Source organism: Thamnophis sirtalis, unplaced genomic scaffold (genome assembly GCF_051295495.1).
Source record: "Thamnophis sirtalis isolate CommonGarterSnake01/CBP01778 unplaced genomic scaffold, rThaSir2_p1.2 scaffold_4, whole genome shotgun sequence".
NCBI classification, from domain to species: domain Eukaryota; kingdom Metazoa; phylum Chordata; class Lepidosauria; order Squamata; family Natricidae; genus Thamnophis; species Thamnophis sirtalis.
The window spans coordinates 42418212-42639218 of NW_028261384.1; the positions used below are offsets into that span (position 1 = coordinate 42418212).

The 221007-nt window shown below is 38.0% G+C and overlaps 2 protein-coding genes across 4 annotated transcripts; one reads left to right on the forward strand and one right to left on the reverse strand.

The window, feature by feature from the left end:
- The first annotated feature begins 5179 nt into the window (after nt 1-5179).
- TAX1BP1 (Tax1 binding protein 1) lies at nt 5180-51777 on the forward strand. 3 transcript variants are annotated; one of them, XM_087712805.1, is made up of 18 exons: nt 5180-5336; nt 20228-20408; nt 23572-23674; nt 25093-25280; nt 25753-25911; nt 28522-28670; nt 28796-28886; nt 29476-29661; nt 30278-30505; nt 33382-33525; nt 37985-38078; nt 39816-39934; nt 40893-41018; nt 42321-42392; nt 43833-44013; nt 44239-44387; nt 47806-47891; nt 50689-51777. In XM_087712805.1, the coding sequence occupies exons 2-18, from the start codon at nt 20235-20237 to the stop codon at nt 50885-50887; spliced, it is 2448 nt and encodes an 815-aa protein (XP_087568931.1). In that variant the 5' UTR covers nt 5180-5336; nt 20228-20234; the 3' UTR covers nt 50888-51777. The 3 variants fall into 3 exon arrangements, with proteins under 3 accessions (XP_087568931.1, XP_087568933.1, XP_087568932.1); XM_087712806.1 differs by having other exon boundaries at nt 5194-5289; XM_087712807.1 differs by lacking the exons at nt 37985-38078; nt 39816-39934.
- A 4434-nt stretch (nt 51778-56211) lies between these two features.
- On the reverse strand, nt 56212-218130 carry JAZF1 (JAZF zinc finger 1). Its single transcript, XM_014056910.2, has 5 exons — nt 217768-218130; nt 125526-125598; nt 94616-94812; nt 61290-61459; nt 56212-58192 (listed from the first exon to the last, which is right to left on the reverse strand). The coding sequence occupies exons 1-5, from the start codon at nt 218114-218116 to the stop codon at nt 58016-58018; spliced, it is 966 nt and encodes a 321-aa protein (XP_013912385.2). The 5' UTR covers nt 218117-218130; the 3' UTR covers nt 56212-58015.
- Between the last annotated feature and the right edge of the window lie 2877 nt (nt 218131-221007).

Below are 221007 nucleotides of genomic sequence, written 5' to 3' on the forward strand. Positions count from 1 at the left end.
GGGTCCAGTACACATGTGGAGGCACTCACAGCTCTCATGGCCTTGTCCACATCCCCCGGGGCAATCTCTACGAGGGGGACTCCTCCCTCCGGGCCCAGCCAGGTTTCAGTAATACATGCCAGGTCTGCCCCCTCATCTAAAATTAAGTCCCGGACGAGGGGAGCCTTGTGAACTACAGACCTGGCATTTAGCGACAACAGCCTGAGACCAGGGTCCTGATTACTCACGCCATCTGGCCTTGGAGTGGGACTCGTAGGGCCGGAAGGAGGGATCTCTATGACGTAGCGAGCCCTCCTTCCCCGGTAATGGCCAGCTCTAAAGTCCCTGCCATATCTGCCCCTCCCTGTTACGACCGTGATGCTCCGACCCACTCCCGTGTCCGTAATCCCATCAACCACCCCTACAGTTCCCGCGTTCCCCGGCAGGCCCTCCGAATCAAACACACTCATTTATTCACTCAAGCAGTCCCCACGTAATAATTAAAAACACATAAAATACAACAGCCATGAAGTAATAAAAGTGGGATCATTCAATTCACACATGTAAGTCCCATACACTCACCATACCAATTAAAATTTGTGCAGCGTGCGGAGATCGTACAGAAGATCGTACAAAAGATATACAGAAGGGGAGGGTGGCATTTCCTCCCTTCTTATGAGATTGAAAAGGTCCCAGGAGTCTAGGCGGTTAAAAAGACCGCCAAAGATGTTAAGTCCAGTTTGCCAAAGATGTAGAGGAAGGCAAAGTCTGAGTGGTTGAGGTGGTATCCCTGGGGCGGCGAGGGGTAATGCTGATCGAACAGGTGCAGTTTGTTCGTACGTGTAGAAGCCCAAGAGCTGTAATTGTAGGAAGGGTGGGTAGGTGCCAATTAAGGAGGCGGTAAAGATGACAAACCAGCCAGAAGATGAAAAAAGTACCAATAGTGGCCACTGGGGGGAGTCTGAGCTCCAAGCATGCTGCCTCTCCGGAGCAATGGCGTCTGGTGTAGGATAATCCAGTGAATGGCACTGTCTAACGTGGCCCTCCTGAGGCAGTAGTAGCAGCAGATGACAATTAGCACAGCAAAGAGCCCGTCGTTGAGATCTTGGGGTCACAGTCCAAACAGATAGACAATAGAACGACGTAAAGCCCTGCAAGGGCAGCGGCAAAATACAGGGAGAATGCCGCGCCAGGGGGGAAGGGGGGGAGTCAGCGAAGCCGTGGTGCAAAGCTACAAAGCTGCTGTGGGGGCAGAGAACCAGTCCCCCAGTCCAGATAGGCATTTCTATGGGGTTCCCCACCCCCTGTTCGGGGCATAAGCTAGCACGCCGACACTGTTCGGTAAAAAACCAACACCTCCCAGGGCAGCGGGGCTGAAACCGCCGCCGCTCGCGTAAAGCCGCCTCCGCCTTCGCCGACCAGCTGTATAAAGAGACCACCGAGAGAGGCAACGCCGTCCAGGAGCCACTCGAAGGCAGCTTACAGCAAAACTGTCAGTGGCCCTATCTGAAGGGGCTTGCCAAGGAATCCACTGATTTTCTAAAAGACAAAATCACTCAGCTTCATTCCCAGTTAAGATACCAGCATAGTTGCTGGTCTGATGGAAGCACCAGGACAGATTCTTATCCATTTATCTGGAATAGTTTCACTGTGCTACTGCTGAGGAAGTGGACAGGGTTCTAGGGAGCATGAGCTCAAACACCTTTATTTTATATACATTAGACAAGGAAACCCTTGGGTCAAAAGGAAAGGGATCAAATCTTTTCTATCACATTTACCTGATACATTGTTTGTTTTAAATATAAATATTACCCTCAATATGCAGTTAAGGAAGGTTGAAGTTTATTCACAAGCTCTGTCTTTTGCTAGATTTGATGTTTCTGCTAATAGGTATTAAAGCTGTATCACAAATTTAGGTTTGAAAAACTACTTCTTGTTTCAATAATGTTTAATATTCAAACATTAATTAAAATTGGAGGGATACATTTATATACATATAAATCTCAAATGATCTGGAAGATGTTAAACTTCAAATTAGATAATCTAGGTTGGAGGGAGGGAACCATAATCTAACAACAGCAGGAAAACCTCATGTTATGTACTCTCAGCTGAACTGTTTAAGAGGATTGGACTAGGACATAAGCAGTGTACAATACTTGCTTTCCAATCCAAATATTAAGCTGTTTTGTAACTGATACTATGAAGTCTTAGATAACTCTTTTCTGAGACTATGGCTGATCAGTCTACTATGCTAAGATTCAATAACAAACTATGATTTATTGACTATACCAAAAAATGGTTATGACCACACATTGAAGACACACAAGTCCTTGGAGAACAATGTGGGCAAGCAGCAAAGTCATTGTTTCCTCCATTCTGGTGAAATTAAATGTTGAAAAAATGTGGGAAAGCCAGTTTTCAGTGACTGCACTCTGCCCTAAGAACTAGCTTTTGGGGACTTGAATACCTCTCTGAGAGATAAAAAGAAGGATAACAAGGAAGAGCCAATCCTGAAGACAAGGAAGAAGAGCCAGTCATGAACATAGATCATTGTCTATAATATGAACAGACGTTTTCAGTCAATGGAATAATCCCTATTGGATATAGACTATAATTTATAAAGCTGCATCTTTGTGGGTAAATAATGAGCCTGTGATGCAAAGCAATGATGTACATTTTAGTGCTACTTTTTCCATGATAGATAAATGGCAATATTTTCTTGGGGTTAATAACATTTGGCTCTAGGATAGTATGACTTTAGATATTTCCTCCAAGCATTCACATTAACTTACTTAACAACATTCCTCTGAAATGAATGAAAGTGTACTAAGAAATGAAAGTATACTAAGCATTGCTTGAATTTGAGCTATTGCAAAATATTATATGAGATACTAACCAGTCCAAAGGTTTAAAAACCTGATTGTTAAGGTTTTGACATTTTAGATACTGTATATCAATCTTCAGAATTACTAGGCTTTACTTCAATATCAATGTGCATAAAATTGCAAGTGCTCTTTGTAAAAATGAGTTTGGAAAATGAACCATTAAATGTACTAAAATCAGCATTTTTTCTTGTGTGTCTTTATGAATGCTTTTGTGAAATACAGAGTTGTTAAAGTAGAATTTGTTATAGAAAATGTATCAATACAGATATTAAAATATAAATTTCCAGAAAAATAAAAAAGTTTATTTTCAGAAAATGTAATTTTTATGTATTTTGAAGATTACATTTACTCTACATAGTGGGATTAACCTATTATTTTTGTTTTCATACTAGACAACCTGTGCCAGTGGTGGGTTTCAAATTTTTTAATAACCTCTTCTGTGGGTGTGGCCTGCTTTGTGGGAGTGGCTTGCCGGCCATGTAACTGGGTGGGAGTGGCTTGCCAGCCATATGACTGAGTGGGAGTGGCTTGCCAGCCATGTGACTGGGTGGGCGTGGCCAACTTGTAAAATGTGGTGAAACTCACTTAACAACACTCTTGTTTAGCAACCAAAATGTTGGCTCAGAAACTCTGGCATTTGAAGCACACAAGTTTTAAATCTGTCAAGTTACAAGACCCCTAACCCTTTAGAATAAAATCCCAGGGGTGTTCAAACTTGACAGCTTTAAGACTTGTGGACTTCAACTCCCAGAATTCCTCCTCTCGCTCTTCATCTTGATGATGTGCGGACGAGCGAGGAGAGGGAGCTGGAACCGTTTGTAAATGGCATTGTAGACTTGTGGAACCTCTTCTATAAAAGAGGTTAGAATTGGCAGGAATTCACCCCTGACCTGTGCCCAATTAAGTTGTTTCAGAGGTATTTCATTTCCCAAATAAAACAGAATAATCATGGGTAGGAAAAAAAGCCATTCCTCCCTCCCTCCCCTTCTATATAAAATTTATATGAAAGCCCTGGGTGAGATGACTTATCAGTTTGGGGTGAGATATCATCAATATGCAGATGCCATCCAGTTTTATATCTTCTTTAGTTCTAGATGGAGTTGCATTACTCCAGAAAGGCTAGAGCAGAGTCTGTCTTCGTAGACTCATGGTTCCTATTTGAAGAGCAGGTGGCAGCCATGGTGAGAAGACCTTCTGAACACCTCTAGTTGTGCCCATTCTTGGAATGGAAGGCCCTGCTCAAGCTGAGTCATGCTCTTGTAATCTCTCACGTAGACTACTGCACCATGTCTACATTGCACTACCTCTGAAGAGCATTCTGAAAATTCAACTAGCGCAGAATGCAGCAGCATGGATAGTAAATAGTACTACTGTAGATATAAGGCACAGGTAACACCCGTACTGTGTAAGCTGCCTTAGTTGCCAGTATGTTTCCAGGTGCAATTCTGGGTGCTGGTTGTCACCTATATGGCTTGGAACTAGGCCATGTGAGGTACTGTAGAAAGTTAGCACCCACCTCTCTTCTAGAATAATGAAATATTTTAAGAAATATTTAAAAAGGCAGAATATTATATTTCTCAAAGAAATTGAGAAACATGTTTTCTCTTTTTCAGGCTATAATAATCTTTAACATTTGGCCAAATTAAACATGTCTCTAAAAAGCTTCAATTGTACTAAAGCCAGATAATGGCCACCCATAGTTTCAATCCAAACTGTATAATGGAACACATATAGTTTTACATCGTTAAAATATAAAACATTTCAAATATCCACTAGACACTAGAAAAAATGCGAGTAAACTAGTTCCCCTCAGTTTAATAGTCAACGTTCAATTATTAACAAGGGTATTATGGTTTTTAAATGTTTTTTTTAAAAAGAAAACTCGTTACTTTGTTTCAAAGTACAAGATCTTTAATTAACCCCTTTCACAGGACTCTGAACTTTCTTATCCACAAATAATAATAATAAAAAAATACTGAATAACAATCCGGCTTCCTGGATGGTTCAGGTAGGAATGAGAGTTTAAGGAACACTTAATAGATTTTGTTTTCTAAACAGCGTGTGTCTATTTGGTGTTTTGCTTTATTATTCATACGGTTATAGTAACATATTCCAAAGCTTCTTTGCGGCTTCGTGATCTCTGGGTACGTTCGTCATAGCAGAGAACACAGATCTTGTCTAAGGGACTCGAAGGAGCAATTCCGAGAATACGCAACGAGCAGATTCTATTTCGATTCGACACACCAGAAACGTCAAAGTCGGAATGCCCAGATAGGCGGAGTCACTGCGGACCTTTTACGCGCATTGAATCTGCTGAGAAGAGGCGGGCTGTGGAGAGGCGGAAGTGATTCGTGAAGGCCGGTCTGTGAGACGTAATGGCCGTTGCGGGCTGGTGCAGGTACTAAACTCTCCGACGTCTTCCTGGGTAAGAGGCCTCTCCCGTCTCTTTCTTGAAGGCGTGTTGATCGAAAGGTAGGTTGTAGAGATTTAATGGTACTATGCGGGCTTCGTTGGTCGCGTGTGGTAATACGCTAGCTCTCCCCACCGCAGTTGGAGAAGAAGGGTGGAAGGGCGTGAATGTAAACACTCGGCCGCGGAAGGGATTTGGAAACGAAACTTAGGTATCGAGGGGTGAACAGACAGGACCTGTGTATCTAGCCTTGGTGGGGGATGGGTTGTCATGAGATTGGAGGTAAACCGGGTCCCGAACCAAATTTGGGGGAAGGGTGGGCGGGTTATCGGGCTAATCTGGATTGGTGAGGAATTACGTAAACTGCGTAATTTGGGAGTTTTGAAGCGGAGCGCTGTCTTGGAGAGGTTACATTGGAGAAAGGTCACCTACAAAGCAAAGGATTTGTAGATTTGCGGATTAACCAACACGGGAATTTAGGCCGTGTGCACTGCCGAAAGGTCTCGGCAAGTAGGCACCCCTTACTCTGCCCCTTGCTTGGAATCCCGTCAAATTCCGTTCCTGAGAGCGAGACGGTTTGTATTTCGGCTGCATTGGGAAAGAATCGGACAAACCCGATCGCCGTTCCGCCTTTTTTTAATCATAACATTTTTTTTTAATTTGAGCATAGGTGACCCCGGCTGAGTTTACTTGGGAGTTGGAAAAAAATGCAAAGTGGATTTATTAAACAATTCTTCTCATCTGTTTGTTAGCAACCAATGACAAAACTAGTGCAGAGTGATAATCTTTTGACTGCAGATCAGCTTCGCCTTTCAAACCTGCTAATTGAATATAATACCTAAAAGACATAGGTTTTATTCTTCACCGCAGTCTGTTTTGGCAAGCAGCTGGTGGCAAAATCCACATAAACCTTCAGTTGTAAACAACAGATAAAAGATAATCACAAACAAACAAGAATCATGTGATTTGTAAATGATTACTGCATGGAAATCAATTATTCCTCATTGGAATCAGTTTTCATATAGTTAATGACTGTAATAAATGTAAAAATATATCAAGTTTGTTAATTTTCAACAAGACTGGATTTTTTCTCTGCAGTATTGAAGTTTTCAGTGGAAAACAAAACAATGTTATATTAGTATATTATTTTCTTTTTTTATGTAAATGTGTTTTTATGTATTATATAAATGCCAGTAGGATTAAGAGTGTCTGTGTGTGTTTGTGTGTATTTATTTATTTCATAAATAATTCAAAGTTCTAGTTACTGGTAGTGATAATAATCTTTGAGAAACAATTGTTTCTGGATATAGAGTGTATAAAAAGTATTTTCTATTGCTGGTCATGCTGCATTTTTGAAGACCATAGCTGTAATAATCCATAAATCTTAATAGATAGATAGAATTGTAATTTAGGTGCAACAGTTATATAGATAAGGAGTTGCTAATCACCAAGTCTTGATGTGTACAGCTTGTTAAAAACATTTATCAAGGAATATGCTCTTCAATTCATCTTTACTAGAATGACTTCTATTATTTTAGTTTATTAGCATTATCCTTTATTTTCTTGATATAGTTTCCAACAAAATGTTGATTGCAATACTTTATTATTTTCTAAAGTTATTTTGAAATTTCTGAATACCAAAGGCGTTCTTTTATATGAAAATGTTAAAGGCTGTTTCTGCTTAATTTATTATGAGTAAAGAATATAAGATTAGAAATTATATAAGGCAGAGTTTGGTGTAACACTATGTAGAGGACCACCTCAGTTACACTAATATGGATGAATAGAATTACAAATTCTGTTACTGAACAATAGACCAAAATACATAGTGGTAGAAATTTATTATCTCCTAATCAAATTTATGGTGGTGATTTTAATATAAAAAAAAATCAAAAAACTATAACATTAGAAAAAGGAACTGCTTAATTATGTCTTTTATTTGCCTGATTAAAGGGAGATAGAATAGTGCAAAGTATTGATGACTAAATGCAAAACAACTAGTCATAGAGTTTAAGGGAAGAGATGAAGTAAATATTTGGAAATAAAATGTAAATTAACAATACAATAACAGCAACACATAATATATAGTTTTAGAAATAACATTTCTCAATATCCAATGTTGAGATACTATGAATTCAAGCCATTTATAATTTATGTTGCAATTCTAAATCTTATTTGGAAATAACCTCTTGGTGTACTTATTTCTGAATAATAAGATTACATTGCTAAACCTCTAAACTAGCATTTCATATTAGACCTTGAAATAGAAACATAGCCCTTATTTAAGGAATATTTCAATCCATTACAGTGTCTAATTTAATTTGCAACTTTTGCATGGTTGCTAAAGTCATCTTGAGGCAGAATGCCAAGATAGCGCTCTAAAGAATTAAAATACAGTGTGTTTCTTGCTGAAGTCTATTGTTAGCTCTTGTTCCAGTCTAAAGGTAATAGAAGACCTTGCAAAATTAATTACATTGCAAAATTACTTTCTATTAGGCACTTACTTTAGAGAGCTATTTGAGGAGAAAAAAGCGGTTGAAGCATATGAGAACATAGAAACAAAAATAGATATTGGTTTTGTGTTAAATGCTTTAAAGAGTTATAATGTACGTTATAATAAAACTGTCTCTTGATAAAAGAAAAATAAGAAACCTACCTAGTTTGTTTTTCTTTTCATTAAGCTCTAGTAGGTATTTTGGAATTCTTTATTAAACAGAATTGGAATGTAAGATTTCATTATAACCTTCTTTAGAATATGTGAATTATTATTTTCACTTGATATGCAACAGAAAATAAAATAATTGTAATTAATGGACCAGAATACAAAGTCAGTGGTTTAATGCTAAGGTTAATGTGCATAAATACAATCTGAGAGGCCAATCATAATAGCAATAATAATTAAGAGAACTACATTGGTAAGGTATTTTGATATTTTAATTTTTATATTATGTCCTTAAAATTATTTGTAGGGATATGTTCAATGCCATGAGTTAATTGCAAAAATAATAAAGGTGAGTAGAAAACAAAGTTAAAAGATTATCAACAATATATTTTAATTAAATTCAATTTTGTATCAATATCAATGGAGAGACAAATTTCTTATTGAGAAACTGACTTATTTAACATGCATAAAAAGTGGAGTGTCATTGTAAACAGATGATTCAACTTAGCTGAATCTTCTTTCAGGAAGTTCATGAGTCTAATCGCAGGAACTATAATACCAGGAATAAGTAGATTAAGACCAGACTGAGTGCTTTTCAGTGCAGCAAAACTATTGCTGCTGGATAAGCTTAGACAGCAAGGCATCATAGTGTGAAATGATCTGAATGACAAAAAAGTGATTTACCGAGAAGCTGGATTTGTAGAATGCAAAGTATGGGATAGAAACAGCAATGAGATATTTTTGTGGAAACATATATTTAAGTGGTTGCAGGATATAGATAAATTAGATATGTGGCAATAGAAGAAATGTGCATTCATGCTCATATAGGATTTATAGCAATTGTATGTATTGTGAATATGTAAAGATCTGGATTTAATTTGGATTCCTGAATGCTCAGTCCATGGAGAAAGCACAGCTTGTTTAAGGAATGACTGGCATATGCTATGTCATGCACATGTGCACCTTGTCTCTTTGGTTGCACAGACATAATATTTAATAGTACTAGTTTGTTGGGATTTCTTTTACATGTAAAGTATGTTTAATATGGCTATTGCATAGTTTCAAAAACTGAAATTGATTTTGTTCATGTGTGAGATGTATTAAAAAGCCTGGTTCTGTGACCAATTACAATACATTTTATTTATGTTTCCAGAGAAAATGCTACTGTGCAAAGCAATGTTTAAAGATCATGCATCAAGTGAATAAAAAAGAATTTAGAAGAAAAACAGCAGCCAATCAGATAATTTATTGTAAATTTACATAAATTTAGGACCTGCTTGTTAGTACATCCTCTATATCAGTGGTTCTCAATGTTCCTAATGCCTAATACAGTTCCTCATGTTGTGGTGACCCCCAACCATAAAATTATTTTCGTTGCTACTCTATAACTGTAATTTTGCTACTGTTATGAATTGTAATGTAAATATCTGATATGCAGGATGTATTTTTATTGTTATAAATTGAACATAATTAAAACATAGTGATTAATCACAAAAACAATATATAATTATATATTGTGAAATATTTATTTCTAATTACAAATAAATGAAATTTTGCCTGGGAAGTTTAAGAGCAGGTTCCCGGCTCTAAGTGGAAAGAGTGCCTTTCTTTCAAAAAGAAAAAAAGGAAAGAAAAAACAAAACAGCCACCAAGTCTTCCTCCCCCCCCTCTATCTCTCTCTGTCTCTTTCTGTGTGTGTGGCTCTTTGTTTTTCTCCTCCCTCCCATCTCTGTGTCTCTATGTGTGTCTGTCTCTCTCCTCCCTTCCTTTCTGCCTCTAATTTTCCAGATCAAGGGACAGGAGGCTCCAGTGGATGGTATTGACACGCCCATTTGGCCACGAGACTGGGATGAAGCTGAAGACACGCCTCTGTGCTCCACACTTTCTTCTCCTCTGCATCTCAGTCCAGCCAAAGAACAAGTCATATTTTTAACTTCTCCTGCAATTTCTATCTCTATTGGAACCTCCTTGCCTCTGCAGACACCGTAGCTATCTCTCTGCTCTAGCCTGTAAGTAGCTCTAAGTGGTTTTTCTTCCTAACCACCAAGGAGCGTTATTTTGTATCCTTGGGATTGGAGAGAGTGCTGAGGTCGTGGCAGCCATTTCCGGCTTAGCCAAGCATGTGGTGCCGATCCCTGGTGATTGGGAGGTTAGAGGCTAGGGATTCCCAGCCCAGAGCCCCCCCCCCATTGCACCAACTGACTGGAAACAGCTTCGGCAGCTGGATTCGAGCCGCGGAGAGCACGGAGAGCTGGGAAGAGTGCGAAGGACCTTTTTCTGAACGGTGAGTGCGCCGTGGAGCAGAGGAGAGCGCACGAAGCAACCCAGGCCTGGGCCATCAAGGCAGCAATATCAGCTTCATTCTTCAATCACATGGCGATCCTGTGGATGGAGAAGATCCAGGAACGCATTCCTCCAGAAGATATGTGACTGTATCAGGATTTGAACAAGTTAGTGGCAATGACGCAGTTTTCGGCTAATGCGATACTAAACACGATGAAGTTTGCTTCCATGGCTATGGTGTCATCTGTGACCTCCTATCACCTCCTCTGGCTCAGGGAGTGGCAGGCGGACAGCAAGTCCAAATGGCAGCTGGCATCGGTTGACTACACGGTGGGCTCCCTCTTCAGGGCATCCCTGGAACCGCTCCTTACCCACCTTGGCGAAAAGGGCAGAATAAAGGTCAACCCTGTTTTACCGCAAGCCCTCATGCCGGCCCCCAGAACAAGAGGGTCAGCAGAGCAGGTGCTCTTTTCCCAGGTCAGAGACGACTTCTGACTGCAACTTCAGTAGAGACAGATCCCACTTCCATCCTCCGAGTAAGTGGCCCTTTCGAGGGAGAGGTGGGCGCTCCTACCGCCGGGGCAAATAGGTCAAACCCAACCCCACCCATTGGCGGTCGCCTGGCTCTCTTCTCCAAGACCTGGGCGAGGATTTCCTCTGATGCCTGGGTAATCAGCACTGTCTCACACGGGCTTCGGCTAGAGTTCCTCTCCATCCCTTCCAACCACTTTCACACATTTCCCCTGGCGCAAAATCTAGACAAGCACAGGCGGATGCATCAGGCCATTAAGTATCTGCTTGACACCGCCGCAATGGAACTGGTCCCCTTGGACCAGGTGGGCTGTGGGTTCTACTCAAATCTGTTCCCCATGCCGAAAGCTTTGGGGGGGTTGGAGAGGTATTCTCGACTTGAAGTTCTTGAACCAACATCTTGTGTACCGTAGGTTCAAGATGGCCTCGCTTAAATCCATTCTAGCAGGCATATGGGCGGGGGATTACATGGCTTCTATAGCCTCATGGAGGCTTATCTCCATATTCCCATCCTCCCACTTCGCGGGCAGTACCTACAGTTCTCCTATCTGGGCCGCCACTTCCAATACAGGGCCCTTCCCTTTGGGTTATCCTCTGCACCTAGGTCATTCATCAAGATACTGGCTGTGGTGGCAGCCTACCTAAGGGGCTTTCCCATTAGGCTACAGTGCTACCTAGATGATGTCCTCGTCCAGGGGGCCTCCCTGGGTCAGACAAGGCAGACCTCTGGCAGGTCGTGGATACCCTTCAAGGGCTTGGTTTCTCCATCAACTTTGAAAAGAGTTCCCTCATCCCGTCAACTAGAATTCTCCATTTAGGGGCAGTCATAGACTCCCAGGCAGGAAAGGTTTTTGTCTCCCCGGACTGCAGGGCCAGTTTGGTTAAGATGATTAAGCAGGTCTGTAGGGACCGCTATGTTCCCATAGCCCTTCTATCCAGCTTGTTGGGGAAATTCATATCCTGCATCGAGGTAGTACTGTGGGCACGGTTGCATGCTAGGACTCTGCAGTGGTGACTCCTACTGTTCCAGAGACCTAACACCAGCAGCTCGCCCACCAAGGTCGAGGCCACCCCTCAGGTACTGATTTCCCTCAAGTGGTGGCTGTCCCCAGCCTTGCTCAAGGGGTGCGAGTTCAGGGACCAGGAGTGCCTCGTTCTCACATGGACGCCAGCCTGTTCGGCTGGAGGCGACCCTGAGGTCCCAGTTGGCGCAGAGCTGGTGGTCCTGGCAGGAGCTCCGACACAACATCAAATGGCTGGAGCTCCGGGCGATCCATCTGGCGCTTTGATATTTCTGGACCGTTGTCGAGGATCATCACATCCTAGTCCTCATTGACAACATGGCGGCCAAGGCCCACATCAATCGGCAGAGCGGCACACGTTCCAGAGCACTGCACACAGAAGCGATGTCTCTGGGCAACTGGACAGAGAGACATTTGTGGTCGATCCGGGCAGAGCACATTGTAGGGATCGATAACTATCAGGCCGACTGGCTCAGTTGTGAGATAGTGGACAATGAAGAGTGGAGCCTGTCCCAGGAGCTGTTCCAGAGCATTTGCCGGAGGTTCGGACGGCCAGTAGTGGACCTCTTCACCACTCTGGTCAAAACCCAGCTTCCGTGGTTCTTCTCTCAGTTCCCAGCTCCCCAAACAGAAGGGATCGACACCCTTCGCATAAGGTGGCCAAGGGGACTTCTGTACGCTTTTCCTCCCTTCCCCCTCCTTCCCGGAGTAGTTCAGAAGCTAATCAGGGAACAGGCAGAGCTGATCCTGGAGGCCCCTCACTGGCCGAGGACACCCTAGTTCGCGGACCTCAAGATCCTGCCAGTCCAGCCTCCATGGCAGATATCAGAAAGGGAAATAGAGCTGCACCAAGGGAAGATGATGCACCCGGAACCACACTGGCTGCAACTAGCCATGTGGAGATTGAATGGGAGTGCCTAAAGGGGTTTCAATTTTCTATGCAGGTAATTAGATAGCAATAGCAGTTAGACCTCTCTAAGCGGTTTTACAGAGTCAGCATATTGCCCCCAACAGTCTGGGTGCTCATTTTACCCACCTCGGAAGGATGGAAGGCTGAATCAACCTTGAGCCTGGTGAGATTTGAACCGCCGAACTGCAGATAACAGTCAGCTGAAGTAGCCTGCAGTACTGCACTCTACCCACTGCGCCACCTCGGCTCTTCAAGATTCATAGAGGCCTCTCGCAGAAATGCCACTTTGAGGATCTACGACTTTATATGGGTGGCTTTCGTTTCCTGGTGCCATGCAAAACGGATTGAGCCCACCAGGGCGTCTGTCCCGCAAGTCCTGGAATTCATCCAGGATGGCCTAGACAAGGGTCTCACCCAGGGGACTGTGCGCAGGCAACTAGTCCCCCTTGCCACAATCCTCCCGGGCAAGGGCCTGGTTCCTCTCACCCAACTTCCTGTTGTGAAGAGGTTCCTTCGGGGGGTCTACAACCTGCACCCCCCAGCACTGTTCCCTCTAAGGTGCGCGGCTGCATGGCCACGCACGTGGCAAGAAAACACCGCACAGCCGTTTCTAACTGCCGCGCAGTGATTTCTGTCACAGGCTCCAGAAGCCTCAGAAAATTTAGGGTTAGCACAGGCGCGGTGACGGCGGCAGGAGCTTACATGGCACAGCGGTCTCCTAGGCGCCGGCTGCGCCGCTCATTACCATCAGTCGCCTCGTGTTCAGCAAAGCAAACGCGGGGAAGTCCTTTGCAGGCGGCTAGAACTGGCTGCTCGCAAAGGACCTCCCCAGACTTGTTTTGATGAGCACGGAACGACTGACGGTAGTTTACACCAGCCGCGGCCACTCAAACTAGCATCAGTCGCCCCGTGTTCAGCAAAGCAAGCCCGGGGAGGTCCTTTGTGGGGAGCCAATCCTAGATGCGCCCGGCTCTGTGGCTGAAGTGAACCCCCAAAGCTCCCGCCGCCACCAGAATATCTGCTGCCGCGTCTTCCTCCTCCAACAGCACTGCCGGATTTGCCTCCCAAAGCTGTGGCTGAGATGAAGCCGCCAAAGTTCCCATCAGCATTCCCGCCCGTGGCAGTGGTGGCTCCCTCCATGCAGAGCACCTGAACTGGCCCCCGCGTTATCTCTCCCCCTTCCTCCTCTGCTGTGCTTTTGAGGAGCCATGAGGCCGCGGGAGCTACTAGGAAGGCAGCAGAGTGGGCGGGAGCAGGAAAAAAAAGGCCTCATGGCTTCTCAAAAGCATGGCGGAGGTGGAGGCAGCGGCAGGGGTAACCCAGAGCCCAGATGAGGTGCTCCGAGCGGAGGGGGAGGCACCGCTGCCGTTGCCATTGGCGGGAGCACCAGCGGGAGCTTTGGCGGCTTCACCTCAGCTGCAACGCTGGGCAGCAAATGTGGTGGTGCTGTTGGAGGAGGAGGAGGAGGCAGCAGCAGTTATTCTAGTGGCGGCAGGGGCTCGTTGGCATCTTCAGCGGCAGCCCTGCCCCCTGTGAAAAAACCCGAAGAGGAATTCTGGGACTTGAAGTCTTAAAGCTGTCAGGTTTGAAGACCCCTGGGATTTTTTTTTCTAAAGGGTTAGGGGTGCAAGGATCTTGTAACAACAGCTTTAAGACTTGAGTACTTCAAATGCCAGACTTCCTGAGCCAACTTTTTGGTTGCTAAGCAGGAGCATTGTTAAGTGATCCTGATATTATATAACACTTTTAATTAAGCGGGTACCTTGAATAAACATAACTTTGAGTTTCAAATAATACTGATTTCGTTGTCTTAGGTGGCATCTGTGGAAAAAAATCAGCTGCTCAAGCATGAAAATATGCCGCTCAAACACTATACTTTTCTCACACTGAAAAAAAATTAGAGGGAACATTGCCCCCCAGTGTTGCATAGATTCCCCACATGGAATCTTCCCACTGTGCTACGGGCTCTCATGGAGAAGCTTTTTGAGCCATTGAAAACAGTTAGCCTGAAACACCTAACCCTTATGTGGTATTCCTAGTTGCCATCACATTGGCTAGAAGGGTGTCAGAACTAGGAGCACTCTCCTCTAGGGAGGACTTGTGCATGTTCCACAACAAGAGGGTCTTGTTGAGATTGGACCCAACCTTCCTTCCTAAGGTGAATTCCATATTCACAGGAACTTGTTCTTCCCGATTTCTGCCCTAATCCGGTTAGGGAATGGGAACAACAGTGGCACTGGTTGGACATCCGACCATATTTACCTGAAACGGACGGCCTCCTTCCAGAGGTCAGAGGCACTCTTTCTATCTTTCCAACCGTCATCTCTGAGTAGGAGGGTAACGCCTTTCACCATTAGCCGGTGGATTCGCTTAGCCATCTCCCTAGCATACAAATCCCAGAGGTTGACAGTGCCGGCATCATGGCACACTCGACGAGGAGTGCTGCCACCTCGGGGGCTTGGGCCTCCCACGCCCCCATAGAGGACATTTGCAGAGTGGCTACATGGGCATCCCCATCGCCAACATTACAGGTTGGACACGTTTGCATTGGCTGATGCGGCATTTGGGCGCAGGATGCTACAGCAGGTTATTGCAGAACATGAGTTCCCTGCCCATGGGACTTAGTTTGGTAGGTCCCATCCACTGGAGCCTCCTGTCCCTCGCTCTGGAAAATGGCAGTTGGTCTTACCTGAACTGTTATTTTTGGGGCTCGGACAGAAGGTTCCAGTTCCCGCCCTAGGTAGTATGATAGCTGGGGTGGTGGGAGTTTTCCTTTGTGCCTTGTTTTCGAGTCTGAGGGAAGCTCACTTCGATGAAGTGGAGAAGAAAGGGTGGAGCACAGAGGCGTGTCTTCAGCTTCATCCCAGTCTCGTGGCCAATGGGCGTGTCAATACTATCCACTGACACCTCCTGTCCGAGCCCTGAAAATAGCAGTTCAGGTAAGACCAACTGCTATTCTCTCTCTGTATCTCTGTCTCTCTCTCCTCCCTCCCCCATCTCGGTCTCTCTGTGTGTCTCTGTCTCCCCTTGCTTCCTCTCTCTCTGTCTCTCTCTGTAATTCTCTCTGTATCTCTGTCTCTCCTCCCTCTCCCATCTCTATCTCTCTGTGTGTCTCTGTCTGTCTCCTCCCTTCCTCTCTCTCTGTGCCTCTCTGTCTGTCTGTCTGTCTGTCTGTCTGTCTGTCTGTCTCTCACTCACTCACATACACACACAGTGTGGTCACCTCGCCTCGCCTCACCTCGCCTCTTGTTCTCCGGCTGCTGCACAAGCCCACGTGGCTTGCGCTGCCCTCTTCTCTCTTGACAGTTGCCTCATTTCCAATGGAGGGAGTGGGGAATGCATGCGTTTTCCTCCCTCTGCATGGATTTCCCACCGCCTATTGGTCCTGTTGTTTTTGGAGCTGCTTTTTCTGAATCAGGTGCGGTGGCGGGATTCTTGCCATTGCTGAGGGCTTCACTGGCAGCTTCGCTGGCAGCCACCACATTGGATTCAGCAAAAGCAGCTCCAGCAGCAACGGGACATGTTTGGAGAAGGGAGAGCCGGAACTGACTGCTCAGGATTATGTTTCTGCTGCCCCTGTGAAAATATCTATTTTCCAGCCACAGGAGGAAAGGAAAGAAGCCAGTCTTGGAAAGAACCTCCATCCCCCTCCAGAGACCCCATGCCGAAAGACAGGAGGGGCGGGCTGGTTTGATTGCAGGCGAGCAGGCGGTTTGGGGCCAGCACCTCCTTCGCTCATTTGGGCAGGCAGAGAAAGAAAGGAGGCTTGTGATAAAGCACCCCTGCCACCAAGGACGAAGGGGACCTCCTTCGCCTTCGACTATTGCATGCGCTATCTCCACCTGCTCGAAGTAGCAAAGAAGGCGGGCCACTAAACCGCCCACTCACATTCAAACCAGAGAAGAGGGAGCAACCCACACCTTGTCTGTCTGTCTCACTCACTCACTCACTTACCTCAGAGGGCTTCGGAGAGCTTTGGAGAGCAGCTTCTGCAAAAGCCCGGGCGAGTGAGAACAAGTTCCTGCCATTACAAAGTCTCAGAGGCTGTAATTGTATGGGGTGTGTGCGTGCACCTATGTTGTCCATGGTGTGGAGCTGTGGTGATGCTCTGCGTGGCCGGCAATGACTCTGGATCCCATCCGCAGGAGATTTCAAAGAATGCAAGGGGAAGTCTAAAGTTTAGAGTTCCAATGGTCTTGGCGACTCCTGTGAAAAGGTCGTTCAACCCCCAAAGGGGTCGCAACCCATAGTTTGAGAACTGCTCTATATTGGTGAATATGTCTTGGGCACAGGAAAGGCCTTAGACTTTAGAGCTGAAGAAACATTATTGTAAGTTATGAATGGGTTGGTGGATTTGTGGATATGTGTTTCAGTGCCAACAGTTTAAAAGTACAAACTCTTTGCAGAGCTGAACAGATGCAGATGAGGACAAAGTAGTAAATATTATGCAATGTGTTAATGTGTTGTTGGTAATGTGGAAAGTTGATCCATGCAATTCTGTGGTTTCTAAGATGTGCACTGTACCTTAGAATGGCTTTGGAGAAAAACATTACAGATGTGCACTGTACCTTAGAATGGCTTTGGAGAAAAACATTACAGAATTTCCCAAAATGTATAGCTGGAAATAATGTGCACATAATTTTATTAGAAGTTATTATTGTCTCTTAAATATCTGAGATACTAATAACTCCAATATTTCAAAAATGCAGGCAAGGATATTCTTATCATGAAATTATTGGTGCCAGAACAATAATACAATTTGAAGCTATTTTGTCTGAGCTTTCCAGACCTTATCAAAAGAAGAGATTGCTATGGTATATCTGAAATTTCTTGAAATTTTGTAACTATTTTTGATAGATGTCACGTTAGAAATGAGGTAGAAGGTTTTCTGTCAACATCTTTTATTTAGCTCAATCAAGTAAAAGTCTTTAATTGATTAACTTATAGTTACTTTAGATGCTCTATATATATTCTGCATAACTGAAGTGATAAGGAAAGTTCATTATTTCATGCAATTTATGTTCCAGTAAAAAGACCCTAGGAATAATATGTAAAATAATTTTAAATGATAAAAATATTAAAACTATGTGTCCCAGAAAATCAATTTCATAATAACGTTCTTATCTTCCACTGTTGTACCTTCTACCTACCACTGGTATTCAGAACATGTCTCTGAACACAGTTCTCACAATATTCATAACTACTAATTGATAAATCTAAATTCCATATATTTTTCATTTCCTCTTAAGCCTATTTAAATTACACAACCACATATTCTGTCAGCCAGTTATGTCAATTATTTAATTGGGTCTCTTGAACACTTAAAAATTTATTTGAATGTTTACTATCTTGATTAAAAAGGGACCATTTTATAATTGTAACAGACCCATTGCCAAGCTCAATAACAGTAACTAAGATTCTTGGCTTTATTTCATTGTTTGCTTTAGATTATTGTTTAACAAATGTCTAGTGATAATGTTCAATGTCATTCTGTAAATGCTAACTTTATTTATTTGGGATTGAGTACAAGAACATAATCACATACATGCATTGATCATTCTGTCATGCTTACTAGCACTTTAAAAAAATGATATGTTGCTTAAACTACCAATTGATCCTTTTTCTGTACATTTTTAAAAGTTTAATAATTTGATCTTTTATGAGTTGCCATGGGGCTATGGTTAGAATGCAGTACTGCAGGATACTTCTGTTGAGTTCCGGCTGCATGCAAGTCTTCTAAAATTGCTGTATATTCTCACCAAGCTCAAGGTTGACTCAGCCTTCCATCCTTTTGAGGTGGGTAAAATGAGGATCCAGATTATTGGGGCAATAAACTGACTCTGTAAACTGCTTAGGGCTGTAAAGCCCTGTGAAGTGGTATGTAAGTCTAAGTGCTATTGCTTTATAGCAGGGGTGTCAAATTTAATTGAGGGCTGCATCAGGGTTGTGTTTGACCTTGGGGGCTAAGGTGGGTATGGCCAGTATAGGTGTGGCCATCTTGACATTATTCGGGTCGGGCGCTTGTGGTGGGCCAAGCGCTCTGCTAACGAAAATGGATTCATGAGCTCTATTTTCCGCCGTAATGGTCTCCTGCAGCCCTCTGCCACTGAAAACACCTTGGGTGGTCTGCACATGCTCGCTGGGCCTCATTTTCAGCTGCAATGGCCTTTTGCAGCCTTCCTGCTGGCAGAGGGCTGCATGAGGCCATTGTGCCTGAAAACAGGGCACTTGGCCTAACCGAGCTTCGTTTTTGATGACAGAGGCACTGGGCTGGTCCTTTGCTGTTTCCAGGGTAGTCCTGTGGGCCGGATCTGGGTCCTGGGCCTTGAGTTTGACATCCCTGCTTTATATTGTTCTTCATATATTATCCCTAAGGAATGACTCGGGGACAAAATTACAATTTTGTAGTTGCTTTAAATGTGATAGTATATTAGCATATTTCAAATTCTTGCTAAACCGGAGAAATTTAACAATATTGTACTATTGAAAAGTTCATGTTTTTGTATATATTTAACAAGTCTTCTAAAATTGCTGTTCATATATTTTAAGTTACGAGGTATATAACTTCCATTGGCTTAGGGACTATACCAGGCTTCATGAGGTATAAGTGCTACATAGTGAGTATTAATATTACTAATTTTGGGAAACAAATTTAGAAGTTTTAAGATTTCCCAAGGCTTAAACCACTCAGTCCCAAATGAAAAATAATGGCTATTTTCCATCCTCAAACCTGGGGTGGGTAGATTTCTAGTAATCAGGAAAATAATGCTCACATGTAACATTGTGTCCTATATTTCCTTTTAACAAGTATTTAACAATGTCAAGCCACTACAATATAAAAAGCAGACCCCAGTCCCTACCAGCACTGATGATATTACCTAGTTTGAGTATTGAAATGCTTGCAAGAAAACAACCAAGCTCAGAGAGTATTAAGGACCTCTTATTTCAGCCCTAACCTACAAATATTCTTTTCTGCAAGTATGCAACAAACACATTTTTTCAAAAGGTTTTACGGAATTCATTTTATCAAAGGCATAAAATATTAGAAGGGATCACAAATATTGAGCATGTATTTCTGTGCAAAGGAAATAAAAAGGTAAAAAATGGGATTCATCCCTATTCATATGCCATGGAACATGAGAGTAAAGAGATTTGACATGTGATACAGTACAACTAGAACCAACCCTTATAGCAGGGATGTCAAATTAGTTTGCTTTATGTACTCTCTGTATAATATATACTGCAGAGACATGGTGGCCTCAGTGTTAGCTTGAAAAGAGGAGGCTATGAGTTGTATGCCTGTCTTAGGCATGCGAGTAATTTTGCCCAGTCATTCCCTATTAACCTATCTCATTGGGTGGTTTTTTGGGAAAAGGTTTGTTTGTTTGTTTGTTGTTAGGCAGGGTTATTAGGAATGTTTTTATAGATAGTTAGGATAAATATCTAACAATACTGTAATACAGAATACTGTAAATATTTTAAATATTTTAATCTGTATGTTGTCATTCAGTTATTACATTAATTAAACGGTTACATTTTTTACAGAGCAATTATGTCATCTTTTCAAGAGGCTTCATCTTCAAATACCCTCCAGACTTCAAATTTTGCACATGTTATCTTTCAAAATGTAGCAAAAAGTTATCTTCCTAATGTGTACCTTGAGTGCCATTACACTCTGACACCCTATATACATCCTCACCAAAAAGATTGGGTTGGTATTTTCAAGGTAAGCAGTTTCTAGAATGTTTTAATATATGTTTTTTTTAAGAATGACTGGGTAATGGTCAAGTGAAAATGTAAAATGCCTTTTATCTTAAAATATTGATGCTTAGAGAATTAAATTTTTATCTTGTTGAGGCCATGTTTCATTACATTTTATTTATTACTGGATAACCTACATATTAGCTGTCCAATCAATTTAATCCACTTAATGCCGATCATTGCATATGATCCTAAGAGAGATGGTTTTTTAAAACTGACCTCTCTCCCCTTGTTATTAGACACACATACAACGTTTCTTGGGTCATTAGACAATAAGCAGGAGATTAATTGTTTAACTTGTTCATTAAAAAAGGGTTTTATTTGCCTATGTCTTATTAAATGCTTTATTACTTTATTATAAGCTATTATTAGATTTTATTGCCTCATCTTTATAGCGGAAACATTTCTATGAGTATATTTTTAGAAACTACTGTATTTTTTGGAGTATAAGATGCACCAGAATATAAGATGCACCTTATTTTGGGGAAGAGTAAAACAAGAAAAAAAACTTTCTGCCTGCCAGCATACATTACACCCTTACAGCAAACAGCAAATGGCCTGGTCAGCTTCAGCACGGTATTGCAGCCTGATTCAGCAGGAGCAGCTGATTGGCAGGTGGAATACTCCCAACCAGCTATTCCAGGCTGTGGGGATTGCCATAGACCATCTTCATCTCTGTGCCTTGCATTTTCAGGAAGTTACAGGCAGTGGGAATCCTCACTTTCACTCAGATTTTGATAACGAGCTTTTTATCCATTTAAAACAAACCCTATCACCCTACGCGTATTTAACTGGAGGGGTTGGGGATGATTTTCATGGGGATAGAAGAGGGACTTGGCACCGAAGGCTCCACTCCCAAGACGTCCCCGTCTTCCTACCTATAACACCCTACGCGTATTTAACTGGAGGGGTTGGGGATGATTTTCATGGGGATAGAAGAGGGACTTGGCACCGAAGGCTCCACTCCCAAGACGTCCCCGTCTTCCTACCTATAACCGTAGGCATGGAAACCTGGATTTCCTGCAGCAAGCCCAATAGAGACGCAGCACTTCACTATTCTGGACGCTGTCATCTCGTAAACACGCTGCCCTGCGCTTTTGCTATCTTGGTTGGAGCCTGATTCCTGAAACAGCCCTGAGAAGTGGGAGGTCGCCACTCATTTGGCAAAGGGGGCGCTAGGCAGTTACTACTATCTCTGCCACCTGGAACGCCTTCATTTCAGATCCAATGCTACATTCGGAGTATAAGACGCACCCAGATTTTCACTCTCTTTTTTGAGAGAAAAGATACATCTTGTACTCCAAAAAATACAGTAATAAACCTCAAGGGCAAAGCCTTTTGTCCCAAAATCTCATGTCCAAGCCTACTAGAATAAAGTTCCATATAATGGTAATATTGCCCCAAATTATTGTCCCAGATCACTTTTAAAATTGTTTTTTTTTTTTATAAAACAAACAAAACCTTATACATTATTTTAATAAGTATTGTACATAAGTTCCAGAACCTTCATTAAGGTACTGATACCTTAATAGAATTCAGTTTGCGGTCAACTAGAATAAGATACAATGACTACATATTATTAATTTCATAAATTAATTTCAGTGTTACACACTAAATTAAATTTTTTCTTATATTCCCCAAGTTGTTTTAAGCAAGCAACTAGTGGAAGTGCAAGATGGCTGCAGCTATTAACTTTTGTTGTCTTTGAATATTAGGCTTTGCTTGGTAGCAGTTGACTGCATGCTGAAATTATTTACTTTGTTATGTCTAGAATCATGATGGCGAACCTATGGCATGCGTGCCAGAAGTGGCACACACAGCCATCTATCCGGGCACATGGAGCCGTCACCTGTATCTCTTCCAACATGTTGACCTGCTGGTTTTCAAGTGCACCGGTGTGCCAGAAACTGGAAGAGCAACCTGTCATTGCGCATGCGCATACCAGGAAGATCATCCTGTTTTCAATGCACAAATGCTCATCGGCCATTTGGTCTGGGTTTTGGCGTGCATGCTCGTGAAAACCAGCAATGGCAATGGCTGACTGGCTCGCTGTCTTCGGTGTTCCTCCTGAGCAGCTCTGCTGTCCCAGAAGAGCAGCAGTGATGGCAGGGGAAAAGACAAGAGCGACTGGCTGGTTCGAACACTCAAGAGAGCCACTCAGCATTTGCTGGCTGGGCGGCTGGCTGCCTCTTCCACTGTTCCTTCCCCTAGCAATTTTGGATTTGCTTGCCCTCAACCATGCTTCCTTATGCTGTTTGTTTCATTTAGCTGCCACTTGAACTCCTCAAAGTCCAACATGGCTTAGAGGAAGGAGCAGTGGAAGGGGCAGCCAGCTGCCCAACCACCAAATGCTGTCCTGCTCCCTTGAGCGCCTGAGCCGGCCAATTGCTCTTGCCTTTCCCCCTGCCGCTGCTGCTGCTCTTCTGGGGCAGCAGAGCTGCGCAAGAGGAATGCCAGAGAAGAAAAAGAATTAGGAATCCTTGCGTGCATGACTGTTGCCTCTTCTTTACTATCCCTTGGACTTTGAGGAGTTCGTATGGCAGCTAAATGAAAACAAGCGTAAGCAAGCGTGGTTGGGGCAAGTAAGTCCAACATGGCTAGAGGAAGGAGCAGCGGGCAGGGCAGCCAGCAAATGCTGTCCTGCTTCCTTGAGCACCTGAGCCAGCCAGTCACTCTAGCCTTTTCCCCTGCCGCTTCTCTGCTGGAGCAGCAGAGTTACGCAGGAGGAATGCTGGAGAGAAAAAAAGAATTAGGAATCCTTATGTGCACTGCTGCTGCCTTTTCTTTACCATCCCACCTGCCTAATTTGGAGTGGTTTTGTGCGGGAGAGGAAGCAAGGCCCCAGAAGAGCAGCAGCAGCAATGGTATCTGTAGGCAGAGGGGCTGCTCGGGCACAAGGGGTGGCAGGCAGGGAAGCAGACATGTTGGCCTAGTCACACAAGCTTATTTTCAGCACGCAGCAAGAAAAAGGTTAGCCACCACTAATCTAGAACATTGATTTATACTTTCTTTTCTCCCTTATATGTTTATTTGATCCATAGATATTTGTTAAACTATATGGAATGTTATAGCTGTCTATTAATCCATAGTTTTGTTACAATATATTATCTATTTAATGTTTTCTATAGGTTGGCTGGAGTACTGCACGAGATTATTACACATTTCTTTGGTCACCTATGCCTGAAAATTATGTGGAAGGTTCAACAATTAATTGTGTATTATCTTTCCAAGGTAAATATTTAGAAGCAAACAGGCGAAGTGTTTTATTTAATATTTCAAAAATACTGTGATATTTTTATTACAAATAATTGAAACATACATTATTTCTTAGGCTAATACTAAAATTACTTAGGGTTATATAACAGTTTTAATTAAGTGCTTTGAATAACTGGTTGAAAATATAAAAATGGAATTGCACAACAATTATTATTTGATCATATTCAAACTAGGGTAAATATAAGGACATGACGTATTCTGTACCACTCATTGAAGCCGTTTTAAAAGGACTGTTTTGGAATAGAACCCCCACCCCCACCCCCAAGGTTTAGGATAAATAGGCAAAGCTCCTTAATTTAATTTCCACTTATAGAATCCATTCATATTTTGTATGAATCCCCTGGAATGGAACTTTGGTTTGTAAATAATACATGTATCCTATATATCTGTTCCAACTTAATAGGTTCTATGACAGGCATTGATCTGTTTGATTATACATACAAGCCTTCCAGGTAATTGTCAAATTCAAGGCTATTGAGTTTATTAGTTTTACCTAAGTTTTAATTTTTGTAGCTCGAAGTGTTAATTTTGCATTTATCATGAACTTTATTTTTTGCACTTAAAGTCATTGGAAGAATGTTGTGGATCAATTGGACTCTTTATTTTTATATATTTATATAAAGTTATAGAAATGTGGATGAATACTTTAGAAAAAGCACAAGTTTCATTTTATTCAATTTTTTATCACTAGAGTTTGGCCTTCTGATCGGGACTGCTATGAATTTAAAAAAAAAAGAATAGTTTCATGCAAAGAAAAACCTGGTAGCAATCATTATTTTTGTAAAAATAGTATTTGTACCCTTATTTTTCTGTCATCTTTGAAATGTAATCACATGTAATAAAATGGATAAGGGGATGGTAAAATCAAGAGGTGATTATTACAAAAAGAGGTGATGGAACAGTATTATGAGACATTATATACTACCAAAAATTGGTGGGAGCTAGAAGACTTATTATTTTTCATTTATTAATTTTACCTATGTCTATATAGCATTTGGAATGCAAATAAAAAAGATGCACATTGCAATAAATAGCAAGTAAAAAAATACTGTGATGCTACTAACACATAGTATTTTTAGCATAATTAAAATATCTTTTTATTTAAATACATGTGTATGTGTATTCTACCTTTATTATTTTCTCATAAGCAACTCAAGACAGGAACATATCTATTACTCCTTCCTCTTGCTATTTTTCCCACAACAACCCTGTAAGGTGAGTTAGGCTGAGAGAGTATGATTGTTTTTCCTGACTAAGTCGGAACTAGAATTCAATAGATTCCTGGTTTCTAATCTGGTGCCTTAACCACTAGACCAAATTGGCTTATATTTAGGTAAGAACAAGTATGTGCTTTCAATTCTTCTTTTTATCAGGGTACTACCTCCCAAATGATGATGGAGAATTTTACCAATTCTGTTATGTGACACATAAAGGAGAAATACGTGGTGCAAGCACCCCTTTCCAATTTCGAACATCGTCTCCAGTTGAAGAATTGTTAACAATGGAAGATGAAGGAAATTCTGATATGTTGGTAGTGACTACAAAAGCTGGACTTCTTGAGGTGTGAATTAACAAACAATTTATAGAATATAGTTTACTATATAATACTAATATCTCACATTAGAGATATGAAGAAAGTAGGAAATTGTATCAAATATAATTGAACCCAAACTGTTTTCAAGCAGAATGATTTGTATGAGATTTGGGCTATCTTCAGTGAAAAGGAATTTGTAAGATGTAATTAAAAATTAACCAGCAAAATGTGTGTGTGATTGATGCCATGCAGGATTGTAATATCTGTATCTGCAGAAGCAACTTTGCTCCTTACTACATTTTATATGGCTTTTTAAATAAAGTACTAGTGTTCAGCTATCAACTATAAAATTTAGTTCATAAGCATTTATGGATTTGAATATAATGGGTTATAAAATAGTTCCTTGTTTTAGTCCACCTTACCTGTTGGCTGGGGAAAAAATTGTAGACTTAATATACAAAATCTCTACAGTTTTGAAGCAAACGTTTTTTGTTTTTAGTTCAAAATTGAAAAAATTCTGAAAGAAAAAGAAGAACTACTAAAAGTAACTGCATCACTTGAAAAAGAAACTGTGCAACTTAGAGATCAAGTTGAAAGACTAGAAAAAGAACTTGTGTATGAGAAAGAAAGATGTGATAAGCTGGAAGCAGAGCAAAAGGTTTGTTCTATAATTATATCTATAACATTTTTTCCTTTAACACGATACATATTTTGTGCGCAGTGTATTGATTGGGTCAATATACTTTTTATACAATGCTAACAATAATATTAAATATATAACCGTCTTCCGATCTTAACGTTCACATTGTAATTATAATATTCCTTTATATATCAGTGTTTATAGTACTATTTTCCCAGTTTGTACTCATCTCCCCCCCCCCCCAATTTGTTGGAGTCCTTCTACATTCACATCTTTGTCTTTAAACAATACCATTCTCTCTTTATAATTCTTTATCACTTTCCCATAAACACATTTTAATATCAATAACATTTCTTCATGCAGTGTATTTGTTGTCCCCTGCTGAATCACTAATATTTTAAAAATTACTCAATATTACACCATAATTCCAATATCTCAATTTTCTAGAAACACTAATAAGGCCAATTATTAATAAGATTGAATCAGTCCCAGGATTATATCTCTAGGTCCCCTGAATTTAACGTGTTTGAGGTTTCAATATATTTTTTACGCAGTTAATAAAAATAATACAATTAAATATACATGATCATAGTCTTCCACTTTCTAACCTAAATATGTTTATGGTTATAATAAATTCTATTGTATGTCCCCAATTTCTACTTTATACTTTTTTCTATTATTTTAATACAGTCACTTTTAAAAAGACTGAAGTTGAGTTTTCTCTCTGTCAAATCAAATTAAAGGCTATCTTGTTATGCATAATTACCTAAAATATCAAGGACATAGTACATAAATGTAACTTGAAAATTTTATAGTTGGCAATTTTTTTAGCAAGCATAAATAAAACAAAAAGTAATTGTCCATACAAAAAGTATATGTACAGTATATCACACGTGAGTACAGCCCCTCACATTTTGTAAATATTTAAGTATATCTTTTCATGTGATAACCCTGAAGAAATGACATTTGGCTACAACGTAAAGTATGGAGTATACAGCTTGTATAATGGTAAATGTGCTGTCCCCTCAAAATAACACAATACACAGCCATTAATGTCTAAACTGCTGACAACAAAAGTGAGTACACCCCTAAGTGATAATATCCAAATGGGGCTCCAAAGTGTCAATATTTTGTGTGGCCATCATTATTTTCCAGCACTGCCTTAACTCTCTTGGGCCTAAAGTTCACCAGAGCTTCACAGATTGTCACTGGACTCCTCTTCCACTCCTCCATGATGACGTCACGGAGCTGGTGTATGTTAGAGATATTGCACACCTCCACCTTCCGTTTCAGGATGCCTCACACATGCTCAATATGGTTTAGGTCTGGAGACATGCTTGGCCAGTCGATCATCTTTACCCTCAGCTTCTTTAACAAGGCAGTGGTCATTTTGGAGGTGTGTTTGGGGTCGTTATCATGTTGGAATACTGCCCTGTGGCCCAGTCTCCAAAGGTAGGGGATCATCCTCTGCTTCAGTATGTCACAGTACATGTGGCATTCATGGTTCCCTCAATGAATTGTAACTCCCCAGTGCCGGTACCACTCATGCATCCCCAGACCATGACATTCCCACCACCATGCTTGTAGGCAAGACACACTTGCATTTGTACTCCTCACCTGGTTGCTGCCATATACGGTTGACACTATATGAACCAAATAAGTTTACCTTGGTCTGATGACATAGTTCCATAAATAAATATCTTTAGTCTGCTTGTCTGCAACAAGCTGTTTGTGGGCTTTTTTGTGCATCATCTTTAGAAGAGGCTTCCTTCTAGGATGACAATCCTGCAGACCAATTTTATGTAGCATGTGGCGTATGGTCTGAGCACTGACAGGCTGACGCCCCACCCCTTCAACCTCTGCAGCAATGCTAGCAGAACTCATATGTCTATTTCCCAAAGCCAACCTCTGGCTATGACGCTGAGTATGGGCACTCAACTTCTTAGGTCAACCATGGTGAGGCTGTTCTGAGTGGAACCTGTCCTGTTAAATTGCTGTATGGTCTTGGACACTGTGCTGCAGCTCAGTTTCAGTATTTGCAATCTTCTTATAGCCTAGTAGGCCATCTTTATGTAGAGCAACAATTTATTTTTTCAGATGCTCATAGAGTTCATTGCCATGAGGTGCCATGTTGAACTTCCAGTGACCAGTATGAGAGAGTGAGGGCGATAACACCAACTTTAACACACCTGCTCCCCCTTCACACCTGAGATCTTGTAACACTAATGAGTCACATGATACCACAGAGGGAAAAAATCAAAAGATCAATAGAGTTCACTTTTGTTGTTGCTTCTTTCATTAAACACTTATTTATGCATATCTGATCTAAACTTTTAATTTGGATATTTCATTATATTTTGCATATGTATATGTCATACTAAAACACTTGCATCCTGCTTTCTCCTGTGAACGTATGAATGTGGTAAATGATAATTCAGTGATATGAGATAACCTTGGGTCTCTAGTGATTTTAACTTCACTTGATAAAAATTACTTAAATATCATACATCTATTCAATAAACATTTTGTTTCCTAAATATAAGGTAGTTATTAATGTAGATTTGGTGAAGTGAATTAAATGTATGTAAACATACACACCTTTAAAATCAGTTTTATTTATTTTTAAAGGATGGTTTTGAAGCTGAAGAAACCCTTAAAGCTGAAAATGAAAAACTCAAGAAAAAATATGAAGAAGCTACTTCCAAAGTTATTCAGCTTGAAGAAGACATCATGATTGTCACTCAGAAAGCTATTATAAAGGAAACAGAATTAGATAGGTATACAACAAATACAAACTTATTTTCACTGATAATTAAATAAAATTTAATTGTACACCCAGAATTGCTTTGAGGAAGAATTTAATAAATAAATTAAAAATCTGAATTGTTTTTTCCCCATGTAGTTTGAAAGATAAACTCAAGAAAGTAGTCTTGGAAAAGGAACAGTTTGAATGCCAGTTAAAAACAGAAAAGGATGAAAAGGAACTTTACAAGGTAAATTCCAAGCTATTAAATATTTGTAGCTGTTTAACAGTAGAGATAATTCTATTACTGATGGTACCTTAATCAAATTTTCAATGTTCATGATCTATCCCCATAATAAATCAGTATGAGTACCTCCTAACCTAAAGCAGTGATTTAACTCTGCTTTAGTGTTAGATAAAAAAAACTCATTTCCCCAAATTCAATCATAAAATTTAAGCCCATCAAATTTAAGCCCATTATTTAAGAAAATAATGAGTAGAGCATTGCAATAGCAACGACAAGAGTTTGGAAAACACTCTTCTTCCACTGTACCAAGGTAGAAAAAGCCAAATATATTGCCCGGACCAAGATCCCTGAAAAATTGCATTGAAACTTTACCCGATATTGTATCTTTTCTGCCCAGGCACACTAGTATCTAGCAAGAAATATCTCCTCATACCAATCCTACTCTGCATGCCTAGGGCCATTCAAATTTGTTCCTTATCAAATATGCATCCAAATAAGTTTCTTTTGCTTTAGCCTTCTATCTCATCCCAACTACTTTGGGATAAGCCTGTTTAGGATTAGAAATGTGAATTCATTATGTATGTCATTACAGATACACTTGAAGAATACAGAAGTTGAAAATTGTAAATTAGCATCTGAAATCCAGACACTTAAGAATTTGGATGGAAACAAAGAAAACCTTATAGCATATTATAAAGAAGAGATTGGCAGGTTACAACTGTGTGTGACTGAAAAAGAAAAACTGAAGAAAGCTTTCCTGCTTACTTCATCAAATAAGGTACTGATATCGATTAAAAGGATCTTTGTTTTTAAGTCCTTGATATTTTGTTTTCAGAATATTCCAAATCAAATTACCTGCATCACGTGTGAGGCATGAACAGCTGGAGTCTGTTCCCAGTGTGCGCATGTGCAGAGTTGCCAGACAAAGAGAACAGTCTTGGAATAAGGCCACAGGTGGACAGTGAGTAGCTCCTCCCATAGGGAATAAAAGAGGAGTGAAAGAGGAGGGGTTTTTACAGGAGATAATTAGTTTATTCCTGCTTTTTTGCAAAGTATTAGGGTGTCTGAAAGATATCAGCTTGGCCACTCTCCAAGCCTGATAAAGGTCAGTAATTTTGACTATCTTGAAAGATTATGGGTTGGGACTTTGCTGGAGAGGAATTCATTGTAAATTAAATAAAAGGGGTTTATCGGGATGAGGACTCGGCTTCGTGTTGCTGGGGAAGCCTAGGTCAGAACAACATATTGCCAGGAGCCATGGGCAACAGCAGACAACAATTGGAGAATTTGATACATTACTAATATTTATGCCTTGGAAATTGGTTTTTCTTTTTGTTTAAGAATAACACAATAAATTAAGAATAATATATAAACTTACTGCTTTATTTTTCTAGGAAGAGTCAAGTTTTTTAAAAGAGCAGCTTCGGAAAGCTGAAGATCAAATTCAGGCAAGCAGGCAGGAAGTTATTTTCATGTCCAAAGAACTAAGTGATGCGGTAAATGTGCGTGATAAAACAATGGCAGATCTTCATACTGCTCGACTTGAAAATGAAAACTTGAAAAAACAATTGAATGATGCAGTAGCTGAACTAAAAAAAATATCTCCTGTGAACAATGAACAGGTAAAAAGGAATGTTCTGTTCTTACGTTTTACTTAAAAAGCTCTTGTGTCAGTTAATATGAAATTATTTGGATAACTTTCAGCAGAAAGTACATTTCTATTCCATTTAAGTATTTACCTAAACAACATGTGGGCATCACTTACAGTGTAGTAAAGTATATTTAGATTGAACTTTGAGCTCTAGATGCTTTTCATATATTCATATATTTTAAAAATTCAGAGTTCCACTCTGAAATTATAATAGGATATAACCAAAATGTTGAATAAGCTATATAGAGTATTAATGGTACAACTTCCATTGCGTTACTATAAACTGGATTTAATTCATTTTATGTTTCCGCATAATTAATACAATACAATAGCAGAGTTGGAAGGGATCTTCGAGGTCTTCTAGTCCTGCCCCCCGCCCAGGCAGGAAACCCTATATCATTCCAGACAAATGGCTATCCAACATCTTCTTAAAGACTTGCAGTTTTGGGGCATTCACAACTTCTGAGGCAAGCTGTTTCACTGATTCATTGTTCTAACTGTCAGGAAATTTCTCCTTAGTTCTAAATTGCTTCTCTCCTTGATTAGTTTCCACCCATTGCTTTTTGTTCTACCCTCAGGTGCCTTGAAGAATAGTTTGACTCCCTCTTTTTTGTGGCAACCCCTGAGATATTGGAACACTGCCTCCCCTAGTCCTTTTCATTAAACTAGACATATTCAGTTCCTGCAACCGTTCTTCATATGTTTTAGTCTCCAGTCCCTTAATCATCTTTGTTGCTCTTCTCTGCACTCTTTCTAGAATCTCCACATCTTTTTTACATCATGGCGACCAAAACTGAATGCAGTATTCCAAGTGTGGCCTTACCAAGGCATTATAAAGTGGTATTAACACTTCAAGTGATCTTGATTCTATCCCTCTGTTTATGTAGCCTAGAACTGTGTTGGCTTTTTTGGCAGCTGCTGCACACTGCTGGCTCATATTTAAATGGTTGTCCACTAGGACTCCAAGACCCCTCTCACAGTTGCTACTATTGAGCAAGGTACCACCTATACTGTACCTGTGCATTTCGTTTTTCTTGCCTAAATATAGAACCTTACCCTTTTCACCTTTGAATTTTATTTTATTAGATAGTGCCCAATGTTCAAGTTTATCAAGATCCTTCTGTATCTTAAGTCTATCTTCTGAAGTGTTGGCTATTCCTGCCAGCTTGATGTCATCTGCACATTTGATGAGTTCCTCATTTATTCCCTCATCAAATCATTGATGAAGATGTTGAAGAGTACTGGGCCTAAAACAGAGCCTTTGGGTACTCCACTGCATGCAGTTCATGAGATGCAGGACTACATGTTGAGTGCGGTTGGTTAGCCAGTTATGAATCCATCTAGTGATGATGCTGTCTAACCCAAATTCTTCTACTTATCTTCCTAATCTGATTTTTGTGGCACTGTTTTTGATAGGTTGGACTGTTTTATCCCTTTGTGAAAAAACAAATGCAAAAAATGAGTTAAACGGTTCTGCTTTCTCCCTGTTGCTTGTCACCTTCTTGCCACTTTCTCCCAGCAATGGACCAATTGTTTCCTTAACTTTTTTCTTGCTTTTAACATATTGGTAGAGGCTTTTTTTGTTGTTTTTGTTATTTTTTACTTTTGTGGCAAGCTTTTCTTCATTGTGAGCCTTAGCTGTCCTCACTTCATCTTTTCAGGCTTGGGCTATTTGCTGATATTCTGCCTTAGTTATGTCCCTCTCTTTCCACTTTTTATACTTATCTTTTTTGACTTCAATTTGTCAGAGAGTTCTTTATGCAAACATGCTGGTTTCTTTTGGGAGATGTTATTTTTCTTCTTCATTGGTATTGTGCTAGACTGGACTTTTGTAATCTCATTTTTTAAAATTTCCCAAGCTTTTAGAGTTGTTTTCCCCTTGAGGATTCTCATTAATTAAAATTAATTTATTGTAACCTAACAGTTGTTTTGATGTGGGAGAGTTTCTTCGGAAATTGTCTTAAATTTCTAAAGCAGAAAATACAGGATAATTATATTACTCCATATGAATTATTGGAGTCAAATCAGGGTAATTATCTTACTTTGTATCAAAATAAATGATATTTATCTGAAGTTGGTAACAATTTTTTCTTTCTTACGTTTTTATCAATCCATTGTAGACATTGCACCAATAGGAAATAAACTGTTTTTGTTATATATTTTTATTGTTAAACAGTGTAATACAAAAAGAAAACTAAATTAAATAAATAATTTTGTTTTGTAATAAAACAAAAAATACTAAGCATATTTTTCTCTGTAAAAACCATATTGCAATATCTAATTTGCCTTTTTCTAAAATGGGTGGTATATAAGGAAATTTGATCAGAGTCATATAACGACACAGACATTTGATCAGTTTTACATAACTATTTCATAATAATAATTTTGTTTATTATTTGTGAAATATTTTCTTTTCCAAAAGCTTTTCCCATTGTTATACATTAATTCTTTGAAGCTTTGTATCCATATTGTCTTACAATCTTTGATTTGTTCCAGCTCTATTCCATACTTTGTATGTCTTTCAGTATGTTATTTATGTTTTGTCCTGATTCATCCTTGGTTTTGTATAATTTTTTCAAATTCTGTCACCTTTGTCAAAGTTCTGCTTTCTTTTTTTAAACGGCTTTCTAATTTTTTAGCAATTTGCATGTAGTTTGCAAGATTCTTGTTGAATCTTTAGTGTGTTTCCTGAATCTGGATCCAATATGTTGACTTAAAAGCTTAAATGTGAAAAAAACTCTTTTGAAAGAATATGTTCTTGTTTGGGGAAAGGATCCAATATGTTGACTTAAAAGCTTAAATGTGGAAAAAACTCTTTTTAAAGAATATGTTTTTGTTTGGGGAAAGGGAACATCAAATGTTGCAGAGAGAGAACTACGCAGAGAAGTTGAAGATTTAAAGCTCCGTCTACAGATGGCTGCTGATCATTACAAGGAAAAGTTTAAAGAATGCCAGAAGTTGCAAAAACAAGTCAATAAATATATTAACCATGTAAGTTGTATGTTTATACAATCAATTTTTTATTTTGGATGAAGCAGACAATAGAATGCATATCTTTGAAAAAGCAAAGTTCACAGTTACTCCAAGTTGGGTAACTTAAGTTTCATGAATGTTTTAACTATTCATTGGAAGTAAGGCAGGCAATTTAATGGAACTGGGGGACAGTAGACAAGAGAGTCATGCCTATATATAATACATGCAAAAATGCAGGAACTTACTCCATTTATATTTGCAACTTCTTGTTAATCCTTATTCAGAATGCTAACAGTTGTCTATTCTAGTTTATCATTTATCTGAATGTTTTCTAAACTCTTGGATAGCATCCTTAGTAGTGTCGGATGATCGTTGAAAAAATGTAATTGCTTTTAGAAAAGTGTAATATGTTATTTATAAAGGAAGAAGAAAAATATACATTAGTATATTAATAAGAAATATATTAGTAATTATGTATTAGAGGAGGTAATAATGAATAATTTTGTAATATATTCATTGTGATTTGGCAGAATAAATGTTCATCAATTAGCAAAAGTAATTATGTTAGAATTGATCTCTGTCATCCAAAGTAGAATGAAAGGCTCAATTATTATGAGAAAATAGCACATATATTCTCCATTACAACAGGAATTTCTTCTTTCTGTGACTTTATATGGGCTAAATTCCTTCTCCCAATTCTCCTAGATAAATATGTGATATCTGCAGTGAAACTAGTTTTTCTGCATTTTTTTCTGTTACACTAGTTTTTATTGATCATAATTTCAACTGATGATTCTTGATAGGGGCAGGGGGGTATTGCAAGTCCATCAAACTGTAGAAGAAGAAAAACAAAGTTTGAATGTTTATGTGAACCAAAGTACAGAAAAATTTCTGCAGGCTATGAAAACGGAGAACAGCATAAAAACAACAGAAACAAAGGCAGAATATAAGAAAAAACAGCTGGATGACAGATTAAATAGATAGAAAACCAAAGCTTTGCATGGACAGCACTTGAAAAACATTGAAGGAAAATGTGATGACAACTTTACATGGACATGGCTTAAAATGGAAACTATCAAGAAAGAAACGGAAGGTTTAATACTGGCTGCTCAAGAATAGGCACTACAAACTAATGCCACGAAAGCGAAGATATAAAAATCCACTGACAACCCAAACAAAGGGTTGCAGTAACAAAGTCGAAACTGTTTTACATTTAAAATGTGAATGCAGCAAAGTCGCACAAACTGATTACAAAGCTAGACATGACTGAGTTGCTAAATTAATTCACTGGTCATTATTTAAAAAATATGATTTACTTGTATCCAAAAAGTCAGGAGAACATAAAGCGGAAAAAGTTATTGAAAATGAGAAGGTGAAGATCTTGTGGGGCTTTCGAATACAAACGGATCTTCATTTGGAGCACAACACGCCAGATATCACAGTTGTAGAGAGCTGAAGTGTACAGTTTATTGACATTGCTGTTCCTGGAGATGCCAGAGTCGAAGAAAGAGAACTAGACAAAATAATGAAATATTGCGACCTGGCCATCGAAACTACATGGCTATGGATGAAGCATGTAATAGTGATATCCATTGTCATTGTGGCAGTTGGTACCATGTCCAAGAATTTTACAAAACACATAAAGAAATTACAGCTTCCTGCAATAACCCCAGTAGAATTGCAAAAAAAATGTGCTACTAGGAACATCATATATTTTAAGAAGATACTTAGTTGATATCTAAGATTCTGTCAGCAACCTGAATCAACCATTAGCACCAGTCAATGATATTTGTGGCACATCTTTAAATGTTCAATTGACTGAGTTTCATGTTTAATGAATAAAAGATAATAATAACAACAACAATAATAATAATACCAAGCGAAACCCAAAGTTTTATTTCATGTCTGCAAAATAAGTATTTGTCTTTTCACTTTTTCTGTCCATCAGCCACAAATATTTATAATCCACAGAAATTCAGAAAGAATTGTTCCCTATAGCTGTCCCAATCTTGCATTTCCCAAAGTAGTTTCCAAAACAAGATTTAATCTTTAATCCATTTCCTAGCACCAGATGTAGCAGTTCTCAAAACAACTATTATCAATTTCTTGTTAAATCTAACCAGTTTAAAGTATTTCTTTTTGTATATACCAACTTTAGCTAACAGATGAAAGCCTTGCTTTCTTTTTCATTTCCAGCAGAAATTAGGAGTCTGGAAAAAGAAAAGAACTTTCATTTAATGTAGCCAAAAAGTGGTTTAGAAAAAATAACTCAATAAAAATACATCATGTCTATATCTTAAATTATACTTATCTTATTAAGGTATTCAGTCTAGTCTTTCTCTTCCAGATGAAAATAGTTATTTCATTACTTCACTTTCATTTCCTGTGGGTGTATAATCCGGTCACTCGCCACTTCCAGTGGTGGGAAGAAGTAACAATTCCCTCCCTCTTCCTCTCTGGAATCTCTCTTCTTCACAAAAACATTTTGGTGAATTTAGTTTAAATTCTGGGTTTATTAGGCAATTCTTACCCCAGTTCAATACACTGTTTGTTTTTCCGCTTTTCTTCATTCTGGTTGTCAGAGCTCTGGTTCAGCCATTAATGACTGTCTTCTTCTCCGCCTGTCAGGAAGCTTTTCCTGGATCCACCAAAGTGGACCGTCCTCCACTCAAAATCTATGGGAGACCTTCCTTTCTTGTCACACCTACAAGGTGACGTTTGACTCCAAAGAACCTCTAGGCAGGCATAAATCAGCTGGGCTTCGCAGAGAGCCACTCGCCACAGCTGTTCCAGCACTCCAACATCAACCAGAAATCTATTCTTAAGACTATCAACTTAAGCTTGCTAGGCTAAATTTTGTGATGCATTAAAATGGCCTACTTTATTAAATATTCTAACAACTATTTATAATTTGATGCATATTATTTCTCCATGTTTCCTTTAACATCCCTTTATCATTTCTCATGACTCTGAGAAATAAGTTTAGAATTACTCCAAAATAGGAGGAAATATTATTTTAAGCATGTGAGTGATAAATATAAATTAGTTGAAGGATTATATTTGGACAAAAGAATTATAACTGGCTAAGGGAAAGAAATTAGGCTAAGTTTATATTTCCATTTTGTTCTACTGATAGGAAGATAATCACACCACAGCTGATGAATTTTAATACTGATCTGTTCAATATCTGCAATGTCCTACTATACTTTAATTTTTAATTCATCTTTTTTTCAAATTTAATTATGACCACTTAAATATTACATTATATAAGTAAAGCCCCTTTTTGATGGTATTTCCATAACTAAAAAGCAATAAAATTCAAAGTGAATACAGATAGTCCTCAACTTACGATGACAACGGAGCTCAAAATTTTTATTGTGGGACATTTGTTAAATGAGTTTTGCCCCATTTTACAACCTTTCTTGCCTCAGTTGTTAAGTGAATCCCTGCAGTTGATAGATTACTAACTCCGCTGTTAAGTGAATCTGGCTACCCCATCAATTTTGCTTGTCAAACGGTTTCAGAAATTGATCACATGATCCTGGGATACCGCAATAGTCATAAATATGAATCAGTTTCTAAGCATCTGAAATTTGATTACATGATCATGGGGATGGTGCAAAGGTCATACTTCTGAAAATGGTTATGCCACATTTTTCCATGTAATTGTAACCATTGGACTGTCACTAAATGAACTGTTTTAAGTTGAAGACAACCCATATCATTTTCTATGTATGTTAATATTTAGTATTTTAAAATACATTTCTATTTGGTTTTGATTTTCAAATCAGTGTGAGGTATGTATGCAAATATTTTTAAATAACGGATATATAATACTTAAGGTCACTGCTTATCATATGCAAAAGTCACATTTAGGTTATTTTGCCTAAAATGAGTTTTGTGATAAAATGGTGGCCATGGTCACATGATTGCAATTTATTAGGGTGTTTTTTCTGAAAATTTTCCCTTAATTTTGGTTTCTGGCAAAAAGTGCCTCAAAGCGAACAAATTTGCTTAACAACTGCTGTAAAAGAAGTAATAAAATCAGCTCCAGTCACATGTGACCTGTTTTATAATTATTACAACTTGTGGCCTCAATTACAGTTATAGGTCGAGGACCATCTATATTCCATTTTTTAAAAGTATTTAAAGGTGCATCCATCTCCATATTACCATCCATGTCCCTTGACCTTCTACAGAGAATTTACTACAATCTTTTACATCACAGCCATGCTTTAGAGTAAAAAAGGTGGACTCGCAGGTATTGTTAGATGTCTAGACTATGTCAAATTATATAGCATTGTATTAAGGGTTCCCTTTTCCTGAGGTATTTAGATAAAGATTCTTAAGACAAAGTTTTGGTTTTGCTTAATTTGTTTTGTATCTGAAGGATTATTTTTATTATATTTGTTTGAAGAACTTGCCATAGAATCCTTTTAATGAAAGAAATATTTTAAATAAAATCTTTTTCATAAAGAAAACTTCAGGGGATCAACTGAATTTGACAGATGGCTCAAAAAAGGAAATTTCTACGGTCGAAGCTGGTGATAAAACATTGCCCACATCTCCAGGTATCAGCTCCTCCTGTGCTCTCTTAGAAAAATAAAGCTGAAATCTAAACATCCCCCAAACCATATATAGCATGCTTCTCTTCCACTGGTAACTCTTCAAAAACTTAAAATCAGAGTATTTTCGGAGCTAAGATTGGCATAGAATGCAAATCTATATGAATTAATTAGAAGCCTTTTTTTTAAGCAAGGAAAAAGCTTTGTCAAATGCACGTAGGGCTGTCTTCATGAAACAGCCTAGGAATTTCATGTTTTGTTTTAGTTATATTTTTTTTTAAATGCAAAAACTTCATCATTGTAGGAATTCTTTCTTTTCATTCCAGAGGATGAGGAGAGAACTTATCTTTGATCTATGATTTAGTTAAACATGTAAATAAATAAATAAATAAATCTCCATGCTATCTTCTGTCATGATGTTGAAATGATGCATAGTAATTGTAGATTTTAATTAGATAGCTATATCATATGCATTAAACATATATCATCAACCTTACTGTTTATAATTAGCATTTCTTAGTGTTTTTATAACAGAAAGCAGTAATTTTCTGTTAATGGTGAAAAGTGTATGGAATGCTCCTCTTCCTTTTTCTGATAGGCAAAATCAGAACTTACATCCTCATTTAAAAGAGGCAATCACTTCCCAGTTCAAAATTGCATTTAGCTTGCACTTAGTTTGCAAGTCTTTGTTTAAACTCCCCTTGGTTCCTTTTTTTAGAAGATTACTAGTCATTTGCTATAGTTGGGAAATGATTAGAGCTCAGCTCTTTTTATCTGGTGCTGCTACAAAACCAGATCTAAGGAGTTTAAGAAGATCATGAGGTGAAATAGTTTGTGGCGAGCTATTTCTGTCTTCTTAGGGACTCTGGCTCCAGTAGAATGCCAGGTATTTTCTTTCAACCATGATTGAGTTCCTCTCTGCTCTTTTGGGCACCAGACAGGACAGAGTCTAGCAAGATTAGGGAGATTTTTTTCCTCCACTAACTGTGATTGTTGGTATAGCAGTCAATTCAGAGCTCAGAATCTGGATCTTCCCCATCATTCTGTTGCAGACTGCCTACCAATAATCTTGGCATCTGTGCTGCATAGATCCAATCTTTAGCCTTGAAGAATGGTGACAATCCTAAACTTTATCCCTACTTGTATATTTTTTAAAACTAACATTAGCAAGAATCACTGTTTTATTTTTCTTTTAAAAATAAAAGAACTATACTACTCCTTTTTTAGTTTTTGTTTTTGGTAATGACTAAAACTGATGTTGTCATAAAGAAGGCATGTGAAAACACTGCCTATTATTTTACACTTCACAGTTCTCCTTTGCCAGTCTTATCTGGGGAGGCTATCCATTTCAGGTATCTTTCCAGAATAAGATAGAGAGTGGATTGGGGAATTCTCCTGTTTGCAGAATCAAACTGCTTTGTAATTAGCTTTTAGGCAAGGATCCTTATTCCCTGTTCCCTTTGATGGGAGAAGAGAGGATTATTTGTTCTCTCTTATCATCTTCTGGTTCATCCTGCTTTAATAATTTTATTAATGCAGGTGGGAGGAGGGGAAAGGGTCAGTCTTCCAAAATATATATATGCTGATTTACCTTCAGCTTTAAGCATGCTTTTGCTGTCTTTAACAAAAATCAGTAACTAGAAATATCTGGCACCCTTGAATATGTTGTCATCAGAATGTAAACAGACTTCATTTTAATTAGAATTATTCATTCAAAACTATATTTTTCCTCAATATATGCAGTTAGCATCATTTCATCTGATACAGTTTTGGAGTTTTCAGAAAAGGAAAAAGATCATGAAAAGAATAAAGAAATTTCTGACAGAACAGTGAAATTTATGAAATGCAAGCCGATGCTGTCAGTAAGTAAAACAGTAAAACAGAAGAAACTAGGGAGTCATCATAGGAAACCTAAGTGTTTTTAATAATTTTATGTCCACATTTGACTTGGATGTATTTGAAAAGTTCTTGTAAGTTAATATCTTTTTATAAGTAATTTAAGTGTCAATCGGAACTGAGTCCTGCTACACATAGCAAAATATATTTATGACATACGGCAACTATTTATGACATTTATTCTTTTGGTGAGGAAATCTGCACTTTCATATCTATTGTTTCTCAGAAATAAGTCCTGCTTTATTCATATATTGTTAAATATTCATAAATTTGCATTATCTAGGTTACATATGATAGGACTGCATAGTATTGCCCTATCTGAGGCTATTTTTATTCTGTGCATAAAAATAATTTAAAAACATTTGCTGAAAGGTCTGAATGCGTAGCTTTTTTCCATGTACAGGTTTGCCAATATCAAAAGGGATGAAAAGTAAACTCCCAAAGAAATAGGATTATGAATTATGTGTCTGGCCTTTTCTTGAAGAGAATGAATTATTTAATTCAATGAACATGACTAGTATCAAATAATATTCTACAGATGATTTACTCATAGTCTTGTTTGATTTTACTAGCACTTGATAATATTTCATAACTGATTGCACTGCTTATTGAAATTAAAAGCAATAAATTTCTGTTTCTGGATTTAGGGTGCACTTGATAGTTGCAAAACTTTATGGAGTGTGTTTGTAGTGATCCAAAATCCAAAATGAAATTACTTGACAGAAAAAGAATTGTGCGTTAGTAGAAGACTACTAAACACTTTGAAGAGGGTTCATTGTTTTATTCTTTAGCTAAAACATCGAATTATATATAATTAGAGGCAATTAATAAGCAACTCAGTTTTTGAATGCTCAGTTAAAAAAATGCCCTGGCAAAAATAATTTGTGGGTTTCTTAAAGCTTATTATTTATTCTTTTTCCTTAGGATGAGAAATTGAAATGTACAATGTATGCTGATGAACTGGCCAAATTGGAACTGAAATGGAAGGAGCAAGTGAAAATTAGTGAGAGTGTGAAGGAACAACTAGCTGTGGTGAAAGACCAGTATCTAGTAAGCCTAACAATTATTTAATATGGTTATACAATCTTCTAATTAAAATCACTTGCAAGGGAAATTAGAGTTGGTAATTAATAGAAGTGTTTACAGGGACAACCATTTATTTAATGACTATTCTTAAGTTACACTGGTGCTGAAAAGGGTGATTTATGACTTGAACCTGAACATAAACATTCCACGATCATGTGATCAAAATTTGGGTGGTATTTATGTATTTATGACCGTTACAGGAGCCTGAGGTCACGTGATTGCTATTTGTAACTTTTCCAGGGGACTTACAGCAAGCAAAGTCAATGGGGGGGGGGGGGTGATCGGATTCACTTACCCACATGATTCATTTAACAGTTGTGTTTCTTGGCAATGGAAGTTCCAGCTCCTATTGTGGTTGTAAATCAAAGGCTAACTGTGCTCACTTTATAGAATCATTGAAGCCAATTTCTGCGATAGAACTATTATCACTGAACATGTCACCTCTTTGTTTCTGTACTGCTTTCAGTGATGCAGAATGATTTATTTTCCTGGCTTTGGGACTATTATGATAGAGAGCTAGCTCTTCTGAACATGAGTTTCAGCATGTCATTTACACAAGGAAGACCATTGTTTTTGTCAATAAGTAGCCTAACTTGAAAAGTGCTCTTTGTTTTCCACACCATAAGTGACTATAGAAGCTCTTGTTTTGCAATGAAAGAAAACTTAAGTATTGTAGGAGAGAACAGCCCTAAAATTACCTTTCTAAGTTTCTGTTTTTGTTATATTAAAAAATACATGAATAAGGAATAGTTATGTTAGAAACTTAATTCTGTAAATTAAAATTGGTAATTGACTGGGATTTTTTTATTTTGCTCTCATTGCTTCATGTTCTTTATGTCCTCATCCCAATGTGGTACTTACATCCTATTTTATAAAACATGCATATCAGCAAAATACTTAACATGCTAAATCAGCTTTTTATTTTTGCCAAATGAAAGCAGAGTCCAGTTTAAAGGTTACAGTGTGAAGTCTGATTTCTCATTTATGGATTACATTTTTTTTGCCTTGCCTTAATACTTAAGAAAGTTTTGGAAACCAGCCTTAACAACTCAACAAAACATAAGTACGAAAACCAAGTACAGTCAATATAAAGAACTAGGTAGACCAAATAAATAATGATGTGATTTTCCAACACCCACATTGAGAGCATATCTTATAAATTATGACAATAATACTGGTTCTTTATATTAAGTATCTGACCCTGAAAATATACCTGGAGAACTTTTTTTTAGTCACATACATTATTTTAATTTGTGTTTTAAATAGATGCAGTTGGCTGAAAAAGACAAAAAAATAGATGAATTGACATCTCACCTAGGAGTTCACAACAATGAGAAGGTACTGATTTAATATCTGTGAACTACTGATAATATATATCTGTCATGTGGCACTTGGAACTATTTCAGTACAAAAAACTGCACAAGAACAAAATATGAATACTGTAGTAGTTAGAAGGAAAAATTATCTTGGGCTATAATTAAATGTGAGTTTGTAAAGTGGTGCAGTGGAATCTTGGTACTCAATTTCTTCAGAACTCATAACATTTGAAAATGAATTTGATGTGAAAATGTCTTGGTACTCGTTGCTTGTTTGACTTGACATGGTGCAATAGGAAAGGGGGGATGGCCACAGAGAAAGGATAGGAAATCAGCCCTGTCAGGAAGGTTTCTGACAAAGGAAAAGGGACAGACACGAGGTGCTATCTGGTCGGGAAAATGGTCATGTGATAAGTCATGTAGCACTCATCCCTTTTAGTATTCATTGCACCTTCTGGAACAATTAACGAGTACTAAGGTACAATTATCATGGGAGTTTTAAACTGTTAGATACCTTGTTTGTAAAATTTACAAGAACATAGGGCAATAGGTTTGTATGATAACTGCGGTGAGCCGCAGTGGCACAGTGGTTAGAGTGCAGTACTGCAGGCTACTTCTGCTGGTCACTGACTGCCAGCAGTCTGATAGATCGAATCTCATCTGGCTCAAGGTTGGTTCAGCCTTCCATTCTTCTGAGGTTGGTAAATGAGGACCCAGATTGTTGAGGGCGATATGCTGGATCTGTAAACGGCTTAGAGGGCTGTAAAGCACTGTGAAGCAGTATAGTGCTATTGCTATTGCTACAACCAAAGAAATTTAGAAATGTGTATGTTAACTAGAGTATCCCAGCCATGATGATAGTGATGATGATGATTTCAGGGTGGCAACAGCTCATTTCTGTATTTAAAAAAAGGAAATAATTTGCACAGTTTTCTTCCATGTCATTATCATACCAACCATTAAGCAGCTCATTTCCCCAGCCTCAAGACATATGGGTATTTCATCTCTGGAAACAAATTTGTATTTTTTCAGGGTCTGAGAATTAAGATATAAGATATATTATAACAGCCATATTGGTTTTAGAAAAGATTTTATTTTATCAAATTTAGAAATTGTTTAGGTAAATATAGATAAAGTAAGGGCATTAGTTTAAGTTTTAGTTAAGGAAGTTTTAAGAATTAAAACATTCAATATTAAACTAGCAACTGCATCAGAAGTTTTACATAAATTTAAGTTTTATTACTTTTTAGTTATGTTATACTCTTTGGTATAACATAATTTAGATTACTTAAGAAGAAGAAGAAACAAGATACAATATCAAGATAGACATTTATAGTACTGCAAATATGAAGATTTTAAAAATATTTTTATAGATAATGGGAAAAGAGAAAGCTAAATAAAGCAGCCTTAAAAGACTGTTTTGTTCCTTGTATCATAGCATTATTTTTCAACCATTCTTTAGAAACCTGGAAGGAGACCAGAAAATCAAACAGAAAGGATCAAGGAAGGACAGATTTCTCAGCAGGCACTACATTTTCTCAATCCAGATCTTAATTCTGAAGATAATGGGCAGATTCCTGCTACATTACCTAGTATACCACTTCTGCACTATGGAAATCCCTACACAAGCCAGGAAACTAGAGGTTTGAGGATTCAGTTTTTGTCAATTAGTTGTACTAGGAAAAAATCCTTTGGAAGCATATCACAGGTTCTCAAAGCAATTTAATTAATTTGTAGTTGTTGATAAAAGTGGCTGTTACTTTCAAGCATTTTAACTAAAGATAAAGGTATTTCGTAATAGGGCCTTTCAGAAAAGGCTTACCATAATTTTATATAATCTGGTGTTCATCTCCTAATTATGATTTCAGGTGGAGCAGATGATGCTTTTTATCCTGATGACATCCAGAGGCCACCCATGAGAACAGCCTCTTGGGACCTTGAAGATAATGTGGTTTGCAGTCAGCCTGCTCGTAATTTCAGTCGCCCTGAGGGTTTAGAAGATCTTGAGGATAATAACGTAAGTTTGAAGTTAAAATAACATTTATGTTTCTTATATTTAAGTTATTCCTACATCTCCCATCCAAGAATATCTGAATATTTCTCTGAAAGTTTCCAGTTTAAATGAGATGACCATAATATCTCACTTTAGAAAGTTCATTAAAATCAGTGGCATTCATTTATCATTGTGTAAGTCAGTTGTGGCATTTATTCAAAGATATAAAAATTGATTTTATCTTTGCTAGTCAGTGCCTTTAATTACTATGTTTTTTCAAAGGTTAAAGTGATCAAAAACATGGTCAAAGCACTAATTTCCACACATAGCTCCAAAATTGGAAATCTTTAATCTAGCTGGCATGGGGAGTTACGTTAAAAATTATCTTAATTGGAATACTCTCCCGAAATCTATATTTTGAATTCAAAAGAATGTAATGGTGTTTGTATATCAAGAAAAGTGTTTCTGATAGAGTAACAATTAATGTTAAACATTTATTAAATATTCACCACACATGAACAAAATTCAGGGTTCCACCACAAAACCGTGCTCGACTAAACCACGTCGCTGATGTCATCAACAGGGCGACAACAGCGCGGAGACAGAAGCACGCTGTAAATCCTAAACCTAAAATTAACACCTAAACCTAACCCCCCCTAAACCTAATCCTAAACCTAACCCTAAACCTAACCCTTAACCTAACCCTAAACCTAACCCTTAACCTAACCCTAAACCTAACCCTAACCCTTAACCTAACCCTTAACCTAACCCTAAACCTAACCCTTACCTTAAGTTGAACCGGCTTGCTTTCAAAGCGCTATTTAAAGCGCCCTTCTTTCTCCGCGCTGGCTGTTGTCGCCCTGTTGATGACGTCAGCGATGTGCTTTAATCAGCGCGGTTTAGTCGAGCTCAGTTTTGACGGGTCATGAAAATTCAGATCAGGATTTTATTTCAGTATTTCTGAATAAAGACAATTACCAGTAACATGAACATACTAATTTCTATAAATGCCTATTTTGCATAAAGACATTTGCTAGCTCAAATAAAATGTGATAAAGCTGTAAAATAGATAACTATTATTTTGTGGTCTTTTAGAATCTCTTGAATAAGAATTATTTTTTAAGAATCCTTTACTGTGGCAAATATTGTGATATCATGACTTGTTAGTCCAGTTTGCCACAGTTAATCGCTATTAATCTTTTATGAAACTGATCAGTGTTCAGAGAACATAATTTTAGTCTTGGTGCACAGTACTATTAATGAAGAAAACTTTATTTCCTCTTTTTGCCTTTTGCCTTCTGAGTCCATTACTGGGAATAATTATGGAAACTCTCAGAACTTTTTTGGCCTATTTAACATCTTGAATGTAAGCGTAGTGTACCTGCCTACCTTTATTTCACATTTTGCATATTTAATGTGACTATTCTTGGCATAGATACTACTGTAGGGTGACAGGTTTTTCTTCTCTCTAGATGTTTGCTGCAGTTTAATTAGGAGAGTGTTCTTTCTAATCTATGTGCTTTACCCTTTTGCAAACCCAAGAGGAACAGAGCTTAAATCTTGTGCTCATTTGCTGACATAGCTTAGTTTTTGTAATGAGGCATTAGGATCCTAATGTGCCCAAATGAGATCTAACTTTGGGCAAGTATATGTCTCTTCTCAGAAATGGTTCTCATCTTACATCAAATAGACGTTATAATATGGCTTTTCAACTTGTCAATAGAAAAAGGAATTAACTGGCTAGGCAAAGATATTTAGCGGAAAAAATAGGATGCTAACTATTTTGTACTGGTAAATAGGAATCTGACAAGCACCAATATAACACAGCTGATTAAGTAATTTTCATTTAAAATAAGCAAAAAAAATGTTTTTATGTATATGATACCTGGTAGAAGGGTTAAAAATATCAGTAAAGCTGTTCATTATTTCTCTTAATTAAAAAAATGCTTTAGTGTAATACTGACATAAAATAATTTTATTCCTAATCCTAATTGAATTTTTATGTGATATGCTTTGACCCTGTGCTGCCAACTGCTTAGTATAGGGCTCCTCAAACTAAGGCCTGTGGATCGGATACGGCCTGCCGAAGGATTAATCCATCCCAACGGGACCACAAAGCTGTTCCGTCCACATTGCCCCACCTGCTCTGCCGCTTCCATCGACCTCCTGGAGGCTGGGGAGGCAAAAAACAGGCCTGTTTTGGGACAGCACTATGGTTCTGGAGGTCAAAAAGAGGTCCATCTTTGGCCTCCCTGGCTGCCAAAGAGGCAGAGAGATTTAGGGAGGGGGAGAGAGATACAGAGACAGAGACAGAGACAAACAGAAGTTCCTCATAGGCCCCCTCCCCAAAAGCAGCCACATCCCTTCACTGACTTGCTTTCCACTCCCAAGAGCTTAACAAATTAAAGTTTAATTTTTGTGTATTGTATAATTATACTATATTGGCCATGTGCACCCAGTCACACGACCACTTTGTCATGCTCATCCAGCTGGTCTGCCCCTCCCCAACAGTCTGAGGGACCATGAATTGGCCCCCTGTTTAAAAGGTTTGAGGACTGCTGGCTTAGTAGTTGAAGGGCCTTTTCAAGCAGAGTTTATTTCAGAGATAAAAAATAAATTAGGTGCACCTAAATACCTTTCTTACATGGACTTAATTATGGCTACAATTATGATCATATAAATAAAACATAACTTTGGAGTAATGAATACATATTGTATTCATGTTGTAATAGAGGAATAGTTGAGAGCATGTATAAATTTGCTGCCTTGGTGTACAGTTTTCTTGTTCTTTTTGTTATTTCTGTAATACTGCAAACCATTTTGTTGTTAAATGAATGTTTTGAAAAAAATATTTTTCCAGAATGAAATTTCCAATATTCATCACTATTGGTGATCCAATTGGAGCTATAGGGAGTTTTACTTTGTATTATGAAAAACAGCTTTTTATTTTGAGGAGCTATGTAGGACTGTAGCCCCAAGGCATTTGTGTTAAAATTGCTAGTCAAAGTATTAGTCTTTCTATTGAAGTAGTGTTTTGCAATGCAGGATGTTCTATTCATTTCTAAAAGAGAAGGGGTGTGTTTGCAAGTGGTTCCCATAATAGCTTCCTCAGCAGCACTTGCCAAGTTTTAATGGTATTGCAAGAAAATGTACAGCTTACATCCTCAGCAGGTCCTTTAAGAGACTTTTGCTCTTCTGCATTTGCAAGCAACAGGGATGAGACAAGGAAAAGCTTCAAGGCAGCATTGGTTGCTCTTTGCTTCAACAAAGAAAATGACAGTCTCAACAATGTGAATCTGTAAGATAAATGCCATTTCACACAAATATCTCATGCATTATTTAGTTGGTTGTTAATTTAAGTAGCCATAGTAATAATAAAAATGACAACAATTCTGTGAGGAAAAAAAAATACATTCAATAAAATCAAACACTTCCTTTTTAGGTTGATGAAGCAAGTGCACCTTCAGCTCCAGATCCATCAGAACCGCACTTACGTGAACGTGGGACAGGCTTTTGTTTTGATTCTAGGTAAGGTACTAATGCCAAAGCTGTGTTTTCAAATTAACACCAGAGATTTCTTGCCAGCTTCCACTGTTATATATTATGTGATTGTGGTGGATTGGGACAAAACTGAATGAAATTTCACTGGATTAGGTCCCAGATCTTGAACTCTAAGAAGAGTTGAATTTCAATTTTTACAGTTGGAAAAATAATGATTTTCCATTCATTTCCAAAATTGGAATTATAAAAATACTGGGTCCTTTGAATGTAAAAATAAAGGTTTCCCTTGTCCAGTAGTTTACAGCTCTAAGGGTGGTTCTCATCTCCCTTTCTTAGTTGTGAGAGAGCCAGTTTTGTTTGAAGACATTTTCCATAGTTGTGTGACATGACTATGCTGGGACACTTTTAGCTTCCCACAAAAGTGGTACCTATTTATCTATTCACATTTGCAAGCTTTCAAACTGCTAAGTGGGTAGAAACTGTGGCAGGTAATGGGAGCTTCCCCCCACCCCCAATTGACCAATGCTTGGATCTTGAACCTAGACTGGCCTGGGCTTTCCAGCTAACAAGCTCAGCATCTTTAACTGCTGAGCCATCACTTCCTTCCTTTGAATATATCTTAATGTTTCTGCATCTCCCTATTCTTAACTATTTTATCATTCTTTATACAAAATAAATTTCACTTTAGTATCCTTCTATTGTTTTCATTTCATGCTTCATCTGTCACTTTATTTCCTCATTCTGTATCATGCTAATAAATGTAAGTGGCCTGAATAATGCCAGTGTTTTCAAGAATTTGAAGTATCTCTTAAACAAAGGTTTCATTCTAATCAGTGATTGAAAACTATATACTTTAAAGATGTTGAATGCACTGAGTACAAGTTTTTAGCTTTCTATTTTGATAGAGAATTCTCATCAGTTAAAATAATTAATGAATTAAACTTTAATTAGGCTTCCTAGACTTTCTCCATGGTAGGTATAATAGTGTAATTAGACCAAGATGGAGACACGGTACCCTGAAAAGCTTTTAGATAACAACATTTATACCTTATGACTGTTGACTAGGATCGCTGGTGTATAAGAATACTTAAAGGATATTGACGCATGACAAGATTTACTAGCTTCCCCCAACTAGGGTACTGTTCCAGCTATGATTTCCCAAATTCCTTCTTTGAGGAAATATGGAAGTTGAAGTCTATCTTGGAGGATCCTGAGGTTAGGGAAGAGCCACACAGTGGATAAATATTAGGAACAGGTACTTCGATTAAATGGAAAATCCCTTTATATCCAATGGCATGGAAGCACTAGTGCTTCCATGCTATTGGTAGTGCAGCGGTAACAGTGCAGTATTGCAGGCTGATTCTGACCACAGCAGGAGTTCAGTCCTGATCGGGTCAAGGTTACTCAGCTTTTCATCCTTCTGAGGTAAGTAAAATGAGGACCCAGATTGTTGTGGGCAATATGCTGACAAATTTTTTTAAAGAATTTTTTTTATTTTTGAATAAACACAGACAAACAAAACACAAAAAACACCACAAAACCATCTTCCATTACAAATTGTAGAAAGTGTGTCACTTGGTTACAAAAAACTTTCTTTCATCCCTTCCACAGTCATCACCTACAATTCATATCAAGTTATATATTTAAAATCAAATATATATTTATATATATTACTATCATCATACCTCAAACTTCATTTGACTATAATTGTTTTTACGTCCTTTTATATGAAATATTCCAAATTTAAAAAAACCCCACATAATGGCATTCCGTTAACTGTTTCCATTATTATCTGGTAATATTACATCTTTATGATATGTTCTAGATAAAAATTGATTATATTTAATAACAAAGTTTCTAGACTTCCTTTCTTAATCACTGTTTACAATATATCCAATTGCCTTTTATCAAATGCGTACATCCATCTGTCTGTCTGTCTGTCTGTCTGTCTGTCTGTCTGTCTGTCTATCTATCTATCTATCTATCTATCTATCTATCTTTAAAGTCATAACCCCTGGTATGCCCCAATTATGGGAGGAAGTTCACTGCTTCCATTCTCTGTCAATCGGCTCGTCACAAGAATCCATCACGACAGAAACCCAATATTTTTACTGTTGCCTTTGTTATATTTGTTACACACACACAAACACACACAAACATATATGTATACACATACATATACATACACACACACACACACACACACATGCACACACACATTACTTTTAACTAAATTTGACTTAATTTTTTATTATAAGCTTTCATACATAACAGAATTTCTAAACTTCCTTTTGTAGTCACCATTTGCAATTTATATCAAATTTCCTCTTATCAAAACAAAACATATGAATGCATTGTTATCATTATCAATTATTTATCTAACTATATCCATTATAACTTCATTTTTTACATAATGTACTAAATTTGACTAATTTTTTATTATAAGCTTTCATCAACTTGTTTCTTTCCAGTAATAGTGCAGTCTTATGTCTTTTGCCATTTGTGGGATTAGTCTTCTGGTTATTTCCTTAATAAGATGTTTATGGACTTCTCTTCGCAACTTGTTGCTTGTTGCATATTTTATATAACCTTGAAATCCTCCATCTGCTTCTTTAATCAGCTTATCTTTAATATGCTGACATTTGTAAGTACTCATAGATTGCTGTAAAGCACTGTGGAATAGTATATAATTCTTAAAACTATTGCTATTGCTGGTTATGTCAATTCACTTAGATAATAACAGTGGCAAAGATAATACCGTTGGAGATTAAATACTGGTCTCAATTTCACTGCCATTTTCAATTCTTTCTCTTTTTATTCCAAGTTTTGTGCACATCAAGAAATGTCCACTCTGTGAAGTGATGTTTCCTCCTAACTACGATCAAAGCAAGTTTGAAGAACATGTTGAAAGTCACTGGAAGGTGTGTCCAATGTGCCGTGAACAGTTTCCTCCTGATTTTGACCAGCAAACCTTTGAAAACCATGTTCAAACACACTTTGATCATGTTTTAAATTTTGATTAGGTTGGGGTATCATTATGCATTATAACAGGTGACGGTTGCTTAAGGTATCTCAAACAAGGGAATGCTTCATGAATGATGTAAGCTTAGAAAATTAGTGATCAGCATTGCAGTTGATTAGAATAAATATTTGGCCTATTCCTCAATCTAGCATATAGCCAAATATGTTGTAACAATCAATAGTTATTCCTTGGCTAACAATTCATAAACATAGAAAATTTGCAGACGTCTCCAGAATTCAATTTGTGGTGGGATTACAGTTTTCCTCTTGCTTGTTCTAACATATTAAAGTTCATTTCTCAATAGAATGATGTTTTTGAATAATTTTATGTACATCTTTCTGCAATGTGGGTTTTTCATCTGTTGCAAATACATAGTTGTGTTGTGATTAAATGTTTTGCAGAAAAGCCTTACAATAGTATTCACCTTTATTATTATCCCAATTTTAAAACGTCCAATATACTACTACAACTATAAAAATTACTGCATTTAGAGCTGCATAATGTGTAATAAAATTATAACCTTTTGTTTAAAACCCTTCAATAGATATTCAAAGCTGTGTTCATACAATCAATATTTTTAGTATTTTATGCTTACCACATTTTCCCCTTAAATTTGTTGAATGTTTGTATATATCTAAACCACTATATTTTTAAGAGTTGCAGAAATCTTAAATAATTTGATCTTTTTGGATAAAAACATTAACTTTTCATGTTTTATGATAGCAAATTAAAGGAAAAAGTAAACTGTGTGTGATTTCATTTAATCTCCTTATATTTTTCAAACCTGTATCAAATCTTGCTTGAGTCTTCTAGGAAATGTTTTGTAAACTATTGCAGATGAAAAAATTGCCACAATCACTCTTTAATAGAATAAAATTATCTTTCACTTAATCATATTTGGACATCCTTTCATAGTTATTTTTTTTTACAATGTCATAGATTTTGGGTTATTCTTACTGATACATTTCTACCCTACAAATTGTTTATCTGAGAGGTTTTTTGTTTTTTGTTTTGCATTATCTTCCATAACAGTTATAATTTATGGGCTACCATCTTTTTGCTATGTCCTATTTAGAAGGTTAAGTGCAGATAATAGAAAATTCATATTTGTTGATTGCTTTTGTTCTAATTAATTATTGGTTATTACTGGAGGTATGCTCAGCCAGATTTAAGATTTGGCACCAGCTGAGGCCCCTATATGGGTGGGTGGGAATTGGCACAGCCTTCACAGCTCTTGCGTTCAAAGTGTCTGGTTATGAGAACTTTCTGAAGCTGGGATCAATTGGGAATGTTGCTACTGCATCAGCTTTTCTGCCTGAGCTGCTAGAGCCCATCTCCGGACTGACAGTAATGTTCCCCAGACTTATGGTTCTAGGGGGACTTCAACTTGCCATCCCTGAGTGTGATCTCAGACGTGGTCCAGGAGTTCATGGTCTCCATGGCAGCCATAAACCTATCCTAAATAATCTTGGGCATGACTTGAGACAGTGATCATTCACCAGATAAGATTTTCTTGTCGGAACAGAGGCAACAAGATCTGGTGGGACAATATAACATTATCATCCCTGTCATGGTCAGATCACATCCTGGTGTCCATGACATTGTCTTATACCAGTGTTTTTCAACCTTTTTTGTGCAAAGGCACACTTTTTTCATGAAAAAAATCACGAGGCACACCACCATTAGAAAACATTAATTTTTTTTAACTCTGTGCCTATATTGACTATATATAAAGTAATTTTCCCACGGCACACCTTACACTATGTCATGGCACACTAGTGTGCCGCGTCACAGTGGTTGAAAAACACTGTCTTATACCACTCTCTCTGCAAGGAGGGCTGGTCCATCCCCAGTGACTGATGGGACCGATTGGGTTTCAGAGGGAACCGGAATACATCCTGAAAGTTTTATTTCATGGCCTGCCAAAGCCTTGGTAATCTGGAATCAAAGGGCAGCCAGGACTCTGGACAGGATCACACTTGTGGCCTCTCGAATCATTGTTCTAACTCTCCCTGTGATTTATGGAGGAGATGTGTACTGAAAAGGATTAAGAGACTCCTACAGCATCACTGGAGGAAAATGAAAGATGACTGATCACACACGACTCAGAGCCACTGTTAAGTCATTTCTTGTGGTGATAAGAGTGATGAAACAGCATAATTTTTCCACCCTTATTGAGTCCACAGAACATCAACCCTCAGCCCTGATCCAGATCAACCGGTCCCTTCTGGGACGGGGGCTCAGTTGAATATCTTCAGAACACAGAGAAATTGGTTCAACACCTAACAGAAAAAGTCACTTGGATTTGTTTCCACTTGAAACACAAACGGTGCAGGTCTGTATGAGGTGCTGGAGAAAGATATTTTCCAGTAATCTAGGAACAGTTTGACCCTGTTGGACCTGATGAAATAGACAGATTCCTTAAACTCAGTTTCAATTAGGTCCTTGTCCCACCTGGTTGGTTGAAAAAACCCCAGGACTAGTACATGGATTCAAGCAGTGATAAAATTTCTCACTGCAGAAGGGGATATTACCAAAGACTTTTAAGGTGGCCCTGTATCGTTCCCTTCTTTAAAAAATATCACTTGATCCCATCTGGACAACTTGTCCAGTGCCGAGTTTCTCTTATTAGAAAAGGTGGTAGAAAAGATAGTTGCTTGGCACCTTTATATGGTCTTGAATGAAACATCATCTGGACTGTTTCCTATCAGGATTCAGGTGATTAGAGGACAGAAATGTCATTGGTCACACTTCTTGATGAACTCTGGTAAGAGTAGCATAAAGATAATGCAACCATCTTTGGTCTTCTTAATCTCATAGTATTGTTTTGGGCCAGCTGCAGTATTTGGGAGTAGGTTTTGCACTTTACTCCAAAGGCTGGTCTCAATTGATGCTGATAGAGAGCTCCAACCCATGGACACTTCTTTGTGCATGCCGCTTAGTTGGTGTTCACCTCATCTCTTAAACATCAACCTGAAGCTGCTGGTTGAAGTTATTTGCCACCAAGGGTTTAAGGATCATGTTGATACTCTGCATTACTGTATATTTCCAGGGTGATCCAAGTGATGCAATTGCTGCCCTCTTGCAATCTCCTGACAAGACCAAATAGCTTTGAGTGCATGGAGTTTCAAGATACAGGATTTTAACTTCATTCTGGACGGAGTTGCACTATTCTACTCTAGATCCAATCTGCAACTTGACTCCTGGAGTCATGACTCTTGCTCAAAGAACAGCTGGCAGTCATGACTAGGCAAGCCTTTGCACTTCAGGTTGTACCCCAGTTGTTGCCTTTTCTGGATTGGGAGTGTGTGCTCAGTCATTCAAGCCCAGGTCATCTTCTGTCTGGAATAGTGCAATATACTCCTTTGTATTGAGAAGCTTCAACTACTATAGAGTGTGGAAATGTGGCCAGTTTTGGGGCACTTGGGGCAGTCTATGTTACACTTTTGCTCCATGAGCTGCATTGGCTGCCAGTTTGTTTACAAGTGCAATTCAAAGTGTTGGTTATTACCTTTAAATCCCTACATGGTATGGGTCCAGGTTATTTGAGGAACCATCTCACCCCACCAGGTTTGGCCCTCCCACTTGTATTGGCAGAGAAAGCATGCTGCAGGTGCTGTCATTCAAGTAATTATGGCTGGCAGTGTCCAGGAGAAGCACATTCTCTGCCATGGCTTCTGCTGTTTGAAACAACTCATGTGAGATTGGCTCCCATTCTTCGAACCTTCTGTAGAGGCCTGAAGACTTGCCAGATGGAGCATCACACTAATGTTCATTAATGAATTAAGAGGCAATCTCTCCTCCCCTCCTGCACATCCTTTTAACTATAGTTCTAGTTTTCATTGCAATTTTGGTTTTTATTGTTAGAAATATTTATCTCTTATTATTTTAATGCTGTAAACTGACCAGAGTCATTTGGAAACAAGATCGACGGAGAAAGGAAGAAAAAAAGAGAGAGAGGTGGGGGGGGGGGGGAGATAGATCACTCTGGTTTTAGTGGCAAAGAAATCTATTGCCTTTTAAAGGTTTTAAAATACATTTTGCTATAATCATGAACAGACAATGAATATATAATCTCTTAAAATATTTCTTTGAAACTGTATTTTTCCAAGTTTTCCAAAAAAAATATCTTGGATCTCAATCCAATGGAATCCTGTTATATTTTTAAATTATAAAATATACTATGGAATAAAATTCTATTTATTTCCTGCTTTCACATTTTTCTGAGTTTTGTTAAGTAAATTGAGAACATTTTATTGTGCGCCTTGGTAATGTATAGTATCTTTACAGTACAAAGCAATCAAAGCTAATGAAACAACATTCAATTTTATTTTGGATCAGAGGCAATTTATTAAATGTGATTTGATTAACATTTGTAAGCAGCTTTTATGGAAAGAAATTTCAATACACTTTATGGTGCTCAGTTCTAAAACAAACTTAGTGTGACTTCCAAACTTAATGAACCTTGTCCCCAGCAAAATATAAGAAAATATAATTTAAAGCACATTTTCACAGACACAGTACAATACATTCACTATACACAGTATAACAAAATAGTCCCATTTCCGTCTGTTTAATACTGCCACAATGACTATGTAGATAGTAATGGATTGTAATAGTGGAAAGAATTGACATGCAACATTATTTAACAGTTAGGTTACTCAGTACTTTTTACTGAGAGCACAATTAAATGAAGTCAAAATATTAGAAGATGGATATAAAGCTTTACGTATAGCAATAGATTGTTATATTATATACTATTACATAAAACTATTACTGATGCTAGTACATAGACTTTTCTGAAGGTGGGTGTAGGGTAACTTGTCTAAAAGAAGCTTATCTTCTTAAACCCTCATTATGAGAGATTTTAGCTGGAAAAAATCTTTCTTAGTGAAGAATCTTTGCCCACTCAGTGTTTATACATGTTCTAATCTAAAAGAAAAGAGACTTGTATTTCCCATGTCATTTATATATAAATACAAAATACACAGAAAAGGATTATCTGAAAAACTTAAAATAGTCTCATGTGGGAGGCAAACTCCCAAGTTAGTATTAACTGAGCTTTTGCATACTAAAACTGTTAACTATTACTTTAAACAAGAGAATGCTGAAGGCAGGAGAGCATCAAATAAATGAAGCATTCAGGTGTGGTCTAGACCTAAGGAACTCTGTGTTAGAAGTCTACCTTGGAATTACCTGCTTCAAAAAGTGCTTCATTTCAGTAAGGCTCATGATTTCTCACAGTTCATAAAGAAATGTAATGCTAACCTGTAAAATACATCACATACAATAAGTTTGTTTTTCGTGTGTGTGTGTGTGTGTGTGTGTGTGTGTGTGTGTGTGTGTGTATCAGTGGTAGGTTCTGGATCCCAGTGCAACTGGTACGGTGCAACAGGGCCGGACATCCACCACATCAATGTCTGCAGTGTGTGTGCACACACGTGCATGCATACTTACCGTCCACTATGCTCTATGACGCTCCATCTATCAGCGGAGTGTCGCACAAGCACCTTAGGCTCCATGTGCATCACGGAAGCCCCGAAAACCTCAAATACTGGTAAGGAACATAGGCAGGTGGGTGGGCCCTCCGGAGCACTGCACCAGAACAGTACCTGGTGCTCCCGACAGGCACCAGCACGCCCGTACCGGGGTGTACCGGTCGTAACCCATCACCGGTTTGTATACACACACGCACATTTACATATACATAACATTGCATATATATTACAAGTAGTCCTTGACTTACAACCATTCATTTAGTGACCAAAGTTATAATGGCACTGAAAAAAGTGACTTACGACTGTTTTCCACACAACCATTTCAGCATCCCATAGTCACATGATCAAAAGTTGAATGCTTGGAAATTAGTCTTTATTTTTTGATGATTGCAGTGTGCAAAGGTCATGTGATAACCTCTTGTGACTTCCTGACAAGCAGTCAATGAGGAAGCCAGGTTCACTTAACAACCATGTTACTAATTTAATAACTTCAGTGATTCACTTAGCTCTGGTAAGCCAGATCGTAAAAAACTCGCTTAACAACTCTCTTGCTTTGCAACAAAACCTTTGGTCTTATTTGTGGTTGTAAGTCGAGGACTATCTGTACACACACACATGCAAAATCCAAAGGTACAACAAGAATCTCCCCTAACATAAATACTGTACCTTTTAACAATATGCCTCTTTTTTATTTGCAACAATGATAGTTGCAAGAATTGGCAACATAAAACATTTAAATTTGTTGGCAATGAAGAACTAGAAAGTGCTTTAAAGACTCCATCTAAGATGAAGATTAATTTCTCTCAGAAAATTTGCACTTCATTTCCAAGTTTCTGCTAGTAATAGATAGCAGAGGCCAATAGCAGGAGCAGGAAAAGATAGTCCTCAGAAATTTGAGTGGATTGTTAACATTAAATAACATAAGTTCTGTACAGATAGAAGTAGGAATTTTAATGGTAGACTGATCTACTAATTCACTGCAAAATTTTCAGCATTTCAAAAGACTAAAAGAATTTGCAAGATAATATAAAATACAGCAAGCACACCTTTTATGTATGTTATTTGAATATGAAAATATTCTTCGAATATGTTAAACATTCTCTTATTTATAATTCCAATACCTATAACCTTACTATCCTACAGATATCTCTGTTACATAAGGCATATTAACCAGGTGGATGAAAGGGAATTCTTTTGGTTTTTGCAAGCACATAGGAACTGATGTATTGAATTTCTTCAAATACATTACAATCTCGGAAGTTATCCTAGTGCCAAGTTTTCCTCCCTTGTCCTTGTATAATACTGTGGAACAGCTAAATATACAATGTTCCCTAATTCACCTTTGGGTGGGGTGGGTGGGGTGGGGGACGGAAAAATACTTTTAGAAAATCTGTAGCTTTTAGCACCTTTATATTAAAGTAATGTATATGGGCATGATGATTACATGTGCAAATGTACAAAATCATTAACTCTACAAAGATACATCATTCCAAAATTACAGGGGGGGGGGAAATGTAAAGCATGCATTTAATTTCTTCAAAGGGTTGCTCAATGCTTCCCAGGAGAAGGTGGCTGTCTTCGAAATCAGCAACTGCTGGTGAGTATTCCTTGGCACATTTGTGACCAGCATCTTATTGCTGCATCTTCCTGATAATCTCAGCAGACACTGGTGGGTGGAAGTTGATTGTGTGGTGCCGCAGACCCTGAGCTGTCTTGTAACTCTTTCCACAGCGGCATTTGAAGGGTTTCCGCACCCGGATCTGTGTCCTGTGGCCATTCTTGGCATGATACTTTATACCATTCACATTCTATGACAGAAGATTGAACACAAAGACTTTAGTAAGGATGCTAGAAATATTGCCAGACTGTTTAATTTTCAAAGCAAAGTGTATCTTAAAAAGCCTTTTAAATAATATATTTTACCAGCTACAAATCTAATAACAGGACAGCTTGAAACAGGATATCTTAGCTGGGACTTTAAATGTTCACTTTTCTTGTAATCCTGATACTTCCATTGTAAGCTTTTTATCCTACCCTTATTTTCTTTTCACCTCTGAAATAAGTGCTTGGCCTTTTTTGGGGGGGAAGATATTATTTTTGAGGTGCAAGAGGCCCCTTAACCTCAGCCCAGGGCTGATGGATCAGCTGATCAAGAGAGGGCCAGAAGTTCTGTCTATGTTTCTGGCACACTATACCAGTCCTAGCATCTCTGGACCTGCTGCTCTTTTTGCGGCCGCCAATAAAATAAGGTGCATGATAGCTAGGATTTGTGGGAGCGGCCTCTGTGAGGTCATTCGCATGGATGGCAGGTGCATGTGGGGTGTTTGGGCCATGTCCCCCCTCCCCCCAGGAAATGGCGGGACTGGCTGCTCCTGCATTTAAATATTTTGGGGGAGGACTTATTTTCAGGACAGGGCTTATTTTAGTGCATGCGTTCAAAAGCCCGATTGGGCTTATTATCTTGGGAGGTCTTATTTTCAGAAAAAAAATAGGGTATCTCTTGGCAAGACCAGAATGACAGCTATCTGATAGCAGAACGTACAATACTCTACCCATGTAATAAAGCAGAAACGGCACCAATCTTTATAAGATCCCGATTGCAAATCCTTTCCTTTGTTCTAACAGCCATTCAGCACTTTTTGTATACCTTGAAATCCAACCATTTGCAAGCCATCTTGCAATAAAATACTGATATTAAAGCAAAATCCTGCAACATTCATACATTTTCAAGACACAAAATGGATATATTTTAAAAGGAAAAAACAACTTCACATGGGTTGCCAAATAAATTATTACTAAGTCACAAAATGATTCACAACTGTCTGGCTTTTTAAAAATGCCAAATTACAAAATGTAGTAATACTTATTAGTAGATGAGGTCAAATAGGCACAATGACTTGTACCACACATATTTGCCGTTTTTGAATTGTTTCAGCAAGAGTAATTTTTTTAACTTTTAAAAGTGGTACAGAAATTTATTTGTTCAAATAATCATGCAAAGCTAGATTGTTTATTCCTACTTGTTTCCAAGCCTCTGGTTACTCAAACTTGTTCCATTACACTAAATTTTACATGGTGAAGAAATTAACTTAAGCCAAGTTTAGTTAGTATTACTAATGAATGCTATTGTGTTCAAACAAACAAAAGAGCATGGTTGCAGATTTCCAATGCAGAATTAAAATATAGAAAATAGGGAAGTAGGACTTGATAAAATTTAAGGATTTAATGAGAACTTCTATTTCAATCTTATCTAGTATATAGACCTAAAAATAAATAAAAGAACCACAAGTGATTGCTTTCTTGAATGCCACAGTCTTGTATCATATTAAATAACACTTACAAAGCAATTCCCATTCATGCAGTTTTCTAGAGCCATTGCAACATAATATCATGGATATGTTTCTAACTTCTTGGAATTGTTACAGCACAAGGATAAAATACATAGAAAAGGCAATATTTTCTTTTAAAAGGTCCTTTTTAGGATAGTTTTTTAAACATTTCAGCTATAGTTTCTACTTATAGAAATGACCTTTATAGCAATACAATGTGACTTTTAACTGTATTTTAAAGTTTAAAAGTGCTTGCCAAAATCAGTTTGTGAGGTGTTATGAGTTTGTGGTTGTTAATATGAACAAGTCTTTTCAACTTTTGATTTAGTTCAAGAACTGCAATTCTCCGTCAATTCCAGACAATCTTTTAATTTGTTCTGTTTTGTATAACATTTGTTTTAATGTTTTAAAATGGTAAAATGTCTTTCAGAATCATTTAATTTATTATTATATAATAATAATCCAACACTGAATTTCTGGAGGGTATAATACTAGGACAAACCTCACAAAATATATGAATTTTTGTAATACTTTTTGTGTGGACAAGGAGGCTGGAGAACAAACAGAGAGTTGTTTAGCTAAACGTTACTCTTTGGTTACTCCTCCAATCATAAACAAACCAGTTTAATATCTTTTATAGTTTGTTAGAATTTTCCCTACTCTATATTAGGAGCAGTTAACTATTAACATAATTATATTTACATTAAGATCAAAAGGTTCTGTGGAGAGTTTATATTCAACTGAGTTTGTATGTCACTAAAAGTGCTTTTCATAGATAATTCTCTTGGCATTTATCAATTTCTTTATTGCCTGTCATGTTGTTTATTTCCAGCTATAATTATAATACCTGTCAGATAAAATGCATATATTCTAAGATGTGCTGAAGGAATGTTAGTGAATGCTTTATGTTTAATGCATAAACTATTAACTGTTATTAAGCACCAGGCACCAAGCACTATTGTCACAAGATGAACATTTCCTAATTTAAAACATAGCATATTTCAATTGACTACTACTTCTACCATCTCCAATAGGAATACTAGTTAAAAAATTATGTCTGACAAATCTGAAAAGTGTCAGATTGTGGAAGATGGGGCTTTTATACAGAATGTTTTCATAGCATAGGACCTGATCACATCTAGGTAAGATTATCACTGTTCAAACCTTCTGTCCAGACTGTACAATCAGGCAGATTAGGAATGCTTCAGGTTTTGTCCATACATTCATGGGGACTTATGAAGTGTGCCTTTTTCCTCATGGTGCCTGACTTCTAGAACTTATTATTCCTGAGATAGGTTTGGTTCCCCACTTTGGCCATGTTTTAAAAGACCCCCAAACTTGATCTTGCTCTCAGATCTTAGATTAAGTAAGTTCTATGTAAACCATTGTTTTTTAACTGTTGCCTTTTTTCAATGGTATATGATTATTCTTTTTACTGCATGGTTCCCCACAGTTATTGAAGAGTTGTGTAATCTTATTCATTTCTAAAAAATATAGATCATGATAAAATCTATGAAATCACAAAGCATCTGCTTTGCAAATAATAGTTTTACCGTATCATCAATAACACACTTACTTTATATCGCTTTTTACACCCAGGAACAGGACAAGCAAAAGGTTTCTCATCTCCTCCATTCATACACATAGAACTTAGGATAGCCTCAGAACTGATAGCACTTTCTGTGGTCCAGGACTCATCACTATCTGAATCTTCATAGTCTACTTCTTCTTCATCATATTCACTACCTAAGAAGATATAAAACAAGATTTAAATACAGATAGAGTAAAACCTACTCTAGTAACTGAAAAGGCAAAGGTTCTGAAAGCTCAAATAATAAACGTGAAGGAGAACAGTTAAAATGGGACTAAAATTAAATAAGATTACCAAATTAAAACAATAGGAACAACAACCAGCCTTATAATTGACAATGAAGATAATGAAGTGGTAAATGGTTTCTGCCTTTTAGGATCAATTATCAAGAATAAAGAAACAATCAAAAATATACTGTGGACTAGCCGTTCGTAGTGCAGCAGGCTTTGGAAAAGGTATCCAAATGCTGTGATGTGCATCAGAACAGTGCAAGCCAATGGCATCCTCTTAAAGTGAAAGTTGGACTTTGTAGATGCTGGATAGAAAAAGTATTGACATTTTTTAAATGTTCAAATGGATCATCAAACAAATCAACCCGAATTTTCTTTCAAGATACAAATGACTAGGCTCAAATCATTACAAATTATGTGAAGACCTGGCTCTCTGGTTAGGCTCTAATGCTGAGAAAAATGGAGGAAGGAAACAGAAGAAGAGGACCAAAGTAAATATATTCAGTTCTAGGGTGTATGAATGCAACATGAGAAGGCCTAAAAACAGGACAGATGGAGAAAATGCATTTATATGCATTTTCTAGAGTCAACACTGACTTGATGGAACATAATCCATTATAAAAATATCTAATTTCATCCTTCTGGTAGCTATTTTTTTTCTGCTTTATTTCCATACCTATATGACTAATAGATTAGTCTTACAATGTTTCTTATTACAGTCAGAACACAAAATGCTTCATTGGTTAAATAATTACTGCCACATATTGCCACATGTTGCACAAACAACCTTTTAGCTTCACTCTGAATATTGATGTCCAGAAGAGTAGGGAAAAGGAGACAGTAAGACTGAATATTTTTCTTCTTTTCCTCTGCATTAACACCAAAGGAGATGTTTTAAAGGTTTTATTTTACTAGGAAAACATCTGAAAGGCATAATTTTCCAAATCATAAACAATCTAAAATAATATGTTGACAAGCCTTGATGCATTTGGTGCCCTGTGGAATTAATAGAAATTATAGTGTAACACTAGTAAGAATTACATGGTAGCAGTTCGTCCAGATGTGAAAATAAATTGCATTGTGCACCGCCCTAATTCGACATTATGTTGTCCAAGTGCAGCAATCTGCAGAATGTACTTCTGCAAGTTTTAAAATTTTATTTTTAAAGTTATCATAAATATGAATATTTCTCTGTATGATCATTAAAAAGAAGAACAAAGAGCTCTGAGAAAGCAGACTTTCAGTAGCTACAACAGGGGTAGGTAACAATAGTTTTAAACTCATTTCTGTGCCAGGAGAAAAAATAATGTTTTTAAATGTTTGTTGTTAAGCACTAATATCACTGCAGGATTTTTCTTTCCTATAAACCATGTATTTATTGAGCCTTCAAATCTTTCAATCGTAGCCAACATAAATCTTAAGCAAGAGTAGAAGACATATGGAATGGTCTTGAAGAATGCAAGGGACAATAGATAGATTGGGCCTGAACATGGGCCAAATTTCCCATACAGGCCTTTCTCTAATTCACAAGAAAGTGTGTGGAGGGAAAGCAAATTCAAATTTGCAAGATTCTGTTACTCAGATGTTGCAATAAAAGTAGTCCTCCTCTAGATGACATTGATTGCTTCGGTTCTAACCTGTATGACTGACAGCCAGCTATTTACTCAATAGACATACAAAGCAGATAAAAAGTGATAATGAAACAGAAGCAGAACAATGTTTCTATAAAACCATTAATTTAAACATCGGGCTTAAAGATCCATCTGCCATATTTCTGCAAAATGAGTCTATCTTTTCTTGTCAATATTAGTTATAAACACACTAACAACATACATGAACATACATGTTTCATGTATATTTCTTGTAACTGGGATTTCCACAGGGTTACTCTAAGACTGAGTCAAATTGGGTGTGTTAAAAATGTTTCCAAATGCATGACTTCCAAAACTAATCACATATACAGACGTTGCTTACAACTCTAATCTCTAATAACTATGGCTGGCAAATCCTGTGAAGTAGGTTTGGCTAAAAATATGACCCTTGTAATCCAACAGAATGAAGTAAAGACTGTGGTCAAGGGGAAATGTGAAAATGGGTTTCTTTGGTAAACCTTAATTACTTCAGTGTTACTCTAAAGCTGGCAATTGAAGACAGATGAATTAAGAGCAAATTGGTTCCTTTAAAATGTAAATCCCAACACGTATATCAAGACTGTATCTTCTGTGCATGCTTTTGCTAGTGAAATCTTTATCAGCCAACAAATCATATTTTGAGATGCATCCTAGGAATGTATTTAGGACCAAGTTACAAAAAATAATGTAAAGGAAAGTATTCCATCACTAGCAAAATTCTGTTTGTCAGGATTGTTTCAGTCTGGAATATTTTGTAATACTCATTACTTAGAATCTTGTCAGACACAGTATATCCCAAGATGTTCATTAAGCTTTAAATGTATTTGTGGCTATTAATATTTGAAATATATCTCTTTAGTATTGATGTACATAAAGGCATGCAAGGAATTATGAGTTTCCTTCTTGTTTACACAAGAATGGAAATTTGAGTTTGTTAGCCATATATTATTCACAATATCCTTTCATTTAAGCAATGGATTTTTTTCTTTACATAACCCACCTGAACTTTATCAAATCTTTATTTATTATAAACCAGCATAAATATTCCATCTGAACAGGAATAAAGCAAGATAGCTAAAGTTACAAACTTATCCAACTCAAGATTAATGTTTACAAAAGTCAGGAAAAATGTCTGCCAAGAGTCTTCTGACCTGACTAGTAACCCCAACATTTAAAGGGCTGGAGAACAAGTTGGGAAGTTGGGAAAATAGTTGAGCTACATAAACAGTGCATCTGCTCTGTGGCTGACATCTATTGATAGATTTCCAGGCTGCATAAAGTTTTTGTTGGGCACTTTTCTTGTTTTGATTAAATACATTGCAGACATTTTCAGCAATGGCAGCAAAATGTTATTGTTAATATGCATGTTAAAATCAGCTGGTTGATTTTACTTGCTGAACGAAAAGTGAATTGAATTTGAATTGAATTTATTTAGCTTGTATGCCGCCCACTCTCAGAAGACTCAGAGTGGCTTACAAATAAGAAGGGGAGGGGGGGGATACAAGAAATAAGAAACAACAATTTAAAAAAGCCAACAACATTCATAACTTAAGATGGGGCTGGATAATTCAACAGCCCCAGGCCTGCCGGAACAGCCAGGTCTTGGTCGCTTTGGGGAAGGCCGGAAGGGTAGTAAGGGTCCGGATCTCAACGGGGAGATTGTTCCATAGGGCCGGAGGAGCCACAGAGAAGGCCCTCCCCCGGGGGGTCGCCAGCCAACATTGGCCGGCAGATGGAATCCGGAGGAGGCCTAATCTGTGGGATCTAATAGGTCTCTGGGAGGTGAAGTGAATGTTTCTGGCATGCTATAAAAGAACATGTTTTTTTTGCCAAAATTTTGGCATTTTGTTTTGCTTTCTTTACAATAGTTGAAGAGAATATAAGGAGAAAAATTAACAACAAACTCAACATTCTCTAAAATACCAATCAATGTGATTGATATTTTATACAGTTTAACAATGACAAATTGCTCCCAGTCTTACAATGCACTTTCTCTACAGATTCTCAAGCAGGAATTTTTGCCTTGTACTATAGTAGCAATCTCAATAATTAAAAAAAAAAAGTGGACAACAACTAAGTTAGTTAATTTAATAACAGAAAAATCATATGAGACTGAAAAAATACTAATTTTTTTTAATCAACTATTCATTATCAAGTTCAAATCCATCATCTTCAACAATTTTTCCTGCCTTAACAGCAATTGTTGCACACACGCCAAATTGCATTCCAATATTCCTGCCAAACTCCTCAGTGCTTTTTAATGGTGAACTCAGTTCAGCTTTTGTTTTTCCAAACAATTTTAAATCATCCACTTAGAGCAGGGGTGTCAAATTTGTATCATCACAAAATCATCACAGTTTCCCCCCTTCATTAAACCAGATGTGGGCAGCATGTGATGCATCCAGCCAATGGGCCATGAGCTTGACACCCCTGATGTAGAGCAAGTGGAAAATTTTCAACTCTTTTTTTGTCAATTCATAGCCAAAGTTTGTCGTGTTCAAAATGTTTATTAGTGGCAAATAACAAAGGTGACAATGCGTCACCTTGAAAGATTCCTCATTGATTTCAACTTTACAAAGTTCTTCTCCAACAGGCCATCAACTTAATTTTTGTAGCTTCATGGAAGTCTTCAAGAATTTCTAAATATTGCTGTTAATTCCAAAAAAGGTCTAACCATTTCTCAATCCAACCGTGTGGAACAGAATCAAATACTTTCTTATAATCAATCCAGGCCATGAATTTCTTTTTAATTTTTCAAAACCAGTTTGTCAATCATCAATTTGGTTCCTTCTCTTGAAGTGTTACAACACCTTTTCTGCTCTAATGGCAGCAAATCCTTGTTTTCCAGATATCCATAAATTTGGTTTGCAATAATGCTGGTAATTTGTATCTTATCAGCAGGCAAGCTATTTGACTGTAATTTTATTTTCCTTTTCTGCATACTTCTAAATCAAAGAAATTACTTCAGTTGTTAATCATTTTCGGCTTTCTGTGTTTCCAGGACCTGATTTATCTAGTTTGTTAATCTTGCACGCAAACCTAGTTAGTGATTTCAAGCAGAATCAACGCAGTTCATTTAAATCAGGGTACTCCAGTTTTTGACCATCTTTACTTGTTTTTGCACCATTTCTATTATTATGGTTTAATCTTCCATTCTAGTCACTTTTACAGTAATGCTGATTTGCTTGAAATTGTGAATTTTGTTGAAATTGCAGTTCAGGTAGTCCTCGACTTACTACACAACTGAGCGTAAATTTTATATTGTTAAATGAGACATTTGTTAAGTGAATCATTGCAATTGATAAGTTAGTAACCCAGTTGTTAAGAATCTGGCTTCCTCATTGACTTTTGTTATCAGAAGGTTACAAAAGTTGATCGCTTGGGACACAGCAATGGTATCTTTATGTACAAGTTGCCAATTATCTGAATTTTGATTACATGACCTTTGGGATGCTGGAATGATCATAACTGTGAAAAATTATCATGTCACTTTTTCAGATCCCAATGTAACGTTGACCATTCACTAAATGAATTTTTGTAAGTTAAGGCCTACCTGTATTTGGTAGTCTTTATTTTATCATATCACACCTTTTTGTTTCATCTCTTTAATCACAACTTCAATTTCCTTGTTTTTCAAGTCATATCTTGCTGTCTGTTGCTAATTCTGATTTTGTTTATTCTTCAGGTTTTCTTGCCTCAAATTCTTCAAATTACTTAAATCTAAACAAATTATATTTTTAAATCTAGGTGAATTTTCCACTTTGGTTTTGCCTTTTTAATTGCTTTATTCTTTCCAATATTTAAGTTAATTCTTCAGTGGTAGTATTGGCTGCTGCATGTTACCACTGGTTATTTGAGCTAATGTTTCCGTTGGAATAATCTGGATGGCTTCATTCATATTCAATAATTTAGCCAAACTTCTTTTACTAACTTGATTCAGTTCTGGTAATCGAATTCTTTCCATGTTTTTCACCTGAGTCTTAATCTTCTGAGCTTTTTGAGATCTAATCCAGCTCTTGCTTCTTCTTCCTCTGATTCTTTGATTTTCTTCCTTTTCTTCACTTGTTGCTCCACTTCTGAATTATCTTTATTTCAAGGTACATTTGACCCTTGATCTTTCCCTGCCCTGCTTGTAATATCTTGTAATTCTGCATTAGTGAAGAGCTTTCAAAATAATATGCCTCTGATCCATAAGTCTTTGTTCATTGATTTCCATATCCATATTCAATATCCTTCCAAATCTTGTGCTTTTCAAATCCACATTTTGTGGGCTCAGATACATAATAAGCTTGCATAATTGATTATTTTTTTCCCTTTGTTCAGATCTTTTGGTTTGCTTATTTATCTTTGAGTCACCTGTCAACTCTATGCTCTGGTTGCTTAGCAGAGGAAGCTGAGCCCTATAGCATTTTTTTTTTTTGCTGAATTTCCAGTAGCCATAGCTTTAACTGTGAGTTTTGTTGATCTGGATGATACTCAATCTAGCATAGTGCTCACCTCGCATGTTTTGATTGTTATTATTATTGTTGTTGTTATTGTTGTTTTTATTCATTGCACAGTCAGCCAGACATTCAGAGTTTGGCATTTTTGTCTACCTATCAAAGGACTTGGGATAGGCAAATCTATATTATAGATTTATTATAGAGGCAAATATTGTTGCAGAATACAAGTGGTTCCAAATAAAGCCGTCTTCTACAATTGACTGATGACAAATTTGCCAAGGCCTATGGTGTTCAAGTGGTGCTCCAGGTGTTTTGGGATTGATTGATTTGGTCTTTCTTAAAGGCTAGCTTAGTCTCTCCAATAATCAGCAAGCCTTCTTGGCATAGTAACTTCAGATATTCTTCCAAAGCCCTTTTTTCTTCTTTAACTATCTGATGTACTAACATTCCATGCCCATCTATTTGCCTTGGTAGGTAGAGCCTGTTAATGTTGCTGTGAGGATGTAGGACATGATTCATTGTGATTATTTTTCTGGTCTTCCTATCCATTGCTTTTAATTCTGCCTGAGTTCAGTCCAATATTCCTGCCATGTATCTAATGACTGATATTGCCCAGGTGTTGATTACCTTGATGGTATTTCATCCATTGAGTTTGAATTTGAAGATGTTCTTCACTCTCTTGATGTATTCACCTCTAATCTTTTTCTTGACTTCAGTGTGCATGATGTTATTAGCTTGAAGGATACCCAGGTATTTGTAGTAATCATCTTCATCCAGACTCTTAATATTATTTTCATGGAGCATCTTGATTCCTTCAGTTTTCACCTTTTTTCTTTCTTTAATAGTGAGTGTGGCACATTTGTCCAATCCAAACTCCATTGCATATCTTGGCTATATATGTGAACAGTGTTGATCAGTGATTCTATTTCAGTTGGTGTTTTCCACACAGCTTTACACTATCAATGTAAAGAAGGTGGGATTATTATTACTATTATTATTATACAATTGTATCACAGCGGCCAGTTGTTTCACCGGATTTGGCATTGGTTACTAGTCGGGCCACACCCAGGGGCCTAGGACGTCGTAACGTATTTTCGTAATATACGTGCAGATCCAAGCAGTGCGGCTTTTTGCATTTGACTGATGGTGATTTTGTCAATTTTTAACTGTTTTAAATGTAATTCCAGTGCTTTTGGAATAGCACCCAGTGTGCCAATTACCACTGGAATTATCACTGCTGGTTTGTGCCATAGTCGTTGAATTTCGATTTTTAAGTCCTGGTATCTTGCGATTTTTTCATGTTCCTTCTCGGCGACTCTGCTATCACCTGGTATTGCGATGTCTATGATTCTCAACCAGTGTGATGTCTGGTGTATTATGCGCCAGTATTTTGTCGGTTTGTATACGGAAATCTCACAAGATCTTGACCATCTGATTTTCGGTGACTTTTTCATGCTGATGTTCCCACCAGTTTGTTGCTGTTTTAATATTATAATTTCTACACAAATTCCAATGGATCATTTGTGCTACTGAATTGTGCCGCAATTTATAATCAGTCTGCACGATTTTTTTACAGCAGCTGAGTATGTGATCAACAGTTTCATCAGCTTCTTTGCAAAGTCTGCATTTGGCATCATCAGAGGATTTTTCGATTTTGGCCTTAATGGCATTTGTGTGGATAGCTTGTTCTTGCGCAGCCAGGATTAGTGACTCTGTTTCTTTCTTTAATGTACCTGTTGTTAACCATAACCAAGTTTGTTCACTGTCCACTTTATCTTTTATTTTTTTCCAGAAATTGGCCATGTAATGCTTTGTTTTGCCAACTCTCCATTCTTGATTTTATCACATCTTTTCTGTATTCTTGTTTCGTCTGTTGGGCCTTCAGTAGATTTTTGTTCTTTACTTCGATTAATAGATGTTCTTGACTTTCTTTTAAATAATCAGCCAGTGCATGTTTTTCTTCTTCAACTGTTTGCTTTACTTGTAATAATCCTCTGCCACATGATTTTTGGGGCAGATATAGTCTATCAGTATCACCATGTGGATGTAAACTGTAGTGCATTGTCATTAGTTTCCTGGTTTTTCGGTCCAAAAGGTCCAAATCAACTTGTCTCCAGTTAACTATACCAGCTGTGTATCTTATAACTGGTATTGCCCAGGTATTTATGGCCTTGATTGTATTTCCACCATTCAATTTAATTTCAAAATTTTCCTAACTCTGTTGGTGTACTCTCGCCTGACAATAGTTTTTACTTCTCCATGATTGATGTTATCCAACTGCAGAATGCCTAAGTATTTGTAGGCTTCATTTTCTTTGCATTTAATTAATTGGCCATTGGGCATTTCAATTCCCTCACATGTAATGATTTTGCCCCTTTTTATGGATACAGTGGCACATTTTTCCATGCCAAACTGCATTGAAATATCGGTGCTGAATACTCGGACTGTGTTTGTCAATGATTGGATTTCTATTTCTGACTTTCCATAGAGTTTCAAACCATCCATATATAGTAAATGCGAAATTTTTTCAGCTTCTTTGGCTGTTTGGTAGCCTAATTTCATTTTTTTTTTAAGATTACTGATAGTGGGATCATTGCGATGATGAAGAGAAGAGGTGAAAGTGAATCACCCTGGAAAATTCCTCGCTTGATATTAACCATTCCGTAGATCTCATTCCCTACTGCCACTCAGTTCTCCATTGTTTCATTGCCTTTTCAGTAAAGGATGTAATATTTTTGCTAATGCCAGTTGTTTCTAAGCATTTTATGATCCAACTATGTGGCAGTGAGTCAAATGCCTTTTTGTAATCAATCCAGACCATATTCAAGTTCGTTTTTCTGTTCTTACAATTTTCTAATATCATTTTATCAATTAGAAGCTGATCTTTTGTGCCCCTACTCCTTCTTTTGTTGCCTTTTTCCTCTACTGGCAAGATGTTGTTTGTTTCCAAATAATCCATCATGTTATCTGCAATAATGCCTGTGAGTAATTTGAAGGTTGTTGGCAAGCATGTTATTGGTCTGTAGTTTTCAGGTGTTGTTCCTTTAGTTGCATCTTTCTGAATCAAGTATGTTTTTCCAGTTGTCAACCATTCATCAATTTGGCCCTTTTGTAAAATTTCATTCAGTTGCCTGGCCAATATTGCATGTAAACTGGTCAGATATTTGAGCCAGAAACCATGTAATTGGTCCTTTCCAGGTGATGTCCAATTCTTTACCTTTTTAACTCGATTTTTGACCATCTCAGTTGTTATTTCTAATACTTGCATTTGTTTGTTGCCAATGCTTTTCTCAAAGTCATGTATCCACTTTGCTTCCTTGTTGTAGTCCTTTGCATTTTCCCACAATTCTTTCCAGAATTCAACTGTGGCCTGTTTTTCTGGTTTTTCACTTTTGGTGTCACCATTCACATTAAGACTTTGATAAAAACGCCGTTGGTCTGATCGAAATTGCTGATTTTGTTTATATTGGATGATTCGTGCCTCATATCTTTCAATTTTTCTAGCTGTTGCTGTTATCTGCTGTTTTACAATCTCTACAGCTTCATTTATGTTTCTTGTATCCAATCTATATCTTCTGATTAGCCGATCTATGATTTTGTTGTTTTTAAGCCGTTGCTCATGCATGTTCTTTAAGTTACTAGCATCTGCCCTTAATTTTTTGATTTTTTGTTCTAAACGGATTTTCCACTTTGGCTTTGATGCTTTTTCTGTTGTGTGACTAGATACTTTAATTTTAATTTCTAGTTCATTAGTGACTATTACAGCTGCGCTGTACATTAACTGGTTTGTTTCCAAGATGGATCCCGGTTCAATTGTTGAAAACACTGCATTAACCATTTTCATGATAGGGGCCAAAATTTTCTTAGGCACAGTTTTTAGTGATGGTAAACGTTGCCTTTCCTCATTAAGCAGAAAATGCTCCATGATCTTATCCTTCAATTCTTTTTGTTTTTGAGTTAGTTCATCAGTTGGTTCAGTGATAACTGGTTCTAGTGGTGGTGATGTTATTTCCTCCCTGAGAACTTCTTCTGGGAGTTCTACTATAATGTCTTTAGTTGCGTCTTGAATATCAGTTATTTCCGGATTTCTATTATTATTATTATTATTATTGTTGTTGTTGTTGTTGTTGTTGTTGTTGTTGTAGTAGTAGTAGTAGTAGTAGTAGTAGTAGTAGTAGTAGTAATGTGGTTAATCTTTGGTGAGATTCACAGTCTTTGGGGCTGGTGGGTAGCTCAACAGCTCGAGTCCTAACCAAGGACCTAGGAACTGTTAAGGTAACATCAGAGGATATAAGTTGTTCCAAGTTAGGGTGGTTTTTTGTAGTTAGAATGTTCAAGTCAGGTAAATTTAGAATTTTAAAATAGCGAGGTAGCCCTTTAGGTATTGCTCCAAGGGCTCCAATTACAATTGGGACAACACATGATTTCTTTTTCCACAGTCACTCAACCTCAATTTGCAAGTCCCGGTATTTTGTGATTTTTTCTTGCTGTTTATCTTCAATTTGTGCATCACCAGGTATTGCAATGTCAATTATTGTTTTCAATTATTATTATGTCAGGTGTGTTGTAGGCCAAGGGCCTGTCAGTCTGGATTCTGAAGTCCCATAAGATCTTGACTTTCTCATTCTCTAAAACCGTCTCAATCTGATGGTCCCAGTGGTTTTTGCTTTACTCAAATCCAAACTTTTGGCACAATTTCCAGTGAATAGTCTTAGCAACACAGTCATGGCATTGTAGGTAGTCAGTTTGTGAAATTTTGCTGCACCTGCTGATCAAATGGTTGACTGTCTCGTCTTTCTCATTACAGAGGCGACATTTGCTGTTGGTGGTAACATGTTGAATTTTTGCCTTCGTGCAGTTTGTGGCTAAGGCTTGTTCTTGAGCTGCCAAAATAAAGCCTTCTATTTCTTTTTTCAGTATTGCTGATCTTAACCAGTTCCAAGTTAGTTTTTGATCAGCTTTGCCTTCAAAACTTTTCAAGTATTGGCCATGCATAGTTTTGCTTTTCCAATTTTCAGCTTGCTTCTCAATTATTTCTTTCTTATATTCAGCTTTTATCTTAGTTGTTTTCAAAGGCCTCCTTTATTTACTTCCTTAATCATTGGTTCTTCACTTTTCTGGATTTAATCTTCAAGCTGTGTCTTTCTTCTTCCAGAGTCTGTTTTACTTGTAGGAGTCGTCGACCACCCTCTGCTCTTGGTAGATACAATCGGTCAACATCACTTTTAGGGTGCGAAGCATGATTAATTGTCATAAGCTTCCTTGTTTTTCTGTCCAAATTGTCCAACTACATCTGGGTCCAGCCAATTATTCTTGCAGAGTATCAAATTACAGGTATAGCCCAGTATTTATGGCTTTTGTGATGTTTCCTCCACTCAGTTTGGACTTTAATATCTTGCGAATTCGTCGAATGTACTTGGTTGAGGTTAATTCCTCGACTTTATTATGCATTAAGTCAGAACCTCTAAAATCCCCAAGTACTTGTAGCCTTCTTCTGGTTTTACTGCCTTTATCATTTCTTCATTCTCAAGTTGTATTCCGTCATCTTCTAGGACCTTGCCTGCCTTGGTTGCCATTGTTGCACATTTGTCAATTACAAACTGCATACCAATGTCTTGGCTAAATTCTTTTGTGCTTTCAATTAATAAATTCAGTTCAGCTTTTGTTTTACCAAACAGCTTCAAATCATCCATGTACACCAAGTGTGAAATTTTCAGTCCTTTCTTTGCAAGTTCATATCCACAGTTCACCTTCTTCAAAATGGTTGTCAGTGGTAGCATTGACAATATAAAAAGAATATAAAAAGTAGGGGTGAAAGAGACTCACCCTGGAAAATGCCTCATTTAATTTCAACTTCACCCAGTTCTTCTCCATTGTTTTCCAAAAGTTCATTGAAGTTTCCTTGAATTTTTGTATGTTGCTGCTGATGCCAAAGATTTACAGGCTTTTCTTGATCCAGCTTGGGGAACTGAATCAAATGCTTTCTTATAGTCTATCCAAGCCATGAACAGCTTGGTTCGTCTTTTCTTTAAATTCTTTAGGATTAGCTTGTCAATCAGCAATCCTCTTGAATTTTTGCAGCATCCTTTCTGTTCTACAGGAAGCAAATCATTTCTTTCCAAGTATCCATAAATTTGGTTTGCAATGATACCAGTAAGGAGCTTGAATGTTGTTGGCAAACAGGTGATTGACCTATAATTTCCAGGGTCCTTTCCTTTTTCTTTATCTTTTTGGATCAAAAATGTCCTTCCAGTTGTCATCCATTCATCGTTGTCAGGTGTTTTTAAGATCTGGTTCATTTGGGCTGCCAATCTTTCGTGCATACTTGTAAGTGCCTTTAGCCAGAAACCATGTAGCTCATCTGGTCCAGGTTCACTCCAATTCTTCCCTTTTCTTGACTGCCTGTGCACAATTTCTTTTGTTATTTTCACATCTTCCCTTTTTATGCACGTTAATAGAATCCTCAACCTGCTTGATCCATTTTGAATTTCTGTTGTGCTTCTTGTTGTTTTCCCACAAATTCTTCCAGAATTTCAGAGCTTTCTCTTTATCAGGCTTTTCATTTGTTGTTATTCCATTTCCACTTTCTAAGCTTTTATAAAACTGGTGCTGATTTGCTCTGAACTGTGAGTTTTCCTTGAACTGAGTTACTCGATTTTCATACCGTTTAATCTTTTCAGCAATGGCAACAACAATATTATTATGTGGTTAATCTTTGGTGAGATTCACAGCCTTTGGGGCTGGTTGGTAGCTCAACAGCTCGAGTCTTAACCAAGGACCTAGGAACTGTTAAGGTAATATCAGAGGATATAAGTTGTTCTAAGTAGGGTGGTTTTTTTGTAGAGTCAGAATGTTCAAGTCAGGTAAATTTAGAATTTTCAAATAGCGAGGTAGCCCTTTAGGTCTCCAAGGGCTCCAGTTACAATCAGGACAACACACAATTTCTTTTTCCACAGTCGCTCAACTTCAATCTGCAAGTCCCAGTACTTTGTGATTTTTTCTTGCTGTTTACCTTCAATTCGTGCATTTCCAGATATTGCAATGTCAATGAACCATACTTTTTTCTTTTCAACTATTGTTATGTCAGGTGTGTTGTGGGCCAAGTGCCTGTCAGTCTGAATTCTGAAGTCCCACAAGAGCTTGACTTTCTCATTCTCTAAAACCTTCTTAACCTGATGTCCCAGTGGTTTTTGCTGTATTATTACTATAACTATTATTATTATTATTATTATTATTATTATTATTATTATTGTTGTTGTTGTTGTACAATTGTATCACAGCAGCCAGTTGTTTCGCCGGATTTGGCATTGGTTACTAGTCGGGCCCCACCCAGGGGCCTAGGACATCGTAACGTATTATTATTATTATTATTTATTTATTATACAATTGTATCACAGCGGCCAGTTGTTTCGCCGGATTTGGCATTGGTTACTAGTCGGGCCCCACCCAGGGGCCTAGGACGTTGTAACGTATTTTCGTAATATGCGTGCAGATCCAAGCAGTGCGGCTTTTTGCATTTGACTGATGGTGATTTTGTCAATATTTAACTGTTTTAAATGTAATTCCAGTGCTTTTGGAATAGCACCCAGTGTGCCAATTACCACTGGAATTACCACTGCTGGTTTGTGCCATAGTCGTTGAATTTCGATTTTTAAGTCCTGGTATCTTGCGATTTTTTCATGTTCCTTCTCGGCGACCCTGCTATCACCTGGTATTGCGATGTCTATGATTGTGACCTTATTTTTCTCAACCAGTGTGATGTCTGGTGTATTATGCGCCAGTATTTTGTCGGTTTGTATACGGAAATCCCACAAGATCTTGACCATCTGATTTTCGGTGACTTTTTCAGGCTGATGTTCCCACCAGTTTGTTGCTGTTTTAATATTATAATTTTTGCACAAATTCCAATGGATCATTTGTGCTACTGAATTGTGCCGCAATTTATAATCAGTCTGCGCGATTTTTTTACAGCAGCTGAGTATGTGATCAACAGTTTCGTCAGCTTCTTTGCAAAGTCTGCATTTGGCATCATCAGAGGATTTTTCGATTTTGGCCTTAATGGCATTTGTGCGGATAGCTTGTTCTTGCGCAGCCAGGATTAGTGACTCTGTTTCTTGCTTTAATGTACCTGTTTTTAACCATAACCAAGTTTGTTCCCTGTCCACTTTATCTTTTATTTTTTCCAGAAATTGACCATGCAGTGCTTTGTTCTGCCAACTCTCCATTCTTGATTTTATCACATCTTTTCTGTATTCTTGTTTTGTCTGTTGGGCCTTCAGTAGATTTTTGTTCTTTACTTCGATTAATAGATGTTCTTGACTTTCTTTTAAATAATCAGCCAGTGCATGTTTTTCTTCTTCAACTGTTTGCTTCACTTGTAATAATCCTCTGCCACCTGATTTTCGGGGCAGGTAAAGTCTATCAGTATCACCACGTGGATGTAAACTGTAGTGCATTGTCATTAGTTTTCTGGTTTTTCGGTCCAAAAGGTCCAAATCAGTTTGTGTCCAGTTAACTATGCCAGCTGTGTATCTTATAACTGGTATTGCCCAGGTATTTATGGCCTTGATTGTATTTCCACCATTCAATTTAGATTTCAAAATTTTCCTAACTCTGTTGGTGTACTCTCGTCTGACAATAGTTTTTACTTCTCCATGCTTGATGTTATCCAACTGCAGAATGCCTAAGTATTTGTAGGCTTCATTTTCTTTGCATTTAATTAGTTGGCCATTGGGCATTTCAATTCCCTCAGATGCAGTGATTTTGCCCCTTTTTATGGATACAGTGGCACATTTTTCCATGCCAAACTGCATTGAAATATCGGTGCTGAATACTCAGACTGTATTTATCAATGATTGGATTTCTATTTCTGACTTTCCATAGAGTTTCAAATCATCCATATATAGTAAATGCGAAATTTTTTCAGCTTCTTTGGCTGTTTGGTAGCCTAATTTCATTTTTTTAAAGATTACTGATAGTGGGATCATTGCGATGATGAAGAGAAGAGGTGAAAGTGAATCACCCTGGAAAATTCCTCTCTTGATGTTAACCATTCCGTAGCTCTCATTCCCTACTGCCAACTCAGTTCTCCATTGTTTCATTGCCTTTTCAGTAAAGGATGTAATATTTTTGCTAATGCCAGTTGTTTCTAAGCATTTTATGATCCAACTATGTGGCAGTGAGTCAAATGCCTTTTTGTAATCAATCCAGACCATATTCAAGTTCGTTTTTCTGTTCTTACAATTTTCTAATATCATTTTATCAATTAGAAGCTGATCTTTTGTGCCCCTGCTCCTTCTTTTGTTGCCTTTTTCCTCTACTGGCAAGATGTTGTTTGTTTCCAAATAATCCATCATGTTATCTGCAATAATGCCTGTGAGTAATTTGAAGGTAATTTATTATACAATTGTATCACAGCGGCCAGTTGTTTCGCCGGATTTGGCATTGGTTACTAGTCGGGCCCCACCCAGGGGCCTAGGACGTCGTAACGTATTTTTGTAATATGTGTGCAGATCCAAGCAGTGTGGCTTTTTGCATTTGACTGATGGTGATTTTGTCAATTTTTAACTGTTTTAAATGTAATTCCAGTGCTTTTGGAATAGCACCCAGTGTGCCAATTACCACTGGAATTACCACTGCTGGTTTGTGCCATAGTCGTTGAATTTCGATTTTTAAGTCCTGGTATCTTGCGATTTTTTCATGTTCCTTCTCGGCGACCCTGCTATCACCTGGTATTGCAATGTCTATGATTGTGACCTTATTTTTCTCAACCAGTGTGATGTCTGGTGTATTATGCGCCAGTATTTTGTCGGTTTGTATACGGAAATCCCACAAGATCTTGACCATCTGATTTTCTGTGACTTTTTCAGGCTGATGTTCCCACCAGTTTGTTGCTGTTTTAATATTATAATTTTTGCACAAATTCCAATGGATCATTTGTGCTACTGAATTGTGCCGCAATTTATAATCAGTCTGCGCGATTTTTTTACAGCAGCTGAGTATGTGATCAACAGTTTCGTCAGCTTCTTTGCAAAGTCTGCAATTGACATCATCAGAGGATTTTTCGATTTTGGCCTTAATGGCATTTGTGCGGATAGCTTGTTCTTGCGCAGCCAGGATTAATGACTCTGTTTCTTTCTTTAATGTACCTGTTTTTAACCATAACCAAGTTTTTTCATTGTCCACTTTATCTTTTATTTTTTCCAGAAATTGGCCATGCAATGCTTTGTTCTGCCAACTCTCCATTCTTGATTTTATCACATCTTTTCTGTATTCTTGTTTTGTCTGTTGGGCCTTCAGAAGATTATTATAGTTGTTGTTGTTGTTGTTGTTATTATTATTATTATTAGCAACAACAGAATTGTATCACAGCGGCCAATTGTTTTGCCGGATTTGGCATTGATTACTAGTCAGGCCCCACCCAGGGGCATAGGACGTCGTAACGTATTTTCGTAATATGCGTGCATATCCAAGCAGTGCGGCTTTTTGCATTTGACTGAGGGTGATTGTGTAAATTATTAATTGTTTTAAATGTAGTTCCAGTGCTTTTGGAATAGCACCCAGTGTGCCGATTACCACTGGAATTACCACTGCTGGTTTGTGCCATAATCATTGAATTTTGATTTTTAAGTCCTGGTATTTTGTGATTTTTTCATATTTCTTCTCGTCGGCCCTGCTATCACCTGGTATTGTGATGTCAATGATTGTAACCTTATTTTTCTCAACCAGTGTGATGTCTGGTATATTATGCGCCAGTATTTTTTCCGTTTGTATACAAAAATCCCACAAGATCTTGACTATCTGATTTTCAGTGACTTTTTCAGCCTTATGCTCCCACCAGTTTATTGTTTTATATTATATTATAAATTATAATTATAATTTATATTATAATTTTTGCACAAATTCCAATGGATCATTTGTGCTACTGAATTGTGCCGCAATTTATAATCAGTCTGCGTGAGTATGTGATCAACAGTTTCATCAGCTTCTTTGCAAACTCTGCAATTGGCATCATCAGAGGATTTTTCGATTTTGGCCTTAATGGCATTTGTGCGGATAGCTTGTTCTTGCGCAGCCAGGATTAGTGACTCTGTTTCTTTCTTTAATGTACCTGTTATTACCCATATCCAAGTTTTTTCACTGTCCACTTTATCTTTTATTTTTTCCAGAAATTGGCCATGCAATGCTTTGTTCTGCCAACTCTCCATTCTTGATTTTATCACATCTTTTCTGTATTCTTGTTTCATTTGTTGGGCCTTCTGTAGATTTTTGTTCTTTACTTCGATTAATAGATGTTCTTGACTTTCTTTTAAATAATCAGCCAGTGCATGTTTTTCTTCTTCAACTATTTGCTTCACCTGATTTTCGGGGCAGGTAAAGTCTATCAGTGTCACCGCGTGGATGTAAACATTAATTTACATTGTCATTAATGCATTGTCATTAATTTCCTGGTTTTTCGGTCCAAACTGTCCAAATCAGTTTGTGTGCAGTTAACTATACCAGCTGTGTATCTTATAACTGGTGTTGCCCAGGTATTTATGGCCTTGATTGTATTTCCACCATTTAATTTAGATTTCAACATTTTCCTAACTCTGTTGGTGTACTCTCTCCTGAGAATAGTTTTACTTTTCCATGTTGATGTTATCCAAATGCAGAATGCCTAAGTATTTGTAGGCTTCATTTTTGTTGCATTTAATTAGTTGGCCATTTCCTCACATGCAGTGATTTTGCTCATTTTTATGGATACAGTGGCGCATTTTTCCATGCCAAACTGCATTGAGCTATCGCTGCTGAATACTTGGACTGTGTTTGTCAGTGATTGGATTTCTATTTCTGACTTTCCATAGAGTTTCAACTCATCCATATATAATAAATGCGAAATGTTTTCAGCTTCCTTGGCTATTTGATATTATTATTATTATTAAAAATGTATCACAAATATAATTGACTGGCAATGATGGTTGATACAGGTTGCTGCCAGCTCCTAGATATCAACCAAGTATCTTCTTAAAATGTATGATGTTCCACAAAGCACAGTTTTTTGCAGTTCTGGTGGTGTAATTGCAGGAATCTGTAATTTCTTGAAGTGTTTTGTAAAATTCTTGGACATAATACTAATGACAATGGGAATCACTGTCACATGTTTCATCCAGGTAGCAATATTTTATTATTTTGTTCAGTTCTTTTTCTTTGACTTTGGCGTCTCCTGGTACAGCGATATAATAAATTGTACACCTTGGTTTTCGATATCTGGCATGTTGTGTTCCAAATGACAATCCATCTGTATTGAAAGCCCCACAAGATCTTCACCTTCTCATTTTCAACAACTTTTTCCACTTTATGTTCCCATGACTTTTCAGATATAGGTAGGGTGTATTTTTTACATAGTGACCAGTAGATTAATTTAGCAATTCGATCATGTCTAGATTTGTAATCAGTTTGTGCAATTTTCTGCATTCACATATTAAATGTGAAACAGTTTCAACTTTGTCATTGCAAGTCAGTAGTTTGGATTGTCAGTGAATTTTTGTATTTTCGCTTTCATAGCATTAATTTGTAGTGCATGTTTTTCAGCAGTGAGTATTAAACCTTCCATTTCTTTCTTGATGGTTCCCATCTTAAGCCATGTCTATGATCACATTTTCTGTCAATGTTTTTCAAGTTCTGTCCATGCACAGCTTTGGTTTTCCATCTATTTAATTTGTCATCCAGCTGTTTTTCCTTATTTTCTATCTTTGTTTCTGTTGTTTTATACTGTTCTCCAATTTCTCTGTACTTTGGTTGACATAATCATTCAAACTTCATTTTTCTTCTACAGTTTGATGGATTTGTAGTAGGGCTCTGCCCCCTATTCTTCTTGGCAGGTACAACCTGTCAATGTTACTTCATGGATATAAAACGTGGTACATATTCAAAAGTGTTTTCTGGTCCAGGTTTTCTAGTTCAGTCACAGCCCAGTGACTGGGTAGCGAATCACTGGAACTGCCCATGTATTATTGGCTTTAATTATGTTTCTAGCAGTAAGTTTTGATTTTAATATTTTGCAGAGCCTCAAGTATTCCTTTTGCGTTGACTCTCTGACTTTTCCATTCAAAATGTTATCTGTTTCAAATTTGCCTAGATATTTGTAACTATCATCCTTTGCTAATGTTTTCACAATTCTTCTTTTTCCTAGTTCTGCTCCTTCTATTTTTTCAATTTTTCCTTGCTGCATCGATAGTATGGCACATTTTTCAAGTTCAAAGTTCATTCTGATGTTGCTGCTGAACAGTTGAACTGCATTGAGTATTGATTCAAGTCAGTGGTGGGTTGTTCTTGGTTTGACCCAGTTGGGCCGAACTGGTAGTAGTTGTGGCAGGAGGTCCCACCCACCCACCTGGACACTTCTGCGTGGGAGCGCACACAGGAGCGCGCCCGAACTGGTAGTAAAAATATTTGCAACCCACCACTGAGTCAAGTTCAGTGGGGCTTTTTGCATTGAGTTTTAAGTCATCCATGTCAGTGATGGAATTCAAAATTTTTGACTACTGGTTCTGTGGGCATGCCTTGGTGGAGTGATAGGGGAAGGATATGTAAAATCTCCATTCCCACTCCACTCGAGGGGAAGATTACTGTAAAATTTCCATTTCTGCTGATCACCTGGGATTCGGGAGGCAGAGAATAGATGGGTCTAGAACAGTCAGAGGTGGTATTTACGGTTCTCAGAACTACTAAAAATAACCACTACCAGTTCTCCAGAACTGGTCAGAACCTGCTGAATACCATCTCTGATCCATGTATAGTTTATCTTACCAGGGTTTATCTTGCTATATTGGCTTGAGATTTGGTACCCCAGTTTTGTGTTTTGCAGGATTATTGTCAGTGGAATTATGTGATGCTGAATAGTAATAGCGAAAGTGAATCCCTTGGAAGATTCCTTGTCTGATATTGTTCTCCTCATTGATGTTAGAATTGTTTTCCATTTTTACATATTTGCTTTCAAAAATATACAAATATTTTTGTTGATTCCAAAGTTTTCCAGACAGGTGTTAATCCAGGTATGAGGTAATGATGCCTTCTTGTAATCTAACTACACCATATTTAAATTCATTCTTTTTCATTTGTGCAAACAGTTACTCACGCTCTCGTCACCTCAAGACTGGATTACTGTAATGTGCTCTACATGGGGCTGCCCCTGAAAAGTGTACGGAGACTACAATTAGTCCAGAATGCAGCCGCGCGAGCGATATCCTCTGCGAGCTGCACTGGCTCCCCATTGGTCTCCGAGCACAATTCAAGGTGCTGGTTATTACCTTTAAAGCCTTACATGGCTCAGGACCTGGATATCTACGAGACCGTCTTCTGCCGCACACCTCCCTAAGACCGATAAGATCGCACAGGTTGGGCCTTCTCCAGGTGCCATCAGCTAGACAATGTCGGCTGGCGGCACCTCGGAGGATGGCCTTCTCTGTTGCCGCTCCAGCCCTATGGAACTAACTACCCCCAGAGATACGGACCCTACCCACTCTCATGGCCTTCCGAAAAGCGATTAAAACCTGGCTATTCCGGCAGGCCTGGGGCTGTTGACCTCTTGACCAAGGTCCAGCCCCGCTTAGATTGGGTGCATGGTGTGTTTCTTTTAACCTGTTCTCTTCTATTTGTCTTTTTACCTTTTTTGTGAAATTTTATTTCTGTAAGCCGCCCGGAGTCCTTCTGGATTGGGCAGCCTATAAATTTAATAAATAGAAATAGAAATAGAAATTTTGCATTTTTAGTACCATTTTGCCAATGTACAGCTGATCTTTAGTTCCTCTTGATTTTTTATAATTTTCTTTTGTTCCACCAGATACAAACTGTTTTCCATTTTGCCAGTAGTCTTCTAAAAAGTTTGAACGTTGTTGGGATACAAGTGATTGGGTGGTAGTTGCTTGGTTCTGTGCTCTTTTCTGGATCTTTCATTATCAAGTATGTTTGACTGGCTGTCAACCATTCTTCGCTTGTTGCATTTTGAAGCATTTCATCAAATTGAGTGGCCATGCGGTAATGGAGACTGGTCAGGTGTTTTAGCCAGAATCGATGCAGTTTGTCCAGTCCAGTTCTTGACCTTCTTTACTTGTTTTGCAACCATATCAGTTGTTATTACAATAGTCTTCATTTTGTTTCGTGTTGCTTGTTTTCGAATATTTTTGATCCAAGGGGCAATTTTGTTGTGTTTCACTGGGTTTTCCCATAGTTGTTTCCAAAAGTTTTTTCTTTATATGCGTGAACATTAGTATGGTCTTGACATTCATCAAGGGACCGGTAGAAGAGATGTTGGTTTCTTCTGAAATGGGCATTTTCATGATATTGTTTTATTTGTCCTTTGTATCTTTCTATTTTCTTTGCTGTTGCAATTACATGCTGTTTTAGTTCTTCCATGATTTCCATTATTGTTTTTCCTTGAGGTTTTTTTTGTGTGTAAACTATTGTTCAGCTTTTCATTCTTTAGTTTTCCTTCCTTCAATTATTTCAAATTGCTGACATCTCCTAGTAGTTTTTTTAAAATTTGACTTTTTTAAAGTGAAATGTTCCACTTTGGTGTTCCAGTGGATTTCTTTTTTGGGATTTTATATCCCAATTCTGTGGTATTTAGTAGAGCTTTCACTCATTTGTTATGTACTATGCGAATAGTAGGTAGTCTTTTTCTTTCTTTTTTCTTTGATGTGGTTTTCAATCTTTTTCCCCCCAGCATTTTTGCTACATCACTTAGCTCTACACTTTCAAGTTGTTGCACAGGAGGATCTTCATCCTGTATGTTGGTTTCTTCCACTGGTTGGTCAGTTTGTTCAGGTGTTGGAACAATTTCTTCAGCCTGTTCATCATTATTTGTTGTTTTCATTTTAGCCAATATTTCTAGATGTTGCATTTCCACATCTATGAAAAATTTATTATGGATGATGAAATGTCTTTGATCTATTAATCGCTATTCAGTTATGCCATTTCCTGGGTGTTTTTCCTTCCATAATTGTATCATTCTTTTTTAAAATCCCCTGGCCATTGGTTCTTTCTGGTAGTAACATTTGATTATTTCTCAATTTTCTTCAGTTCAAATTTTGCACCTTTGTTCCAGTTGTTTTACAGTTGCACACCCTGGTTCCCCAGCAATTGTTGTTGTTGTTCTCATTATTATTGATTTAATTTTCAATTTGATTCAGTCTGAGATTGGTAAAAGTTTAACAGTCCTAACCAAGCACCTCACAGCTATTCATTATTATTATTTTACTTTTATACTTGTGTATTTATATTCTATAAAGATAGTCCTTGATTAATAATAGTAATAGGGACCAGAATTTCTGTTGCTAAATGATGTGGTGGTAAAGTGTGACATTATGTGACTGTGCTGCTTAGCAACAGCAATTCTGACAGTTTCTGTTTACCAACATTAAGAAAATCACCCCTGATCATTGAGAACCTATATAATTACAATTTTCAATTTCTTGCTGGCTTTCCCCATTGACTTTGCTTGAGGGAATCCAGGAAGGAATGTTGCAAACTGGGATCATGTGACTGCAACACACTATTAACAGTTGGAAATCTGGGCCAATTGCCAAGTGTCTGAATCACAAACACATTACTGTGAGGGTCCTGGGATGGCCAGAATTTTGAGAATCAGTTATAAGTGACATTAATTTAGCACCACTGCAAGTTCAAATAGTCACTGGATGACTCTCCATTGTGAGAACCACTTGCATTTCAGTCATATGAAATAAGAATGTACATAGACACACACACACACACACACACACAGAGTGCGTGCATGTGCATACACACACCTGTCAATTTATATATGTACAATTACATTCACTGTTTAGGTTTAATGTTTTGACTTTACAACTGTTGTAAACCTATTGACAAATCTCTCAATATTGAACTGGGAAGAGAGCATTTCAAAGTCAACCCCTCTTTTCAGGCCAACTGACTTCACAATAGCATTTTCCACTGGGAAAAAGGGGAAAGTGCAAGAAAAGCAACACCCTCATCCAAGTGTTGCCCTCTTCTTGCTTACATTGTGCCCATACCAAAATGGGAAAAGTTTATGTTTTACACAATTTTCTAACAAAAGTGGCAAATATTTATAGGTTTGCTGCTTATAGACCCAAAGTCAGAAAGATAAAACAAAAGGAGATCCCTACATTAAGCCCCATTGGGAGACTGTAGCAACGGCAGTATTGGGGTGTTTCACAGGAGAGGAAATAAAAAAAAAATATGGCAGACACAACCAGGAGAATGAAGACTTGCTATTTTACGATCATCCTGATGTATATTAAAAAGGGATGCAGGCAGGGCTTTGATCACATGGGTGATGCAGCCGTCTGGACATTTTTACCCTCCATAGACACTGCTAAGTTATATATAAATAATATAAATAAATGGCCTATATTGCATCCTTCCAGATCTTAATCTATGCATGGTAATCCTTTTCACTGTCATATTTTAAACACTTAAAAAACTTTTTATTGAACAATGCATTAAAATGTTAATATCTATTTTAAATCATTACCAATTTAAAATGGACAAAAAAATATCCAAACATGTGATTGCACTGGTAAATTAGACAAAACATAAATAACAAGAAGTACTCTATTGATGTTAGTGTTCTGCAGATGTGAATACAAACCACTCAGTGATTAAATGCTCTTGTTGCACAAACTACATCCACACCTTGTTGCTTGACTTGAATGAGATAAACCATTTATTGAAGAGACCAAAAGTGCCATTACACAAAAAGAAAAAGGAAAACAAGAATAAATAAAACAGACAGATGTATAAGTATAATAATTCTACAATATAGTAATGGCGGTCAGCAAAATCACATTCAACACGGGAGGCATTCTGGCAACATGCAGGAATTTTCATAAGATGGTTCAGGTTAGTTCCTCTAATCCATGAAGCTCCAGAGATGTTTGAAACACACTGTAAGATGAAAAGCAGCATTTATGAAGGCAATTTAGACAAGATGTTGTTACTCTTTAGCAACATTTCTCCTTGTAGAGGTTACCTTGAAAATTCCCATACAACTAATTATTAAGTTAGTGAGGCTTGCAATAATATAAAAGCTTTTAGTTTTAAGAAGCAGCTCCTGGATATCTGAAATGTTTGTCTCCATTGCCAGTTTTTATTTCAGTAGCATAGCACTGCAAAGCACAGCACTGTGACTGAGGAGGAAGGCAATAAGGAATAATCAAAAGAGATGATTAAATTAAAAAATAACCAGCCTCAGAGACAGATTGAATTGTATTCATGCACTCGTAACTGTTTGATGTTGCTGGCCCTTTGCTAAGCATTCTATTTATTCTTCTTCATGTTTTACTTCCATTATTTTTGCTCTTACTGCAAATCAAGCTTCATTTCTTATTTTTGTGTAAAACATTCTGTAATTAATGCCTAAGCATTTTCTTCTAAGTGACCATTCTCAAATTCATACATTTCTCAAGATCTGTTGGAAAGCAAACATAATTTCTGTTCTTCTCTCATCTGGCATAAAACTTTACTGTACTTCCTAAATTTTGTTCCCTGACAACTCTCATATTTTTCCCCTAAAAATTATTTCTGTGCATGCTTAGAGACCAATTTCCAGCAGCATCTGAATTCTTTTCTGTCTTTTCCTTGAACAGAAACTTGTAAGTATTTTGGGAACTGAAAACCATGTAAGTAATGAATAAACCGTGTAAATAAAAATATTGAAGTTAATAGTATATGAGTCAAAATACTGGACCACAGTATTTGCTTTAGATAATTTTCTTTCAATATAATATAGAGAATCTCATAAATATTTATCATAAATAATCCAACCCATCTATACTTCCACCATGAATCGGGAAAAAGAATGTTCTGTGATCTACAAGCTGTATTCTTTGTTTTACATTTGAAACTAAAGGCATTGTGTATTGTTTCATTCATGTTCATTTTGAAAAGCATTACCTTTAATGAATGTAGGCAATATATAGTGTGTATACAATAGGCAAATAATGGAAAGCAAGGCTGTCTACTAATGTAGTGAAGGAGGACAGCTTCATGAAAGTCAACTCTTAAGTACAATTTTATTAATTCAAACTTCATCATTTCAACCATTTCATTTATGGAAGAGGCACTATCCTACCTCCAGGCAAACATGTGATTTTAAATAACTACTTAATGGGAACTCATGCTGCTACTTTCTTACTGTTGATATAAATTGTTCTGAAGTATATCCAATTTGGTGAGATAAATTAACATAACTTTTTGTATTCAAGAGCAGTTTAAATAGTGTTCTGAAAATCCAGGAGGCTTCTGAATTTTAATGCATTGGTTCTGTAAATAAAGTATATTACTGTTATATTTTGAATATATTATTATGACTGAAGTGAGGGGAAACAATTTGAAGAAGATTAAAATAAATAAAAATTGGAAAAACAAATTGAAATTTTTGATCTTAAAGACCAGAATGTTCTCAGATATCAACTACAGATTCCAGCTTCACAGTTCTTGCAATTTTTTCAGATAAGAAAACTAAGAATGAACTTGACTAAAAAGTCAGATTCCATTGCTTTAAAGAACCATTCAATCTGATTCTTTTTTTCACAATATCTACCATTTGCCATTTAAAATATTGGCGATCGAGATATGATTAAAATGTTCTGTTAAAAAGTGATGTCCACTTTGCTCTTAAGTGATTTCGTGTTTTTTTTTTCATACACTAATTTCCCTCCAAAAATGTTTCAGGGCTTGTTTTCTTTTCATATATCACTGCTGTTCTTTTATTTATGTTTTAACTTTCACTTTATTCTTTAACAAACAAACAACCAATTTTCCAGGTACTGTGATTTAATTCTGTAAACTGCTTTGAAAATATTCATATTGACAGCTAGGATGACACATTGATCAGATACATGTGGAATAGCCATGGAGACAACCAATCCCTGTTTGTGTATTTCTTTAAAAATGCTCTCTGATGGCTACATGCTTAAATCAGCTACTTTTATGTAGAATTCAAGTCATTTAATATTTCCTAGGTCAGAAATTGCACTGCAGAAGTCTTCACCATTTAAAAGGGAGTCGCTTTAGAAATGTGACTCGGCAACTCCCTTTAAAGTTAAATGATTCATGAGTTGTTTTAGATCTGTCTGGCTAGGCTTGATATTCCATTTCTGCTATCAGGGTGGGCTTCTGCCATTTACACTTTACCACACAAGTAGGCAAGGTGGCTTTAAAACAAAGATCTACATATATTGTGAAACATGGTAAGTGTGCCTTGGAATCTTTTTTTTTTTAATACAAGAAGTACAAGTTGTCAAAATTCGGAAAGTACCGTTACGCACACCATATGAAATAGAGTAAATGGGAGAAAGTGACCCAATACTATTTTTTTAAAAAAAACTAGTATATTTTTAAAAATGAACATTTAGAAAAATATAGATTGAAAGTGTGTTATGAAAAATATAGAAATCAGAACAGAGAAGGTAATATTAAACTTTTGGTTAAGATTTTTGTACAGGATCTCAAACTCAATCCAATTTCTTCTTAAAAGCTGTCCTTATTTCTCTAAAAGCTGTGCAACTTTGCTGAAATATAAACCAAGCCAATTACATTTCTACAATCAGATTTCCTAAAATAAATGCATTTTAAAAGCTGAGCTTAAGATGAGACAATACTGAACTTATAGTTGTATTTTCTCTTGAATTATAAAAAGACTAAAATTTTTGTATGAAGTTTTCATTTGTTCTCTTTATATGTTTCATGAAATGTAGAAGGCTTTATATGTCTTTTCAAGAACTACAAACTGCTTATTAAACTTACTGAAACTTGAATACCTTTTTACTCTATGTGTAGACTGGATAATTATGGCTGGATATTTTAGCCAAATACTGAATCCTTCATTAGGTTGTAGCTTGTTTGGAGCTTCTACCAGGGAAGTGCAGCTATCGTATACCCTTGGCTGAAGTTCTGTATATTGCTTTTATCTGGGATGGCCATCCTTTTCCACCAGGCGTGCAATTTTGGGAGCAACTCACATGGAGAGGTAAAGGAGGAAGGAGACACCTATCTAGCCAGCCAGATCAATCGAATCAAATATGGCGATCAATGGCGGTGACAGATATCACAACCAGATCATCCTCACATCCATATAAGTTACATTAGGATGCAATACATCCCAGCTAAATTCAAATTTAGTACGTGGAAAATACAAAATACTGATATAGGGGCAATTTGATGGATATACAATTTAACTATAAATTCTTCACAGCTAAAATATTTAGATTTGCATTTTTTTTAGTATTGCAGAAGAGTTAAGTTAAAAATGAAAAATGAAAATTAAGCAACATTTGAGTATGTACCAATGTACCCTGGTGCATGGAATTTTTTAATGTCTGTTATATTGAAAATTAATTCTTTCTATGAGTTGGTTAGAAAAGGAGTTTCACAGAATCTGGAAAGTTGTACCAACTTTGTACATTCATAGGTTTATTAGGAGAAAATGCAGGCAGAACTAGTACAATCCAATGAGCCCAGTTTTCACTGCATTACAATTAATCATTGGAATGACTTCCCCTCCCCCATGGCTTATACGGGAATGGGAAAACCCATTCAGAATAACAGAGTTGAAAGAGACATTGGAGGTCTTCTAGTCCAACCCTCTGTTTAGACACGAGGCCCTATACCATTTCAGACAAATTGTTGCCAGTCTCTTCTTAAAAACCTTCAGTGTTGAATCACTCACAACTTCTGGAGTCAAGTCATTCCAATGATTAATTGTTCTAACTGTCTGAAAATTTCTACTTTGTTCTAGATTGCTTCTCTTCTTGATTAGTTTTTATCCATTGCTTCTTGTCCTTCCTTTAGGTGCTTTGGAGAATAGCTTGACTCCCTCTTCTTTGTGGCAACCCCTTAGATATTGGAACACTGCTATCATGTTACCCTAGTTCTTTTTTAAATTATTAAATTAGACATATCCAACTGTTTTAGCTTCCAGTACCCTAATAATCTTTGTTGCTTTTCTCTGCACTCTTTCTAGAATCTCAACATATTATTTATATTGTGGCAACCAAAACTAGATGCAATAGTCCAAGTGTGATATTACCAGGTCATTATGAAGTGGTACTAACACTTCACATGATTTTGATTCTCTCCATCTGTCAATGCAGCGTAGGACTCTTGGCCTTTTTGGCAGCTGCAGCACATTGCTGGCTCATATTTAAGTGATTAGAAAGACTTCAAGATCACTCCTGAGGTTACTACTGTTGAGCCAGGTACCCCTTCTATCCCCTCATGCAACTGGAAAGCAATTGCTAAGGGAAAGCAAAGATGAAGAATTTCACATTTCATTTCCTACAAAGAACTGAGATGTATCAACAGAACTTGCCCAGTTAAAACCCTATAGAGAGAATGCAGATTAACCACCCAGAAGGGCATCAACTCCCCAGCTAAGTGCAGGTCCAGGGAAACAACAGTGGCCCATCTCTCAAGAATATATGGGGGGCATAGAGTTCAAGGTATGCTCATAAAAGTTCCACATATTTTGTCTTTTAATTCTGGATGTAAGAAATAGCAGGAAGCTTTAATGATTCTACAGCACCATTATTTTATAAACTCGACAGTAGTAAAGAATTGTGCGAAGCTGGAGTGAACCTTATTGTTCCTATGAAGGTAGAGGTAATAGTTAGTCAAGCCTAAAGAGCAGATCGCATAATGCAGTCTACAGTGCCACTACCTCATCATGCAATCTACCACTACAGCTATAGACCATACCAAGCTTATTCTCCCTCTGCATGGCACAAAATTTTCAAATTCCAATCGCATTAGGGTTTGCAAGGTCGAGGCTTCACGATTTTGCCACAGACTGGGAGGCAGGGTTCTGTGTTTCCCTACTCCCACTTGACAGCACCACCAGGGGCAAGTGGCAATTCTTTTGCAGCAGCTAGCCAAAAGCCCTCAAGGAAGGGGGCATAGTTGCCTGCCAAATATATGAACTTTTCAGATGTTTTGGTGGAAGAGATGGCTTTAGTCACTCTTCCACCTGAGATTTGTGGCTGTGGTAACACAAGTGACCAAAATTCTAACTATGAGGCAGTAACTGATATTTATTTATTTATTTATTTATTTATTTATTTATTTATTTATTTATTTATTTATTTATTTATTTATTTATTTATTTAATTTAATTTATTTGCCTTTCATCTCGTAACAAGAACTCTGATGTCAGCAAAGAAACTGTTGTTCTTAAGAAGCAAAAGATTCCTGTTTGAAGAAAAGATTCATTGGACCTTCTAAATCACCAACTTCAGTACTTACCATTTCTATTCTTAAGAAGCAAGAGGTGGATTTTCTGAACCTAAGTAGTGAGGTCCCAATGTCCACAATTACAAAGACTTTAACAAGATCACAGTCAGGGACCATTACCCATCTTTTTGGGCTTGCTAGATAGATTGCAGAATACATGCATATTTACCACACTGAATCTTCAAAATACATATAAACTTAGAGTCAAAGAAAAACATGATTTTGTAAATGGCATTCAATACCAGTGTGGAAAGTAATGCCTTTGTCTTGGTCAGTTGTGGAGCTTTGTTGTCAAGGCTTATGACCAAATTGTTTCCAATAAAACTGATACATTTGTGGTGCTGTATCTGGGCAGTATCTTGATTTGCTTAGGATGTGAAGAAGTTAATGAACACCATCTACAAAAGATATTTGCGCAGGCTACAGAGAAATAAGTTATTTGCCAAGCCATCCTTTGGCCTAAAACAAGAGTTTCTGGGTTATCAGATTTCTACAGATGGAATCCAAATGGACACCCCCCCCCCAAAAGATGCAGACAATGCTTTCATGGCACCTTCCCTCATAATATGAAAGATGCTCAGTTTTTCCTTGGTTTTGTGAATTTTTATAGAAAGTTCATTCCAATCTTTGCACATGGTAAGTCTCTTACTCAATTGCGGAATAATAAAGTGAAATTTGCTTCATTGGAAACAAAACAATCTGCATTTGAAGAATTAAAACAATTATTTGCCAAGCAGTGCCTTCTCCAATACCCTGACCTGTTAAAGAAATTCAATATCCGCACAGCTGCTATAGGAGAGGGAGGGAGGAGGCAGCAAGAGGACGGTGCCAAGCTTCCTTACTCCAGAGACTTAATGTGTCCAGAAAGGAACTACAACATTTTTAACAAGGAGCTTTTAGCAGTGAAAACAGCTTTGTCCACTTGAGCAATGACTGGAATTGGTATCAATTAAAGTCTGCACTGACCCTAAAAATCTGGAAATGTTGTAGAAAATTCAGCCCCTTTTCCTGAGGTGGAGTTTTTTTTTTTTAACTTCAATTTTTGTATTACATATATGTTCAGCTTGAAGAATTTATTGGCAGATGCACTGTCCAGAAAGTCGTAGCACCTCCAGATGCAACAAGTACTAAAGTTGCAAAAGGATTTTGCAACTTTCCATTTTTTGTTGGCTTTCCCCACAAACATCTATTGGGTTCTTGGGTTCAGGGCACATAATCTAGGATCTATTTTTCAGAATTAATATGCAGTAGAAATTTAACTCATAACTTAAAGGCCTGAACAGATGACCTTCAGGGGACCCGCCAAGTAATATACTCCAATTTTTAACATAAAAAGGGCCTTTATGACATAAAGGCAGAATTGTAGTTCCAGTGTCTTTGAGAGATGAGGTTTGACAGCTCTGCCATTATAAAGACAGACAACAGGGTATGGGGTGCTACACAGGAGATTAAGAGACTTCGGTGGCCTATGGTGGCAACAAACATAAAGAGGTATGAAGTGTCTTGTCACAAATTCAGGAGAGCAAAACCTCAGCATCAGAAGCCTGCAGGACTGTTAATATAGTTTTGAAGTGAATATTATGGTTTTTAGATGTGAATGCAATTTTTGAAGATTTGCTACATTAAAAATGAGGAATTTACCAGGTTTAGAACATTTAATCTAATTTGCATGTATGTAAATAAAAAAAACTTCTGAATTTTATGCTTAATAAAGATGTAGCCCAATTCTTATATTTTGGATATTGTCTGTATGCTGCTCCAGAGATTATTCTCTAAAGTAGAGGAATCCATTATTACAAAGTCCCTATTGATTCTTATCTGTGCATTGTATGTAACAGCGGTTGCCAACTGTTCCGGCTCTGGGGGCTTAGAGCAGTGGCGGCGGCAGCGTCATTGGGGGAGAGGGATGGTTTTGCACAGTCGTTGCCACTTGTGCGGCCCAATTCCCAATGGGCAGTGGCTCAGTACTGGGCTCTGGACTGGGAATTGGGGACCACTGACATATAACATCTATTGGTAGTGTTTAACTTCCAGATACAGCTATATGCTGCAATTCTCACCAGAAGGGAAGAGGCAGGCTTGCATTTTGGAAGCTTTATTTTTTACCCTCTATCTTAATTCACTTATCAGAATTAATTCACTAAGCTTTCCAACTTAGCTCATGATCCCTCCTTAGCCTTTTCTACCCTGCTATACCATGATGATGTCACTCTGTCCCTATTTTTTGATAAGAATTAGATGTGCTTCTCATTCAGCTCCTTTTGCAAGACCAAGCAATTGTTAGTAAATGACTAAAACATGGTATTGGGAAGGGGTGGGTGTCAGAGGAATTATGACAAATTGAGAAACCAAAGTCACATATATGAGCCAATTGGGGGGAAAAATCGTGGTCATTTCATTTCTGATCGTGATAATTTATGGTAAACATTTAATTGAAATAGATACAGCTACTGTTACTAGATGATTTTATATGCACAAGGGCAATTAAATTCTAACTGCATACAATTTCCAGGGAAGCAAAGGTAGACTGAAGACAGCTCTGAAACAGTGGAGCTAACAATTGTGGTGAAAAGAAGAGTCTCTGAATAGATTGGCTCTTCAGAATTTATTTCCGGATTGAGGAAAGAACTAGGATCATTCACAAGTTTGCTCTGATTAGACCCTTCTTCAAAGAGATCATAAAAGAGCAATCTCCACTGTGTGTGTGCATGCGTGAGAGAAAACTTCTTATATAAGCTGCAACTCTGGATGTTTAAAGTAACATACTGGATTCTATTTCTTCTCTAAACTACTTTAGAACTTTGCTTCTTAATGAATCTCTAGATGTTAAGAAGCTTTGAAAGACGAGCTAAATTACACAAGGATATTTTCCTTCTACCCTGCATAAAAGAAACTAAGTAAATTTAAGAAGTAACAAGATTTTTAATGGGTGTTTAGTGTCTGAGTCCAGGCATTTAGAATAATATGTGACTTTTGACTGTTTATTGTTATTATTGTTTCTCATGCTGTGAGCATTCAAAAATCTGTTTGAGATTGTGCCAGGATATTGATATGAGATAAACACACATGCCCACAGACATATATGTGGTGGTACTAGGGGTCATATGAAAATACTACACACTTGATAGAGATTTTGCCATAGTACTTTAGTGCATGCCATCTTCTGATCTCTTGTGCAATGAGCCTTCTTTGAGTAGCATCCATATTATAAATCTTTCTGACTTGATTTGCCTGTTTAAAACTTTTCTCTTGACACAGGCCTTTTCTATATTAGTTGAATAATTAGTTCTGAAACAGGGAGAAGTGATATAGGATCATTTTTGCTTAATTTTGCAAAAAGTTAAAAAAAACATCTTACTCTCATTATAGTTTTCACACACTCCCAAATATTCACCCCCTATTTCAAGCGTTACTTTTGTTGCTACAGGGTTATGATATCTTCCTGTTCAATTTCTTATTTTTTTTTCTGAAAACAACACTTGTCCTTCATCTGCAATAATTGAATAAATGGATAAAAAGATAAACATGGTCTAAAAAGAGGTCATGCCTATAAAAAAAATCAACTTTGGATCAGAAAAGAAAGCCTATCCATAATACATATGAGATTAATTTCTGAATGTAACTTAAATATTGCTGATTCTTTTTGCAGTCTAACTTTACTATTATTCGTTTGCTATTGTTTGCTGCTGTTTTTTTTAATTTATACCACAAACAGCAAATCCATTTTATCTTACCTGTTGGTGTGCTACTACGAAATGAGGAGGAAGGGGTGATCGGGGGTGTGACGGGTGGAGTAAGGCTTCCACTGCTGTGACGTGGAGGAGTAGATACATTCCCACGGGACACTGAGCTTGATAAGGTCAAGGACAGTTTAGGTTGGATTTTCTTCTTGAGAGATTCCTGCTCCCGACGAGCAGCATCAGTCATAAACCTATAAAAGCAGTGATACCAATATTATGGGGAAAATTACTATGGATTGGTAACTAAACATTTGGTGCAAGTACATGGGAATATTCCTTATGCTATTCATTTCTTACCTCCCCTTGTTCCTGGCAAATCAAATATTGTCAAATAATGCATAGAAGGGAATATTTGTTTTAGTAGTATTTTCCCACAAGTGCAAGATTTGCTTTTTAAAAATTAATTTAGTGTTGATCCATTGATTTTGATAGGAATTAACTGACCAGCTCATTGCCCAAGCCTGACACTGTTGGCTGAAAACGGAGCTAGTCACTTTCTCTTAGCTCACCTCAAAAAGTTGTTTGTTGTGGGGTAATAGGAAGAAGGAGCATTATGTATGTTTGCTACATTGAGTTATTCATAAAAAAAATAATGAAGGTGGATAAAAAGTTGTTTATAATGCTTAATTTTATTGATTAAATTGACACTGTCAAAGTTCCTTTCTGAGGGGGACAGTGATTAAGAAGAATTAAATATAAATAAAGTTATTTTGAGTTCTCTGCTTTACTACTAAATTTCTTTTTAAATTTAACTAGAAGAATATTTTCAAGCATGTCCTTTTCCAGTGATAACTACCATTTGTTTAGTTTTTAGCAGTTAATTACTTGTCAGCAATTCCTGATAAGTTTCAAGTTCGTATGGTTTACTGCATGGACCCAAATAAATGTCTTATGTTCTGTAATGGAAAAGCTTGCCCTGACTAATTTTTCAAAAGCTTAATAAAAGCATAAAAGCCACTGAGTACAATTTAATGTTCCAATTATCATCTCAGAATTCACTTTCAAAGCATTTAACAGCTGGATTGTTAGGGCATACATCAGCTTTGTTTTTGCTTTGGGTCATTAATTAACAAACCAGTCATCACTTGCTGCTAACAGTACATAGTTGATGGGTTACTGCTAAATCATAGGAAATAGTTTTATGAGATCATTTCATAACCCATTTTAAAATGGTTCAGATATGTTATTACACTATACAGCAATAAAAGAAAAATCTTCGAAATGTATAGTCCAGGTGAGTAGGTTGAACGGTGTTGTATTTCTTCAACAAAATACAATTATATTTGAAACATATTGTAAAATACATCATTAATTATTTAATTTAATCTAGACTACACGGCTCTTATTAAGTGACATGATATCTAGTATTTAATTAGTGCATCACTAAAAACAAATATAATAATTCTTATTTTTATTTTTAGTTATGACAAAGTGCCAAATCTTAGGATGGAAAACTATTACAAAGGTGATGTCTTTACATCATTCTAGCAGATGATCAGATTTCTCACAATCCATGCAAAGAGAAGACCAGTTAGGAGAGCTCTCAAGATCTAAAAGAAATTAGTGGATTTCTAGTTAATGGAGAAAGAAATGAAAGATGAGGTGATTGTTTCAACTTTGATGTGGCAATACACCAATAATCTTCAGGATATGAATAAAAATAATTCACAAAGGACAATCTACTGCAATATTACCTTCCACACATCTGATAATTTTCTTCATCAGATCCAATATGGTTAGGCATTAAGGAGTTGGGTTGTTAGGGATTAGAGAATAGTATGTCTTCTTAAAAACTAAACACTACTGTCCTACTCTGGTGTTTGAAATTATTGCAATATATTAAGATCAGCAGTTCAGCGGTTCAAATCTCACCGGCTCAGGGTTGACTCAGCCTTCCATCCTTCCGAGGTGGGTAAAATGAGGACCCAGATTGTTGGGGGCAATATGCTGACTCTCTGTAAACCGCTTAGAGAGGCCTGAAAGGCCTATGAAGCGGTATATAAGTCTACTGCTATTAAGCCATATTTTTAAGTTGACATTTACTTAGAAGTTTGTTGAAAATGTATGGTATGAGATGAAATTATTACACAATGGAAGTTGATGATGTTGCTATTGTATCTCTTTTCATCCAAGTCATTCAAAGGTTCAAGGCAGCATGCACAATACTTCTTCTCCTTACTTTTCTCCACAACAGATTGTGATATGGGTTGGGTTGAGAAAGAGAGCTATCCATTGACTTTCCACTTGTGAGAGTGGATCAGAATTTGGGTCTATTTGACCCTAGTGCTAGAGTTGAATTATATTTACATGTTGAAATGTGTATCCATAAATATCTGTTAAACAGTAACATTTGAACAATGATTTGAAAAAAAAAAAAGACAGATTTTCATACACCGACCCAGTGGGTTGCTGAGAATACAGAATAATAAAAATGACAAACAGCATCAACTGCAAGTGTTAAAATGATTTTATAAAGAGATCTGTTGGTGCCCTTGAAGAGGTAAATTCTTCTTTTCTCTACTTCCTCTTCAGTCACTCAAGGCAATAAAAGACTGCAGATAGGAAAGCACATCACTCTTGAATCAGAATGTGCTTTCTCTTGAATAGAGAACAAAACTGTTTTCCCCCTCAATTTGTTGTATCAGCACTGTTGTGAAAATAAAAATAAAAATTAATAACTCATTTCTAGTAAATCAAACAAATTATAACTGAAAAAACAAACCAGGAGAAGAAATTCAACATACCATTTTGCTAAAAGTTTAAAACAATCACCATACCTAAAAATGATAGAAAAAAAATTGAGGCAACATAGGAAAGTCTGTTAGAAATAAGTGGGGAAAATGCATACAATTGGTATTTAATTAATTTCTAATAACATGACTGCTTTGAAGCCTCTATGAATTTGTTAAATAAAATCATGCTTGTTATTCCTACAAAACCATGAAACTATATGTACTTGTTACTGAAATATATGCAACTTGAGTTCTGAGTTCTTTTACAGACACCTTATGCATTTGAATATTTTCGTTACAATTAAAATGTACCACTTTGAACTTAAAACAATTAAGTGGCCTCCTCTTGCTACATGAACTAGCTGTAGGCTATTAAAATAATCAGTGTGGGCTGAGTCATCTAATCTCCTGCCTGGTGCAAGACACGAGATAAAGGTCTTTTCCCCAGAATTCCTTGCCTGTTTACCAAACAATACCCAGACTTTTTCGTAACTCCCTTCCCCCTTCCTTCAAGCCACTTTTGATGCAAAAAATGGTATTGCAGAGCCCTCTACAGGTTGTCGCCGGGACTTTGCTTCACAGAACGTGTTTTATTCGGAATGATAAATATGTTTCAAATCCCTTATAGCAACAAGGGATAAAAGAGCATTGTTTCTGCATGCCAAAGAATTCTTTGGCATATGTTACTCTCATTGGATGCATATTAAAATGGATCCCCTGATATTATTTATTGAGGTAACAATAAAACATATAATTACTGCCAGAGAATTTTGGATGAGGAAAGGCAAGGTATTTGACAAAAATGTTCACAAAACATTCAGGAAAAATGTTTTCTTATATAATATTGCTTTTAAAATCACCTCACATATTTACGGTATAACATGCTGCAGGTCAGATTAAAATGGCATAGAATTCAATTTGTATTGGAAATATGTAATTAAATCTGAGGGTTTAATTCAAAATGATATATTGAATATATATAAAGGTTATCATTCTTTCTTTATAACAGATATTTACATTGTAAATATCATATTGCCTCATACTGCCATGTGTATGTATGGATTTGTAAATACATTGATTAAAATCAAAATGCAAAAGTAACTATATACCTCCCATTATTGATCAGTAATAACCTATGACAAAAAGTACAAAATAAATATTAAAACAACTTGTGGAGTGTTTCCAGTAAATGTGCTTCTATTTTCTTTTTAAAAAAACCTCTCTATAGAACTATTTATGACAAATCTTCAGTGAAGTATATTTTACATCTAGATTGTGATCTTTTCCTTCTTACACAATCACTGGAAACAATTGTTTCACAAACTGCTGAGCTAGTTTTAGATCATTTCCAAAAAGCAGCAAAGGCCCTACTTAAGAATTCAAACCACAAAGAATAGTAAACATGCTTAACAGAAAACCTGGCTAGAAAAGAATAAGATAAATAAAAATGAAGCAAAATTTATAACAGATATTAGCCATCAGTGAATATGAAATAATCATACATGATAACATACATGAAAAATGTCAGATACCCTTGGAGTCAAAAATATCAAATAATAAATTAGAGTATTGGGAGAAATCTATCTCTCCAAGAAAAACAGGATCCAAATGTGTAAATAGTTTTTCTGTTGATGTTCACTGGAAGGAAACCAGTATATATCACAATGTCAAATGGACACAGAATATATGTATGAATACCATAGTAATATTTAAAGTTACTCCCTATCCTCCCTATCTCACATCCTTCCTTTGGAACAGGAACTGAGACCGCAATGGCATAAGAACAAAAGTTAAACAATGTACATGCTCACCATGTTGAGAAAAAGATAATGAGAATTAGAACAAAATTAAGTTTGCATATATTTTGCAATGGAATGGAAAATTAAATCAAGTGTTCATATGATTTCATATAAATGCAAGTGGCCACAAATAGCAAAATCATAAAATGTTACATTAGTTTTGTTTAGTAATTAAATAAGAGATTAGTAAGTGGTAGATTCCTCAGAGCTCTTTTAGCAAAGATGGGGAAAAAGTTAATGGAAGACACAAGCTTACAAACTAAACCAACCATATGACATTAGGCTATAGAATGAAACTTATCACAATAACTCTACAAAATTCATACCACTAAATATTAAAGATAATTACAAAGCCATCAAAGTTTTCGAAGTGACTGAACAAAAATTCTATAAACTATTTCAGGCTAATTACAGTTACAATTTTTTAAAGCATCCTGAATATTTTCTTAATGATATTGAGATATATTGTTCTTTTTATCTTTGCAATATCTAATGAGAGAACAATTAAAAAATAAAGACTCTACTCAATCCCATAAATTACAAAAAGATACGGAGCTGAAGAATATATCAGGTTGAAATACTATGCCAAAACAGCTCATATGAATAAATCCCATCTACAGTATAGGATCGCCTAGTGTTGGTGAACCTTTTCAGCACTGACTACCGAAATTGAAGTGCACAGGTGTATGTGCACATGTGCAACAAACTGGAAGAGCAGCCGCTTGGTGTGCATGTGCAAGCTGGGCAGCTGCTCTTCTGGTTTCTGGAGCACACATGTGCACTAGTCACCTGGTCTTTCAGTTTCTGGTGCACATGCAAAGACTAGCTGGCCGGTGCACATGCACGCGGGAAACCAGAAGAGCAGCAACCTGGTGTGAATGCGTATGCCAGAAAGATAATCTTCCAGTTTCCAGTCTGGGTCTGTGTACGGGTCATCTGGTCTTCTGGTTTCTGGCATGCATTTACATGCAAAGATCAGCTGGCCAGTGCATATGTGCATGCCAGAAACCAGGAGATAATCTTCCCAGTGTGCACATGCACACTGGATGGCTGCTCTTCCAGTTTCTGCCAATTCTGTACATGTGAAGACCAGCTGGCTGGCATGCCAATACTTGGAAGAGCAATGGGTGACAGCGCGTGTGCCAGGAGAGATGACTCTTTGTGCCACTTCCAACACATTTGTTATAGGTTCGCTATCATGCAGATAGTCCATTCTATGATAAAAATATTACTTATTTCAGATAGGTATAATATTAAAAAAAATCTGACTCACAAGGCTAGAGCAATATTGTCAAGCTTGGTCAAGCAATTTGTGTAATTGCAAGTTACATTATTTATTTAGCCTGGATTGTTATGCCAATTAATATATTTTTAGTTTTTATTTTTTCACATGAAACTAATTTTACTTTAAAGGTTGTTAAGTATAACTGAAAACCATGGTAGCAAAAAAAGTTTACTCTTAACAGAGTCTGCAAATTAAATGAATCAATGAAATGTGACATTCAGTATCAAAAACTACAAGTTTATTTTGATGCAACTTTGTTATGGCATCCAATGGATGTGGTCAGTTTATACAGTTAAAAATATTCCTTGTTCTACTGGATAACCGCTGATGTCATGATATTTAATTCTGCACTATATAACATGGTGCACCAAGTAGACTAATTAGAGGATGCTGTAACTCTAATTATAGCTGCCATGAAGCTGATCACATAAAATAAATGCAGTACAACACAGACAATCTTTTATTTCCTCCATCACATTATTAATCTCACTTCAGAAATGATGCTTGCAATGACAAAGCCACATATCATGTACTCATATTTTGTGAATAATTTCCTTTAAGAAGCATGGAAAAATCAAACTATATTCTTATATTTTATTATTGCACTTTATGTATCCTGACAGTGAATACTGAGCTGCTAGAGAACATTATCAGCATTGTTGAGGAGATTTTGTGCAATTATGGTCATCATCTGAATGATTTTTATATATAGTAAATCACAAGATTACTTGTACATTATTACTTAGAATATTCCAAACTAGGAATACTAGTATATTATTATTATACCCCAAACTAGGATCACTCTCCCTGCACGTCTATCATATTTATATTAATTCTGGGTTTTCCATCCATTTTGATTAACATTAGTTTCTCGTCATATCATCACTCATGGTTTAATCTATGTTTCTGTCAGTTAAAATCAGACTGCCTGAATGCTTTCATTCAGCAAGCCTAGGAAATGCTGTGGACAATATCAAGGCCACGTATATGATCACAGGAGTTAATACTTTTTGAAATGAGAATGTTTTTTATAGTACATTTATTATAAGTGCCTTATTCAAGAATGATTTACTTACTTAATTTACTATTTTTTCATTCAAGAGCATTATTTGTAGTCAATCAATGTAACACATAATCATCCTTGTTCAAATAAGGTAAATCAAATCTTAAAATGGACAGTTATGAAGAAAAATGGAAATACCAAAACTTGTACCTAGTTGATATATAAACTAGTACCAGTTTATCACTCACTTCATTGCTGGTTGTTCTCATCCATATAATGTTGATATTTGAAGTGCTAACTTCAAAAACATGCATATTTCATTTCATTTTTTGCTCTGTTCAACTGGCATTGAGATTTTTCATAGTGCATCTGTCCATCTTTAGGTTATCCAAATTCGTATGCAATGTCATTTTTGTGCCCATTTATTTAATAAATGGACTGTGTTTTGTACATTTATAGTTCTATTTTAATGCTATGTTCATGACATCTTTGAAGTTAATCATCAAAATTTCTCATTTGTGATTTATGCTCTAAGTAAATTCTTTAACATCCATCATTCCAACACAAACTCTGGGGATACAAAACTTTCTGCATTTCACTTTCATAAATTCCACACTTTGCATTCATAGAACATTGCTAGAAACATTGCTAGTAAGATCATGATGTTGAGGATGTTTGCTCATTTTGTGGTATCCATTTGTTTGAAAATGATTTTTATACAATTAAATTGAACTATGTTGCTATTTTTGATTGTGATTTTTCTGGATTAGTTTTGTAGATGTTACTAATTTTTTAGCCTGTTACTAGCTAAAATTACTAATTTTGTCAAAAGATATATGAAATAAAAGTGTTAAAGTAAACAGCTACTGAAAACATAAACTAACATTATAGATTATTCAGCCACAATGTCTATCTGATACCATACTCTAAGTATGAAAGTTGTCAAACCAATTTTCAATTATTCTTATGGCTAGTAATTTCCGGCTAAACAAAATATAAATTGTATCAAGGAATCCAGAATGTTTAGATAGTGCAAGGAAGAGGACTTTGATGCAGATTATGTAGCAGCTGCCCCTAGGTAAAAAAGCAAAAACTTTTCTTAAAATCCAAAACATCCCAATAACAAATTGAAGTAGCTGAAATAAAACTTCCCTAAACCACTGAACTATAAAAAGGAGGAGATATAATATAATGAAGACCTGCATCATGTGTAGTGGATCTGATAACAAAATCCACAGGTTACAAGTAATGTTATTGAGATTGGCTATTATAGAAACTTTTTGTGAATCTGATTCTGATAATCAGAACCTGATAATTCTGTTCCTTTTCATTACAATCTGAAATTCCTATACCTATGTATAACCATTTTCACACCATTCCAAATTTTACATTTTCTGAATGGTATGTGTTTCTGAAAATGTACACATTTTGTACATTTGTAGACGCAAATAAAAATTCCAGAAAAAGCATCACTGTAACCTGGTACCCGAGTGGCCGCTGAGTTTGGCAACCACTGATGGAAAATTTCTGGATTAGATCCTTACTTCCTTGTGCTGCCATGTTTCCTTTTATTTTCATGCAATTTAGACTGTGGTCCTCTTCAGGATGGATTGACCTTTGGACCTTTGAATTTTGTCTTCCAATTTACTCAAGATCTTGTCTTATCTAAAACAAGGCTTCCTTTTTATTCATCATTTTCAAGGAGGGAAGAGGTAGAGAATGATATAATGGCTGTTTTTAAAAATATATATCTTATCTGATTATAGTCTCACTCATTGCTATCCCTGATGGACCCCAATGCCCCATAGAAGGCATTTATTTTTATAGTCTCCCTCAATGACACTGAAGTTTCAGAGAGTTGTAGATCACTGGGAAAATTTAAGCTACTTTGAGTTGTAGGTTGTACCCAGAATAAATGCAAGATGCTTATACTGACTTAAAAGAATTCCAACATATTTTTTCCTTTAAAAAGTTCCAAAATACATTTATTTAACATGAAGGTGAGAGAGAATATTTTAAACTGAATAATAAATACCCTACCTCTGACATTTAAAATGCAGAATGCATTCTTAATAATGCATATTCTTTACTCTTATATGCTTTTAAAAATCAAGCATTGTGCTAATGCTAGGAATATTTGAATGCTGTTTTTTTTAATTAACTATAAACCATTTTAAATTGCCATAAGTTGTTCATGTGTGAACTTATTGAAGATAGGAGAGTTACACTGAATTCAAAGTGCAATAGCATACTAATGTTAACAAATTAGTTCTGCCTTCAAGATGGAACACTTCTCTCTTTAATCTGTCAATTTATTACCATGGAACAATAGCAACTGCAAGCACAGTCATACTAAATAAGCATTTTAGAATGAATATTTTTTTTCAATTGATCAATTATAAAAAAAAGGTTTCAGTCTAAAATAGATGCTGAACAGACATCTCAGCTGCAGAATATTACCCCTTACCTAAATGAGCTCAGTGCAGACCTGATCTTTTTGCCAATAGTACATCAAATTATTAACAGCAAATATTGAAGTGAAACAATTCATAAATACTACTTTGCTGAATTCTGTTTTAGGCTGCACTTAATCTTTATTCATCTTTAATGAGTATTTATAGTATGACCCTGACAGCTTGCTACCACTGTGATAAATTATCTCTCAAGTCTGATTAAAAATGCTACCCTGAATGCTAATTATCTCACCAGATCCCCTTAATAATAGCATTTCTTGTCAATTATGGAACCAGAGAATGGGTGCCAGTTGTAAACTGCACCATACAAGCCTGTCCTTAAAGGCAAATTTCCCATCATGCTTTGTCATCTGCCACATGTAAATCTAGGATTCTGTATCTGCAGTGACCTCCTTATTAGTGAACTGACAAAATGATGAAGCTCAGCTCCAGCATTAGACAATTATGGACTGGATTTGCTGCCCATGGGAGATCAACAATGTAGAATCACTTGTGATGCTGTTTACTACTAGTCTTTACAGGAACCTTTGCTTTCAGTGACAAGCACCCCATCTCATATATATTTAATAATTTGAGGAAATTGAATGGAGATTGACTGCTGTACATTTTTCATTGATAGAGGAAACAATTCCACTGTATTTGCAAGTACCACGATAAAGCTTAATAGAGTAGCCTATGTTGAAGAACTATAGCATATATGCTATCAGTCTTTGCCACCATTTGTTTTTTAATGTTAATTTTGACAATTTTCACCTATATTAAAAGAGGAGCCTATAGTCAGCTTGAAATCATACTAATGAACAAAGAGAAATTAACAGTTCAATAAAGAAACTTCAATATAGCGCAAGTATGCCAGAAGAAAGCAAAAAAGGCGACAAGTATGGATATAGTTAATATGCAGGCAAGATATGGTAATGTCAATTTAAACAAAATGGCAAAATAATATTTCTAAATAAAAAATGCATGAGGGAAAAAGTAAGTATTAAATTTTAATTGGGTTTGTTGTATTATATTTTGTTATTTATAACAGGTGATTATTTCCACCTTATTCTCATAACTATCTTCAGGGACACTGGAAAACTGACTGTTCAAATTTTATCCGTTAAGTTTCATACCTGAATATATTTATTAGATTTTATCTCAACTTTATTAATTTATAAATAACTCAAGGTTGTGGACATAGTCTATTAGCATGTTAGGGAGGAACTTTCTTCTTTCAGAAAGCAATGGAAGTTGTATTTTGTGATTATTTATGAACCTTTTGCATTTTAGAAATAGCAAATACATTTCCTAAACAGCAAAAAATACTTCACTGTTTAGACTCTAAGATAAGGTGACCAGATTTTCAGATTGGAAAAGAGGGACACCCTTGACCGGGGGGGGGGGGAGGGGGGCTTGATTAAAAAAATTTTTTTTTGTCAAAAGGTCACCCCAGGACACTGAAACCAGCATAAATACGAATCTGTTGCCAAACAAAATTTTGATCACGTGACCATGAGGATGCTGCAACGGTCGCTAAGTGTGAAAAATGGTTGCAACAGTCGCTAAGTGTGAAAAATGGTCATCAGTCACTTTTTTCAATGCCATTGTAACTTTGGTCACTAAATGTTTTCCCCCTCCTCGAGACTCCTCACTTAGCGACCATCAGAAATATGAATCTGTTGCCAAACATCAACATTTTGATCGCGTAACCATGAGGATGCCACAACGGTCGCTAAGTGTGAAAAATGGTCATCAGTCACTTTTTTCAATGCCATTGTATCTTCCTGATTATTAAAAGTGCAAATTCACTCAGTGTCAATCATGACTCCTGAGTCCATTTCAAAGTATTGTGCATAGAAATTTTTAAAATGGCTTGTTTCAATTTATTTTGGATAGAATCTTTTTTTAAATAGTCTAAGACAATTTAAAAAAAGAATCAACACAGAATACCACTATTTAAAAAAATCATATGCACAATAAATAAAATATTATTTTAAAATACATTGAGCCTATACTCCTTACAGTAAATGACTCATCTGGAAACAAGCCAATAGCAGTTTTGTGCTTTAAAATTTACAGATTTTACAAAATCAGCTTAAAGTCCAAATATTTAAAGACCACCCCCCTCAAAGCTATCTTACCAGAGCTTTAAATATCTTCTGGGGAGGCCCTGCTAGTAATCCCATTCATGACAAAGGTAGGGCTTTCTCAGGAGGAAGGTCTCAGCTGGTGCCCATCCTTTGGAAACCTCCTCCAGAGCAGGGAGCCCTAACCTGCTGTCCATTCAGGAGGGCTGTACAAATTATTCTGTCTTCTAGAATCTAGAGCCATTGGGATTTAATATGGTTTTATCACTGGATTTTCTTTTTATTGTTTTTGTGGAATTGTTACAATGATTTTATAATAATATAATTTTATTTGGCATTTTTGTTGCTGTAAACTGCTGAAAGCCCCTGATAGAATACAAATTATTTAATTATAAATTAGGAAATGTGTAGCTGTTTTCTACACATTGGTTTGTTTGAACAGCTGAAATCAAGCCTGTTCACCCAAGGCAATTCTAGAGTAACATGTGCTTCAGGACAACCTCCCTCTTAGACTGCTTTTTAAAAATGAATTATGCCTTGCTTTTCTATATTATCTTCACTGACACTGTTAGTTTTATTGTTTTCTTGAAGAGATATTTTATTATTCTTTTGTAAATCCTTTTGGATTTTTTCATGAAGAATTCCAGTATAAAAATAAAAAAAACAACACCATAGAGTAAGCTATCTTTTTCAAATACACTTGCAGTGGCAACCTATTACATATTACCTGGCAAAAGAAATCAGTGTTTCTTAAAATCTCTCCTTGGAGTCCAGAGGGTCAGACCCAATCAAGGGTACTCAAAATTCAAATTTGCCAGCCTATGTTGAAATCCCATCAAACAATTGTGAGAATCCACAGTAGCAGTGAATACTTAGATTTCAATATTTAATGCAATACATATTGATAAATATAACCCATACAAACAAATACCATTTTGGGATCCTGAGAGAAATTTTTTAAAACAAAGACAGTAATATAGATTCAGGCGGCTAACACATACAACTGTAATGTTTTGAACATATTTTTCTCTCTACACTATACAGCCTTCTGATGCATGAAATGAAACTCTTACTCTTAACTCTATAGGCACACAATCTTTCCAGTAGTTCACATACTAGTTGGTAACATCTTAATTTGAGGCTTGATTGGAACATTATACAGTTATTGAAAGACAGTAAAATGGACATCAACAATCTCACACCCTGTTCAAAGTTGTGACAGCAAGTTTAAATTTTTGACCTTAACTATCAAGAAAAAAAACAATTTTAAAACTGGCATGTCAGTGACTTCTTAAAAGTCAGGATGCCTGGTCAAGATTAAATTGCAGGTAGATTTCTTATCACTTTCTAAAAAGAGAAAAATTCAGAACATAACAAATAAAAGGTTGTGAATTTCACAGATGAGACAGAAAACCACAAATGGGCAAATATGACCTACAAAGGCATGAATCTCCCATATTATGGGAATCCCATAAACCCTGCAGATGTTCATAATGAAATTATATTTAACTATTTGGGACAGAAAGACAACACAGACTATTTTTTTAAAAAATTCACCAATATCACACCATAAGATTCTTTATCTTTTCTTTGCAACAATTCCTAATGGCACAAGAAATCTCCATCAATATCTATCCCCAAGAAGAAAACTCTTCCTTAACAGCAAAATAATGTAGAAAAATTACAAACATTAACTCTTTTCAGCTTTATGCACCACCCCAGTAAACACAAATGTTTGATCAGAAAAAATATGTCCAAGATAGGAGCAATAAGCTATACACCATGATTTAGGAGTTTGATTTTTTTCAAAAATAAATGCTAAAATACTAAACTGTATATATGCACATTTAGGTAAATAGTGTTCTGTATACCCTCTCGGAGGCGGCGATGGATCCCAATCACGAACGGACGCCGCCAGCAGATAACTTCCACGTGATTCAGGGGCTTTTGCCAGGCGGCGGGACCCCCGAAAGCGAGAGGAAATTGTCTGCGGGCAGCTGGCAGCGCCCCAACCTCTCCTCCTGCCGCGCGGATCCATTTTGATTCACGAACAGATTCCGCGGCGGTTCAGGAGCTTCTGCCGGGCGGCGGGAGCCCCGGAAGTGAGAGAGGAAGTTCCGGAAGCGAGAGGCTGCCCCGGCGATCGATCCCAATCACGAACGGACACCGCCCGCAGATAACTTTCCATAACTTTCCGGGCGGCGGGACCCCCGCACGATGTTCTGTGCGGGCGGCAGCCGCTGCGCCCATGCTCTTGGAGGCGGCGATCCCATTCACGAAGAGGCAGCTCCTCGTGGGCGCAGCGCCTGCCGCCCGCACAGAGTGAATTTAATTGGGATCGCCTGCGGCCGCGAGGACCCCTGCACAAATGGACTCCTCGCGGCCGCAGGCGATCCCAATTCACTCAGCCGGGGCGGGCAATTTCTGCACGAACGGACTACTCCTCGCGGCCGCAGGAGGAGAGGGAGGAGGAGGGGGCAGCCGAGCCGCCCGCACAGAGTGAATTCAATTGGGATCGCCTGCGGCCGCGAGGACTCCTACACAAACGGAGTATTCCTCGCGGCCGCAGGCGATCCCAATTCACTCAGCCAGGGCGGGCAATTTCTGCACGAATTGCCCGCCCCGGCTGAGTGAATTGGGATCGCCTGCAGCCACGAGGAATAGTCCGTTCGTGCAGAAATTGCCCGCCCCGGCTGAGTGAATTGGGATCGCCTGCGGCCGCGAGGACTCCTCATGGCCGTAGGCGATCCCAATTCACTCAGCCGGGGCGGGCAATTTCTGCACGAACAAACTACTCCTCGCGGCCGCAGGAGGACAGGGAGGAGGAGGGGGCAGCTGCTCGCACACGGTTCAGGGGCTTCTGCCGGGCGGCGGGAGCCCCTGAACCGGCCGCGGGCGGCTGCAGCTGCCCCCACCCTCTCCTCCTGCCGTGGCGAGCGGAAAATTCGATTAGAATTAGATTACTCACCAGTCAGCGCAGCTGCAACCTCTTTCGTCTTTTGTAGAAAGGAAATGGAAACTCGCGCAAGCGTGCTGAAAATTTCCCATCCCAGCCAGCTCACTGATTGGCTGGAGTCCAGGCCAATCCAATCAGTGAGCGGCAGGCTGGGCTGGCTTAAATTTGTAGGTAGTAGGTAAAAGGCTAAAAGCACGCTTTTTTTGGCGCTCGCAGCTCCCGCCCATCAGCTGCTAGCTTGCTGGGCTGGCTCATCTGGTAGGATAGAGAACAGAATGATGAGCCAGCCCAGCAAGCTAGCAGCTGATGGGCGGGAGCTGCGAGCGCCAAAAAAAGCGTGCCTTTTAAAAAGGCGGGCGGGACACGGGAAAATGCATTGGAAAGCGGGTGTGTCCCGCCAAAAGCGGGACGTCTGGTCACCTTACTCTAAGACCAAAGTTATTCAATTATCCACTTTTTTCTATCATCATAGAAACTAATGTTTAGTATCTGACTGTCAGAATCCTAATAATCCTTCTTAGTGACATTTTTCTGAATGTGACTAAGGAAAAAACCTAAAGAAAAAACCCTAAATTTAGAGAAAATCCACTAAGTATTGTATCATTATTTTATGTAGCACTTGCTGCTTACTTAGTTTGACTAGCTCTAATAATTATAGAAATAAATGTCTTCACACTACGTAAGAAATCATTCTTAGACTGTAACTTGAATAAAGAAAAAAAATAACTAAAAGGATGAAGAGCATTGTTTACTGTGCTTGTTCCAGACATCCTCATCCTGTCTTCTAGGAGTCAGCAGGTTTTTATCTAATTCTGTCTATGGAATTTTTCCCCCCTGAAATACAAACCTGAATTATGCAATATTGTACTGATATAGGAATTTCACCTATAAGGTTGACTTTGTCTAGTACAGAATGTTATGAGTAATGCATGTAGAAAAAGAGGCTATTTTACTAAAGTTGAAATATAAGGCCAGGCCACCATAGATAAATTTCTCAGTTAAAGATAATAGCATGCTTTCTGGTGGGGCATTTTCAATGACACTAAATCAGAGTCTCTTTTTCTATACATAAGTAGACAATGATCCAGAACTTAATTTTATCTCTTTATATAATTACCAATCTAAAACTTTTTAAAACAAAACAAAAAATAGTTTGATGGAATCTAAAATTCTATTCCATTTAACTTCCATTTAACTTCTAGTTAAAAATATTTATAACATTTTTGATACTGCTTGTAGAGAATTAGTATCTGTAATCACAACATATCTACATTGATTAAATTTATGGGGTTAGGGAAAATAAAAAAAATATGACCTTAATAAAATTGATTTAGAATTTCAGAATCTCCTGGAATAGAAAACTGTTCTGACCCCCGCTTCATACACCAAAGCACGTCAAGACAAAGATAATTCAAGGATTTATTAAGACCTTGACAGCAATCCAGCACAGACCAGACCTTGGCAGCAATCCAGCACAGACTAACTTTGGCAGCAATCCAGCCTGCCAAGCTAGCCATGATAGCTTCTCCAGCTCTAGTAAATACGTTGATTCCTGTGATGAGCGTGTGGAAAGTCAATCCTTTTATAGTCTTGAGAGGAGCCTAATTACCACTAGCTGAGTTCAATTATCTCCTGTAGCTGCGTAACTGTTCTTTACACCTACTAGCCCTCCATTGCTGGGCATTCAGGATCAACTCCCTTGTCTCCTCCCCTCCCACTGCTGCAATGCATGACATCAGGATCACACTCCCTTGTCTCCTCCCCACTGCTCCAAGGCTCAGGCACCTACTGGTGGCCAACCAGCCTCTCTGCCCCCTGCTCAGAGTGGGAACCCTGTCCAGGGTCCTCCACATCCTCCAGAGCCGACTCATAGGGCCCCTCACTGTCTGAGTCTGGTGGCAGCTCCAACGGCTCCTGCTGGGCCACAACAGAAAACATACTCTATAAAATGATCCCATCTATAGATGAAAAGGGTCTTTGGCTGAAAAACACAGCTTCATAAAATAAAAGTGAAGTATTTAGTTCAAATTCTCAACTCAAGAGAATTGTCAGATACAACATTTCAGGACCACGTTATCTATTCTTTAATGTAATATATATTCTTCTTCTTCTTCTTCTTCTTCTTCTTCTTCTTCTTCTTCTACTACTACTACTACTACTACTACTACTACTCACAAACTGACTACCTAGAATGCCATGACCACGTTGCTAAGATCATTCACTGGAAATTGTGCCAAAAGTTTGGATTTGAGTACAGCAAAAACCACTGGGAACATCAGATTCAGAAGGTTTTAGAAAATAAGAAAGTCAAGATCTTGTGAGATTTCAGAATCCAGACTGACAGGCACTTGGCCCACAACACACCTGACATAACAATAGTTGAAAAGAAAAAAAGTATGGTTCATTGACATTGCAGTACCTGGAGATGCATGAATTGAAGATAAACAGCAAGAAAAAAAATCACAAAGTACCAGGACTTGCAAACTAAAGTTGAGCGACTGTGGCAAAATAAATTGTCTGTTATCCTCATTATAATTGGAGCCCTTGGAGCAATATCTAAAGGGCTATCTCTCTATTTGGAAATTTTAAATTTATCAGACTTGAAAATTCTGATTCTTCAAAAAAACCATCCTACTGGGTATCCCAAAGGCTATGAATCTCACCAAAGATGGTGATGGTGATGATGATGATGATAATAATAATAATAATAATAATAATAATAACAACAACAACAACAACAACAATGTCCTAGGCCCCTGGATGTGGCCCGACTAGTAACCAATGCCAAATCTGGCGAAACAACTGGCCACTGTGATACAATTGTATAATAATAATAATAATAATAATAATAATAATAATAATAATAATAATAGTTGGATCATAAAATGCTTAGAAACAACTGGCATTAGCAAAAATATTACATCCTTTACTGAAAAGGCGATGAAACAATGGAGAACTGAGTTGGCAGTAGGGAATGAGATTTACGGAATGGTTAATATCAAGCGAGGAATTTTCCAGGGTGATTCACTTTCACCTCTTCTCTTCATCATCGCAATGATCCCACTATCAGTAATCTTAAAAAAAATGAAATTAGGCTACCAAACAGCCAAAGAAGCTGAAAAAATTTCGCATTTACTATATATGGATGATTTGAAACTTTATGGAAAGTCAGAAATAGAAATCCAATAATTGACAAACACAGTCCGAGTATTCAGCACCGATATTTCAATGCAGTTTGGCATGGAAAAATGCGCCACTGTATCCATAAAAAGGGGCAAAATCACTGCATGTGAGGGAATTGAAATGCCCAATGGCCAATTAATTAAATGCAAAGAAAATGAAGCCTACAAATACTTATGCATTCTGCAGTTGGATAACATCAAGCATGGAGAAGTAAAAACTATTGTCAGGCGAGAGTACACCAACAGAGTTAGGAAAATTTTGAAATCTAAATTGAATGGCGGAAATACAATCAAGGCCATAAATACCAGTTATAAGATACACAGCTGGTATAGTTAACTGGACACAAGCTGATTTGGACCTTTTGGACCGAAAAACCAGGAAACTAATGACAATGCACTACAGTTTACATCCACGTGGTGATACTGATAGACTGTATCTGCCCCGAAAATCAGGTGGCAGAGGATTATTACAAGTGAAGCAAACAGTTGAAGAAGAAAAACATGCACTGGCTGATTATTTAAAAGAAAGTCAAGAACATCTATTAATCGAAGTAAAGAACAAAAATGTACTGAAGGCCCAACAGACGAAACAAGAATATAGAAAAGAAGTGATAAAATCAAGAATGGAGAGTTGGCAGAACAAAGCACTGCATGGCCAATTTCTGGAAAAAATAAAAGATAAAGTGGACAGTGAACAAACTTGGTTATGGTTAACAACAGGTACATTAAAGAAAGAAACAGAGTCACTAATCCTGTCTGCGCAAGAACAAGCTATCCGCACAAATGCCATTAAGGCCAAAATCGAAAAATCCTCTGATGATGCCAAATGCAGACTTTGCAAAGAAGCTGATGAAACTGTTGATCACATCCTCAGCTGCTGTAAAAAAATTGCGCAGACTGATTATAAATTGCGGCACAATTCAGTAGCACAAATGATCCACTGGAATCTGTGCAAAAATTATAATATTAAAACAGCAACAAACTGGTGGGAACATCAGCCTGAAAAAGTCACCGAAAATCAGATGGTCAAGATCTTGTGGGATTTCCGTATACAAACAGACAAAATACTGGCACATAATACACCAGACATCACACTGGTTGAGAAAAATAAGGTCACAATCATAGACATCGCAATACCAGGTGATAGCAGGGTTGCCGAGAAGGAACATGAAAAAATCGCAAAATACCAGGACTTAAAAATTGAAATTCAACGACTATGGCACAAACCAGCAGTGGTAATTCCAGTGGTAATTGGCACACTGGGTGCTATTCCAAAAGCACTGGAATTACATTTAAAACAGTTAAAAATTGACAAAATCACCATCAGTCAAATACAAAAAGCCGCACTGCTTGGATCTGCACGCATATTACGAAAATACGTTACGACGTCCTAGGCCCCTGGGTGGGGCCCGACTAGTAACCAATGCCAAATCCGGCGAAACAACTGGCCGCTGTGATACAATTGTATAATAATAATAATAATAATAATAATAATAATTATTATTATTATTATTTTGAGCCAATATCATTTTAGTGTAGTGTGGAAAATTCTGAATTCGAATGCTTTGTAAGTTCTACATGATGTAATTTTTCATTCATGTTAGACTTTATCTTATCACATACATCCTTCATTATGATTATCTATTCTTCCATAAAAAATAAAAAAATATTTAGTGATGAATCATTTTCATGTATTTGTTGTTATACAGCAACTCTAAAAAAGGAATTGAATTGGTCATATAATACCATCAGTGGCAATGTAGCATTTTCAGTGATAGCAAAAAATTAAGAAAGAAATATTATACATATTTCAATCTTTTGCATGATTACTAAATCTCTCAGGATTTTGATAGTCTCATTAGAAATGTGAGATTTTGAATAGGAACATCAAACTTACAAATTCTCCTTCGGAGTTTTAGGAAGAAACAATGACATTTAAAAATTGTCTATCAAACAGGATGTCAACTTTTAAAATTATTAGTATTTGTTCTTTATAGCTTCTAGTTCCTGGTCAATTCTATGTTTTAAAAATACCAAATAAAATTATAGCATAATTAACAGCTGTTAGAATGATGCATCAAAATTTACATTTCTATTGTAGCAAATCATTGGAATCTAAAACAATATTAAATAAATTACATTCAATGCAATATCTAAGCAATAAGAAATTTCTATTTTGGCTGTACTGTAAGCATTCTTAAAAATTCAGAAGACTGTCAAGAAAGTTCAGAAAAGGGCTGTAGTTGAAACAAAATAACATCTAATATTTATAAGTATTTATACAATATAATTGTAGATTATTACTTATGATATAACCACTAGCAGCTCTAAATAAATATAAGTATAAACAATTACAGAGAAAGCTTATTTCATATATTAAAATATGAAATGGAGTATTACATTATTTTTTCGTTGTTCTCACTGACATCATTGTGCCCCTGACATCATGTTCCAAGCAGACAGAACAGAAATAGGACGTCTGGTGGAATTATGTTTATTTTAAAACATTAGAGAAGAATAAGGACATTTAAACACATAACAAAAACAAGCAGAATAGATGAAAATGAATAGAAACTTTAAAAAATAGATAACTGATCTTTAGATCTGAGTAGGCAATCTGTTTGACTCCAGATACTAGGATTGCTTTCTCTCATGGTTGCTATAAGACAAACTGTCTAAACTCACAGGAATTAGTATTTCAGATATAATCATTTGGCACGAACCTGAAGGTAGCATTACAGTAAGCTGCAGAGCTAAGCTGTTCCACATGAAAAACAAGTCAACCATTGTCTCTGTTTCAAAGCTTATGTCTTAAGTTGTATCTTACTTTATAGTATATTAGAATTGTAGTATACAATTCTGAATTACTGTTTTTCCCATCTGAGATAAATGTCTGGCTCTGAAATATCAGCAAAGATCTTTCTTCTTTTTACCTACAGCTCCAAAAGCCAAGGTACACAGACCAGGGCAAAATTTTAATTCAATTTGCTACACAGAATAGGAAAACACTGTTTCATTTACCTTCTACAATGGATCATTGATAAATCAAACTTGGAAAAGCCATTTCCAAGCTCCTAAGAAGGAACCAAATAGCCACTGAATATTTTAGTTAGACATAAGCTATTTTTATTCATTTGCCTTATTTATAAGTTGTTTCCTTTATAGTACATCTTTCCTTCAAGAAGCTGGAAAGAAATCAAGAAATCTCCAGACATATTTCCATCTTAGTAGGAAATTCCTTCAGAAACCCTTGACTCAATTACAATGAATGAAATTGCTGTTGGCACATATGATCCTGAACAACTTAAAGGGGATACTTGACAGACTACCTTCACCATTACATATCTTGCTGACTGCCAAAGTAATAAATGGAGGTCTTGTGTGAATAAAGATTGGTAAAGTTGCTCACATTTTTGGTGACATTTGACCTCTTGAATATTCTCTCTGTGTAGCCTAGTATAACATCTTTTAGGTGTCTGATCAAGACCTATCTTTTCATCTAGGAATTTATTAAATAAGTGGTTGCATTTGTTTCTGTTTATCATTTTATTTGTTCTAGTCCATTGTTTTTATTGTTATATATTTATATTTTCAATTGTGAAACTGAAAGAATTTATGAAAGCATTGAAATATACCAAGCAAACAAACAAACTGAATGGGACACAGAACAGCAATCCCAAATTATAAGGCAAATTCTGATTCTATATTCCTTAATGGTATGAACAAATCAAACATGGAACAAATTACTAAGGAAGATGGTAGGCTGTCCTTTGTTGGAAAAAATCAAGCAGAAGATATGAAACCATCTTTTGAGGATATTTTAATCTGGATTTCTATATGGAATAGTGGGTTGGGCCTTATTGCTTACATTGTTCTTTTGTTCTATGATCATGTAATTATATTGCGGTAAAAAAACAAAGAATATATTTTGTATGAAATTGCTAAGGTTCTAATCAGCTTTGACATATTACTTAAACCCAGTGTACTTGGTCATTTTAATGCGAATTATATATTAAAACATTAATAAATTGCTTCCTATTGAAGAAAACCTTTCTGGCTGCTTTCTAGGGCAGTGATTTTCAAACTTGGCAATTTTAAAATGAATTGATTTCAATTTCAGAATGTTGGATGGGAAATCACACATCTTAAAGTTGCAAATTTTGAAAATCATTATCCTACAACTTCTTAGAATGGAATCATATATTTAGCAACAAAGTGAATGTGTGTGTGCAATGGCCCAATAGTTAAAGACACTGAGCTTGTCAGCTGGAAACTGGAAGTCAAGTTTGAGCCCCAATTGATGTGCAACAGGATGACGTACCATGACTTGCCTCAACTCCTGCCCATCTAACAACACGAAAGCATGCAAATGCACATACATAAATAGATACCATTTTGGTGGGGAGGTAGTCTTCAGATAACATTGGATTCTTTGGCTAAGAAATGGAGATGGGCACTGCCCACAAGAGTTGGACACTAGTGGACAGAGAAACCTTTACTTTTACCTTTATACTTCGGAAGGAAATCATTTTCAACAGTTAATTTATTATATTTTGGGTTTTAAATAACTACAGTTTAAAAACTAACTTACTATTTTCAGAGGGGGAAGCTCAATACGGCCCAATGTGAACAGGGTGGGCTGAAAATACTGGCTTCTTCCAATGTTGTCATTATAATCTAGAAATACTGTAGATATTTCCCTCCTCCTTTTTCCTTTTTGCTTTTAAATGGTTAAATTTGCTTTAGGGGCAGGTTATACTCTGACCCATTGATTAGTTTGAAAACTATTTTTTTATTTTTAAATTAATAAATCTACATTGTACAAATAAGATCCAAAACAAGTACAATATTTTGTCAAAAATAATAATAATAATTTACAACATATAAAACATATTTGTAACTGAAACAAATCAAACAAAGCAATTGTACATATTTTAATTTCTTAATACTGCGAACACTGCAGAACATAAAAATGTCCATAATTAGAGCAATCTCCTGGAAATAACCTTAGCAAGCACTACAATTATCAAATAATTGTATTTGATAAATACAATCAAATAAAAAGCCTTTGCATCAAACTTTCACAGATGCAAAGGGAAAGAGAGAGATGGTTTTTTAATCTTCAAGAACAGATTGTTGAAAGTCTAAACTCTATGACTTTGACAGGAGGAACAGAAAGTATTAATCAGAGGAGTTTATAGATAGGGCGGGGAGAAAGGGAGGTGGGAGGAAGAGAAAGAGAGTGAGAGAGGGAGGGAGGAAGGGAGAGTATTAGCTCTTTATACAAGCATCACTAGTTTCAATTGGGATTTGGTTAGTGAAGACTTTCTGAATAGTACTGTTCTGTACAAGGATCATTGGACAAAATGAAGAACTGAGAGCATCCCAGGAGACATTTCAGTAAAATAAAACTTTAACAACATCTGTCTGTTGTTCTTTTATTACCTATGATTAAATTAAACTTTCATTCTTCTGAAGAGTATGTACTTTGAAAAGAGACCAATTCCAACCTTTAATAAGAAGTTACTTTTAAAAGGCTTTAAAACTGTCTCTTATTTTCAACAACAACTTAATGTTACTTTCTCATGTAAGGTCAAACACATTAAAATTTGCGATTCTGCCTGACGAACTATAACTCATTTACTTTCAATGTTGAAAGATTCCTTTATCTTAAGACATTAATTCCTAATACCTGCACATTGAGATGCAGCTGTCTATGCCTATCAATGTTAATGAAATTAGGTCTCAAGTGATTAATAGATTTTTTGAAATGTACAAATCAATTTTTTAAATTTATTGAAAAGGTCAGTCCTTTTGCGTAACAATGGAAAAGGCGGTGTGTGCAAAACTCTATGTACTGGTCAGGGAGAATCCTTTGCCATTCCAAAGTAATTTGTCATTTCCAGAAATAAATTTCACAGCCAGAACACATCTGGAACAGTACTTTCTGTTCCAGAAAATGTAGTTCCAGAAAATGACAAACTGTCTTGGAAGAACAGGATCTGCATATTCCAGGAGGAAAAAATATAGAACTTCTGAGGAACATCAGAACATTCTTTGACTGGAACAAAGTTTTGAACATGGGTAATTTTTTACAGAAAGCCTGTAACAGTAATAGAACAAGTAATAATTGTGCAACAGGGTTCAGACATGCCCAGTGATGCTATTATACAATACCATATTTAGTTAAACGCAACCTTTCAAACAATGTGAGAGATACTATTCAGGCATTTTAAGAGGCCACCTGGACAGACATTTCCATGCAATGTGAAATTTTCTCTCAGTAGAATGTTGAGAAAGAACTGGATTTTTAAGAACCAAAAAGTACTATTTTGTTTACCACTGTCTGGGACCATCATCAGAAGCATGAAGAGTGAAATGGGTTGACTGTATAATTGTAGCCTCATACTTTTTATGACACATGCAGAAAAGGGGCAGAATTTCAATTGCATAACAATATCTACAGATGACACCTCTTCAGGCAGACTTCAATTATATAGCTCAGGTGGTACGAACTGGTAAAGTGTTAAATATATTCAGATGAAAATATTATCCAGAAAATATTTAGTCTCAAAAGAAAGCACATTAACTGTGAACAGATTACAAACCCTACAGGTGCATACATACTACATACATGCATTTCAATGAACAACCGATATCTAGTAAAGTTCATTGGACTTAATCTGGCTTTATATTTTTAGGGCACGTAATCAATGAATAAAATGCATTGTTCTCCAGAATATTATATAAATTTCCTTAGCTTTCTCAAGTTTGATTTTCTTTAGCTGTATTGAAGCAGCTAAAGTTGTGGAATTATCTATTTTAGCTTGTTCTATTTTAAAACCCATCTCTTTATTTTTCCAAAGCCTGTCTATACTTCTTTTGGTGAATTTAATTGTATTCAATCATGTAACTATTATACCTCATTCCAGTGTGCCTCTAATAAGCAATCAATTCTATATTTATGGATTATATTAATTATTTACCCTTCATGTCACACTGAAGTCTTGCAATTTGGCATTTGTCAAATATAAAGCCTGATTCTTAATGTACTTGCACTATTAACACGGTAGTACTCAAAGCTAAATGAGTCAGGAAAATAGCATTGCCCAAATGGGTTCCTATAATGCTAAAAGTGAAGTTGGTTACAACATGGCCAAATGCTTTGTTCATCAGCATTTTTATTCTTAGGATAGTGTTAATATTATTATTATGATTATGTGTATCTTTTAATTGTAGAAAGAGGCAGGCAGGTAGGTTATAGCGGCTTACTCATATTTATTTGTACTTATTTTATTTATTTATAAATAAAACGAGAGGAAACTCTTCCATCCTAGATTCTGCCATATAACATTCCTTATGAGACCCATAACATATTTTTTTCTGCTAGATTTCATGGAATGGGCAGAAACTCCCAGAAATAACCCAGCCTTATGCCGTGAAAGGTTTTATAGGTGACTATCAGGACTCTAAATCTCACTGATAGTCACCTGATGGTCATGGCATAGTCAATAAAGCAATAAGTGAAACTCAAAAGAGTAGAGTGCAGGCGGACATGAAGGATACTTATAATTGCTCATGCCAGAGTATTTTAAAGCAACTTTTGGATACTCTTCAAGAGCAGCCCAAAATACAGTAATCCATTCAGGAAGTGAATAAGGCATAAATGGTTGTGAAAAGATCTCCCAATATAGGAAAGGGTGGAACAGCCCTCTTGGCCTATTCTTTGAACAGGAGTTGTAAGTCCAGGATTACCAAAATGATTTTGTTTAGGACAATGTCATATCATCCAGAACAATCTCGAAATCAGTTTTGCTAGGGATGAGCTTGACAATGAACTGGTCCATTCAAATCTACACAACCTTTAGAAACTGAAGTAGTTCAACAACTTTCTTGATAGGTCAGAAGCTTCCAAAACTCCCAAGTACTTGTATCTTCCTTCTGATATTACTGCTTTTATCAATTCTTCCTTATTAAATTTGAATTCATCATCCTCAACCATCTTTGCTGCCTTATTGGCAATTGTTTCACATTTGTGAATGCCAAATTGCATTACAATGTATTACTATCATATCTATGGAAATTGTTCAGTTTCTGAAAAAAGTCATTGATATTGCAATACCAGGTGATACATAAATGAACAGAAACCGCTAGAATGAAATATCACAATTTACAAATTAAAGTTGAGTGATTGTAGAGGAAGAAAATCAATGGTTATACCAATAGCAATAGAAGCCCTTGGACAAATACCCAAAGGGTTGTCTCAATACATGGAACCCTGAACTTATTAGATCTGAATATTCTGTCTTTTCAAAAATCCACTCTAACCAGAACTGCCTAAATGTTACCTTAACAGTTCTTAGGTCCTTGGTTAGAACCTGAAACATTAAGTTCAGTGCCAGACTGTGAATCGAACTGAAGGTTAAACAACAACAACAACAACAACAACAACAACAACAATGGCTATAAACTTTCAAACTACATCAAACTTCCCCATCCCCAGGGAAACAAGTTGAAATTTTCCAAGCCCATAACTACATTACCAGTCCAACCATTGAGTCCAACTGATCATAGAATCAAGCAACAATCCTAAAATGATACTATAGAGTCCAACTTAACAAACAAAGTCTTGCATCCAGTAATCTGTGGAATAGTATCTCTGAATATCAGTAGAGTATCTTGGTTTATCATAGTATGTTCCTATTCATGTTCTGATACATCTTTGAAAGATGAACAACCCCCCTTAGTGCCCAGCCAGCTTTCAATTATGTATGCTAGATCAGCTTTTTCAGTTATGATATGTGGCAGTATAGTATTTTTTCTGAAGGAAACCATCTGCCTACTTGTTGTGTTTAACTGAATATATTATCTCTATTTCTCCAGCTATTCAGAAATCAGATTAAAGAATTAAAATATACTGAAGAAAAGTTGCCATTACAAAACTTGCAGTGCCAATCATTTTTTTTGCTGAAGTTAAACTTTATACACATGTGCATAAAAATCAGCTGTTGCTAGCCTATTATCTTCTATTAGCCATTTTGATGAGCAGATTGTCTTTCAGTGTGATATGAAAAAAGAGTGAGCTATTTTCATGAGAGATGGAAAATGCTTCACGAACGGATGTATGTGTGCAAGAAAGACAAAGGGATTAATTTCACAGTGTGTGTGTGTGTGTGTGTGTGTGTGTGTGTGTGTGTGTGTGAATTCAGTAGCAGGCAACTGTTAGTTATCAGATAAACACTGAATCTTTTGTCCAGAAAGCAAAAATAAGTATGCTACTTAATTATGCTTATCCTATCATAATTAAATCATATTCCTAATTACATGTGCCTTTAAATTGAGAGAAAGGAGCGGAAAAGAAGAAACAAAGCTTTTAATTTTCCTTCCTTCCTTCCTTCCTTCCTTCCTTCCTTCCTTCCTTCCTTCCTTCCTTCCTTCCTTCCTGTCTTCCCTCCCTCCTTCCTTCCTTCCTTCCTTTCTTGATCATTGAAGACAAACTCTGCTTTTTGGTTTTTGAATAAAGCAATACACTTCTGGAAATTGGTGTCATAAATCTGAAATAAATCTCTAGTTTTCTTTCAGATCTATAGTTGAGGTAACCAGATCTGGATTTATTTTTATTCTATGCAAAAATAACTCTTGTTTAGATTAATTAGTCAAAATTTGTTATTTATTATGCATCCATATGATGGTATTTTATGAAAAAGAGCTATGTTTCTTTTTATGCTTCACAAAGTTTCTTCTCTCCGCCCTCCATAGTGGAAGCTTACAAATTATGGTAACTGGACCATTTGTGCAAGTTTAGAACTATGGTACCTGGAAGTAAATATTTTTCCCCAATATAGAGAAGTCATAATTTCATGCATGACTTACCTAACTTATATTTGTTTCAACAGCTCTAATTATGACTAAATTTAGACTCCTACTTTATGCTTATGATGTTGGGCTATGAAATTTACTAGGAATGGGAAACTGAGGTCCTGATTACATGTAATCTTAAGCCCTTATTGAGTCGCATGAGCAATTGCTGACTGTAGTTGTTAAAAATCAATACTTTTTGACATTTTGAGACATGAAATAAACAAAAAAATGGTTATTATGAATTTTAAATGAGCAGCAGCAAGAAAACCTTTCAATCCATCCTCAAAGCTATAAAATAGTAAAAATAATTATTGCCCTTCCCAAATATATGATACAGTTCCATCAATTTTCTGTCATTGCTTTGCCACTGTCTCTCAAAATATGAAAAATATAATCAATGATCAATAAAAAGCTTTCCTGTCTTATATTATACAGAATCACCATGTTTAACCAAATGTACATTTTTTTTAAACCATCGTTTGGTAAGCAGTGTATATGTGAATAGGATCTGCACCAATTGGACAGTTGTTCTCTTTTTTGAATGCAGTGCAAAACAGTTAAACAACATTTGGTCTCACCGATACTATGGTCACAAAAAGATTATAGTCCCTTTAATTCAAAATACTATACAGTACTACACCAAGATGTATTCCATTCGGCAGACACTGAAGAATATCTATCTATCTATCTATCTATCTATCTATCTATCTATCTATCTATCTATCTATCTATCTATCTATCTATCTATCTATCTATCTATCTCTATCTACCTACCTACCTACCTACCTACCTACCTACCTACCTACCTATCACTGGTGGGTTTCAAAAATTTTTGGAACCTCTTCTGTAGGTGTGGCCTGCTTTCCGGGTCCACTGGTAGAACCTCTTCTAACTGGTTCCATAGATTTGATGAACTGGTTCTACCAAATAGATGCGAACTGGTAGGAACCCACCCACCTCTGCTACCGACTGACCGACCGACTGACTGACCTATCTAATTTGAAATTACCCATCTCATTCACGGTGACTCTCTGTGGCATACAGTTAAAACTATTTTAAACCCACAAAAATTGTAAGTAGGCACACATATTGAAAATGAAAGGAAATTAAAGATTCACCCGTACTTTCTATTTCTCTAAGATGGAGGATTTATGTGGTGTTTACGCAGATTATTATTTTTGAAGTGTTTAAGACCTTATTTTAGCCTCATTTGTAAGAACTTTAAGCTCAGAGCTATAAATATAATGTATACTAGTTTTGTTGAATCAACGTCCAAAACTTTAATTATATCAATGCCAAAGTTAATCAATTTCATTCTGAACATATTTTAATTCTAATGGCTATTTTAAATAAATCTGGAAGAATATGCAATAATATACATGTAATGTAGAAATAATAGTTCTATAGGTATTTTGATTTGCTAAGCCACTGGAAGTTTTGCAAAGAAACAAGACCTTCTATTGAAAGTTATTTCACAGCAATTTTCTCTTTCTCATAAGGAATATACTTTGCATTATTTCATCTACTGAAATTAGGTGGCTACACATAAAAACATGTTGGCAACAGTATCATAACTGAAAACATTTCACTTCTGTTAAAACGTGTTATTCCTTATTTCTCAAACCTACTCATAAAGTAACTTTTACATAGGAGGCAAATGTCGCAAAAATGACTCAGATATTTTACATGTAAACTTACCTGCCTCAGAATGGCAGCATTCTTCATAAAAAGAAAAATATGGATTAATCTTATACATGAAGAATGGGCTATTTCAATCATTGGTTTTAAAAAGCCAAAAAATGCCAACTATGCTTGGAAAAAAAGATCAGCATAAAACATACATTAGAACATTTGGGATAAATGTTGAAATTTTGAATTCTGTATTTGATTCTTCTACAATAAATTCTATCAACTCTCTTGTTCTTTCTCTAGAATAATTTTGCAATAGGAAGTGAAGATATGATTAGATAGATAAAAACATAACATTGTTAATTTGTCACTATCGTACATTCAGGCATAGATATACAAAGAGATCTAATCTAATAGACCTAATTTTATTTTTGTATAGAAAACCACAAGTGACCCGTTATTCCTTCTGAAACAATAAATAATCAGCCTTTAAACAAAGTATGTGTATAAAGGAAAATATATTGCTTTTTTATTTAAAAAGTGGGAACATACTAAGTTCTAATAATAGGAAAGTAAGATGCAAATAGTGATATGAAATGAACCAAACTTTGTAAACAAGAATATCCAATTAAAATACTATGAATGACATGCTTTACAGTGTATAGCTACGATTAAAAATAGTACCAATCACATTATATTACTGGGAAAGGTCACAGAATTTGTTCTCCATGCTTCACTGTATGCCTTAAATGAGTTGGCAGGCTACTATTTTAACATTTCATTATCATTTAGTTCCATTCTTTTCCTTTATATTTATTTGAATATAGATGCAAGTGATAACATGATAGCACCTGATCAAACAGACCTTAATTTACAAAAATAGTCTGTCAATGCTTCAAATGCAAAAAGTTTTCGAGCATTTCTGCAATGGAATGATGGTATCCAAACATTTTTTTCCTTCCTATTTCTTTGAATCACAGCCACTAAATTTTGTTCTGTGGTAAGCCGCTTTTTGTCTTTTAAAAAACTTGAAACCAAGGCATTACTGAATATCTTTCAGAATATTACAAATATTGTACAAATGAACAGGAAGTTTAGGTCAAAACAGGATATTCTAAATAGACCACTATGAAGGATGACTATGGATGTTTGTCAAAAACAGCCAAGACAAGGACCACCATCAACATGCAATCAAAAACCCCTATCTTTTTATTTTAAAGTTGTAGGTACTTTTCTAATCCCTTTATCCAGGACATCCATGTCTAATTACTTAATTAATATGAATTTGTGTTAATACAAAAAAGCTATAAAAAAATAAAAAAACCCATAGAATCAATGGATCCTTATTTGTAGGCCATGAAGGCCATTTCTGATCTTTTTGTCAGAATTCCTTGCTAAAACAATTCATTTTCCCCCTGAAATCAATGTATTCTAATATATAGAGCTGAGGTGGCGCAGTGGTTAGAATACAGTACTGCTGGCTACTTCAGCTGACTGGTAGCTACAGTTCAGCAGTTCAAATCTCACCAGTTCAAGGTTGCCTTCCATCCTTCTAAGGTGGTAAAATGAGGACTCTGTTTGTTGGGGGTAATATGATAACTCTAAAACTGCTTAGAGAGGGCACTATGAAGCGGTATATAAATCTAAGTGCTATTGCTATTGCTAAGTGCTATTGCTAATAACTCAACAGACCTATTTCATCTTTTTAAAAAAATCCAATAAAACCTCCTCCAAATTTGGAAGTAACTATAACATATGTTTGGTAGAAGCTACATTTATGAGGCTTCAAAATTATAGACCTTAGCAAAATTATTTATATTCCTATCCCATTTGAAATGTATTGCAACAAGTCCTTTAACAAGCAGACATTATAAACATGTACACATATTTTAATTTATACACAGAACAGCTTACCTATTAATGTAACTGAGAGCAACGTATGTGGGTTGTTGCAATTCTTGTTTTTCTAATACACGTGGGTCCGTATCTGGAATTCAAAGTATACAAACAGATTAGAGTTTGTTGTATCATGCAGATTAAGCACACTTGAAACCTCTTTTCTCAACATGCAGCCCAGACAAAGACACAAAAGTATTTCACATCTATGGAAGATATCCCACATACTTAGATTACCTTCATTAGCAATGAAAGGGAGTGTGTAGAAAAAAGATCAAGAATGCAAAACATAGTGGTGACTATTTTTTGTATTAGCAGATGTTACGGAAAGAGATTTGCCTTATTACACTGTTACATCAGACAAAAGCTAATTATCGATTGTTTAAGACGTTTGACTCTTAATTTGGCACTATTGTTTCTTATGGTGTTCATAATTTGCAATAGTGCATTTTAAAGTAATAATATGATTCTTTATTACAAACATGTAACATAAACTGCAACAATTATATGGTAAATAATAATAATAATAAATTAAGCTACACGTTATTTTCTAACCCCCCCTCTTAATTGTCTTCTTTCCTTCTTTCCTTCCTCTTCCCTTCGCCCCGATTGCAAATTCTTCATTTCACTCTGCTATCCTTGTTTCCCCACCACTACCATATTTGCATATGTAAACTAGACCAATCCCAGGCCAATGCATAGCTCAAACACAGGTATGTCTCTGCTGACAAAATAGCCTTTTGATCTTATACTCTATGAAACGGGAGCTGAGAAATCACAACTATTTCATCCCAATCAAGCGTGCATGTTCATCTTAACATTTATCCTCTTAACTATGGAATTCTTAGCAGCCTTACTCTACAAATACATTTTCCTTTGGTTTAAACACTTATCTTACTTGCTCAAAATGCATGAATCAGCTCCTTCAGATTTCCTGCCCCTCAACCTCAAACTTTATAAAGATTTCTGCTTTTCTATTGTATAGGGCCCTTCTTTCTTGCAAAGCAGGCACCCAGTGATCATTGAATAAAGTTTGGTCAATTCTCCTCAGTAGTGAGCTCCTTTCTTCAGATGAAAATTTCAAGTGTCAAAAGTTTGTAAGCTGCAGAAAAAAGCCATATAATTTTTAATAATAAATGGAAAAAGCACAGTATCATCAACACTTATAGGATTCTTAAAAATAGCTATATGGTCAAAACAAACAAGCCAAACAAAACAAAAGTGAATAGCTGCATCATATTATTTCAATATATTATAAAATGCATTTCTATATTATTGAAAAATTGTATATCTGATCCCATAATGAATTTTTAGTTTGGTTGTCTATAGAATGGTGTGATTTCTTGGAAATACAGTAAAAACTCTTGGTTCAATGAAAGTAAGAGATTTGGGGGCGGAGCCTGGATGCCGTGACGAGATGACGTGCGATCTCAAAGCTTTGAGATTGCACTCAATACTTTTATTGCTGGGGGTTCCCAACGGACCTAAATCATGCCGAAGAGATGGTGAACAGGAAGATTACATCTTGCTGATCTTGGGGATATTGCAAAATCTTCGAGAAAAGCAGGTCTAAAGTCTTCTGCTGGCAGTAAAAATTCCAATCTTTCAAGGCTGACAAACTCAGGGCAATTTGGAGGAGAAGTGTTTAGCTGGTAAGAAACTTTTATTGTTTAAAGAAAAACGGACTGCCTAATTTTTTTTAAAAACTAACTTAAATCATAGAATAGAAGAACTTAGCAGCGATTTTGATCTTTCTAATGGTTTTGGACAGTGGTTATCTTACTTTTTAAATGTTATTTACATGGATTGATTCTAAGTAAACCTTTTCAAATGGATGGATTACTCTAACATTTCTTCTGACTCTCTGTAAGCTACAAATTGACTACAAATTGACTGTTTACATCTTGACACTTTTACTGCTTGGCTGTTCTCGCTTAAGATCTGATAAGAATGTACAGTTGTCCCTTTGTAGTCTGCTTTTACTTGCGAATGTTTCAGCCTTGCCGAGCTTTTTTAAAAAAATACAACTGCGTATAAACATGGCGTCTCTTCAAGCATCTCTCCAAGCGATACTTTCAGCTTTGAAGAGGGTGTTTGATACAGAGGAAAGATTTGAGAGAAAATTGGATTATTTGGTGTATTTGGCAACAAATTGTGAGGAAAAAACTGAGGATGTTCATCAAATATAAAATAAGAAGATGGAAATTCGGAGTTACTCGGGGCAGCCTTGGAGTTACTCGTGCTGCTTGGAGGGGAAGATGGCAGCGCTGCGCTGATGACGGCGGCGTTTCTACCTTGTTTTTCGGCAACTGCTGGTTTATCTAGCCGAGCGGTGAACTTTGGGGGCCCCATTAATCTGACATTATGACTCATCATCATCGCCCCGGAGAGGCGGGGATCTATCTGGACTGACCAGGACCGGGTGGATCGGGCGGCTGGCTATGGTTGCCGCCGCCGTAGCCCTTCTTGGATGCCCCCCTCCCTCAATTTCGCTCGGCTCCCTCGTTGTTGCAGCCTCTTCCCTTCGCTCCTTGCGTCTTAGGCAATATCTTTCCTTTTGTTTGCCTTTGCTGCTGTGGAGCCTCCTCCTGTTCCCTTGCCTAGCACTGGCCCTCCACTATCCTGGCCTGTGACCATCTGATTTTGGCCTTTCAACATCCGACCTCCTCTAACCGCATTGCCACCTGTCACTGCCCCTGGAACACCAACTCGGACAGCGCCTACCTAATTACAACTCTCAGGAACGCCATGGACTGTGTATTTGCAGTGCATTCGTTTTATGGAAGGAGCGATAGAGGATGGCAGAAATACGGGTGGGGACTTGGCATCTTAACAACCGACACCCACTCCTCTTTCTTGACCTGTTCCAACCACCCCCAGACTTTGGATCCGCTCAGGCCTATAGGAGAGGGGGAAGACAAGACATTCCCCTGCATACCATCTACATACCTTCTATGGACCATTGTTGGCTTTTGTTTTGGATTACACCTTGATCTGGCGGGGGTGAGACTGCAAAGCTACCGCTTGTTAAAATCTGGCGTTTACGCCCTGCCCCCCTCCATTTGCAACCATCTCACCCAACATGGACCTTGGAACTTTGGCCTTTGGGTTTCTTTTCGGGACTTAGAGGAAGGGAGAAGGGTGGAGCAGCTCTCCCTCCTCCTTCCGCACTACTGTTTACTTTAAATTGCACTAGCGCAGTGCTCCGCAAATTTTATTTAGGTGGTGTGAATGGTGTGACTGTTGGATGTCCATACCCACTTTTTAAAATTTGTTCAGTTTCTAACGGATAAAGTCGCTCGGATTCAGACAGATCTGAACTCCAATTGCACGGTACCAGCCGAGGTAATGGGGAAAGATTTTGAGCAGATTTTATGGAGCGAGTTTCAAGTTGTCGCTCCTGAGGAAGTGGACAAGGCCATGGGAGTGGTGAGTGCCTCCACCTGTATACTGGACCCGTGCCCCTCCTGGCTGGTCTCGACCAGCAGAGAGGTGACACGTCGCTGGATCCAGAGGATAGTTAACACCTCTCTCCGGGAGAGGTCCTTCCCGCTCCTCCTAAAGGATGCAGTGGTGAGACCCCTCCTGAAGAAACCTTCTCTGGACCCAGACATTTTAAGTAAGTATCGTCCAGTCTCCAACCTCCCCTTTGTAGGAAAGGTTGTTGAGAAAGTGGTGGCCTTTCAACTCTGGCAGTCCTTGAATGAAACCGATTATCTGGATTCCTTTCAGTCCAGTTTCAGGCCTGGTTACAGCACGGAAACTGCTTTGGTCGCACTGATCGATGATCTCTGGCGAGCCAGGGATAGGGGGTATTCCTCTATCCTAGTGCTCCTTGACCTCGCAGCAGCCTTTGATACCATCGACCATGGTATCCGTCTGCAACGGTTACGGCAGGTGGGAGTGGGAGGCACCATTCTTCGGTGGTTCCCCTCCTACCTCTCGGACAGGTCGCAGTCGGTGTTGGTCGGAGGGCAGAGGTCAACCCCCAGGCCCCTCAATTGTGGGGTGCCACAGGGTTTGGTCCTGTCCCCCCTCCTATTTAACATCTACATGAAGCCCCTGGGTGAGATCATATGACGGCACGGGATTAAATACCACCAATATGCGGATGACACGCAACTGTATCTGTCCGCCCCATGCCAACTCAGTGAAGCGATAGAAGTGATGTGTCAATGCCTGGAGGCTGTTTGGGTCTGGATGGGAACGAACAGGTTTGCACACAATCCCGACAAGACCGAGTGGCTATTGATGCTCCTTCCCAAGGTGGTCCAGCCATTCCATCTCTTAGCCTGGGGGGTGAAATCATACGACCCTCAGAGAGGGTTCGCAATTTGCGAGTCCTCCTGGATCCACAGCTGACGTTAGATTAAGATTTAGTTTATTTGTATGCCGCCCTTCTCCGAGAGGGACTCAGGGCGGCGAACAACTCAAAAGGGGAAAAGGGGATACAAACACAATACATGTAATTAAAACACACAAGAGTCATACAGCCATACAAGTCAAGAGGGGAGGGGAACTCATCAACCCCAGGCCTGCCGGCACAGCCAGGTTTTGATGGCTTTCCGGAAGGCCTGGAGAGAGGTGAGGGTCTGAATCTCCACGGGGAGTTCATTCCAAAGGGCCGGAGCTGCTAAAGAGAAGGCCCTCCCCTGGGTGGTAGCGAGATGGCATTGACTGGTAGATGGAACCCGTAGGAGGCCGACCCTGTGCGATCTAACGGGTCTATGGGAGGTAATTGGCAGCAGGCGGTCTCTCAAGTACCCAGGTCCAATACCATGAAGGGCTTTATAAGTTACGACTAGCATTTTGAAGCATATCCGGAGACCAATCGGTAGCCAGTGTAGCTCGTGGAGGATAGGTGTAACATGGGTGTACCGAGGTGCACCCACAATCGCTCGCGAGGCTGCATTCTGGATGAGTTGTAGTCTCCGAATACTCTTCAAAGGCTGCCCCATGTAGAGCGCATTGCAGTAGTCCAGTCTTGAGGTCACGAGGGCGTGAGTGACTGTCGCGAGTACCTCCTGGTTCAGGTAGGGGCGCAACTGGTGGACCAGGCGAACCTGGGCAAATGCCCCCCTAGTCACAGCCAACAGGTGATGTTCTAAGGTCAGCTGTGGGTCCAGGAGGACTCCCAAGTTGCGCGCCCTGTCTGAGGGGCGTAAATTTTCACCCCCCAGCCTGAGTGATGGAATACTGGCCAAATTCTTGGGAGGGAAACACAACAGCCACTCGGTCTTGTCTGGATTGAGTACAAGCTTGTTAACTCCCATCCAGACCCTGACAGCCTCTAGGCACTGGCACATCATGTCAACCAACAAGTTAGAACATCACTTGTCGGCTGTGACCAGGGGGCCTTTGCCCAGGTTCGCCTGGTGCACCAATTGCGACCCTACCTGGACTGGGAGGCCCTTTGGATAGTCACTCACGCCCTTGTCACCTCAAGACTGGATTACTGTAACGCGCTCTACATGGGGCTATCCTTGAAGAGTGTTCGAAGATTTCAGTTAGTCCAGAACGCAGCTGCGCGAGTGATTGTGGGTGTACCTAGGTATACCCACGTCACACCTATCCTCCGCAACCTGCACTGGCTGCCCATTGGTCTCCAGACATGCTTCAAGGTGCTAGTCATTACTTTTAAAGCCCTACATGGCATCGGACCTGGTTACCTGAGAGACCGCCTCCTGCCAATTACCTCCCAAAGACCGATTCGATCGCACAGACTAGGCCTTCTCCGGATTCCATCTGCCAGCCAGTGTTGGCTGGTGACCCCCCCGGGGGAGGGCCTTCTCTGTTGCAGCTCCGGCCCTCTGGAACGATCTCCCCACTGAGATCCGGACCCTTACTACCTTCCCGGCCTTCCGCAAAGCTATTAAGACCTGGCTGTTCCAGCAAGCCTGGGGCTGTTGAAGTATCCAGCCCCACTTCAATTATGAATGTTGGTGTAATTTTTAAACTGTTGTATTGTCTTATTTATCCCCCTCCCTTTTTATTGTAAGCCGCCTGGAGTCCTCCGGGAGTAGGTGGCATACAAAACTAATAAACTAACTAACTAATTAACTAACTAAATTCAAAAATTTGAAATGGAAAATTGAGATAAAGAATTTGACCTTGTTGATATTCGTGACAATTGGTTTATTTCTGAGGGAGGAAAGAATGGAATATCCGAAGAGGAGTTAAATGGAGAGAAAATTTACTTCAAAGGACAGGACATAGGAGAAGAAAACACTAAAGAACTTATGGACTATGAAATACTATTTGCAAAACATTTGATAACACTGCTGAGAATTAAAGACAAGCTGATAAAGGAAACAAAAGGAGGGCGTCAACATCATATGAGAGATACCACAAACAAGAAGGTGCAAAGATTACTTCGTATGGACTTGTTCAAAAAGATGTTTGGAGAATTGGATCCACAAATGGCAGTAGATATAAGATTGTTCTGTTATTGGAGAGATACAGGTTGATAGATGGAAGAGTATAATTCAAAATTAGCTAAACTTAGTTAAATCCATTGATAATAGGTATAGTTAAATAAAAATGGATAATGATAGTAATGTATATACAATGTTGAGCTGTTATGATAAGTAATTGGATATGAGAAGGGAAGGTTAGAAATATTTTTGGACTATATATAAATATTAATAACAATAATAATTATAATTATAATAAAAAACAAAACTATATACAGTTAAGTTTTAACTAATTGGGGGAAAATGTTATGATATAGGATATAGTTAAATAAAGAAAGGATAATGATAATAAATTATATACATGGTGGATTAGAAAATTTTGATATTAAATATTATGGATGTTTAGCTAAAACAGGATATGAGGACTTAATGTTAATGGAGGATTTTACAAATAAGTAAATGAAATGCCAGTATGTGGTTATGTATTGAATCTTGGTATGCTTAAGGATGAAGGATATTTAAATAACTGTAGTCAAATAAAAGTGAAGGTATGATGATGTTAATATAGTAAATATTTGAGTTAAGATATTTGAATTAATATGCATTATATTTAATGACGATGGAAGAGATGCACAAAAGCTTTTTGTAACCAGCTGATATACTTTCTACAATATATGTTTGTTTTGAAAATAAATAAATTAAAAAAAGAAAGTAAGAGATTTCAGAGTTTTTATTGAAATAAAGATGGAATTGCATTATCTGTTTCATTAATTAACAAAGTGATTCTATTTTTAACTTAAAACCCATGCTTTATTTAATGAGACAGTATAGCCTAATTAAAACCTTTTTCTAAGAAAAAAAAATGCCACTATTATTATTTTTAAAATTCTTTTCAGCTCCAAAAGATTATCTGCAGATCTAAATCTGAATTTAAAATTAAAGTATAAAATTAATGTGGCGCAATGGCACATTCCCATTTGAAAAGGGAAAATGAAGAGTAAAATCATTTATCTCCAAAATTGATTTTACAGTCTGAAAGAACAACTATTGTAATAAAAGCAAAATTTGTGTGCTTGTCTTCTCTTTTTTGCAATACCAATGCAAAGTAGAGTAGTTAAAGCCATAAATGTAATTTATATACATTATATACATATAATCTTAATTGACAAGTAATGGGTCATCAAAATTACTTATTGGTAATGACATGAAGCTATTTAAATGAAGAGGGATGTCTATTTCAGCAAACTGGTTTTGAGGAAGTATTTCATCCTGCTGTTTTTCATTTGTTGTACCTCAACATGAACTGTGTGAACTGCATTAGGGATTTTCATGGGTCATGTTAGAAATTCTCCACAGAGTTGCAACAAACTCTTTCTCAAATAGTTTTCAAACACTCAAATTCTGGTATTCTTTCAGGGATAAGTTACCTATTATATTCGAATGTAGTTAAATCAAAAGCAGTTTACAGAGACTGAAACTACAGAGAAAAAGAAAGAGTATATCATCCCCACCTATTTTTTTTCAACCAGGTTATAAATGTCAAGGGTTTGTGGGATAGTTTAACATATACAACTGTAAACAAAACAAAAAAAGAAAAATCAGCATGCAGTTAATGCGCCTCCAAGATCATATTGCCAAAATTTGGCAGTAAATTATTAATTTGTTTGAGTAATTTTAGTTCCAAAAGGAAAATCCCAAAAGGTTCATTACATCATTTGATCTATAAACTAAATGAAAATTTCTACCCCACATTTATGTGGTCATTATATAATTGCCATACTATTCGATTTCAGATATAATGCAGATATGGAGTTTATATTAAAACTGTAGAGACTGCTTCTTTAAAAATATAAAGGTTATGGTTACCTAAGTCAGATACCAATGGCATTGGTATCTGACTTAGTCTTATTCATCAGAGTTAATAAGTTCGGGAAAGAAAATGACTGTTCTATGGGAAATACCAGCAATGGCCACATTAGGAGTTTCGAAGGGATTTCCTGTCTTCTCTCATGTTGACATCCTTGCTTATATCCTGCCTCTCCTCCCCCATAACAGATGGCTGGTCAGAATGCCAAGTACATATCTCTACTCCCATTTCTCTCCTGACTAGATTGTCTCTGTTGTGGACTATGTTACACCCATTCTTTCTATATTTATCCTTTTATACTTATTCACACATGTCTCTTTCTCTAGATCCTCTATCATATTCTTTGCACTACGTTTTCACAATAACTACCAGATATCTGTTGAATGTCAGGTCAGTCTCTGTTTTTCCAACTTGCAGTAAGTTATCTTACAGAAGTAGTAGTAGAAGGAAGTCAATTACTGATTTTTTTTTCCATACAAGATACAAACTGACTTACTTATCTTTTTATCTACATAGAGAGCACATGTACCAAAGACAAATTCCTTGTGTGTCCAGTCACACTTGGCCAGTAAAGAATTCTATTCTATTCTATTCTATTCTATTCTATTCTATTCTATTCTATTCTATTCTACTCTATTAATAAATAGTCTAAAATAGATATATAAAAATGCTAAACCCAGGCCTTCAGCTTTTCTTAATTAGGTAATATAATTAACTGAGAGTAGCCTAAACACATTCATATGAGATACAGGTAGCCCTCAACTTAGCATAAGTGAGGCAGTTATTAAGTGAGTCTTGCCCCATTTTATGACCTTCATTGCCACAGTTTCATTTCATTTCATTTCATTTCATTTCATTTATACTTCATTTGTATGCCGCCCTTTTCCCTGAGGGGACTCAGGGTGGCTCACATTTCAGGGGGAGGGGAAGACAAACAAGTTACAACAAGAAGACAGTACATTGTTAATAAAAGCACAACAGTCATACCATTCAGGTGGGGTTAAAGTCATTAGCCCCAGGCCTGCTGGGACAGCCAGATTTTAAGGGCAGCGCGGAAGGTCTGGAGGGTGGTGAGGGTCCGGATCTCCACAGGGAGTTCGTTCCAGAGGATCGGAGCAGCTACCGAGAAGGCTCTCCTTCGGGTAGTTGCCAGTCGACATTGGCTGACTGATGGAATTTGGAGGAGGCCTAATCTATGCGATCTTATTGGTCTAGTGGAGGTAATTGGCAGAAGGCGGTCTCTCAGTTGTTAAGTGTTAAATTACTTACACTGTTGTTAAATGTGACTTCTCCATTGACTTTGATTGTTAGGTTACAAAAGATAACTATGATCCTGACACACTGAAATTATCACAAATCACTTGCTAAGTGTCTGGATTTTGATCATATGACCATGGGGATGCTGCAATAGTTGTAAGTTTGAAAAACGGTCATGTCACTTTTTCAGTGCCATTGTAACTTCGAACGGTTACTAAATGAATGGTTGTAAGTTAAAGATTACTTGTACTTTGAGTGTCTTAAATACCGGAATATCTGCAGATGAAAAATGTTTTCTCAACGTCAGTCACAAACCAAAAGGCTTTCCAATTCTGTTTACCTGGAGATCTGTATTTGGGAAAAGCCATACCTTTAAGTTAGCATTCACAAATAAATGCATGCAAAAACAGCCACAGCTCTCATTTATTCTAATTAGGTCAGTTGTTGACCACCTTAAATCACTTGCTTCCTGAGCTAGTGTTAATAGCTCATTATTTTATTGTTTTCATTGCAATATTAAGAATTTGTATACACTACCCTTTACTGTTAATCTAACAAAAGTTTCAATGCTGACCAAGTATTAAAGCCGCAAAAAATAGATTTTTAACCATACAGAAAACAAAAAAGAGAACTGTATGTTAGTTTCCTTGTATTTTAAAATATTCACCTTTGAAATATAATAATTTAAATTACTGATTTATTTACAGAATTTGAGTAAGACTGATTTGATCTGAGTAAGTTTTCTTCATAATCTGTTTTAAGACCTCAGTTTTTTTCAAATAAAAAAATAATAATTGCATGACCATTTTGCTTCTAAATATGAGCTGGAGATAGTTGGTACACTAGCAGAGAAGGCACTCCCATGTCTCCCCTCCAAACCCTTATTTTTTAATTTAACTTTTTAATAATTGTAATAATTTTTATAATTATTAAATGTTCATGTTCTCATGATGCAAGATAACCTGACCCATAATGTAAGATTCAGTCACCTGAACAACTAGATGGGCAGCAAATAAATTTAATCAATCAATCAATCAATCAATCTATCTATCTATCTATCTATCTATCTATCTATCTATCTATCTATCATCTATCTATCTATCTATCTATCTATCTATCTATCTATCTATCTAGTTGTGTGTGTGTGTGTGTGTGTGTGTGTGTGTGTGTGTGTGTGTGTGTGTGTGTTCCAGCATAACTCTGGAACTCCTCGAGCAATTTCAACCAAACTTACATCAATTACTCATACATATCAATTAATCTCTAGAAAAAATATTATGGGGATAAGACGCCCCTAAAACCTCAATTTCAGCACAATATTAATCAAAATTGTATTACTATTAAAAACTTTTAAATTAGGACAGAGTGATTGCATTTTTAAAAAATTTCTGTTGTTCTATTTGTAGCAGACCACCACATATAATAGGTTTAGGTTTAGGTTTAGTTTTATTTATATGCCGCCCTATTCCCAGCGGGACTCAGGGCGGTGCACAAACCCAAGGGGGGAAAGGGAAACACAAACACTACAAATACAAGCATTTAAAAACCAACAGCCACACAAATCCAGAGGGGAAGGGAACTCATCGACCCCAGGCCTGCCGACACAGCCAGGTTTTAACGGCTTTTCAGAAGGCCTGGAGAGAGATGAGGGTCCAAATCTCTGCGGGCAGTTTGTTCCAAAGGGCCGGAGCTGCCACAGAGAAGGCCCTCCCCCGGGTGGTAGTCAGATGGCATTGGCTGGTAGACGGAACCCGGAGGAGGCCAGCCCTGTGTGATCTAATGGGTCTTTGGGAGGTAATTGGCAGCAGGCAGTCTCTCAAGTACCCAGGTCCAATACCATGAAGGGCTTTATAAGTGATGACTAGCACCTTGAAGCGTATCCGGAGACCAATCGGTAACCAGTGCAGCTTGCGGAGGACAGGTGTAACGTGGGTTTACCGAGGTGCACCCACGATCACTCGCGCGGCTGCATTCTGGACAAGCTGAAGTCTCCGAATGCTCTTCAAGGGCTGCCCCATGTAGAGCGCATAAGACAATTTTAAAATGCTATTCTCTTAAACATATGTTCTGGAAAAAGGCAGCCTCTGCATCATTGAAGAAGTTTATGTCCCTGTTTATTATTATTTTTAAATAAACTGTTTATTAAAAATTAGTTTATTAATCTTTTCATTTAATACAGGAAAAAGCAATTGCATTTGGTGAAGAACAAGCAATAGTAAATACTTATATTTATAAATACATATTGTATTAATGTACATATACATGATAGGCTAAATCAAAGCTACTTCTTCTTCAAGCTAGTATTAATTTAACTGGTACTGGTCCTATACTGACATCTTGTGGTCAGCAATTCTACAATATAGAAAATAGAAATACCATTTCTTACCCACACAAAAACATACCATTTACCCACATGGCATTTTTTTCCTGAAATTATGTTTTACAATAGAGATTTGAAATAGCAATCTATCATTATTTTAGCATTAAGGTATATATTGGCAGTTGCACTTACTGTCATTTCTTCTACAGCTTTTCTAATATAATACAATACAATAGCAGAGTTGGAAGGGACCTTGGAGGTCTTCTAGTCCAACCCCCTTCCTAGGCAGGAAACCCTATATCATTTAGACAAATGGCTATCCAACATCTTTTTAAAGACTTCCAGTGTTGGGGCATTCACAATGCTGGAGGCAAGCTGTTCCACTGATTAATTGTTCTAACTTTCAGGAAATTTCTCCTCAGTTCTAAGTTGCTTCTTTCCTTGATTAATTTCCACCCATTGCCTCTACCCTCGGGTGCCTTGGAGAATAATTTGACTCCCTCTTCTTTGTGGTAACCCCTGATTTATTTCATAATATTTCAGTTCAATATAAATTCATGGCAGGATTAAATCGCACTAAATTTAATTAGGTTACGTTGAATAACAAAATTATCTTAAATTTTCCTAGAGCATAGGAAAATTGAATTGTCTTGCAGAAAAATATATATACAGTGCCAATTTATTTAGGGAAAAGAAAAAAAATAACACTATGTTGGGTGTGTGTTTATCAAAACCTAACACTCAGAAGGTGCAGGAATCCTGGCAAGTGTTTAGAAGTACTCTGTAATAGTAAATCCTAGATTTACTTATGTGAATAAAAAAACTTTAGCTGAACGGAACCTGCTTTGCTGGAAGACCAGTTGCTACTCTTCCTTTATGTGAAGAATCATATTGTCATCAGATGCTTTTGTCAATTTTAACATTATTCATAAGAACATTTTTCAAAAGAACTATTTCACAGTGTAAGACTTCACAAAACATTGCACCTATATTGTTTGAAAGTGGTTTCCATTGGATTTTGGGGGCATTTAGGTTTAAAAAGGGTATGTTCTCAAATGCAGCTGTATCCATGAGTTTGCATGGCCATAACAGCCTTTGGATGATGGGAGTACAACTTATACCTCAAAAGGTAACAAAAACACAACTACATCTACTAATATATTATGTACATTCACATTATATTTTGTTACATTTTGTAAATTGCATTACAAATAACTATGTAACACTGAATATGATATTGAAGATAATTGATTGTTAACAACTTAGAGTATCTTCATTGTGGTCCTTCGATTAGTAATACAAATACACTTATGTAGGATTAGCCTGATAGCACAGTACCATCAAGATTATTATATTTTCTTTTAACATTATAATAACTACCATTACAATTGTATAATAGTTAAGCTCCTAGTTGAAATAAGGCCTATAATATTTTAAGCAATTACAAACAAATCCTAAAATGAAACACATAAAAAATATACAACTGAAATCAATTTGCAGGATAAACTGCCAAGATAGCAGTTCAAAAACCTCTTCCAAACCACTTCCAATTACAGGCTTTCTGAAAACGAAAGAAATGTGGGCTGCTGTAATGAGAAAAATCAGTGTATACTCACGTTAATCATCTCTAGAATAAAATAATAAGGTATGTACTCTTTGTTAGGAATATATCTAGGTAAGTAATAAATGTTATTGCTTTCAGCTGTCATGGCACATGACATGGCACATGTTTTGCAATAAACCAAAATATAATACATTTTGGATATTTGTTTTGTCATGCATTCACTGCCTACCATCTTAAATCTTAAAACATCTTAAAATATCTTTCCCATAACTTTCATAACTTTGTGTTGTTAAAAGACAGCAGACATTTCTTCCTACTTTAATTTAAAAATATATCTACCTCTATTTTTAAGCTAAATATGAACTTTACAAACTATCTAAGCTAATCCTTTTTCCAGAAGTGTGCCCTTACTCATAAGACTGCATATATTTATTTATTTTTTTAGCATCAGACCATAAATCAAGGTGAATAAACCACACAACATGCTATGCCCAAGCAAAACAAATGATATCATGGGCTAGCCAAATGTATGAACTCAGTTTTCTTGTACTATAGATTCAGTGAAGAAGTCAGACTGAAGCAGGGACGAAATCAACTTACCTTCGCTAATAATTGATGGCATAATATTGTCAAACTGATCTGACTTCTGCATCTTTCCATCATAGTCACCTTTCATTCTGCTTGATACAAAATGTACTTGGAGCATTGGGTTTTCTCTTAACATGTTTGTTACACAGTTGTACTTACAGGTTTTTTTATACATATTCACAGAATGTTTATGTGTGATAGACAGACACTCCAAAATGAGAATATGTCTGAAGACAGTCTCCGACTATTATATAAAAATAGTCCTATAAAATGGCAGCAGCCTTTAATGGCTTACAGTTGAATTTCAAGTATAGTCATTATTATAACAATAAAAATGCTCAAGCAGTCCATTAAGAAAGCGTTATGTCTTAATAAGGCAAAATAAGCCAAACTGCAGAGTATCTGGATTTTGCATTTTTCACTGATTTGTGTGGGTGGTTAGTAATGGTAGGATTATGCAGTTATAAAATACATCAAAGTAATTTTAATATGCTGAAACATCAGTGCATATGTATGTATATGCTATTGAAAACTGTTTCATAACTACTAGTTTAAATAAAAGCATTTAATAAAAAGTCAGATGACAAAGAATCATAATGTTTAAATCTGCATTTACCAACTTTGATTTATTTGTATTTGTATTTATTAGTTTTGTATGCCACCCACTCTCGGAAGACTCCAGGCGGCTTACAATAAAAAAGGGAGGGGGAATATATAAGACAATACAACAATTTAAAATTACAACAACATTCATACCTTAAAGTGGGGCTGGATACTTCAACAGCCCCAGGCCTGCCGGAACAGCCAGGTCTTAGTTGCTTTACGGAAGGCCGGAAGTGTAGTAAGGGTCCCGATCTCAACGGGAAGATCATTCCAGAGGGCCGGAGCTGCAACAGAGAAGGCCCTCCCCCGGGAAGTCGCCAGCTGACATTGGCTGGAATCCCGAGAAGGCCTAGTCTGTGCGATCTAATCGGTCTTTAGGAGGTAATTGGCAGGAGGCGGTCTCTCAGGTAGCCAGGTAGGGTTTTAAAAGTAACGACTAGCACTTTGAAGCGTGTCTGGAGACCAATGGGCAGCCAGTGCAGCTCGCGGAGGATAGGTGTAACGTGGGTGTACCTAGGTACACCCACAATCGCTCACACGGCTGCGTTCTGGACTAACTGAAGTCTTCGAACACTCTTCAAGGGCAGCCCCATGTAGAGCACATTACAGTAATCCAGTCTTGAGGTGACGAGGGCGTGAGTGACTATTCGAAGGGCCTCCCGGTCCAGGTAGGGTCGCAATTGGTGCACCAGGCGAACCTGGGCAAAGCCCCCCCCCCGGTCACAGCTGACAAGTGATGTTCTAATGTCAGCTGCGGATCCAGGAGGACTCCCAAATTGCAAACCCTCTCTGAGGGGTGTATGATTTCACCCCCCAGGCTAAGGGATGGAATAGCTGGACCATATTTGGGAGGGAGCATCAATAGCCACTCGGTGTTGTCGGGATTGAGTGCTTAGAGACTTGGCAGTCTATTCAGCTTTAACATTGGTTTTTTTTTTTCATTTCCTGATCTATTGCTGCTTCTGGTGTTTCAGAGGATGGAAATTTTGCACAAATTAACTAGTGCTTCGAATCCAGTAATACTTTCCCCCCCTTCTAAATAGAGGTTGAATTCTGGAACAATGAAATTGCACATTCCATCCCACTACAAAGCTAAACTAATTCAAATGTTGATGAAGAAGCAATGAAGACTTTCAAGAAATATTGTCAAATTTGAAGCAGTTTTTTTTAATGTTTTCAATATAATTTTCCTATCCCATTTTTGTTATCATGATTAGTTTTGAAGTTGTCATTTATTTATGCCTTGAATCGCTGTTGATTCCTGGCAACTTGTTTGGACAACTCCCTGCAGTTTTATTCCCAAAGTTTCAGAAGCTGCTTGTCCCAGGGCTCAGAGAGGGCAGCTAGCACCCAGCTGGCTTTGTGTCTTAATCACTACACCAAAATGAATTCCTTTAAAGTTATGCTACATTGTTATTGTAATTATTTTGTATATACTTTTATAAATAGATGCTACTGTGTTTATTTCTACTTTTTTGCTATTTGGTTTAGCATTTAACAATAACAGTAACACTATAATGATGCAAGACTTTCACATTTGTATTCCTTATCTATAGGATCATCTTATCTAATCACTGTGAGGACAGGTTAGACAAGTTTGATCCACTAGGTACAGGTATTTTGATCCAGCCTTCTGCTCTCCAAATACATTGAGACTGCAGTTCCAGAATTCCCAGCCATCTTAGGAATCCTGGAAATAATGCCAATGGGTAAATAGCATCAAGATAAGGAAAGCTATTATAATAAGTATCCCAAAGCATCTAGAAAGCACTGTACATTTTAGAGGCCTGGTGGAAATAACACTTTAACACTTGTATGCAGACATGCCTGAAATACAGAGTTAAATGTATTTTGAATATAATTCAAATAAATTACTTTCTTATATTCCCAGATACCCATTATCTTGAATTTTCCCATGTTGCATAGTTGTGAAATGAATCATGGATAATATTGTATTTCTGATGGTTTTGCAGACAGTAATGTAACTTTGCTACCTTCTCCTGCAATTACAATGAGAGAGCAGCACATTAAAGGCTTATGGAATGTCAGATATGAACAACATCATTTAATCTTATATCTGTGCTATTTTTTCATAGAACTTTAAATCACAGTAAGTAATTTTACAGCCTGTCATCCTTCCACTCAGAAGATGCCAGTGTCAGTTATCCACCCATCCGTCAAACACAAAACTACCCTGAGAAAGCACTTCCCTGAACTAAGGCCATAAAGTCCTGTTTTGACTGCCACTGTACCTATACAGGGAATTATAAATGACCCCAAAACAGAACAATTTTCAGATATCTTCATATGCAATGCTTACACAGGAAAAAAATGTGTTCGTGTTAGTACCAGTAATTGTTGATGATTGATTAATTGATTGACTGATTTTGCCCCACCCCATCTCATTGTAATCTATGTGGTTTACAAGATTAAAGAAGTAAAACCATTTCCCCCCTCTCTCCCTCTCTCATACACACACACACACACACACACACACACACACACACACACACAGACACACACACACACACACACACACACAAACAGACACACATACAGAGACAATTAAAAGATGGGAAGGGAGAAAGCAGGATGTGCAGGGGGAGGCGGGATATCTGCTATTGGTCCATCAACCACTTCCAGTGTGAAAGTCTCTCATTGGGATCCCAAGAAAATTGGCAGATTGAGGTCTCCAAGCTTTTACAGAAGGATGGGAGCAGATCTTACCCTGGGGATCAAGATGTCCCAAAGGATTGAAGCCACAGCAGAAATCTGGCTGGCGGGGTCTCCTGGACCCCGCCAGCCAGAAATCCTTGACCAATAGGCTACACAGCATTCTTTCTCTGCTGGAAAGAGTGGAGCAGGTCTGGTGTGAGGCAATTTTTCAAGTAATCTGGATCCATGCCAATAACCAACTTCTTGAATTGCACCAGGAAGCAAACCAGCAACCAGTGCAGTTCATGGAACAGCAGTGTAATATGAGCCACCATAGAAGCCTCAAAGACTGCCCACACCACCACACTCTGTGCCAGTTGTAGCTTCTGAATGCTCTTCAAAGGTAGCCCCAGAATTGGTATTCAGCAGGTTCTAATCAGTTCTGGAGAACTGGGTAATTTTGAGTAATTCAGAGAACCAGTAAATACCACCTCTGACTGGCCCTACCCCCATCTTTCTCTGCCCCTGAGTGCCTCTGAGAATACACTGAGTATTCCTGTACTGGAGACACATTCCTTGTATGTCAAATCACACTTAGCCAAATAAAATTAAGTTCAGTTGACTTCAACTCAATTCAATTGGCAATCATATGATTGCAGGGCAGTTGGTAACTGGTGCAAAACGCCCTCTCAGCAAATTAGTAATAAACAGGTTAGAAACCCACCACTGCTTTGGATGTTGTAGGAATCAAGACCAGCTAATTATAGGTTTGTTAACAAGCTCTATTCATAAAAGTATGGTATAGTACAGTATATGAATATGGTCTTAAACATTTTCCTTGAGTCATGTTTTCCAAAGATTAAAATACATAATTATATACTGCCAGTGGTATTAGATACTAGCTAATCCATTTAAAAGAACTATGTACTTGGAAAAATACAGTAACATAGTTGTTAGTGCAAGAGATCAGTCAACAAGAGATCATAATCCATTATATCTTCTACTTTTTATATATTGAAGTAAATAGATTTATGTGGTAATTATCATATAATATTACAGATATATGCATTACAGATCAACATGTGAGCTGTATTTTCTCCTCTTTCTCTCTTGATTTTTTTCTTACTGTTTACATTTTATCAAGTAGCATGCAATCATTTGCACAAAGCTGCTTTTTACTATTTCATGAATTTTAATTGGCCTAGTAAAAAATATTCCTTTAACATAGATTTGGAATTTTATGAGAGCAGCAACTTTCTCTTCACACCTGTTAATGGTCTAAGCTGCTAAAATAAAACATCCCATATCATTTATTTAAGGGAAGAAGAATCTTATGGATGATACAAAATTCCAGGACATTTTTTTCCATTATTGTCTGCAGGTGGATGCTTTCCATTTTACTTATCAATGTCCACCTACTCATTTCTCCTTCTTCTGTACCTTTTGCATAGTGGAGGTGAATACAATTTGTGATGCTTTTTTCCCCTCTATCCTATTTTTTTGCCTATTATCATATGTACATTTACTTTGAAGTTGTTACACAAATTCAAAGAGATTTGCTGCTAAATGAAAACAAATGTTGTGCAGAAAAAATGAAAACTAGCTTCATAGAAGAGTCTTACCAATACATTGTTAAATAATAATATTGAAAACATACATATGGGGAAAAACCACAAACATGGAAGCTTGAGAAATTCATACCTGCATGTTTTCTTTTAAAATAAAGTTTCATTATAAGGTAAAAATATAGAAGAAACAAACAGCAAATTCTTGCTACTGTCAACATATATAATAACAAAATTCCTTTTTTTCAAGTTCTTTATCCATCAAACCTAACACACTTGGATGTTAAATATAGTATGTTTAGGAAATATGAAAGAAGAGGATGTTATAGCCCTGCAAATAATTAAATATTAGAAAAATATTTCATAAAGCATGTTATCACGAGTAATATATCCTTTTCAAAACCCATCTCTGTTCTTCTGTGTTCTTCATGCAGCTGCTTCAAGGCTTTCCAGGCAGTATGTATATGTGCAAAAAACATTTTTAGAAACAAAAGCAAAGCAATTGACAATATACACATATGTGGACCATCAAAAGTTCAAAGCAGCTGCTTTAACCATTCAGCCAGTGGAATGCTTTGTTCTTATTCATACGTTTTGTAAAGCACCTTCTTCAAACCATTTTACTGCCTTACTGGACAGCCATTTTTACACTATAATGTATTCACTTAGTAAGACAGAATTGACATGTTCTTAAACATGCCTATCTGGGACTTAAATAACATGCTTCATGCCATCTTAGACGATATCTTAAAGATTCTCAACATGCCACAAGTCCAGCAATTTGGATTTAATGGAAATCCTTAACAACATCAAAAATGTTTTAATTGTATTCTCCAATTCCTGCTCTCTGGCTTGCTAGCACAGTGCATCAAGGGCTTCTGTTACAGGAGAGCACCTGGTCTAAATTTATTTCAACAGCCCAGAGCAAAATGGGAAGTGCTTAATGTTCAGCCACAATGGTGACAGCTTTACAAGATCTTGAAGCTTAAGAAACAAACAAATGAAAGGTTTGAAAGGCGATGTATAGGAACGGTGACAATAAAATTCAACATTAATATATCAAACATGAAGGATACACCACCCAGAATCTTAAGGGGTAAGTGCAGGGGCAAAGAAGTGGAAAAAAGAAAAGAAGGAAAACCAAAAACAAGCCATCAACAAAGTATCTAAATCTTTTAAGCAAATAATTAAATAATGTGCAAGAATACACCACGCAGCCAGAACTAAGTGCAGATGAACTCTAGAACTAAGTGCAGATGAACTCTGTTCTTACTTTCTATAATACTTATTATTAAGTAAGTCCTATTTCATTTGATACACTTGTTTTGAAACCAAGGAACTTTTCAAAAGATAATGCATGTCAATTGTTTGAAGAAAATAATTGTGCATGTCAACTGTTTGAAGAAAAAATGAATTAGAAAAGGAGCAAGAAAAGGAAGCTACCCAAATAACAACATCTCGAAATTCAGAAATCGTTTTGATTCAAACCTTAGAGAATGTCTCTGATTATTTAAAATTTCAAAGCATCAAACATGTTTTGCATTATCCATTCTTACAGTAATAGATTTTTGGTTAACTACATCAAGATTCAAGAAAACCTAGTAAATCTCCAGATTAGTGACTTGGTTTTACAAACTGATACATTATAATGTCGCTTAATTTTGCCATTAGTATATTAGTGTATTACTATGGCAATTTTTGAAATGTACTTTGGAGGCACATTTAATTTATTAAATTGTTGAAAACTGTCAACAAAGTTTTCTATCATTTGAGACAGGACACATTTGAATGTTCTAATGTATGCAGCAAATGGTATCAATTTTCCTTCACCTTAAAAAAAGATGAATCCCATATTTTTAGCATGTTGTGGAATCTAAGTACACGTGATTTGTTAAAACTATACTCAGGAATCTATAATTGACTATAACTGGTAAAACATGCACAAAATGCATATGAATAGAGAAAGATTAAAATACTGCAGCAGGCCTGCAGTGCAGCTTTATTAAGGATTTATCAGTATTGGTTACATTTTTTATGAATACTTATGCAGAACAGCATTTTTTGATTCCCTTGTAGAATGCAAAAAATATTAGCTCGCAGAATAGAACAATGCACAATGTAATTTACATTATAACTCATGTAATATCCCCAAAAATGAATTTTTTTGAAATTTGCAAGTCATTACGAGCCAGAATTTCAAATACCTCATATCTATCTATATATATATATATTTTAAAAGTGCTCTTCTACAGCCCCTACCCCCATCTCTTTTTTTTATTCTGGAGAGAAACATATCTGTTCTTCTATAGGGGTTGATAAATGCCCTAAGAACCATTGTCTTCTAGTTATTCTTATACTCAGCAGCAGCAGAATCACTGAGTTGACTGATTGGAAAATATAGGTACTCACAATAATATCCTGCCTGCAAGGATTAGTCACAACATTGCATTTATACATATCATTTTCTCATGGATTTTTAGCAGTTTGATATGGTTAGATTATAATATTCTTTATTCAAGCAGGAACATTTGGCAGCTAGACATAATACTACAATATTAGTGTTTAAAGATATTATTACAGTTTTCCTTTTTTTAAAAAGAAAGAAATATAGATAGGAATCATTTCAATTTTGTTCAGAAAATTATTTAAAAGATGTAGTGCTATATTAAGATGGCTATAAAAATGTTCATAATATATTCCCTTTCCCAAAAAAACCTAGCCACTTCCAAAGAAACTTTCCTGCAGCTCTTACTGCCTGCCACCCTAAAAAAATGGTAAATCTCAAACTTTTTATTTTATCCACACATAAAGCACCTTGAACTAGTAACATAAAACCCTTGACATTTATTCTGGCTTAGAGTAAAAATGCTGAAGTAGCATCTGTCAAGTAGTGCTAATTGAGCTAAAGCTGCAGGTCATAAAGTATCTTTTAAAGAGCAAAATACTGCCAAATGGAAAGGCTGAAAAAGTTCCCTACCCTTTTGGCATTTCTCAAATTGTAATCTTGGTAAAATGGCTGGTGTGTTTGACTCTAATAATATAATAAAGAAAAATAGGACATAATCAAAATGTTAAGGTATACATTCCATAGGCTCAAAAACCTGGAATAGATAGAAAAAGAATAAACTATCAGAGACAGCCTTATCCAACCTAGCAATCTATAATAATTTAGAATTCTACACTTCCCTGATAATAATGTTATTTGCAATCTTAACACTTTGAGGAAATGCTAGGTAGGAGAAGATGTATTGATTCTAACTCCTAGTTTGCACATGGTGTGTGTGTGTGTGTTTGTGTGTGTGTGTGTGTGTGTCTGTCTGTCTGTCTGTGTGTGTGTATCTTGAAACCCAAGAGACATACCGTATACAATCCACAGATAGCTTTTCCCTATCCAAGAGAGCTGTTAAAAACTGGTGACATGATTAGTGAGAAAACAAATAAAAGCGGTAGCATTATCGATGTTAGGCATGGCATCATTCACACATTTCATCCCACCAATTGGCTGTTCCACCAGGCAGACCCTTGATATTAGATTAGGATTGAACTCCAGAAGGCTAAAACTACTTGTATTGATAGTGGATCTAAAAACAGAATCTTGCTGGGTTGATTGCGCTGTACCGCTTCCCCTTTTTATAGTCATGTGATAAAGAACGTTATTTGATCCATTTTCACATATGTTCAGCTTCCTTTGTATATCTATTCTCTGTTGCATTGATAATGAGTTGTCTATCTCAGTCAAGGTCATCATCCTTACTTCCTTACATTTAGAAAACACGCAAAACGGTCATCTAGCCCATGTGCTGAAAACCAAGCCCCCCCCAACAAAACAACCTTTAATGAAATAAGACCTGACTCCAATTATAAAAAGCAAAAATTCATTGTAATGGGCTCAATTTACTTCTAGGCCCCAGGCCCCATGGGAATATCCAGGTCTTCAAGGATTTATGAAATGCTAGCAGTCAAACCTCTTGGCTTTTGGCGACTATTCTCTATTCTAGAGAGCATATATAAGACCATAAACTAGCCAGCTTATCTCATCAATGGAGTAAGTATGTAGCTATATATTTATTCAGTTGTTAAATGGTGGGATAATTTACTTGCTATGAATCAAACTTAACATTACAACTATGGATAATAAAAGTCTACTAAAGTCATCCATCAAATATGTATTCTGTCCTGTGCTGCCAGATATTGTATATATGGGACTGAAGACTAAAATTCTGTCATCAGACCATTTCTTTAATTCCATTCCATTAGATTTTAGTGTGGTGTTGATTTTAAAAAAGTGATCCATAAAATAAAAAATATGCACACCACTGGCAATTTCTAAAAAGGTACTAAATGTTTGGCTATTTGTAAAAGCATCTGGCAATTTCTAAAAAGGTACTAAATGTTTGGCTATTTGTAAAAGCATTAATAGCTACTAGATCTGTGGAAAGATTAGATCAGAGATTCAATCTAAAGGGGATCAATCAAATCACCTCTTTGAATCAAATATTACTTGTTAGTTCAACACATCGATCAAATTAGGCCATTGGAATGATTGTGGAGAGATATGAATCATTCTGACCATTTGATAGGACTTTCTAGTACAGCATAATTTGATTTGGCAGGGACTTAAACAACACTGAAATTCTTCCATATATGGGAAAGGTTTAGGGTGATGGACTCTCATTATGCCAGGAGAAGCTATTGAGTTTTGGCATTGGTACAAGACCTGTCCATTTAATATTTAGGGTTTTTAAAAAATCTTTCATTTTTTCCTATTACTTCTCAGTTTTGCTATCAACTGAGTGCATAAGTAAATCTCGGCAGCATACTTGATGTTAGGATTACTTTTACTATAATATGCAGACTATTTATATCTGTTATATGAATAGCAGCCTTATACACACACTTCTAAGTGTGCAGAGCTCACAAAGATATCTCGTTCAAGAAGTTTACATCTGCTATTGTATTCTTTAGTACTATTTCCCAAAGAAGTTAAACTTGCCAGTGAATCATGACAGATCTGTCACTTTTGAAATGCAAACCATAGGTTTGGTTCTAGGACAAGCTATCCTCAACAATGAACTATGCCAGCCAGCCTGCCAGATCAAGAAACAAATGGCAAATTTAAATGCTAACTTTTCAAACAATTTTTATTTCTGTGTTGGAGTATGATATCCCCCTAAACATTATTTTTCTACAGGGCATTTTGTTGAGCAATTTGGAGGCTGTTGTGTATTTCTGCTCTCTCTGTTATAAAAGAAATGCAAGAAGAATAATCTCATTATATCAGAAATGAAGCTGCTACAAGGAGTTAAATACTTCCTCAAAAGTTGATGCTTTTTCCAGATCAAATCTTGAACCTGCAATTTAAAATTGATGAAAGCCAAACACATACCCTTCTAGTAATCACTTTACTATCAGTTGAGATTATTATGGAGGGGGACATACTATATACCCTAGTGCTCTCCTTTTGCCCCACTCCTATTCATAAATATGACATTTTTCTACTACAACAGTAGTGATTATAAACTGTATGTCTCTGTAATCCTAGGATAGCTTTGACATTATTTTGCAAATAATTATGTACCTGGAATTCTAACCATTTTGCCTAAATGTAGCCATCACACATTAATGGACCTCAAGGGTCAAGCGGGTCTGCTGCTAACGTACCTGCCTCCCAACTGCATTGCAGCAGCCCTCCCCTCGCTCCTCGAGTCGGTAGCCGAGCTAGCAATTGAGTTCCCCAAGCTTATGGTTTTGGGGGACTTCAATTTGCCTTCGCTCGGTGAACACTCTGATGGAGCACAGGAGCTCATGGCTTCCATGACAGCCATGGGCTTGACCCAGGTAATTCAGGGCCCAACTCATTCAGCGGGTCACATGCTCGACCTCGTATTTCTCTCGGAGCAGTGGACTTGTGATCTTGGTCTGAGGGGTAATGAGATCATACCCCTGTCGTAGTCAGACCACTGCCTACTGAGGCTTGATTTCCGGAGGCCAAACCCCCACCGTAGGGAGGAGGAACCGACCAGGTGGTTCCGCCCCAGGCGACTTATGGACCCTTTGAGGTTCCAGACGGAGCTTGGGGTTATTCCTGATACTCTCGCCCACAGTTCGGCGAAGACTCTGGCTGCTGCCTGGCACTCGGCGGCATCAGAGTCCCTTGACTGGATTGCGCCACTATGGCCCCTCCGGGTCGGCAGATCCCGGAGGCCTCCTTGGTTCACCGAGGAGCTCCGGGAGAAGAAGCACCGGAGGAGACGCCTAGAGCACTTGTGGAGGTCCGATAAGTCCGAAGCGAACCGAGCACTTCTGACAACATTGCACCAAGGAATACATCAGGGCATTGAGGACAGCTAAAAGAACACATATTGCCACCTTGGTTGCGTCCGCTGAGTCCCTCCCAGCCGCCCTGTTTAGGATAACCCGCTCCCTCCTAAATAGGAGGGATGCGGGGGACCCCCTACAGGGTAAGGCTGAGGAGTATGTCCAGTTCTTGGCGGACAAAGTTGATCGGTTTCGGTCGGACTTGGACTCCACCTCTGCAGATCCAGCCGAGACACAGGGGGATAACTTGGCAGACCATCTCTGGGCTGAGTTCCAGGATGTTGCCTCAGGGGATGTGGACAAGGCCATACGAGCTGTGAGTGCCTCCACCTGCATACTGGACCCGTGTTCCTCCTGGCTGGTTGCCAACAGCAGTGAGGTGACACGAGGCTGGATCCAGGCGGTCGTTACCGCCTCCCTTCGGGAGGGGCACTTCCCCGCCGCACTTAAAGCGGCGGTGGTGAAACCCCTCCTGAAGAAACCATCCTTGGATCCAGCCGTTCTTAACAACTACCATCCAGTCTCCAACCTCCCCTTTGTTGGGAAGGTTGTTGAGAAGGTGGTGGCCTTCCAGCTTCAACGGTCCTTGGAGGAAGCTAGTTACCTTGACCCCTTCCAGGCTTCAGACCTGGTTACAGCACAGAAACCACTTTGGTCACATTGTCAGATGGTCTCTGGAGAACCAGGGATGCATCCATCCTGGTTCTCCTTGACCTCTCAGCGGCTTTCGATACCATCGACCATGGTATCCTTCTGCGACGACTGCGGGAGGTGGGAGTGGGAGGCACTGTTTTACGGTGGTTCTCCTCCTACCTCTTGGACAGGTCGCAGTCGGTGTTGGTTGGGGGGGCAGAGATCGTCCCCGAGGCCCCTAACTTATGGGGTGCCGCAGGGCTCGGTCTTATCCCCCCTACTATTTAACATATACATGAAACCGCTGGGCGAGATCATTCGGAGGCACGGGATAAAATACCATCAATACGCGGACGACACACAGTTGTATCTGTCCGCCCCGTGCCAACTCAATGAAGCGGTGGACGTGATGAACCGGGGTCTTGAGGCCGTTAAGAACTGGATGAGAGCTAGCAAACTGGTACTCAACCCAGACAAGACCGGGTGGCTGTTGTGTTTCCCTCCCAATAATTTGGCCAATGTTCCATCACTCAGGCTGGGGGGTCAAATTTTACACCCCTCAGACAGGGTCCGCAACTTGGGAGTCCTCCTGGACCCACAGCTGACTTTCGACCATCATTTGTCAGCTGTGACCAGGGGGGCATTTGCCCAGGTTCGCCTGGTGCACCAGTTGCGGCCCTACCTGAATCGGGAGGCCCTCACAACAGTCACTCGAGCCCTTGTGATCTCTAGGCTGGAATACTGTAATGTGCTCTACATGGAGTTGCCCTTGAAGAGCATCCGGCGACTTCAGCTAGTCCAGAATGCGGCTGCGTGAGTGATTGTGGGCGCACCTATCCTCCGCGAGATGCGCTGGCTACCTGTTGATCTCCGGGTGTGCTTCAAGGTGCTACTTACCACCCATAAAGCCCTCCATGGTAGTGGATCTGAATACTTGAGAGACCGCCTTCTGCCGATTACCTCCCTCCGTCCCATCAGATCGCACAGATTGGGCCTCCTCCGAATTCCATCTGCCAGTCAGTGCCGACTGGCGACTACGTAGAGGAGAGCCTTCTCAGTAGCAGTTCCGACCCTTTGGAACGATCTCCCCGTGGAGATTCGTACCCTCACCACCGTCCAGACCTTCCGCACAGCTCTCAAGATCTGGCTATCCCGTCAGGCCTGGGGATAAGATCCTAATCCGCTCCGCCCAAATTCTGAATGAATGTTGTGTTTTACTGTTTTATTTTATTTTATTCACATATTTTATATTTTGTCTTGCACTCCCTCCCATGAGTTGTAAGCCACGCTGAGTCCCCTCAGGGAAAAGGGCAGCCTATAAATGCCAAATAAAACTCTAAAAAACTCTAAACTCTAATGTTTAAGGAGCTACTTAAATAAAGGTACCCCTTTGCTAGAAAACTTTTATATTCTTCCAAAAGGAGACAACAAACACATCAATCTAACTTACTTATCACAGTGTTAAAGATACTACTTTGTCTACATCTATTGCATTACATTTTATATCATTATCATGTTGACTGAACAGCTTTCACAACTTTGCTTTAATATTTTATTTCTATATTTCTGGTTTATTATGTATCATCAAGTCAGCGATGATCCTTAGCAACTACCTATATTTTCTTTATGAATCCCTATATTATAGCAGGGACGTGCAATCACTAGAGGCAGGGGAGGCAGGGGAGGCAGGGCCTCACCAGTCTCTTCAGGAAAAGGAAAGAATTTTAAAGAATTTTTTTTAAATAATTAAAGCCAAGGTAGTTGCTACCAGATTACAAGTCACAGTGGCTTGGTGTCTGCTTAGTGTTAACTATAGGAGGAGGCGAGAGAACTCGGGGCCTCCTTTGCATAAGGAATTTTTCACCTTTTAAGAGTTAATCAAGGGTTAAAAAGCAAAGAATTCCATATGCAAATGAGGCACGTGATTCTCCCATCTCCTCCTGTAGAGGGCCCTTTGTTTAGAGGCTTTATTAAAAGGTTTAAGCAGAGTCATCCACGTGGTGACTCTAGCAGCAACTAGCTAGCCTACCTGGCCCTGGCTAGACCAAATCTAGCACTTTTGATGCAGCTGAAAGGTATGTGGGTCAGAGGGAGGGGGCAGGGGGGAGGAATTCAATTTATTTGTAATGTAAGTAATTGTAATTTGTTTTTATTATGTGTGTGGTGTGTGGTGTGTGTGTGTGTTTTACTCGCCTCTGCTGGCGCACAGGCTGGCACATTTATTTTTATTTTTTATTTTTTTAAGCCATGCCGGCTCGACCGCCATTCAGCGAAACATGTCCTGGTTTGTGGCCGGGCGGCAAACATGCCGCCTGACCACAAATCAGGACATGTTTCGCTGAATGGCGGCTGAGCCGGATTACACCCCGGAACACCCAACCTCAGGGAAGGACCCCATTCTCATGGGAATGGTTTCCGCCGGACCTGCAGCTTGCCAAGGGCTGGAAGGCCCACATACTGCAGAGGGTGGCAGAAATAAGGGCGGGTGACAAGAAGGGGCGGGCGCGGCGGAGCAGAGTAGAAAGCAGCAACAAAAGGCATCTCCGGAGCCTGAGACTTCTCACCGTTCCACCTTTGGAGCTGCTCCAGCCATATTGTAGGGAAATGGGTGGCCATGCCTGCGGGTGGCAGCTGCTGTTCCCGGCTCTGCTGCTCCTCAGCGGCGCCCAGGGTCAGCTTCGAGATTAGCGCTCCATTCCGGCGAGGCTACGGGGAATCCCAAAGGGTTGAACCCCGGGCCTCTGCCCAACCGCTGTGGCCAGAGTGGCGACGGTCGAGCCATTTGCCCTGGTCACCTAATCCGTAAGGATGGGTCCGCATCTTGAGGACCACAGTCTGGGAATTCTCTCCTCGATCCCACCTCCCGGGCTCTTAAGTCGGAGACCCGCATGCCTGGTTTGTCCAGACTTGCAAGGCAAGGGCGTGGGAAAACGGAGCTAAAGGGGAGGGAGGTCAGCATGCCCTGGTCAGCGGGGCGCAATGCTCCGGTGGCGGAGGAGAAACACCTTTGATTTTTTTGCGTGGTTTTTCCCCCCAGCTCAGTCGGGGAAGGTGGAAAAGCTCCCTGGAGTCCTTGCTCCGCCGATAGTACGTGTCGTGTTGCAATTGTGGATTTCCATGCATCTTTCTCCATAGAAAGTCAGACACTGACTTTCAGTGGCCTGAGTCTTTTGGAAAGTCCTGCAGCGGGGATGGAGGAGGCGGGGGGGTGAGGCGGCAGAGCGCAGCAGCGGTGAGAAGCAACACCTCCGCCGCTGTGTCCGACAGGTATCTGGCGTTTATGTCCACCATAAATGCAAGACGCCTGTCGGACACAGCAGCACGGACATTGCTTCTCGCCGCTGCTGCGCTCTTGCCTCACCAACGGTAACCTTTACTGCATGTCACTGTATTATAGATATAGAAAGTGATAAATTACATATCACCCACATGGTTATTTAATACTTGCCATGCCACTCATAGAAAAGTATAGTAAGCAGAGGCTGGATCCTAATCAATTACTCAGTAATGTCAGACAAAATGTATTCGAAGAATTAGAAATATGAAATCAGGATAATTAGTTTCTCTTCAGTTTTCTTAACAATGACAAGTTTGGTATTTTTTTGAATTAATGAAACTGCATCACATATTTTACTTTGTAAAAATGGTTCCTTCTAAAATGTAGAGGAAATTCTGGGCATTCCTAGATTTTGCTCAATTTTTTGCTTTGATTAAAGTCAAAATAACGTAAGAGGTTCTGAGCTACACTCTTTTGATCCAGGATCCATGTGAAATCCTGAAAGAAAATTGTATTTTGTCTTTTGAAATGCAAACATTGAAACATACTTTCATTTATAATAAGACATCAAGCATACCAGGTTAATCTATCAGGCCTATGCAATCCCCCCCCCCCCCCCCAAAAAAAACCAAACAACTTAAAGTGTCAATAGAAGTTCCAAGCATGCTTCAGGAAGTTTATTGTTTCAGTAGACGTAGCTGATTCAGTCTGCCTAGGTCAGTGTTTCCCAATCTTGGTGACTTAAAAGATGCGTGGACTTCAAGTCCCCAAATTCCCTAGCCAGGAAATTAAGAAAATGGTATACTGATCTAGTCTTTTTCATATATAAACCAAAGCATAAAGGATAGAGAAACTTTGATTTCCAAAGTTCATGCTGAGAGCACCACCATGACACTTAGTTTCAGTTGTTATTGAAGATTTTAGACAGAGAAACAGAGAGATTATTAACACTGTTTTTGATGTGTTACCTAAATTCAAAATCTCAGTAAATTTTCTTTGATAGAAATATGAAATTGAAAAGTATATTCAGAAATGATTCAGAAATGTTAAACTTACGTTTTATCTTTTGATCAACTTTACCAAGCCTTGTACATTTATAACTCTATTAAATTACAGACTAATCATTCAATTTTTGACTTAGTAATAATAGGCTGAAAAAATAACATGCACTGACAAATTGAAGTTTATATTTATTCAGATGACGGCTCAAATCAGTTAATACACCTAAGAATTATGTCCTAGATGGTAGTCCTCTAGACTCATAATGGAACCTGTCAAAGTTAGGTTGACTTAGGTGGTGCTAAATTACAACAATAACAAGCTAATATAATGTATTTCTGAAGCTAATTACCATGTGAAAATTGAAGCAACTTCTTACAAAGCAGTGATTCATTTTGTGATGAATCATTATACTGAAAATATATTTGTAAGTACCCTCTAAAACATTTTCAAGTACACTAAAACTCTTATGAAAACAGTATTGTATGCTTAGTTTCAGCCAACATATAATATCAACAGTTCTTTTTTTCCAAATAATTTTTTATTTTTTTATTTACTTACATACCATTTTAAGTATACATTTACATAATTGTTATTCTTTTATCATTCTTATATATTTATTATTAAATTTAATAAATTATAATGTACAGTTTGGGTTGCTTTATTTATCATCCCTTCCTCCTTTTGTAACACCTCCTTGTTTTCCCTTTCTTTTCTCCCTCCCTCCCTTCACTATTTCCTTCTTTCCTCCTCTCCTTCCCCTTCCTTCTTCCCTTCCCTTTCTCCTACTCCTGCTCTTCCTTTTCCCCTTCCTACCCTCTCTCCTTCTCTTTCTCTCCCTTTCCCTCTTCCTCTCCTTACCTCTTTCTTCTTTCCCCTGTCTTCCTTTCATTTTCTCCTCCTCTCTCCCCTTTTTTTCTATTATTGTTGGTGTACAGTAGATTTCAAAACTCAGTTTATGTTTCCTTGGAATGGTATTTCTGTCAACCGAAATATAATTTACTATCATTTCTTATTCCCTTACCTTTGCTAGTCTATCCCCTTTATATATTGCTCTTGAATATATATTTATATATTTAATATTTTCTTTTCTGTTTTCCCCTTCTTCTCCCCCTTTTCCATTTAATAGTGGATTATATGATTACTTTATCTGCTCCCTAATTTCTTTTCTAGCTTACTTTCTCATAAAATCTTCCCCATGTCTTGAAGTATTCTGAATCCTCTTTATCCTTTATTTTCATTGTCAACCTATTCATCTCTGCACAATCTAATATCTTTTTAATTATCTCTTTGTCTGTTGGTAGCTTATTTAATTTCCAACTTTAGGCAAATACAATTCTCACTGCTGTAGTTACATGTGTAATCAAATAAATATCCTCTTTCTTGAATTTCTCTGGGATAATACTTAGTAAAAATATCTCTAGTCTAAATTCTATTTCTTGTTGTAGCATTTTCTTTAACCATACTCTTATTTTAGTCCAATATTTCTTTGCTTCTGCACATGTCCACCACATATGATAACATGAACCTATTGCTTGTTGACATTTCCAACATTTTGCTGTCTTGTTTTTAAACATCTTTGCTAGTTTTCCCGGTCACATGTGCCATCTGTAAAACATTTTGTATAAGTTTTCTTTGCAAGCTATTGACATGGTTAATTTATAATTCTTTTCCCATAGTTGTTGCCACTTTTCTAGTCCAATCGTATGGCCAAAATTCTTTGCCAAATTAACATTGTATCTTTAAGAACTTCTTCTTCTAGCATAGTTCTTATAGGTAGCTATATAGTTTCTTGATTATTCTTTCTTCCATTCCCATAAGTATCTTATCCAACTCCGAACTTCCTAAGTTAAAACCATACTCCCTTTTATCTTTTTCGTATCTTGATTGTATTTGCAATTGTGAAAACCAACCTATATCAATCCCTTGTTTTTCTAATTCTTGTTTTTGTTTTAGTTCCCCCCTTTCTGTTAAGATATCTTTGTATCTAATAATATTTTTCATACTACTAATATTTGGAGGTGTCAATGCTTCCATTATTGAAAGCCACATTGGTATTTCTAAATAATGTTTCCCTTTCACTCTTTCCCATATTGTTAATAATCCATTCCTTACATAATGTCTTTGAAAATAGCCATGTGCCCTACTTTTATCATACCACAAAAAAGCGTGCCAATCAAATTGCAAATCATGACCGTCCAATGCCAATAATCTTGTATTTCTCAATAGAATCCATTCTTTCATCCAAGCTTGTCCCGCTGCTTGATAGTACAATTCCCAGTTTGGTAATCCAAATCCACCTCGAATCCTTGCATCTTGCAACATTTTTATATTAATTCTTGCTTTCCCCCCCCTGCCATATATATTTCCCCACTATTTTATTCATACTTTTAAAGATTTTTTTGGTCTAGTTTTATTGCTAATGTTTGGTAATATTCATCTTTACTACTGCTATTCTTCCCATCAATGATAATTGTAGGTTTTTTCATCTTTCCAAATCTATTTCTATTTGTTTTCTCACCTTATAATAGTAATCCTCCACATCAATTCTCTTTTCTGTTTTTCTATCATATTTTTCCCCAGAATTTTTATCTTTATTAATCTTCAAGTCCGATACTTCTCCATATTAATCTAATTTTGGCCCTGTTTCTATTGGATCCTCCATAATAAAAACCAAATCATCTGCAAACACTTGAAATTTATACTCTTCTTTCTTGACCCTCATACCTTTTACCTCTTTATTTTGTCGTATTTCTCTATTCAAAAATCTATAGTGTCAGTATAAATAATAATGGTGATAGTAGGCATCCTTGCCTAGTTCCCTTCAGGATTGCTATCTTTTCTATCATATCACCATTTATCATTACCATTGCCGATTGGTTATTATAAATCATTTTCATCCTATTTATAAATCCCTCACCAAATTGCATCATTTGAAGTTGTCAGTTCACATTACAAAAGGCCTTTTGAGTGTCCAGAAATAACAGTGCCATTGTTCTTCTGGGTGGACTTCATACTATTCTAGCATGTTGAATACAATTCACATATTGCCTCTGATCTGTCTCTTGGGGAGAAATCCATTTTGGTCTATGTATTTTAAATCCATTTAAATGTCTCTTCATTCTTTCTGCCATTATTGATGCAAAAAATTTATAATCCACATTTAATAGTAAAATAGGTTTATAGTTCTTTACTTGTTGTGGATCTGACTCTTCTTTTAGTATAAGCATTATATAAGCCTCCATCTATGTTTCTGGCATTTTTGCCTCCCTTAATAAATCATTGAATAGTTCCAACATTACCTTGCTAAAAGCTTCTTATAGTGTTTGGTACAGTTCTGCCAGTAATCCATCTGGCTCTGGTGTTTTCCCCTTTTTTGTCTTTTGATGCCTTCTGTTACCTCCATCATTGTAATTCTTTCTTCTAGTGCCTTCTTAATTTTTTCTGGGATTTTGGTTATTCTAGTTTTCTCTAAATATTGTCTTATTTTCCCATTTGGAAACCTCTCATGTTGATACAACATATTGTAGAAGTTCTCAATTATTTTTCTCTTTTTTCATTTAAATGTTGTATATTCCCTTCTCCATCCACCAATTGACTTATCAGCCTTTTTTCTCTCCTTTTTCACCTTGTAAGCAGCCAATGTCCTGGTTTATTTGCATTTTCAAAAAAGTTTTGTTTTGCTGATTTTATTTTGTTTGCCAAGTTGTCATTTTCTATCAGGTCAAAACAATTTATGTTTTTGCAGTTCCATCATACTTTTTACTTTTTTATTTTGTGAGTTTTTCTGCAGCTCCATCTCCAAACTTTTGTACTCTGATTCCAACTTCTTTTGAGTTTGTCTGTTCTGTCTATTCTTTTTCCCTAAGTATGTCATTGCAAGGCTTCTGATATATGCTTTTCAAGTGTCCCATATGTTCTGTAATGATATGTTTTCTTTTCTATTTTCCTGGAAGAAATATGTCAATTCGTTTTCCATATATTGCTGGAAAAATTTTTCTTTCAATATTCTTGAATTTAAAATCCATCTCTTCTTTTTCCTCTGTCCCTTCCAAGTCATTGTTATTGGATTATGATCTTCCCATGTGTTTATATCTACTGTCTATCTTAATTGTTTGAGTGTTAGTTCTGTTGACATCCACATCATATCAATTCTTGACCACAACAAATGTCTGTTTGAGTAGAATGTATATTGTCTTTCTTTCGGGTGTCTTATTCTCCAAACATCTTGCAAATTTAATTCTTCCACCATCATGAAAAATGTTTTGGATATGATTTTTTTCAGCTTCTTGTTCATCTTTATAGATTTATAATCTATTCCATTATTTACAATTGAATTAAAGTCTCCTAATATACAGTACATATATCTTCATAGTCATATTCTATTATCTTTTTATATCAACAGTTCTTGAAGGTAAATTTAATAAAACAGGAAGAAAGGATAAGAATTCAGTGCAGGTTAAAATCCACCATCAGGGCAAACACACTTACTCAAAGCAGATTACTATATTCAGATTTATGATTAACATTTTTTTTATCCTCACAGTTCTGTATGCAATAAGTTACAATGGCACTGAAAAAGTTACTTATGACCAGTCCTGCACTTATGGCCATTGCAGAATTCACACAGTGTTGTGATTAAAAATTGGGTGCTTGGTAACTGGCAGCTATTTACAATGAATGTAGCATCTAGAGATCATGTAATTGCTACTTGTGACCTTAGCCAGCTAAGCAAAGTCCATAGGATTGGACTGAGAAGATTTGCTTAATGACTGTGCAATTAACTCCAGTGATTCGTCAAACAATGGCAAAAGAGGTTGAAAAATGAGGTGTGACTCATTTAAAAACTGTCTTACTTAGCAATGAAAATTCAATTGTGGTCATAAGTTGAGAACTATCTGTAGTCTGTAGGGATGAATATTCATTATGCTCCTCCCATTCCTCTATTTTTATTCTGTCTTATATTTATATTTGCTGGAAAACTATGCTTAGTTCTGCATTTGTAGCTGTTCCTTTCTTTTTTGTATCCCAGAAAACACGATTATTAGATCTTCAAATGCCCATATATAGATCATGTTATGTGAATTCTATTGATCAGATTTTTTATTAAATATCTAACATGCAGAAGGCTTTGTGCTGCTGACGAATGGTAGGATTCAATTTTTTTTCTACTACCATGTGGGCATGGCTTCGTGGGCGTGGCACAGGAAGGATGCTGTAAAATCTCCATTCCTTTCCCAGTCCAGGGGAAAGATGCTGCAAAATCCCCTTTTCCTCACGATCAGAAGAGACTCAGGAGGCAGAGAATAGATGGGGGCAAGGCCAGTCAGAGATGGTATTTACAGGTTCTACGAACTACTCAAAATTTCCACTACCGGTTCTCTAGAACTGGTCAGATCCTGCTGAATACCACCTCTGCTTCTGACACAGTAGACAAAAACAGCTTCTTTATAGTGTGTTACTGCTGGTTTCAGGAATGAATAAATTCTATTTAGCACAAAAACTGTTACAAAGTTCAAGCATTACTGTTGTATTAAACAGTCATAATTTTATGCTGAATTTATGCGCATGTAGAATCAAAGGACTAAACGTTCAACTACTGACTTTGGAGCTCATTAAAAAGAATTTTAAGATGACTTTTAAATTTAACCTATATAATCAGCCAAGGAAACTACAATCACCGGATGCTCTACTTCAAGAGTTTTAGTGTCTGCTTTTATAATGCAGTTATTTTACTGGCATGTAACTGGATGAAATTTCAAGAAATATTGCCTCCTCAAAAGGTTATCAAAGGTTCTTTCAAAGGACATTCACAAACTAAGTATTTTTAAAATTCTAAAACATAGAAACTTTAACATTTATCTTGAAATGTGGAAAATTTACATTAGTCCTGTTACTAGCAAAGGTGACAAATTATGTAGGATAACTGCATGTTTTAAAAATCATCCTGCAGATTTGACTTTATCTTTTTCAGAAGTGGATCACAAAGAAAATTTAGTCACCTTTTATCAAATAACTCCCTATTAATTTAAACAAACAGCACCACAACAAAACCTTTTAATCAGACGACCTTTATATTCTATCTCAGCCAAGATTGTTATTTCCTTAACAAAAACTCTATAAGGGAAGATTAATAGGTTTTTTTAAAAAAAATATTGTAAATCATTGAAATATATCAGTAATGTAATGTAGAAAACTTAACAAATGAATAATTCAGTATTGCAGATGCTCATCAAAAAACATAGCAAATATCCTGAAAATCTTGTGTTGCAAATAATGAAATAGACTATATATCTGTGGAAATCACTTATTAGTTTTTAATACTCATTGAAAAGATGAACTTACCAAAGACATTCTAAGTTCTATTAGCAAATGAATTGTATACATTATACCAATGACAGGTAAATGATAAAATAATATATTTAGATTGGGATACAAAAATCCATATATACCAACTACCATAATTTTAATAGAATTAAATAAATTGAATTTGCTTCTAATTAAATGTTTATCTTAATAAAAGAATCCAAGTTCATTATTACAGACTTATAAAAGTATGCATTATAAAATGTAATTGCATTGTCAAGGAAATCAAGCTTTTTTAGCAGATACAGGACTATGATACAGTTAGATCATTGAAATTGTACACTACACATCCAACAGGTTGGATCAGAAAAAAATGAAATCATTTATTAATATTGGATAGAATAGGAATGGCTGTTGCATCTTTGCAAGTATCAACATTTTTAAAATCTAAAATTTAACAGGTGGTATTATCTACCATATTTTTCAGAGTTTAAGACACACCTTTTTTCCCTCAAAAAAGTGACTGAAAATCTGGGTGCATCTTATATACCGAATAAAGCATTTTTGCCTCCTGAAGCCCCACCCCTTTCAACAAAATGGCCGTGCATAGCCTTATGGAGGTTTTCAGAGAGCTCTTGGGGGCAGGGGCGGGCAGAAATGAGCACCCCCCCAGCCCCCAGCAGCACTCTATGTCTCTATTTGCTCTCCACCTCCCCCATGAGCACTCTGCAAGCCCCCCCACAAGGCTATTCATGCCTTTTTTTTTTAAAGGGCCCATTTTCGTGAAAAACGGGCCTTTTTGGGGAGGTTTGCGGAGTACAAAAACTTTTTTTTTCTTTTGGAAAGCTCATTGATTGATGAGAATTACATTGATCAAGTACTGTGCCAGCTGAAACACCTACCTTTCTACTATATTTCTCTCTCGCTCTATCTATTACCTACCTACCTACCTACTCTCTCTCTCTTCCTATCTACCTACCGTATTTCTTTCTCTTTGTCTTCCTCTCTATCCCTCTATTTACTTACCTACTTTTTTTAAAAAAAATTGCCTGTTGAAAACCTTGGTGCTTCTTATACTCCGGTGCGTCTTATACTCTGAAAAATACGGTATATTTGTGGAAGAAAGATAATACATTCAAACTATTATCAGCTTATCAAGATGTCAGGGTCTCTGATGTTGTATTTTCTAATTTAAAAGCTATATAATAACCATTTTACATGAATTAAGGTTTCCAACAATATGTAATTTTATGCACATTTGTTCAGGAAGAAGTCTCATTGGGTTCAACAGGTCTTACTCCCAGGTACTGAGCTGTAGGGTCAGACTCAGGAAGCACACCTAGGAGAGGAATCTGACAGCTGTAAAATATACAGCCTAACAGCTCAACAGATGGTCCCCTCCAGGCTCCTTTTTGCACTTAGAATCCATCTCTGACATCTGGTTATATAGTTCTGAGCGATAAATGGCAACACATATAAAGTGATCCTCAAATGATCCTCAAATGCTCTTTATATTACAAAAGCTGTCAATTAATTTCTTCAAACCAGTGCAAATAATAATAATAAAAGTCTAACTTTGTGGTATGGCTTTATACATAGGGCTTTATACACCCTGTACTCTGTTGCCTCCAGTCAGCCTAAAAGTATTATTTTCTGCGGGGTCCTCTGAGTTAATGATTTATCTTTCATTACTAAATTAAGTAACACCATCAGTGCATGTTAAATAGTTTGGTAATGAAAATCTGCAAAGAAAATCACCAAGCTCAGAGTGTAGCCTGGACCTTATAGTTCAATTCTGAACTACAAATAATTCTCTTCTATCAATTTTATTTTCAATGATGCTTGTAATATTGCCAAAATGAAACTATGGGAAATTTGTTGATGAGTATATAAAATAAGTTGGCAGGTTTTTGCTTAAAAAATTATATCCTTGCTTGATTTGGTAAAATCAAAGCATTTTGTTTTACAATTTTAAATTATCAGTATTTTATTTCCACAGGAAGAATTTTATTTGAAGAAGAACACATACATACACACACACACACACACACACACACACACACACACACACACACACACATTCAATATATTATTTACCTTAAATATATTTTAAGAAATAGAAGTTGAATTTTTGACACTTCTGGATTCAGTTTATTGCTTAGTACATCCATTAAAAATATTAGCTTCTAGTCTAAAAGGCTACTTTTTATTACAAAGTGAATTTTTATGGCTGAGGTAAAAAGTCTTAAAAATGGGTTTTACAATGAAAGTGCTGATATAACGTAAGTAGGCCAAGTAGTGGTTTCATAATCTCAGCACGTTATATTTATGGGATAGGTTTGATCTGTTACCATCAATCTTCACAATAATATTGATTCCAAGTTTGAGAATTATCAAAATTGATGTGGTCAGTTGCTCACATTCTAAATACCAAGATAGGGAATTTCCAATTATTTTTATGGCTTGGGATGTTGAATGTTTTATTGAAATCATCAAGAATTGCATTAATTCCATTATTCATTGGCTACTTGCATAAGTCCATTCTTTGCCAATTTTGTGGGAGAAACAGGCTACATTTTATTTTTATTTGCAATATCTTGCCTTAATGTTAACTATTATAAAGATTAATCTCATTTGCATACAACTGTCCTAAAATGCCACAAGCAATGATTAATTATCCAAATATCATATAGCTCCTAAATTATACCTAATGTACTGTTATAAAACAATCTAAAGTGTTAGCATCTCAATCTTTGCGTTGGTGCCTCATTCCAATAATTCTTTTTTTTAAAACAAGCAAATGACTATTATGCATTAATAAATGCTGTTGGTGGCTAAATGTTATGCTTTTGAGTAATGGCCATGTTGAAGGCAATTAGGCCAGGCCAGGTGCAGCTAGGCTGAATCCCAATAAAATATTTAAAATTTTACTATTTCCACTTAGATTTTGGGGCTGCATTCCAATCTGTTCAAATTATGAAAAGGAAATTTTTCATGCTTTCATCAGTTGCATAATTGTGCGAAACAAGTCTCACTGACTAGCAAGCTTGTCTCTAGTTAAGTTTTATGTATAAAACTTGTATTGAAAACAATGCTAAAATCAAAACTTTGAAACATGAAATGCTGCTTTTAAAGATAAAATACAACCTGTCATTTTAGCATTTAAGATATGTACCTTACCAGGCAATGGTAGCTGTTGTTTTGGTCTTCATCTTACTTTGTGAAAATATCAGCACACATATAAAAGGCAATTTTTTAGCATTTGATAAAAGCAGGATTTTATGTGTGAAAGTTCATTACACAATAAATAAATGAATTCTAAAGGATAGATATGTAAATGGTTGTTTGAAGACAATTTCCACATGTACTCTTTTAGTGTATCTTCACTTTTAACAGGTTTTTAGGAAACAATGCTTTCATCATCGTCATGATTGCAAACAGTCCCTGAATGAGACAGTCACTAAACCAAGTCTATTTTGATCCTGCTACCCCTACCATTAACTTCAGCTCACACTCCCTCCCTCCCTCCCTCCCTCCCTCCAACAAAAGCCATGTCACCAGAAGAGCTTACCTAACCTCCTAGCCTAAATGCCTGGAGAACAGCCAGGTCTTCAGTGCATTATGAAAGGTTGATAGGGTTAAGGCTGCCTGGATCTCTGCAGGGATGTTGCAACATGGTGCAAGTGGAACTACAGAGAAAGCATAACTCTAGATTAAACAAGATAGTTTGATGGAAGGAGCCCAGAACACACGCTCTCTTATTCCTAGTGGAGCAAGCAGAAACAATGAGCGACAGGCAACCCGGCCAATAGCTTGGTCCTTTATTAGACAAGGCATTATAGGTGGCAACCAGCAGCTTTAATCAGATCTGGAAGCTTACTGGAATCAGCACAACTCACAGAGCAACGGTGTTATATGAATACAAGATACGACCATAATGAAGCCTGCCCATTCTGGGCACATGTCACAGCAGTCATTAGGTAAAATGTGGCGCCTAACAATCCTCCTTACTCTGCCCAGTGAAACATTAAACGGATGTGCAAATTTTTAAGCAGAGCATGAAGTGCCCCCTGGGTGGGAGGGGCCATTGGAGGCTAGCATAAGCCAAGACTGGCCTGTCCTACCACCACCAAGGCTTTCCCAAGCTCCACACCCACACCATTTCCCCCCAAGGCCTTTTTCCATTCCCACTGGGTCCTCCCAGGCCTTAGACCGGACTCTCATCTCAGCAGGCTAAACACCTTTACCCTTACTTGCCATTTAAAGAGATCTGAGGCCTTTCAGAGTACTGGAATGCCTTATTTCCTTGTGTGAATGGCCGCATGGCACAGTCCCAAAAGTGGCTCTCCACTTTAGTCCTGTTCACAAGGTGGGCACATTTGGGTCGCCACCTAGAGGCGTGGGAAGAAACAATTTTCTTCTGCTGCCTTAACAAGGTCTGTACAAAAATTGGAAAAATGAGAAAATACCAACACAGGAGGAAGCTATTCGGAAAATAATGGAATGTACTGAAATGGGTAAACTTACATGTGAAATTAGAGAACAGGAGGATGAGCAATTTTATAAGGTATGGGATTTGTTTTACCAATGGTTAGACAAAAAAACTTGGAAATGAAATTGTTTATTTATGTACTACTAGAAAGTTATTAAAGTTTTTTGCTATAAAATAGAGTGCTTGATCATATGATATATAAAGGACAACAATGTATTTAATGTATAAGACTGGGATGATTTGAACGCTATATATAATTGTAAGTAGTGATCATGTTATACTGGAAAGATTTTTATATGTTAAATGGACTAATGATGATGTAATGAACAATTGATACATACATGAATTGAAATATTCAATAACTACTTGGATTAACAATGGAAAACTATTTTTGGAGTTGAATATGCCACACTATTAGTATTGTTTACTCTATGGAGGATTAATATTAATGGTAACCTGAACACATAATGCTCAATGATAGTGATGTATTTAGTTTATGTTTGATGGATAACAGTGATCTTATTTCTAATTGTAAAAACGGATGCACAAAAGTTTGTAACCAAACGACAGGCTTGACGAAATTGAGGAAAGTTTTTTATATGTGTTGTTTTGTTTTTGTTTGTTTAAAAAATAAAAAAAATTTTTTTAAAAAAGCTTCTGCAGCAAGGTGCATAATATTTTAAGGAAACAAAATGAAGCCACCATTTTGTTGCTGTCCATGAGTCAGTGAAACAAAATGGCAACTGCATTCAGGTCACCACTTTGTGTGGTGACATGAATTCTGGAGAGCTTCCAAAGGTAAGTGTGGTACATGATGATGTATGGGGACCAGGCCCAAGGGCTGTGAGATCCTAAAGTGAATAATTGCAAGACCACTGCAGCTGTTGTAATTTTGAAATGGTATCATATGTAGCTTTTGGAAGGTCTGCCATAATTTTGGATGTCCATTAAATGGCGTGTTGTGCCTCAAGGATTACCTATATACCAGGTGGTTCTTGACTTACAAACACAACAAGGAATAGAACTTCTGTTGCTAAAGAAGGTGGTGGTTAAATGAGCTGGGCCCAATTCTTACAGCCTTTTTGCCACAGTTCTTATGCAAATCACTACAATTGTTAAATGTGGTAATTATGGTAATTAAGAAAATCTGACTTCCTTTACTGACTTTACTTGTTTGAAGCCTTCTTGGCAGGTTGCAAATCAGACGTGGCTTGTTCCCGGTTTTGCTAAACTGGTAATGGTATTTATGCCTGGTTCACAGAACTGGCAGCAATCCAGGCTTGCTATACCCCCGAACTGGTTCATTCACCGCCGCCGATGCCACCGCCATGTTGTTTTCTAGTGACCATGCATGCGCAGCTCACTGTAAATTGTTCCGTGCATGTGCGAAGAACAATTTACATTGAACTGTGCACATGCATACAGCGAGCCAGTAGTAAAGTGACCTGGTAGTAAAACCAGCAGCAACCGACCACTGGGTTGCAAATGGTGATCATACGAGCATGGGATAGCGCAACCAGTGTATATGCCGGTTGCTAAGCATCTGACTTTGGACCTCATGACCATAGGCATGCTGTGTGAAGGCCAGTTGTTAAGTCATTTTTTCAGTGCTGTTGTAATTTTGAAGGTCACTAAATGAATTGTCTTAAACTGAGAACTGCCTATATTGAAAAATGCTAAAACCTACCTATGTTACTGCATTGTAGATCAACTATGGCTTCTTGAGTATTCTTTAAGGGGATACTTAAGAGTATTTAGAGTCTGTTCTAGTTATCTAAATAAGAAATTGATAAGGTATAAAAACTCCCAGTTAGGAAATGGTCACAATTGGGCACAAACCTCTGCAAAAGCCTCCCTTATTGCAGTGCTGCTGCTTACATTTTTTTACCTAATCTTTATCCGCTTCTGAATCAGGTTTTTGGTTTTCATTAACTTCTCAAATGTAACTTATCTGCTTTTCTGAAACTGCATTTTAAGAAAATGAAATTCATCCAGAAAGACACAAAAACAAACAAAAAACCCAACTTTTAAAGCAAAGAACTAATTAAACAAATGAAACCCCAGAAGGCTGTTTTATAACATCCTAATTAATCTGCAGTTGGAAGAAACCTTCTAAATCTACTGACTTACACTGCCCCCTGCTGATGAAATTGTAGAGAGTTTCTCTGCACTGAGAATTACTGGAAAAATAGTTTTCTGAAGCACTGTCTTAGGTGGTAGTTTTGGCCAAGAAGCTTCACTTTTTAAAAGAAATTTAGTAGCACAGAATAATGCCAAATTCCTGCATTGTCATATCATGATGATTGCTTTAATAGCAGATTGGTAATAATAGCATTATGCTATGAATGGGGACATTGTGGATTATTTTTCTAGTCATTTTAGAATATGAACCCAGATTATTGTTTACAATTATAAAAATCATTATTAGCACATATACACCTTTGTATATATATATCAGAAAGCATGTTTTTATCTAAGAAAGCTGTCAGAAACTCTCTAATAGAGTTGTGTAGTCCAGAATCCCTGAAGATTTCCATGTCTGGCTAATGAAAGCGTTGATTCCAAAACATAGTGGAATTACATGTTACGCTTGTCAACTTTATGCTATAGCAAAACAAAATGTACTCCTGTTGCTTAGCAAGGCTATTCATACAATAAGATTATGTCCAAGCTTGCATTATTATATATAAAAAACATAAAAACAATATCTTAAACAAAAGATTCTGATGATTTGGGATAATATTTCATTTATATTTTCAATAGAAAACATGAAAAATGGGAAGACAGATTAATATTAAGCGATGTTCACTAAGTTCAGCCATTAACATAAATCCTCTTAATGTACTATTGTAAGCAAAGTATAAAATCTTAGTATTAATATAAAATAAATTACTTGATTTGAAGAAACAACCTGCAATGTATATAGGAAATATCTGTGTGAATGAGAGCAAAACAAAAATATTTATTATGATAGCAATCATGTTAGCTGCAGATGATTTCTTTAAATTTGACCCAATTTTTAACTTGCTTCTTCAGATTTCTTAGATTTTATTAGATAGGCAACAGCTGATATCCAGCATTTAATTCTGAATTAACTTGCTATTTTCACAAAAAACTTCCCTCCCCTATTAGTACTTCATAATCAAATAGCAAAAACTGAACATAGAACAGTAGTGCTCCTTTAATTTCAGTAACACCTTATATAGATAGATAAATACTAGTTAAATGCATTAAAAAACAGTTTATAGGCTTTATAATAATGTATGTTTCATTTCAAATTTTACTGAACACCTTTTGATATTGTAAACCACCTAGAGATGTATATTATTATTTTAAGTAAAAAAGTTATCAGTAAATAAATAAATAACATGTTTTGCCAAAAATAAGAGAGGGTCTTATTTTCTTTTGACTCCCAAAATAAGCACTTGGCCTTATTTTCGGGGAGGTCCTATTATTTTTGAGGTGCAGGAGGCAGCAAGCGTGGTCACCTCATGGCTACTGCTGTGTTGCAATATTTTCAGGGAGGGCTTATTTTAGTGCTAGTGCTCAAATGCTTCATTGGGCTTAATATCTGGGGAAGGCTTATTTTAAGGGAAACAGGGTATATGAGATGCTTAATAAAAATAGTATGTTTCCACCAATAGCAAAATGCTTTGGAGCACCTTCTATCATCTATGAGTAGTTTTCATGTAATGTTGTGCTCTTTCATGTCTAATTGCAGAGGTACCATTAAAAGTTATGAATTCATGTCAATAATGTATTACAACAGAGCTACAAAACTAAAGTATATTCCTAATGAAATATGCTACCAATCAACAGAAGGAAAACAAATGGGGAATAGAGATTCAATCTCTCTTGTTACAGGTGTATTGTAACAATTTTTTCATACAGAGAATCTAAATACACTTAAAATATTTATGTGCTTCCTTCCTCAAAATATTTATGTAACTTCCTTCCTGAAAGTGAAAGTATACTAGATCTCTAGTAATTTCTGGTAAAAGAGGAAAGTAGATTTCTATAAATATTCCAAAAGTTCAGAAATGAGGGTAGCTATATTGATACATCCTTCTTAACAGCAACAATTAAGACATTGTTACTAAATTAAAGATATGTACAATCCAATAAATTAAGAACATTACAATATGATAAAATGTTGTGGTCAAGTAGTAAATAATAATTATTTTTTGCACATTTGTATTGATAAAGTTTGTAAGGTAGATAAAAATGTCTTGACATTAGGTACAAGTGGCATTTTACAGGTCTAAGCTCCAGGAATGAAATTGATGCAACGTTACAAAATTGATTGACAATCTCTGTGCTTACATCTTTCCAAGTACATCATTGTAGTGGCAGGGAAAGTATTTGGGTGTTCCTATTGTGAGATAATGTGGGTAGGTGCAGGTCTTGTATTTTGTGAGATTTATATTCTAGAGAATCAGTGGTTAAATCATCCCAGTCATAATTACTATATAAATTATATGAAGTCATTCCATTACTAGGATGATTGGAAAATGTAATTGTGAGCCTAAATAATGTTGCAAGGATTTTATGATTGTTGATGATTACTAGGAAAGGTTCAATACATTGGAAGAAATTTGGAGTGTAAGACTCTTAATGTGAAGTAGAAGATCAACAGGCAGTAAAAGGTAAAGGTAAAGGTTCCCTTCGGACATATATGTTAGTTGTTCCTGACTTTAGTGGGTAGTGCTCATCTTCATTTCAAAGCCGAAGAGCCAACGCTGTCCGAAGACGTCTCTGTGGTCATGTGGCTGGCATGACTAAATGCCAAAGGCGCACGGAATACTGTTATCTTCCCACCAAAGGTGGTCCCTATTTTTCTACTTGCATTTTTATGAGCTTTCGAACTGCTGACCTTTCTCATTGACAAGCTCAGCATCTTAGCCACTGAGCCACCATGTCCTTCAACAGGTGGTAGAGAGGAATATTAATTTGCAATGGAAGATTGAAAAGAAAAATTCTATTCCATGCCATAATGAATTTTGTTGCCCTGGTTTAAAAATACCTCTTGTATAAATAATCATGGCTTTTTACATCCTTACCATATAATTGCTACAGAAATATAATTGGCAATATCTTACATGCAACAAATACAAGCTTATCTTCACCTTCAAAATTCTTTCCCAAACTGTAAGACAGCAAAGAAAAGCAATATGGTTCTCAATTAAATATAACCTTGGAGCTTCTCTTTCTCATAATAATAGCAATGCTAGGAAATGTGATTAACAGTTTGTTTAACCTTTAAAACTAATCTGATTAACAGTTTTCTAACCTTTACAACTAATCTCACAATATCCTCATTATGGATATTGGGGGAGTACTGAAAGGTATCTGGTAGAGGAAAGCTGTCTCATTATATTTCTATGCCAGCTTTGGATCTAAAACAGAAAGAATCTGATCCGGGAGTTGCCGGCAGAATTATTGCTTTGAATAAAGGCATATAGTTCATAAATTGTCAACATGGAGAAATTGTCAACAACCATGATACTCCACTGAACCTTTAAGAAACATATTGTAAAAATCTAAAAATTAGACAAAAGCTCACCAACTTTTTTTTTTTTTTTTGGAAATATTGGTATTCTAAGAACCCATAAGCTGACATTCTTAAATGAAGTCAAGCAAGACTTTACAGCTCAGGCAATTTAGTAGTTCTTGAAGTTGAGATTACATAATTTGATTATACTACTATAAGGCCATAATAAAGTTGCTTTCTTCTTTGCATGTGATTTGGATATCTTGGTAAAGTTCTGGTTTTTTAATATGTTCTAATTTTACCATTCCAAAGACCCTGTCTAAAATCACACTCTGGCAATATCTGAAAATATCAGCCAGCCTTAATTTAGATTAATTATTCATCTTTTAAATAGAAAATCATCCCAATGATTTCAAATTACAGTTTATGTTTTAAAATATATTCAAATGTTTTATCATATGCTAGTTAGTGGTCTAAACATGAAATGAAGCTACACACACACACACACACACACACACACACACACATGCTGGTCTTGTTGTATTTGGGTCATTTCACGTGTAAGATTGAGATTGTCTTGGCAATGTTTCAGCGAGGTTTCACTCACCATCTTCAGGTTGGGCTTGAAGATGGCGAGTGAGACCTCACTGAAACGTTGCCAAGAGAATCTCAATCTTACACGGGAAAAGACCCGAACACAACAAGACCAGCATACCTACACCCGTGAAAATCTACGGAAAAAAAAACCACACACACACACACACACAAGCAGGTCTTGGCCTATTCGGGTCTTTTCCCATGTAAGATTGAGAGTATCTTGGCGATGTTTTGACGAGGTTCAACTTGCTATCTTCAGGCTAATGCCTTAGGCCAGTGTTTTTCAACCTTTTTTGTGCAAAGGCACACTTTTTTCATGAAAAAAATCACGAGGCACACCACCATTAGAAAATGTTTAAAAAATTTAACTCTGTGCCTATATTGACTATATATAAAGTAATTTTCCCATGGCACACCTTACACTATGTCACGGCACACTAGTGTGCCGCGGCACAGTGGTTGAAAAACACTGCCTTAGGCTTCATGCTTGTGCAAGCAAAGCATGATCAGAGCTGCCGCCTTTCTATAAATATTGGTGTGTGGAATGCTGGCTTTGTTGCTGTAAGCGGGTTGGTTGGCTGTGTTGTTACATCTTGATTAGTTGATGGAGTTGATGTATGCAGATTAGTCGTAACATCCTGTGCGGCTGAGGTACTAGCTGTATGCCCATTAGTATTTTGTCTTGTAACGACCTGAGTAATGGGCTGTGTGATGACATCCTGAGCTGTAGTGTAGTGCTGTCCTGAGTCCTGGGCTACAACATCATGGAAGGTTGGCTGTGTTATAACATTCTCAGCCAACCTTCCAGGATGTTGCAGAATACTACCTGAATATGCCAAGACCATTTTTGCATCTTGGAGCGGAAGGAGGAGGACGCGACAAGAAGGTAGTAAAACAGCAACCTTTATTCTAGCAGAGTAAACTATGATTGACCTGGCGTGGTTCGCGCCAAACATTTATACCCCCGGGTTTGAGCAATGAGCCAATGGGGCGTCGAGTGTCTCGGCCAATCAGGGAAGACATTGAACCGGCTCCGCCCGCAAGCCAGTATTCAACACCCCTCCCCCCCTAGTCAAGTACCCTCACGAAGGGCAAACATAGTCCTGTAGATAGGTGGGACGGTGCCGCTCTCGTCCCGACCTTCGTAGCTCCCCGGCAGCTGTCGTCGGGGGGGGGAATCGCCAACAGAGGCGAGTCTGTGGCGGAACGGTGATCCTGTGATGCGGCCCCGAGAGATGGCGCTCCAATTGTCTGAGAGGGTATCTCCGCAACAGCCGGAGTATCCGACGATGGACCCGTACAATCTGGTTGGAATATATGGTCAGAGTCTCGATAAAGGCTTTGAGGGAAAGAATGGCCAAATGAGGCACGTCTGTCCGAAAAGTTCGTATCAGCTTGTCCCCCGTTCCCCGAGGAAAGGCAGTCCGTTGGGGATAAGGTCATCAAGGGTAGCTCACACTGAGCGCGAATGTCTGGGGGGCCCGGGCCGTCTATTTCCGCAGGGAGGCGGCGCCTTAACTGGTCCAGGTGGCGCCTCCATTGCGTTCCGTCGGCCAGACCGGCCCTGAAGGAACAGGGGCCCGTCAAAGCTGTGATTGTTGCGGGAACCCACCGTGGATCCCCTGAAAAGGAACGAGCCCAAACGGGATCCCCTAACTTGAACGTATGGGACGGAAGGGCCCCCAAGTTGCTCGGTAAATCCCCTGCATAAAGTGGATGGAGCCTATCTAGGGAGGTTCGCAATCTCCTACCCATCAAGAGCTCCGCAGGACTTTTATTAGTTGTTGGACAGGGTGTAGAGTGCTGGCTCAAGAGATAGGCCGCCACTCTCTCCTGCCAGTCACCCTGATCCATGCGGCCCAAAGCTTCTTTAGCTGAGCGAACTGCGCGCTCCGCCCTACCGTTACTAGCTGGATGATACGGGGCTGTGGCCGCGTGTCTAATCCCTTGCTCTGCCAAAAATTCTTGGAACATAGTGGAGGTAAACTGGGGCCCGTTGTCTGAAACTATCACATCTGGTAGCCCGTGTGTGGCGAACATCTTACGAAGAGCCCTCACGGTACTCTCTGCCGTAGTGGAGGTCATGATTACCAACTCCACCCACTTAGAGTAAGCATCAACCACTATCATAAAGTTTCGGCCGTGAAAGGGACCGGCAAAATCAATGTGTAAACGGGACCATGGGCCTCTAGGAATTTCCCACTCACGAGGGGCGGCTGTGGGGGGATTCGGCCTAGAATTTTGGCATATTCTACATCGACCTACATAATCTGCGATTTCCGAGTCTAACAAGGGCCACCACACATAGCTACGGGCTAAAGCTTTCATTCGCGCTATACCTGGGTGATTTTTATGGAGCGCGGGCAGGATTCGTGCCCGTAGAACTTTGGGGATCACTACCCTATCCCCCCAAACAAGGCAACCCCCGTGAAGGGCAAGTTCGGCTTGTCGTGCCTTAAACGGTCGAAATTCTTCCGCTACCTTTTTTTCGGGCCACCCCCTCAACACCCATGAAGCTACTTGGGACAAAATGGGGTCAGCCTTTGTGCAAGCTGCAACATCCGCGGCTGAAACGGGGAGATCGGATTCAGCAATAGACAAAATGGAGAGAGAAGGCACGAGGGCTGTGTCCGTCTGTGGCAAAGGGCAACGACTCAGGGCGTCTGCGTGCCCTAGCTGCTTACCCGGACGGTATACCAGCGCATATGAATACGCCGCTAAAAACTCAGTCCAACGTGTCATGCGGGGAGACAAAATGGGGGGGGTTGGCTTATCGCCCGCCAATAGGCCTAAAAGCGGCTTGTGATCCGTAACAAGGGTGAAATTCCTACCGTAAAGGTAGTCATGAAAACGCTTAATACCGGACACTGCAGCTAGAGCTTCTTTGTCAATTTGGCTATAATTTCGCTCCGTTGACGAGAGCGTCCGGGAGTAGAAAGCTATAGGAGCCTCTGAGCCGTTCGGGAGGACATGGCTCAGGACCGCCCCTATGCCATAGGGAGAGGCGTCACACGTTAAAACTAAGGGCATCCTGTCGCTATATTGAATTAGGACTGCTGACGAGGTTAAAATGTCCTTTATAGCCGCGAACGCCTGCGCTTCACGGCTACCCCATTTCCAGGCCGCTGACCGGTCAAGCAATCGATGTAACGGTTCAGCTAACGACGCCTTGTGGGGAATAAAAGGGGCATAAAAGTTTAAAAGCCCCAGGAACGCCTGCAATTCCGCCCTCGAGGTGGGTGCAGGAGCGTTTTTTATGGCCGCAACTTTCGAGGGAGTGGGGTGGATGCCCTGTGCATCAATAAGGAATCCCAAAAACTCTACTTGGGGAACAGCAATTTCGCACTTGCTGCGCTTTAACTTCAATCCAGCCTCCCTAAAACGTGTAAGAACCTCCCGCAGTGTTTTTAGGAGTTCCAGGTGGCTAGGGGCTGCAACCAGGACGTCGTCAAAATAAGGAACGACGCCTGGGATCCCATGGAGCAACCGCTCCATGAGGCTCTGAAATATCCCTGGGGCAACCGAAACGCCAAATTGGAGGCGGCGGCAACGGAAAGCCCCGCGATGGGTAACAATGGTCTGGGCTGTAGCCGCATCATCGTCTACGGGAAGCTGCTGATAGGCCTGTGCCATATCCAGCTTGGCGAAAATGCGGCCTTGCCCCAAAGAGTGAAGTAGATGTTGCACTACAGGAACAGGATATGGATTTGCCTGCAGGGCCAGGTTGATGGTCGACTTATAGTCGGCACATATCCTCACCGATCCGTCGGGTTTGACCGGGAGGACTATAGGGGTTTCCCAAAGGGCATGATCTACGGGCTCTATTACCCCCTGCTCTATAAGCTTATCCAATTCAGCATCTACCTTTGCTCTCAATGCAAAAGGAACCCTACGTGCCTTCAGCCTAATAGGCGCGACCTGGGGATTGAGGCAAAGGGAAATGGGGGTGCCCTTATAACAACCTAATTTCCCATCGAACACATCTGCGAACTCATCCAAAACGCTATCTACGGCACGGGGAACTACCCTATGCACCCCTTCTATAGTGAGGCCCAAAACGGGGAACCAATCTAACCCCAGAAGAGCGGGCAGGTTATCCTTAACAATTAAAACTGGAAGTTTCCCTTTAAAATCTCCGTATTCCACCCGGATGTGGAATATTCCTGCCGTGGGAATCCCATTTCCCTGGTAATCTAAGAGGGAGACCCCGGCAGGGCGCAATTTACTCTGAGGAACCCTAGGGCAAAGGCGGGAAAACAAAGCCCAAGATAAAAGGGAACGGGAAGACCCGGAGTCCACCTCCATTCGGCAAGGCTGACCTTCAAGACGAACGACGGTGCTAATTTTGCGACCGCCGGCAGGGACGTGGGAAGCCTGATAGACTATGCACTCAGCACTAGGGAGCTGGTGGGTTGAATAGCAGTCCTCAGCTCGCCTCGCTGGACGTGGTTGTTGGCGGCGTTGCAATGTCTGACGCTGGTTGCTGGGCTGCATGAACGATGGGGCTGGCAAGAGAGCCCGGCAAACCTTGGCGAGGTGTCCTTCTCCTCGGCAACGGCGGCAGACAGCGGAACGAAACGGGCAAGATACGCGGCTGTGGCGGCCGCCGCATCCACGGCAAGGCATGTTTGAAGCTGGCTGAACGGACGTCGGTGGTTGCTGGTGTGGCCTCTGCTTCGGCTGCGTCCTCATCTGTCCGACGGTTTCCTCCTCCTCGTCTTCCGTGGGGGAGAGGTCGTCAACGAGGTTCGTCTGATTGGAAGGCCCCGCAGCGGTTTGCGTGAAAGGTTTCAGCTGAAGGCGTTCCATGTCGGCCGTGGATTGTTCGGAAAGTTCTGCTGCTCGCGCAGTCTCCACAGCTTGCGCCAAAGTAATCTTGTGGTTCCGGAACATACGGCTGCGCAATTGTACGTCGCGGACCCCGCATACAAACTGCTCCACAAGATTCTCCTCTAGGTCTGCAAAATCGCATTGGGCGGCCACTGTGCGCAATGCCTCGAGGAACTGACTGATAGATTCGCTGGGCTTCTGCACTCGGCGGCGAAAAGTAAACCGACGAGCAATCAAAGAAGGTGAGGGGGCGTAATGGTCCCTCAACCTGGACATTAGCTCGTCCCACCCAAGTTTGTAAGCTGGCCTCGGAGCGGCCAGGGCTCTCGCAGAAGCAAACATAGAGGGCTCGCAGCAAGACAGGAAAAAGCTGCACTTCTCCTCGTCAGTCTGTGCCCTGTTCTTTGACGCGATTAAATAGCATTCAAAACGCTCCATGAAGCCGTCCCAGGATTCTCCCGCAGACCCAAACGGCGCGAAAGGAGGAAGCGCTGTTGCCATTCTGAAGCAAAAGCCAGGGAAAAGGAAAGAAGAAACAGAGAAGGTTTTTGTTCGCTGCCGGCGTTCCTACCCTGAAAAGTATGATTCAAACGCGGAGGCAAGCTGGTTTGTTCTTCTCTGTGGTCACGGGAATCTCATCCCATCCTCGTCGCCAGTTTTGCATCTTGGAGCGGAAGGAGGAGGACGCGACAAGAAGGTAGTAAAACAGCAACCTTTATTCTAGCAGAGTAAACTATGATTGACCTGGCGTGGTTCGCGCCAAACATTTATACCCCCGGGTTTGAGCAATGAGCCAATGGGGCGTCGAGTGTCTCGGCCAATCAGGGAAGACATTGAACCGGCTCCGCCCGCAAGCCAGTATTCAACAACCATATATATATATTTTCAGGGCAAAACAAACCCGCAAAACAAGTACTTCTCTATCAGATTTGTGTAATATTTTGGATTTGATTCTGAAAAGGTGCATTCAATTTTTGAAAAATTGAAACGCAGACACCTGTAAGAGTTTTATTAAAACAGCTCTTGTTTCCTGCAGCATAGTTTGCCACAGTTCTGAAAACAAATGCAGAACAATCTAAACCTCCTTTTCAGAACTAGATCCAAAGCACTGCACAGTCTACTCTCCAATACAAAGTTTCTTAATCTTAGAAATTTTAAGGCATGTAGACTTCAATTTCAAGAATTGAATTCTAGCTCGGAAATTCTGGGAGTTGGCATCCAGATACATTAAAGTTGCCAAGGATAAAAACACTATTCTATCTTGGGCCTGACATATTGTATTGTATTGTAGCAGAGTAGACTATTTCATTGATTTTTCTATTTGCATCCTCAAACAAAGCTTTTTAATCTATCTCAAAAATCAGTCCACAGCATCAAATGTTTCAATAACTACTTGCCTTAAAAAAAATCTTAAGTAAAATGTAACAAAAGTTTAAGACAAAGGTGAGCTTTATTTTTTGCAGTTTATGGTTATGTCTACACTTTTTAATCACCAGCAGCAATGAAAGGCAATTTCAATTTGGCTCATTAAGCTAGCCCATGGAAGCTCTGTTTTAAAAAAGAAAGACTTTGGACCTTTAGTTACGAAATCAGCTAAGTGTGCATTTAATTTGTGGACAGCATCCCTTGAAATAGAAAGCATTTTTCAAACAAAAGCTTAAGCTATGAATAGAGCCAGAATGGGCAGTTCTCTGTGCGACTAGACTAAACAAACATAACCTGCACTGCCTAATGGCTTCACACAGATTCTCTCCAAGTCCTGACTTGCATTAAACTAACAATGGAAGGACCAGATAATACAAAATAATAATAGAAGAAATAACTATTTAGACTTATTATTAAATGCTTTACAAGCTGTCAATGGATTACTGTGAGAATGAATTAGCCTGCTAATTTTTTTCTTCCCCTTCCAACCAGGAACAAGAGAAAATAATCCAATGATGTCATTTAACAAATATTTTAAATCAGTTATTGACATTTAGTTTATTTCCAGCTATAGAAAAGTGGGAAAACCCAATCTCACTTTAAATTTAAAAAGAAAGTATAGGTTCATGCGTTCCTGTCCTAACAGCCTCATTTATTCGTATCCATTTCATGTATTCATAATCTTATGTATATTTATATCTATTATCTTATAGATGCTTGACAAAATAAATAAATAAATAAATAAATAAATAAATAAATAAATAAATAAATATAAAAAAAAGAAGAAGAATGGACTATGCATGCTATTCCTTTTACAAACCTTCACAACCACTGTAAGCTGAGTGAGAAAAATCTGCAGGAACATCTGCTTATAGCTTCTGTGTTATATAAAAACAGATAACAAAACATGACAATTATTCAGTCAGCATAGAAAAAATATATCAAAGAACAATTCTATTAAAATTTTATCCTGCTATTTTTATTTTAATAAATTATAATTCCTTTTACAATTTTACATCTTTACTTTTTCACCAGGGATTCCGATAATGTTTTAAAAATTATTCTTGCTAATTTGCTATCCTTGCATGTACAAAAAAAGTAACAATAAAAGGAACTAGAATATGAATTTATTCCATTTTATTTCCAAAATACTTTTGTAGAAAAGACATGAGAAAGAAAATGGAAGCAGGAAGAACAGTAAAGACACAGAATTAAATTCCAATATTGATAGAAAATGCAATAGCATGAAAAAATAGAACTAATTTCTTCCAAGTTGAAAGATATGAACAGGTGATCCAGTGCAACAAATAAAAACAAATCAATGACATAATTTGATATTCCAGAATTTTGGAAGTTTATGGTCTACTATTCTCTCCTCCATTCATGTAAAAGACATTCTTCAAGTCTTTCTTTGACCTATAAGAACATCCTCATTGTAGTAGATCATACCAATGGCCCAACTGTTAATTGGGCTTTCTATTCTCTTGGTGGCCAACTGGATATTTATGGGAAATTCACAACAATATGCGATCAAGATTAACTGCATCTGGTTCTAAAGACAATATATAACTGGCCATTGATAAGCCTATCATCCATAATGTTGTCTAATCCCCAATTACAGGTATCAAATAGATATATATCTTGCAACAATGAAGTGTGTGAAAAGAAGTCTTTTTAAAAATTGAGTCTTGAAACTCTCACCTTTCATTTCATTAAATGATTCCTCCTCTATGCCATTTATCATTAATAACTTTTATGAAAAGAAATCTTATAGTGATATTAATACCATAGCAATGATATGTTTGTAATAATGTGTCATATCAGACTGTAATATGCATTAGACCATTTGTTCTCAATGAATACAAGTAGGGTCTGAAGCAAAAGCTGGACAGTATATAGTAGTTCTGTAAAAGAAACAGAAACTTACAAAGAAAAGCATTTTTGATTGCTAATCTCATTTGAATAGTTATTTATGTACATTCTTTGAGAAAATTTAAACATTAAAAATACTACATGAATGTAAATAGTAATGTGCTTCCAGAGAAAATATGTTCACAAAAGACAAATAGACAGGCAACAAAGATGAAGAAATGTGAATCCTGCATCGAATAGGCTATTCAATTTGAAGACTCAACAATAAGCATATTTAAAATGTTGCTCTCTTTCACATATGTCCACCAATAGCAGAAGAGAAGCTCAAAGCACTTTAAGTGCTACCAGCAAAATCCATTGAATGCTTTTACTTGACAACCCTACTATTTGCTTTCATTATAATATAACTGGTTTGAGGAAATTATCACACTTAAATACAGTCACCTAAATAATGGACTTCAAAGGCATTTTAGTTTTTTTTTTTTAAATGAGACTGATTCTCTATAATTAGCATGTTTTCCAGATGAGCCCTGCAAACTGCCAAGCTATGTAATTTTATAAAAAGTTCAAATCAACACATGACCAATTGTTGCAAACAAATTCTTTTTGTGCTTTTCTATGAATCAATGCAATTGGTGGGGCTAATTATACTGGAGAAGAGAAAAGAGAGATGGTACAGAACCAGTGACCTATATAGTCAGCAAAAAGTTATACTAAGCTGAATAGAAAGGCAGCTGCTAGGACTTTCCGAATGGAAACTGATAACCAACATTAGTCACTGAATGAAGTATATGCAATTAGGCCACTAAAATGTTTTTAAAAAAAATATAATTCCAAATATCCATTAGCAGATATAGTAAATTGCTCTAAAGGCTGCATTCATTGTTCATTACCAATGCTTGCCTACATAAAAATATATTGCTCCTGCAATGCACAGTATAAAAATAAATGTCAAAATTTCACTTCACAGTGCAAGAATAATAAAGATTTTAAAAAATCAAGGTATTGAAGAAATTTGAAAAAATATATTCAATAAACAAAGCATTCAGGGCATGGCTTTTGCAGTTTTTTTAAAGCTAAAATCCTCTGCAATAAGCTAATATCTTGGTATGTGACTCTTCCATGAAGTATGTTCCATTAGCAGACATAATTTTTCGTACTTTCATTAAAGTTTCTTTGTTTTAGTGACATTTCCATCTAAGCTTAGTCCTTTTCTGTTCTGTATTTGAAAATTATTTTACTAATGGACACAAGACAGTTCACAGTCCTCTTGCATAATTTCTTTCAAATTTCCTGTTGGGTTGGGGGGAAAAATAAAAATTAGTATGGCTCATCACAGAGTCAGCCAGATGTTCAAACTGGATTAGGCATTTTTATCCACCTAGGATAAAAATCTGGAGCTATTATTACTGGTATTACATTATGGTTTGAATGCCATTTCAGCCATTCAGTTTTAAGCAGTTTTAATGCACCACTTACCAAACTGAAACAATATCAACATTAGGCTTGGATTGGCAACTTTTCTGATCTTTTCAGATTTTGCAGATCCATGAAACTATAGGAAAAGCATTGCAAAAGCTAATGCCACAACTTATCTCTGAATGCCAGTTGCTGGAGAACACAATCTGTTTATTTTTTATAGACTTAGCAAATTTGACTGGTTAGGCCTTTAGTCTAATGCAGCTATAAATTTGTGATCTAATAATACGAAATGTGGCTTGAAAAAATAGCAATAGCAATAGCAATAGCAGTAGACTTATATACCGCTTCATAGGGCTTTCAGCCCTCTCTAAGCGGTTTACAGAGAGTCAGCATATTGCCCCCAACAATCTGGGTCCTCATTTTACCCACCTCGGAAGGATGAAAGGCTGAGTCAACCCTGAGCCGGTGAGATTTGAACCGCTGAACTGCTGATCTAGCAGTAGCCTGCAGTGCTGCATTTAACCACTGCGCCAAAATGAAGAAAGAGGTGTTTTGTTTTTTAAAAAAAATGCACTATATAATAGAAAGATTTAATTTACAATTAAGAGTCAAAATATTTATTTAAAAAAGAAAATTATATCTGCTTAAGGAGTCAGCATTTTGAAAAACCAGTTAATAAAACTCTTTACCAGCTTCTAATCCAAATAAGAAGTAAATTTAAAGTTCAATAGCATACAATAATATGGAAAATAAGTATATTATAAAAGGCATTTTAGACATTTGGATTCAAACTGAAGAGTAAGTATTCTGTATCCCCCCCCCCTCTTTTGGGTCATCTGTGTATCAATAGGGAAAAATAATATTGCTAGTACCAGCAAGGCAGCATGAATGAGCTTTTTCAGAGTTCAAAAAATCAAGAACAAATTGCTTGAATACTGCCATTGCTCTTTAGAGATTTTCAATTTTATTGTTCTTAGCAGGCAAGTAGAGGAGAAGATTAAAAAGCTGCAGATATGGGCTGCAAAAGTTCAGGCAACCATAAGAGGGGAATAGGGTTCATTTTTATTCTCTCTGGGTTTCCAGTCCAATTTTTCCCAGATCTAGTAGCACTATTGTTAAGTTTCTACGCTTACCGTCTTTTGGTTCATATTTTAGTCTCTGCAATTAACGGTCATGAGAATCATAAAAGTACAGTTTTGCACATGATTTCAAAATATGTAAATCAGCCTGCTTTTTGTGTGGAAATTTATTCTGAAGAAGTAAGTGTCACATTTCATCTTCTGTTAATTCATATTCCCCTGTTTGTATATTTAAAGGTTAGAATGTAAATTTAAAATATGTAAGGCTTAATCATTTTCTAATGGTCACCATTTCAGATTTCTCAAAATACCATTCAGATCTTGGCATTCTGGGAAATCAAACCAGCTGGTGTTAGTTTGATGAAGCCAGTAAATGTTTCAGATGCCCACTGAAAATCATTGAAGCATTTTTGTCTCATTTGATAGCAAACAGATGGAACTACTGAAAGGAGGTTTTCATATGGTTGCTTTTGAATGACATTCATATATATTACAGCAGACACAGAACACATAAAATCAGTACAGAGGCTAGAAGAATCCGTATTATTCTTGCCTTTAGTGGAGTACTGTTGTTCATCAGTTTCCATGTGAAATTCAAAATGCAGATTTAATGTTTGAAGCCCTTAGTATTCTAAGATGAATAGGGAAAGGAAATAACACCTCATATTTAGTGGACAATTTATTACAGACATTTCTACCATCAAAAACACAGACCTTTACATATGGTATAAGAATTATCTGTGTAGAATTTCTTAGTGAAAAAGTTGAATCAAAAGGTTAGAAAGAAGTTAGATGCAGATATTTAGGAAGCTAATAAAGTTCTACCTTTCCCAAAAACATTTGGCCCAAGTTTTAAATCAGAATCTTGTATATTTTAAAGTCGGGATCTGAAATATGTGTACAATTATTAGATTGTAACTCCGATAGTTTTCCTGATAGGATCATTACAACGCCTCATTACGAGCTAATGAGTATTAGAGTTCAAAAATATTCACCAGGCCATTCCTGCCCTAAACTCTAAACAGAACAAAACAAAAACATGCCATAATTGGGGCTACTACATAATTACTGAAATATTCAAAGTGAAACCAGAAGTTTAAACTTCTAAACAAGGGTGGGCTTCAAAAAATTTAGCAAGGGATCCTCTGCCCAGTTGCAGGATGGGCATGGCCATGCCTCATCAGGAGTCTGACTAGGGCGTGGCATAGTCAGCCTCCTGCACCACAGTGGGGTGGGTGTTTTGCCCTCCCCGGGCTCCAGAGGCTTTCCTCGAGCCTCCGGTTGGGCAAAAAGAGCCTCCCCAGGTTCTGGAGGCCAGAAATGTGCCTGTCTCCAGAACTCCAAGTAGGCCTGTTTTCAACTTCCCTGAGCCTCCGTGCGTGCCCTGTACTTACCTCATCCAAAACGGGCCACATGGGGAGTTCTGGGAGGGGTGGGGTGGGCAGGGCTAGCCAGGAGTGGGATTTGGAGGATCTCCAAACTGCACAGAATCTTAGTTAGAGGTTCTCCCTGCAAATCTCTAGCAGCCACCCCTGTAAACTATCTATCTAAAACTATTTAAGAAGAGCTGCTAAAGCTTTCAAGTACATATATTAGATTGCTACATAAAGGTAATTTCCAGAACAGTTTTCCAAAGCAGAAATCCTAATATACTCATTCAAACTTTGCTTTTAATCCACCTAATCAAAATTATGAAACCTATATTCCTCTTGATGCTAAAAAGGGATATCAGGAAATGGGCATCACATTTTGGAGGACACCAAGTCTGAGAAGATAGGTCTAAATTGACAATAATGTGCTGAGAAAAGAACCACCAGCCATGATTTGCAAAATGTAGCCATTCATCTGTATCTTCTGTTCTTGTACCTGTCATATCACATCAACAATGGCTAAGCAGAGGGTATGAGAAACTGCCTTTCTTTTCAGAAACACAAATAAAATTTCGACAGGGATATTAGCAAGATACTTGTGTATATTCCTGCCAATTTGAATGATACCAGCAAACCAATATCAAAAATCAAGCTTTTATAGCAATAGAATTTTAGAATTAAGAATGTTTTCAAATCTCTGAAGTTGAATTCTATAAAACTGCTGGATTCAGGAAAAAAAGGCCAAGGAAGTTAATGCCTTGTAGTGGGATATGGCTCACAAAAGAAATAAACACAGAAGCAAATAATATGTTTTACTATTATTCCTCAAAGATTCCAAGTGGCCCACATAGTAACAAATATTGAGAGTCTCCATAGACAAATATAGGTAAGAAGAAAACACTGGCAGAGATCGATAACATCCAGAGGAATATATAATTGTATTAGCTATGTAAAAATTAATTTTATACTTTATCTAGATGAAATACCTTTTATTTATTTTGATAAGCGTTTCTGTAAATGTGATGCTGGCCTAATTTTACATGGTCCCCATAGACTTCCAAGTGTGATTCACGGTGCTTTTTGTCACCTTTAAAGAATTGTGTGGCATAGGGCCTTGCTATTTGTGGTCTTGCTTTTCTCCCACGGTTTCTGCTTGCCCTACCAGATCTAACACACAGGTTATGCTCCAGATTCTTTCCATCAAGCAATATCATATTGTTGGACCTAGAAGTTGTGTGTTCTCTTTGAAGGCCATTCAAAGTCACTTCTGTGATATTGCTGGCCTTATAGAAAAAAATCCTTCCCAGATATCTAAATCTCACCAACACCTTTTAGCCTTTGGAAGTTTTGAAGAATTGGCTGTTTTCCAAGCATTTGAGGAAGGGTAGTCAAGCTTTATTGTGGATTGTATTTTAGCATGGGAACACATAATTCATTTTAGGCATGATTGCTTTTAATTCTTCAGAATTTTAATCTTTGAAAGCCATTCAAAGCCACTTTTGTGAGATTAGTAGCCATTTACACAATCTAAATAAATAAACTTTTGCAAACAACTCTGATCTCTGATAAGATTATTCTATCCTCTTTGCTGTGTGATGAGATAGAGATTATAGTTAAAAAGCAAAAAGAAGGAAAGGAAAAAAAATAAGATTAAAAATATGCATTTAAGCCTTGTTCATCTTAAATATGTGGCATCCTTCAGATTGTTCCCATGAAAATGTGCCCCTCCCCCCAACAACAGGGTGGCAATGCTGGTTACTTATCTTTATTTACCATATTTTCTGGATTATAAGACACCCCCCCCCCCAAAAAAGTGGGTGGCAATGTATGCGGTCATGTTTCTGGCTTGCCGAAAATTCCCCCCGTTCTTCCCATTTTTGCCAAAGATGGGACTGTTTTTGGCAAAAACTGAATGCACAGAGCGTTTGGGAAGCCTGCAGAGTGCTCCTGGTGGAGGGGTGTTGGAGTGCAAAATGGGACACGTGGGAAGTTCAGGAGGCAAAAAATGAACCCATTTTTGGTAAAGATGGGACATGCAGAGGATAGGGAAGGCTTGCAGAGTGCTCCTGGGAGCTGGGGAAAGCAAAAACGGGACATGCAGAGAGTATGGGAGGCCTGCAGAGTGTTCCTGCGGGCTGGGGAGGCAAAAATTGGCCCATTTTTCATTTTCACAAAAATGGGACACAAAGACCAGGGGTGGATACCAGCAGTAACTACTGCCAGTTGGCTGGTGACCATGCTGGCCATGCACACGCTTGATGCGGCTGTGTATGCATGTGCAGTACAATAAAAATTGTTCTGCGCATGCGCAGAAGGAAAAAAGAAGAAGGCTCTAGGTCAACATATAACACAATATCTTTCTGCCTGGAAATACACATAAAAAATTAAAAGAGCAAAAGGATACAAAACATAAAATACAAATTCCATGTACTCATTAAACCTAACTTCACTTAGAACACATCTTTTTCTTGTGCAAGAGACCATTTTCCTAAAGCAAAGCTGATTGAAATCCTGACAGACAGACAGTCCCAAATAATTGGATGGGAATTGAAAACACCTGCTTCCATGGCCCTTTCAGGTGTCAAACCTGTGGGGTCTGGATCTACATTAAAATAAGCTTAATTGTTTAGATTGGTAAGCAGATTAATAAGGATGGTCTCTCAAGTAACAAGGTCCAGAGAAATATGGGGCGCTAAAGGAACAACTAACAGCATGAAACACATTGGAAGTCAACCAATAACCAAAATACCTTCCAGAACAGTGGAGTCACTGTAATATGTTGAAGCACACTCATCAGTGCCATGTTCTGTATTAGCTGAAGATCCCACATGGTCTTTCTGGGCAGGGCCATGTACAGTTATAATAGTCCAAACGAGAGATAACTAAGGGATGAGATAGTGTGAGAATGACTTTCCATTCCAGGAATGGTTGCAATTGGTATACAAGGTATAACTCTGCAAAAGCCTTCCTAGCTACATCTGCCACCTCTCTTCAAACAAGAGCTGTGCAACTAAGAAAACATCCAGACTACAGAATCCTTCTCACAGGGACAATACAATTAAAGTCACAAATTGTTAAGATTTGCAAATCCAAAATTGGTCAGTCTTTCAAGGATTTGAAATCTAATCTTCCTCTCTTCCCTGTCCAGATTCTTAACAGCATCCAGCTGCTGGGTCAGCACTTTGAGTATATTATGTATTAAGCCTAAGGTTGAAAGGGAAGAACAATAGTCTTTCTTGACTGATGAAAACCTAGAAGCTATCAGCTAGACCTGGGTGCCAAACTCACGTTGTCACGGCATTGTCACATGACACATCGGGTCATTTCCCCCCCTTTGCTAAACTAGTGTGGGTGTGGCCAGTGCGTAATGCATCTGGCCTGTGGGCCACGAATTTGAGAGTCCTGAGGTAGACCAAGAATAAGGCATTGAGTAGCAAGGAAGGTCACTTATTAACAGGGTTATGCCAATTAACTGAAAGATGAGGAATAATTAGGTATAATTGGCAGTATCATTTGGATTCATGCTTTTAAAATTAACATGTTAATAAACTTCGAATCACCTCTGAGGAAAGAAGAATTTTAATGGAAGTGAAATAATTTGTTCCAGAAAAGATAGAGGTGGGGTTATAGAAGAGGCATAATGTCCCAAAAGAGGAAATTTCCTTACAATTTTTATTGAACATTTGGAACCTAAACACAATTTTAGTGTCCAAAAGCAATTTAACGATGGAACTAATTATTTAGATTAGATGAGTTCACTTTAACAGTTTTTAATATAGAAACTAAACAATTTCTTATTGGAAATATCCTGTTCCAAACGGGATATTGGATTAGATCAGCCTTTATTAAACTGGGCACTTTCCATGTAGCTGGACTTCAATTGCAAAATTGAGAAACAACAAACTTCATGGTTATTATCACTTTCCAAAATGTATGTTCCAGAGGAATCCTATAAGTGTTAAGATTATTTATACCAGGAAAACTAATATAAATCCGAGAGCATAAAGCAGTAAATGAAGTCTTCATGCTTTAAAAAAGTGACCTATATTATTAAGACATTTGTAAGATTAGTCTGACATTTTGAACACCGATGGAGATATATAATTAAATTAAACAACTTTTATTTTTTATTTCAAGGTTTTAAAAAAATTAAAACAAGTGGCAGTATTATCATTAAAACAAGAACACTGTGGTCCTTAGCAGCAAAACTGCTTTACAAGAGTACAACTTTCATACAACAAAGAGATAACATTTTACTGGGGAAAGTTCTAAGAAGTAAAGGAATTGTCAAGCTTCAAAGACAAGCATAAGATACTATAACATACAAACAAACCATAAGACAGAAACTTGTTGTAAATATCAGAGGGGCCATAGTAATATAAAAGAGAATGAAAGTTAACTTGCAGGAATGGTTCTAATTTAATTTTATTTGTCTAACATAGAAATTCTAAAATATTAAGTTACCAACAGCTGGAGATCTGCCCCTGTAGATTGTTTATAATCCAGTAATTGATATCTAGGAAACCTCTGCTTTTCTGCTCTTGGAGCCAGTATGTGTTGCACTGCCCTCTGCTGTGTGAAACCAAAATAGCAATATAAATGATACTTTTATTAAGTGAAATTAAATTTTAAAAGGGTAGAGTTTTCCTTCAACTAAAGAATGCAGGTTGCTTACAGGGATTGTGGGGGTGAGAACTTTGGAAATCAAACCTCAAAAACAATAATAAAAAGGCTAGTGTATGTTTCATACCTGGTGCAGATTACCAAGAAATACAAGGAAATCCTGTTCGAAAAGTTACAACAGTACTTATAGCCATTTTTCAGACTTACAACCGTTGCAGCATCTCCATGGTTATGTGATCAAAATCCAGATGCTTGCCAACTGATTCATATTTATGAAGTTTGCAATATCCTATAGTCATGTGTTTAACTTTTGTGACCTTCTAACAAGCAAAGTCAATGGAAAGCAAGATTTATTAACAACCATGTTATTAGCTTACCAGCTGCAGTTATTCACTTAGCAAGTGTAGCAAAGAAAGGTCATAAAATGGGGCAAAACTCACTTAACAACTATCTCGCCTAGCAACAAAAATTTTGGCCTCGACTGTGGTCTTAAGTCGAGGACTACCTGTGTGGTATCACATCCTGTAATTTTTTCTAGATCCTATTGCAATATGCAGGTTCCTAACAGACTGTCATTTTCTGGTTTTGGAACAGGACTATAGAAATATGCCAATAACACAAATTATCTCTACCACCCCTTCCTGATACATTTCTTCTTAAAATGTTACTTTGCTATTGTTGAGACTAGTATTCAAAATATATTATCTATACAATTTAAAAACCCCAAATATAATTCTGACTGCAGCCATTGAAAACTCTGTCATATATTTAGTGGCAAAGTATAATTACTTCTGTGAACATTTTGTAATTACCCAGCATACAAAGCATAAAGGCAGACTTATTAGGCAAAAGCTGTAATATGTACTTGTTGTCATGTAAACTATTAAGCATAACAAATTCTTTTTCTTTCTGAAACTTCTTATCTACTTCCTAGTCATGCTTTTATTTTCTTCACTGCAATGTTTTTAGCAATTTGGCAAGATTAAAAAGTACTGTGAAGATTTTTATTGAAGAATATGGACACTTCATTCTTCTTTTTACCATCATAATCATTTTTATAGTAAGGTTTGTAAGCTTTTACATAAAAACTTCACTGAGGAATGAGATGAAGAAAGTTGAGAAAGTTCATAAGCTCATCAACCAAAGTTGCCCTTATCTTCCTGACCAACCTTTTGGCAACTGAAAGAAATAGTTAAAGAATTTGTGGTAATAGAGGCAAAGATGATGAACAGGATGTTCTTTGTATTTTGGCAACATTTCAGTTGTTACTTTACTAGACCATTGTAGTTACTGTTAATGGTAGATATGAATGCCGGCCTAGTGCACACAACACCCAGAACAACATTAAGAATTGGTATAGTGCCTCAAACTTGCCATCATTCCCTGCTCATAATTAGAGAGCAAAACAACTGAATACCAATTATTTGTTGTTTTGCATATATATATATATATATATATATATATATATATATATATATATGTATATGTATATGTATATGTATATGTATATGTATATGTATATGTATATGTATATGTATATGTATATGTATATGTATATGTATATGTATATGTATATGTATATGTATATGTATATGTATATGTATATGTATATGTATATGTATATGTATATGTATATGTATATGTATATGTATATGTATATGTATATGTATATGTATATGTATATGTATATGTATATGTATATGTATGTATGTATCTATGTATCTATGTATCTATGTATCTATGTATCTATGTATCTATGTGTATATATATATGTATGTAGATCTATTTCAAGCTATTTAGCTCTCATCAGCTAACCATACCCTTACTGGGATTATGGACAGAGAATGGAAGCAGTGAACTTCCTCCCATATTTGGGCATACCAGGGGTTGTGACTTTATATATATATATATTAGGCCACAGGCTCTTATCCGTTATCTGCGAAGCCAGGGTGAAAGGTATCTATTAGATTTTTAATGGCTAAGATGTCTGCCTAGTATGTAATATAGCCCAGGTTCAAATCCCAGTAAGGGTATGGCTAGCTGATGAGCGCTAAATAGCTTGAAATAGATCTATACTAGTCTCCCTTTATTTATTTATCAGCACAAATAAAAAAACACAAATATAACAAAGGCAACAGTAAAAATATTGGGTTTCTGTCGTGATGGACTCTTGTGACGAGCCGATTGACAGATGATGGAAGCAGTTAGCTTCCTCCCATAATTGGGGCTTACCAGGGGTTGTAAAAATCATATATATATATATATATAGAGAGAGAGATAGATAGATAGATAGATAGATAGATAGATAGATAGATAGAGATAGATAGATATAGATATAGATATATAGATATAGATATAGATACACACACACACACACACACACACACACACACACACACACACACAATGAGAGGCTAGAACCTGGGAGACTGTGAATTCTAGTCCTATCTTATGTACAAAGCCAGCTGAGTGATCTTGGATCAGTCACTTATGAAAAACTTTGCTAAGAAAACTGCAGAGACAGATTTTTGTTCAGGAGATCTCCAAGAATTGGACACTATTGAACGGGAAAAAAAGGACCAAAAGTTTCTGCTCTGTGAATCACTAGGACCCAGAAGTCCCATCCACATTTCCATATTGATTTCCTGCAGCCAAATCAAGTGGAGGGGAACATGTTATTTCTTCTCATTCCCAACATAAAAGAAAACAGTAATATCGATGATCACTGGGAGGAACAAGAGCTTTATCTCGGCCTCTGAATATCTAGCCTCCTCCAACTGCAATCCGTCCCTGGACGTACCGTTTCAGCCCCAGTTGCTTCGACCATCGCCACCCGCCACTGCCCCTGGAAGACCATCTTGGACAGCGCCCATTTAATCCACTTCATTACGGCGCCTGGACTTTGGACGAGTGGGGGTATTCACAGCGAGGAGGGAGGCCCTCTGTCACCCCTCAGCCACCCCAGACTTTTGGACCTTCCCAGGCCTACAGGAGAGGAGGAAGACGAGACATTCTCCTGTATGCCACCTGTGGACTACTGCTGGTTTCCAACCATCCCGAACTCAAAAAGCCACTTGCACAACTTTTAAGACCTGCACGAACTGTTCTTGTATGTGGAATGCTTGCTGTATGTATGTTAACGAATGATCCCACTGGTGCTTCTTGACTTCTCAGCAGCCTTCGATACCATCGACCATGGTATCCTTCTGCGACGACTGGGGGAGATGGGAGTGGGAGGCACCGTTCTATGGTGATTCTCCTCTTACCTCTTGGGTAAGTCACAGTCGGTATTGGTTGGAGGACAGAGGTTGACCCCTAGGCCCCTAAAGTGTGGAGTGCCTCAGGGCTCAGTCCTGTCCCCTTTCCTATTTAACATCTACATGAAGCTGCTGGGTGAGATCATTCGCCGGTATGGTATCAAATACCACCAATACGCAGACGATACCCAGTTGTATCTGTCCACCCCGTGCCAACTCAGCGAAGCGGTAGAAGTGATGTGCCAGTGCCTGGAGGCTGTCAGGGTCTGGATGGGAGTAAAACAAGCTGGCACTCAATCCAGACAAGACCGAGTGGCTATTGATGTTGCCCCCCAAGGATGGTTCCAGATGTTCCATCTCTCAGCCTGTGGGGTGAAACTCTACACCCCTCAGAGAGGGTCTGCAACTTGGGTGTCCTCCTGGATTCACAGCTGACATTAGAACATCACTTGTCGGCTGTGACCAGGGGGGCTTTTGCCCAGGTTCGCCTGGTGCACCAGTTGCAGCCCTACCTGGATCAGGAGGCACTTCAAATGGTCACTCATACTCTTGTCACCTCTAGGCTTGATTACTGCAATGCGCTTTACATGGGGCTGCCCTTGAAGAGTGTTCGGAGACTACAGTTGGTCCAGAATGCGGCCGCGCAAGCGATACCTAGATACACCCATGTTACACCTATCCTCCACGAGCTGCACTGGCTTCCCATCGGTCTCTGGACGCGCTTCAAGGTGCTGGTCATGACCTTTAAAGCCCTATACGGCTTGGGACCTGGATACCTGCGGGACCGCCTCCTGCCACATACCTCCCAACGACCCATAAGATCTCACAGGCTGGGCCTCCTCCGGGTTCTGTTGACCGGGCAATGCCGGTTGGTGACCACTTGGGGGAGGGCTTTCTCTGTAGCTGCTCCGGCCCTGTGGAACAATCTCCCCGCAGAGATCCGGACCCTTCCCACTCTCTCGGCCTTCCGAAAAGCCACTAAAACCTGCCTGTTCTGGCAGGCCTGGGGCTGTTGACCCCAAAATCTGGTCCAGCCCCATCTAGAACTGAGTGCATGGTGTGTTATATTTTTGTTTTGATTTTATTTTGTATTGTAAGCCACCTGGAGTCCTACGGGATTGGGCGGCATATAAATGTTATTAAATTCAAATTCTCTTCCTACATGATACATAGCATATTACACTGTTGTTGCTGCTAATGGAGATAAAGAAGTTGTCTATGAAAAAAAGTGCTTTGGCAGGGAAGATGATACTTCAAGCTTCCCTTTTATGATTTTTATTAAGATTGATATTTGTAACAGTTAAAAAAAAGAATTAAGGTGCATTTTTTCAAAAAAAAACCAGAAGGCTTAAAAGTTAACAAAGTGGAGGGAATCCTTCAAGCCATTAGCCAACACTAGCCATAATATCCAAAACCAAAGGTGAAAAAGTCCTAAATATCCAGGAACTCAAATAGTCACAGCCATTAAATCTAGTTAGGATTGAATCAAAGTTTGTTTGTTCTCCTTAGTAAATCTTCTGATTAAAAAAATATTCTCACTTTTAACAGGTATATTTTAACCTTAATTCTGCTTTTTAACTGTGTTTTTAGTCTTTAGCTATGGGAAATTGCCCAAAGTCACTCAAGTGAGATGGGTGATATGGAAATTTAATAAACAAATAAAATTTGGGGCCAGTTGTATCTTCAAAGTGAAATGGTGGCAGCCCCATATCTGTGCACAAGGTGACCAAAGTGTGAATGGATGTCTGAATGGACTAGACCAGGCCAGGCAAGAGTCAATTGATGGAATTCTGTGAAAGTCTTCTTAACCAAAGCTGTCACCTGCTCCTTAAAAAGGAGCTGTGAGTCCATAAAGCGCCCAATCCAGGAAGGAAAAGTGCAATCCATACAGTACTTAGTAGTCTCCAGCCTCAAGGTTGGACCCTATCAGCCAATTAATATGGACAAAATTGAGCTTCACCAGATCTTTCCTTCCAGTTCCCCATTATCTGATCTAGTTTATCTACAAAACAATGAAGCTACCACATACCCTGAAGAATGACCACATCAACTTTCTTTAATCTAACTTTGAACCAGCCAAATCTAGAAAATCTTCAAGACCAGTTGTTAATAGAACGTAATGCAAGAGTATGTTTAAGGATAATCAGAATGCAAATGATAGATGCCAGATCTATTTTTTCTTGAAAAATGCAATGTATTCACTTCTATATGTAAATCATAGGCCTCATTCAGGAATTACATCTAGATCAAATTTGATGAGATGCAGCTTGATCAGATTTGGTTCATGCCACTTGGTGTGTATTTTAAATTAAGTTAAATTCTGGGCCAGATAAATTTGCAGCACAGAAGAAATGTACTTGTGGTCTGAATGGATTTGTAAGTATTATCTTTAAGAAACCCCAGATATCTGTGAAGCATCAGACAACCAGAAGAGGGCAAGCACTGTCTTCCAAAGAAAGGAAAAAGAGGATAAGACCTGAGAAATGAACCTGAAGATTTTCTCAACTACTACAAAGTGTATTTAATAAGTGGTTGGGCCTAAATAATTTCTTCCAGCTCTGTGACGGAAGAAACTATTTAGGACCAATTACTTATTCAATATAAGAATGCAAATTAAAGGACCCACAATAGAAGACTGTGTTATTTCCACTTGAAGCTGAGCCAACTATTTCTCTGGAGAGTTGGTTCCACTAACTGAAATTATTGTACATTTTGGGGTAGAGATCAAATCCAAACATGACTTTGTAATTTAAATACTTTATTTCATGCCCTGTACCTTGAATTAGTCAATAGGACTTTCAGAAAAGGATGGCTTTTTCCTCATTAGATATTTAAAATAGACATTTTTGTTTTGTTTTTTAGACTTGTGTTGGGGTATGTGTGTGGACTATACAAGATATAAAATTTTGGAAAAAGAAAAATATTTTCTTTTAGAAAGAACTTCAGTAAAATTATGTGCTCATATTGATGGCTGGTTATGTACATCATGTTTTTTTTTAATTACTTAAGTTTTTATTTTTAAACCTATATTAGTATTAAATATATGAACAGTGTGGTTTCTGGGTGTTAATTTTGATACCAAATATTAATAATAAAATTTACAATTTTGATCACCTTGCATTAATTATACTCACATCTTTCTAATAACATTATACATAATACAGTCATCTTTCAACTTCTTATCCTTTCATCTGATTTTAACATATTACACAAAAATATTTATTGTAGTATTTCTCCCTTTGTAAATTTCTACCTCTATTTCGCATCCTGATAACACCAATCTTATGTTAATAAGTATTCTATTTCTATCCTTCATTTTTGCAATCCTAATGACCACAGAGATACTGTGTTTCCCCTAAAATACTATCTACTTACCTATGAAAGCAAGTCCCAGCTTGATTTTTACACATAAGAAGCCCTCCCCCCCAAATAAGCCCTAATTAAGATTCTGGCCACTACAAATTAAGCTAGGGTGGGGATGTGGTGGTGGAGCTGTCCTATTACTTACCTTCGGACAGTTGCAGCAGGTCTTGCATTACCTGACATCTGCCTTCCTGTTCCCATTTCTTCTGCAGCCGACAAGGCTTTCCTGAAGGCCTCTGCAGCCGATAACAGAGCTCCGGATCAATCGATATTTCCCCCATAACATGACACGTTTGGCCAGGTCCACTCACTCCACCCAAAGAGACTTGCTACCATCTTCCTGTCAGTCACGCAATTTCAGCTGGCAGGGTCTAAGAAAATAGCTTTCTGTGGTCGGGCCCTATAGAACATTCTATCACCCCAAACTTCCAAAAGGGGATCAAAACCTAGTTTAAGAATGTGAACATGTGGAAGAATCCATGGTCAACATCCATAACTACCTTTATTACAATGCTGATAATTTCTTCAGTCTACAACATATTTTTTTTTGCCAACTTGTCAAACTGACAGAATTAAGAGGTTCTACCTTTCTTAGAATTTTGCAGGATATGGCTCAATTTAAAGCAATTTAAAACATTTTAAAGTACAATTACCACACAACTAAATTACATTTTCCTTTAACAACTATAGATAATATAATTTCCTAAATGTCACTACACCGCACTTACCTACTAATTGATGGGATGTAGACAAAAATATGTCAGATTGCAAGACACACTTTATTTGAGGTCCTCAGCTGCTTAGCATAAAATTAATCTTTGAGTTTGTGGCATATAGGCAAAAGCTTCCCAAACTGACAGTTTTGACCTATTACTAGGGATTACGAACAGTATAAACAAGGTGGTAATTTATTCTTCTTGTCTTAGTAAAAAACATTGTGTGAAACTTTTATTTACAAAAGCCATGATAATCTGGTGAAGACCACAATGTATAGAATATTGCAATTGAATATATAATAAAGATTGTGAATTAATGCATGGGGGGGGGAAATCTTGAGTATTCATGAAACAAAGAGCAAGAGGAAAACTATAATAATCTATAAACAGAAATTATTTTTTTCTGTTTCTTTTGGTACTTTCAAGTCAGCCTGTCTGCTTGGACATTTTCCTACAGTTGTTTTCACAACATTTTCAGAAATGGTTTGTATTTTCCTTCTTCCTAAGGATAAGAAAGACTGACTAAATTTCACTCACTAGGCTTTGTCCCTAAGATAGGACTAAAACCCATAGTCTGCTGGTTTCTTGCCTAATACCTTAATCCCTACACAAGACTGACCCCTAGGGACTCACAGATTGGCAATAATTCCATATTATGTTTAGTGAATTATAATGAAAAAGAATTCGGATATTTTGAGAAAAATATTTTGCAAAAATGCTAATTCTATTAGGTGACATGAGTGGATATATAAAAATATATGGAAGTCTAGAATGAATAAAAATGCATTTTATTAAATGTCCATTTACAAGAAAACTTTCATACAAATTATTTAGCACATGGTTCAACACTGAGTAAGGAGACAAACTGATATTCCTTTTGTGTGATAATTCATTTATGGATGGATATGTAGAAGAAATGCTTGTAGTGACATTACAAATGTGTTGCATCAGGATATAAATGGACGCTTCCCTTTTTACGTCAGTGGTGCAGAATTCTTCATTGGAAGCACAAATTGCTTGTAGGAATATGCATTTGAAAACAAAAGCATCAAAGTCTAAAATAGTTACATTGAATGAAGGATTGCAAGTTGGACAGAAATAGTGAAAAGTACTAGAATGCTTACTATACTTGGGAAAATTAATTGAGACATACTATCAAAAGGACAGTGACTAGTACAAGGTCAGTTGTAAGCAATGAAAGAAAATAAAAGTCACATTGTACTTTTTATTTGTTACATGGAAGTAAGAGTTGGATATGCCAAGAGAAGGTTAAAATTTGAAGGCAATGGGAAAAGTTACTTAAAAAGTGCATGAAAGAAAACAAAAGAATTAAGGATGAATGAGCAATGAATGAATTTATATGAATTGAATACAAAGTAAATAACTAGCAAGTGGTTTGATCAAAAGGATATTTTATTGAAAACTGAATTAAAAACAAATACATAAATAGCGAATGAGAAGAGAGGAAAGGAAAGCTCAAGGAAATTGTATTTGAATGGAGATGATGCCTTAAAAAGTGACTCATGAGAAATCAAAGAAAGGCAATAAATGAACTGCTTTATGAACTCAGGAAATCAAGGATAACAGAAAGAAAAAAAATGGAAAGCTACAGTGAATGCAGTTGGATAAATTAGATTTTGGTATTGTCATCTCCGGCATTTAATTAATTTTGTTTCCTATTTCTCATTCCCTTTCTGCATAACAGTTTATCTTGAGAAGAAGCAGCATGATAATTTGTAGGTATGATAATTTAATGAGGACCTCTGACCAAGGTGGAGAAACACTGAACTGCAGTTTGTTTTTCTCTCCCTCCATGAGTTGCTGAAGCTGTAATTGGACTGCTTGTAAATATAATAGTAAGCAAAAACTTTAATTAAAGCTTCTACTAAGTTTGGCATTTGTCTCATGAGTAAGAAAAAGATTTATCCTCCATATATCATCAGTGGGATCATCCCTAGCAGAGAAAAAAAATCCTTAACACCAGCCCTAAAAGGATCCAATTATTTCTGAGAATGCTGCCAGTTTAGCTGACTATCTTATTATTTAGTGATTTACAGAGAATTATATTAACTCCTGAACTGCCAAGAAATGAGCCAAGAACAGTAAATAGTCTTGAGCTATTTATTATGATTCAATTTCTAACAGGAACGTTCAAAACATACAGGGATTTATAATCACAATTGGGACCAGATTTTCTGTTGCTAAGCAAGGCGGTTGTTAAATGAGATGCACCCAATTTTACGACTTTTACCATTGCTAAGTGAATCACTGCAGTTGTTAATTGAATATGCAGGGGTGGGATTCTACTGGTTTGGACCGATTTGGGTAAATCGGTAGCTCAGACGATCAGTTGGTAGCGAACCAATTCACTCTGATGATCAGGTGGGCCCACGTGTGTGCTATAGTGACCTATATCTTCCCAGCTGATTCATGCAGCAGAGTGGATTGCCGTGCCTCAGCTGTGTTATCCCCAGTAGTAACGTGAAAGGTAAGTATTCTTAAAACTGGGCATGCATGTGGAGCGCACGATCACCGGACTGGTTGTTAAACCGACAGGATCCCATCACTGGAATCATGTAACTGTTAAATGAATCCAGCTTCCTCCTTGCCTGCTGCTTGTTGGAAGACAGCTTGCAAAGTCATAAATGGCAATCACATGACCCCAAGGACGCTGCAACCATTATTAATGCACGCTGGGTGCCAAACACCTGAATTTTGATTATATGACTGTGGAGATGTGGGAATCATAAGTGCAAGGACCTATTGTAACTCACTTTTTTCAGGGCTGTTAGAAAGATTACTAAATGAATGGTTGTAAGTTGAGGGTTTCCTGTATATCCATAATTATTGATGATGCGTTTGAAAGAAAAAGTGATTCCACTTGTTCGAAAATTAAAGGCCTTAGAAAAATGATATTCGTCTATCAAGAAACAAAAATGCTTGAAACAAAAACAGCTGTGAAAAATTAAAGGGGACACCAAGGAAGGACGTTGTATCAAGTACTAATACAGGTTCAAGGCTGACTATACACAAAAAGGTTCCTCTTCCATACACAGTTAATTAGCAGCCTCTAGTGCAGAAATGTTTTCATGAGGTTTTTTTCATCTTAAAGGACAAATTTATTCAGCTTCTTTGTTTTAGCACAGACAGCTACTAGCTACCGTATTTTTCAGAGTATGGGACCCACCGGAGTATAAGATGCACCAAGGTTTTGAAGAGGCTATATATATAAAAAAAGGTTGTTGCACTCTGCCAATGGACCTCCCCAAAATGGTCCATTGTTCGCAAAAATGTGCCCGTTCTCCCCCCAAAAGGCACAAATAGCCTTTCGGGGGCTTGCATAGTGCTTCTTGGGGGTGCCCCCCCCAAATGAGCAAAAAGCCCAATTTTTCATGAAAATGGGCCCATTTTTTGTCAAAAAAATTGCATGCATAGCCTCTAGGAGGTTTATAGAGGAGTCCTTAGGGCTGGAGGGTGGACAAAATTGAGCAAAAACTGGGTGCTTTTTCATTCATTTCTGCCCCCCTAGCCCCAAAGAGTACTCTGAAAGCCTTCTACAGGGTCTGCATGGCCATTTGGTCAAGGGGGTGAGGCTTCGGAGGCAAAAATGCTGTATTCAGTGTATAAGACTATTTTCAGCCTCTCTTTGAAAAATATGGTATTTCTTGTGGGTATGTCACCAGGGTTGGGCTACTGGGGGTTCACAGGGGTTCGGCAGAACTTCTAGCTAAGATTCTGTGCAGTTCAGAGAACCTCCAAATCCCAATCCTGGCTGGCTCCACCTACCCCTCCCCTCCCAGGAATCCACACATGGCCCATTTTGGATGCAGGTAAGTACAGGGTGAGCATGGAGGCTCGGGGAGGGCAAAAACTGGGCCTACCGGAAGTTCGGAAAGGCCAGAAAAGTTTCCAATCTCCAAAGGGCCTCCGGAGCATGGGGAGGTCATTTTTGCCCTCCCAGAGGCTCAAGGAAACCCTCTGGAGCACAGGGAGGGCAAAAACACTTTCCACAGCCATGGTATAGGAGGCCAATGAGGCCACACCAACCATGGCAAATCCCACCCAGCAGCATGACAGAGAACCGCTTGCTAAAATTTTTGAAGCTCACCCCTGTAGGTCACCACATTATCTACCTCTCCCCCACAGTTAAGGCAACTTAAAGATGGTTTTAGGGGGTATATTCTGAAAGTAGTGTCTTTACTTTTAGTTTGCTTCTAGATGCAGAGAGCAGGAAATGTATGGTATGTGGCTGGATGAAAAAACATGGCTTAAAATGGCAAGCACCATATTGGTATAGCACCAAGTGATTTTGCTAGGTTCCTTGGTCTCTGAATCTGTTTTCTTCATGCTTTTCAACCTTTCTTTTGTGAGGAAACAACTTTTCACAATTGTATTTATTTTTTAAAATGAATGAGTCACTGGATAAAGTTCTGAAGTTACCACATTTTTTTAAAAAAAAGATATATTTTAATCTTAAATTGAATTTACTTTATCAAGAAATGGAAGAAAAGATGAAGGAGATAGAGAAGATTTAAGATTTGAACATGTTAATCTATTGTTAAATTATTGTTCTAAAATATTGAAATTTGATTCTAAAGAATTCTGTGGTTCTTTTTTCAAAAGATTGTTATGTGATCTTAACCACAGACATATACACCCGATACCGAAGACTGACTTATGAAATGTGTGCATTGTCAGCCACGAATTACCTTTTTTAAATCATGAAAGAAAGTTTGGATAATATAAGTCAATGTAATCAGGATTATTTTTTTATTTAAAAATGTAATTTTATTGTTTTCTCAAACAGAAAGTATATCCTGAGTTAGCATATATTTTGAGTTCTGAATTAGCATATATTTTGCTTGTTTATATTCATATATATTGTTTTCCTTTGTGGCAATAAATCAATAAAATAAAATGTAAGATAATTTCATGAGTAACCAAGGCATAAATAATGCATTTTATAGCTTACAAGAAAATAACAGCAAAATGAACTCATAAAAAAGAACACTGCATGTATTTCAATTTTTCATAAAAACATAAACTTTTTTCATGGCTTCAGAATTTCAGGAAATTATAAATTTCTGCATCTTCTGAAAATGATTTAGTTTGGATTGCTACATGAAAAAGAGTGTTTCTCTCATTTACTTAAATGTTCTGAAATTATATTTTTTGTAAAATTAAGGAACTGATGTGAAAGATATCATATGCAACAGTTCCATATAATGTATCACTTTCTGTTCCCTTAGAACAGTGGTTCCCAAACTTGGTAACTTTAAGACTTGTGGACTTCAACTCCCAGAATTCTCCAGCCAGCTGCTGGCTGAAGAATTCTGGGAGTTGAAGTCCACAAGTCTTAAAGTTGCCAAGTTTGGGAACCACTGCCTTAGAGCAGTCATGGTGAAGCTTTTCAACACTGAACATGTGCATGTGTGCCAGAGAACCAGAAATCCGAAGATCAGCTAACCAGTGAACATACACATGCTGGCCAGTTGGTCTTTGGGTTTCTGGCATGCGCATGTGCACCAGCCAGCTGGACTTCAGGTTTCTGACATTCTGGCATGCATGAAGACCAGCTGGCCAGCATGCATATGCGTGCCGGGAACCCCAAGACAAGGTGGCCAATGTGTGCATGTGTAGCAGCCAGCTAGTCTTTGGATTCCTAGTGCTCTGGCACGCACGTTCCAGTTTGGGCACTGAAAAGGTTTGCCATCACTGCCCTAAGGGAACAGAAATTGATACATTATATGGAACTAAGTTACACATGCTGTCTTTCACATCAGTTTCTTAATTTTACAAAAAGTAGAATTTGATAGCACAGATCCTTTAGAGCAGGAGTGGGAAACTATGGCCTTTTTATGACTTGTGAATTTCAACTCCCAGAATTCCTGATTCAGCCATGGCTCACTCAGGAATTCTGGGAGTTGAGGTCTACAAGTCATAAAAGACCCATTGTTCACCACTTCTGCTCTAGAGGGGAGGGGAAACTTGACAAGGGAACAATTTGTAAGGTGTGGTTAGAAGGATGACTCTGAGGAAAGTTTGGAGTCCTAACCCTAGCAAAACTTTTAATATCAAAGGGAAAGTTTATAAATATATGTAAGTAGTTGTCTGCTTATGAAAGAATTGTTAACTAATGCAGTCCTAAAGCATGACTGCATCACTGCAGTCCCCACAGTATCAGTTGCCATTATTAACTGAACTCCACAGTCACTAGACAGGGCAACTTCCTGCCAGTTTCCCAGAAGCAAAATCAGTGAAAAGGTTGCATGACTGGAGGTAGATAAATGGCTTCCTGGATTGGGGAGTGAGTTAGGGGGGATGCAACAGGTGTGATATGGGATGGGGAGAGTGTACAAAGGTACAAAGAAGTATGTGAGCAATGCAATAAGGGTCAGAAAGGAGACACAATAGTACAAGGGTGCACAAAAGGTGCAGCCAACATTGAGGATGATGCTCAAGGTTGTGAGTTGGGGACAGTTTGCAAGAATACAGAAATGACCAGCATAACAAGTGAAGTGGGGCAGGGGGAGGATGTATACATGGAGGAGACCTATCCAAGCAATTTGCAATATTTGGGAGAAAGGATGCAAGTAGTGATCACATCAGTGGTGGGGGTTCCTATGGTTCGAATCAGTTCGGCCAAACTGGTAGTAGTTTGGCAGCCTGGGTTGCTGGAATTGGCAGCAACGCAGGCCTGCCACGCCCCCAAACTGGTTCCCCGGGTGGCGCCTACAGCGGTGGCATCTTGTATTTCAGTTCTGCATATGCGCAGAACAATTTTAATTGCACTGCACATCTACGCACACACAAAGCACACATACAAGCAAACTAGCAGTTGTGCCTTCCAGAACCCACCCTTGGATCACATGATTGCAAGCTGGGCAACTGGTCATAAGTGAGAACGATTGCCACATGCCCAGGAACTCTTAAGACTGGTTATAACCACCATTTGTTCAGCATGATTGTAACTTTAAATGATTACTGAACAAATGAACATAGGTCAAGGACTTTCCCTGTATTATTTAGTGTCAGGGGAAACAAAGTTTCATAGTAATGTGTTATGTGACTCATTTTAAAGTATTTAATAAAAGTTAACGCAGTTACTTCTTTAATGTTAACAAAGCTGCTGTGCTTTTCTAATTCCCATGTTCCCCAAAATCACATTCTGTTAACTTAATGTCAGAGGTAAATGCATCTTTGAAGAGGAAGTGAGACTGCTTCAACTGAGGACTTTTGTACAGTAATCAACTCTGTTCAGACTCATCTTTTTATGCAACTTAGTGAAGCTACAATTGCAGAGAATTGGTTTATCTGTATCTGTTTCCAGTTGCAGCCTCAGATACAGTACTGCGTGTACTTTGATCATATTTGTAATCTCCTTCTTTTTAGGCCAGTATTGGGAGAATGGCAGCTATCTATCAGAAGCCTTTGATACCCACTATCAGGTATTTTCTGATCCTGCCTCCAAGAAGAGAGGTGGTATGGTTCTGAAATGGTATCTTCCTTTCTGAATGGATGATTCTAAGTTGTGTAGTGCTACAAGACTCCCCATTCTTTCCCTACCTATTAAACTTCTGCTAAGGATATGATAACATCAGTATGCAGATGGTATTCAACCCTACACCTGTTAGGATCCAGACAGGGAGGAACATATTTAATCCTAAAATGTCAGAGTGATATTGGATTTGGATTATTCCAATTTATTCTGGATCCCTCCTTCCATAGAAGCAACTCATAATACAGAAATCTCCCTTCACTCACTGATCCCTATTTAAAGATCAGTCTTTAACTAGGATGTCCTTTGTAAAACTTCATTCTGTGCACCACTTACAATATCTCCTGAAGTGAAAAGTATCCAGGTGCCATTTTAGATACTGGTTATTACCTTTTAAGACACTGGTTATAGCTTATAAACACACAGAAACAGAATACCTTTGGAATCACCTACTTCTAACAGTATCTACATGCCCAATGAGATCTAGAAAATTGGGTTGTGTTTCCTTCTTTCTCAGAGGAAGTCCTCTTCAATTGCTACCTTCTAGGAAATAACCTTCCTCTGAAGGAAAGTCTTCCCAAACTTATTAGAATTTTAAAAAGCCACAAAACCCTTAAGAATGAGGAAGTTGCATGATTGTTCTTTTTTTGCAACATGGTGTTTGCTTAATTATGTCATTTATATTTAATGTGAATAAATACAGTGGTAATTGTATTGAGTTTATATTATATTAAATCAATAATTACTGCAGCAGCTTACCATGTTTTCCCCAAAATAAGGCAGGGTCTTATTTTGACCCCTGAAATAAGCACTTGGCCTTATTTTTGGGGACATCTTATTATTTTTGAGGTGCAGGAGGCAGCAACCGTGGTCACTTCATGGCTGCTGCTGTGTTGCAATATTTTCGTGGAGGGCTTGTTTTCGGGGGAGGGCTTATTTTAGTGCATGCACTCAAAAGCCCGACTAGGCTTATTATCCGGGAAGATTTTATTTTCAGGGAAATGGTATAAATTTAGTAAATAAAATAAATAAATAAAATTTAAAAAGTAAATAAATAAAAATAAGTCTCCAAGTCTACAACCCTGACTAGGTGGCTCAATGGCTAGGATACTGAGCTTATTGATGAGAAAGGTCCCAACTGTTACTGTTAAAAGAAAAGTTCACTTATATATACCTATATATCACTATCTATCTATCTATCTATCTATCTATCTATCTATCTATCTATCTATCTATCTATCTATCTATCTATCTATCTAAGTAAACTTTTCTTTTAACAGTAACAGAGTTGGAAGGGACATTGGAGGTCATCTAAAAGCTTTTTCTAGTTTTTTTGAAAACAGACTATATATATATATATATATATATATATATATATATATATGTATGTATGTATGTATGTATGTATGTGTGTGTGTGTGTATACACACACACACACACACACACACACACACACACACACACACACACATATATATATATATATATATATATATATATATATATATATAGAGAGAGAGAGAGAGAGAGAGAGAGAGAAAGAGAAGAGATAGATAGATAGATAGATAGATAGATAGATAGATAGATAGATAGAGAGTGATATATATACAGTGACGTGCGGTGAGGGATACCGTTGGTGAGGCAAGAGCGCAGCAGCGGCGAGAAGCAATGTCCCCGCCGCTGTGTCTGACAGGCGTCTCTTGTTTATGATGGACATAAACGCGAGATGCATGTCAGACACAGCGGCGGGGGTGTTGCTTCTCGTCGCTGCCGCACTCTGCCACCTCGCCCCCCGCCTCCTCCGTCCCCGCTGACATTCTTGGGAGCAGGTCGGGTGGCTGGCTGGCTGGCAGGAGAAGAGCGGTGAGTCTTTGTGCCGGCTGGCCGGCCAGGCAGGGAGCAGGTCGGGTGGGGGTGGGTGGCTGGCTGGCTGGGAGAAGAGTGGTGAGTCCCTCCCCAGCCAGCCACAAGGGCTCACCACTCTTCTCCTCCTCCTCCTCCTCCTCCTCCTCCTCCTCCTCCTCCTCCTCCTCCTCCTCCTCCTCCTCCTCCTCCTCCTCCTCCCCGCTCGGTGCTGGGATGGCTGCAGAAGAAATGGCGGCTGGTGAAAGAAAAACCTCTCCAGAATCACCCTTGCACTTGTGTAGTCGCTCAAGTGCAAGACATGATTCGCTGCTCCCAGATCAGGAGGCGGGAGAAACAGTGCCTCTTTTGCATATTAAATCTTTTGCTTTTTAATTCCGCCTTAACTTTTAAAAGGCGAAAAATTCCTTAAGCAAAAGAGGCCCCGAGTTCTCTGGCCTCCTCTTAGTTAACACTGAGAGCAGACACCAAGCCACTGTGATTTGAAATCTGGTAGCAACTATCCTGGCTTTAATTCATTAAAAAAAAATATATAACTCTTTCCTTTCTCTCAGGAGACTGGGGAGGCTCCGCCTCCCTTGCCTCTAGTGACTGCACGTCCCTGTATATATAGATATATAGTCTGTTTTCAAAAATACTAGAAAAAGCTTTTAAGAATGCTCCAACTTTGCATGCTTGCCCAGGCAACATAAAAACAATCTCAAAAGTTGGCTTGTTCTCTACTTTGCTTGGACAAGTCAGCTGGGAAATTTAGGTTTTGAAAGTAATGTCCAAACTGCCAGAGCTACATAGGCAAGGCAAGAGCACTCTCAAAACTTGATCCTACTTTGCAAAAAGATAAAAAAATTTAAAAAATGCAACCCCCATCCAAGCTTTTCACAACTTCCCAGGTTACATTCCATCCTTCGAGAACTCCTGATATCACACAGCTATCAACTAAGGGTATAATATAGGTTTTTCTTGAAATAGAGATAAAAACAGGCCAATTAAAAGTGAAATAATGCTTCTAATTTATTGGCAAGCAATATGATACTGTTGAATACCAGTATGTCCCAGACACGTTCCTTGATTTAGTGGGTTCTCTGCTCTAAGTGCTTTTAAACTAAATTTTCAAAACTTAATAAAGAAAATGATGTGCTGCAAAGAAAACAGCAGCTTGTGGCTTAATATTTACATGTAGCAAAAGTCTTGAGGCCCATAAAATTCGAATTGGGATTTTTTGGGGTGGGAGAAGGGTTGGCTATTATTTAATAATTGGGGACCTAACAGAATCCCAGGACTGCTGTTTTGTGAGGTTGTCTTGTGCAATTCCAAATGGCCCCAAAATGTTGCCTATTCCTATTGTGATACATGTAACAAATTCAGCTAGGAAACTAGCACAGCTTTAGTGGAAAAAGTAAAAATAGAAGCAGGAATTTGTTTATTGAGCCACAATGGTTAGAGTGCAGCATTGCAGGCTGATTGTGCTGATTGTCAGGGGTTCAGTTCTAATCAGCTCAAGGTTGACTCAATTTTCCATCCTTCCGAGGATCCAGATTGTTGGGGAAAATATTCTTACTCTGTAAACTGGTTAGAGAAGGCTGTAAAGCATTATGAAGCAGTATATAAGTCTAAATGCTATTGCTATTATCAACACATGTTAGGGATCAGTGGTGGGTTCCTGGTGCAACCAGTACAGTGTAACGGGACCAAGTGTCCACCACATGAACGCGCACAGCACACGTGCACATGTGCGCAGCGCATGCATGCATACTTACTGCCCGCAATGCCTCCATGATGGTCCAGCTGCTCAGCGGAGCATCACACAGGCGCCGTACATTCTGTGCGTGTGCATGGAAGCCCCGAAAACCACAAATACCAGTAAAGAGCAGGTGAACCTTCCGAAGCACCGTACCGGAATGGTACCTGGTGCTCCCAGCAGGCACTGGTATGCCCGTACCGGGGTGTACCAGTTGTAACCCACTACTGTTAGAGATCGTAGATAAGTAGGAAGGACATGTGGGCAACCACAGACATGCAACATTCCTAAAGCACCTCTGGGCAGTCAATGCACCCTAAAGTAAAAATGACTGTCCACCAAAGAGTATATCTAACCAATTCATATGCATATTTCAGTCAGAGGTGGTATTCTGCTGGTTCGCCTGTTTTGGGTGGACCGACAGTGGCGGGAGGCTCCAATCACCTGCCCATATGTCATCATGGATGTTCTGCGCATACTCCCGGTTCCGAACCAGTAGCAAAGGTAAGAGGATTTCATGTCTGATTTCAGTTATACATCATAAGTACACATATGTATAATGGAAAAGAATAGCAAGCTATTCATTGTATAAGGAGTCAAAGCTGTAAGATACGGTATAAGGCAGAAGACATAGAATTTGAATAATTATTTTCACTCAGGAGAAACAGATTGTAAGACTCAGTGCTGTACAGAATTTATACTACATATACCTGAAGACATTTGTTCAAGGTCCAGCTCAACAACATGTCAAAACATTCTATGTATCAATCCGCTGTTCAATGTGGGATTAATAAACAAATCACTGAGCAGTTTGAAACTGAGTGACAGAGTTTAAAAGACACATTACTGTTAATGTAATATTAACTAGGAAGATAACCTATGACACAGTCCTGATTGAAGTGTATATTTGTTTCACTGTCTGTAATTAATACTTTGTTTTAATTACTAGTTGGAAAAATGAAAACTAAGTTACAAATTTTGAATGAAAAGACTATTCACACATGAAAAGTATTTTTAAAGATCTCAAAGGCATTAAAGCTGTCCTCTGGAACATCCACCCCTCCACCCTCCCCTTCCCTCTCCATCGTTTCCTCCCTCCCTCTCACCCCCCCCTCACACACCCCACAAAATCAGATAGGCCTGATCATAATGCTCTTTTGTAAGACTATGGAGAATTGGATGCTTCCTCAATGTTGTGTTGGCATATTGAATAAGTTTCTCTCTAAGGAGCATTGTGCATTGATTGAAATTGATATGCATCAATTTTTCTGATTTTTCAAAAAATTATTTGCAAGCTTTCAGAGACATAGTGAGTTCAACAACCATACAAAGTAAAGAAATTGACAAGTCAATTGATGAATATACCGTATAAGGTACACAGATAAAAAATATTTTAACAATAGCAATGTAGAAAATTTGCTGAGAGTAAGGACAAGCAACTTCATTAGTTTCTATTGCTTATCTGATAAAGGAAAAAACACATTAGCTATAAATACTGTTGGGGAAATCTAAATGAACTCTGGTACACTGGCTGGATTATAATTCTCTAGGAAATGGCAGTTAACATGTGGCAGAGATACATTTATGTCTGCAGTATGGAGAACAAAGAGGAGAATGGAGAGGGGGAACCATTTTGAATGATGACATTCAGTACCTAGGCAATTATTGTTTTTAGATGTTTGCAGTTCATAATTCAGCATTGATTTGTTGTGGCAGGTGCATCTATTATAGCTGATCAAAAGGGTTATGATTGTAGCAACAGTCTGAAATGCATGTTTATGGAGATTCTCAGTCATCCAGGTCATGGTTGTCCCAAAGATGCTTTTTCCACGAGGCAACTGGACTTTCTTGTTGGATGAGAAGCGAAACATCTTCAAAGAAAAACAAGAAAGCCCAGTTGCCTCTTGGAAGAAGCATCTTTGGGTTTGAAATTGAATTGAATTGAATTTATTATATTTCTATGCTGCCCTTTTCCCTGAGGGGACTCAGGGTGGCTCACAACTCAAGTCAGGGGGGGGGGGTAGGGGATACAAATAGGGCGAAAAAGACATACCACAATTTAAAATCAACTCAGGGCTTAGCGGAAAGCCTGGAGGGTGGTGAGGGTCCGAATCTCTATGGGGAGCTTGTTCCAGAGGGCCGGAGCAGCCACAGAGAAGGCCCTCCTCCGGGTGGTCGCCAATCGGCATTGGCCAGCGGATGGAATTCGGAGGAGGCCTAATCTGTGGGATCTAATCGGTCTATTGGAGGTAATTGGCAGCAGGCGGTCTCTCAAGTACCCAGGTCCAATACCATGAAGGGCTTTATAAGTGACGACTAGCGCCTTGAAGCGTATCTGAAGACCAATAGGCAGCCAGTGCAGCTTGCAGAGGATAGGTGTAACGTGGGTGTACCAAGGTGCACCCACAATCGCTCGCGCGGCTGCATTCTGGACAAGCTGAAGTCTCCGAATGCTCTTCCAGGGCTGCCCCATGTAGAGCACATTGCAGTAGTCCAGTCTAGAGGTCACAAGGGCATGAGTGACTGTTGCGAGGGCCTCCCGGTTCAGGTAGGGATGCAACTGGTGCACCAGGCGAACCTGGGCAAATGCCCCCCTGGTCACAGCTGACAAATAGTGTTCAAAAGTCAGCTGTGGGTCCAGGAGGACTCCCAAATTGCAAACCTTGTCTGAGGGGTGTACTGTTTGACCCCACAGCCTGAGAGATGGAAAACTTGGCCAATTAGTGGAAGGGAAACACACCAGCCACTCGGTCTTATCCAGATTGAGTGCAAGCTTGTTAACCCCCATCCAGACCCTAACAGCCACGAGGCACTGACACATCACGTCAACCGCTTCACTGAGTTGGCACGGGGCGGACAGATACAACTGTGTATCATCCGCATACTGATGGTATTTAATCCCGTGCCGTCGAATGATCTCACCCAGCGGCTTCATGTAGATATTAAACAGGAGGGGGGACAGGACCGAACCCTGCGGCACCCTATAATTCAGGGGCCTAGGGGTCGATCTCTGCCCTCCGACCAACACCGACTGCGACCTGTCCGAGAGGTAAGAGGAGAACCACCGTAGAACGGTGCCTCCTACCCCCACCTCCCGCAGTTGTCGCAGAAGGATACCATGGTCGATGGTATCGAAGGCCGCTGAGAGGTCAAGGAGCACTAGGATGGAGGCATGACCCCATCCTTGGCTCTCCAGAGATCATTGGTCAGTGCGACCAAGGCAGTTTCCGTGCTGTAGCCAGGCCTAAATCCCGACTGAAAGGGATCTAGATAATCGGTTTCCTCCAAGGACCACCGGAGCTGAGAGGCCACCACTTTCTCAACAACCTTCCTCACAAAGGGGAGGTTGGAGACTGGACGATAGTTATTTAAAACGGCTGGATCCAAAGATGGATTTTTCAGGAGGGGTCTCACCACCGCCGCCTTTAAAGTGGGGGAAAAGAACCCCTCCCAAAGGGAGGTGATAACAACCGCCTGGATCCAGCCCCGTGTCACCTCCTTGCTGTTAGCGACCACCAGGAGGGGCACGGGTCCAGCACACATGTGGAGGCACTTACAGCTCCCATGGCTTTGTCCACTTCCTCAGGGGTAACAACTTGAAAATCAATCCAGAGATGTCACTCCAGATTCTCCCCTGGTGCCTCGGCTGGCTCTGCGCAATTGGAGTCCAGGTCTGTCCGAAGCCAAGCAACTTTATCCGCGAGAAATTGGACGTATTCCTCAGCTCTACCTCATAAAGGATCACTCGTATCCCTCCTATTCAGGAGGGAACAGGTTATCCTAAACAAGGCGGCTGGGCGCGACTCAGCGGAAGCTATCAGAGTGGCAATATGTGTTCTTTTTGATCTCCTAATTGCCCGAAGGTAAACTCTGATGCAGGATTTTAATAGTGCCCGGACTGACTTGGACTTACTGGATCTCCAGCGGTGCTCTAGGCGTCTCTTTTGGCGCTTCATCTCCTGGAGTTCCTCAGTAAACCAAGGAGCCCTCCTGGATCCACTGCCTCGGATCGGCCGTAAAGGCGCAATCCGGTTGAGAGCCTCTGACGCTGCTGAGTTCCAAGCAGCAACCAGGGTCTCCGCTGGACTGCGGGCGAGGGTATCAGGAACAACACCAAGCGCCGTCTGAAAGCCAAAAGGGTCCATAAGGCACCTGGGATGGAACCACCTAACCGGTTCCTCCTCCCTAGAGTGGGGGTTTGGCCTCCGAAAGTCAAGCCTCAGTAGGTAGTGGTCCGACCGGGACAGGGGTAAGATCTCACTACCCCTCAAACCAAGATCACAACTCCACTGCTCCGAGAGGAATACGAGGTTGAGCGTGTGACCCGCTGAGTGAGTCGGGCCCCGGATTACTTGAGCCAAGCCCATGGCTGTCATGGAAGCCATGAACTCCTGCACTCCATCAGAGTGCTCGCCGAGCGAAGGCAAATTGAAGTCCCCCAGAACCATAAGCCTGGGGAACTCAATTGCCAGTTCGGCTACTGACTCGAGGAGCGAGGGGAGGGCTATTGCAACGCTGTTGGGAGGCAGGTACGTTAACAACAAGTCCACTTGACCCAAATGCATGCTTTGTGTGCCAGCTTCTTAAATTGCTTTTTGTATATCTAAGGCCTACCATGGTGGGATAGCAAACTCCTATTAGCCCACTGTGATCAAAGCTAGAGGATTATGGCCCTTCAAACCAACAAGGAGGTTGGTGAGTTATGTGGTACACTCTCTGCTTTGTATTTGAGCTCCATAAGAAGTGGAAATAGCTTTCACTTATTGGACATTAGACAACCAAGACAAAACTAAAATTTTCCTATCCACATTTTCAAAGGGCTCTGTAATAAACCACAGTGATGAAAAATTAAAAGTAGAAGAATTAAAAGTGAAGAATTAAAATTGAAGAATAATTGAATTGAGAGTAAAAGCTGCCAAAAATCTTAGAAAAAGATTTTGGGACTCCAGAAGAGAGAATCAGAAAAACCTATTAAGGGAAGGAAGTGGAATAGAAGAAACTCAGCTGCAGGTCATTAGTTGGAAGTTGCTAAAAAGAGCTTTGCTCTGAAGAAGGCAAAAATTCTGCTAATTGGTACACAGATAAAGTACTTTCCTATAGACAAAAACTAGCTATCAGTCTTTGTCCACAGAAAGTTACAATGTTAAATTTCAAGAAGGCAGATGGGTGAGATTGCAGTAGCCTCCTTATTTACCAGTTTTGCAATAGATTAAAAAGTTTCTTTTCTCTGATAAGCACAGCAGTCTTTTAACAAGCAGTAGCAAGACAAGTAGAATAAATTATGGCTTAACAAACTGATGTAGAAAAGTGTATATTTGATAAAGCAGATATCTAGGAAATCCAAATGGAATTTTATGAGTGTGCATTTTGCACAATTTATGCATTTTCTGCCTGCATAAATTGTGAGCATTATGGATATGTATTTTACACACTTTAAATATGCAGAAATGTCAAGTGAATTTTGTGTCCGGGCATAAGGATACAGTGTCTAAGAGATTCGACCTAGAAATAAGGAGAAATTTTCTGAGAGTGAGATCAACCAGTGGAACAGCTTGCCTTCAGAAGTTGTGGGAGCTTCATCGCTGGAGTTTTTCAAGAAGAGATTGGACTGCCTTCTGCCAGAAATGGTGTAGGGTCTCCTGCTTGGGTGGGTAGGGGTTAGATTAGATAATCTACAAGGTACCTTCCAACTCTGCTAATCTGTAAGTAATTTATCTATCAAAAACGTAAGCCACTCAACTGGAAAAAAAATCTCTTGGCAATTTCACAAGAATAAGTGGCAAAAAAGAAAAGAAATAAAAATAAAATGAAAAACAACATCTTATTGGAAAGGAACATACAATAGTTGTCCAAATGAAACAGATTTTTAAAAAGAAAACAATTTCTATCACTTGCCTTAGCAGTGAGTTGAATGAGGGAGCATATAATTTTCCAGGGACATTCTATCCCAGAGGACAGTGCTGTAACAGGTAAGATCCACTTCTTGGATACCATTAGATGGCACTGCTTGATTGATGGGATCCAAAATTATTGACTCTGCCTGATCATGCAGGACAAGCAACTACTAAAGGAAATGTATTGTCTCTGAGAGTTAGGACCCTAAATCACACAGGGCTTTATAGATAACAAGCAGCACTTGAATTATACTTAGCTTGTTGGTGATCAATGCAAAGATGCTACACAGAGAGGTCTGTTCCTGCACTAAATTTTGTAGCATTTCCAAGTGGTCTTCAAGTGTAGCCCCATATAGAATGCATGCAATAGTCGACCCATGAAGCAATGAAGGCATGGGTGACTAAAAAGAGATGCACACCCCAAGACAGAAAAAAAATTGCTGGTTACAGAAATTTATGAGAATAACAGCTGACAAGGTCTGAGACTATAACAAGCAAATGTTTTGGTAACATTAAATGGGCACTTACAGTAACACTGCTTCCAACTAGTGTATATTTATAAATATTATCTTGTCAAATAAATCTATAACAGAAAATGATTGACTATTTTAGGCTGCCCTGTTCTTGCATATCAAATTGCAGTGTTAAAATATTAACACTTATAATTTAGACAGTGTGATCTCAGTCTTAGAATTGAAGCAGTAATTTATATTAGGATTCCAGATGTGGACATTACTCATCACCTCCCCCCTTCTGTGTGTGTGTGTGTGTGTGTGTGTGTGTGTGTGTGTGTGTGTGTGTGTATGTAGAATATAGTAACCAATTAATATATCCCAGACCCACATTTGTAGCAAAGATTCCAGGCCTGTTCCTTGTCCTAGAACATCTATTTAGGAGGTCCTGGACCAGAATGAGTAGTAACAGAGTATGCTCATTTTAGTGTGCTTTTAACACTTCTGCTTGTCCAAAAAATGTCCAATACAAGAATAAAAATCCTTTAAGTATGATCTTTTGAAACCTAGTTCTCTACTCGTAGTAAGACCTTAGCTCAGATATGGGACTAGATTCCAAATTCAGCTTGGGATCTGCAAACTGTTCTGGCTTTGGATCTTTTCATGTTTCAACCATAAGCAGATAAATACATTATTCCACAAATACCATTCACTTTCTTTCTCTCTTTTAGAAATGAACATTACTCCATGTTTCAGATGGCAACTTCTGAAGCTCCGCCCACCCACGCCCACTCTTCGGACTCTGCCTCCCAGCAATTTGCCTCCTTACAGCAGGCAGCAAAGAGCCTGATTTAGCATGAGCAGCTGATTGGCGGTTGAGTCAGCTTCCCAGCCTCTGCGTGCCTCACTTTTGGCTTCTGCACATCCAATTTTCAGCCTCTGCATGCCCCCTTTGGCTTCCATGCATCCTATTTTTGGCCTCCGCATGCCCCATTCATGGTACATTCCAGATGGGAATCACTGCTGCCACTGCCGTCTATCCCCACCGCCTGGAATGGGCCAAAAATGGGGCATGTGGAGGCTGAAAATTGGATGCGTTGAGGCCAAAAATGGGCGTGCAGAGGCGGGGATAGGTGGTGGTGATGAATGGCGACAGGGGGCATGGGCAATGGTGATCCCCGCAACCTGGAACAACTGTTCACTGGTATTTCGGGAGGCCGATCCAACCACCAATCAGCTACCCATGCTAAATAAGGCTGTGCTGAAGCTGACCAGGCTGTTTGATGCAAGGAGGCAAATTGTTGGGAGACAAAGGCTTTTTTTTTTCCTCCCCAAAAGCTAAGTGCATCTTATTGTCCAGAGCTATTCTTATGGTAACCTGGATCTGTAGGAGTTTATGGGTGTATCTGGGAAAAGTGTCATGTTTTTCTTCTAGCAGAGTCAAGAATGTGTAAGTTATACATCTATAACACATAAACCCATTGAACCAAAATTCCAATTACTGAATGGGAAGAAAATGGATACAGCATCAGAACGGACTTTACTTGTCAGTGGCCATTCCTGTTGAATCTCAATGGACTCCAGTCACTACAAATGCTCTCTACACCCAGATCTTCCCTTTCCCCTCCAGACCAGAGTCCAATTGACAGTCACAGCAAGATCCAATTTCACTCTTTCTCTTAATTCAGTGGGGATGGTGTAGCAATTATTGTTGCTTGTGTACTGATGGTCTGACAGTAAGGGTAAGACGCAACTGAATAATTCCTACTCATCACTGCATTGGACTAATAAGAATGAAAAAATCAGCTGCTATTAATGACAGAATGATAGCAATTCTAGATGGTGAACTTGCTATAGTAAGTGGTGGGCTCTAGGCCAGGATGTTGACCTTGATCTTGACAAGTAAGATATAGGACTGAATTCCATCAACTTTGAAACAAAATATATTGTATCATAAATATTAAAAATATGGGAGCTTTTAAATTTGTTCTAACTCCTGAACGGTCTAAGCATGCAGCTCCTAATTATTTATCAGAAAGTCCTCTGAAATCAGTAAGACTCCTTGAAGTTGCCATTCTGATTTCCTGAATGCTCTATTGGCAAACTGCCTATTCATCTTTAATTGGTTTCACAACACATTGAGTTTTTAAAAGTGAGTGCATAGTTTTAAGTCCAAGTCTGGAATTTACTTTAGATAGACTTTTTCACTTTATCCTCTTTCTATCCTTTGTTTAGGCCTCTCTTCTGAGAATCATAAAATAGAACAACATGTGCACCATTAGAGGAGAGTAATGTGGCAATTGGTTACATTTTTACTGAATTACTACAGCTTGCATGATCAAGATACGAAGTCAAAGTAGAACAAGTACTTTTAAAATGACAAATCTTTATTTTGCAGCAACTCCTTTATGCCCCCCCCCACAAATAGTTTGCAGGCTGTAAGTTTAGGACGCAGGAATATAACCTAAATAATTGCTAAACCCCCTGCCCAAGATTTCTACTGTTCCTTGAGATAATTAAGGGAGTTATCACATTTTCTATTACCTGTTGGTCTTATTTTTAGGGCGTTAGTGGAGTACATTGAAATCATTTTGGAATCCCCCCCCCCCAATTCTCATTTTATTCACTTGTAGGCATTTAGATAAAGGAGTACCAGTTTAGATAAAGGAGCACTAGTTTTGTGGGATTTCCCCCTGAACTTTATTAACCCTGTTTGAAAACAGATTAGGAAGCTAAAAGGCAACGCCCTAAAAAGAGAACACCGTTCTGATTTCCCATCAGTAAGTTCACTCTGGCCGCCTGATTTTTATAGTGGGCGCCCTTCTCTGGCCTTTTTAGAGAACTGAGGGGGGCACACTTCGAATTCCAGAAACATTTGCTTGGCATCAGAGGAAAAAATGGGGTAGACTATCCTACAGGTGACGATCTAGTCGTGCCCATTCTGCAGCCTGCAGGTCTTCGAGGCCCAGATCCCACTGGAAGCAACCAGGAACCAGGCGAGGCGGAGTTAACCGCAGCTTCGGCCGTGTACATCCCACACCCTTTGCCCCCTCGCATGTCCCGCACGGCCGCGCTGACAATGCGCCAGCCGGCAGCTTTACAGGCAACTCCTTCCGCACCGTCGCCACCCCTGCAGCAGCCTCTTAACCTCCCCGCCTTCTGCCGCCGCCGGCGCCCTCCAAGCGACGTCCGTCCGGCCTGCTTGGCTCGGCGCGGCGCCTTCTCCAACAGTCCCCTCCGGTGCACGGTGAAGTCGGTCTGGGGCTGACCGGCAGTGAGGGGTCGAGGGCTAGAGCGGGCCATCCTAGCCTCCACACCTAGCAACAGCTCTGACAGGACGCAGCAGCCGCCGCTACAGCGGGAGGAGGAGGAAGCGGAATGGCCGCCTCGGCGGCGGCTGCTCCCTCCCCACAGTCCTGACAGCCAGAGCCGGGGCGGAAGCAGCAGGCGGCGTGCTGGACTCGTCCTCCACCTCCTCCGGGTCTCGGCGCTCTACCGCTGCCAATGCAAACTCAGTCGTCTTTGCGGTTGCACGCGCCTTCCAGCCACCCGGCCATGTACCTCCGGCAGCTACTCGCCGCCGCCTTCCCTCATCCTCCCTCCCCTCCCTCCAACACACCCACCCGCCCTCGTGCCTGCTTGACTGCCACCCAAACCCGGCACCCCCTTCCCCATCAAGCCTCTACCTTCATTTATCCCACGCTCGATCCCGGCAGCAGTCCCGCCCGCTCCCTCGACCCCACGCCCCTCCTTTCCCACTCCGCACTCCATGCCGCTGCCGCCCAACCCTCCGCCCTAGCGCGGCTCGGGAGGGGGATCCCTTTCCGCCACTGCCGCCGCCACCCTCCCCCCGCGCCGGGTCCCCCCCCTTCCACCCTCGATGCCCACGCGTCACCCGGCTGCACTGGCTCACCGATATGGTTGTCCTCGATGTGCTCGATGAGCTCCACCAGGGTTGGGAAGTGAAGTCCGCAGCCCCCGAAGCGGCAGGTATTGGAGAAGAAGGAGGCGGCGGCGATGCCTGTCATGGTGTTGCATGGAGATTCCTCCCGCCTCCGCTTTGCGGTGCCTACTCTGCCAGGGCCGCCGGCGGGAACGGGAGAGCCAGCGAGAGGAGATGGAGACCGAGCGGGCGAGGGAGGCTGGGGGTTGGGAGGAAGAAGAGTAGGAGGTGGCGGCTGCAGCGTCGGGAGCGGCGGAGGGGAGGGACGGGCTGCTGGGTGGGGGGAGATGAGGCAGGCGCAGCTGGGAGGAGGGATCATTGCCGCACTCAAACAGCTGGGCAACCCCAGCCGTCGCTGCCTGCCTCCGCAGCGGGAGCCTAAGACCCGGGCCACGTTGGGCAGCAACTGCTCTCGGCGACGAGCGGCCAGCAGTTTTATGAGCTGGGCGGCAGCGTGGGCGCGGAGGGGAGGGGAACACAACAGTTGGGGGTGTGTCTGAGCCTATTCCTTACTAACTTCTTAAGTTTTTTTTCTTTCCACATGCTATAGAAAGATATCTGCAGGAAAAAGCCCAGCGCCCCACTTCAAAAATAAAAGTTGAATAGCTGGAGCTGGGATTGAGGCTCACAGTCAGATCCTGGGTTCCAGTGCTGAGGCCTGCTAGGGGCACCACACTTTTTCCCCTCCCCCACATATATCATCAGACTCTACATATAGAATATTTAGGATATAAAGTTATTAAAGTGATAGTGGTCCAACACTAAATTTAATAGCTTAGAGATTTGAATCCAGGTGTCAAACAAGAGACAAGTTTTTAGTGTCCCAATTGTGTCAGTGTGCCTGACCTTTCTCCTATTTCAAACAGCATAGATTCATATTCTTCAGGTATTTATTTCATTTTACAATGACATTTTACAACCTGCTTTTTGTTAGTGGACAAAAAAAGATGTTTATCTCCACTAGTTAAACAGCATTTTACAGACTATCCAGACTAAGTCCACATTAACTCACAGTGTGGTTTGGATTTGGTTTAGCTTATTGCCTGAAGTTAATTGTGATTTGTAAATAGGTTTATAAATTATGGCTTGCAAATTAGGATTGGGATTTATGTGCTGTAAGAACCTATCAGGTCTTTAACTCGAGGTGGTTTTTACAAATTATTTAAATTATTAAAAATTAAAGATAGCTTTAAAAGGTACACGTGCAGAACCCTATGTAGTGTAGATGCATAACATACATACTGTGTATTTTATGTACTGAATATATTGTACAATACAGTATGTACTAATGGATTGAAAATGAAGGTTTTTTTTTAAACTATTGGCAGAATACCTTTAGTATATCTTAACCTTCAAAAGTCAGATAATTTTCTTCAGTGCCAACTCATATCTGTGATCTGATTCCAAGATAGGTCAATATACAGAAATCCAAACAGGAGTTTATTAGGGCATGTGAACAATAGAGTATTTTAGTGATAGTTCATGCGAAAATAAAAAGCACTTCATGGCACAAAGGCTATATTCCCCTTATATTTCAAACTATTTGAGTCACCAAATCTTAAGTGAAAATTTCAACCTAACTCTTGTTTGTTTTTAGGTTAGCCAACCTCAAAACTTGAAGCTCCAAGGTTCAACTTGAAAACTGTTCAGAGCAATTCTTTCCAAATTAAATCAGGTCAGCTGTCCAATAAGAACAACAATATGAGATCATAGAATTAATAAGCCAATCAGAAGCCATCCAAATATCAAGTATCGAGAGGCCTTACATGAATCTTCGTGATCAAGAGAGATTCAGGAAATAAGGCAATGGGTTCCGGCTTCTGTTACTGCTGGTTTGTTCAGGGGCATGCTTCAGGGGCATGCACGCTTGATGCGTGCTATGCGCACATGCACTATAGTGAAAAAATTGCTTCTGTGCCTGCAAAGAAGCAAAAAGCAAGATGGCACCTACAATTCGCCGATAGAACCAGTCCAGGGGTGTGGCTGGCTGAGTTACTACCTACGCAGCCAAACTGGTCCGAACCAGTAGGAACCCACCTCTGATTAGATCTCATTGTTCAAAGGAAATGAAAACTAGTCCAAAACTTTTCCTTGGACCTGAGAGGCATTTATTTTTCATATATTATTCATGAATCAAGATTTTGTAAAATACACTCAACTCTTTTGTAAATCCAATTCATTGTTATTGACTTTTAGGTACAGTATGATAAAGATTTCTTTCTATTGTGATGGGGATAGACATCTTTTCTCTCCCATGCTGCAAACTTTCCATCTGTTTCCAAAATGCAAAACCTTTGGCGATACTTTAGTGTATAAATTCTGGGTTAACTAACACATCCCCAAAGTTGAGTTTAAAGGCTGGTGGAGCTATTATGTCTGTTGTACACATTTTAAAGTGATTCCATTATAATTTACGTACTAGTATATAAATGTTGCAAGGACATTTTTAATTTACTAAAATACGTGTGACCCAGACAACCTTCAGACAGTAATACCTCATATTAACACATGATTTGGATTGTCTTAATGTAGCTTTAATTTGTGGCCTTCAGGTTTCATGTGCGTCATGTGTTTTCCACCAGATGGTGAAAAATCTTTATGGTGAAAATGGCAAGGCATTATGTTGTACTTTGGTCATGAACATTTTATAAATTTCCTCTTCTGTTTTGGTCCTATAAGCAGCCCTTCATTACAACCGTCCATTTAGTGACTGTTTGAAGTTACAGTGTCACTAAAAAAAAAGACTTATGACCATTTTCCATGCAGCATCTCCATAGTCACGTGATCAAAATTTGGACACTTGGCAACTGGCAGTTGTAGTATCCCCGGGTCATGTGATCACCTTTTCTGACCTTCTGACAAACAAAGTCAATGGGGATTCACTTAAAATTGTGTTACTAACTTAACAACTACATGATTCACTTAAAAACTGTGTCAAAAAACCAACAATCGTGGCAACACTCTCTTAACTATCTTTAACAACAGAAATTTTGGGCATAGTTGTGATCATAAGTCGAAGACTATCTGTACTTTAATTCTCAAGAATTTAATGAGAATTCTTTATCCTCCAGGGATGCAGTGGCTCAGTGGCTAAGATGCTGAGCTTGTCTATCAGAAAGGTCGGCAGTTGAGCGGTTCGAATCCCTAGCGCCACGTAATAGAGTAAATTTCCGTTATTTGTCCCAGCTTCTGCCAACCTAGCAGTTCTAA

Excerpts from the sequence above, each read along its gene's own strand:
- TAX1BP1 (XM_087712805.1), top strand. The coding sequence starts at position 20,235 with ATGTCATCTTTTCAAGAGGCTTCATCTTCAAATACCCTCCAGACTTCA. Across the intron at positions 25,912-28,521 it reads AGCTGGAAGCAGAGCAAAAG|GATGGTTTTGAAGCTGAAGA; the intron begins GTTTGTTCTATA and ends TTATTTTTAAAG. Across the intron at positions 47,892-50,688 it reads GGCTTTTGTTTTGATTCTAG|TTTTGTGCACATCAAGAAAT; the intron begins GTAAGGTACTAA and ends TTTTATTCCAAG.
- JAZF1 (XM_014056910.2), bottom strand. The coding sequence starts at position 218,116 with ATGATCCCTCCTCCCAGCTGCGCCTGCCTCATCTCCCCCCACCCAGCA. Across the intron at positions 125,599-217,767 it reads CATCGAGGACAACCATATCG|ATACGGACCCACGTGTATTA; the intron begins GTGAGCCAGTGC and ends TTTGAATTCCAG. Across the intron at positions 61,460-94,615 it reads TCGTAGTAGCACACCAACAG|GTAGTGAATATGATGAAGAA; the intron begins GTAAGATAAAAT and ends ATATCTTCTTAG.